This window comes from Bos taurus, chromosome 3, assembly GCF_002263795.3.
Source record: "Bos taurus isolate L1 Dominette 01449 registration number 42190680 breed Hereford chromosome 3, ARS-UCD2.0, whole genome shotgun sequence".
NCBI lineage: Eukaryota > Metazoa > Chordata > Mammalia > Artiodactyla > Bovidae > Bos > Bos taurus.
Genome location: NC_037330.1, coordinates 100,067,898 through 100,330,758, shown reverse-complemented (window position 1 = coordinate 100,330,758; position 262,861 = coordinate 100,067,898). Strand labels below are relative to the sequence as shown.

At 41.2% G+C, this 262,861-nt stretch overlaps 1 protein-coding gene and 1 non-coding gene across 10 annotated transcripts; both read left to right on the top strand.

Moving 5' to 3' along the window:
- The first annotated feature begins 52,408 nt into the window (after window positions 1-52,408).
- Window positions 52,409-259,475, top strand: MAST2 (microtubule associated serine/threonine kinase 2). Of its 9 annotated transcripts, none has more exons than XM_005204881.4 (30): window positions 52,409-52,916; window positions 79,273-79,420; window positions 82,670-82,812; window positions 143,691-143,722; window positions 197,106-197,197; window positions 225,409-225,484; window positions 227,933-227,953; window positions 229,741-229,819; window positions 231,983-232,137; window positions 234,018-234,093; window positions 239,814-240,023; window positions 244,315-244,416; window positions 246,701-246,833; window positions 247,625-247,686; window positions 247,941-248,026; window positions 248,465-248,673; window positions 249,683-249,821; window positions 251,710-251,842; window positions 252,629-252,794; window positions 253,379-253,480; window positions 253,701-253,823; window positions 253,995-254,104; window positions 254,454-254,608; window positions 254,806-255,086; window positions 255,186-255,383; window positions 256,007-256,233; window positions 256,591-256,713; window positions 257,131-257,267; window positions 257,405-257,595; window positions 257,896-259,475. In XM_005204881.4, exons 1-30 carry the CDS (start codon window positions 52,719-52,721, stop codon window positions 259,416-259,418), a joined length of 5,430 nt encoding a protein of 1,809 aa, XP_005204938.2. In that variant the 5' UTR covers window positions 52,409-52,718; the 3' UTR covers window positions 259,419-259,475. The 9 variants fall into 9 exon arrangements, with proteins under 9 accessions (XP_005204938.2, XP_005204937.2, XP_005204939.2 ...); XM_005204880.4 differs by having other exon boundaries at window positions 257,402-257,595; XM_024990152.2 differs by lacking the exon at window positions 52,409-52,916 and adding an exon at window positions 63,585-63,614 and having other exon boundaries at window positions 257,402-257,595.
- On the top strand, window positions 77,896-77,968 carry TRNAE-CUC (transfer RNA glutamic acid (anticodon CUC)). Its single transcript has one exon. It is a non-coding gene; the product is annotated as a tRNA-Glu (tRNA).
- Window positions 259,476-262,861: the final 3,386 nt, after the last annotated feature.

Here is a 262,861-nt window from a genome sequence, read left to right as displayed (position 1 = left end):
CTTTGCAAATTCATACAACATTCCTGTAACATTTTACTGGCTCCCTCTTTAATTAATGAGGTAAATAGCATGTTTTTCCTTTTATTTTATATGTTTGTGAAAATCATCATTTTACCTTTCAGGAAATTATACCTCAGCACCACTAAAATTAATTCCACAGTTTACTATAGTATTGCAATATGTATTGAATCACAAGATGGAATCAAGATTTTCGGGAGAAATACCAATAACTTCAGATATGCAGATGATACCACCCTTATGGCAGAAAGCAAAGAGGAACTAAAGAGCCTCTTGATGAAGGTGAAAGAGGAGAGTGAAAAAGCTGGCTTTAAAATCAACATTCAGAGGAGAACATAGGCAAAACACTCTCCGACATACATCACAGCAGGATCCTCTATGACCCACCTCCCAGAATATTGGAAATCAAAGCAAAAATAAACAAATGGGACCTAATTAAACTTAAAAGCTTCTGCACAACAAAGGAAACTATTAGCAAGGTGAAAAGGCAGCCTTCAGAATGGGAGAAATTAATAGCAAATGAAGCAACTGACAAACAACTAATCTCAAAAATATACAAGCAACTCGTACAGCTCAACTCCAGAAAAATAAATGACCCAATCAAAAAATGGGCCAAAGAACTAAATAGACATTTCTCCAAAGAAGACATACAGACGGCTAACAAACACATGAAAAGATGCTCAACATCACTCATTATCAGAGAAATGCAAATCAAAACCACAATGAGGTACCATTTCACGCCAGTCAGAATGGCTGCGATCCAAAAGTCTACAAGCAATAAATGCTGGAGAGGGTGTGGAGAAAAGGGAACTCTCTTACACTGTTGGTGGGAATGCAAACTAGTACAGCCACTATGGAGAACAGTGTGGAGATTCCTTAAAAAACTGGAAATAGAACTGCCTTATGATCCAGCAATCCCACTGCTGGGCATACACACTGAGGAAACCAGAAGGGAAAGAGACACATGTACCCCAATGTTCATCACAGCACTGTTTATAATAGCCAGGACATGGAAGCAACCTAGATACCCATCAGCAGATGAATGGATAAGAAAGCTGTGGTACATATACACAATGGAGTATTACTCAGCCATTAAAAAGAATACATTTGAATCAGTTCTAATGAGATGGATGAAACTGGAACCTATTATACAGAGTGAAGTAAGCCAGAAAGAAAAACACCAATACAGTATACTAATGCATATATACGGAATTTAGAAAGATGGTAACAATAACCCTGTGTACAAGACAGCAAAAGAGACACTGATGTATAGATCAATCTTATGGACTCTGTGGGAGAGGGAGAGGGTGGGGAGATTTAGGAGAATGGCATTGAAACATGTATAATATCATGTATGAAACGAGTTGCCAGTCCAGGTTCGATGCACGATACTGGATGCTTGGGGCTGGTGCACTGGGACGACCCAGAGGGAGGGTATGGGGAGGGAGGAGGGAGGAGGGTTCAGGATGGGGAACACAGGTATACCTGTGGCGGATTCATTTCGATATTTGGCAAAACTGATACAATATTGTAAAGTTTAAAAATAAAATAAAATTTAAAAAAATAAAATAAAATCAACATTCAGAAAATGAAGATCATGGCATCTGTTCCCATCACTTCATGGCAAACAGATGGGAAAAAAATGAAATAGTGACACACTATTTTCTTGGGCTCAAAAATCACTGCAGATGGTGACTGCACTCATGAAATTAAAAGAAACTTACTCCTTGGTAGAAAAGCTATGACAAACCTAGACAGCACATTAAAAAGCAAAGGCATCACTTTGCTGACAAAGGTCTGTATAGTCAAAGCCATAGTTTTTCCAATAGTCATGTACAGATGTGAGAGTTGGGCCATAAAGAAGGTTGACCCCTGAAGAATTAATGCTTTTGTACTATGGTGCTGGAGAAGACTGTTGAGAGTCCCTTAGACTGCAAGGAGATCAAACCAGGCAATCTTAAAAGAAATCAATCCTGAACATTCATTGTAAGGAATGATACTGAAGCTGAAGCTCCAGTATTTTAGCTACCTGATGCAAAGAGCCAACTCACTGGAAAAGACTCTGATGCTGGGAAAGATTGAAAGCAGGAGAAAAAGGAGGCAACAGAGGATGAGATGGTTAGATGGCCTCACCAACTCAATGGACATGAGTTTGAACAAACTCAGGGAGATGGTGAAGGACAGGGAAGCCTGGTGTGCTGCAATCCATGGGGTCATGAAGATTTGGATATGACTTAGAGACTGAACAACAACAACTATTGTATTGCACCCAGAAATTTGAAACTGGTGCTTTAGAGCATATACCTAGAAACAGAATCGCTGGAACATAGGATATATAGGATATGTGCATCTTCAATTTCAGTAGAAAATATTTCTTTTCCAAACTCTTTTTTCCAGTTTACATTTCCCCCAGCAGTGAATGAGAGTTCCCTGGCTCCACGTCCTTGCCAATGCATAATATCATCAGATGTTTCAATTTTGTATAACCTGATGAGTGCAAAATTATTATTTTTGTTATAATTTACATTACCTTATTATTGAGATTCGGCAGTAAAAAGATGTTTATAAGCTGCCAGGGGACGCTAGTGGTTAAAGAACCACCTCTCAATGCAGGAGACATAAGAGACACAGGTTCTATCCCTGGGTGGGGAAGCTCCCCTGGAGGAGGGCACGGTAATCCTCTTGCCTGGAGAATCATGGACAGAGGAGCCTGGCGGGCTACTGTCCATGGGGTCAAAAAGAGTCAGACATGACTGAAGCGACTTAGCATGCATGTATGGACTGAATTTGTCCCCTCAGAACTCATATGTTGAAGTCCTAACTCCCGATGTGATGGTATTTGGAGAGGCACCTCAGATTAGGTGTTAATTTGGATTAGATGAGGTCATGAGGATGAGGCCCGGTAAAGGGATTAGTGCCCTTATAAGAAGAGATACCAGAGAGTGCTTGCTCTCCTTCATCCCACCCACACATGCACATGATAGAAAGCCATGTGACTATTTAGTGAGAAGGTGGCCAACTAACCCTGATTTGCATAAAGAAACAGTTGTAAGAGTCTCTGGGGGAACCTCCAGAACCAGAGATAGAACCTGCATCTCATGCATGTCCTGCATTGGCAGGCAGATACTTTATCACTAGCACCACCTGGGAAGCCCATGGATTGGGATAAGGGCCCAATTGTTTCCCCATATGTATAACCAATTATCACATTATTTGTTGAATATTTCATATTTCCTCACTAATCTTAAATGCTAGTTCTCTACCATATTACATTTCCCTTGGGGCTGGAATCAATTCTCTATTCAGTTCCATTGGTCTATTCATATATGCCCTACTGCTTTTATTACTATAGTTTGTAAGTCTTGATTTCTGGTAGAAAAAGTTTTCCCATCTTGTTCTTCTTCAGTGGTGTCTTGGCTATTCCTGGTTCTTCCAAATAGATTTTAGAACCAGCCTGTCAAATTTCACCACACACACATACAATGGGGGGAGGAGAGATCCTATCAGTATTTCAGTAAGCCTATAGGACAATTTGGAGAGAATTAACATCTTTATAATATTGTATAATTTTATCCATTAATAAAATTAAATTTTAGAAAAATTTATAGTGTTGTAATTTTATTCAAAAGGATCTTATATGTCTTTTATTTATTCCTGAGTACTTTTTCTTTGTACTACTGTAAATTATATGTTTTTAGAAAATATTTATCTATTTATGTGGCTGTGCAGGATTTTAGTTGGCATAGGGGGCATTCGATCTTTAAAGTTGTAGCATGCAAACTCTTTTTTTAAATTTTTATTTATTTAGTTACTTTTGGCTTGGCTGGGTCTTCATTACTGTGAGTGAGCTTTCTCTGGTTGTGGCAAGTGGGAGCTACTCTTTTAGTTGCAGTGCTCAGGCTTCTCATTGCTGTGACTTCTCTTGTTATGGAACACAGGTTATGGGGCTAACTCAGATTTCTCTCCCATCTACAAATTAGGCTACTTCATTGCCTAACTTACTTACCAAACATACTTACATACTTACAAACATACTTACCAAACATACTTACATACTTACACTATACCAAACATACTTACACTATAAGCCATACTTAGAAATTTATAGCTTTTAACCTATATTTTAAAAGAATAAAGCCTGAAAAGTCAGGAATGAAGCAACTGAAAAACTTAAGAAATTGATAAAAAAGAAAATAGAATAAATTCAATGAAAGCTTAAAAAACATAATAAAATTTTTAAAAATTGGTGCAGTAGGAACAAAGATCTAGTGAAGAGGATGTGAAATTCGCACAGTTTATGTCCAACTCTTTGCGATCCCATGCACTGTAGCCTGCCCAGCTCCTCTGTCCATGGAATTCTCCAAGCAAGAGTACTGGAGTGGGTTGCCATTTCCTTCTCCAGGGGATCTTCCCGACCCAGGGATTAAACCTGGGTCTCCTGCATTGCAGGCAGATTCTTTACCAACTGAGCCACTAAGGTAGGCCCCTAGTGAAGAGGATAAACCAAACCAAAAGTTAGGTCTTTTAAAATGAAAAGATTCATGTATGTGTGGCAAGATTTATCAAGAAAAAAGGAAGATGCCATAAATAAATAGTATTAAAACCAAAAAAGGAGCCATAACTATGTACGTATATACATGAAAGTGAAGTCGCTTAGTTGTGTCCGACTCTTTGGGACCCCATGGACTGTAGCCTACCAGGCATCTCTGTCCATAGAATTTTCCAGGCAAGAGTACTGGAGTGGGTTGTCATTTCCTTCTCCAGGGGATCTTCCCAACCCAGGGATCAAACCTGGGTATCCTGCATTCCAGGCAGTGCCTTTACCTCTGCCTGCAGAGGCTTTATCTCAGATAAAGGCTTTACCTTTATCTAAGCCACCAGAGAAGCTCTCTATATACACAGAGTTATATATATTTATATTTAAATGTAATTTATATTATATAGTAAATGTATATATATATATATATATATACCATCATTACCCCTACCATAGTTTGGCCTGAGGCATAACAACACAGAGGGAACACAACGCTGCCCATCAACATAAAATTAGATTAAAGATCTACTGAGCATGGCCCCGGCCATCAGAACAAGACCCAGTTTCTCCCACAGTCAGTCTTTCCCATCAGGAAGTATCCATAAGCCTCTTATCCATATTCATCAGAAGGCAGACACAATGAAAACCACAATCACAGAAAATTAAACAGCTGATCAAATGGATCACAGTCTTGTCTAACTCAAAGAAACTATGAGCCATGTCGTGTAGGGCCACACAAGATGGACAGGTCATGGTGGAGAGTTCTGACAAAACATGGCCCATGGGAGAAGGGAATGGCAAACCACTTCAGTATTCTTGCCTTGAGAACCCCATGAACAGTATGAAAAGGCAAATAGTATGACAGTGAAAGATGAACTCCCCAGGTTGATAGGTGCCCAATATGCTCCTGGAGAAGAGTGGAGAAATAGCTCCAGAAACAGTGAAGAGACGGAGCCAAAGTGAAAACAATGCCCAGTTGGGGATGTGACTGGTGATGGAAGTAAAGTCCGATGCTGTAAAGAACAATATTGCATAGGAACCTGGAATGTTAGGTCCATGAATCAAGGTAAATTGGAAGTGGTCAAACAGGAGATGCAAGAGTGAACATCAGTATTTTAGGAATCAGTGAGCTAAAATGGACCAGAATGGGCGAATTTAATTCAGATGACCATTATATCTACTACTGTGGGCAAGAATCCCTCAAAAGAAATGAAGTAGCCATCATGGTCAACAAAAGAGTCCAAAATGGAGTACTTGGGTCCAACCTCAAAAACAACAGAATGGTCTCTGTTCGTTTCCAAGGCAAATCATTCAATATCACAGTAACCCAAGTCTGTACCCCAACCACTCATGTTGAAGAAGCTGAAGTTCAACGGTTCTATGAAGACCTACAAGATCTTCTAGAACTAACACCCAAAAAAGATGTTCTTTTCATCATAGAGGACTGAAATGCAAAAGTAGGAAGTCAAGAGACACTTGGAGTAACAGAAAAGTTTGGCCTTGGAGTACCAAATGAAGCAGGGGAAAGGCTAACAAAATTTTGCCAAGAGAACACACTGGTCATAGCAAACACCCTCTTCCAACAACACAAGAGACAGCTCTACACATGGGCATCACCAGATGGTCAATACCAAAAGCAGATTGACTATATTCTTTGCAGCCGAAGATGAAGAAACTCTGTAAAGTCAGCAAAAACAAGACTAGGAGCTGACTGTGGCTCAGATCATGAACTCCTTATTGCAAAATTCAGACTTAAATTGATGAAAGTAGGGAAAACCACTAGACCATTCAGTATGACTTAAATCAAATCCCTTACAATTATACAGTGGAAGTGAGAAATGGATTCAAGGGATTAGATCTGAGAGACAGAGTGCCTGAAGAACTGTGGACAGAGGTTCATGATTTGTACAGGAGGCAGGGATCAAGACCATCCCCAAAAAGAAGAAATGCAAAAAGGCAAAATGGTTGTCTGAGGAGGCCCTACGAATATCTGAGAAAAGGAGAGAAGTGAAAGGCAAAGGAGAAAAGGAAAGACATACCCAACTGAATGCAGAGTTCCAAAGATTTGAAAGGAGAGCCTTCCTCAGTGATCAGTGCAAAGAAATAGAGGAAAACAATAGAATGGGAAAGACTAGAGATCTCTTCAAGAAAATTAGAGATACCAAGGGAACACTTCATGCAAAGATGGGCACAATAAGGAAATATATGGTATGGACCTAACAGAAGCAGAAGATATTAAGAAGAGGTGGCAAGAATACACAGAAGAACTGTACAAAAAAGATCTTCATGATCCAGATAATCTCGATGGTGTGATCACTCACCTGGAGCCAGATCCTGGAATGTGAAGTCAAGTGGGCCTTAGGAAGCATCAGTACGAACAAAGTTAGTGGAGGTGATGGAATTCCAGTTGAGCTATTTCAAATCCTGAAAGATGATGCTCTGAAAGTGCTGCACTCAATATGCCAGCAAATCTGGAAAACTCAGCAGTGGCCACAGGACTGGAAAAGGTCAGTTTTCTTTCCAATCTCAAAGAAGGGCAATGCCAAAGTATGTTCAAACTACTGCACAATTGCACCCATCTCCCATGTTAGCAAAGTAATGCTCAAAATTCTCCAAGCAAGGCTTCAACAGTACATGAACCAAGAACTTCCAGATGTTCAAGCTGGATTTAGAACAGGCAGAGAAACCAGAGATCAAATTGCCAACATCCACTGGATCATGGGAAAAACAAGAGAGTTCCAGAAAAACATCTATTTCTGCTTTATTGACTATGCCAAAGCCTTTGACTGTGGGGATCACAATACACTGTGGAAAATTCTTTAAGAGATAATTTAAGATTTAAATTAAATTTAATTTTTACCTGCCTCCTGAGAAATCTGTATGCAGGTCAAGAAGCAACAGTTAGAACTGGACATGAAACAATGGACGTGGTTCCAAATTGGGGAAGGAGTATGTCAAGGTTGTATATTGTCACCCTGCTTATTTAGCTTATATGCAGAGTACATCATGTGAAATGCCAGGCTGGATGAAGCACAAGCTGGAATTAAGATTTCCAGGAGAAATAACAATAACCTCAGATATGCAGATGACACCACCCTTATGGCAGAAAGCAAAGAGGAACTGAGAAGCCTCTTGATGAAAGTGAAAGAGGAGAGTGAAAAAGTTGGCTTAAAGCTCAACATTCAGAAAACGAAGATCATGGCTTCTGGTTCCATCATTTCATGGCAAATAGATGGAAAAACAATGGAAACAGTGAAAGACTTTATTTGCTTGGGCTCCAAAATCACTGCAGATGGTGACTGCAGCCATGAAATTAAAAGACACTTCCTCCTTGGAAGAAAAGCTATGATAAACCTAGACAGCATATTAAAAAGCACAGACATTACTTTGCCAACAATACTCTATCTAGTCAAAGCTATGGTTTTTCCACTACTCATGCATGGATGTATAGTTGAACCGTAAAGAAGGTTGAGTGCCGAAGAATGGATGCTTTTGAACTGTGGTGTTGGAGAAGACTCTTGAGAGTCCCTTGGACAGCAGGGAGATCAAACCAGTCCATCCTAAAGGAAATCATCCTGAATGTTCATTGGAAGGACTGATTTTGAAGCTGAAGCTCCAATACTTTGGCCACCTGATGCAAAGAACTAACTCATTGGAAAAGACCCTGATGCTGGGAAAGAATAAAGGCAAAAGGAGAAGGGGACAACAGAGGATGACAGGGTTGCATGGCATCACCAACTCGATGAACTTGAGTTTGAGCACTCTCTAGTAGTTGATGATGGACAGGTAAGTCTGGCGTGGTGCAGTCTGTGGCGTCCCAAAGAGTCAGACATGACTGAGCAACTAAACTGAACTGATATAAATGTATAACAAATATATGTAACGGGATGTTACTCAGCCCTGAAAAGAGTGAAATAATGCCATTTGCAGCAACATTAATTGACCTAGAAATTATCATATTAAAGTGAAGTAAGTCAAAGAAAGACAAATATCACATAATATCACTTATTTGTGGAATTAAAAAAAATGATGCAAATGAACCTATTACAAAACAGACCCACAGACAAGAAAATATATTATTTGCAGATTATTATTTACACAGAAGAATCCAAAAATTGTAATAGATAATTTTTTAATTAATAAGGGAATTGAGAAAAGTTTCTGTCTATAACTTCAATACACAGAAGGAAAGAGATAGAACTGACTAGGGAAACATAATTAACTTACTTGGCACTAATGGTTAAAGTCTCAAACTCTGAAACCAAATGCCTGAGTTGAAAAATTTGACTCTGTCTCTTACTAGCTGTGTGACTTTTAGCTTGTTACTTAATTCTCTGTGCTTCAGTTTCATCATTAGTAACATGAATTGAATATCTATCTACCTTATGATGGTGTTATAAGTATCAAATGAGTTAATGCATATAAAGTATTTTTGCCATTTTCAGGAATAAACATCGGCTATTATTTTTCTTACAGATCTTGTCTCTGTTGATTGAAATGAATGACTATGAATTTATAGTGGTATCAATCTACCCGTTGAATAGTTTTCCTTCAATAGTGCTTCACAGCCTGCCTGGGTGCAGAAAATCAACCATTTGAATTTATGTAAAGGTACTATGAAAAGAACACGGGTCAAGGACCTTGAGGATTTTAATGAAATAGCGGTTGAATGAACTAGAGGAGTTGTTCTAAGAAGCCCAAGGAAATCAGTTCAATGGAGCATGTCAACATGCTCCAGGCCCTCAGATAAGTCCTAGGTGTACTGTTTGCTGAGATTTTCCTTTTGGTAACTTTCTATTTTTGCTAGATGAACTGAGGCAGGAAGAGAAAGGAATCAAGATAGTGAACTTTATTTATTCATTTATTCAACTAATACGTAATGAGAGTCCACAATGTGCCTGGCACTTTGGATGTGGCAATAAAGCAGTGAACAAAACAAAGTTGTTGCTTTTGTGGGATTATGTTATAGCTGAGGAGGCAGCAAATAAATAAATGAAGAATGTATGATATGTCAGGGGATAATAAGTGCTATGAAAAATAGGGGAACAGAAGGTGACATACTGAGTTCTCTACTGTTGAAAGTCTTTGAGGCACATTCATGTGTCCATTACAATTATAAAGTCATGCAACATGCCACAATCAAGATAAAAATTATTTCCGTCACTCCATAAACTGAAAAAATTTTCAAAGACTTGTTTTTCCTTATTTTCTAACCACAAATATTTTCATTATCTCTAAAGTCCTTCAGCAAATTGCTTGATGAACTTCTCGGACCAATTATCATAGTCAATTTCAACAGCTTAATATATGGCTTCCATTAATAACTGAATTCATCATGCCAAAGAGGCAGCTTTTTCACTCCCACTGGGCAATGCAAGGATCAGAATCTTTGTAATATATAATCCCTTTTGGTATGGTGAATAGACTTTAATACTTTCACACCAATTAGTCTTTGGCTTCCACAGCAATGGAAGTCATTGAACACAGCTAATGTCAGTTATCAAGAGAAGTGCAGATGTGAGCCATTATCAGCCAACAGTCACAGCAGCTGGGTGATGGTTGTACCAGCTTAATAAAGAAGATCTGTGATGTTATCAGCTCTGGCCAATATCACGTTCAATTGTCACAAGATTCTATCAATCCTATCCTCTTAATATCTCTTGCTATATTCTCATTACCATTGGGTTAGTTCCCATGCTCTATCGTCATTTAAAAAAAATATTATTTATTTTTGGCTGTGCTGGGTCTTTGTTACTGCACATGGGTTTTCTCTAGTTGCAACGAGCAGGGTTTACACATAACAGTGGCTTCTCTTGTTGCAAAGCACAGGCTCTAGGCATGTGGGCTTCATGTAGTTACAGCATGAGGATTCAGTAGTTGTGGCTTGCAGGCTCTAGAGCACAGGGTCAGTAGTTGTGGCACACAGGCTTGGTTGCTCCGAGGCATGAGAATCTTCCCTGACTAAGGATTGAACCTGGATCCTCTGCACTGGCAGGTGGGTTCCTAACCTCTGGACCACCAGGGAAGTCCCATCATTTTTTGCCTGCAAAATTGCATGCCATTATCATCTCTCGGATTATTACAATAACATCCTAACCAGTTTCCCTCTTTTAGACCTTAACTTCAATCTGTTCTCTACAAAGCAAGCAAAATGATACATTTAAGTGTTTTCATGACAAAAACACACAACAAACTAGGAATAGAAGGGAGCTTCTCATGACAAAAAAAAAAAAACAAAACCGTACACACACAACAAACTAGGAGTAGAAGGGAACTCCACCTATTTGATAAAGAGCATTTACAAAAAACCCCATGGTTAACAGCATTAATAGTGAAAGACTACTTTCCTCATAAGATCAGGAAAAAGACAAGGATGTCTGCTCTCATCATTTCTATTCAACATTCTGCTGGATGTTTAACCAGGGAAATTAAGAAAGAAAAATAAAAGGCATCCAAACTGGAAAAGAAGTAAATACTTTCTATTTGCAGATGACATGATCTTACGTAGAAAATCCTATACAATCCCCACACACACTATTAGAACTAATAATTGAATTTGGCAAGATTGCTATATACCAGATCAATGTGTAAAAATCAATTATATTTCCATACACTAGAAATGAACAAAATAAAATAACTCCATTTATAACAGCATCAAAAATAATAAAATACTTAGGAGTAAATTTAACAAAAGAAGTATGAGTGTAACAAACTACAAAACATGATTGAAATAAATTGAAGGACAGCTGAATAAATGGAAAGATGTCTTGTATTTATGATAAAAAACAATCTGTTATAACAGCGATACTCCCCAAACTGATCTTAGATTCAATGAAATCTCTATTAAAAAAAAACAACAAAAAAACAGCTGATTTCTTTGTGGAAATTGACAAGCTGATCCTAAAATTCATATGGAATTCAAGGGACCAGATTAGCCAAACCAATTTTTAAAAAGAAAAACAATGTTGGAGGATTTACATTTTCCAATTTCAAAACCTGCTACAAAGTTATAGTAACAAAGACAGTGTGGAACTGGCATAGGATAGACATATAGATAAATGAATAAAATCGAGCGTTCATAAATAAACCCTTGTGTCTATAATTAATTGATTTTCTTTATTTTCATTTTTAATGACATTTATTGTCTTCTTTTTAATTTCACAAGCAATATCTGTTCACTGCAAACAATTAGAAATACATAAAAGCATAAAGTAAAAAATAACAATCACCTATAATCCCCTCTTTCCAGAGACAACCAGTATCAGCATTTTGATATACTCCTCTCAGTGTCCATGCATTTTAAAAAATTTTTATATATTTTTTTCTGCACTGGGCCTTCATTGCTTTGTGTGGGCTTTCTCTAACTGTGGTGAGTGGGATCTGCTATTTGTTGGGATGTGCTGGCTTCTCACTGTGGTGGCTTTCTCACTGAGGTGACTTCTCTTGTTTCAGAGCACAGGCTCTAGATTCTTGGGCTTTAGGAGTGGCGGCATGTAGGCTGTAGAGGGTGTGCAGGCTTCAGCATTTGTGGCACACAAGGCTCAGTAGTTGTGGTCTTGGGCTTAGTTGTTCTGTGGCATGTGGAATCTTACCGGACCAGGAATCCAACCATGTCCTCTGCATTGGCAGGTGGATTCTTATCCACGGTGCCACCAGGGAAGTCCCATGCATTGTATTTTTAATTGAAATATATTGGAAGGAATGAATGTAAAGCTGAAACTCCAATACTTTGGCCACCTCATATGAAGAGTTGACTCATTGGAAAAGACTCTGATGCTGGGAGGGATTGGGGGCAGGAGGAGAAGGGGATGACAGAGGATGAGATGGCTGGATGGCATCACTGACTCGATGGACGTGAGTTTGAGTGAACTCCGGGAGTTGGTGATGGACAGGGAGGCCTGGCGTGCTGTGATTCATGGAGTCGCAAAGAGTCGGACACGACTGAGCGACTGATCTGATCTGATCTGATGGTCAGTTGATTTTCAACAGAGATGCCAGGACAATTCAAATGGGAGAGAAGAGTCTCTTCAACAAATGATTCTGGGACAACTGGTTACTACATGCAAAAGAATGAAGGTGGACCTCTCCCTCACACCATATACAAAATTCAGCTCAAAATGGAACAGTGATATAAATATGAGAGTCACAACTCTCATATGTTTTTTAAATTTCTTTTTGGCTGTGCAGGGCCTTTGTTGCTCTGACTGGGCTGTCTCTAGTTGCAGTGCAAGGGCTTCTCATTGCAGTGGCTTCTCTTGTTGAGGAGCACAGGCTCTAGGTATTTGGGATTCAGCAGTTGTGGTGCACAGGATTAGTTGCCCTGCTGCATGTGGGATCTTCCCAGACCAGGGACTGAAATATAACATCTTAAAAGAAAAATAGGGAATTCCCTGGTGGTCCAGTGGTCAGGACTCAGTGCTTTCAATGTGGGGGCCCAGGTTGAATCCCTGATCCCTGGCTGGAGAGAAAACTAAGACCTTGTGAGCCACTTGGCCAAAAAAGAAAAAGAAAGGAAACATAGGCACACATTTTCATGACTTTGGGTTAGGTAGTAACATTTTAGATACAACATCAAAAGCACAGGAGATAAAAAATAGATAAATTGGACTTCATACAAATTTAAAACTTCTGTGCTTCAAATGACACTATTAAGAAAGTGAAAATAATTAGGGATGAGATTTTCATATGCCTAATGACCATGTGCATGCAAATAATATATTATGGACAGTTTACATAATCTGATCTATGCAGCATTGTAATGGATCATGTGACCCCTTATAAGATCAAGAAGGAATGCTGTCTTTTAAGGAATTGTCTTGTTGATGTTAGGAGAATTTTTCTCTTTATGGTTGAGCAAGTATTCCTGCCACTGGGGGAGATTTGGTGATGCAGAACACAGATGCACAATGGACAGTGCGGGGAGAGAGGAGGCCAAAGTACAGAGAAGGTTTTTTGGTTTTTAAATTTCTCTTGTCATGCCATTAAAAAAAAAAAAGACTTTTATTTCACAGTACATGTTAGTATTATTATAAAATCATAGATTTTAATATATTTGATTTGGTTCAACTCAGTGAAGTTATTATTCTTGCCAGTACTCAAATTATGCCATTAGTTGGAATCCCTTTCTAATTGACTCCTGAATCGTTTTGACATACCGCCAGTAGTTTTTGATAATTTTCTTGCTTTAGGGCACAGCAAGATATTTCAGTCTCGACATTTCTTGTCCCAGGCCTGGAAACCAGCAACTTATCCAAGGGATAAGTTCATGGGATTTCCCAGGCAAGAATACTGGAATGGGTTGCCATTTCCCCCTCCAGGGGATCTTCCCGACCCAAGGATTAAACCCGGATCTCCTACATCGGCAGGCGGATTCTTTACCGCAGAGTCGCCAGGGAAGCCGTGGTTGAGGACTGCTCAGCTGCTTCAGTCGTTTCTGACTGTTTGTTACCCTATGAACAGTAGCCCGCCAGGCTCTTCTTCCATGGGATTTTCTAGGCAAGAATACTGAAGACTGATTGCCATTTCCTCCTCCACGGGATTTTCCCGACACAGGAATCTAACCCGTGTCTCCTGTATTTCAGGCGGATTCTTCACCGCTGAGCCACGGAGGGATACCCTAATTAAGGACTACTCTCCATCTAATTCATGTTTGGTTTTGACCTTTGTCTAATACTCATGGCTTTATTTTGGTTATGAGAACAGAAGCTGAATGCTGGCTTAACATTTTGTGATCTGGATATTTCCTCTAGGGGTCACTTTCAGGGCTTCCAAGGAGTTGGGTTTAGCCAGAGAATCACACCTCAAACAGGATGTTTTTCCAACTAGGTCTTTTTTCACAAAGTACTTTTCAAAGACAGTTGCTTATTTCAAGGCAGTAGTTCTCAACCTTGTCTGCTCGTTAGAATAACATGTAGAGTTTTTAAAAACAATACTGTACCTAACCCCCAGAGATGCTGATTAAATTGGTTTCGGGTAGGGCACAGGCTTTTTAAGTTCTAAAAAGTCACAGGTGATTCTAATGTGCAGCTAGAGTTGAGAATCGCCATACTAAGAGTAAAAAACCTAAAGAATTTTGGGTTAAAAAACAGTAGCTTTGATAATAGGACAAGAAATATATGCATAGAGGACATTATATTCCAAACCATTTGATTATATACTCCATCAGTAAGATATTTTAAATGCCTTCCAAATATAGGTATATTTATTGTTTTGTAAATTATATATAGCAAACACTATAAAATTAAAAGATGATATAACTATGATAATTTTCCCCCTATTTGTTGGCCATGTTGCTTGGCATGCAGAATCTTAGTTCCTTGTCCAGGAATTGGACCTGTGCCCCCTGCAGTGGACTCTGTATCTTAACCACTGGACCGCCAGGGAAGTCCCTAAAACATGACAATTTTTTTTAAGTTTTCATTTCATTATGAATGGTATTAAAAAAACTCCAAGTTCTTTCTATAGGAAGCTATGAAAGAGAGTAGACTTAATCCTTCTTAAAAATCTTGATTAGTTATCTTGTGCAACAGTAACTTGAAGATCTAGTTCTAAGTGTAATTCATTTATATACTTGATTTTAATGGATACTGTAGTTTAAAAAGATCATTAGGAAAAGGATCTATGAATCCTTTCAGTCTTGACACTAAAGATGTGAATAACTGACTATTCTGCTACTGCTAAGTTACTTCAGTCGTGTCCGACTCTGTGTGACCCCATAGACGGCAGCCTACCAGGCTCCTCCATCCCTGGGATTCTCCAGGCAAGAACATTGGAGTGGGTTACCATTTCCTTCTCCAACGCATGAAAGTGAAAAGTGAAAGTGAAATCGCTCAGTCATGTCCGACTCCTAGTGACCCCATGGACTGCAGCCTTCGAGGCTCCTCCATCCATGGGATTTTCCAGGCAAGAGTACTGGAGTGGGGTGACTATATTAGCTATCTATTGCTATGTAATAATAATGTCATGAACTTAGTGGCTTAAAACAACACACATTTATCATCTCATAGTCTCGAAGAATCAGGATCTGGGGCATGGATTAGTTGGATCCTCTATTTCAGAGTCTCACAAAGTTATTATCAGCTGGCTCACCAGGGCTGCCATCTCATCTGAGGCTCAATTGGATAGGGACCCCCTTCCAAGCTCATGTGGTTGTTGGCTGATTCAGTTTCTTGCAGGCTGCTGACTGAGGGCCTCTGATTCTAGCTGGCTGTCAACAGGAGAACACCCTCAGCTCTTCGCCAGGTGTTCCTTTCCATATGCCAGCTTGTTTCTGTCAAGCCAGCAAAGGAACTGTACTCTCCAAGCAAGACAGTTACAGTCTTATGTAATATAGTCACATAAGATAACCTTTGCTGTATTCTATTGGTTAGTAGCAAGACTCATGCACATCCAAAGGGAAGGGGTCATATAAGATAGTGAATGCCAGGAGGCAAGTAACATGGAGTCCACCACAGAGTCTGTCCACCACATTAAATAAATACCTAAATAGAAAAGTGAAGGAGGGAAAAGGGAAAGCTATTTTTCATGGTAATAGGTGTCAACTGAAGAAAACGCACAATCGAAAACTTGAGAATTAGGTTTTATTTGGTGGATATCTGAGGGCCTCAAGCCTGGGAGGCAGTTTTTGAGATAGATCTGAGGGACTGCTCCCAAGGGATAAGTAAGGAGCCAGGTTATATAGGAGTTTTTGCAACAAAGACTAGGTAGTTAAAACATCAAAGATTACAGCTAATTAAAGAAAACCAGATATCTGAAGTTAATGAATTTAATGCTTTTCTATGTATGGGAAGCCTCAAGAGGCTGAGCTCACTGAAATCATTCCTCTGATATGCACCTTAACTCTCTAGAGAGACTATTCTCTTCTTTCTCATCCTGAGTCCCCTCAGGGTGTACCACTGGCTTGGCTGCAGTGGCTGAGGGCTTGGCAGCAGGCAGCCTATTTATCTCCATTCTGAGTTCTCACAGGGGTTACCTTCGGGGTTGTCTGCAGTGATGGCTACAATATCGTTTGTTTACTGAGAGGGTGGGTGACATTTTTCATTCACACAGGCCAGCTAATCAATGTAGAAGAAATAATAGACAAAAATCATTGTTTTTTAAACATCATAGCAATAAATTATATAAATAAGAATAATCAATGGAATAATCACATAAAAAATGTTGGAGAAAAGGATATTTGCATAGTTTCAAAGTATCTCCTCAGAGACTTCTGCTTCCAACCATAATTTACCTTCTGGCACACACAAAAAAATCTAAAAATCTGAACAAAATATTTGAAACATTTTTCAAATGTTGGAAAACAGACAGAACAAGAGAGTTATCCTTGAGAGAAAGGAAGAAAACAAGATGAGCTGTAAAATGGCCCTGGGATTTCCATGGTGGTTCAGTGGCTAAGACTCTGTGCTTCCGAAGTAGAGAGCCAGGATTTATTTAATTCCTGGTCAGGGAACTAGAAACCAGAGGCTGCAACTAAGAGTTTATATACTGCAACTAAAGATCTTGCGTGCTGCAACTAAAACCCGGCACAGCCAAGTAAATAAATGAGTATTTTAAAAAAATAATGAAATCAAATAAAATTATCCCAGCTTGCTTCATGGAGTACATTTCCTGCCACAGTTCAGCATTCTCCCTGAGTTGCAGAGACAAAGTTGAGAATTTGAGGAAGCCAAGGAGGACAGAATTTTTAGGATAAAGTACCAGAGAGGATAGAGCAGCACAGAAAAGAGAGAGGTGAAAATGGTGAGCAATTTGGAAACCTTCAGAAGGTTCTCCTCACATCTTCATCTGGGTACTGATCAGTACATCTGTGTAAGAAAACTGAGTCACGGAAAAATCCTCATCTCACGTAGGCCAGAAACATTTTATGTCCCAAAGAGCCAGAATATGTCATCAGGTAGAGTACAATAAGAGTATGTCAAGGCTGTATATTGTCACCCTGCTTATTTAACTTATATGCAGAGTACATCATGAGAAATGCCAGGCTGGATATAGCACAAGCTGGAATCAAGATTGCCGGGAGAAATATCAATAACCTCAGATATGCAGATGACACCACCCTTATGGCAGAAAGTGAAGAACAACTAAAGAGCCTCTTGATGAAAGTGAAAGAGGAGAGTGAAAAAGTTGGCTTGAGGCTCAACATTCAGAAAACTAAGATCATGGCATCTGGTCCCATCACTTCATGGCAAATAGATGGGGAGACAGTGGAAACAGTGAGAGACTTTATTTTGGGGGGTCTCCAAAATCACTGCAGATGGTGATTGCAGCGATGAAATTAAAAGACAGCCATGAAATTAAAAAATTGGAAGAAAAGTTATGACCAACCTAGATAGCATATTCAAAAGCAGAGACATTACTTTGCCAACAAAGGTCCGTCTAGTCAAAGCTATGGTTTTTCTAGTAGTCATGTATGGATGTGAGAGTTGAACTACAAAGAAATCTGAGAACCAAAGAATTGATGCTTTTGAACTGTGGTGTTGGAGAAGACTTGAGAGTCCTTTGGACTGCAAGGAAATCCAACCAGTCCATCCTAAAGCAAATTAGTCCTCAGTGTTCATTGAAAGGACTGATGCTGAAGCTGAAACTCCAATATTTCAGCCACCTGATGTGAAGAACTGACTCCTTGGAAAAGACCCTGATGCTTACAAATATTGAAAGCAGAAGGGGACAGCAGAGGATGAGATGGTTTGATGGCATCACCGATTCGATGGACATGAGTTTGAGTAAATGCTGGGAGTTGGCGATGGACAGGGAGGCCTGGTGTACTGCAGTCCATGGGGTCACAAAGAGTGGGACACAACTGAGTGACTGAACTGAACTGAGAGTTCTCAGATAATTGCTTCACTTGTGTGGCAATATTAGCCCTGGAGTAAAAGTTGCTCTGGTCCCAAGTAAGAAAGCTTAAAAGCAAGCCTTGAAAGGAACAAACTATTTCTTCAAAAAAAGCTCAGGAATATTTATAGGAATACAAAAAATATCCAGCAGCCAATAATTGATGAAGTAAGGCATCCAACCAAAAATTACCAGTCATGTAAAGAAACAAAGACTATAACTTATAGCAAATAAAAATCAATCAGTAACCAAAAGATCCAGAAATGACACAAATGATAGAATTAAATAGAAAAGGATGTTAAATTATAACTACACTTTATTTCACATGTTCAAAAAAGTAGAAGGAAGCATGAGCATGTTAAACAGAAACATGGAAGATATTAAAAAGTCCCAATAAACTTCTAGAGGCAAAGAAAGAATGAAATGGAAAAATACATTAAATAAGAGTAACAGCAGATATTGCAAATTAGTTGACCTGAAGATATAGCAATAGAAAGTAGCCAAAATGAAAGAAAGAGAGAAAAAAGACTGGAAAAATAATGGCCACAAGCACAAGCTGGAGCTTACAAGAATTCAGTGAAACTCATATCACTTCTCATTGTCTTTTACCTTGATGACATGTGTACCCTGCAGAAACCTTGAACAACACTATCAACACTTTACTTAATTGGCATTTATAAAATTCTATAGATCAGCAGAATAGGTATTGTTTTCAAGTGCACCGAGAATATTTACAAAGATAGACTATATTCTGGGCTTTAAAACAAATCCTAGTAAATGTAAAATGATTCTTATCATTTAGAATAAGTTCTCTGACCATAAATAAAATTAAATTAGAAATTAATAGAAATAATCTAGAAAATTCTCTACTATTTGTTAACTAACACATTTTAATAACACATGGTTTAAAGAAGAACTCAAAGGGAAATTAGAAAACAATTTAGACTTATGAAAATGAAAATACACATATCAACATATGTGAGATACAGGTAAAGCAGTTAACATGGGTAATTTTATAGCACAAAATGTTTGTATTAGAAAAGGGAAAAACTCTCAATGGCCCAGGCTTTCAGCTTAAGAAAGTATAAAAAGAAAAACAAATTAAACCCAAAGCAAGCAAAAGTAAGGAAATAATTAAAATAAGAGCATAAATCAATGATATAAAAAAGAGAAAAACAATATAGAAAATTGATGAAACTGGAACTATCTAAGGTCAATAAGATTAATATTACTTTAGACAAAGAGATCAGAAAAAAATGAGAAGACATAAATTACCAATATCAGAAATGAGAGAGAAGACATCAATCAGTTCTTATAGATATAATTATAACACTATATGGAGACAATATGAACAATTTTATGTAAAATTTTCTATAACTTAGATGAAATGTATAAGTTCTTTGAAATACATTAACTACCAAAAAGCGAAAGCGAAAGTGAAAGTGTTAGTCGCTAGGTCGTGTCCGACTGTTTGCAACCCCATGGACTGTAGCCCATCAGGCTCCTCTGTCCATGGAGTTCTCCAGGCAAGAATGCTGGAGTGGGTTGCCATTCCCTTCTCCAGGGGATCTTCTGGACCTAGGGATCAAGCCCAGTCCTCCTGTATTCCAGGTGGATTCTTTACCTCTGAGCCATCTGGGAAGACCAAAGGTCACTCAAAAAGAAATGTAATGGGACTTCCCTTGTGGTCCAGTGGTTAAGACTCCATGCTTCCACTGCAGGGGGCATAGATTCAATCCCTGGTCGGGGAGCTAAGATCGCATATGCCCAGGTGGTGCAGTAAAACAAACAAACAAACAAAAATCCATTATTTTATTGAAGCACAATTGCTTTACAATTGTATTGATTTCTGCTATGCAGCAAAGTGATTCAGTTTTACATATAGTATTTTTCATATTCTATTCCATTATGGTTTATTATAGGCTATTAAGATATAGTTCCCTCTGCTATACAGTAGGACCTTGCTGTTTCACAGCCTTTATTCATTTTATTTCTCAAATTATCTCAAAGTTGGTCAGTGAGAATTCCTACAAACTGTCTCTTTGTGTTGGTGGTAAGGAACTGTGGCGAATTTTAGTTCAGTTCAGTTCAGTTGCTCAATTGTGTCCAACTCTTTGTGACCCCATGAACTGCAGCACACCAGGCCTCCCGGTCCATCACCATCGCCCAGAGTCCACCCAAACCCATGTCCATTGAGTCCATGCTATCCAACAGTCTCATCCTCTGTCATCCCCTTCTTCTCCTGCCCTCAATCTTTCCCAGCATCAGGATCTTTTCAAATGAGTCAGCTCTTCCCATCAGGTGGCCAAAGTATTGGAGTTTCAGCTTCAGCATCAGTCCTTCCAATGAACATTGAGGACTGATTTCCTTTAGGATGGACTGGTTGGATCTCCGTGCAGTCCAAGGGACCCTCAAGAGTCTTCTCCAACTCCACAGTTCAAAAGCATCAATTCTTCGGTGCTCAGCTTTCTTTATAGTCCAGTTCTCAATCCATATATGACCACTGGAAAAACCATAGTCTTGACTAGATGGACCTTTGTTGACAAAGTAATGTCTCTGCTTTTTAATATGCTGTCTCAGTTCAGTTCAGTTCAGTCGCTCAGTCGTGTCCGACTCTTTGTGACCCTATGAATAACAGCACACCAGGCCTCCCTGTCCATCACCAACTCCCAGAGTTTACTCAAACTCATGTCCATGGAGTTGGTGATGCCATCCAGCCATCTCATTCTCTGTCATCCCCTTCTCCTCCTGCCCCCAATCCCTCCCAGTATCAGAGTCTTTTCCAATGAGTCAACTCTTCCCATGAGGTAGCCAAAGTATTGGAGTTTCAGCTTTAGCATCATTCCTTCCAAAGAACACCCAGGACTGATCTCCTTTAGGAATGGACTGGTTGGATCTCCTTGTAGTCCAAGGGACCCTCAAGAGTCTTCTCCAACACCACAGTTCAAAAGCATCAATTCTTAGATGCTCAGCTTTCTTCACAGTCCAACTCTCACATCTATACATGACCACTGGAAAAACCATAGCCTTGACTAGTTGGACCTTTGTTGACAAAATAATGTCTCTGCTTTTGAATATGCTGTCTAGGTTGGTCATAACTTTCCTTCCAAGGAGTAAGCGTCTTTTAGTTTCGTGGCTGCAATCACCATCTGCAGTGATTTTGGAGCCCAGAAAAATAAAGTCAGCCACTGTTTCCCCATCTATTTCCCATGAAGTGATAGGACCAGATGCCATGATCTTCGTTTTCTGAATGTTGAGCTTTAGGCCAACTTTTTCACTCTCCACTTTCACTTTCATCAAGAGGCTTTTTAGTTGTTCTTCACTTTCTGCCATAAGGGCGGTGTCATCTGCATATCTGAGGTTATTGATATTTCTCCTGGCAATCTTGATTCCAGCTTGTGCTTCCTCCAGCCCAGTGTTTCTCATGATGTACTCTGCATGTAAGTTAAATAAGTAGGGTGATAATATACAGCCTTGATATACTCCTTTTCCTATTTGGAGCCAGTCTGTGGTTCCATGTCCAGTTCTAACTGTTGCTTCCTGACCTGCATGTAGGTTTCTCAAGAGGCAGGTCAGGTGGTCTAGTATTCCCATCTCTTGAAGAATTTTCCACAGTTTATTGTGATCTACACAGCCAAAGGCTTTGGCATAGTCAATAAAGCAGAGATAGATGTTTTTCTGGAACTCTCTTGCTTTTTCGACGATCCAGCAGATGTTGGCAATTTGATCTCTGGTTCCTCTGCCTTTTCTAAAACCAGCTTGAACATCAGGAAGTTCACGGTTCACATATTGCTGAAGCCTGGCTTGGAGAATTTTAAGCATTACTTTACTAGTGTGTGAGATGAGTGCAATTGTGCGGTACTTTGAGCATTCTTTGGCATTGCCTTTCTTTGGAATTGGAATGAAAACTGACCTTTTCCAGTCCTGTGGCCACTGCTGAGTTTTCCAAATTTGCTGGCATATTGAGTGCAGTACATTCACAGCATCATCTTTTAGGATATGAATAGCTCAACTGGAATTCCATCACCTCCACTAGCTTTGTTCGTAGTAATGCTTCCTAAGGCCCACTTGACTTCACATTCCAGGATATCTGGCTCTAGGTGAGTGATCACACCATCGTGATTATCTGGGTCATGAAGATCTTTTTTGTACAGTTCTTCTGTGTATTCTTGCCACCTCTTCTTAATATCTTCTGCTTCTGTTAGGTCCATACCATTTCTGTCCTTTATTGAGCCCATCTTTGCATGAAATGTTCCCTTGGTATCTCTAATTTTCTTGAAGAGATCTCTAGTTTTTCCCATTCTATTGTTTTCCTCTATTTCTTTGCGTTGATCGCTGAGAAAGGCTTTCTTATCTCTCCTTGCTATTTTTTGGAACTCTGCATTCAAATGGGTATATCTTTTCTTTTTTCCATTGCTGTTCACTTCCCTTCTTTTCACAGCTATTTGTAAGGCCTCCTCAGACAGCCATTTTGCTTTTTTGCGTTTCTTTTTCTTGGGGATGGTCTTGATTCCTGTCTCCTGTACAATGTCACAAACCTCAGTCCATAGTTCATCAGGCACTTTGTCTATCAGATCTAGTCCATTAAATCTATTTCTCACTTCCACTGTAAAGTCATAGGGATTTGATTTAGGTCGTACCTGATTGGTCTAGTGGTTTTCTCCACTTTCTTCAACTTCAGTCTGAATTTGGCAATAAGGAGTTCATGATCTGAGCCACAGTCAGCTCCCGCTCTTGTTTTGGTGACTGTATAGAGCTTCTCCATCTTTGGCTGCAAAGAATATTCAATCTAATTTTGATGTCAACCATCTGGTGATGGTCCATGTGTAGAGTCTTCTCTTGTGTTGTTGGAAAAGGGTGTTTGCTATGACCAATGCGTTCTCTTGGTAGAACTCTATTAGCCTTTGCCCTGCTTCATTCTGTACTCCAAGGCCAAATTTGTACTCCAAGGCTAATTTAATGAAAAGTAATAATTAGTGATCACAATTCAGGCTCTATTGATTACTATCAGGGTTTTTCTTCGTTTGGATTCTCCTGAAAGCAGACCTTGAGACAAGGATTTGAAGTCAGATAGTTTCTTTGGATTATGATCCTCAGAAATACAAATTAAGAAGTGGGGAAATGACCGTGAAGGTTGTGGGTACATGGTAGACAGAACTAAAGCAGCGGTGAGTGGGCCGCTTTATCCCAGTGCCAATTCCCAAACCATGCTTGTCTGGCCAGGAAGGGATCTTGGCCTAGAGGATTCCCAGATTCTGGGTTTAAGGTCTGGTCCCTGGTGGGAGTATTTTTCCATTCTGGAGCAAGGATCTTTCTTTGCTCTCCAATCTGGGCAGACCTCTTGCAGTCCTGGGCTTGACCATGGACCTGGGAAGGGCCTCCTGTGTCTTGCATGAAGGCAGACGCTAGACTCATGCTAAAGAGAAGCCCAGGAATATTGAACATTGAGCTGGAGGAGCTGGGGTGAATGCAAAAGTTGTCTCATTCCATCCCCTTCCTCCATTCAGTGGCCCCTACATGTGAAGGTCTGGAGTGGATTCCAGGGCCCGGCAAGGAACTGGTCTATACTCTCTTCCCTCCTGCTCAACAATCTGTAATCACAGCAGTGCCTCTGCCCCTCAGGTGGCCAAGCCTGTCCCATCACCCTCCTCTCTGGTCTCCTCGCTCTCTGGTCCCAGCTCCAGAAAGACCTCTGGAAGTGAGGAGTACCTAGCTCTCTCTTAGCTTCAGAGGCCCCTTCAGTCTCTGGCTGTTGAGTAACTTGCAGGGATAAGCTGGCCACAGGTGAGTAAGTCAGGGGGCTCCGGTCCAGCCTCAGCCGTGGGAGGCCTGCCTTGCCAACAGTGCTGTGCCTTCAAGGACCCACATGTCATGTGGAGGGAGAGGTTGCCAGTAAGCCACTGCCCTCCCTTCTCCATCAGCCAATTTGTCACCTTGGTTTTTCACTCTGTGTATGTCATGTCCAGCAGCAGTACTTGCAAGGAGGCGTGGTCCCTTGAAGTCCCTCCAGGCCTGGATTTTAATAATTGAAGAGGATGGAGGACCCCAAGCAGAGGCCCTCCAGGACCTGGGGCTCCCTCTCTCACTTTGTCTAGCTTCCAGGCCTGTTTGTTTTCCTGATGAGCTGCCGGACCCTGGGTTCACAGGGAGGGAGCTCTGTATTCATATCACCACCCAGCCCAGTAAGCCAGATATCCATTTGTTGTTTTTTTGACAACTGAGCATTTCTCTTCAGTACAGAATCCAATAGAAACTTCCTATAATTTGAAAAAAAAAAAAAAAAAAGTGGGGAAATGAATCAGGGAAGGGAGAAAAGCCAATAAAAGGGTGTATTCATGAACAAATTACTATTGTGAGCAAATGGGGCTCAATCCTGCTGAGGACCCTCTGAAAAACCACCTAGAATGTGCCCCAGAACTGTCCCACACAGGGACGGAAATGAGGGGCTGTTTACCCGCCAACTCTCTTAGAACTACCCCTAGATTTTTAAATCCCAGCACTTCCATCAGAAGTTTGAGTTGATAAGAGGGCCCTGAAACTATTTACTTCAGGTGAGCTCAGAGAAGGGAGAAGAGGTTGTGGGACAGGGCATTCACAGAATGTACTACAGATTATTGGTTGCGGGTGCTTTCAAAAGACAGCACGGGGAGATACATTTTTTTTTAATAAATGTTAATATTTCCAATTCAAAGTAAACAGTACATTTTTTTCTTCACCTTAGAATTTTGTATTGTATCTCCTTTCTCTTATCCTGAAAACCTTAGTTCTTATTAACATTAATATTTACTTGTTTTATTCTGTAATATACTTTATTAGATTCAAATTACAAATCATTGAATAGCATTTAAGATTTCTTTGCAGTTTATTTTTAAAAATTATTATTACTATTATTTTGGCTGTGCTGGGTCTTCATTCCTGTGTGGGCTTTTCTCTAGCTGTGACAAGCCGGGGTGGGGTGGAGGGTGGCGGGATGGGATGGTGAGGGGTATATGTGTGGCTACTCTTCCTTGCTATGCGGGCTTCTCATTGCAGTGGCTTTTCCTATTGTGGAGCACAGGCTTAGTTGCTCCAAGGCACGTGGGATCTTCCCAGATCAAGGATTGAACCGGTGTCTCCTGCATTGGCAGGCAGATTCTTTACCATTGAGCCATCAGATAAGCCCCTGCATTTTCTTTTTCTTTGGCCAGCCTTGCTACTTGTGGGCGGAGAAGGCAATGGCACCCCACTCCAGTACTCTTGCCTGGAAAATCCCATGGATGGAGGAGCCTGGTAGGCTGCAGTCCATGGGGTCGCTAAGAGTCGGACACGACTGAGTGACTTTACTTTCACTTTTCACCTTCATGCATTGGAGAAGGAAATGGCAACCCACTCTAGTGTTGTTGCTTGGAGAATCCCAGGGACAGGGGAGCCTGGTGGGCTGCTATCTATGGGGTCACACAGAGTCAGACACGACTGAAGAGACTTAGCAGCAGCAGCAGCAGCTACTTGTGGGATCCTAACTCTATCACCAGGGATCAAACCTGGGCTCCCTATAGCTTCCCTACAGAAAACCCAGAGTCCTAACCATTGGACCTCCAGGGAAGTCCCTCTTTGCAGTTTTTTTCATCCTTAGGATATGCTCTCATTTTTCTAAGGTTTCAACTCTCAAAAGCTAAGAAACAACATTTTAACCTGCTATGTCACTTCTTCCCTGAAAAAGTAAGTGAAGCAATAAGTTTACTGAATGGTATGAGAACAAAAAGTACAAAGAAAGGCAGAGGAACAGACTCAATTCATTTATTCTTCTACCATGAGGATTAATCCTTTTAGTAATCCTAGAATCTTCTAGGAGAAAATTGTTGTTTTCGTAGCCAGGAATTAAGGTCATCCAAGCCTCTTTCTTTTTTATTTTTTAATTTTGTTTGGCTGCACTGGCTCTTTGTTATGTCACTCAGTTTCAGTAGTTGTGGCCTACGGGCTCTAGAACTCCAGGGCTCTCTAGTTGTTGGTGAGAGGGCTTACTTGCCCTAGGCATGTGGGATCTTCATTCCTTGACCAGAGCTCAAACTTGCGTCTCTTGCCTTGGAAGGCGGATTCTTAACCCCTGGACCACCAGGGAAGTCTCCAGGTCTCTTTCTGAGGCTGAAGGGTTTGTACTCTCATTCTAGTGGAGGATCCCAGAAGACATTTATGCCTTCCTTCTATTTCTGAGCTGAATCAGGCCCAGATGCATACTGGGCAATATTTCTAACACATCTGGACACCTCCTGAGACATTCTGCTCCCAGGTCCCTCTATCCCAGCTCACACAAGGTTCTTTGGGTGGATTGGCAGGGAGAGCATCATGTGGCTGAGCTAAGGATCCTGAATGAAAACAAGCCTCCCTGGTGGCTCGGAGGGTCAAGCGTCTGCCTGCAATGCGGGAGACCTGGGTTCGATTCCCTGGGTCGGGAAGATCCCCTGGTGGAGAAAATGGCAAACCCACTCCAGTACTCTTGCCTGGAAAATCCCATGGATGGAGGAGCCTAGTAGGCTGCAGTCCATGGGGTCACTAAGAGTCAGACACGACTGAGCGACTTCACTTTCACTTTTCACTTTCATGCATTGGAGAAGGAAATGGCAATCCACTCCAGTGTTCTTGCCTGGAGAATCCCAGGGACAGGGGGAGCCTGGTGGGCTGCCATCTGTGGGGTCGCACAGAGTTGGACACGACTGAAGTGACTTAGCAGCAGCAGTCGGAGAACTAACATCCCACATGCTGTGCAGCCAAAAAATAAAAATAAATAAATACATTAAAAAAAAAAAAGACATAGACTATGTCCTCATGGAGTTGATACTTTAGGAAGGGAAAAAGTCATTGGCACAGATAATGGAGTGTGTGCATGCTTAGTTGTGTCCAACTCTCTATGGCCCCATGGACTGTAGCCCACCAGGCTCCTCTGTCCATGGGATTCTGCAGGCAAGAATACTGGAGTTGGTTGCCATGCCCTTCTTTAGGGCATCTTCCTGACCCAGGGATCAAACCCACATCTCCTGCATTGCAGGCAGATTCTTTACAGCTGAGCCACGGGGGAATAGTAGCCATCTTTGGGGGTATATTTTCAGCTCCCAGTGATTTACCCTTCTCTGAGAACAGCGGGAATCTATTCATGTCGTCACCCTCCTTAGTTCAGTCTCAGAAGAGGGACTTTGATTCGTTGGCCACTGTTCATTGGACCAGGGTAAACACCTGATCAAACTAGGTCAATTATATTGTCTTTCTTACGTAGGAATTCTGGTTTAGGCTGATATCTTGAATAGAAGGAGTGTGAAAATTCAGGAACTGTGTCAAGGCTCTTACCCTCCAGATGAACTGAAGAACAGAGAATACCAGTCTGCAGAGAGAGGAGAATGAGGCTGAGTCGTGGAGAGAAGTAGAGATAAGAGACAGAGAAAACATTCCTGGACCATTACATTGCACATTCTGGTTGCTTTCTGCATTCCTTCTTCTTTATTCTAGGAAACACAGTATTGTTATGACAGCTTATATATTTTCCTTAAGCTAAGTAGGTTTCAATTACTTGCCTTCAAAAGCTTACTGTAGCTTTACAGTTAAGGGGATGGTTGCATAAATATACATTTTTTTTGTATCATAGATTGTCAAACTGCCATTAAAAATGTTTTAGAGGACTAGTTAATGACATGTAAAATGCTCAACAGACAATAACAAGTAAAAGTATCAGGATTTAAAATTTTCTGTATGTAGAAAAAATTTTGCAAACACACAAAACTTTTAGCAATGGCTACCCTGGAGTAAACTTTCATTTTTTACTTTATATACTTTGGTTTCATTTTAATTTACACTTGTAGCCTTGTTTATATAATTAAGGTTATGTTAGAAGCATTTTCCATACTGCTATACAAATATTTTGTAAATGCTATTATTTTAATGGTTGCATAATATTGTGTTTTAAGAGGGTATCATACTTTATTAAATCAATCCTCACTATTTATTGTTTTTAATAATTTTTACTATTTTAAGCAGTGCTGTGAAAAACATCTTCAATGCAGTTTTTTTTTTTTTTCTGTATTTTGTATTATTTGCCTAGGATATTTTTTCAGAGGTGGAGTCATTAGAGTGGAACGTTTCCACGGTTCATGAATAATTTTGGTCATGAAGCTTACTCTGGAGGCTGTGTCTACTTCCTTGCCATCTGAAACACAGATGATAGCCCAGTTCTAACTAACAAATTGCCTTAGCAGCCAGCCTTCTTGTTAGTCTAATGGGTTAAAAAAATACTAGTACATCTCTGTTTTGATTTGCATTTGGTTGGTAGCTAGTAAATCAGAACATTTTTTGTTTGTTAAATTTAATTTCATCCTTTGTGAATTATCTGTTCCCTATGCTCTGTTCTTTCATTCATTGGAAACATTTTGATTTTCATATAGATCTCCATGGAATCTGTGTGAAACTAAGAATCTGTTGTTTAAAACTATGTGTCAAAGTGTGCAGAGAAGAATCAACATCATTCAGGCTGAAGTTACTGTTTATGATAACTCAATTGGAGTCAACCACCAATTCTTCTTTCCTATTCTTTTTTCTTTTTGATTAGAAGCAAGAAACTTTGAAGTCATTCTCAACTTCTCCCTTTCTTTCATCATCCCAGTCTTTAATACAATCAGCCCCCTGATTATTCCTTGAATCTCTCTTATCTCTAACTCTGGTACCACCATCCTGATTCAGTCTTTGTAGTAAACATCTCTTGTTTCATCTGTCAGACATCTCCTTTCTTGTGGGAATTGCCTCTCTTCCAATTCTATCTGCACAGTTCCTGCTGGAGATTGCATGTTCATATTTGAACTTGGTTGCTTGTTTGTGGTTGATTTGTCTAGGGGCAGCCATCCGGCCCAAAGTGGGCCAATGAGTTTCTTATCTTTTTATATTTAGGACCAAGAGATTGAGGTTAATCTCTCTTCAGTGACTGTAGATATTTAATATTGTTGGCCATATTTTCTGTTACATGAATTGGGGAATAGAGAAAGCCAGATCAGAGCAAGAAAAGAATATTAATTCAATACAGAGAAAAGTAATGAGATAAAGAAGGAGGATCTACGATACTACATACTGCAATCTCTTTCAAGAGCAACTTATTGAACTCTAGTTTAGTTTGATCACCTGAGTTACTTTAAGACACTTCCAATACATTCTCTTTATCAACTAGTAATGTATGCAATTGCAAGCAATTAACATGACTTAACTATATACAAATTTAATTTCCTCCCATAAAAAGGTTCATGGAGATAGGCAATCCAGGATAAAAGCAGCTGTTCCAGATTACAAAATATCATAAAAAACCGGGCTTCTCTGTCTTCCTATTCCACTATCCTTAGTGTGAGATGAGATAGAGACTGTACCTCCCAAGCAGAGTCTGCTTTCTTATCATGAAGAGACGGAAAGACAAAGGACAAAGGCTGAAGGAATAAGCATACCTCTGGATGCCAAACTCTAAAGCTTTCTTTTATTCTCTTATTGGCCAGAACTGAGTCATATGGCCACCTCTGAGTACATATTATCCCCACTTGCACTCTAGAAGGGTAAGAACTTTTAGCTACTTCTTTTCAGCTACAATGCTGCCCCATAGAAAACTGGGATTCTCTTAGTATGGAAGACAGAGGAATGAATGTTGGATAGGTAACTAGCAGTGTGTCCCATGTAACTTTTGCTTGTCTGGTTGACTTAGGTTTTGATCACATGCAACCAGATAAGTTTTAACTAATTCAGTGCTTATTGTCTCGCTCCTGGATTTACTGTTTAGAGTCCCCACTAGTCTCCCTGTCACTAATTTCCACTTTGCTTGAAATGATAATGCTAATGTAGCCAGCCTTTCCAAAGCATGTCTCTGATCCTGGCTATTCCATTGCCTATCTAACTTACTGCTCCAGGAACTCTCTAGTCTCAGTGTTCTCCTTTCCTGTTCTTTGATACATGATTCAGTGGCATTAATTCTCATGCTTTATACACACTACTGATGTTAATTGTATCTTTCAGGGTCCTGTCAGAGAAACAGAGCCCATGCCAGCAGCTAAATAGAAGGAATTTAATATAGGTAGCTAGTTACAAAAGGGTCTGAAGTGAAACAGAGGATGGGTAAGCAACTCAGAAATTAGCAACAGCAGAAAACCCCTACCATTCCTAGGGCTGAAAGATCAGAAGAGGAGGTTAACCCATGAGCTAAGACCACTCAGTGGGAGCAGAAACCACAGAGGGAAGGACCCTCTGGAAGCTGAAATAGGAAGGAAGGGACTCTGGTGAGATGTGACCATGGAAAAGACACGGTCAATGTTGGAGTTGCTGCCTGAAGCAAACATCCCTTTCCACTAACCAAAAAAAGAAGACTAGGAAATTTTAGAAAGATAATTTGCATGAGCCAATCCTCTGCAAGACAGAACAAAGTAGAGGAAGGGCAAGAAATGAATTTGAGACTAGCAGTTAATAGTGGCTAAAGTTTACAAAGATGTTTGTAAGTCTGTTAGGATTTTTTTAAAAATCTAACTTTCAAAGGATAAGACTTTAACAAAACAAACAAACAAACAAAAAAACAGAAGTATCATGGCCAAGTAGATTTTCATATCATTCACTCAATTATGCACTGAAAGTCCATGGAATTCTCCAGGCCAGAATACTGAAGTGGGTAGCTGTTCCCTTCTCCAGGGGATCTTCCCAACCCAGGGATCCAACCTGGGACTCCCACATTGCAGGCAGATTCTTTACCAGCTGAGCCACCAGGGAAGCCCAAGAATACTAGAGTGGGTCACCAGGGAAGTCCACTAGAGTGGGTAGCCTATCCTTTCTCCAGCGGATCTTCCCAACTCAGGAAATGAACCTGGGTCTCCTGCATTGCAGGCGGGTTCTTTACCAGCTGAGCTATCAGGAAAGCTAGCCTTTAATTGCTGCAATATAGGCCATATTTTTAATTTGCTTCATCTTTGGAACATAGCTTTATGTTCTTCTGGAGATTCTAGTAGCCTTTCCTTTTTCTTGTTCAATTAAGACACTAGCTTCCCTGTTACTTCAGGGAAGTTTCTTTACAATATCAATGGAATTTTTCATCTTCATGACCATGTAATTATTTTGTTAGGGGAAGCACACTGACTGAAACTGCCCACCCTGGTCAGGCACCATAGTAACCATTTGCATGAGTTGTTTTAGGACAGGAGGTCCTGGTAAAGAACATGGAACTAATAAGCCACCACCAACCGGAAGGGTTCGGGAAAGGTAAAAAGGAGACACCCCGTATTCAACCACCTCCCAGAATCCTTCTCTCTGGCATCCATCTTGGCTGAACAAGGTGTGCACCACCAGGAAGGACTCTGAGTCAGAAGGATTGGCTAAAGACAACCGGAAACTAATCCCATTATCATAAAACCTGAGACTTCGAGCCATGTGGCAGAGCTGTTCTCCTGGGTTCGGTTACCCTACTGCTCTCCACCCGGGTTACCTTTCCCAATAAAATCTCTTGCTTTGTCAGCACATGTGTCTCCTCAGACAATTCATTTCCAAGTGTTAGACAAGAGCCCAGTTTCGGGCCCTGGGAAGGGTCCCTCTTCCTGCAACAATTTGAACAGAATTCATTCCATTTTAACTTTTGACTTCTCGTTCTATTAATATTTTGAACAATTGCATTTTAGGCCTACAGTATAACTAAATCTTGATATTTATTTTCATTGTACTTTTATGTTAGTCATCTGTTTCTTCCTACATCCTCATCTTTTTGGGAGTATCCCCCTTTTTTTTTCTTTTTTTTTTGCTGGAATACACATTTGTACTAAGTTATATATATTTTTTCAAGAAGAGTAAGAAGAGAACTTTAAAAAATTTCTGATTTATTACATATATATAAGTGTAGCTGATAAGTAGTTTTACATTTGAGCTTGTTTTCTGAGGAAAATGAGTAGGTGTTAGCTATCAAGACTTCCCCCACCCAAATACCAAAATAAAGAGTCTAGAGCATGAACTCTCCAAGGCAGGTTCTTCTTTTATTCTCAGGATGTATTCTGAAGTAAAAGGGAAGCTAGTGGGTGCTTATGGAGAGAGAGAATGATGCTAAATAGTGCAGCTGTTCTCAGACAGTGTTTCAATTAATATTTTGATCTTTGCTTCCTTTCTCAGATGCTTTCTGCTCCTGGTTACTCCAGTTTAGAAATTTCCTCTCTTAGAAAGTCTATTTTCACCTCTGTTTTAGCCTTTTCTGTTCATATTCTGGACTGTGGCTTCCTCAACTCCAGTTTAATCTATCAATATGATTCTATATGTAAATGAAAGGGTTTTGTTTTTTAAAATTTATGTATTATTAGGAGACTTCACTGGTGGTCCAGTGGTTAAGAATCTGCCTGCCAATGCAGAAGACACAGGTTTGATCCCTGGTCAGGGAGGATTTCACATGCCAAGGAGCAACTAAACCCATGAGCCACAACTACTGAGCCTGGGCTCCAGAACCAGTGAATCACAACTACAGAACCCTCCTGCTACAACTACTGAAGTCTGTATGCCTAGAGTTTGTGCTCTGAAAGAAGAGAAGCCACTGCAATAAGAAGCCCACACACCACAGTGAAGAATAGCCCCTACTCGCCGCAACTAGAGGGCCCACACATAGTAATGAAGACCCAGCACAGTTAAAATAAGTAAATAAATAAATAAAAATTATTTTAAAATTTAAAAAAATAAAGAAATTATGATTAATTTTGTTAGGCATGATAATGTGATTATCAGATCAGATCAGATCAGTCGTTCAGTCATGTCCGACTCTTTGCCACCCCATGAATCACAGCATGCCAGGCCTCCCTGTCCATCACCAACTCCCGGAGTTCACTCAGACTCACGTCCATCCAGTCAGTGATGCCATCCAGCCATCTCATCCTCTGTTGTCCCCTTCTCCTCCTGCCCCCAATCCCTCCCAGCATCAGAGTCTTTTCCAATGAGTCAGCTCTTCCCATGAGGTGGCCAAAGTACTGGAGTTTCAGCTTTAGCATCATTCCCCCCAAAGAAATCCCAGGGCTGATCTCCTTCAGAAGGGACTGGTTGGATCTCCTTGCAGTCCAAGTGACCCTCAGGAGTCTTCTCCAATACCACAGTTCAAAAGCATCAATTCTTCGGCGCTCAGCCTTCTTCACAGTCCAACTCTCACATCCATACATGACCACAGGAAAAACCATAGCCTTGACTAGACAACCTTTGTTGGCAAAGTAATGTCTCTGCTTTTGAATATGCTATCTAGGTTGGTCATAACTTTCCTTCCAAGGAGTAAGCGTCTTTTAATTTCGTGGCTGCAGTCACCATCTGCAGTGATTTTGGAGCCCAGAAAAATAAAGTCTGACACTGTTTCCCCATCTATTTCCCACTTTACCATCTATTTCCCATGAAGTGATCTGACCAGATGCCATGATCTCCGTTTTCTGAATGTTGAGCTTTAAGCCAACTTTTTCACTCTCCACTTTCACTTTCATCAAGAGGCTTTTTAGTTCCTCTTCACTTTCTGCCAGAAGGGTGGTGTCATCTGCATATCTGAGGTTATTGATATTTCTCCCGGCAATCTTGATTCCAGCTTGTGTTTCTTCCAGTCCAGCGTTTCTTTTGATGTACTCTGCATATAGGTTAAATAAGCAGGGTGACAATATACAGCCTTGAGGTACTCCTTTTCCTATTTGGAACCAGTCTGTTGTTCCATGTCCAGTTCTAACTGTTGCTTCCTGACCTGCATACAGATTTCTCAAGAGGCAGATCAGGTGGTTTGGTATTCCCATCTCTTTCACAATTTTCCACAATTTATTGTGATCCACACAGTCAAAGACTTTGGCATAGTCAATAAAGCAGAAATAGATGTTTTTTCTGGAACTCTCTTGCTTTTTCCATGATCCAGTGGATGTTGGCAATTTGATCTCTGGTTCCTCTGCCTTTTCTAAAACCAGCTTGAACATCAGGAAGTCCACGGTTCACGTATTGCTGAAGCCTGCCTTGGAGAATTTTGAGCATTACTTTACTAGCATGTGAGATGACTGCAATTGTGCGGTAGTTTGAGCATTCTTTGGCATTGCCTTTCTTTGGGATTGGAATGAAAACTGACCTTTTCCAGTCCTGTGGCCACTGCTGAGTTTTCCAGATTTGCTGGCATATTGAGTGCAGCACTTTCACAGCATCATCTTTCAGGATTTGGAATAGCTCAACTGGAATTCTATCACCTCACTAGCTTTGTTTGTAGTGATGCTTTCTAAGGCCCACTTGACTTCACATTCCAGGATGTCTGGCTCCAGGTGAATGATCACACCATCGTGATTATCTGGGTCATGAAGATCTTTTTTGTACAGTTCTTCTGTGTATTCTTGCCATCTCTTCTTAATATCTTCTACTTCTGTTAGGTCCATACCATTTCTGTCCTTTATCGAGCCCATCTTTGCATGAAATGTTCCTTTGGTATCTCTGATTTTCTTGAAGAGATCTCTAGTCTTTCCCATTCTGTTGTTTTCCTCTATTTCTTTGCATTGATCGCTGAAGAAGGCTTTCTTATCTCTTCTTGCTATTCTTTGGAACTCTGCATTCAGACGTTTATATCTTTCCTTTTCTCCTTTGCTTTTCGCTTCTCTTCTTTTCACAGCTATTTGTAAGGCCTCCCCAGACAGCCATTTTGCTTTTTTGCATTTCTTTTCCATGGGGATGGTCTTGATCCCTGTCTCCTGTACAATGTCACAAACCTCATTCCATAGTTCATCAGGCACTCTATCTATCAGATCTAGGCCCTTAAATCTATTTCTCACTTCCACTGTATAATCATAAGGGATTTGATTTAGGTCATACCTGAATGGTCTAGTGGTTTCCCCTACTTTCTTCAATTTCAGTCTGAATTTGGCAATAAGGAGTTCATGGTCTGAGCCACAGTCAGCTCCTGGTCTTGTTTTTGCTGACCAAAACAAGAGCTTCTCCATCTTTGGCTGCAAAGAATATAATCAATCTGATTTTGGTGTTGACTATCTGGTGATGTCCATGTATAGAGTCTTCTCTTGTGTTAAGCTCTGTTTAAGTCCTTACCTGTAGAAATATGTATTGAAATTATATGCTGTCTGGAATTGCCTTTAAATTCTCCAGGAAAAAGAAAAAGGTGTGGAGCAAAAACAAAACAAGAATGGTAAAATGTTGATAATTATACAAACTGGGTAGTGGCAGTATGTGGGATTTCATTATATGATTTTCTCTAAAAATAGAAGAAGTAGGAAGTAAGCAGATATATAATACGCAACTGAGATATTAAATGAGATGAGAATTGATCAATGGTAAATATTGGTAACAATATAGTAACGACACGGTCAATATTGATGATATGGACCAGTGAAGTTTTTGTGGAGTGGTCGTAGGAGGAGGCTTAATTGGAATGTTTTATTTAAGAGGGAATGGACAAGCTGACTATATAAATACATTCTGGAGACAATTTGAACTATTTGGATGTAGCTCAGATATCAGATAATTTTAAGGAATATTGCTTATTTTGTAAGAAGTGTGGCTAAAAGATTTTCCTATTTTTTTAAGTAGTACATTTGAGTATTTAGAGTTGAAATGACATACTATCAGGAATTTGCTCTGAAATACTACAACAACAAAGAGAAAAAAGAGATAAGATGAAGCAAATAAATATGGCAAATGTTCGTATTTATAGAATATTTTGATTGCCCACACAACGATTAGTTATATTACTCTCTAAATTTTTGTGTATGTTTGCAACTTTTATAATTTTATAGTGAAAAGACTTAGGGACTTCCCTGGTGGTCCAGTGGTTAAGACTCTGTGATCTCATGCAGGGGCGAGTGGGTTCCATCCCTAGTAGGGGAACTAAGATCCCATGTGCCTGTATCCAGGCCAAAAAAAAAAAAAAGACTTACAAATAAGACAGAGGGGAGGGACTGGAGAGAGTGTATATAGACAAATATTCTTAGACATTTAGCTACATAGACAGCAAAAATTATTAAGAGTAGCTGGTGGCAGAAGTGAGGAGAAGAGAAACTTTAAGTATCTGTTGGAGTGATCCAGGAAAGAGAGGGAAATTTATAATATAGGAGAGAGTGGGTAGCATTTTGGGAGTAATAGTCTTGAGTAAATGGCAGAAAATGGAATTATTGTACAAGTGGAGGGATTGGCTTTAGAGAAGAACATCGATAATTCATCTATGATAACAGAAAGTAAAAGAAAATATATGAGTGCAGATGCTGGCAGTGAGAAGATGTGATGATGGAATTCTGTGAAACAGAAAGCATGAGGATGGGAGAGAATTGGGGGTTTGGTAAAGTGAAAGTGAAGTCACTCAGTCATGTCTGACTCTTTTCAACCCCATGGACTGTAGCATACCAGGCTCCTCTGTCCGTGGGATTTTCCAGGCAAAGGTACTGGAGTGGGTTGCCATTTCCTTCTCCAGAGGATCGTCCCGATCCAGGGATCGAACCTGGGTCTCCCACATTGCAGGCAGACGCTTTACCGTCTGAGCCATTTGGTAACAAGTTATGAAATCATCCTCTAGGAGAGGGGAGAGTGAATGAATTAGGGGACATACAGTGTGATTGTTGGGAAACAGTAAGGCCCACTTGAAATTTATGGTTATGACTTTACCTCATGGTCACACATTTTTTCCAGCTTTGTTCAGCTGAAACAGTACAAACAAGGCAGAGGCACAGGATGGATTTAATCATGGTTTTGATTTTGCCAAATGAGTGTACCAAAAAGAGAGGAACAGACGAATGAACGTTTCTGTGACAAGTAAATATGAATGACTGTGAAAGTCAAGCTGAATAATAAGGGAGAAAAGTTCATTCCATTATTTCTCCAGAGGAGTGGGGAACGAGTCATCCACATGACCTGCTTGGTGCCTACAAGTCACAGCATGACCTGTCCTGCACTCTGTATGAGGACACTGAGAAGCAGGATGTTAAAATCAGCATCGTGAGCAGGTTGCTAAGCCAGACAGTGGCTCTGCCTCCAACCACTGAACCCAGCTTCCAGGGGTTCAGGTCCACTGGGAGTGGACTCTGACAAAGGCTGTCAGGGCAAGGACCTGTCAGCTCCTTGTTGCCCTAGTCTCTACCTTAGTGAGAGGTGGCATGAGAATCAAGGGTGTGTGAGTAAAATAATGAACTTCTCTGAAGGTGAAAAAAAAAATTAGGTAGAGGAGGAAATGTCATAAAGAGATGGAGAAGGAAGGATCGGAGAAGCAGGAGGTATACCCAGAATGTTAAAGCCAAGAGAAGAAATTAACTTTTTATGAAAGAGACAGTCAGTCAACCATGTCAACAATTACTGACTACTCTAGTAAAATGTTTAGAAAACTAGAGCTAGAGAGACATAAAGTGACATTACTTTTGGGTAGAGAGCTCCGTCTAACTTGAAAAATTGTGAAGTGTGACAGTTGTCGAAACTGTCTAGTACTGGGTTACAAATTGAGGAATAGAAAGTAGAAATTAATAGACCCTCAAGACATAGACTTAAACCCCTATAAAAGTTGAAATCCTTCCTTGGACTACAAATTCACCAGCACGAACGATCATGTTTATCTCAATTGGTTCAACAAAGGGTAGGTCCTGACAGGTGGTAGGCACTCTGAATGCTTGTTGGATGAGTGAATTCAGAAATAAATGAAGGTAACATAGTAAAACGTACAAACATGAGCTCTGGAGTTATTTACCTGGCCAGTGTCTACTCATCCATCAGACTAGCTTAAACACAATTTCTTCAGAGAATGTGACCTAGCACAATGCCTAAAATAAGAGAAATTCAATAAATTTGCACTGCTAACAAATTCCCAGGTGATATTGTGGTTACTGCTACTCTAGAGCAATGCTTCTCAACTCTCAGATTAAAAAAAAAAATTATTGGGTCAGTTCAGTTCAGTTCAGTCATGTCTGACTCTTTGCAACCCCATGGACTGTTGCATGCCAAGCTTCCCTGTATATCACCAACTCCAGGAGCTTGCTCAAACTCATATCCATCAAGTCAGTGATGCTATCCAACCATCTCATCCTCTGTTGTCCCCTTTTCCTCCTGCCTTCAATCTTTCCCAGCATCAGGGTCTTTTCCGATGAGTCAGTATTTCACATCAGGTAGCCAAAGTATTGGAGCTTCAGCTTCAGCATCAGTCCTTCCAATGAATATTCAGTACTGATTTCCTTTTGAAATCAGTTTGGTTTGATCTCCTTTCTGTCCAAGGGACTCTCAAGAATCTTCTCCAACACGACAGTTAAAAAGCATCAGTTGTTTGGCACTCAGCTTTCTTTATGGTCCAACTCTCACATCCATGCATGACTACTGGAAAAACCATAGCTTTGACTCTGTGTGGGCAAAATAATGTCTCTGTTTTTTACTATGCTATCTAGGTTGGTCATAGCTTTTCTTCCAAGGAACAATGGAAGGAGGATTTAATTTCATGGCTGCAGTCACCATCTGCAGTGATTTTGGAGCCCAAGAAAATAAAGTCTCTCAATGTTTCCATTGTTTCCCCGTCTATTTGCCATGAAGTGATGGGACTGGATGCCATGATCTTAGTTTTTTGCATGTTGAGTTTTAATCCAGCTTTTTCACTCTCCTCTTTCACTTTCATCAAGAGGCTTTTCAGCTTCTCTTTGCTTTCTGCCATAAGGGTGGTATCATCTACGTATCTGAGGTTAATGATATTTTTCCTGGCAATCTTGATTCCAGCCTGGCACTTTGTGCTTCATCCAGCCCAGCACTTTGCACGATGTACTCTGCATATAAGTTAAATAAGCAGGGTGACAAATACAGCCTTGACATACTCCTTTACCAATTTGGAACCAGTCCATTGTTCCACGTCCGGTTCTAACTGTTGTTTCTTGACCTGCAAACAGATTTCTCAGGAGGCAGGTCAGGTGGTCTGGTATTCCCATCTCTCTAAGAATGTTCCACAGTTTATTGTGATGCACACAGTCAAAGGCTTTGGCATAATCAATGAAGCAGATGTTTTTTCTGGAAGTCTATTGCTTTTTCTATGATCCAGCGGATGTTGGCAATTTGATCTCTGGTTCCTCTGCCTTTTCTAAATCCAGCTTTAACATCTGGAAGTTCTTGATTCACGTACTGTTGAAGTCTGGCTTGGAGAATTTTGAGCATTACTTTGCTAGTGTGTGAGATGAGTGCAACTGTGCGGTAGTTTGAGCATTCTTTGACATTGCCTTTCTTTGGAATTGGAATGAAAACTGATGTTTTCCAGTCCTGTGGCCCCTGCTGAGTTTTCCAAATTTGCTGGCATATTGAGTGCAGCACTTTCACAGCATCCTCTTTTAGGGTTTGAAATAGCTCAACTGGAATTTCATCATATCCACTGGCTTTGTTCATAGTGATGCTCCCTAAGGCCCACTTGACTTCGAATTCCAGGATGTCTGGCTCTAGGTGAATGATCACACCATTGCAGTTATCTGGGTCATGAAGATCTTTTTTGTACAGTTCTGTGTATTCTTGCCACCTCTTAATATATTCTGCTTCTGTTAGGTCCATACCATTTCTGTCCTTTATTGTGCCCATCTTTGCATGAAATGTTCCCTTGGTATCTCTAATTTTCTTGAACAGACCTCTAGTCTTTCCCATTCTATTGTTTTCCTCTATTTCTTTGCATTGATCACTGAGGAAGGCTTTCTTATTTCTCCTTGCTATTCTATGGAACGCTGCATTCAGATGAATACATCTTTCCTTTTCTCCTTTGCTTTTCACTTCTCTTCTTTTCTTAGCTATTTGGCTGAGAAAAGAAAAGACTTCCTCAGACAACCATTTTGCCTTTTTGCATTTCTTTTCCTTGGGGATGGTCTTGATCACTGCCTCCTGTACAATGTCACGAACCTCTGTCCATAGTTCTTCAGGCTCTCTGTCTATCAGATCTAAACCCTTGAATCTATTTGTCACTTCCACTGTATAATTGAAAGGGATTTGATTTAAGTCATGCCTGAATGGTCTAGTGGTTTTCCCTACTTCTTCAAGTTAAGTCTGACTTTTGCAATAAGGAGTTCATGATCTGAGCCATATCAGCTGCTGCTGCTGCTGCTAAGTCGCTTCAGTCGTGTCCGACTCTCTGCCACCCCATAGACGGCAGCCCACCAGGCTCCCCCATCCCTGGGATTCTCCAGGCAAGAACACTGGAGTGGGTTGCCATTTCCTTCTCCAATACATGAAAGTTAAAAGTGAAAGTGAAGTTGCTCAGTCATATCTGACTCAGTGACACCATGGACTGTAGCCTACCAGGCTCCTCCGCCCATGGGATTTCCCAAGCAAGAGTACTGGAGTGGGGTGCTATTGCCTTCTGTGCATAGTCAGCTCCTGGTCTTGTTTTTGCTGACTGTCTAGAGTGTCTCCATCTTTGGCTGCAAAGAATATAATCAATCTGATTTCGGTACTGAGCATCTGGTGATGTCCTTGTGTAGAGTTGTTTCTTGTGTTGTTGGAAGAGGGTGTTTGCTATGATCAGTGCGTTCTCTTGGCAAAACTGTTAGCCTTTGCCCTGCTTCATTTTGTACTCCAAGGCCAAACTTGTCTGTTATTCCAGGTATCTCTTGACTTCCTACTTTCGTAGTCCAGGCCCCTGTGATGAAAAGGGCATACTTTTTGGTGTTATAGATGGTCTTGTAGGTCTTCATAGAACCGTTCAACTTCAGCTTCTTCAGCATTAGTGGTTGGGGCATAGACTTGGATTACTGTGATATTGTATTGTTTGCCTTGAAAATGAAGAGAGACCATTCTTTCATTTTTGAGATTGCATCCGAGTACTGCATTTGGACTCTTTTGTTGACCATGAGGGCTACTCCATTTCTTTTGAGGGATTCTTTCCCACAATAGTAGATATAATGGTCATCTGAATTAAATTCGCCCATTAAGGTCCATTTTAGTTCACTGATTCCTAAAATGTTGATGTTCACTCTTGCCATCTCCTGTTTGACCACTTTCAATTTACCTTGATTCATGGACCTAACATTCCAGGTTCCTATGCAGTATTTTTCTGTACAGCATTGGGCTTTACTTCCATCACCAGTCATGTCTACAACTGGGTGTTGTTTTTGCTTTGGCTCTGTCTCTTCATTCTTTCTGGAGTTGTTTCTCCACTGATCTCCAGTAGCATATTGGGCACCTGTCGACCTGGGGAGTTCATCTTTCACTGTCATATCTTTTTGCCTTTTCATACTGTTCATGGGGTTCTCAAGGCACGAATGCTGAAGTGGTTTGCCATTCCCTTCTCCCGTGGACCATGTTTCGTCAGAAGTCTTTACTATGACCTGTCCGTCTTGGGTGGCTCTATGTGGCATCGCTCATAGTTTCATTGAGTTAGACAAGGCTGTGGTTGATGTCAACAGTTCGGTTAGTTTTCTGTGATTGGTTTTCTTTCTGTCTACCCTCTGGTGAATAAGGATAAGAAGCTTATGGAAGCTTCCTGATGATAGAGACTGACTATAGGGGGAACTGGGTCTTGTTCTGATGGGCGGAGCTGTGCTCAGTAAATCTTTAATTCAATATTCTGTTCATGGGTGGGGCTGTGTTCCCTCCCTGTTATTTGGCCTGAGGCCAATCTGTTGACCCATGACCCCACCAGAGGCTCCTGGACACTCACAGGAAGTCTGATTTAGTCTCTTGTGGGGATACTGCTCCTTTCTCCTGGCTCCTGGTGTGCATAAGGTTTTGTTTGTGCCCTTCAAGAGTCTATTTCCCAAGTCCTGTGGAAGTTCTGTAATCAAATCCCTGCTGCTGCTAAGTCACTTCAGTCGTGTCCAACTCTGTACGACCCCATAGACAGCAGCCCACCAGGCTCCCCCGTCCCTGGGATTCTCCAGGCAAGAACACTGGAGTGGGTTGCCATTTCCTTCTCCAGTGCATGAAAGTGAAAAGTGAAAGTGAAATTGCAGAGTCGTGTCCGATTCTTTGCAACCCCATGGACTGTGGCCTACCAGGCTCCTCCGTCCATGGGATTTTCCAGGCAAGAGTACTGGAGTGGGGTGCCATTGCCTTCTCCAAAATCAAATCCCACTGGCCTCCAAATTTAAATTCCCTGGGGGCTTCCCTGATAGCTGGGTAAAGAATCTACTTGCAACGCAGGAAACCCCAGTTGTATTCCTGGTTTGGGAAGATCTGCTGGAGAAGGGATAGACTACTCACTCCAGTATTCTTGGGCTTCCCTGCTGGCTCAGCTGGTAAAGAATCCGCCTGCATTGTGGGAGACCTGGGTTTGATCCTTGGGTTGGGAAGATCCCCTGGAGAAGGGAAAGGCCACCCACTCCAGTATTCTGGCCTGGAGAATTCCATGGACTGTATAGTCCGTGGAGTCGCAAAGAGTTGGACACAACTGAGCAACTTTCACTTTCACTTTCACTCATTCCCTTTGCCGGATCCCTAGGTTGGGAAATCTGTTGTGGGTCCTATGTTTTATTGCACAGGTTGATATTTTTTGAAATATAGTAAAAACAGCTTAAAAATGAGATAACACAGACAAACACAATTTATTACTATTAGATTCACAGACATAAAATTACTCAGCCAAACTGCTCTAAATGTTTTTTAAGAGCTTTCAGTTTCTTTACTTACCATTTCTTTACTTACCATTTTATAGAGCAATAACAGTTAATCAACAGGCTCAGGCTCTAAGGACCACACTTGGAATAGTTCTGCTCCCGATGATCTGTAAGTTATTTCTGCTCTGAAGACTCAGGAATGTATGTTTTTTCTTTTTTAAGATAATGACCTTTTTAAAAGAACTTTACTATATGATTTATATTTGTTTTGTTGCATGTACCTTCTGCTAACTTGGAAGTCTGTAGTTAGTTTTTAGTTCTTCCAGTGCTTACCTTTATAATTGTAACATTTTCTTATATTTCTTGAGACTTTATCTATTAACTCTCTGCTTTCAGCAATGACAAAATTACTATTCTTCCACTTTTCATTTCCTTACCTTCTCCTTTAACATGTAATTTTAGTGAGAAACATTATTTTAAAAGTTCTCCTGAAGATTATCTATATACCTTTAAAGAACCTTCAAATAAACTTCTGTCTATCTTATTAACTTTAAACCATCTCTTTTGCTCTCCTAATGGGAAAAGATGAGGAAACTCAATTTCTTTACCTATTTTTCAACATCTATTATATATATATATATATTATAATAATATATATTATTTCATGTTGCCACAGATTGTAATATTTGTGCTCTGTTATTTTTAAGGCCCAGAGTCAGTCTGAAACTGCCATATGTTTGCAATGATGGAGTTTAACATGTTTTAAAACCTGTAGGCTTTCTCACTTTTCATTAACCAACTTTTCATTCATTCTCTGAAACTTAAATATTTGGCTCCATTCTAGACTCTTTTAATCTTTTTCTTCAATCATATACTCTGAGTGTATATATATATATATCACTTCAGTTCAGTCGCTCAGTAGTGTCCGACTCTTTGCAACCCCATGAATCGCAGCACACCAGGCCTCCTTGTCCATCACCAACTCCCGGAGTTCACTGAAACTCATGTCCATCGAGTCGGTGATGCCATCCAGCCATCTCATCCTCTGTTGTCCCCTTCTCCTCCTGCCCTCAATCCCTCCCAGCATCAGGGTCTTTTCCAATGAGTCAACTCTTCGCATGAGGTGGCCAAAGTATTGGAGTTTCGGCTTTAGCATCTCCACAACTTCAATTTCCATCTACTGCTCCCAAACTTTTAAGCAATTTTTAATAACTTTAAGTAATTTTAAAATTGTACAGAAATTAGTATTTCTTCAGTCGGTCCCTTTCTCTCTAGCCCTATACCATAAAACTCTGACAAGTACCTGATAATGAATAAGGGAAGGCAACAAGGCTCAACCTTGTATGGAATTGTATTTAGAGAAGTTCACAGTTCAGCAACCAAAAATAACTTCAAAATGACGCAAGTCCTTTGCAGGCATTGCTTGGGAACTGGGAAGAGGATTTGTAGCAATACTCATTACAGCTCCTCTTCCTTTCCTATGTACTTCCCTTAAACCCACAATACTCCCACCTGCCCACACAGCCTTGTTTTCTTCTGTCTGCTTCCCTACCTATCTTCCTTCTACTTTTTTCCTTTTCCTCCCCTTCTTCCCATGTAGATTGACTCAGCTTCTTGAACTCAGTTCTATTTCTTTTATCCCTTTAATTATTCTTCCTATTTATCATTCTCCTTATCCTGAATTCCGAAGCCCAAAGAAGCAGTCTGGCATCCAAAGAACTCTCTTGGCCAGGGGAAAACTCAGGGGCGGGAGAGAATTTTGTGAGCATTTGGCCTGTTAGTAATTTTCATTCTGAAAATGAAATATGTATATACTGAGAGCATTCCCTGAACTTTAGATCCATAATTCATCTTGTTTATCTCATGTGTGCATGCATGCTTAGTCGCTCAGTTGTGTCCAACTGTTTGCGACCCCATGGACAGGCAGGCTCCTGAGTCCAGGCAAGAACACCGGAATGGTTTGCCTTTTCATTTTCCAGAGAATTTTCCTGACTCAGGGATCCAAGCCACATCTCCCACATCTCCTGCATTGCAGGTGGATTCTTTACCTGTGAGCCACCAGAGAAGCCTGTTTATCTCATAGATACCACAAAATCAACATGTCCCCAAACTGCACTTCTTTGTAAAGTTTATGAATTCATTTGTTCTATATTTCTCTTCAATGAAAGATGAGCAAATATTTGTTGAATGTATGAATTGATGTGTGAATAAATTATGCAACTTTCTTCAGTATTCTCTAGGACAGTGAAAGACACCACTGTCCACCTGGTTATTTAAACCATAATCCTGAATATCATCCCTGATTCATCCCATTTGTTCATTTTCCTCTCTGGCTATTCATCAAACCCTGTAAACTGTACAGAAGCTAAAATTTTTTCACTCTGTCCCTTTCTCTCTAGCTCTACTATTATAAAACTCAGACAAGTGCCTGATCACTTTTACCTGTTCCTTTGGAATAGATTCTTAAGGGGTTTCTGGTCTCCACTTTTATTCCCCTTCAATATACCTGTTGAAGACATGTCACTCATAGTTTCTGACAAGTCTACCATCCATCTTTATGGAAAATTCTCTCTCCCACACCTCTGTCAAGGGGTGCAATTCAGTTCAGTTGCTCAGTCGTGTCTGACTCTTTGTGACCTCATGAATCGCAGCACACCAGGCCTCCCTATCCATCACCAACTCCCGGAGTTCACTCAGACTCACGTCCATCGAGTCAGTGATGCCATCCAGCCATCTCATCCTCTGTTGTCCCCTTCTCCTCCTGCCCACAATCCCTCCCAGCATCAGGGTCTTTTCCAATGAGTGTTTTCGCATGAGGTGGCCAAAGTACTGGAGTTTCAGCTTTAGCATCATTCCTTCCAAAGAAATCCCAGGGCTGATCTCCTTCAGAATGGACTGGTTGGATCTCCTTGCAGTCTAAGGGACTCTCAAGAGTCTTCTCCAACACCACAGTTCAAAAGCATCAATTCTTTGGCGCTCAGCCTTCTTCACAGTCCAACTCTCACATCCATACATGACCACAGGAAAAACCATAGCCTTGACTAGACGAACCTTTGTTGGCAAAGTAATGTCTCTGCTTTTGAATATGCTATCTAGGTTGGTCATAACTTTCCTTCCAAGGAGTAAGCATCTTTTAATTTCATGGCTGCAGTCACCATCTGCAGTGATTTTGGAGCCCCCCAAAATAAAGTCTGACACTGTTTCCACTGTTTTCCCATCTATTCCCCATGAAGTGATGGGACCGGATGCCATGATCTTCATTTTCTGAATGTTGAGCTTTAAGCCAACTTTTTCACTCTCCTCTTTCACTTTCATCAAGAGGCTTTTTAGTTCCTCTTCACTTTCTGCCATAAGGGTGGTGTCATCTGTTTATCTGAGGTTATTGATATTTCTCCCGGCAATCTTGATTCCAGCTTGTGTTTCTTCCAGTCCAGCATTTCTCATGATGTACTCTGCATAGAAGTTAAATAAGCAGGGTGACAATATACAGCCTTGACGAACTCCTTTTCCTATTTGGAACCAGTCTATTGTTCCATGTCCAGTTCTAACTGTTGCTTCCTGATCTGCATACAGATTTCTCAAGAGGCAGGTCAGGTGGTCTGGTATTCCCATCTCTTTCAGAATTTTTCACAGTTTATTGTGATCCACACAGTCAAAGGCTTTGGCATAGTCAACAAAGCAGAATTAGATGTTTTTCTGGAACTCTCTTGTTTTTTCCATGATCCAGCGGATGTTGGCAATTTGATCTCTGGTTCCTCTGCCTTTTCTAAAACCAGCTTTAACATCAGGAATTTCATGGTTTACGTATTGCTGAAGCCTGGCTTGGAGAATTTTGAGCATTACTTTACTAGCATGTGAGATGAGTGCAATTGTGCGGTAGTTTGAACATTCTTTGGTAGTCCTAAGCAATCATGTTCTGTTCCACATGATACCATCTTCCCAATTCCTTTACATTGTTAATTAAACCAGGAAGGTACTCCTAACTGGGGCTTCCAAGTGGTGCTAGTGGTAAAGAACCCACAAGAGACATGGGTTTGATCCCTGGAGATAGGGACGATCCCCTGGAGGAAGGCATGGCAATCCACTCTAGTATTCTTACCTGGAGAATCCCATGGACAGAGGAGACTGGTGGGCTACAGTCCATAGGGTTGCAAGAGTCAGACACAATTGAAGTGACTTAGCACAGCACACCCCTAATTAATGTGTAGGTTATCCAGCAGCTATTAAAGTAACTTGACAGGTAAAGTTTGGCCACTTAGTTTCTCATCCTTAGACAAATGAATTAGAAAACAGGGAACGAATTGGACATTAGAAACAATAAATGAAGTTTTTAAAATTGCATAAAGAGTCCAGTTAGCACATAAGAGGCAATGGCCAAGATAAAATTTTGCCTAAATAGAAAATATTGGTAGATAGAAGTGATGATATAAAGCAGTAATACATAACAGGATAAATAAGGTGGTTGCTTCTGGGAGGAAAAGCAAAAAAACACATGAATTAGAGCAGAGATCAAGAGAGAAACTTAGTCATGGTAATAACAGAGCATGGAGTAAAATGCCCTACATTCCTGTTGCTGAGGGTCCTAGAGATGCTTCCCGTTCCAAATTTCCTAAGAGTCCTGTTTCTTTATTGCTGAGTATATTCTAATGTATTTAATATGGCTTCAGTTTCCATCTGTAGCTGGTGCCCTGCTTGAGGTTACATTTGGATCCATCAGCTCTAGCAAAACAGGTACTAAAAATCATCATATTAAGTGATGACAATGGAGGTTTAGTTACATGTAACTGACACCCCAAATTACAGTAACTTAAGATAGAGGTATATGTCTCTCTCACATAATGCTACAGGGGGCAAGAATGGCAAGTCTGATCCATTAGATTATCTTGGATCTTTCTACATTGTTGCTTTGCCCTCCCTTAGATGGTTTCTTATCTGTGTGGTTCAAGATAGGTTACTACCATGACCACTCTCCAAGCAACAACCTAGAAAAAAGGAGAAAAGAAGACAGGAAAGACATGACTTTTCCCTTTTAGACTGTAATTCAAAGGTTACGCTCATGCTCACAGCTCATTGGTCAGAGCTTAGTCACATGGTTACATTTAGCCACAAAGAAGGCTGGAAATTTTCTTTATTCTAGGTGGCATGTGTCTACTAATATGAAAAGGGAAGAATGGATATTTGGCGACAAGTGTCTGTTTTTGCCATAATTGTAATAAGGAATCTTTGTAGTTAACTCTTAGAAAGATTATGTGGGCCCCTTTGAATCTCCTAGGAAGTCTTTCATAGAAGAGTAGAGAATGTTAGTATCACTGAAAACAGCCTTTTCCAAGAGGGTATGTAATGATACCTTGGCCCCTAGAAGCATAAGAGTATCCTCCCTTAGGAGAATTGGCAAGCAATCATTGCCTAGGGAAAAGGGGCATAATTAGATACTCTCTTTTGAGTGTTTAAGAGGAAGAATTGCAGATCCCTAGGATGTGGGCTCCTTGGGAAACTTGTCCTGGGTCTGCTTGCTTCCCTGGCAATTGATTGTGATGTATATGGAAATAGAAAACATAGCTCTACCACTAAGAGCTTCAGCTGTGGGAACTGTGACCCTGGCATCTTTGGCTGAGCTGGGCACCAAGGGAACGGGCTTGTCCTCTCTCAGAAAACTTTGCTGAACTGGGAGGGCCTTGTTATGTGGTCTGTATTAGTCTGCTTGGGCTGTCATAACAAGGTACCTTATGGAACTCTGTGGTGGTCCAGTGGTTAGGACTCTACATTTGCACTGCCCTGGGCCAGGGTGGATCCCTGGTTGGGGAACTAGGATCCTGTAAGTTGCCAAGGAGCAGCCAAAGAGAAAAAAACAAAACAAAACATTAGACTGGGTGGTATAAACAATAGAAATTTATTTTCTCACAGTTCTGGAGGCTAAAAGTCCAAGATCAAGATTCTGACTGATTCTCTGGTGAAGGCTCTCTTCCTGGCTTGTAGGTACCCACCTCTTTGCTACACAGTCACATGTCCTGTTGTGTATATGTGCACGGGGTGGGGGTGAGCAAGCACCCTCTGGTGTCTCCTCTTACAACTTACAGGATCCTAGTTCCCCAACCAGGGATCCACCCTGGCCCAGGGCAGTGGAAGTGTAGAGTCCTAACCACTGGACCACCACAGAGTTCCATAAGGTACCTTGTTATGACAGCCCAAGCAGACTAATATAGACCACACAACAAGGTCCTCCCAGTTCAGATAATACTCCTGTTGGATCCAGTCCCCAACCTTATGACTTCATTTAACCTTGATTACTTCCTCAGGGGTCTGATCTCCAAACATAGCCACTTTGGGAGGTAGGACTTTAACATACGAATTTTGGGAGGACAAAGACTTTCACATCATAACATGGTCCCAGTATACATTGATGCTACTGTGGAAACTGTACTGATTTTCCTGGAGTAGAATTTCAAAGATAGTTACACTCTTCTTCTCTTTGAATCCATTGCCCCTTGCCATGTAACTTTAGTCCCTTTCCACACTGACTTGCTTTGGCAACAACTTGCTTTGTGATTTATGACCTGCTTCGGCAATGACACAGTTGCCAATGCAACACCAAGGAAGACTTACAAAGTGTTTACACATTGAGGCTTGCTGACTTTTTTCTGTTCTTGGGACCCCTATACTGCTGCCATGTGAAGAAATTCAAGTTAGTCTGCTGGATGATGAGATATGTGACTTAGTTGGCTCTACTGCTATGGCCAACAGCCTGAAAACTGCCAGATGTCTGAGAAAGGCCATTCTAGATTATCTAGCCACCCATCAATCCTCAGCTAACTGCAGATGCACTTGCAAGCCAAGCAGAGATAAGCTAAACTGGTCCAGGCCATAAGAACCATCCAGCTGATCTACAGAATTGTCAGCTAAATAAATGCTTGTTGTTTTAAGTCGCACATTTTGAGATGGTTTATTATACAGCAATAGACAACTACCATCCTTACCTTTAGAATATGTAGGAACTTTGGAGTTCTTAAATAATTAAGGAGGAGATACTAGACTTCCTGATAACTTGACATGAGGGGCCTGAGTGACTAACTAGAAAACAGAAAAGAATGTCATCACATGTATAACCCCAAGATTATTGAACAGTTTGTATTTGTTATACATCTAAATACTGGTAGCTCTCACTTCTGGGCTCTAAACCAATTTAATCAATAGTTCACTGTACATCCTTCCATAGATATCTCATTGGTACTTAACAGCAAATACATCTAAGTGATCAATCATAATCTCCCTCAAACTTCTTTATTGTTCCCTATATCAGTTGTCCAAGCCAGAATCTTGGAAATTATTCTCAAATATTCTTTCTTTGTCTCTACCCAGATGAATCAACAGTTCCTATTGTTTCTGCTTTCTGAGTCTCTCTAAAATTCATTCACTTTCTTTCATCAGGACTATCACTTTCTTAGTACTTGTCATCATCACCTCTCTCCCAGATAATTATAACATTATCTTAACTCGGCTAGCATAGAATTTGCTAGTGGAATGGATGTGAAATGTGTGAGAAAGAAAATATTCAAGTATCATTCTGAGCTTTTGGCCTGAGAAACTGAAAAAAATATTGGCTTGTCATTTATTAAACTGGGGAAGATAGGAGTAAACGTGGACTCAGGCCAGACTGTGCCACATGGCCATCTCTGACACATAAGAGGCTGAGAAACTAAGTATCTGAGTGTATTAGTTTTCTATTACTGGGTAATAAATTACCATAAACTTGGGTATTCTTGCCTGGAGAATCCCATGGACAGAGAAGTCTGGTGGGTTATAGTCCATGGGGTTGCAAAGAGTTGCAAAGAGTCAGACATGACTGAGGAATTAAGCACACATACACACAAGAATTAATAGGGGAAAAAAAAAAGAATTAATAGGAGAAGGTGGCCTAGACAGAGACCAGATTTGATATCCTTGCCAATCATACTAAGTTCAGTGGTAGACTTCATCTTGAAGGTCATGGAAACCTATTTAACTGTTTTAAGCAAGAAAGTAACATGTTTTTTGAAGATTCTTGTAAAGGCTTATTGGAGGACAGGTTTGAAGAGAAAGGGTCTGGATGTAGATGAATTAGTTAGAAAGTTTTCCTAGTCAAGTAGGTGAGAGAAGATAAGACTTGAAGTGAGGTAGTACTAGTATGATGGAAAGAGGAGACAGAGTGGAGAGATGGTAAAGTTACAGAAGAAGCAAGACTTGTTCATTAATTGGATGTGGGGACAGGAGGGGGAGGAAAGAAGTATAGGATGACTTCTAGGTTTCTGGTTGAGGCAACAAGGGGTGGATGGTGGTGAGAAACTGAAACAGGGGATACAAGGAGCAGATTGATGATGGGCTGTAGAAACATTGGTTGTGTGTGTAGGCTCTGATATCTGATAGACCTTGGTCTGAGTCCTGGCTCTGCACTTATTAGCAGTGTCATACTGAGCATTTTATGTAACTTGAACCTCAGTTTCCTCAACTGTAAACTGGAAATAATACAACTTACCTCTTGTTCACATATGTGTGAATTGAATGCACACTGTCTGGTATCCAGTAGTTTTGCTATAATGTTAGTTATTACTACCTTTTAAAAAAGGTTCAGGGAGGAGGCTCAGGATAAAAAGGGTGACCCCTTAAGGAAATGCTTCTGTGAAAGCATTCCCGTCAAGTCAAAAGAGGAAAAATATGGTGCTGTGGCAGGCCAGCTGAAGCCAGAAGGAGGAGGCCAGACAGGGCTGAGCTACAGCCACGTTGCTGAGCAGATGAGTCACTGAAAGTGGCAGGCTGAGCTGCCCAGGCCACAGTTGGACTCGCGGTGGCCAGGCTAGACTGGGCTATAACGTAATTACTTCATTGTCAGTGGGGAATCATGGCGATGTTCTGGAAGCTTGTCTTCTCTTTCCCCTTGAAGGAATCTATTGCTTGTTCCCCTTTTATAGGACTTTCCACATCCAGTCTTACTTTTTGGAAGCTGCAGGAAACCGTGGAAAGAGTCAGAAAAGCCAGAATTTGAGTTCTGTCTAGCTTGCTCAATGACCTGGTACATGTCACTTCTCGTCGGTCTTCTTATCTGTAACAGGAGAATGAACAGACCTGCCTTCAAAGTGTGATGTGACGATCAGATGACAGTTGGTTGGAAGGTGCTTAACAAAAAGGCATGCATTCGTGTTCTGTTCACTAGTTGTCTCCTTTATCTTCTTGCTGCTCCTGGTCCTTCTCCACCTACTTCCTTGAGGACGTTGATCAGTTCTAATTCATTTTAGATCCGCACCACTTAGCTTGGCCCGGCACACAATTTCATGAATGGACGAATGAAAGAATCAATGAACCGTCCGCGGCTACCACAGGCGCGCCGGGCCCCGCCCCCTTCCGCTCTCCGCCCCCTCCCTCCCACACCACGCGGTGGGGCCAAGGGCGGGTCTCTCGCGACCGTTCGCTGGCGCGTGCGCGGGAGACGGCGCGCGGCCGGAGGTGGCGGGCGGGCTCCCGGTGCGCGCGCGCGAGGGGAAGGGAGGGGCGGGGCCCGGCCAGAGGCAGGCGGGCGGGCGGGCGGACGGCTGGCTGGGGAGCCGGCGGCGGCGGCGGCGGGTGACCAGCCGAGCGTGTGCCGGCTGGGACAGGACGAGGCTGCGGCGATGCTGCCTCCTGCGTAAGGAACGCCAAGGAGGCCGCGGCCCTTGAGGCCCCAGAAAGCGCGGAGGAGCTGCGGGCTGGGATCGGTGGCTTCGGGTGCCCGCCGGGCCATGGTGGCCGCGGGAGGTGGTTGGCGCGGTAGCGCGGCGGCCCGGGGCGGTGCGGGGCCGGGACAGTCGCGGCGCTGACGCCCGCAGGGCCCAGCCGCAGATATGAAGCGGAGCCGCTGCCGCGATCGACCGCAGCCGCCGCCGCCGCCGCTGCCGCAGGCAGCCGGCCGGGAGGATGGGGCTCAGCGGGCGGCGGAGCTGCCCCAGCCCCAGCCTCTGCCCCCGCGCCGGAGAGCGCCGCCCGGGAGGCAGCGACTGGAGGAGCGGACCGGGCCAGTAGGGCCCGAAGTCAGGGAGCAGGTAGGGCTGGCCGGGGTCTCGGAGGGAAAGGATGGGGAGGGGGAGCCTGAATGGGACTGACGGGGGAGGGCTGTCTCGGGCGGGAAGATTTGGGCTGGGGGAGTTGAAGGGGTGGGGACTGAATTGAAGTTGGGCAGGAGGAATGGGAGGTCTGGAGAGGCAGAAAAATGGGGAGTGGAGAAATGGAAGTATTAGTCTGGGGTTGAATGGGAAATGAGAGCGTAGGGATGAAAAATGGTCCTATGGGCGTTTGAAGTAAAGGGTTCTGGAGAAGAAGGGACGCCGCAATGTGGGCTGGCAGTGAATGAAGTGCAAAGAATAGGCTTACTAAAGGGGTATGGAGGAATTATCCAGAGGGGCAAAAAGTGTAAGGTAGGGACAGTCAGTGTGATATAGTAAATGTTATCTTATTTTCTCGAGAAAAAGATGTCATTCCCAAGCATTCTCTGGTTTGGCCATCGTTATAGTCTTGTTGGAATATGTTCCTAGCCATTGTTAAAGTTCTCTCCAGTAATGATCCATTTTATGAGAAAGCACTTTTTAAAACATGTGCTTTGGGGCTGCATGTGTGCAATCCAAAGGCAGTACTGTGAGCAGAGAATTCATAGATTTAGTCTCTGCCTTCTAGGAGTTTACCACTGAAAATATCTTAGTGGGAAAACAGGAATGCAAAAAGTTCGTGGAGTTTCTGAATGGACAGGATGTGTTTATGTATTAATTTATTAATCGAGTGTGGGTTATTTAGAAGTAGTGGATAAAGGTCAGTTTTATGAGGGAGGAGAAGTTCTCATTAGTAGCTGTAGGAAGTTCAGTGAGTACGTGCATGGTCCTTGATCTTGTGGGATTTACAGAAAAATGTACTGTAGTAATGGACTCCAGTGACAGCTTCCCTTTTGCACATACTATTCAAGACCCTACTGACTTCATCTTTGGAGATTTGAAGGGTCCTGTTAGGTCTCCTGCCTAACAGGAGACCTTTCTCGTATGTTAAATAAGTATTTTCCATAGACATCATTATTATATAGTTTCAGTGATGCACATGTTAGCACTTGGACTTTCCCCCACTGTTGGTTTTTTATCTTGTATTCTCCACCCAGTGCTGAGTAGACTGTGCTATTGCTATCTTTGCCCTTACTTTAAGGCCGCTGAGCATTGTCCTCTTACTGTAATTTTCTCTCTCAACCTTGTCTTTTATATTCTCTGCAGTTCCTATTCAAAACATTTTAAAATGTACTTAAAACCCAGATCCTTTCCTGACTCAAGTTTACCTGGTCCAATTTACCTTATCCAGTGCTTCACTGAAGAGTTCAAGGTTACTTGATTTCTTCCCCTTTATCTCAGGATTTCTGTGTTCATTCATCCTTTTAAATCTCAAAGAAGGAAGTACTTATCCTCTTCCAGGCTAATTTCTTTATGTTTTTGATTTCATTCCCTCTTATCTTCTGTAGGCCCTTATTGTCTTATACCTCAAATAAAAACAAAACAACAGGATTTCCCTGAGTTTTGTAACCTACTTAAGCTACTTTGTAATCTCATTTTTGCTAACCAGCAACCTTCTTGAAAAATGAGTTTATGTTCAGGAGTCTGAGAACGCTCCAGGAGATGGTGAAGGACAGAGAAGCCTGGCGTGCTGCAGTCCATGGGGTTGCAAAGAGTTAGACACAACTGAGTGACTGAACAACAACAGTTCACTGTCTCAGCTTCTTCACCTTACATACATTCCTCATATATTTGGCTTTTACACATACACTCTCCCCAAACTGATGTCTTCAAGGTCATCAGTAACTTGTGTGTTTATTTATTTACTTTTTAATTGTGATGTGACTACAGAGTGCAAATCAAAGGTTCATTCAGCCCATGAATTTTTACAGAATGAATACACCTATGTGACCGCTCCTCAGATAAAGATGTAGAACATTTCCAGTACCCTAGAATGTGCCTTTGTGTTTTCTCCCAGGTATTACCCATCTCTAGAGGTAACCACTCACCAGCCTCTATCACCATGGATTAGTGTTGCCTCTTCTGAACTTCATATAAAGTAAATCATTCAGCTCAACTCTTTTATGACTGTACTCTTTCATTCAGCTATGTCTGTAAGATTCATCTATGTTGTTTCTTTTAGAAAAAACGTGTTCTTTTTCCCTGCTGTATAGTTTTCCCTTGTGTAAATGTACCATGATAGATGCTAAAACTTCCTTTTTTAAGTTGAAAAATAACATGTGGCTATTTGTTAAAAGTTTTCATTGTGAAAGAATTACACGGAAAGATTTGCAGCAGTCTTGGGGACCTTAAAATGACTAAATCTGATAACCTCCCTCTTCTCTGCCCTCTGTGAACTATTGGTCACTCTTGACCATGTGTTTCTTTTGACATTTTCTTCTCTTTTGTCATAATGTCTTTTCTACTCCTGTTTCTCTAACTGCTTCTTGGGTGTCTTTTTCTGTTTTCCGTTGCTGTCCCCAGTGAGTTCCTTGAGGATGTGTTTCCTCTCTGTCCTTAGCTTTTTTTCTTTTTCTTTTTTTTGGTCATGCTGAGGCTTACAGGATCTTAGTTTCCCGACCAGGGAACCCAGGCCCCTGCGTGTGAAAGCACTGAGTCCTAACCACTGAACCAACAGAGAATTCCCAGCTTTTTTCTTTTATCCTTTGTTTTAAAAAATTTATTTACTTATTCACTTTTGGTTGTGCTGGGTCTTTGTTGCTGCTCAGGCTTTCCTCCAGTTGCTGGGAGTGGGGATTACCCTCTGGTTGCTGAGCATGGACTTCTCATTGCGGTGGTTTGTCTTGTTGCCGAGCACAGGCTCCAGGGCACATCGGCTTCAGTAGTTGCAGCTTATGGGCTCTGGAGCGTGTGGGCTTCATTAGTTGTGACGTGAAGGCTCAGTAGTTGTGGCACACTGGCTTAGTTGCCCCTTGGCACGTGGAATTTTCCCTGACCATGGATCGAATCCATGCCTCTTGCATTAGCAAGTGGATTCTTAACCACGGGACCACCAGGGAAGTCCACAGGTTTTTTTCTTAATTGTATTTTGTTTTTTAACAGGCTTACCCTATTCATGGCAAGTACTTAGGATATTGGGTAGGGTCTATGTGCTGTGCTTAGTCGTTCAGTTGTGTCTGACTCTTTTGTCCATGGGGATTCTCTGGGCAAGAATACTGGAGTGCGTTGCTATGCCCTCCTCCAAGGGATCTTCCCAACCCAAGAATCGAACCCAGTTCTTCACATTGTAGGCATTCTTTACCGACTGAGCAAAAGGGTCTGTAGTTCTCTTTGTTCATGACATTATGTTAGAGAGCCTCCTTGTAAAGTCATCTGAGTCTCTAGGCCTCACCTCTTAGCTTTATATTTCCATTTCTAGCCTTAACATTTCCACCTTAGACCCTCAGCATTTGTGATCTTAACATTAGTGGTTTTCATAATTTGATAGTGTCTTGAAATTCCATGACTTGAAATTATTTGTTGAAAACTTAAAAATTTTCAATTTTGTGTGTTATGAGATGGGATGGATTATTCCATTCATTCAGGGAGTAAAAACCTAGCTGATCACCAAGGTATCTACCTTTCAGAAATGACTTTATTCTTCATTTCTCCTGACGTGGAATAATGCTGTTATGTGTTATACCATGCTGGTATTTAGGAATAATTTCTGAACAGGATGCAGAACTTGGATCTCTGGATTAGTGGCTTACTGTATCATTGAAATATTGATAGATTCCATTATTCTCTTTTGAAATGTGCTTCTCCCTGTGTCTTTCCTTTCTCTGGTCCTCAAACTTGAAATTATATCTGTGGTCTTTGTCTTTTCGCTCTCCCTTGACCCCCTTATCCAGATTCTGCTGATTCTGTCTTCATGATATGTTTCAAATCTTTATGCTCACTGTCATCACCTTAATTTACACCATTTATAAACTTTTGTCTTGGTTGTTGTAATATCTTAACTGCGTTTACTCTGCTTTTAGCCTTTTAACCTCTAATTTATTCTGTATTCTAATAAAGAAGATTGGAACTCCTTGCCTGTCTGAGTTGCAATAAGTATTTTTAAATAATCAATTCATTGCTTTATCTTCAGAAACTTTCATTAGCTTTTTAATACCATAGAATAAAGTTTGAAGACCTTGGCATTCAAGGTCTACTTGAAACATCACTTTTTATTAGAATCAGTTAGAGGCCCCTTCTCTTGGTTCCCAATACTTTGCTTTGTATCCATTGTAGTATACATTATTGAAATAGCTTATCTCTCTTGTTAGCAAGTTCTTTGAGGCCCAGACTCTTTCATTTATTATTGTATACCTAGTGTGGTATTTGAAACATAGTTATTAGTCTGAATACTTATTAGAAACATGGATGTGTGCTGGCACTTGAAATGTATACTGAGCAATATCCTAATTGGTTGTCAGTCTCTCATCAGAGAAAAAACTCCTCAGAGGCTGTCTTAATCATCACTGTACCAGCCTTTAGTGTTTTAACTGGTACATAATGGGCACTTAGTAAATATTTGTTTCCTCCTTAGGCACTTTCATATTTTTATTTTAATTAGTTATCTATCTGAAAAACTTTCTTCTCAGTCTTTGCCCATTGAAATTCTACTCAAGCTTCCAGGCCTAACTCGTGCCACAGAAACTGTTCTGTGAAGTTGCTTTTCTATGATTGGGCTGTCATAAATAGCACTTCTATCCTTCTGTATTCATTTTATATTATTTCATATCTGCTTTTAAGTTGTAAATTATTGAGGGTGGGAACTATATCATCATTTTATATACCATAATACGTAATCAAGGCCTTTGTCACAATAGGCACATAATTATTTACTAACTGAATGAATGAACAGGAAATGATTCAAATATTTTGAATTGAGTAATTGAACTGAATTGAATTGAGTAATAACGGTAGTAAGAGAGAAATAGGTAAGTAAAGAAAATGAGACATTTTTGAAGATGGAGGAAGATGGAGTTCAATTTTACTTTCTAGAATTCTCTCAGCACCATTAAGGAATTTTCAAAATTTTCTTCATGAAAATCATTATTCGGCACTGGAATGTTATTGTATAGTCAAAGTGAAGTGAAAGTTGCTCAGTCACATCCAACTCTTTGTGACCCCGTGGACTGTGTACTGTATAGTCCATGGAATTCTCTAGGCCAGAATACTGGAGTATGTAGCCTTTCCCTTCTCTGGGGGATTTTCCAAACCCAGGGATCAAACCCAGGTCTCCTGCATTGCAGGCAGATTCTTTACCAGCTGAGCCACAAGAGAAGCCCAAGAATACTGGAGTGGGTAGCCTATCCCTTCTCCAGAGGATCTTCCCAAACCAGGGATTGAACTGGGGTCTCCTGCATTGCAGATGAATTCTTTACCAACTGAGCTATCAGGGAAGCCCAAAAGCACAGGGCAGAAAATACGCAGAGGGAAAACTGCATGTATTTTTTAGGAAACTGTAATTGATTTGGTATTGTTGGAATTTGAACTTGGAGGCATAGATGATGAGTTTAGAGCCTAAAAGAGCCTAGATGGGTAGAAGATCTTTACTACTATTTAAAAAGAGTAAAGTAGGGGTCTTACTTGTTTTTTAACCTGGGTTACTCTGGCAGCTGTGTGGAGGATACAGTGTAGGACATGGTGATTAAGGCATGGGCGTTTGAGAATTTTTCTGAGTTTTCCCAGGGGCTTTACAGGTGGCACAGTAGTAAAGACTCTGCCTGCCAATGCTCGAGATGCTGGTTCGATCCCTCGGTTGGGAACATCCCTGAGAAGGAAATGGCAGCTTACTCCAATATTCTTGCCTGGGAAATCCCATTGACAGAGGAGCCTGACAGGCTATATCAGATGTGATTGAGCAGGTACTCACGCTAAGTTTTCAATGGAAGGTGTGTGCTTAGTTGCTCAATCATGTCCAATTGTGACCCCATGGACTATAGCCCGCTAGGCTCCTCTGTTCTTGGAATTCTCTAGGCAAGAATGCTGGAGAGGATGACCATTCCCTTCTCCAGGGGATCTTCCTGACACAGAGATCAAACCTGAGTCTCCTGCATTGCAGGTGGATCCTTTATCATTTGAGCCATTGGGGTGCTAGTGATAAAGAACTCGCTTGTCAATGGAGGAGACATAAGAGACTCGGGTTTGACCCCTGGGTCAGGAAGATCTCCTTGAGGAGGGCATGGCAACCCATTCTAGTATCAGTATTCTTGCTTAGAGAATCCTGTGGACAGAGGAACCTGGGAGGCCACTGTCCATAGGATTGCAAAGAGCTGGACACGAGTGAAGTGACTTAGCACGCACCTGCTCCAGTCTGACCTCTGCAATGACAATGAGTTTTCAATACAGAGTGTTTGTTAACTCTTTCCTCCCATCTTGTCCTGAAGTAATATAAGTAAGGGCCAGCCCTGAAAACCTATTACCTTTGGGAGATTTGATTTCATCAAAGGTCCTGGGAGCAGAGAGCCTGGGATGATTGAAGCAGGTTGGACAGTTTTCCCTGATGAGCGTAGGATACATCTGCTTACAGATTTTTCCCCATCTTTGTTTTACTGGATGCCTCTTAGCCTAAGATCAGCCTAAAAGCTTTTTCCACCCCAGTTACTTATGGTGACCTATGATTAGGACTGTCAGAGGCAGCTTCATACTGCAATCACTATGCCTCCTTCATTGCTAGTCTTAGCTACTATATGGTTCTTTGCTAAATTTGCTGCCTAGCTTTGTACTTTTTGGTAAAACCCCCATGGTACCTTGGTAATTATCTTTTTTATCAGCAGGTATTGGTTGTTTTTCTTCTCTTTTATACGTACTTGGGGTTCCAAAGAGGTTTGAAAACCAGGTTGTTGGGTCAAGGGCTAGCCCTGGGGGTGGAGGAAGAAGTCCTCAGGGGAGAGCAGAGACTGGGCGTCCCTGGGAGTCAGGACTTACACATGATGCACTGTCCGTCCTACATAGCCGGCCGCCTTTTTGTTTCAGTGTTGTACCTCATTGTCAACCCCAAACTCTTTTCTCTGCACTATAGCCATATACACAGTGCTGATGTAAAAGTCAAAGTGCTCAGTTGTGTCCGGCTCTTTGCGACCCCATGGACTATACAGTCCATGCAATTCTCCAGGCCAGAATATTGGAGTGGATAGCCATTTGCTCTCCAGGAGATCTTCCCAACCCAGGGATGGAACCCAGGTCTCCCACATTGCAGGCAGATTCTTTACCAGCTGAGCCACCAGTGAAGACCCTATATAAAGTGGAAATATAGTAAATAATTGATGGGGAAAATTGATATCAACCTGAGCTTCCTGCGTCCATGTTCATTGGGCATATTTCATCTTTACTAATAATAGTTCCACTTCTAAAATCTTAGTTTACAGCTTATCACATTCTGATCTTCACATCATCTTCTGTTTCTGTAGCTTGCATTCATTCATCCCCAAAATTGTTCAAACTCTTTGTAACCTCTGGTCTGTTGATTTTTGCTTTTTCCTAAATCATCTTTTCATTGTTGGTCACCTCATGCCTCTACTTTCCTCCTTGTCCAACTAAATATTTCATGGGCTGTCATAATTATTCCTATGTGTGTTCCTTCAGTACCTTCTGTCTTAGCTGTCATACCTGTCATACTGGAGAAAATCCCAACTGTGATTAAACCAACTCTGTCTATGGTACACTTGTACCAGATAATAAAAGAAATAAGTAAAATATGTAGTGTGCTATAGGGTGATAAATACTATGAAGAAAATAAAACAGGAAAGGGGGATATAGAGTGATGGGAGATTTTATGGCTTTAAATAGCATTATCATGAAAGATATCTCTTTGGAATGAGATGTTTGAGTAAAGACCTGAAGAATATAAGAAACAGACATTTCAATTCTGAGGGGAAGAATATACTTGGTAGCGGTAGAAAGGTCCTTAGGCTGGAAGCATATCTTTAGCTCTAAAATTTTGTTTGAGGAACACCAAGGAGCCCAAGTATGGCTAGAGTAGAGTGAGTAAGAGAAAGGGTAGTAGATGAGATCAAAGGGGAAAGATGGGGAGAGGAGGGCTGAATTATGGAGAGTTTCAGATGGGTAAGTGTCTTACAGGGTAAGGTTTTTGGCTTTTGTGCTGAAGGAGATGAAAAGCCATTGGAGAATTTTGAGCAGAGGAATAACGTGATCTGACATTTATTTTAATCCCATCTGTTTGACTACTTTCAGGAGCATTGACTGAATGGGTATGTGGAAGCAGAGAGACCACTCAAGCGACTCTTGCAGTTACTCAGGCAAACGAGCAAGGGATATGAAATAATTGTCTGTGAATAAGAGAATGCTTTTTTGTAGAACAAAACCACTTGAAAGCGTTGTCTGTATCTTCTTTCATTTCTTCTGCTCTTACTCTTTCTTGAACCCATTCCAGTCAAATCAGGCCTTAGTCTCCTAATGCCACTGCAGCACTTATGTCAGGGTCATCATTGGTCACGTCCAGTAGCCAGTTTTCAGTATTCATCTCACCAACCTGCTGCGTTTGACGTGGTTGATCATTCCATCATTTGGCTCCTGGGACCGTGCTCTCTTGGTTTTCTTCCAGTCTCACCAGTGCCTCAGAGAGCTTAGTATTTAATCTGCTTCTACAATCTGTTCTCTCTCCTGGTGTAATCTCATTAGATTGTATTACTTTGCATTTCATCTGTCTGCTGTTGATTCCCATGTTTTTTCCTCTAGTCTTGACTTTCCTCTGAGCTCTAACTCCTTTTTTCAGTTGTGAGTGTAACATTTCTATTTGGGTAGCGAATAGACCTTTCAAACTTAATGTGTCCAGAGTTGAACCCTGTTTTTATTTCCTTTTCTGCTTCTCCTTCAGTCTTAATGTCTCCTTCATGTCAATAAATGGCACTATCATTCAAGCTATGACAAACCTAGACAGAGTATTAAAAAGCAGAGACAACGCTTTGCTGACAAAGGTACATATACTCAAAGCTATGATTTTTCTAGTAGTCGTGAACAGATGTGAGAGTTGAGCCATAAAGAAGGCTGAGTGCTGAATAATTGATGCTTTTGAACTGTGGTGTTGGAGAAGACTCTTGAGAGACTGACTGTTGGACTGCAAGGAGATCAAACCAGTCCATCCAAAAGGAAATCAGTCCTGAATATTCACTGCAAGGACTGATGCTGAAACTGAAGCTCCATTACTTTGGCCACTTGATGTGAAGAACTGACTCACTGGAAAAGACTATGATGCTGGGAAAGATTGAGGGCAGGAGGAGGAGGAGTGACCAGAGGGTAAGATGGTTGGATGGCATCATCAACTCAATGGACATGAATTTGAGCCAACTCTGGGAGATGGCGATGGACAGGGAAGCGTGGCATGGTGCAGTCTATGGGGTCGCAGAGAGTCGGACACTACTGAGCGGCTAAACCACAAAATCATTCACTTAGAGCAAAATATGGAAGTTGTTTTTGATTCTTTTCTAAACCTCATATTCCACATTCAGCCCATCAGTTCTGGTTGGTGCAGTATTCAAACTGCATGAGACTTTTCCCCACTAGCTCCATCATTAGTCTAATATTAGCCTCTTTCATCTTCCATCTGGGTTACTATAAAAGTCTCCTAACCTGTCTTCCTGATTCTATTCTTCTACCCTCCCCCCCAACTATGATAATGATAATTGGTACACAGCAAGAACAGTATCATCCTGTAAAAGCTAAAGTCAAAATTTGTCACCCTCTCTAGTCAAAAGTGGCTTTCCATCACAGTTAGTCAAAGTTGAAGGTGCTTGCTTTGTCCTTTAAGTGCCTACGTGATCTGCCTCTGCTGCTGCTGCTGCTGCTGCGTCGCTTCAGTCACATCCTAGGCCTTCTCAAACCTCATTTCCTTCTCTTCCTTTTGTTACTGTGCTCTAGTCACAGTGGCTGCCTTGATGGTCTCCAGATATATTAAGCATGCTCTTCCCTGAGGACATTTTAAAAATTATTTGAGGACTTCTATGCTTAGTATTTTTCTCTACCTGAGGTGTTCTTTCTCTGGATATGTTTATATGACTGGCTTCCTCATTTCATTTAGGTCTCTGTTCAGATATCACCTCCTCAAAGAGGCCTTCCTTGACCAGCCTTTTTAAAGTAGCATTCTTAGTCACTCCTGTCCCCTCTTTTTATTATGTCCTTTATTCACCTGTGACTGTCACATATTTGTTATTTATTGTCATTCTCACACATTAGGATATATGCTCCCTGAGGATATGAATTTGAATTGGTTTTTCCTTACTGCTGTATCTCCAGTTTCTAGACATGTATATTGGAGATACTAAAGAAATGCTTCTTGAGTGAATATATAGTGATTAAGTCATTGTCTGACCTTAGATTCCAACTGTGTGACCTGATGCAAGTTACTTAAATTCCTTAAGCCTTAATCACCCCATGTGTATGTAGTGGAGATAATTTCATTACCAATTTCATTGTTAGGATTTAATAAGTTAATCCATGTAAAACACTACAAAGCCTGATACCAACGAGTGCTCATTAATGGTTAATTATTATATTTTTAGAATACATGCATAAAATGTGTGAATATAGGGTTCATATTTTTCAGTGTTCTTATCTGGTTTCAGAAAGAAATTAAAAAAGGTATGTCTTGACCTTTGATTTGTTGGCATTATTGAACTATCCTTTTATTTTGTTCAGCTTGAAAAAGCGGCTTTAATTTGTATATTTTTCCTTTTAGACCACCAGGCTCCTCTGTCTATGGGGATTCTCAAGGTAAGAATACTGGAGTGGGTAGCCTATCCCTTCTTCAGGGGATCTTCCCAACCCAGAATCAACCCAGGGTCTCCTGCAGGCAGATTCTTTACAACCTGAGCTACCAGGGAAGCCCTTAGGGAAACTTCATGAATTTCTTTCTAAGTAACTGGTTTAGAATGTGTTATAGTCTCCCTAGGCTTTAGAATGTATTTAATAGCAAATATGGACCAAGGAAACCACATTTTAAATTCTGTGATATTTTAGTTGTTTACCAATTTTAATGTAATGTTCACCCTTCTTAAGGGTGGACCTTGCAGCAGAGGTACAAATCCTTTAACCTTCGATTTGTTGGGAGATGAAGAAGCCACATAGCTTCTCTGCCTGTATTTCAGCAAAACAGGGGTAATATAGATGTAGGAATACTAATTTTATATAAATTATTTATTATATGTATACTTTTGCTTTCTAACCGTGTTCCACTCAGCATTGTTTTTGAGAATTATATGTCACAGATCAGCACACTTTTTCTGTTCAGGGCAATATAATAAGTATTTTAGGCTTTGTCATACTGTTTGTTTCACAACTACATAGTCAACTAAACTGTTGTAGCATGACAGCATCCCTAAGACAATATGCCAATGAATGAACTTATCTATATTTCAATAGACTTTATATAGAGATATTGAAATTAGAATTTTATCTAATTTCCATATTTGTCATATTGAGAATACTATTTTACAAACTCTTGTTCTATTGATTTGTTTTCCAACTATTTACAAATGTAAAAATTTCTTTTAGCTCCGTGGGTAGACATAAGCAGACTGTGGGCACGACATGGCCTACCAGCTGAAGTTTACTTACCTTGATCTATGTTATCTTAACACATTTAGATTAATGTCATCAATTTTAAACTGCTATATAGCATTATTTTGAAAGAATAATTTGTAATATCTAAACTTTTTTTAAAAACTTGGACTTCCCTGGTGGCTCAGATGGTAAAGAACCCGCCTGCAATGCTGGAGACCTGGGTTTTATCACTGGGTTGGGAAGATCCCCTTAAGGTGGACATGGCAACCTACTCCAGTATGCTTGCCTGGAGAATCCCCATGGACAGAGGAGCCTGGCAGGCTACAGTCCATGGGATCACAAAGAGTCCAATACGACTGAGTGACTAAGCACAGCACAACAAACATTTTGTTATAATAATGGACCATTAGGTGATTCCTACTTTCCAGCGCTACAGTAAATATTCTTGTACTTATCTCCTTGTGCACATGTGCAGGAGTTTCTCTTATAGGATACTGTTGCCAGATTGCTTTTTTCAGTGTTTGTACCTGTATGTGCTTTGCCACTGATGTTTCGCTGTGTCCTTGACAACTCTTGGTGTTATCACTTTTTGTTAATTTTCTAGATTTAGATGGCATCTCAGTGCTTTAAATACATTTTCCTGATTATTAGCAAGGTTGAGAATCTCTTCACAGATTTAGTATTTACTTGGAAGTTTTGCTTTCTGTGACTTCCTTAGTTATGAACTTTGTTTTTCTCATAAACTTCCTTTTTATTTTTCTTATTGATTGTTGTTGAGTTTTTTTTTTAATTGTCATTTAGAAATAGAATATGGCGAAGAAGTATTGTAGGGAAAGAGCAAATTAGCCAAGATAGCAGTGAGGAGAGTCTTTCAACCCACGGCCTCTCGCTCTCGCACCATGTTTTGTAAATACACGGTTATGTAACAGCTGAGGTCACTTATGGCACTGCACGTGCACTTCACAACTTACCCGCCTGGCCACAGTCCACCTTTGTTCTGCAAACATATATAAGCTCCACCTGCAAAGCCCTTGAGGCTGCATTATGTCTGCATCTGCTAGGTCAACCACAGGAGAATACAGTGTGTCTGCCTTAGGGCTGCTGCGCTAGCCCGGAGAGAATAAACATGTCTGCAGTTCCTTGAGTTTTCTTCCAGCTTCCCCACTTGTGCCTTGCCCATCCTGGGTTCAGCAAACAGTGAGATACAGGGAGATAAATATACTTTAGGTTTGAATTCTCTTAATAGCTTAGTAGGTTTGAATTTGAAATGGTGATAGCAATGTCTATTTAACCATGTTGTTCTTATGGTTATAAATTGCCTAGTTTGTATTGGAGCTCACTAAATGTTTGTTTCTGTTTTTCATTGTGTGTGTTCTTTGTGACTACTGTAACTTTATGTGTAGCAAAGTATTCCTTTTGTAGCAGACCACTTGTTTTGTGAATTTTCTTCTTTCCTCCTTTTTTTCTTTTTTTACTATTGTTTATTGTCAAATACAACAAGTACAGAAAAGCAGTTAAAAACAAAAAGATAATTTAGTGAATTATAAAATGAACACCATTAATCAAGCAGAATTTTACCAGCTATTCAGGAAACTTCTTGCTGTGGCCCTCCCAATCATAGTCCCTCTGTCTCTGCAAAAGTAATCAGTATTCTGACCTAGGGATTCTCTGGTAGTTCAGACGGTAAAGAATCTGCCTGTAATGCAGGAGACCTGGGTTTAGTCCCTGGGTTGGGAAGATCCCCTGGAGGAGGGTATGGCAACCCACTCCAGTATTCTTGCCTGAAGAATCCCATGGACAGAGGAGCTTGGTGGGCTCTACAGTCCATAGGGTTACAAAGAGTCAGACACGACTGAGTGACTAGGCATAGCACAGCAGATTCTGACTTAAGCATTTCTTTGTATTTCTCTTTAAGTCTGCATCTAAGACATTACAGTTTAGTCTTGCCCATTTAAAAAAACTAGATGTGTTTGTCTCTTTTAATCTATACGTTTTCCTTTCATCTCTTCTTTAAAGTCTGTATGTTGAAAAACTTTGGAACATTTGACCTGTAGTTTCCCTTAGTCTAGATTCATAGTTACGGTGCATTTCAAAATGTTTCAGCTCCTTTGTATTGCCTGCAAGTTACAGCTGGATAGAGAGGCTTAATCAGTCTCAGGTTCAATTCCTTTGGCAAGATTTTGGGTGGTAGTGTGTTCTTTAAATAGAAGGCACACGATGTCTGCTTTTTGTTCTTTGATTGGGGGTCCCCGTATATAATGAAATTCATCTTTCTCACTGTTTTGAATATTTTTCTCTTTGTTGTTGGCTTTAACAGTTGGTAATGATATGTTTTGACTCAAATTCTGTGTGAGTTTAACCTACTTGAGGTTCATTGAGCTTCTGCACATGTAGGCTTATGTCTCATCAAATTTGGGAAGTTTTTGGCAGTTGTTTCTTCAGGTATTCTTCCCATTTCTCTCTTCTTCTTCTGGGATTCCCTTAATGCATATATTGTTTCTTTTGAAGATGAACCCCTCATCTCTTAGGCTCTCTTCACTTTATTCTCTTTTTTTCTTTTTGTTCCTCAGACTATATAGCTTTAATTGTCTTGTCCTCGAGATTGCTGATTATGTCTTTGCTTTCTCAAATTTGCCATTGAACCCCCTACTGAACTTTTCATTTATTGGCTTTCTTATTTCTAGAATTTCTATTTGATTCCCTTTTATAATTTGTCTTTTTGTTGATAATCTTGTTTTGTTCATACATTGTTTTCCTCATTTTCTTTAATTCTTTGCAAGTGTTTTCCTTTAGTGATAGGAGCTTATTTAAGACGATAGATTTCAAGTATACTGCCAAGTGGAATGCTGGGCTTCCTCAGGGATGTTTTCTGTTAATGTATTTTGACTCTTGAGTGGACCATACTTTCTTATTTCTTTATACATCTTGTGTTTTTTTAAAAATTGTTGTTGTTGAAAAGTAGAGATTTGAATATTGGCAACTCGGGAATACAGTGTTTCCCCTTTCCCCAGGTTTTGCTATTTTTTAAATATTGAAGGCTGTAGTTGTTCATTTGTCTAGTGAATTTTCCCAGCCTTTTTTGTAGAAATTGTATTTCTTGCTGTTTGTGATACTGAAGTCTCCGTTCCTTAGCTTGTATTTTGATTATGGTTTTTTGGATTGCCAGGAGCTAAACAAACAAACATACAGTCAGTATGTTTGTTTTCAGATCAGATCAGATCAGTCGCTCAGTCGTGTCCGACTCTTTGCGACCCCATGAATCGCAGCACACCAGGCCTCCCTGTCCATCACCAACTCCCGGAGTTCACTCAGACTCACGTCCATCGAGTCAGCAATGCCATCTAGCCATCTCATCCTCTGCCGTCCCCTTCTCCTCCTGCCTCCAATCCCTCCCAGCATCAGAGTCTTTTCCAGTGAGTCAACTCTTCGCATGAGGTGGCCAAAGTACTGGAGTTTCAGCTTTAGCATCATTCCTTCCAAAGAAATCCCAGGGCTGATGTCCTTCAGAATGGACTGGTTAGATCTCCTTGCAGTCCAGGGACTCTCAAGGGTCTTCTCCAACACCACAGTTCAAAAGCATCAATTCTTCGGTGCTCAGCCTTCTTCACAGTCCAACTGTCACATCCATACATGACCACTGGAAAAACCATAGCCTTGACTACACGGACCTTTGTTGGCAAAGTAATGTCTCTGCTTTTGAATATGCTATCTAGGTTGGACATAACTTTCCTTCCAAGGAGTAAGCGTCTTTTAATTTCGTGGCTGCAGTCACCATCTGCAGTGATTTTGGAGCCCCGAAAAATAAAGTCTGACACTGTTTCCCCATCTATTTCCCACTTTACCATCTATTTCCCATGAAGTGATCTGACCAGATGCCATGATCTCCGTTTTCTGAATGTTGAGCTTTAAGCCAACTTTTTCACTCTCCACTTTCACTTTCATCAAGAGGCTTTTTAGTTCCTCTTCACTTTCTGCCAGAAGGGTGGTGTCATCTGCATATCTGAGGTTATTGATATTTCTCCCGGCAATCTTGATTCCAGCTTGTGTTTCTTCCAGTCCAGCGTTTCTTTTGATGTACTCTGCATATAGGTTAAATAAGCAGGGTGACAATATACAGCCTTGAGGTACTCCTTTTCCTATTTGGAACCAGTCTGTTGTTCCATGTCCAGTTCTAACTGTTGCTTCCTGACCTGCATACACATTTCTCAAGAGGCAGATCAGGTGGTTTGGTATTCCCATCACTTTCAGAATTTTCCACAGTTTATTGTGATCCACACAGTCAAAGGCTTTGGCATAGTCAATAAAGCAGAATTAGATGTTTTTCTGGAACTCTCTTGCTTTTTCGATGATCCAGCGGATGTTGGCAATTTGATCTCTGGTTCCTCTGCCTTTTCTAAAACCAGCTTGAACATCAGGAAGTTCACGGTTCACATATTGCTGAAGCCTGGCTTGGAGAATTTTGAGCATTACTTTACTAGCGTGTGAGATGACTGCAATTGTGCGGTAGTCTGAGCATTCTTTGGCATTGCCTTTCTTTGGGATTGGAATGAAAACTGACCTTTTCCAGTCCTGTGGCCACTGCTGAGTTTTCCAAATTTGCTGGCATATTGAGTGCAGCACTTTCACAGCATCATCTTTCAGGATTTGAAATAGCTCAACTGGAATTCCATCACCTCCAATAGCTTTGTTCGTAGTGATGCTTTCTAAGGCCCACTTGACTTCACATTCCAGGATGTCTGGCTCTAGGTCAGTGATCACACCATCGTGATTATCTGGGTTGTGAAGATCTTTTTTGTACAGTTCTTCTGTGTATTCTTGCCATCTCTTCTTAATATCTTCTGCTTCTGTTAGGTCCATACCATTTCTGTCCTTTATCGAGCCCATCTTTGCATGAAATGTTCCTTTGGTATCTCTGATTTTCTTGAAGAGATCCCTAGTCTTTCCCATTCTGTTGTTTTCCTCTATTTCTTTGCACTGATCGCTCAGGGAGGCTTTCTTATCTCTTCTTGCTATTCTTTGGAACTCTGCATTCAGATGCTTATATCTTTCCTTTTCTTCTTTGCTTTTCGCTTCTCTTCTTTTCACAGCTATTTGTAAGGCCTCCCCAGACAGCCATTTTGCATTTTTGCTTTTCTTTTCTATGGGAATGGTCTTGATCCCTGTCTCCTGTACAATGTCACGAACCTCATCCCATAGTTCATCAGGCACTCTATTAGATCTAGGCCCTTAAATCTATTTCTCACTTCCACTGTATAATCATAAGGGATTTGATTTAGGTCATACCTGAATGGTCTAGTGGTTTCCCCTACTTTCTTCAATTTCAGTCTGAATTTGGCAATAGGGAGTTCATGGTCTGAGCTACAGTCAGCTCCTGGTCTTGTTTTTGCTGACTGTATAGAGCTTCTCCATCTTTGGTTGCAAAGAATATAATCAATCTGATTTTGGTGTTGACCATCTGGTGATGTCCATGTATAGAGTCTTCTCTTGTGTTGTTGGAAGAGGGTGTTTGTTATGACCAGTGCATTTTCTTGGCAAAACTCTATTAGTCTTTGCCCTGCTTCATTCCGTATTCCAAGGCCAAATTTTCCTGTTACTCCAGGTGTTTCTTGACTTCCTACTTTTGCATTCCAGTCCCCTGTAATGAAAAGGACATCTTTTTGGGGTGTTAGTTCTAAAAGGTCTTGTAGGTCTTCATAGAACCGTTCAACTTCAGCTTCTTCAGCATTACTGGTTGGGGCATAGACTTGGATTACTGTGATATTGAATGGTTTACCTTGGAAACGAACAGAGGTCATTCTGTCGTTTTTGAGATTGCATCCAAGTACTGCATTTTGGACTCTTTTGTTGACCATGATGGCCACTCCATTTCTTCTGAGGGATTCCTGCCCGCAGTAGTAGATATAATGGTCATCTGAGTTAAATTCACCCATTCCAGTCCATTTTAGTTCGCTGATTCCTAGAATGTCGAGATTCACTCTTGCCATCTCTTGTTTGACCACTTCCAATTTGCCTTGATTCATGGACCTGACATTCCAGGTTCCTATGCAGTATTGCTCTTTACAGCATCAGACCTTGCTTCTATCACCAGTCACATCCACAACTGGGTATTGTTTTTGCTTTGGCTCCATCCCTTCATTCTTTCTGGAGTTATTTCTCCACTGATCTCCAGTAGCATATTGGGCACCTACCAACCTAGGGAGTTTCTCTTTCAGTATCCTATCATTTTGCCTTTTCATACTGTTCATGGGGTTCTCAAGGCAAGAATACTGAAGTGGTTTGCCATTCCCTTCTCCAGTGGACTACATTCTGTCAAATCTCTCCACCATGACCCGCCTGCCTTGGGTTGCCCCACGGGCATGGCTTAGTTTCATTGAGTTAGACAAGGCTGTGGTCCTAGTGTGATTAGATTGACTAGTTTTCTGTGAGTATGGTTTCAGTGTGTTTGCCCTCTGATGCCCTCTTGCAACACCTACTACAAACATACAAACAGTCTGGTTTTTGCAGATTGACACTTTGACTCCTTCGGCCCCTAGCCAGACTTGTGCTGAGTCCAGGGATCAGCTTGAGATGAAAGCTTAAAATCTTTTCAGTCTTTCCTGAGCATGCATTTCACCCTGGGCTTTCTAATTTACTTTATATACACAGGTGTTTGTTATTACCCTAATTTCCCGAAGAAACTCTCCCTTTTCCTGCCCAGATCTCAGGTAGTCAATTGTATGTCTCATTGCTAATCCTGTGCCCAGGTGGCTGTGGGTGTTTGGGTCACCTTACGGGGTTTTAAGCAGTGCTTGCTGCTTTTCCCCGTTGAGAAGATTCCAAGTTAGGTGAAATAGAGAGGAGTTCCTTGTGTCAGTCCTCCAGGTACCCCTAGATGAGTTAGAACAGATGTTAATAATTTACAAGTGATATCTACTCTGGTCCTTCTGGTACCAGGGGCCAGGGTCCCACTCTGGGATCCCAACTGATGTCTTCACGATTGCCTCCACATCAATGAATGAGTAGGGTGAGGGCAACTAAAAATGCCACAAAGCTTTCCTGCCATTTTTAGGTTGACTTCTTGATTCAGTTCTCATGGTTGTTGTAAATCTTCTATTTTCCAGAGTCTGACAGAAGTGGTTCTGACAGTTTCTGCCTGTTTTTCAGGCAGAAAAACTTTGGGGTTTCTTTGGGGTAATTTTAGGTTGGGAACTGTCTGCTCCACCATTTTGCCTATGTTGTCTTTGACTTGAATTTAATTTTTATCTCCCTAACGATGAACGATGTTGAGAATGGTTTCATTTGCCATATTTGCTTTTTCTTTGCTGAAATGTCTATTAGGTTTCTTGCTCATTTTTTTTTTATTGGCTTGTTACTGAATGTTTTCTCAGATATGTTTTGCAAATATTTTTCCTCCTGTGTGATTTGTTTTCACTTTTTAAACAGTATCTTTGGAAGAATAGTTTTTAAATTTGATGACGTCTGTAAATTTGTTCTTTTTTAAACTTATGCTTTGCTGTGTTATCTAAGAATGCTATCTAACTCAAAGTATAAAAATTTTACTCTTGTATTTTCTTTTGAAGTTTTATACTTTTAGATTTTATAGTTAGATTTATAATCCATTTACAGTTATTTTTCATACATTGTCTTTGATATGCCTGAGGTATGGGTCAAAATACTTTTCTATATATTTTTTGTATATGCGCATCAAGCAAAGGTTTTAATAGGGATTAAGAGAATGTACTTTGATTAGTGTGGCGCCTGGGTTTGACTCTTGGCAGGGTAGGTCAGGAAGAATCTGTCACAGGATATGGACTTCTCTTCACCTATTAAATTACCATTCATATGGGATAAGACAACTTGTGTTTCAAGCCCAGGTTTTTAGCCTGATAGACACGTTTTTAGTGTGTAGACTTCTGTTTTTTAGCTGTGAATCATTTGATCACTTCTAATCCTGTTCTTGTGTGTGTGTGTGTTAGTAGCTCAGTCGTGTCTGACTCTTTGCAACCCCACAGACTGTTGCCCACCAGACTTTTCTGTCTATGGAATTCTCCAGGCAAGAACTCTGGAGTGGATTGCCATTCCCTTCTCCAGAAGATCTTCCCGACCCAGGGATTGAACCCTGATCTCCTGCATCACAGGCAGATTCTTTACTGTTTGAGCTACAGGGAAGTCAAGGAAGAAGTCCTATCCTTAAAGCATAATATAGTATAAACACAACACTAGCCTTGTGTATAGTTAAAGTTGTATCATCTTTCAGCTAACTTGTACATCTTATACATCTTATACAAGCTAACTTGTATAAAGTTAGCTTGAGATTTGCTTTAGTATTATGGGGGACGGAGATAGTTCTGACCGAGAGAGGGAAGACTCTATGAGGACTCAAGAGAAAGCAATAAGCTCTAGAGTTGGGAGAGCATGTAGAGATTTTGTAGTCAGGCAGTTTTCAACCTTTTATTTTATAGTTGAAATTTACATGTCATATAGTAGGTATGTTATTGTTACAGTGTTGCTACAATAGATAAATACAAATTATGTGTAATTTCTGGCATGCAAGCTGTAATTCTGCCTTTTAAAAAATCTCACATAAGAAACAACATTGTAACATAAGTGAACCGACTGTATTGTAGTATTTACCAGGAACTTGCTTTCATTTAATTAAGAGTATACTGATTGAGTACTTTAAACCAATTTCAAGTAATTTGTGACACAATTCTCAGTTGATCAACATGTGTGTGTGTTGGTGGAATCATACTGAAAGTTTTTGTTTAGTTTGGTGGTTCTCAAACTTTAGTGTGCTTTGGACTTACCTAGAGGGCCTGTTAAAACACAGATTGCTGGTCCCCTCCCTGAGATTTTCCAATTTAGTAAATCTGGGGTGGGGCTCTAGAATTTGCATTTCTAACAAGTTCACTGCTGATGCTGATGTTCCTGGTCTGGGGACCACATTTTCAGGATCACAGCTTAGGCCAACTTTCACCTTACTTTTTCAGTATTCTAGGGGCAGAGTTTGTCCTTTTTAAGATAGCCTATTCACTGTTAGACAGTTCTTCCTATAATTAAACCTACTTCTCCTTTTGTTATTTTTGTCCAGTATTTCTAGTTCTGGCCTGTGAGGTAAGAAGTTTACTCTTCCTGTAACAGAAGAAAGCCCTCATGTAGTTGAAGAAAGTTATTCATGTCTCCTTTATTTAATTTCTTTCATGTTAAGCATTTATAGTTTCCTAATAGTTATTGTTTCTTGATTTCCTACTTTTGCATTCCAGTCCCCTGTAATGGAAAGGACATCTTTTTTGGGTGTTAGTTCTAAAAGGTCTTGTAGGTCTTCATAGAACCGTTCAACTTCAGCTTCTTCAGCGTTACTGGTGGGGGCATAGGCTTGGATTACTGTGATATTGAATGGTTTGCCTTGGAAACAAACAGAGATCATTCTGTCGTTTTTGAGATTGCATCCAAGTACTGCATTTCGGACTCTTTTGTTGACCACGATGGCTACTCCATTTCTTCTAAGGGATTCCTGCCCGCAGTAGTGGATATAATGGTCATCTGAGTTAAATTCACCCATTCCAGTCCATTTTAGTTCACTGATTCCTAGAATGTTGACGTTCACTCTTGCCATCTCCTGTTTGACCACTTCCAATTTGCCTTGATTCATGGACCTGACATTCCAGGTTCCTATGCAATATTGCTCTTTACAGCATCGGACCTTGCTTCTATCACCAGTCACATCCACAACTGGGTATTGTTTTTGCTTTGGCTCCATCCCTTCATTCTTTCTGGAGTTATTTCTCCACTGATCTCCAGTAGCATATTGGGCACCTACCGACCTGGGGAGTTCCTCTTTCAGTATCCTATCATTTTGCCTTTTCATACTGTTCATGGGGTTCTCAAGGCAAGAATACTGAAGTGGTTTGCCATTATGGACCTAACAGAAGCGGAAGATATTAAGAAGAGGTGGCAAGAATACACAGAAGAACTGTACAAAAAAGATCTTCACGACCCAGATAACCACGATGGTGTGATCACTGACCTAGAGCCAAACATCCTGGAATGTGAAGTCAAGTGGGCCTTAGAAAGCATCACTACAAACAAAGCTAGTGGAGGTGATGGAATTCCAGTTGAGCTATTTCAAATCCTGAAAGATGATGCTGTGAAAGTGCTGCACTCAATATGCCAGCAAATTTGGAAAACTCAGCAGTGGCCACAGGACTGGAAAAGGTCAGTTTTCATTCCAATCCCAAAGAAAGGCAATGCCAAAGAATGCTCAGACTACCGCACAATTGCAGTCATCTCACACGCTAGTAAAGTAATGCTCAAAATTCTCCAAGCCAGGCTTCAGCAATATGTGAACCGTGAACTTCCTGATGTTCAAGCTGGTTTTAGAAAAGGCAGAGGAACCAGAGATCAAATTGCCAACATCCGCTGGATCATCGAAAAAGCAAGAGAGTTCCAGAAAAACATCTAATTCTGCTTTATTGACTATGCCAAAGCCTTTGACTGTGTGGATCACAATAAACTGTGGAAAATTCTGAAAGAGATGGGAATACCAGACCACCTGACCTGCCTCTTGAGAAATGTGTATGCAGGTCAGGAAGCAACAGTTAGAACTGGACATGGAACAACAGACTGGTTCCAAATAGGAAAAGGAGTTCGTCAAGGCTGTATATTGTCACCCTGTTTATTTAACTTATACGCAGAGTACATCATGAGAAACGCTGGACTGGAAGAAACACAAGCTGGAATCAAGATTGCTGGGAGAAATATCAATAACCTCAGATATGCAGATGACACCACCCTTCTGGCAGAAAGTGAAGAGGAACTAAAAAGCCTCTTGATGAAAGTGAAAGAGGAAAGTGAAAAAGTTGGCTTAAAACTCAACATTCAGAAAACGAAGATCATGGTATCTGGTCCCATCACTTCATGGGAAATAGATGGGGAAAACAGTGGAAACAGCATCAGACTTTATTTTTTTGGGCTCCAAAATCACTGCAGATGGTGATTGCAGCCACGAAATTAAAAGACACTTACTCCTTGGAAGGAAAGTTATGTCCAACCTAGATAGCATATTCAAAAGCAGAGACATTACTTTGCCAACAAAGGTCCGTGTAGTCAAGGCTATGGTTTTTCCAGTGGTCACGTATGGATGTGAGAGTTGGACTGTGAAGAAAGCTGAGCACCGAAGAATTGATGCTTTTGAACTGTGGTGTTGGAGAAGACTCTTGAGAGTCCCTTGGCCTGCAAGGAGATGTAACCAGTCCATTCTGAAGGAGATCAGTCCTGGATGTTCTTTGGAAGGAATGATGCTAAAGCTGAAACTCCAGTACTTTGGCCACCTCATGCGAAGAGTTGACTCATTGGAAAAGACTCTGATGCTGTGAGGAATTGGGGGCAGGAGGAAAAGGGGACGACAGAGGATGAGATGGCTGGATGGCATCACCAACTCGATGGACGTGAGTTTGAGTGAACTCAGGGAGTTGATGATGGACAGAGGGGCCTGGCGTGCTGCAATTCATGGGGTCTCAAAGAGTCGGACACAACTGAGCGACTGAACTGAACTGAATAGTTATTGTAAGAATACTGTAATATGTAGTTACGTTAATACTGCCATAACAGTGTTTTATTTGTAACCTTGTTTCTCTCCCTGTATTTTCTGGGATACTATCCAGGCCAGAATCCTGGAAGTCATCCTAGGTTCCTTCCCCTCCTTAACTCCTTATTTTGCCAAAGAATCATTTGATTGTAGAAATGCTAGGAACCAGATAGAAATTTGATCCAGTTTAAGCAGAAGGGGGCAGCTTAAGGGTACAGTAATATGCTATTGAACCTGCAAAACATGTGATTTGGCTGGATCTCTCATAAGTGACTAGAAATGGGAACTAGAAAATTGCAAGAAGTAAGTTAGTTTGGAAGTTATATTATAGAAAGTAAGTTCCTCTTCCCATGTCCCTTTTCTTTCTCTCTTAGACTGTGTGTTTTATTTGCTGCATTTCCTTTTCTTGTCTTTTAATAAATTCTTCAGTAAATCCAATAATGTTCTACTGTTTTTAAAAGTCCAGTCTAAATACCATATGTACAATAGATAGCCAGTGGGAATTTGCTATATGACCCAGGGAACTCATACCAGGGCTCTCTAACAGCCTCGAAGGGTGGGAAGGATTGGGAGGTGGGAGGGAGGTTCAAGAAGGAGGGGACATGTATACCTATGGCTGATTCATGTTGTTGTATGGCAGAAACCAACACAATATTGTAAGGCAATTATCCTTCAATTAAAAAGAAATAAGTCCAGTCTAGCTAGCTGAGCAAGAGAAGCAAGGTACAGAATAGTTCATGAAGAGTGATCTCTTTATGTACTCAACTCTGTTCGAAGCCTGGATAGTAATTATCCTGGGGAGATAGTGTAGTGACTGAAAGGGAGCACAGGGGGCTTTCTGGAAAGTGCTTGGTTATGTTTCTTTTTTTTCTTTTTAAATCTTGATGGTGGTTACATGGATATGTTTAACTTGCAAAAGTTCTTTAAGTTATATGCTTAGTTATATGTACTTTTATGAAATGAGTAATATACTAAAGTTAAAAGGATGTCCTGGTTTAAAAGTTAAATTTCATTTCCCATTTAATTAACATTTCCTTCCCTTTGCAAAGTTTTGATAGGAGAGACTTGGAATAAGAAGGTGCATAATCTGCTTTCATTTTTCCTCTCCTCTGACTTCTTTTCTTTGGTACGTTATAGGGAATAGGGAGATTGAACAGGATATGCCTTTCTTTTAACTGATGCTGATCTAGTCCTGTTGGTTGTCAGTCCTTTTGTGCCTAAGACTAACTGTTCATCCATACAGTGAAACAGGCATCCAAGTGCTGGCTCTGTCTTGTTGCTCATTTGTAAGTTATTTGGGGAGTATTTTCCTTTCCATTTTGCCTTCATATAGGATATTCCTTCACCTTGGTATCTTGTAAGGCCTCCTCACTTCCCTCCACCCACAGCTGCTTGCTGGAGTGTTGCCTCTGTGAATGGCCAGCCCTTTTGGATGGGTTACGAGCTTTAGTGCCCAAACCCTGATTTCTTCATGGTTTCTACTTGATGCATAAGTACTGTTTCATCCTTGTCACACCACTTGGTGGTAATATAGGCTGCTGCCTTGACGCTTTCTCTTTTTGCACTGACTTCTTCCAGCTCCCCTTTCTTCCTGCTCATTCCTGATGCAGTTGCCTGGACACATCAATTGCTTCATGGTTGTTGTTGTTTAGTCGCTCAGTCGTGTCCAACTCTTTGCGACCCCGTGGACTACAGCACTCCAGGTCTCCCTGTGTCTCACCATCTCCTGGAGTTCACCCAAGTTCATGGCTATTGAATTGGTGATGCTATCCAACCTTATCCTCTGCTGCCCTCTTCTTTTGCCTTCAGTCTTTCCCAGCATCAGGGTCTTTTTCAATGCTACCAGTAATGGTACAGTGCCTCACTATCCCCCATATTCTTTTATCCATTTACTACCAATTTAAAAAATACTTTCTTCTCGGGACTTTCCTGGTGGTTCAGTGGTTGGGACTTTGCACTCTCACTGCTGAGGGCCCAGGTTCGATCCCTGGTCAGGGAACTAAAATCCTACAAGCAGCGCAGTGTGACAAAAAACAAAACAACAACAAGCAAGAAAACAACTTTTCCCCCTTCCTCTTCAGCTGTTTTTCATCAACCTCACTCTTTTTATGCTGGGGTATTTGTCAATTATATTCTGGATAGCCACTACCAACGAGTATTTGTGCTTTCCTGCATGTGAACCCATCTGTCACAGTATGTGAGACCAGAGGCTTTTAAAAAAATCTTTTCTCCAGGAGGTAGACGTTTCTCTATTTCCTGTGGCTTTTAGTATTGCTGTGGTACTAGGTACTTGTGTCTTGTTTTTAAAATGGCAGGTAATGTACATTTCAATTATTTCTCTTCATGCTTCTCATTTTTTTTTTGTACTGTCCAGGTCCGATTGATGTGCTGCTTATGTCTATTTGTTGTAGCTTCCTTTATTGAAATGTAAAAGATAGGCCTCATTTGCCTTTTTTAAAAATAATATTTTCTCATCTAATGCTACTAATTAGGTGGGTGTTTGCTTTAGAATGTCTGCATCTTGATGATGCTTACTGGTGAGGAGGAAGTGGCATTGGGATGGAGTGGGATGGGCTAGACTAAAGGCAAAGGGAAGGCAGGCACTTCATATTGTCTGTATTGCCTCCTTTATACTATTATACTTTTTCATTGAAAACATATATTTAGCTCCTATTATAGAAACATAAGGTCTTCCCTCATGGCTCAGATGTGAAGAATCCTCCTGCAAAGTGGGAGACCTGGGTTCAATCCCTAGGTCAGGAAGATCCCCTGGAGGAGGGCCTGGCTACCCATTCCAGTATTCTTGCCTGGAGAATTATACACATATGTATTACAGACATACAAAGAAGGCTCTGAGTTTTACTTAAGCATTAATTGAATGTTAGGGATATTTATAACTTTGTGTGACAGGTATTTTATTATTTATGATTTTTAAAAAACTGAAATATGCTTTTCTTTACTGGATATAATGTGACTAAAAGGAGAAAAGTAAATAAGCATAAGTAGACATGTACTCATTATGAATAATATATCCTGTCAAAGTGCCTTATTGTGTCACCTTGAAATCTCATCCCCTACTTTTCCTTTGGGATTTTGTAATCAATGTCTCACATCATTCATGGCATACCGAAACAGTTGTCACTAAGAAATTTGTTTCTGGCTTCAGCTGTTCAATAGGAAGTATAAAATGTTGGCACTTTTTAACTGTAATGAATGTTGTAGAGATGTTTAAATATACAGTTCTTACACTTTCAGAAAAGACGTTAAAGTTTTATGTGTTTTACTTTTTTTTTTCCTTTGCAGGATGTGGTAACTGGACGTAGTCCGCTGCTCTTCAGGAAGCTCAGTAATCCTGACATATTTTCATCCACTGGAAAAGCTAAACTTCAACGACAACTTAGTCAGGATGACTGTAAGTTACGGAGAGGAAGCCTGGCCAGTTCTTTGTCAGGTAAGGATCTAATTTTTTTTTTTTTAAAGAGTTTTGGGACTGTGTTGTCAATGTTTAAGGGTGTATTAACTTGGCATCTTGACAGCTTCTTCTGTGGTAACAGTCTTCTGTAGAACACTTGTGAGTAAGGCTGTCTTCCTTTGCTGTTTCCTCATTGCATCTCTTAATCCTAACCTCATAAACCTGCTAGATATTTCTTGTTTGACCATTATTACTGGTTATTCCCTTTCAATATAATTTTTGCTCTGTGTTTATTTCTTCAGACTTCACAAACTTTGCTACTTCTTCTTTTCTTTTTTTTCTATTTCTGAAATCCATTCCAAAGGCCATAATGTCTCCCTACCTCTTCCATAGAAAAGTCTTAAAAGATTCAAAAGGAAAAATTAATACAAGGAAGTCATGCCTAAATAGAAAGCAATTAAAACATGGCATGGTTTTAAGCAGTCAATAGAGTATGAAAAAAGAATCTATTTGACTTTAGTTGAAGAAGGAAAAGTAATCCTATTACATTCCTTGGCCTATAGTGAAGAGTATCAATTTCTTTTTACTTTTGCTCCTTTTCAGGGCTGTTCCTTTGGTTTTCTCTTCTCACTCCTCTATTGAGATTTTTATTTTGTCTGTCATGTTTTAATCACACAGAGCTGTTTCTTGTTTGTCTCTTTTTCCATAGTGTTCTGCTCTTCTTTCAAGGATGTGTTTTATCTTCTCATTCCCTATGAGTAAATAGATTTTTACTTTTTTAATTAAAATTTTCGTTAAGCTTTCTTTTTTTTGGCTCGCTGCGTCTTCATTGTGGCACACGGGGTCTTCCCTAGTTGCAGAGCACAGGCTGTACAGGACGTAGACTCTCTCTAGTTGTGGCATGGGCTTAGTTACCCTGTGGCACGTGGGGTCCTAGTTCCCTGACCAGGAGTCAAACCCAGGCCCCCTGTAGTGAGAGTGTGAGTCCTAACCACTGGGCTGCCAGGGAATTCCCTCTTTATTCTCATTTAATGGAGTTTCCAGGGGGACAGAAGATACAAATATGTGCTCATTCAACCATTTTTAACTGGTAATATTTCTTAAAAATAGGCTCTTGAAATCATTTTAAGAATAATTATTAGAATTTTTAAGAAGTTTTTTTCCTTGAGTTATTTGTTTACTAAAGGGCTAGTTGCTCTATTTGTTCATATTGTTCCTTTTGTTTTAAACTATTTGTGTTCCTCTAATTCTTGACACTTCTTGGTAAGCTTCAAGCCCTTACTAGTATATGTCCATACGGGTTTCGTCTGCTGTTGTGTAAGTCTCTTTCCCCATTAGGCACTTATTTTGAAGAGAGATAGGATTGTGATAGTAGCCTTTGGATATGTAGATGGGAAGTTAACAAACTAATTTTCCTTTAGGTTATATAGCTACACATCTATAGGCAAATCTCCTGGAGAGCTTGGCAACATTTGCAGAAGGAAGAAAAGAAACTAGGCAGGCTCTACTCCAGGCTTGTGGAGGTTTTGAATAGAGAACCAGTATTATTTTTTGTGGAGGGTTTTATGGAAAGACTTCTCATTAAAGCATGCATTTGAGAGCAGACTTGAGAGAAAGCTAGATTTTTTTTTTTTAAATTTTGTTTCTGATGAAAAATGTAAAATATACCAGTTATAAAAAATTTGAGTGCAGTAACATGCTTCATGTCAAAGTTGAAAATCTTTACTTTCTTCTCTTTTCCCTCCCTCCAAACCATTTATATATACTCCATTATATTTAAATATACATTTAAAATTTTATGTAAGTATATAAACTTTATTTTAAAAATAAAAATTGAGATCATATGCTATATACTTCCTTTCTGCTATTTTCACTCAACTGAGAACATTGAACATTTTCTCCTGGCTGCAATGTTGAGCTGCCTCATTATTTTTAATGGGTTCAGTATGTCATTATGTGGAGATATTATAATTTCTTTAATTTGTAGTGATCATTTATTTTATCCCTCATTTTATTATAGTGAGAGCATTGCTAGGGTTAACTTTCTGGTCTACTTTATTTTTTCCTTTGCATTCCTACAAATGGAATGCTATGTCCAGGCTTACTCAAATTATAATTATAATAGGTTTTGCTAAATTGCCCTCCAAATAAGTTCCGTCACATTTTGTTTGCAGTAAAAGGGTATGTTGCAGCAAAAAAAAAAAAAAAAACAACCCAACCTACTTTTTGCTCATACCTCTTTATAAGAGTGGTTACTTCTCTGACGAATAGAATTTTGTAGGAAGAAGAAGAGTTTTTAAGTAAATTGGTGATCAAGTTAAAGCCAGGTGAATATGCAGGGCAGAATATTGAAATTGAATGAGTGAATGGGTTTGGAAAAAGTAGAAAGAGATGAGGCCAGGGAGATAATATGGATTTATGGAGGATCTTTTTAGAGTTTTAAAAGTGTAACTTAGGACTTCCCCGTCAGTCCAGTGGTTAAAACTCTGTGCTTCCCCTGCAGGGGGTGTGGGTTCAGTCTCTGGTCAGGGACCTAAGATCTCGCATGCCACATGGTGCTGCCAAATAAAAACAACAAACCAAAAAAACAAAACTAAAAAAGCAACAAAAAGTGTGGCTTAATTGTTTAAACAGTAGGGAGTCATGAGAAGGGGATGACATGACCATATTTGTTTTGATTAGATCACTAACACCAATGTGAAGAATGGTGTGAGGGAAGGGATTGAAATAGGACTTGAACCTCAGCTAGAAAGTCATTGCAGTTCTAGGTGCTCAGTCTTTATAAATGACTTTCTTGCAGTCTTTCAGTAGGATTAAGGCATTCAATCAACCTGGACTGAACACATGGAATCTGGCAAGAGCAGCATAGATTCAGTGTTTGTCTTCTGGAAACCTAAGGGCTAAACTTGTCTAGGAGAAGCTTCCAGCTCCACTGTTACCACATTGAGTTGATGAGAAACTAGGTAGGATGGAAGGGACTGGAAAACTAGTGGCCTTCTAGGTTGGGTCTTATGTTGGAACAAGCCTGTTAGGTTGGAAGCTGGGCCCTGGCATGGTGGTGGATATTACAGAGAATTTAAAATCATCCACTCAGTTCAGTATTCCACTTGGATTTCTCACCACTGCCAACATAGGTGGAATTTTTTAGAGGGCTGCAGATCCTAAAATGGATGTGGAGGGGCTTCACTTTGTTTTGGATCAATGTACTTTTAATCCATTTGCTGTCATTGTATTTTTTTCATTTTGTTAATTAATAATTTGTTAATTTTCCAAACGTTGTGTTTGAAGGCAAGCAGCTGCTCCCCTTGTCCGGCAGTGCACACAGCAGCGTGGGACAGGTGACTTGGCAGTCTTCAGGAGAAGCGTCCAACCTGGTGCGGATGAGGAATCAGTCCCTCGGACAGTCTGCGCCTTCTCTTACCGCTGGCTTGGTAAGTGTTAGTACAGATTGCTCCCTTGCTCTGTGAACAGATCCTTGGTTGTCATTTGTCATTACCACAGCTATTATTTTTCCTTTAGGGTTTGGCTAGATTAATTTCTCAAAGCAAACAACGGAAAAGAATGGAATTTAATAGACTATATTCTGAATGCTCTCTCATGCTGTCCCTGGTACTGACTATGTAATGCGAGTCAATAAAAAGATTCAGTATGATTTGAACCTTAATGGATAAATTTCCTGAGAAAGAGCTTTGTTATGGAAATGATTCTAAATCTTGTGAAGTTGTGTTGCTTCCGTATATAGCTCTGTGGTATACATATTTAGTACGTGTGGATAGGGAACATGTTTTACACAGAGTAGGCAGGCACTTCAGTATATATTAAGTGAAAGAACGAGCCTCTTCTTTGTCTAGCTTTGTATAGTAGACAGGACCTAACATGTTAAGCTGTACAGTCTGGGCAGGTTGTTTTCTGCCTATTGTTGCATCTTGTACCCTTTTACCCTCAGTGGCCCTGCCTATTTACTTAGGGGATCCATTGACTTTCTATTGATCTCAACCCTCTTCCCTCTATCTGTAAGACAAGGCAGACTAATAATTTGCAGGATATGATAACAGAAGCTTGTTCCCATTAAGATAAGTTCATCTACTCTTCGGGACCATAAATCTTTTGGGTTGGCATAAAGGGAGTAGAAAGCTTTGTCCATTTGTTCATCCAAGAAAGTGGGGATGGGGGAAGAAGTCTGCTTATAGCAGGTGGGAAGTTAGTTTTTGGATCAAAAGATTTCTTGATATGACCTGAGGTTTGTGATTTTAGGCTACAGGGATAATTGGCATCATTTGTGGAACTTCCCCAACTTTTTATTTTGAAAATATCAAACTTGTATAAAAATGGAAAGAATGGCAATTAAACTTACTTAGATTGACCAATTTGGTTGTAACTTTATATTTTGTCACATTTGTTTTATCTGTGTGTATATGTATATATTTTTTTCCCTGAAGATTTCAAAGCAAGTAACAAACATTATGCTATCGCACCCTCAAGTATATTTCCTAAAATCAAGGGACAGTCTCCTAAATAACCACAATATATAATGGACCCTTGAACAACAGGGATTTGAACTGAGTGGGCCTAATTATATATGGATTTTTTTCCCATTAATACTACCAGATCCGTGGTTGGTTGAATCCTGGAATGCAGAACTGTGGATAGGGAGGACCAGCTATAAATTTATACTTGGATTTTCCACTGCATGGGGATGGGGAGGGATTGGGAGATGTCAGCACCTCTACCCCTTGTGTTGTTCAAGAGTCATCTATATTACCAGATCTGAGAAGTTTAACATAAATTTAATTTAAAAAAATTCAGATTTCTCCGCTTGTTTTCAACATGTCTATTAAAGCCCCACCTCTCTCCTCTTTTAACCTCTGGAACTTAAAAAAATACATGCACCATTGTAGAGATTTTGATCCAGTGGGTCTGGAGTGGTCCCAGGCATCCATATTCGCTTTAAATACACTCTTTTGAGAACTGCTGCCATTAAGGTAAAGCTGAATGTTTCATTTTAAGGTGGTTTGTTGCAGAGGAAACTACTGGACTGAGTTTGCTGAATTCCTAGCCTAACAATTGAAGTAGAATATTCCTGAATTAATTTTTTTTTTAAAAAGCTTATTGAAATATAATTCACATATGATAAAATTACTCATTTAAACTGTACAATTCAGTGATTTTTAGTATATTCATAGATGCAGCCATCACTGCAGTCAGTTTTAGAATATATTCATCATATCAGGAAGAATTCTTAGACCCTTTAGTTATCACCTTATTTTCATCTCTCTCTGCTGCTACTGCTGCTAAGTCGCTTCAGTTGTGTCCGACTTTGTGCGACCCCATAGATGGCAGCCCACCAGGCTCCGCCATCCTTGGGATTCTCCAGGCAAGAACACTGGAGTGGGTTGCCATTTCCTTCTCCAATGCATGAAAGTGAAAAGTGAAAATGAAGTCGCTCAGTCGTCTCGGACTCTTGACCCCATGGACTGCAGCCCACCAGGCTCCTCTGTCCATGGGATTTTCCAGGCAAGAGTGCTGGAGTGGGGTGCCATTGCCTAATATACTTTCTGCCTCCATAGATATACCTATTCTATCCATTTCATATAAATTGAATCCTATATGTGGCCTTTTGTAATTGGCTTCTTCCATTAAAATGATGTTTTTAAGGTTCCTCCATTGTGTAGCATGTATTATGTCACTCCTTTTTACCGCTGAATAATATTCTATTGTATGAATATACCTTATTTTATCTGTTTGTCAGTTGATTGACATTTGGGTTGTTTATTCCTTTAGACTATTATGAATAATGAACATTTGTTTACAGCGTTCATATGGACAGTTTTCATTTTTCTTGGGAGTGGAATTACTTGGTCTTATGATAACTGTTTAAATGCAGCAGTGTTTGATAAACTACAGTGTATGATGATTTTGGTTTCTTCACATCTTCATCAGCATTTGCTATTGTCTGTCTTGATTTTAGTCATCCTAGTGGTTCTGAAGTGATATCTGTGGTTTTGATTTGTGTTTTCCTAATGACAGTAAGCATCCTTTTATGTGATTATCGGCCCTTTGTATATCTTTTGAAGAAATGTGTATTCAGACTCTTTGCTCATTTAAAAAATTGGGTTATTTGTCTTTTTATGGGTGTGTAAAATAATTACTTCTCTAGAACTGAATCTAGTTATGTCTTTCCTCCCAGGGATCTGCCTTTTGTTTCCTCTTGTGCTTTTCTTCCTCAGCAGTTTACTTACTTATGGTAACCTCAGGCTAGTTCCTCCTTTTCCATTCTCATAATCAAGGATTTCCAGTTGCATATTTTATGTTTGATGGCACATTTGATAGTTAGTGTTGAATACTTTCCTTGCTTTGACTTACTGTACACTGAATATACCTTGATGCCACCCCAGCTTCTGTGGCATTTCTAAAAAAGTCTGTCCTATAATGTATCCTTGTTGTTAATAGAATCATGGCCATATACAGCCCACAGATCCATATATAGTCTGCAGACCCATATACAGTCCACAGACCCAGCCTCCAGAGAATTTTTGGGTCTACAAGATTCACATATAACAAAAAACCAATTTAAAAGTAATAAGACAACATTTAATAGAATAAGGAACTAAGGGGACAGGAATTGTCTTAGGTGTAATGATTGGGGAGATAATTTGCAGGAGGTTAGATTTGACCAGAGTCTGGAGAACAATTAGCCAAAAGCCTGAGTGTAGCAACTATTTTCATTTTGAAGCCATCTGGGTGATTGTGTTTGTGAGATTTTTGGACTTCTCTCTCATTTCCTAGTATCTATTGAGAGGATTTCTCTGAATGTCCATTTTCCCTATATATGTAGAAACTATGATTCCAATTAGTGGTTTCTAAAGCATGTATAAAAAGAATCATCCAATCATATTACTATATTGTATGTTCCTAGGGATAGGGAAAAACTTCGATGGCATCTTGTCCAAGATTAGTTATTCATCTTAAAATATATGCATGGTTCGATCCCTTGTTTGTGAAGATTCCTTAGAGAAGAAAATGGCAACTCCCTCCAGTATTCTTGCCTGAAAAATCCCACAGACAGAGGAACCTGATGGGCTACAGTCCATGGGTTGCAGAGTCGGACATGACTGAGTGTGGCACATATTTGTTCAGGAACTGTTGACCAAAACCTCCCACCTAGGCCAGGCACAATAATATCTGCTTGCCTGAATTGTCTCACAACAGGAGGTTCCCATAAAGAACTCGGTGCTGCTCCCCAAAACTAACCTGGAGAATTTGGGAAGGCCAAAAGGAGGAGGGAGGAGATGGTGTGTCCTGCTAACTGTCCAGAAGCCCTCACACTGGAATCCATCTTGGCTGAGAGAGGCACAGGCCACCAGGAAGGACTCTGAGTCAGAGGAAATTTGGGCCAAGCAAGATGAATGGCCAGAGACAACCCGGAAACTAATCCTGTTACTGTAAAACCTGAGACTGCGAGCCATGTGACAGAGCAGTTCTCCTGGGTTCCCTTACCCTGCTGCTCTCCACCTGGGTGTTCATTCCCAATAAAGTTTTTTGCTTTTTGCCTGCATGTGTCTCCTCAGACAGTTCATTTCCAAGTGTTGGACAAGAGCTCCACTCTTGGGCCCTGGAAGGGGTCCACCTTCCTACAATATATATACATATCCTTATATACTATAAATTATATGATATACATATATACATGTATATGTGTCTTAAGACATATATATATATAAGAATATATATATAATCTTTAAGGTTAATTCCTGCTTTGCTTTCTCATGAATACGCCAAGTAGTATCTGCAACTTTGATCTTTGTCTAAGACTCACTCATCTGTTTATTCTGCCTCTGTGTTCCCCTAAACCAGTTCTTCAGCTGTTAACTAGCACCATGACCCCCCTTCCCTGCCCCGATAGCCCAAAACCAGAGACCTGGAAGTCTATTTTGACTCTTCCTTTCCCTTATTCTCCCCCATCCAATCACCCAGTGAATCCTAGCTCCAAACATTTCTAAGAGGTCTACCTTTTTTCACCTTAGACTTTTTTCACCAGTCTAAGCCACATTTGCAATCTCTTTGATCATTGCTGGGACCTCATTACTGTTAATTCATTCTTTTTCCTTTCTAACCACTCTCCACTCTAAAGTCTATTCTTTCAAAAACAAAATCTGATTTTGGCTATTCTTTTTTCTTTTAGTTTTATCTTCTAAATTTTCATTTAGTTAATATTTATCCAGCATCAATGTTTAAAATATTTCCATAGCTTCCTGTAACAATTATCATAAAATACAATAATCGGTAATTATTGAATGGATGAATTTTCATTGGTATTAGCAAATTGTCAATGAGAAATTGAGACCACAGATGGAAAGATGAGGCTTGGATGATTTTTCTCTGAAATCAGTCTATTGGGTTCAAGTAATTTATACTGAGGTTGACCTAACCCATGACTTGTGCCAGACGTTCAGATTTTAATAGAAGGGCTGTACATACCAGGAATCTAATTGATAGCATTTGACTAATTCTTTCTTTATTGGCAGGCAGGACCTTCACAGGACTGATGCATGCATGCCAAGTTGCTCAGTCATGTCTGACTCTTTGTGACCCCATGGACTGTAGCCCTTTAGGCTCCTCTTTCCATGGAATTCTCCAGGCAAGAATACTGGAGTGGGTTGCCATATCTTTCTCCAGGGAATCTTCCCGACCCACAGATCGAACCCGTGTATCTTGCATCTCCTGCATTAGCAAGCGAATTCTTTACCAACTGTGGTTATAGGAATTGTCATTTACAAAGAATGGCTCTTTCCATCATCGTGTCCCTAGTTGGCATGTAACGTTGTACCCGGTACATAGTAGGCAATGTATAATTATTCATTGAAGGAGTAAAAGACTTTTGGAATACCTTTGCTAGTATTATTGCTGGTTGGATTAACACTTGTTTGAAATATAATGTCCACAAAAGAAGGTTGATTTAATGTGTTGGTACCAGCCTGAAATGCTGTCACACAGACCTCTATTCTTATCCTTGTCCTAATTGCCATTTTAATCAATTTCTTGGATAAAGACACTGAAGAAATTACTTATTACATATGCTGATGGCACATTTCCATTGTTGAATGTTAAATTCAGTCAGAGCCTCACAAACAAATGACGGTTCAAGAAGAACCAGCACAATGAGATTTAACAGAGAGAAAAGTAACCTTTGAAAAGCCGAAGCACTGGATTGAAGGACTTACCTGGTGGTACATTGAATAGGAATCTGCCTGCCAATGCAAGGGACACGGATTTGATCTCTGGTCTGAGAAGATTCCATATGCCATGGGCAACTAAAGCCCATGTGCCACAATTGCTGAGCCTGTGCACCGCATTACTGAGCCCATGCTCCAGCTGCAATTGCTGGAGCTTGTGTGCTCTAGAGCCCATGAGCCACAACTAATGAGCCCTGGTCCACAACTACTGAAGCCCACACGTCCTAGAGCCCACAGGCCACAACTGCTGAATCCTTACAGTGGAAGCATGGAATCCTAACCATTGGACAGCCAGGGAGTTTCCTATTATTGTTTTTATTTATTTATTCGGTTGCATTGGGTTTTAGTTGTGGTGCATGAGCTTGGTGGTTGCAGCCCAGCTAAGCATGGGCTAGGTTGCCTCGGCATGTGGGATCTTTGTTCCCAACCCAGGATCAAAACTGGGTCTCCTGACTTGGAAGGTGGATTCTTAACCACTGGATCACCAGGGAAGTCCCTATTATTGTATTCTTAACTTAAGTGTTTCAGCACTTTTTTGAGGTGACATAACTGGGGTGTGCTTTTGAAGTAATTGAGAATCCAAGGGACTTCCCTGGTGGTCCAGTGGTTAAGACTCTGGGCTTCCAGTGCAGGGTTCAGTCCCCTGCCAGGTACGTAAAATCCCATATGCTTCATGGTGTGGCCAAAAAAAGCAGTCCAAGATACTCCTTTCAACCTTTCCCCATGTTTGGTAACTTGTATGATTATTCTTTAATTTTCACACATGGCTTCAAAGAGAAATACCGTAGTTTTCAGATCTGTATGTGGTTGTGTCACCACCACCACCAAAATCATGATACAGATAAAGAAAATCATGGTATGGAAATTTCTGTCACCCTGCAATGTTCCCTTGTGTTCCTTTACAATCAGTTCTTTCCCCTGCCAGCCGTTGGCAAACACTAACCTGCTTTCTGTCACTGTGATTTTTTTTGTCTTTTCCAGAATTTCTTGTAAATGGAATCATACAGCATGTGATCTTTTGCGTTTGACGTCTTTCACTTAACATAATGGTTTTGAGATTCATCCACCCTGTTTTTGAGCATTGGTAGTTCCTTTTTATTGATGAAACAATTCCATTGGTCTGGGTATATCAGACTGTTTATTCACCAGTTGATGATCATTCGGATTGCTTCTCGTTTTTTGCCTGTTGTGGAGAAAACTGCTATGAAAGTTTGTGTACAAGTATTTGTGTGGACTTATGCTTTCATTTCTGTTGGATAAATACCTACGAATGAGATTCCTGGAATATATGTCAAGTGTCTGGTGTATGTTTATCTAGATGAGAAACTGGCATTTTTGCATTCCCACCAGCAGTTGTTCCACATCCTTTTCAGTACTGGGTATTGTCATTTTAATTTTAGCCATTCTAATGGGTGTGTAGGAATATCTCATTGTAATTTTAATTTGCATATCCCTGATGACCAGTGAGGCTGAAAAGCAATTCAGCCTCATTAGTCATCAGGGATATATATATATAGTGAAGTGAAGTCGCTCAGTCGTGTCCGCCTCTTTGTGACCCCATGGACTCCTCTATCCATGGGATTTTCCAGGCAAGAGTGCTGGAGTGGATTGCCATTTCCTTCTCTAGGGGATCTTCCCGACCCGCATTGCAGGCAGACGTTTTACCATCTGAGCCACCAGGGATATATATGTATATACTTTAAAAAAATGAATTAAGTTTTTATTCAAAATTAAAAGCAGAATTTTAAAGAAGCTTTTATAAATTACATAAAAGAAAGTTAAGAGGGACAATCACAAGTCTGCAAAAATAATTACAAAAGTATCTAAGGCAAAAAAAAAGAACCAGTATCTAAGGCAGCATGAATACAGACCATGTCACAGCATGGTGACCTAACTGTGATATAAATAAGACATAACTAACATTTGCACCAAGACCAGAATTTTTTAAAAAAGAAAAACATAACTTGAGAAGCTTAGTTCCGCTTGAGCTTCACTCAGATCCTTAATGGGTTTACACTATGTCATTGTTTTAAACAAACACATCATGTCAAACTATAAATTACATAGATGTGATTCTTTGAATTACTTGTTCAGATCTTCTGTCCTTTAAAAATTTTAGATTGTTTCTCTTCTTATTATTGAATGTTACGAGTTCTTTGTATATTCTGGATACAAATTATATATCAGTTCAGTTCAGTCGCTCAGTTGTGTCTGACTCTTTGCAACACCATGAACCACAGCACGCCAGGCCTCCCTGTCTATCATCAACTCCTGGAGTCCACCCAAACCCATGTTCACTGAGTTGGTGATACCATCCAACCATCTCATCCTCTGTCGTCCCCTTCTCCTCCTGCCCTCAATCTTTCCCAGCATCAGGGTCTTTTCAAATGAGTCAGCTCTTTGCATCAGGTGGCCAAAGTATTGGAGTTTCAGCTTCAGCATCAATCCTTCCAATGAATATTCAGGACTGATTTCCTTTAGGATGGATTGGTTGGGTCTCCTTGCAGCCCAAGGGACTCTCAAGAGTCTTCTCCAACACCACAATTCAAAAGCATCAATTTTTTGGCACTCAGCTTTCTTTATAGTCCAACTCTCAGATCTGTACATGACCACTGGAAAAACCATTGCCTTGACTAGACAGACCTTTGTTGACAAAGTAATGTCTCTGCTTTTGAATATGCTATCTAGGTTGGTCATAACTTCCCTTCCAAGGAGTAAGCGTCTTTTAATTTCATGGCTGCAGTCACCATCTGCAGTGATTTTGGAGCCCCCCAAAATAAAGTCTGCCACTGTTTCCACTGTTTCCCCATCTATTTCCTATGAAGTGATGGGACTGGATGCCATGATCTTAGTTTTCTGAATATTGAGCTTTAAGCCAACTTTTTCACTCTCTTCTTTCACCTTCATCAAGAGGCTCTTTAGTTCTTCTTCACTTTCTTCCATAAATGCTAAGTATTTCTTCCAGTCTGTGGCTTATGTTTTCATTTTCTTATCACTGTTTTGTACAAAAATCTATGTATAAAATTAGGCAAAGATCAACTGTATTTCTGTAACACAATGAAATTGAAATTACTATTTATAATTGCTTACAAATGAAATAATCCACTCCGGTGTTCTTGCCTGGAGAATCCCAGGGACGGCAGGGCCTGATGGGCTGTCGTCTATGGGGTTGCACAGAGTCGGACACGACTGAAGCAACTTAGCAGTAGCAGCAGCACAATTGAAATAAAGAGAAATTTTTAAAAGTTATTTGCAAGACCAGTACATTTTATTTTTTTTTAAGACCAGTACATTTTAAAGTACAAAACATTACTGAGAGAATTTAAAAAAGACTTAAGTGATTGGAAAATATATGTTTATGGATTGGAAGACTCAGTGTCATTAAGATGTAAATTCTCCTATTGATCTATAAATTCAGTGCACTTCCAGTCAAAACCCAAGCAGTATTTTTCAGAAATTTATATTGAAATGGAAAGGGCCTAAAATAACGAAAACGATATTAAAAAAGAAGACCAGAGTTGAAGGAATCATCCCACCTGATTTTATGAGTCTCTATAAAGGAGATCAGTCCTGCGTATTCATCATTGGAAAAACTGATGTTGAAAATGGAACTCCAGTACTTTGGCCATCTGATGCGAAGAGCTGACTCATTTGTAAAGACCCTGATGCTGGGAAAGATTGAGGGCAGGAGGAGAAGGGGACGACAGAGGATGAGATGGCTGGATGGCATCACCGACTCAATGGACATGGGTTTGGGTGCACTCCGGGAGTTGGTGATGGACAGGGAGGCCTGGCGTGTTGCGGTTCATGGGGTCACAAAGAGTCGGACACGACTGAGCGACTGAACTGAACTGAAAGGTACACTAACCGACATTGTGATCTTGGTATAAAGATACACAAATCACTGAAACAGAATAGAAAATGTAGAAATAGACAAATATGCAGGGTGATTTAATGGTAAAAGATAGTCATTCCAACAAATGGTGCTAGAACAGTTTACATGGGGAAAAAAAATGTGCCTTGATCCTTACCCCATGTTATATATAAAAATTAAGTTGAAGTGGGTAATTGACAGTTGTAAGAGCTGAAGTTATAAAGCATATAAAAGAAAAGAGGAGAAAGTCTGTGATTTGGGATGAGGCAAAGGTTTCTCAGGGCACAAAAAGCACAAGCCATAAGAAGGAAAAAGTATGACTTTATCAAGTAGTATAAAATATTGAAGTGTTCAATGTATTAAGAATTATAGGAGTACATGTTTTAAAAAGTGCATTCACTGCCTATTAACTTGAGAATCCCTCCCCTTCCACTCTTGGTTTCTTTCTTTTTTGTAAGAGGAATGTGTTTCTGATGCCACCTAGTGTCTTTTCAAAGGTATGAGAATAAGGTTTCATCAGTTCAGTTCAGTCTCTCAGTCGTGTCTGACTCTTTGCGACCCCATGAACCACAGCACGCCAGGCCTTGGTATTCATCACCAACTCCTGGAGTTTACCCAAACTCATGTCCATCAAGTCGGTGATGCCATCCAACCATCTCATCCTCTGTCATCCCCTTCTCCTGCCCTCAATCTTTCCCAGCATCAGGGTCTTTTCCAGCTCTTCTCATCAGGTGGCCAAAGTATTGGAGTTTCAGCTTCAACATCAGTCCTTCCAATGAATACCCAGGACTGATCTCCTTTAGGATGGACTGGTTGGATCTCCATAAGAGTTTTTAAAATAAAAGTTGGGAAACTTTCATGAGATTTCCACAGAATATTAACAGTCTGATTGCTTGTTCTCAAGAATATTTTTGAGAAGCAAAAGAATAGGCTAATTATCTTACCTGAACAAATTTCGAGCTGAATTTTATAAACATTTTTATATCTTTGTGATAGTTTGTAAAGAATGTAAGATGTACAACTTCAAAAATAGTGGTTTCCATATTTTAAAAAAGCATTTAAAATTTAAAAAATTTTAGATAAATTAGTTGATTGGTTAGGACTATTGGAAGACATCTTATTGAATTTATTAAGAGTTAGAATAAATGACAGTGTTTATGCAAGTATTTCATAAAGAAAAAAGGATTATTAAATCACTAGTTAAAAGTTGTAGCTACAGATTTTGTTCTGTTTTGTTTTTGTTTTAAATTTTTTACAGAAAGTCTTTTAAATTGGACCATTAATGCTGTGTATTGTTGTGTATAAGTGTAACAGTGCTGAGGAAAGATTGAAAGGTGTTGATATTGGCACATTCTGTCATGTAAAGAAAATAGAATTACTGGAGATATTTGAGTTGGAGTAGGCTTCCCTGGTGGCTCAGACAGTAAAGAATCTGCCTACAATGTAGGGGGTGTGGGTTTGATCCCTGGGTCTGGGGAAGATCCCTGGGTTGGGAATATCCCTTGGAGAAGGGAATAGGGAATGGCAACCCACTGCAGTATTCTTACCTGGAGAATTCTATGGAGAGAGGAGCTTGGCAGGGTACAGTTCATGGGGTCTCAACGAGTTGGACATGACTGAGCGACTAATACACACATTTGAGTTGGGGTAGAGAACTAATCTTTACTAGACCTTATACTTGGGTTCTTTTACATATATTATCCTTTATTTTCTCTGGAACATGAATTTTCTTCTTGTAAGGTAGACATAGTTACCTTATTTTATAGGTGAGGAAATTCAGACCTGCAGAGATATATTCATTTGTCCATTCATTCCACAAATATTTATGAGGTACCCACTATGTATCACCACTGTACTGGATGTTGGTAATACAACAGTGAACAATACAAAGTAAAGTACTTCGCTATAGGATAGTGGGTGAATATTAGAATAGGGATTCAAAACTGGGTCTGACTCTCAGGTCTGTTTCAAGACTTGTAGGTAAGTAGAGAGGAAAGTCTTCAGCAAGTTGGAAAATTTGAATTGCATTTTTTTGCTTTGACTTGATACTCTTATTTTCTCAACTATTCAGATACTGAAGATTTTGATCAGGATTACATATAGGTAAAATTTTACTTGATTTTGATTACATAAAAATTTCTCTTTTAAGTTAAAAAGACTTTCTCTTCTTTAGAGTATGCAAATGAAGTTGAAAATGTGTTTAATTTTATCCTACATAAAATGGTTCTGGCTGGAAAAAGAACAGACAAACTATAATAAAGAGATATAGGCAAGATGTGAAATGGCAATATAGACATAGCACCTTTTCCTTGATAATAACCTGGTGCTGTTACCAACCCTAGGCCTGAAAGGGTGAGGGGAGGAAGTGACCCTTGGAACTTGGAGACAGAGGAGGCTGTGTGTAGAAGGTGACCTGACAGCATGACTGGTCATTGTGTGATACAGCCTAACACCACCCTGTGGCGACTAACCCAGGAGAAAAGTCTCCTCTACTCTGTCCCTTACCTTCTGTTCTTTCTCCAATCTTCTGCTGGTGCTACCTATTGGCTGAACCCATTTGAATGAAGAGGGCAAGGGAACCTGTTGACATGGGCCTGCATAATGAGCCTGCATCTGGAGTGACAAATGGATGGTATCTTGTACATCTTGCAATTATTTTAAACGATGAGCCTATTTATAATTTTGACTATGAATTATGTTGTTATATTACAGTTTTATTCAAAGTACTGCTAATTTTCTTTTTGGTAAACCTTTTTTTGAGTGTGTCTTCATCCCAGAAACCTTCTCTTGTAGTTCAGAAATTCTGTCATTATACAGTTCTGGTTCATTAAAATAAATGTAAATGTAGCATTTGCTCTGCCTTAAATTTGTGTGTGTAAAAACTTAAGTTTTTTTTTTTTTAAATAATGCATAGTAGCAAATAGCAGTTATTCTGTAAACTTTTCATAAATTCTGTTTTCAAGTGGGAAATCAGAGTACTCGATATGTCTCTTGGCCTCTTATTTGGAATATATTGTTCCCCTTGCTTAGATTGTTCAGTCAACTTCTGCACATCTTTTAAGATTCAGTTCAATGATTCCCTCTATTCTGAAGACTTTTGTGACTCCCCCATCCTTAACAGAGTTTTTAAACTTTATTTTTAGCACAATTAAACCTTATACAACCTTTCTTTCTCTATATAGGTGATAGGCTCCAAGAATGTGAATGAGAAGATTGAGAGTGGTTAAACTAGTTGACTCCGATAGAAGATGCATTGCTTTGTACAGATTGCTTAACTTTCCTGTAATGCTTTTTCTTTGTAAAATGGGAATAAAAAATATCTAAAATAGTTATTCTCTTTTTGTCTTAAATATTAAATGAATTTTTAGATGTAAAGTTTAGAACAATGCTTGGTACATAGTAAACTCTAGGAGACTTTAGATAATGATATGATTATTGTTTAAATCTTCTCTCACCTGATAGTCTTTAAGTGTGTGTTTCTCTTTACACTTGGATTCCAGAGCATCGCACAATGCATAGCATGTAGTGGGTTCCTGTATACATTTGCACAGTGAATTGGTTTTGAGTATTCTGATATTCTTATTGTCTTAAACACTTAATTTCTAAAATTGTGAATAGTTGTTTTATTGAAAGCGTTATGAAGATTGCTTTCAACATCCTCTCCATGAACATGTCTCTTCATTTTTCTTTCCTCAGGGTTAACATTTGTAAATATTTGCTGGGAATCTTGGTAGAAGATTCCATCTATCACCAGATTTTATGTATTTTTGAAATTTATTTATTTTGGCTCTGCTGGGTCTTCGTTGCTGTGCACAGGCTTTTCTCCAGTTGTGGCAAGCGGGAGCTTCTCTCTAGTGGTGCTCAGGCTTCTCGTGGTGGTGGCTTCTCTTTGTTGCAAAGCTCAGGCTCTAGGGCATGCAGGCTTCAAGGGTTGTGGCACTCAGACTTAGTTGTTCTGCAGCATGTGGGATCCTCCTGAACCAGGGATTTCCTGCCAATGCAGGAAACACAGGTAATAAACTTTTTGATAGCAAGGTTAGTTTCTTACAAAAATTTCCTTCCATTCACTGCCTCTTGCAACAGCCATCTAACATAATATTTGCTGTTTATCTGTAGTAGTTGAGTCAACAAACGTCAGGTGAAATGAGTTTTTCTAAAAATTATCAGGTCTTTTTATGGTATATAACTCACAGCTTCCAAGTGAGTTGTCATTCTGCATTTTTGCAATGTGTCTTTTCTCATCTGTAGAATATCTAGAGTACAAAACTGGTTCAAGCGTGTGTAGACTGGTAGCACTGGTGCAGACTGGTAGCGCTTGAAAGAGAGGAATGTTAAGAAAGAGTAGTGTGCTGTGCAGAAAAGAGTTAATAAGGCCTGAGATTGCTGTCCTTAAAAAGGCATGCAAGATTGGCCCTTGGTTAGCATCTGGAAATGCATGGTAAACTGCTTCTTACACTGATAAAGTTTTCCCAAAATGATGAGAGTGACTGGCTGTGTTTGAACTATCCAAAGAATGTGAATATCTGTGTTCCTGGAGGCCTGGAATTTTGGTATGCAGCAGGCAGAGTGTACCTGCGTAACCAGCTCCATTAAAAACTTGGAGCACTGAGTCTGACGGACTTCACTAGTAGCCAGTGCTTGATGTGCGTTGTCAAAGTCTGTTGCTGGAGGAATTAAATGTGCCTGTGTATCTTCACTGGGAGAGAACTCTTGAAAGCTTGCCTCCGTTTTCCTCCAGACTTTGTCATGTAGCTTTTCTCTTTGCCGATTTTGTTTTGTTTCCTTTTTCTGTAGTAAGTTTTAGTCATGAGTACAAGAATATGCACAGTCCCCTGAGTCCTCCTAGAGAGTTGTTAAACCTAGGGGTGGCCTTAAGTGTCCCTGACAAAGGTAGCCTTTGAAGGGTTTGTGGAAATGGCCAAAGGTAGCTCCCCAGATTTACATTAATGGTTGGGGTCGAAGATTGTTTTAGGTGCAGTTAACTTGAGATCATTGCATAGCACCAAAGATTGAGCCATCCTTACTCTACCACTGCCCCAGAATTGGCATTATTTGCCTTTTACCCTGAGGATGACATTGCTTCTGCCATGTCTTCCTGTTTTTTTATGGCACATAAAACAGATGGAAAGAGCTAGGCTCTATTTTCTTGATCTTTTACCTCTTTGCAGCATATTTTATTGTCATTATTTTATTCAGTTAATATTAGATATATGGCCACTGTGTTGAAGTATTATACTGGGAGCTGTGGGTGATTAAAAAATAAAAATAAGACACAACGCTTAAACTGCCTCTGTTTCTTTCGTTCTTTCCCCACCCCCCGTACTTCTCCCAATCTTAATATAACCCTCTTCTGTTTTTCCTTTGTCTCAGGATTTCCTGATTAATATTTTCTCTTTGTGAATATATTTAACAGTTTTCTTGGGCGGTTAGAAAAAAAAACTGTTTTGGGTGGGATGAATTGAGAGAGTAGCGTTGACATATATACACTACCATGAGTAGAATAGAGAGCTAGGGGGATAGCCTGGCACTCGTTGGTGACCAGGAGGGGTGGGATGGGGGGCTGGTGGGAGGGAGCCTTAAGAGGGAGGGGATAGATACACACACACACACACACACACACACACACACACACTCTTATGGCTGATTCACATTGTATGACAGAAACCAGCACAACATTGTAAAGCTTTATTTAAGTATCACCTCCAATTAAAAAAAAAATTCTCTTGGAATTTCCATCTTATATCCCCATACTTGCAAAATTATTTTGTACCACATAAAATGACAACCAAATTTTGGAGCCCATGCTTGTGTGTGGGTGTGTAGAGTAAACATGATTTATTACTGTGCTTAGTGAGGAAGAATTGTAGGAAAAGTTGTGACTTAAAATATTCCATCAGTGTTTAACATGAAATGCATATATAATAAGCATCTTTATAGCAATGTAAACACTGATAAATTAAGGTAAACTTGTGGTAATCCAATTGATCTGTGATCTATGTGAAACTAATATGCAGATTTCAGCCTAAGCTACTTATTACATAGAAGCATGTCTTCATCTGTTGTAGAACCTGTGAAATAATCTTGCTCTATAGAATGTTGTAAAGTTAGAGATAAATTGACCAAAGTACACATTCTTTGGGCAGAGAGCTATAAAACAGAGATAATATAATTTTGAGGATATTATATACCTTTAAATCAGGGTAATGTATCTATGGACTTTCAGGGTCCCTTCCTAAATCTCATCTGGTTTAGGTTAGAACTGAAGCATGCTATATCTACCTATGGTCTGGATTTTTATTCAGCAAATAATGGTTTTTAGTATCCACATGGTGTCAGGATTTGGGATGAATGGGCTTCCCTGGTGGCTCAGACAGTAAAGAATCTACTTGCAATGCTTGAGACCTGGGTTCAGTCCCTGGGTTGGGAAGATGCCCTGGAGGAATGCATGGGAACCCAGTCCAGTATTCTTGCCTGCAGAATTCCCATGGACAGAAGAGCCTGGCAGGCTACAGTTCTTGGGGCCACAAAGAGTCGGGCATGACTGAGCAACTAAGCATAGCACATTACAGCTGAGAAAGTAATATATATAAGACATTGTCCTTATTCTTAGAGAACTAAATAATACTTTCTGTATAATTGTTATCGTAGAAAACTGTGTGGGGCATAGTTTGGGCACAATAGGTAGTGATCAGTTCTGGATGTGGTTAGGAATTAAAAGCTTAGTAATGATAATGCTTGAGCTGGGTTTTTAAGAATGATTATAAATGATCAAAGGATGATAAGAGTTGGTAAGAGTTGCCTGTGGGCAATAAATAACTTTTTCTAGGGAATAAAGGAAAACTTGATTGAAGAGGCCTGGAAGGGTAAGATTTAAACATGAAAAGCTTTGGGCAGGGGGAAGGCCTTTCTCGAATAGGGAACATGAGATTAAGGTATGGTTGTCTAAAATCCTAGAAATAGCAAGTAGTTCATTTTGGTTGGAGCATAGAGTTTATGTATTCATATTGTATGGCAGTCAGTGTGTTTAGTACTGACTGTGTCTTACTGACTAAGACAGACATGATCCCTATATTCATGAAGTCTAAGGGAAGAAATGGAGTGGTAGATAAGGCTGTGAACAGTAGATGGGTTAAATTAGATTAAAGAGCAAAGGAGGTTGGATGTTAAAGGAGCCACTAGGACCTCATTTTTAGGTAGTGGAGAGCCCTTGAGGATGAAAAGACTGAGAGTTTTGATTAGGGTACTGGGGAGTCATGGGGTGGAGGGAGTCTTTTGTGTAGAGGTGATTGCTGGAGTTGAGAGATTGCAGATAAAAAAGTGGGAGAGTGGTTGATGGGGGAGAAGGAGGGAGATAGTGTATTTTAAGTCTCAGAGGGTGTTTCTTGACTGAATGAGGGTCTGACCATGTTCTTTACTCCCTATGTACATCTCTTGCCTTCCTCATCAATTTCTTTTACCTTTCCCCACTTTCTTGACCATTATTCTGACTCCTCTTAATTGACTTATTTATGAAATATGTTTCAGATTTTTTCTGGACCTAGAGATCTAATAGTTATCCTCGGCTTAGAAGCCTCCAATGATCATTCTTACAATTACAGAGTCTTGATAGATCTTACAGAGTGACTTCATTAATCAAAAATCAAACAAACAAACAAACATCCCCCACTCTCCCCAAACACACTTACAAGATTACCTGAGCCAGGGCAGGTCTGGGTAGTGAAAAAAGAACTCTGGCCATAAAGAGTTGTTTTTAAAGTTCAGGAAATTTGTGCTAGAGATAGAGCTTTAAGAGTCAAAGAATCATCTGTATGAAAATGGTAGTTGAAGCTATGAGTGTGGATCAGTTTACTTGAGAAGAACATCAATGGATTAAAAAAGACAGACCTTTAGGGGAATCACACTTCTGTTAGATGATGACTGGCTTTAGGACAGGGATCGTGTCTTTCTGAATTTAATCTTTTTTGACCTCTCTGTGCCAGTTTGTTGTGCCAGGTGCTGGGTGCACAGAGAAGAATGAAATATAGTCTTTGTGCTTAGCAAGATCCCAGGCTTGCAGGACAAAGAGAGATGTGTAGTGAACAGTGCAGAGCAGAGGATGCTATTCGGGAGCAAGAGAAATTGCTGTTGAGCCTTGCATTTTCAGTAACTGTTCCATTATGTGTCCACTCAGTGTGATTAGGAGGTTAAGGTTTTTGCTCTTTTTTTTTTAGGCAATGTAATTAATTTGTGAATGTTTTATATTGCTGTGTTTAAAGAAGAAAACAACTATCCTTTCAAGAGATTAGTTGCATCTGTTGTCCTTGATTGTAATTTTTGTATAGACTAGTACTATTAAGTGGGATGAAAAGATGCTTGCTACTATGCTTTTAGTGAAAATGCCTGGAGAATTAATTATAAGCAGGAAGATTTATATTGAAACAAATAGAATTTCTCTTAACGAGTGATAAGAATTAACTCCTCTTCCTCCTATTCATTTGGTAATGTTTAGGAAATGCTTATTTAATACTTCTTTCTGACATGTATGAAAGGTATTGAGTATACAGGGGTGAAAAAATAAATATGGTTCATGTCCTTGTGAAATCTAGACCTTCATGGGGGGGCGGGGTTTAACACATTTTTAAAAGAATATGTGTATAATTATAAATCAGCATTGATGCAGTTGTTGTTGCTTAGTCACTCGGTTCTGTCCAACTCTTTTTCAACCCCATGGACTGTAGCCCACCAGTGTCCTCTGTTCATGGGATTTCCAAGCAAGAACACTGGAGTGGGTTGCCATTTCCTTTGCCAGGGGGTCAGCCCAACCCAGGGATTTAACCTGCAATGCTGGAGGATTCTTTACTGCTGAGCCACCAGGGAAGCCCATGGATGCTGTTCTATAGCTGTAAATGTCAATGAAAGAATTAAATTATTATCAGCACTATCAAAGTGTTTAAAATGTATTTTGCTACAAATGAATGAATCTGGGTGTTCTGTTTACCTGGTGTGACTCTATGGAGTTGTGGTCTGTTGTCTTCTGTACTGTGACTCTTGATCTGTATTTCAGAATGCTGGAATTAAGAGCATCTCTGTCCAACAAAACTTTTTACAAGGCATTGTATTGGATCTTCTATAGTTGTTTATGCTCCTGATTATGAATGCAAATGTAAATTGCTATACTGTGTGTATTAAAGGGATGGATAGGCATCTGATCTAGCCTTCTTGTAGATTCATGTGCTGTTATTCTACTTGGTACTTGCCTACTTATATAAACAGTCAGAGATTAGCTAAAGAATAATTATATCTTTCCTTTAGAAGTAATTTATTGGAGGTATTTATTAGTATTTCCACATCAACTAGCATTTTTTTTTATAACAGGGCCAATTTTGAAGGGCTCATTTACCACATGATTAATAACATTTGTTAAATACATCCTATGTGCTAGGGGGTATGCTGAGTATTTGAAATGGATTAGCTTTATTTAATCCTTATACCAGCCCTATGAGACAGGCATGATTACTCAACCAATGTATGAATTGAGGACATGGAGATTTAAAATTGGGTAACTTGTCCAAGTTCATGCAGATGGTTCATGATAGAAATATGGTTTGAATGCTCATGTCTCTTTGTAGAATGAATGCTCTTAATCTCTGATGTTTATTATTTTGTGATCATCATATCTGGGAAACTTCTCTGTTGGTTTCATTTGAACCACTTTTGTTGAGAAATTATAGAAAAGCCTCTCCTTTAATGTTCTATAACAACTCCCTTTTCTCATCTAAAACCAGACAGTAAAAAAGGTTAGAGCAGTATAGATTTAACTGGACCTTCTGTATTTTTATTTGCTAAACCTAGCAACCCTAAACAGGGACGGACCTCAGAACAGTAGACTTCATTTTTAACAGATGTGGTGTTGGTTTCCAAATTTTGCTGCACACTGAAATTATCTGGGAATCTTCAAAACACTGATGCCAGGCTCTTGATCTCAGATACTCAAATTTAACATGTGTGGGTGTGACTTGGAGATCAGGAGTTTTTAAAAGCTCAGGTTGACCGTAATGTGCAGCAGAGTTTGGGGACCACTGAGATGTGGGAAACTCAAGGTTTCAAGGAACTTCCAAAAATCCCTACACAATGTTTTTTTAATCTTTTCTTCTCTTAGCAGATATTAAACATGCTGTAATAAATATCCATATTTATATATCCTTAAATACTGATGCTCCCTCTCTCTAAAATAGATCCTTTAAAATGGGGTTGCTGGATCAAAGGTTATATGCATATTTTATTTTAATAGGTATTATTGTTTTTAATAGTTTACCTTCTACCAGCAATATCTGAATATACCTGTTTTCTTAAATTTCTCTGTTGCTGCTGCTGCTGCTGGTAAATCGCTTCAGTCGTGTCCAACTCTGTGTGACCCCATAGACGGCAGCCCACCAGGCTACCCCATCCCTGGGATTCTCCAGGCAAGAATACTGGAGTGGGTTGCCATTTCCTTCTCTAATGCATGAAAGTGAAAAGTGAAAGTGAAGTCACTCAGTTGTGTGACTCTTAGCAACCCCATGGACTGCAGCCTACCAGGCTCCTCCGTCCATGGGATTTTCCAGGCAAGAGTACTGGAGTGGGGTGCCATGGCCTTCTCCGAATTTCTCTGTTATTAGATATTAAAACTCTTGTAATTTTTGCCACACTGTGTTATTTTTTTAAAATCTTTATTTCCCAGATTACCCATTTATCCATTCTGTCATCCAACTTGATAGTCTTTGTCTTAATTGGAGTATTTGGTCTGTTTTCTTTTATTGGAATTACTGATATATGGCCATTTATCTATTGCCTTACTTTATGCTATTTGTCCATCTTTTCTGTATTTCTTTTTTTCCTGTTTTCTTTTGTATGGATTGGTTAATTCTTTCTCATTTTAGTCTTACCAACCCCAGCTAGTTTAGAAATTTTGCACAATTTCCTTTCTTTAACTTAGTAATTACCATATGTACCTTGCAGCCTGGTTATTTTTTATTGTCTTCCCCCCATGAATTCCCTTTAGGACAAAGAAGTTTTGTTTTTTTTTTAATTTATTCATTTTTAAAATTGAAGGATAATTGCTTTACAGAATATAAAATTATTTACAGGGCAGCAACGTAGAGACACAGACACAGAGAATAGACTTATGGACATGGCGAGGGTGGGAGGAGGCAGGAAGGAGAGGGTTCAAGATAAAGATTGTGTATTATGTATCTGTATCTTCAGTATATTCTGATGTTAAGATTATTTGTATTGGATTTAAGTAACCAACACCAAATAAAACCATGCACCATATAATGTTTACTAGTAGCAACCATAGTAAATTAATTGCTGAGAAGAGGTAAGAGAAGGGAAAGTCACTCAGTCATGTCCAACTCTTTGCAACCCCATGGACTGTACAGTTCGTGGAATTCTCCAGGCCAGAATACTGGAGTGGGTAGCCTTTCCGTTCTCCAGAGTATCTTCCCATCTAGAGATCAAACCTGGGTCTCCCGCATTGCAGGCAGATTCTTTACCAACTAGCCACAAAGGAAGCCCGAGAAGGGGTAAGAGGAGATTCAAAGAATTATGTGTATTCTTTTGAGATTATAACTTCTAGCTGGGGGTATAAAATGAAGATACAGGGAAAGCTAACTAAATAATCCATGATAATAGAGATTCATATTCCCTTATCTGAAACCATTGAAAGTAGATATGTTTTAGAGTTCAGATATTTTTCTTTGTACTTTAGAGATAATGAGGTGCATATACTATATATTACCTAACACAGCAGCAGGATCTGGGGTGCTCAAGTTGTCAAACACATTATACTTCTATTGCAAAACGTGAATCTTTACATTGAGTGGGTGTAAATAAACATTAAAGTTAACTTAGTTCAGTTTTGCTGCTAAATTATTTTTGGTATCAAAGTTGCTTTAAAAACACTTTAGATTTTAAAAGAACTTCTTAGATTTTGGAATTGGAGATAAGGGATTTTGAACCTGGATATTCCAAGTGATGGTATATCGTTTACATACTTTTAAGAGAAGTAGGAAATCTTTGTGGTTCAGGTGATAAAGAAGAAAAGACATCACAGAGGTAATAATTTGAACTTGATCTTGAGGAATAGCTAGCTAGAAAGAGTTTGAGAATATCTATCTGTCTTACAAGAATAGTTAGGAAGAAAACAGTGGGACTGTGGACTGATTAAAATATATCTAGTTTTGAGTCCTGACTCTGTCCCTAATAATTTTGTGACATTAAGTACACAGACCTTTCCTTCCTTCTACTTCTGCTTTTCCTTTCTTCCTTCAACTTCCATCCTGTCTTTTCTTTTTCCTCCCTCTCTCCTTGCTTTCATATTTTCCTCCTTTCTTACTTTTCTGCTTCTTGTTATACATTTATAATATAGATGTTATTTATAAAGTACTTAGCACAGTATTAGCCATTTAGGTACCAGCAAATGGTAGTAATTATTTGGAAAGCATTTCACAAATTTAAAAATAGAATTTTATTTAAATTTTATTTTGTTCTTCAAGACATCTTGCTGAAGAACATACTGTATTATTAGCTCTGGAAATTGTGACATAGTATGAATGTACTACTCAAGATGATTAATGCTAAATTTATTTCTGATTCCACTGTTTTCTCTGTTAAATCACAAATGCCTATACAAAGTGAACTTTTTCCTGTTTCATCTATTATTTGCAGAGAGTCTCAGAACATTTCTTGGCATCAGTTGGGCAGGGTTATGTGATTGTGATAACATTTTGTATTGACTGGAATTTTCTAATTAGTTTGCCTCTGTGTAGGCTGCTTTTTTTCTGTCCTAATGAATATATTTTCAGTCCTTTTTATTGTTTAGTTGCTAAGTCCTTTCAACTCTTTTGTGAACCCATGGACTGTAGCCCTCTAGTCTCCTCTATCCATGGAATTTCCCAGGCAAGAATACTAGTGTGAGTTGCCATTTCCTTCTCTAGCGGATCTTCCCAACCTTGGGATCAAACCTACATCTCCTGCATTGGCAGGTGGATTCTTCATCACTGAACCACCTTTCAGTCCTTCGAGGCAGCAGCATTCAGAAGTTAGCAAATGAATCTAGGAAGGAGTCAAGACATCATGTCAAAATATACAAAGATAGATATTTTCCCCCTTCAAAACCATTATTTCATGAGTAAAAATTCCAAATGATAGAATAAGTTTAAATAGGTTCTAAATATTATATAAAATTCTAGTTATGCATGTTTTTCTACTCTTGCCATGGGCTTGAGTCTTTGAAAGCAGAAAGGAAGAGGACTTCATTTAGTAATGCAAAAGGCTGTATAGTTTATATATGAGCTCACACTACTAGAAAGACCGTCTCTTTATGTTTTCACTCTGATGCTTAAGAAGCTCACAAAGTCTTTCCCTCCCTTCCTCAGTCAGATGTACCTAACTCTGGCTTTGTCAGTCAGCTTTCTAGACTGTGGTTTTACATATGAAAGAGTTAGAAAGTAATAGTCTTCTCAAGTAGAAAGTGGTGGTCAAGGTTTCCCATTTGAAGGTTGTTACTAGTGGGTGAACCCACTCTAGTATTGGCTGGAGAATTCCATGGACAGTGGAGCCTGGCGGGCTACAGTCCATAGGGTCACAAAGAGTAGGACACGACAGAAGTGACTTAACACGCATGCACACACTATTGAGGGTGGAATGTAGGCAACCATTTATAACTCTTGAGATCTGGCGTGCTGTGATTCATGGGGTCGCAAAGAGCTGGACACGACTGAGCAACTGAACTGAACTGAGAAGCAAATTAGTTAGGAGAATGGAATTTTGACATACTAAAATGATAGACTTGTTCCTTCTTTAATATTCTTCATCTTGTAAATGGTGCCACAATCTTGGTAAAAGATGACATCCTTGATTGTTCTGTTTTTCCACCTCATGTTCAGTCCAAGAGCTAGTCTAGTTGATTCTCTGTATGGAATACACTCTGAATCTGTGTATTTCCCTTTTTCCCCAACTCTGCCAAGCTTTATTGCTGGAACCCTACTCCACGCCCCCATTTCTCTAGTCTAAACTGTTCCAGTAACTTATTGGATTTCTCTGCATTCCATTGACCTACTTGCAAATAACTCTTCACAAAGTAGTCAGCACATTAAGATAAATTTTAAATGATTTTTAAAGAAAGTAGTACATTAAAAAAGAAAATGTATATCAGGGACTTCCCTGGTGGTCCAGTGGTTAAGACTCAGCACTTCTGTTGCAAGGGATGCAGATTCAATCTCTTGTCAGGGAACTAAGATCCTGCATGCTGTGTGGTGCAGCCAAAAAATAAAAAATAATGTATATCAGATTATGTCATTCTTTTGCTGAAAATTACCCAATAGCTTCCCTTTATACAAACAATGAACTCTAAATTCCTTATCATGGTCTACCAAGTTGCTATATGATCTGGTCCCTGCCTACTTCTCCAAACTCATACAGCAAGGTTCTTCTTACTATATTCCATCTTAGTGTTCTTTCTATATAATGGATCTGTTCCCACCACAAAGCCTTTGCAATTAAAATTTTTGCTACAGCTGATAAGCACTTTTGCCTGATCTTTTAATGACTGTGTCTTTCTTTCAAATTTTATTTCAAATGTCATTTCTCCCCCATCACACATTGTTTTCTTCATAGCATTTAACAACGTGTATATAACTATGTAGGTATTTATTTACCTGTTTTTATTTGAAAATATAAGCTTCCCTGGTGACTCAGATGGCAAAGATTCTGCCTGCAGCGCAGGAAACCTGGGTTTGATCCCTGGGTTGGGAGAATCCCCTGGAGAAGTAAACCAGGGGATCCTCTGGTTTACTTCTGTCCAGGCACGAATACTGGCAACCTACTGCAGTATTCGTACCTGGACAGAGGAGCCTGGTGGGCTACAGTCCATGGGATGCAGGAAGTCGGACACAACTGAGTGACTAAGACACAGACTCTCATAGCATACTTGAGGATTTCTGATTTTTGCCTTGTTCATTAACATCCTGACTGCTCTGCTTGGTGGAAGGACAAATAAGAAATGATGGGAGATTTTGTTCTTTGTAATGTCTAGTGCAAACTGTCTTTGCATGCGTGCTAAGTTGCTTGAGTCATGTCTGACTCTTTGCAACCCTATGGACTCATGCAACCCATGAAGCTCCTCAGTCCATGGAATTATCCAGGCAAGAATGCTGGAGTGGGTTGCCATGCCCTCCTCCAGGGGATCTTCCAACTCCAGGTGATCTTTGCGACACCAACTTATGGATGACGCTTCTAAAGTAGTGTACCATTTTACATTTCCACCAACAGTGTATGAGAGTTGTAGTTGTTCCACGTCCTTGCCAGTGCTGACTCATGTCAGTGTTTTTAACCATAGCCATTCTAACAAGTTTAATTTGGGGTTTTAAAGTCTTAGAATCATTCTGTCAGATGAATATTTTAATAGGTATTTTAATTGAACTAACTAATCAATGTTTCAAGGTAGTTTATGCTCCTTATAAAAATTACTCATGCAGTAGGGTATCATAAAATGAACAGTGTAAGAATGGATGTCAGAAATGCAAGTGTTAAAGAATAAAGAACTTCTAGCAATATGACAGACTAACCTAAAGGTGAAGAGTCCTTCTGGTCTAAAGGCATAGAAATGCTGGATAAAATATACTTAAAAATAATAAATACCATAGAAAACCACAGCTGAGCACAGTTAAAAAAAAAAGAAAAAGGAAAACCCCCATTTGCCAAGATCAGAAGGAAAATTAAAAGCCAGACTAATAATTCTTTCATAATTCATGGTGTGTTTGGACTTGCACATGAGCCTTAGAGTTTGGGGCTAGTTAAAAACATTTTTTTGTTGTTGTTTTGGTTATTTTTACACAAAGTACATGCTTTAAAAATAATACTTTACTGTAGTATAATTGGCATACAATTGGTTGTACATATTTAAAGTGTACAGTGTAAGTTTTAGCATATGTATACATCTGTGAAACTACTATCCCAACCAAGATGATGAATATATCCATCACTTTCAAAAGTTTCCTTTTGTTCGTATGTGAACCTTCCCTCCTATACTTCTCTCTCCTGTTTCCATACCCAGGCAACCACTCTTTAGCTTTCTGTCACTGAAGATTAATCTGCACTTTCTAGGTTTTTGTGTGAGTAGAATTATCCAGTATGTACTATTTTGTTTAATTTCTTTCACATATTATAATTATTTTGAGCTTGATCCATGTTGTGGCATGTATCAATAGTTCACTCCTTTTTATTGCCAAATGGTATCTCATTGTATAGCTATACGAGCTTTTTTAAATCCTTTGACCTGATGATGAACATTTGGGGTTTATTTCTGTTTCTTGAACAAACTACACTGTGAACATTTATGTAGTATCCTCTGTGTAGACATATGATTTACTTTCTCTTGGATAAATTCATAGGAGTGGAGTGGCTGGATCATATGGTAGTTGTATTTGAAACTTTTAAATAACAGCTAAACTGTTCTAAATTAGTACACCATTTTGCATTCCCACCAACAGTGTGTTAGAGCTCCAGTTGTTCATGTCCTGGTCAGTGCTGACTAATGTCAGCCTTTTTAACTTTAGCCATTCTGACAAGTGTGTAATAGTATCTCATTGTGCTTCTAATTTTCATTTTCTAATGATTAATGATGTTGAGCATCTTTTCATGTACCTATTTGCCATCCAAACAACTTCTCTGGTGAAGTTTGTTGTAGATGTTCTCCATCAGGTTGAGGAAGTTTCCTTCTTTCCCAGCTTAATGATAGTTTTAACATGAATGGATGATGTATTTTGTCAACTGCGTTTTTGCATGTATTGAGATGATAAATTTTTTCTTTTTTTAGTCTGGTAATTGGTGAATTATATTGATTTTTTTTTTCATTGGCTGACTTTGAAAAAAAAATTTTTTGGGGGGTGTGGGAGGTGGCACTGTGCTGCAACCAGGGATTGAACTAGGGCCCACAGCAGTGTAAGTGCTGTCTTAACCACTGGACTGCCAGGGAATTCCCTCATTGGTTGACTTTTAAATGTCAAGCCAACCTTGCATTCCTCGCATTAACCCCACTTGGTCATAATGTATTGTCTTTTTAATATATCATTGGATTTGATTTGCTAAACTTATTACATTTATTTTCCTACGGGAGATGTATGGTTTATAGTTTTCTTTTTTTGTAATGTCTCTTGCCTGGTTTTGGAGTCAGGATAGTGCTGACATTTATAGAATGTGTTTGGAAAATATTCCCTCCTTTTTAGTATTTGGAAAGAATTTTTGAAGAATCTGTTTTAATGCTTGGCAGAATTTAGTATAGTGAAGTCACTTGCACTTGTCATTTTATTTGTAGGAATATTTTTAAAATACAAATTCAATTGCTTTACTAGATATAGGCATATGTGTATTCATACTTTTTATATTTCTTGAGGGGAATTTGGTGTTTTATGTCTTTTAAGGAATTTATCCATTTAATCTAAATTGTGAAATTTATTGGTATCAAATTATAAATCTGTCATCCTGATCTTGGTAATTTTTTCCTTCTTTTTTTCCTAATCAGTCTGAATAATGGTTTATCCATTTTCTTAAGATCTAGCTTTTGGTTTAATTGATTTCTCTTATAATAAGAGAAATTTATGTATGTATGTCTATATTTTCTACTTCATTGATTTCTACTCAGCTTTATTGTTTTGTCTGCTTACACTGGATTTTATTTATTCTTTCTAGTTTCTTGAAGTGGAAGCTGAGGTCATTTCTTTTCTAATATAGGTGATTTAATAGTAGTAAACATTTCTCTTGTTATACTAATGCTTTAGCTACATTCTACACATCTTTGACTTGAGTTTTTAAATTTTCACTCAGTTTAAATTATTTTTCAATTTTCTTTTTAATTTCTCTGAATGATGAGTTAGTCATGGGTGTTCTCAAATATGAAAGGATTTTAAAATATGTCTTTTGTTCTTTTCTAAGTTATTTCCATTGTGGTCAGTTACATATATGACTTGCCTTTTAAAATTTATCGGTTCATGTTTTATTGTGTTGAATATTGTCTACCTTAGTGAATGTTTGATGTGCACTTGAAAAGAATGTATATTCTGCCATTGTTGTGTGAGTCCTATACAAGTGTCATTTAAGTCACGTTGGTTGATAGTGTTTAGGTTTTTTTTTTTTGGTCTTTACTGCTTGCTATATCAGTTGTTAAAAGAGTATTTTGGAATCTCAAGATGGGCAGGAGGTCAATGCTTGTGCTATCTATGTTTTTATTTTTTAAGTCATTGATTTTCTAGCTTTGATTTTGTACTAAATTACTTTGGGCAGTTTTCACAGCAAAAATCATTTTAGGTCATCTAAGCCTTTAAGGTGAGGGAGATACATAATTTAGGAATTAGAATTTAGTGATAAGATTTCCAGTTTCTATAAAAGTTTTGATTTATTTATGTCAGTGTTTAGATTGAGAGACTGAATTTTTTGGCATATCTGTTGGAATGTGAGTATGACTTTTAGTTTTATTCTTTAAAAAAATAGGGAAAACAAAACCTCTAAAAACAGAATATAAAGGAATACAAAAGTGCTTTTCTGTTTTTGAAAGTTGTTGGCAAGTTTTCTGTTTTTGTTTTTAAGTTTCTTGTTTTGATAGTGCAAAATTTACATTGTAATAAGCAAAAGACATAAAAATGATACTGCTTTTCTATTCTGTGATTGCTTATAAGTTTTGCCTGCCTTTTAAAAGATGACATTAATTTTTTCAGTTTCAGCCCATTTTCCTCACCATTTGACCTCTGCTAATTTTCAGCCCCACATGAAATAAATTACCTGATCTGAGGGACTGAGATTGCTTCTGGCAAACACAGTTAATGGGCTGTTTTTCAAAAGGGGGCACAAAACTTCAAACAAAAGGTCCCTCAGATATATGGGGATCTTGGAAACAAAGTAAAGTGCGTTAATAGGATACGGTAAAATGGAAATATAGAAATCAAGCAAGTTTCAGCTGGTTTATTTAACTTTCTATTTTGAAATAGTGACAGTGTCTCCTAAGGTTTGAGTGGGGAATCTTAAGTGTAAACTCATGCATATTGTGAAGTGGGGATATCAGTAAAATCATTGTCTTTTTACCTTGAGGAACATATTTTTCCTCATTAAACAGGCCTATTTTGAAGGAATTTTATGTGGCTGGCTGGGTTTCCACTTAAACAACAAATTAAAAGGAATCCTTTGTGGAGGACCTGTCATGAACCGTAGAGGCTCCAGGTTCTATGCCTTGTACTGCGTGCAGTACTGCATGCCTGGAGAAGTCTCCTCCAAGACTGCCTTTAGGACTTGGGTTTTACAGCCAGTTAAGTTTTTCATTGAGCTTACGTTGGCTTGTTTACCATATAAAGCTCCTTATAGCTTTCCACATAGGGTTAGTCATAAGATATTTTATTCATGTTCGGATAAATGAGAGGTTGATAGTTGTTGGAAAGTGTATGTTGCAACCTATTCTGAGAACTTAAGTATTAAATTTTATTTATTTCTACAGATGTTCTAGTTTTTAGTTAGTTATTACCAGGTAGTCTTTTAGACACCATATTAATATATGGTAGAGAAGTTGATGAAATGTTCTGTATATCCTTTCTAGGACAGGAAACCTCCTCCATCTGTTCTGTTTAGTTAAAGCTGCATGTTCAGGCAAAACGGGGGTCAAGTTACTGCTGTGTGTTTTCTGAGCAGGTTACATCTCCTTCTTGGGTCCTAATTTATTGAAGTATAAAATAAGGGATTTTGGTTCAATCATGACAACCGTTTCTAAGTCAACTTTATTCAACATAAACTGTTAATTTTTCTTAGCAGTCCCTATGTCTAAACCCTTCCGTTCCTGGCTGCTGTATTTGCTAACCTCCCAATTATTCCTCCCCTCTCTTGTTGGATGCTGTCATCAGGTATAAGTCTTCCTATTCCTATCACTATCTTTATTATCTTTATCTTCAGCGACCATGTGGATCCTTCCACATGGAAGGATTCTGGCATCACAGTTACTTGACTCCATCATTATCATCATTTCTAGCCCACTTATGCACCCTCTTCAGGACCATACTCTGTGCCTTGGAATACTTCTGACATATTTTCCCACTAAAGTCATAATGCTGGACAACCTGCTCACCATGACTGGATAGATTTTCAGCTCCCTCATTTAATTATTCTTAGAGTATAACAGTTCTTAGGCTTATCAGCATTTCTATTAGACTCTTCACCCTCTTCAAGACCATACGCTGTGCCTTGGAATACTTCTGACATATTTTCCCACTAAAGTCATAATGCTGGACAACCTGGTCACCATGACTGGATAGATTTTCAGCTCCCTCATTTAATTATTCTTAGAGTATAACAGTTCTTAGGCTTATCAGCATTTCTATTAGACTCTTTGAATTTTTTCCTGTTCTTTAATCTTTTTGCTTAGATTCCATTAACTCTTTTGCCCCATTTTTGTTGATCCATCTGGTAAATTTGTCTAATAGAACTTTTGCCCTTGTGTTACTGTAGTTTTACTGAAGAAAGCCTCACATGGATTAGATTGGTGGCTGGCCCTATAAAATTATGATGAATACTGCCTGTTAATTCTCAACATTGCTTTCCAGTCCTTTTTCTTTTTTGGTGGGGTCCAGTGTCCTGTCGATGGTTGTTCAACAGCTAGTTGCAATTTTGGTGCTCTCACAGGAGAAGATGAGCACACCACCAGTCCTTTTTCTTGAAGTGATCTTCTTCTCCACATTATCTCTTTTGAGTTCTCTTTGCTCCTCTCAAATCTCTATTCTCTTTGCTGACTTCCTCCTTATTTCACAGGGAAATAGCTATACTTGAAAACTTTATTAGCTTCTTTACCACTAAGATTATAGATATTTTGTTACCTTTACCTGCTTTTTCTTGTGTTACAATGGAAGAAATATTCCTCCTCTGATCTCTCTAAATGCTGCGAATCCCATCCATTCCTTTTCATGAATAACTTCTTAAAGAGAATTATCAGTGAAGGATAGAGAAGTGTTAACTGGAAGGCAGAAGAGCTGTCAAGATCTGCCATCTTTATTTCTGCATTTCCTGCTCACTCTGTATCACTTCATGGCAAGTAGATGGGGAAACAATGGAAACAGTGACAGACTTTATTTTCCCAGGCTCCAAAATCATTGCAGATGGTGATTGCAGCCATGAAATTAAAAGACGCTTGCTCCTTGGAACAAAAGCGATGACAAACCTAGACAGCATATTGAAAAGCAGAGACATTACTTTGCCAACAAAGGTCCGTCTAGTCAAAGGTATGGTTTTTCCAGTAGTCATGTATGGATGTGAAAGTTGGACCATAAAGAAAACTGAGCACCAAAGAACTGATGCTTCTGAACTGTGGTGTTGGAGAAGACTCTTGAGAGTCCCTTGGACAGCAAGAAGATCAAACCAATCAATCCTAAAGGAAATCAGTCCTGAATATTCATTGGAAAGACTGATGCTGAAGCTCCAATACTTTGGCCACCTAATGCGAAGAACTGACTCATTGGGAAAGACACTGATGGTGGGAAAGATTAAAGGCAGGAAGATAAGGGGACAACAGAGGATGAGATGGTTGGATGGCATCACTGACTCGATGCATGTGAGTTTGAGCAAGCTTTGGTAGTTGGTGATGGACAAGGAAGCCTGGCGTGCTGCAGCCCATGGGGTTGCAAAGAGTCAGACACGACTGAGTGACTGAAATGGATGAACTGTAACCCATTGCTGGTGGGCTTCTGCTCCTTTCACCCATCTACCTCTGAAACTCTTCTTATAGAGGATACCAGTGACTTCCAAGTCAGAAAATTTAGGGGTGTTCTTTAGATATGGGTCTCTTGGCAGCATTTGTTACTGTTCACCCCCTCTTAACACTCTTTTCCTGGCTTCTCTTGTGGCTCAGCTGGTAAATAATCCACCTGCAATGTGGGAGACCTGGGTTCTATCCCTGGCTTGGGAAGATCCCCTGGAGAAGGGAAAGGCTACCCACTCCAGTATTCTGGCCTGGAGAATGCCATGGACTGTATAGTCCTTGGGGACTGTATAGTCCATGGGGTCACAAAGAGTCAGACGTGACTGAGTGACTTTCACTTAATAACTTTAGCAGTCTTGATTTTCTTTTCATCTCTGTTTATTCCTTTTCAGTCTCCTTCAATTTAATCAGCATTTGTAAATATTATTTTAGTATTAAAAATGAAAGTGTAGGGCTTCCTGGTGGTCCAGTGGTTGAGAATCCGCCTGCCATTGCAGAGGACCTTTAAATTCTTGCCCCGGGAACATCCCACATGCCACGGAGTGGCTAAGCCCATGCGTTACAACTACTGAGCCCATATGCCCTAGAGCCCGTGCTCCACAACAGGAGAAGCCCCCACAATGAGAAACCTGTGCACTGCAATGAGGGAGTAGCCCCCTGCTCTCCACAAAGCCCACGCACAGCAACAAAGACCCAGCACAGCCAAAAATAAATAAATGAATCTTTTTTAAAAAGTGAGAGTTGATTAGTTTAGAGAGAAGAAAGCAAAATTGGCATGAATTTTGCCAAAACACGAGGCTTTCAAGAAGCCAGGTTGTGGCAGGAAATTTTAGGTAGAGTGCGTTCTATTTTGTCTTTAGAAATACTGAAAAAGGTTAAGAAGCATCAGTATATGTTGCTTAAATTACTCAGCAATCCAATAAAATATATGATTGTATTCCTGTTTAACCTCAAAGAATATGAGCTGGAGAAGAAGGATGGACGTACTCGGGAAGCAGTGCATCGTTCTTTCTCATTGGAAGGCTAAGGTTGCTTCAGGGTAGTGTGGAGATGAAATCTGTTGTTCCTGTGTTACAGAGAACATAGGAAGGGGTTTGTTACTGCATTTTTTGATTAGTGAGGACTGGTTGAAGATTTTTAAGCTGGGTACACTTTGGATACAGAGACTGTCTTGGCCAAGGGCTGGTAATCCTATAACATTTGTTTCAGTGACCAGACGGCAATTGGCCCTGGAAGCCTTTTTTGTGGATTTCCCAGTGACATGAATTGAGTGCTCTTTGACACTCCTTTAGCGCTTTGTCATAATTCTCGGATGGTATCATGATTACTTGTTTGTATCTGGCTTCCCTATTGGATTTGAGCTCTTCTGAAGTGGAATTATTAGTTTATGGGTAATGTTAATCTTGGTAATTTTTCCCCACCGCCCATCTCAATGCTTGACATAGTATATGATTCCTGAATTAGTAAATGAATGAAGAGTTTGAATTTTTAATCTCTGGCCTGAACAGTTTATCAGAATATATCATTTCTACTTCTACAGGATTAGAGACTCGTTCCTACTTCCTCTCTGCTATTGAATATGTTTTAGTTAATAAAATCTCTTTTGATTGAAAGGTTCTGTAGCTTTAAGAGCCTGTGACTTTGCAGACACTCTTCCACTGGATAACACACCCTATGCAAATCAGCTGTCTGTTCAGGTCTTGTGTTTGTTTTCCCCATAGACATAATCCATCCATTAGTTGTTTAAAGCAGCAGATGGAAGGAGTCCATGGAGATGTGGATTTATTAGCTCTCACAATGAAAGACCACACTGGTTGTGCTCCAGATTAGAAGGATTTTGCTGAATGAAAGAGAAGTGGATCCTGTTTTCTGTGCTATTTTCAGCAGTGTGGCTAGCTCTTGTGACTGGAGTCAGTTGTAAGAAAGACCAGAAAAAGATTTTGTAAATAGACCTTCCTTCAAGCCCCAGACTGTTTGGTGCAGCTACCATAATTATAGGAGGGGCAGCTTTTTCTCCTTGTTGGGTACAGACTGAATCTGTCCTAGAGTTGTTGCTATATTTACTCCTTAGAGTAAAGGTATGTATAAAGCATCCTGAGTCAGGGTGTATACATACTTTTATTTATCAAATTAGGAAATTTGGATTAATACCTTCTGAAATCCTTTGGAGAGGGAATAATTTGTGCATGTCCTACGAAGAACTGTGACTGTGAGTTGGTAGATCATGTATTTAACTCTCTTCCTAAGAATGTACTGCTTCCTTTGCTAACAGTTCTTTTGTGACTTATTAGAAAAATCACTCACTTGCCTTGATTTTCTTTCCCCTGTGTTTACTAGGATTCTGGCAACTACTGTAAAATTGGAAAGTTTAAACGTTGCTTATGGAGTGTTTAAGTGATAAAATCATATTATGAGAGCTAACCTTTCACTCCTGAACTCTCTTTATTTTATATATATATAATATATATATTTACAACCTATATATGTTAAAAAGAGACTTGAATCACCTTTAAACTTGGTGCAAGTCTTGCTTTGAAAATAACAACCAGTGACCCAAGAAACAATTCTGAGATTATTAAAGTCCGGGTAAAACTAGATTTTTCTCATGCTGTGCCCTTTTAGAGGTCTGTTGGAATGGGGAGCTTTTCCTGTGACAGTACTGTCAGCAATGAATAGATGAATGAATTTGTCCATGCTCAGAACTCACCACACGTGTACAAGCCCCCTCCAGGACATAAAAGAGCATGGAGACTGACCTTAGCAATGATCTAAGCTCCAGAGGAAAGAGGCTTTCGTGACTGTCCAAGAAGTGAAGACCAGCGTATCTAGAGATAAAGAAACAAAAGAGCCTGTGACAGTATCGAAAGAATCTGACATTTGCTTTGTCTGTACAAAGGATGAAAAGAATTTTGCCGACTTAGTCAAAACAATAACTGGTTTTATATCAGCCTGAGCTCAAAATAGAGCCTCAGAATAATATGTTTTTCTTTGTATTTCTGAAGAATTATCTTTTTAAAAATGTACGTGGCGTGGTTTTGTTTTGGGAAAGGAAAACGTGACACGGATTTTATAAGCTTAGTAGCTGTAGGTGGAGACTCTCTTGTTTTGTGTGCCAAACCTTTTTAATAAGCAGTGAAGTCAGGATATTAAAGATTGGAATTTTTTTCAGGGAGCTTTGTCCTTTTCTTGGTACTTCAGATGTTTGCAACCAAAAGGGGTATGTATGGAAGAGAAAAACAAATAGGAAAAATTTCCCCCTTTTGTGGTGGTGATTCAGATGAGATTTGTCTGGACTGCTGTGAAGAAAGACGTGGCTGTGATGTGAGGCAGTGATTGTGTACTCACGCTGGACTGAGAGAAACCTGGTTTAGTGGAGCCGTGGGCACAGCATGGGGAAAGCCTGATTGTGTGCCTCTTTCCCCAGCAGTAAGCAAGTAGGCTCTAGTGGCTGACTGTCTGGAGAGTGGCTTTTGTTGGTCTTCTATCTATTATGGATGATTCCAGTATTCTACAAAGGAGAGGGTTACAGGTGAGTAACAGAAAGCCTTTTTTACTAATCTCCTTCCTCTTACTGTCTATTGAAAATATACTGAACGGATGGCTTAAATTTTATTTAATTCATTTGAGGCAGGAGAGAATGCTACTAAGTTCCTCTATATTCCATTATGTGTAACTTTAATTAAAGGAATCATCTAAGACCTTTCTACTTTAATAGAAAAATTTTGCTGCTTGGGTTTACTTACCCAAGTGGAGCAATTGAGTCAGACCCACGCACACCTAGTTTTAGACACCAGACGTTTCTGACAGATTGTCTATAGTAAACGTATTCTGTTACTGACCACTGTGCCTGCCTCCCAGCCCGTCTTTCCCTTAATTAATTCAATTATATGTGTTAATATATGTTTAACCCTACACATAGCTTTAAGAACTTTTCTAAATTATCACTTTGCATACATAATGTAACCATATGTGATAACCATGTATCTGAAGCCAATTTTGGAAGCCTTCTCCTCCCTAAGTCGTGGATCATTTTGGTACATGAAGAAGTAAGTAAAATATAACAATGAGGGGGAAATATATTGGTAGACAACCTTCAGCTGAGTTTTAATGAGTACCTTTAGCACTAAAAGAGTACATATTACAACTATTTCAGTTTTGATGATTAATTTTTTTATGCTTTGTAAAGTAGATCATCTTGGCTTAGTCTTGATGAAAAAAATGTGCTGCTTGGGCTTACTTACATTATGTTGAGTGGAGCAATTAAATCAGACCAACACACATCTAATTTTGGACACCAGACATTGCTGACAGATTGTTTACAGTTCATTTAGTTCATCATTGAATGTTTTAAAGGATTGACATAGTAAAGGTTTCAGGATAAAACCTCAGTCAACCTATGAAGTTCTTGTCATGAAATGTAGCTATTTCTCTTGTTTTGATTTTGTTTTTTTTTGACATTTGTAAAGCACTTTTTTTGACAAAGTACCTAGGGTCTTTTTACTTATTCTTAATTACCATTATTTTGGTTTCTTTAAAGTGCTCAGAAGGAAAATGTGTAAGATTGGTAAAATTTGAACAAGTGATGATATTTGTAGGTCATCTTATTTGTGCTTCTGGTTAACGGCATTGCAGGCACTCGGAGCCTCCTGGGAGCACCCACTGCACCTTCGGCAGCTGTTTAGTACCACCGGGCTTTCAAAGTCAAAGCCTTATTTAATTTCTCCTTTTTAGTACAATTGGTTCCATAAGATTTGGCATTTGATTTCTTGGGTGTATTTTGAGAAGTAGTTATAAAGTACTCAGAATACCTCTGATAAATAGTGATTTGTGTTCAAGTAGCTGTTAATAAAAAAAATGGCTGGCTTGTAAGCACATTTAAGTGCATTACCTATTTATATCTTTATTTCTCTTTAGTTTCCAGGATTCAGAAAGGGAATTCTGTTTTTTGAATGGGAATATTTTCAATTATTGTGCTTGTTTTGTGTTAAATCAGTTATTTCCTTCCTAGTGACTGAGTCAGTCTCTAATATCTGCTACCCTGTTTACTGATGCCCTTCCTCTCAGTTCTTTGTTTCTATCTAGCAGGAGTTCCAAATTGCCAGATCACAGAGCACTGTAAAGTGTTTTCTTACAGCCTCTTTTTTTTTTTAGTTGCAAGTTTACTCTTTAGAAGGGGCTTCCCTGGTTGCTCAGCTGGTTAAGAATCCATCTGTAATGCAGGAGACCCCGGCTCGATTCCTGGGTTGGGAAGATCCACTGGAGAAGGGATAGGGTACTCACTCCAGTTTTCTTGGGCTTCCCTGGTGGCTCAGCTGGTAAAGAATCTGCCTGCAATGTGGGAGACCTGGGCTTGATCCCTGGGTTGGGAAGATCCCTTGGAAAGGGGAATAGCTATCCATTATCCACTCAAGTATTCTGGCCTGGAGCATTCCATGGACTGTATAGTCCATGGGGTTGCAAAGAGTTGGACACGACTTAGGAACTTTCACTTTACTCTCTAGAAGACTGCATTGGAACATTCTGAAATAGAAGTAATGCTTGAAAAGCAGCAGTTTAGATTATTTGTTTTAAACAGGTAAATTGTTAATATAAAACTTTAAAAGCTGATTTTAGATTTGTTTACATAAACACATAAAAGCTAAAGTGTACCCAGTGGTCCGGGCTTCACTGATAGCTCAGCTGGTAAAGAATTTGCCTGCAATGAAGGAGACCCAGGTTCGATTCCTGGATCAGGAAGAACCCCTGGAGAAGGGATAGGCTACCACTCCAGTATTCTTGGGCTTCCCTGCCGGCTCAGCTGGTAAAGAATCCACCTGGAATATGTGAGACCTGGATTGGATCCCTGGGTTGGAAAGATTCCCTGGAGAAGGGAAAAGCTACCCACTCCAGTATTCTGGCCTGGAGAATTCCTGGACTGTACAGTCCACGGACTCGCAAAGAGTTGGACACGAGCAAGCGACTTTCACTTCACCCAGTGATCCAGATAATCTACCGGGTAACCTCAGAGGAGAAGATGAAAATCCAAATGAATATCTGGGCCTTACTAACAGCTTTTTGGTGAACAAGTTAGACTTCTTAAAACTTTTCCAGAAAATCAGTGAAGATGCAGTCTACTTTGATCATCCAACTTTCTTTGCCAGGTTTCCTGAGAGATATCTTTGCAACCCCATGGACTGTAGCCCACCAAGCTCCTCTGTCCTTGGAATTTTCCAGGCAAGAATACTGAAGTGGGTTGCCGTTTCCTACTCCAGGTGATCTTCCCAACTCATGGGTCAAACCTGTGTCTCTGTGTCTCCTGTATTGGCAGGGGACTCCTCACCCCTGTACCGCCTGGGAAGCGCTGAGAGGTACCAGCATAGTAAACAGGGCATTCATGGTGCGCCTGTTTTGCTTCCTACATTGTTGGACTATACATTACCTCAGTCAGTCATCATGATGTTGAGGACAAATACATATTATCTGCATTTTCAGGTATAGATAATTTTAAAGAAGAAACAGAAAGTTGATTCAAATTATAGTTCTGCCCCATGCTAACCATATAACTAACCATGGTCACATTTTGAAAAACTCTCAATGCCTCTCTTTAAAATTAAAAAATATTGAATTAGCAATATGGGGAGAGGGGAGGAGGGGATGAGATATATGGAAAGAGTAACATGGAAACTTACATTACCATATGTAAAATAGATAGCCAATGGGAATTTTCTGTATGACTCAGGAAACTCAAACAGGGGCTCTGTATCAACCTAGACGGGTGGGATGGGGAAGGAGATGGGAGGGAGTTTCAAAAAGGAGGGGATATATGTATACCTATGGCTGATTCATGTTGAAGTTTGACAGAAAACAGCAAAATTCTGTGAAGCAATTATCCTTCAATAAAAAATAAATTAAAAAATAGTGAAGTATAGTTGATTTGTAGTATTGATATTAGTTTCAAGTGTACAGAATTCAGTATTTTTATAAATTATACTCCATTAGAAGTTACTGTAGAATGATGGCTGTAATTCTGTGTGGTATACAATATATCCTTGTTACATATCTAATTTATACATGGTAAGCTTGTATCTGTTAATCTCATAGCCCTAATTTGTCCTTCCCCACTTCCCTCTCCCCTTGGGTGACCACAGGTTTGTTTTCTACATCTGTGGCTCTGTTTCGGTTTTGTGTATACTTTCATTTGTATTATTTTTTAGATTCCACATATAACTGATACCATACAGTATTTGTCTTTCTCTGTCTGACTTTGCTTAGTACATTTGAGAGTAAAAGGCAAGGGCTGCAGCAGGAAGACCAGTTAGGAGACTGTTGTGGTCCAAAAGGCAAGAATGATTAATAGAATGGAAGAGAATGATAGCATTGCAGGCGTTCTGATTGGCCTTTCTTTTTCAGATATATGAAGCTCAGTACCTTCTCAGGGACAAACAGCTTGTAAAAGTGACTGGGCTACAGATATAGGTCAGAATAAGCAGAACTGAAAGTAACAGAAAACTTGACCCTAAGTGGTTGAAGTATTAAAGAAATATATTGACTCACAAGTATGGAAATCCATAGGTTGGATGGGTTTCACAGTTGGGTGATCTTGAGTCTTGCTCAGCTAGTGGCTTCTTTTTCAACTGGCTTCATACTTATTAATAATAGAAAAAAGATCTATAGTGGTTTCAGCCCGCACATTCACACACTACAGCACCCCTGGGTCCTTTTAGACCTCTGGGAGATTATGTGAGCATTTTTCTTTTAAACTGGAGGAGCCTCCATCCTGTGTACGGACTGACATCATTTTACTTGAAGAGCAGTTGAGGTTTGGGTCTTCCATATGGTAAAAATTGGCTCTCATCTTACTGCTGCTTTTGGAGCAGCTGCAGTGTGAGAGATTTGAGATTGCAATTCCTTGTGGATGGAAGAAGGTGCTTTTCTATTTGTGCTATTTTCCAGTCAACTTTATGGAGGTTATTTTAACTTTGAAGGGTCACCTGACTAGCCACCATATACAAACTTTTATTGTCAGCTCTCTTAGTGTCATCATTTCTGTAACGTGGTAAGTATTTGCCTGTAAGGCAAACAAAGTAATTGCCCATCATTGTATAGAGTCCAGATTTTGAATTGAGAATATGCTGCGCCTTCAGGCAAAAACTGTGTAATGTTTCTTTCTTGATTTTCTACCTTTGATGTTCCAAAGTGCAAGTGCCATCATTCAGGGGTACTTGACTGTTTGGAAAACATATGATAGCATAATACATACTGGGAAGCATTATTGTTCACAGAGCTTTCTTGGGATTTTTAATTTTGAAAATTATGACTATCCTAATAAATTATGATCATCATACAAGATGCAATTCAGTTTAGATTTTAGTCTTAAAAACAAAAATCTTTAAGAACCAACTAGATTTCAAACATTCTTTTTGAAAGTTATTTCATTTTTAAAATGATAGCGACATGAATAATCATGTAACCTAATAATTTCCTCCTGGTGTTCTAAATTTTGTTATTCTTTATGTGGGAAGTTTGATAAAATAAGAAAAATTGCAGTTGTACTCATCAATCCTTAGTACCATTAAATATTTTCATCATGTCAGTAAATTGGATGCCTTTAAAAATTGAGTGATTTATCTATATGCTTTCTTTTTTTGCTCTGTGCTTTATAGTATACTCCTATGTTACAGTCAAAACAGACTTTTTTTGGATTATTTTTTCCATATTCATTTATGTTCTCCAACAGTTTCTCATTCTTAAGTGTTGTTCTCTCCTTTCTGTACTAATGTCATCGTGGATAATTTCAACATCTTTGCAGAAAATTGAGTCAGCTTCAGAACTTTAGAATTCTCTTCTACTTCTTAGACTTCACTCTTTTAACAACATACTTTCACTAACAGTGCATATTTTTATACATGGAGTTATTATGAATAGAATATCTTATAATATTCTAAAATTACAGCACCTTATCATCTCTGTGTTAAATTCTTGTATTCTCCTGTGTGAATCAGGATCACAGTTTGAAGGACTGCAGACCACTTCCTGTAGATGTGTTTTATTTGACTAATTTTGTAGATTTTAAGAAAAATTGACCATCAAACATTTTTCATTTTATATTTTGTTGTTTCATACATTTACTGTATTTTATCATTTTAAGGCTCTCATCTTTTTACTTTTTAACAGCTCTGAAATGGCAGTATGTTACTTTTGATGGTTTGCTATAGTTTAATTGACAGTGGTTATTTTGTTTTGCTTAATTTTTTTTTTGACTGATACCTAAAATAATGGCATCTGTTGCAGTTAGTAGTTTTTGAGATTTGATGAAATATGTGACCTTACTGGCCCCTGAAAGTATTTGAGTTTGCAATATTTGTATCTCAAAGACCACTGTTGTTCTTAGGTTCCTCTGTTTCTTTTTCTAATGTCTTGAAGATCTCTGTTTCTTTGATTCTTTGGTTTTCTTTTAATAAGCTGTTACTAGTTGGATGTGTTTCCTTTCTGTATTATTTGAGATCTGTTTCACTAGTTTTTCTAAAACCAACTATCCCTTTGTTTTAACCTTTCCAGTGTCATTTTGCTTTTGGTGTATCTGTTTCTAATGGCTTGCAGTAGCTTCTTTTTTCCCCCCCCCCGTCTATACTGATAAACTTGTCCATTTACATTTGTCATACATGGTTTCTGCCATACTGTTTCTTGCATTCCATGTCCTGCATGTCCATGCTTTACTGCTCTGATTCTTCTTTGCCATTTAAAAATACTGATTAGTTTTTTGGCTTGGGTTCTTGTTTGATTTTTCTGACTCTACTGGTGAGTTACAACAAATTCAGATTTTAACCCCCCTCCTGAAAAAGAGACTCCTTCTTTCTCATCAACCCTTCCAAAAATACACGCTATTTTTTGTTTAGCATTTTAGTTCTTTTTTAAAAATTCTACAAGTTAGTTATTTCTATTTATTGTTGTTATTTTATATAGTCAGTACCTTTTGAAATTTATGTACCTTTGCTAGTTTTCTTGTTCAGTATTTCTTTTTGGGTCTTAGGCTTCTTATTGGGGCTTCCCTGGTAGCTCAGACAGTAAAGAATTTGCCTGCAATGTGGAGACCTGGGGTCTATCCCTGGGTCAGAAAGTTACCCTGGAGAAGGGAATGGCTACCCACTCCAGTATTCCTGCCTGTAGAATTCCATGGACAGAGGAGACTGGTGGGCTACAGTCCATGGGGTCACAAAGAGTCAGACACCCACTGAGTGACTGACACTCTAGCCATTATCTCTTCAGATATTGTAACACTTGCATTTACTTGTTGCCTTCTGAGATTTGAATTGGACATATGTTGAACACAAGTGCTGGATGCAGAAAAGGATATACTCTATATTCCATGTAAAGAAGATGTCTGAAAAGCAAAACTGACCTATAAAGTTGAGAATTAAGATAGTGGTTTTCCTGGGGAGTGTAGGTAGTGACTGGAAGAGGGGACATGAAGATGCTTCTAGACTGATGGGTTATAATTCGTTTTTTAAAAACCTGGCTGTTGGTTACACTAGTGTGTTCAGTTTTCAAAAATTTGAGTTGTATGCTTACATGCATTTTTTCTATATTTAATAGTGTAATTTAAAAAATAATAAAATATTTCTTGTCTTCTTTCATCCAGTTGGTCACTGAAATATAGGATGGTATTGTTATCAGCAGTGGATTCTGAGGGGCCCCTTGAGTGTTTTTCTCCACTCCTGCTGTCGCTCCAAACAGTGTTATTTATGTGAGCCACACTATATGAATTTACTTACAAGTTCTGTGAAGAGATATCTAGTCTTTTAATTGTGGAGAATACCCTCTCCCCGCACTCCACCCCCCTGTGCTTTTATATGTTAGCTGAGAAGTTGTCTCCAAAACCCAGCCCTCTACCCACCTCCAATGGAGTGGAAAGTTGAGTTATGTTTCTTGAAAGTGAAAGTTTCTCATTCATATCTGACTCTTTGCCACCCCATGGACTGTACTGCTGCTGCTAAGTCGCTTCAGTTGTGTCCGACTCTGTGCGACCTCATAGACGGCAGCCCACCAGGCTCCGCTGTCCCTGGGATTCTCTAGGCCAGAATACTGGAGTGGGTAGCCGTTCCCTTCTCCAGGGGATCTTCCCAACCCAGGGATCCAACCCAGGTCTCCCACATTGCAGGTGGATTCTTTACCAGCTGAGCCAGCAGGGAACTATTAGTTTCCTTTTCTGGGAAGGGTGCTGCTACTTAGTAGAAGAGGAATGAACGAATATAAGTGAGAATTCAAATAGAAAATGTGAAGGGGATTCTGACTGGGAGCTGCCTTAGGCAGAGATAGCTTTGATCATAGTCATCTCCATGCTGGTGGCTATTGATAGAAAGGACAAACGCCAGCCTTGTGACTCTTGGCTTGCATATTTACTTGTGGGGGTAGTGGTTATTGCCTTTAGACACTTGGCTTTTGTCTTTTCTTGGAAATACTTTATGGGTTTTGTCATTGTGAATAATGAGTAATGCATATAGACACTGATTCCTCAAGTAAGCAGCACCATCTTGTTTTGTGTGTAATACCTTTAGAAGTTTGCTTTGTGGAAAAGTGAAAGGGAGTGATTAGTTATTTCTTTAGAATTTAGTATTACAGCTTTCTTTGCCACTTAAGAATATAGTTCAAGAAAAGAGAGATACATCATTTTTGGCAGGCAGTGTCAAAGTATGATAACTTGAGGGATCTAAAATGATAATAAAAATTACAGAGACTCTAAACAATATATCCTTGAGTTTTGGGAGCAGAGTTAGTATTTGGAGAATAGCAATTCATCCATTAGCTTTTAAACCCTGTTGGAGGTGGGCCAGATTAGAAAAATGCAACTTATTATTAATGATAATTCAGACCATCAAACTCTAAATTTTTTTTTATATATCTTATGTATTTTTTGCCCCCCACACATACATATCCTTCTCCATTACCAATACCATTCACGAGAATGGTACTTTTTGGTTTGTTTTTTAACCAAGGCTGAACCTACATCAATTTCATCTTAATCACCCAAAGGCCTTAGTTTACTTTAGGATTCACTGTTGGTGTTATATATTCTGTGGGTTGGGACAAATGTATAATGACATATATATGTCATTATAATACACAGAATATTTTCACTGCCCCAAAAATCCTCTGTGATCTACCTGTTCATCTCCCCCTCCCCCAGTCTCTGGCAATCATTGATCTTTTTACTGTGTCCATAGTTCTGCCTTTTCTAGAACATCATATAGTTGTAATCATACAGTATGTGGCCTTTTCAGATTGATTTCTTTCACTTAGTAACATGCATTCAACTTTCCTTCATGCCCTTTCATGGCTCAATAGCTCATTTCTTTTTAGTGCTGAATAATATTCCATTGTCTGGCTATACTGCAGTTTATTTATCTGTTTACCTACTGAAGCACATTTTGATTGTTTCTAGGTTTTAGCCATTATTAATAAAGCTGCTCTAAACATCTATGTGGAGGTTTTTATGTGGATATAAGTTTTCAGCTCCTTCAGGTAAATATGAAGGAGTGCAATTGCTGGGTTAAATAAGAGTATTTTAGCTTTTTAAAAAAATCACTTATTTTTTAATTGAAGGATAATTACTTTGCAATATTATATTGTCTTCTGCTATACATCAACAGGGATCAGCCATAGGTATACATATGTCCCCTCCCTCTTGAACCTCCCACCCCATCCCACTCCTGTAGGTTGTCACAGAGCCCTGGTTTGAGTTCCCTGAGTCATACAGCAAATTCCCATTGGCTATCTATTTTACCTATGGTAGTGTATATGTTTCCATGTCACTGTCTCCATTTGTTCCACCCTCTCCTTCCTCCCTCCACCCTGTGACCATATGCCTGTTCTCTATATCTGTGTATCCATTGCTGCCCTGTAATGGGTTCATCAGCACCAGCTTTCTAGATTCCATATATATGTGTTAATATCTGATACTTGTTTTTCTCTTTCTGACCTACTTCACTCTGTATAATAGGCTCTAGGTTCATCTACCTCATCAGAATGGACTCAAATTCATTCCTTTTTATGGCTGAGTAATATTCCATTGTTTATATGTACCACAGCTTCTGTATCCATTCATCTGTTGATGGGCATCTAGGTTGCTTCTGTGTCCTAGCTGTTGTAAATAGTACTGCAGTTAACACTGGGGAACATGTGTCTTTTTCAGTTTTGGTTTCCTCAGGGTATATACCTAGTAGTGGGATTGCTGGGCATATGGTAGTTTAATTCCTAGTTTTTAAGCAACCTCTGTACTATCTTCTGTAGTGGCTGTATCAATTTATATTCCTATCAACCTTGCAAGAGGATTCCCTTTTCTCCACACCCTTTCCAGCATTTATTGTTTGTAGATTTTTTGATGATGGCCATTCTGATAGGTTTGAGGTGATACTTCAGTGTAGTTTTTGACTTGCATTTCTCTAATAATGAGCGATGTTTAGCATCTTTTCATGTATTTATTATCCATTTGTATGTCTTCTTTGGAGAAATGTCTGTTTAGGTCTTTTGCCCACTTTTTAATTAGGTTGTGTGTTTCTCTGGTATTGAGTTTGAATGAGCAGTTTTTATATTTTGGAAATTAATCCTTTGTCAGTTGTTTCATTGCTATTATCTCCTCTCATTCTGAGGGTTGTCTTTTCACCTTGTTTATAGTTTCCTTTGCTGTACAAAAGCTTTTAAGTTTAATTAGGTCCCACTTGTTTATTTTTGTTTTTATTTTCATTTCTCTAGGAGGTGGGTCATAGAGGATCTTGCTATGGTTTATGTCATACAGTGTTCTGCCTGTGTTTTCCTCTAAGAGTTTTATGGTTTCTGATCCTACATTTAGGTCTTTAATCTACTTTGTGTTTATCTTTGTATATAGTATCAGTTCAGTTCAGTCACTCAGTTGTGTCCGACTTTTTGTGACCCCATGAGTTGCAGCACACCAGGCCTCCCTGTCCATCACCAACTCCCAGAGTTCACTCAAACTCATGTCCATCGAGTCAGTGATACCATCTAGCCATCATCCTCTGTCGTCCCCTCTCCTCCTGCCCCCAATCCCTCCCAGCATCAGAGTCTTTTCCAATGAGTCAACTCTTCTCATGAGGTGGCCAAAGTACTGGAGTTTCAGCTTTAGCATCATTCCTTCCAAAGAACACCCAGGACTGATCCTCTTTAGAGTGGACTGGTTGGATCTTGTTGCAGTCCAAGGGACTCTCAAGAGTCTTCTCCAACACCACAGTTCAAAAGCATCAATTCTTCAGCACTCAGCTTTCTTCACAGTCCAACTCTCACATCCATTCGTGACTACTGGAAAAACCATAGCCTTGACTAGACGGACCTTTGTTGGCAAAGTAATGTCTCTGCTTTTGAATATGCTATCTAGGTTGGTCATAACTTTCCTTCCAAGGAGTAAGCGTCTTTTAATTTCATGTATAGTGTTAGGACGGAGAAGGCAATGGCACCCCACTCCAGTACTCTTGCCTGGAAAATCCCATGGATGGAGGAGCCTGGTAAGCTGCAGTCCATGGGGTCGCGAAGAGTAGGACATGACTGAGTGACTTCACTTTCGCTTTTCACTTTATGCATTGGAGAAGGAAATGGCAACCCACTCCAGTGTTCTTGCCTGGAGAATCCCAGGGACCGGGGAGCCTGGTGGGCTGCCGTCTCTGGGGTCGCACAGAGTTGAACATGACTGAAGCGACTTAGCAGCAGCAGCAGCAGTGTTAGAAAGTGTTCTAATTTCATTCTTCTACACATAGCTGTCCAGTTCTCCCAGCACCATGTATTGAAGAGACCGTCTTTCCCCATTGTATATTCTTGCCTCCTTTGTCAAAGATAAGGTGCCCATAGGTGCATACGCTTGTCTCTGGGCTTTCTGTCTTGTTCCATTGGTCTGTATTTCTGTTTTTGTGCCGGTACCATACTGTTTTGATGACTGCAGCCTTGTTGTATTGTGAAGTCAGGAAGGTTGATTCCTCCAGCTCCATTGTTCTTTCTCAAGATTGCTTGGAATATTCAGTGTCTTTTGTGTTTCCATATGAATTGAAAAAGTTTTGCTTATAGTTCTGTGAAAAATGCCATTGGTAATTTGATAGGGATTGCATTGAATCTGTAGATTGCATTTGGTAGTATAGTCATTTTCACAATATTGATTCTTCCAACCCAGGAACATGGAATATCTCTCCATTTGTTTATGTCATCTTTGATTTCTTTCATCAGTGTCTTAGTTGTTGCATGTGGAATCTTTGATTTTTGTTGTGACATGCAGGATCTTTAGTTGCAGCATGAGCGCTCTTAGTTGCAGGATGTGGGATATAGTTCCCTGACCAAGGGTCGAATCTGGGTCCCCTGCATTGGGAGCATGGAGTCTTAGCCACTGGACCACCAGGGTATGACTATGTTTAGTTTTATAAGGAACTGCCAAACTGTCTTCCAAAGTGGCTGTACCAGTTTGCATTCCCACCAGCAATGAATGAGATTTCCTGTTGCTCCATATCCTCACCAGCATTTGGTGTTGTCAGTGTTCCAGATTTTAGCCATTCATATAGGTGTGTAGTGATGTTGTTGTTCAGTTGCTAAGTCATGTCCTATTCTTTGTGACCCCATGAACTGCAGCATGCCAGGCTTCTCTGTCCTTCACTATCTCCCAGATTTTGCTCAAATTCATGTCCATTGAATTGGTGACGCTATCTAACCATTTCATCCTCTGTTGCTGCCTTCTTCTTTTGCCTTCAATCCTCCCCAGCATCAGGATCTTTTCCAGTGAGTTGGCTCTTTGAGTCAGGTGGCCAAAGTATTGGCGCTTCAGCATCTGCTCTTCCAATGGATATTCAGGGTTGATATCCTTTAGGATTGACTGGTTTGATGTCCTTGTAGTCCACAGGACTCTCACAAGTCTTCTCCAGCACCACAATTCGAAAACATAAATTCTTTGACACTCAGCCTTCTTTATGGTCCATCTCTCACATCCGTACATGACTAACAGAAAAGCCTTGTGCCGGGGTCCAGCCCTGGTGGATCCAGGGAATTCGAAGCGGGGACGGCGTCGGCAAGGATCAAGAAACAATTGCTTAATTAAATGTTAATTAAGGATATAAAGAGTGGTTAAATAAGGATAGCTCAGTGAGGAAATTCAGTGGAGAAAAGAGGCTGAATAATTCAGCCAGAAGGTGAGAGAAAGAACGACATGGGGAGACCAAGTTTTGGTGAACAAGGCCCGCACTTTATTTTCCAAAGTAGTTTTTATACCTTAAGTTATGCATAGAGGATAATGGGGGAAGGTGTAGAGTCATGCAGTAAGCCAGGCTTTCTTCCTGCAAACTTATCATATGCAAAAGTTTAGGTGATTTGCATCATCTTCTGGCCCGGAGGCCTGTTAACATTTTAAGACTCTTTCTTCAGAAAACTTATTTTTCTCTAAAGGTGATTAGTCAGGCGCCACCCTCCAAAAGCATTAGATAAAGTTGCATTCCTATAGGGCAAGGGTGTGGTGGGCTATAACAAGAAAAAGAATTAACTCAAGGGTCCAAGGTTACAAACATTAAAGCTACTACTTACACCAATTATGTCAATCAATACACTGCCAGGGACACAGCAGGTAAGGGATATGGAGACTTAGCAGCAAACATTGGCCCAACAAGTGACAAACCCTTCACCAATACAATTTATAATCAATCTTTTAACTGCTCAAAGGAATCTGTATTTAGGCAGTTTAGAACATCTCATGCCTCTCACAGTTGGGAGGCTCTGAGCAATCACATGTGGCCGGAAAAACCTATTCAGGCAGGCTAGAGGATTTCCATAGGAGTTTGTAGGTTGAAACACTATCACACCCAGGAACTTTATTAACTGGAGCCGTAAGTTAACTCCTTTTTTCAGAGAGAGGTAGTGGGGGACAGCCCCCCGTAAAGTCGGAGGTGTAGGTGAGAGCACAAAGCAGAAAGTAGGCAGACTCTGGTTTTGGGGGTAGATGCTCGAGAATTTTCAGGGGGACTCCTGAGGCTCGATCCCGCCTTTGCGTATGCCGAGCCTCCTTCCTCTGACCTTTGCCATGGGCGGAGCTCCTGCTCCTGGCATCCATGTTATTGTTCATTCGCCAAGTTGTGTCTGACTCTATGTGACCCCGTGGACTGCAGCATGCCAGGCTTCTCTGCCCCTTACCATCTCCCAGAATTTGCTGAAGTTCATGTCCGTTGCATTGATTTTGCCATCCAACCATCTCATCCTCTGTTGCTATCTTCTGCTTTTAATCCTTCCTAGCATCAGGGTCTTTTCCAGTGAGTTGGCTCTTTGTATCAAGTGGCCAGAATATTGGAGTTTCAGCTTCAGCATCAGTCTTTCCATTGAGTATTCAGAGTTGATTTCCTTTAAGATTGACTGGTTTGTTCTCCTTGCTGTCCAAGGGACTCTCAAGAGTCTTCTTCAGTACCACAGTTCAAAACCATCAATTCTTCAGCCCTCTGCCTTCTCTATGGTCCAGCTCCCACAGCTGTACATGACTACTGGAAAAACCATAGCTTTGACTATATGGACCATAGCTTTGACTATATGGACCTTTGTTGACAAAGTGGTATCTTTGCTTTTTAACACACTAGGTTTGTGTAGGTTTTTCATAGCTTTTCTTCCAAGGAGCAAGTGTCTTTTAGGCTGTGTCTTTATGCAGTCACCATCTGCAGTGATTTTAGAGCCCAAGCAGGGGAAATCTGTCACTGTTTCCATTGTTTCCCCGTCTGTTTGCCAGGAAGTGATAGGACTGGCTGCCATGATCTTAGTTTTTTCAATGTTGATTTTAAGCCAGCCTTTTTACTTTCCTCTTTCACCCTTGTCAAGAGGCATTTTAGTTCCTCTTCATTTTTTGCCATTAAGGTGGTGGTGTCTGCATACGGGAGGTTAATATTTCTCCCAGCAGTCTTGATTCCAGCTTGTGATTCATCCAGCCTGGCATTTTATACAATGTATTCTGCATAGAAGTTAAACAAATAGGGTGACAGTATACACCCTTGTCATACTCCTTTCCCAATTTTGAACCAGTCACTTGTTCCATGTGAGGTTCTAATTGTTGCTTCTTGATGCACACAGGTTTCTCAGGAGAGAGGTAAGGTAGTTTGGTTTTCCCATCCTGTTTTTTTTTTTTTTTTTTTTTTAAGAATTTTCCAATTTGTTGTGATCCACAAGGCAATGGCACCCCACTCCAGTACTCTTGCCTGGAAAATCCCATGGATGGAGGAGCCTGGTATGCTGCAGTCCATGGCGTCGCTAAGAGTCAGACACGACTGAGCGACTTCACTTTCACTTTTCACTTTCATGCATTGGAGAAGGAAATGGCAACCCACTCCAGTGTTCTTGCCTGGAGAATCCCAGGGACGGGGGAGCCTGGTGGGCTGCTGTCTCTGGGGTCGCACAGAGTCGGACACGACTGAAGTGACTTAGCAGCAGCAGCACACAGTCAAAGGCTTTTGCATTGTCAGTGAAGCAAAAGTAGATGCTTTTCTGGAATTCCCTTGCTTTCTCTATGATCCAATGTATGTTGGCAATTTGTTCTTCTACATTTTCTAAACCTTGTACTTCTGGAAGTTCTTGGTTCACATACTGCTAAAGCCTAGCTTGATGGATTTTGAGCATAAACTTTACTAGCATGCAAAATAAGCACAATTGTTCAGTAGTTTGACAGTTCACTATCTCAATATTATTTTGATTTGCATTTTCCTGATGACATATGATATGGAGCATCTTTTTATATGAAAAAACCTTAAGCTTTTAAATGTATTTTCCTATTTAGCCTTGGAATAACTTTTACGAGATAGGTAAAATAGATGTTTTTATCTCGGGTGTGCAGATAAGAAAATTTAGATTTAGAAAGGTTTAATGACTGACCAGGATTTATGAGCAGAGTAAGTAGTAGAATTGTGTTAAAATATTTTTTTGACTCAGCCTTGAGTTCTTCATACCATGCAGAAATAATCTTGTTAGGATCATCAAACTGTTTTTACTATTCTTCACATTCATATGAGAACAACACATATCATCTGTGTCAAAATTTATAGAATAAAATACTTTAGTATACCTTGTTTTATTTGACCTTTATAAGCATGAAATCTAGCCCTTGTTGTTTTTTAGTTGCTAAGTTGTGTCCAGCTCTTTTGTAACCCCTTGGACTGTAAGCCCTCCAAGCTCCTCTATCCTTGGGATTTCCAGGCAAAAATACTGGAGTGGGTTACCATTTCCTTCTCCATAGGATCTTTGCAACCCAGGGAACAAATCCACATCTCCTGCATTGGCAAGGCGGATTCTTTACCATTGAGCCACTAGGGAAGCTCATCTAGTCCTTAGAGGTAGGTAAAATTCCAGGCACAAGTTATATGTTATTGAAAATATGAACCTAATTTTCATAAATTCAAATTTTGTGCTCTTTTCCATGTTTCTTAATATTATTGCGTAATGTAAATATTCTGCCATTGGAACCTGTTCTCAGGATGAGGACATCTGAATTTAATAAAAAAAGAGGAGTGAAAAATTTAGAGTTTGATAGGCATACCATATCTCCATATACACTCATTTCCCCCTTGGTTCTTGACCTCAGGATACACCCACACTCAAGTGTGAATAAGTGGAGCTAAAACACCATTATGCCCAGAGCAGTAGTAATGGTACATTTGCTATACAGGAAGGGAAAATTTTTGTGCATCCCAGCAGAATGCTTGCTGCCAGAGGAAAAACCTTGTTTTTGGGAATAATGGTCCTTTTAAGGCCACTTAATAAATGGTATAAAAGTGGATTTCCTTGGTAGGTAATGGCTTCCACTCTTTCCCGTCCTGAAAACTTAAAGAAAAAAACAATAAAAATCAGTCAGCGGAATAGCTACCATCCTGAAGACAGTCAGTAAATAAGTGATAGCAGAGCATATCCTTTTTCCAGTAAAGCCTCTTTTGCTGACATAATTGCATTTGACAGTTTCCATCAATATAACTCCAATGAGCAAGACCCTATGTGAGCCTTATAATGATGATAGTAATAATAAAACAGTAAGTAGCATTCACTTACATTACTGATTATTGATTATTCATCAAATGTTCATTTGGTACCTACTAAACCAGGTTTGTGCTGGGTACTAGTAATATAATTGTGAGCAAAACTGATCTCTCCTTCTCCAGCTAACAATCAGTCTAATAGAAAACAGACAAGCAACTAATTGCAGTAAAGAGTTGGAATTAAATAGAGGTAGGCTGAGGAACAGAGAATGCAATGGCAACCCACTCCAGTACTCTTGCCTGGAAAATCCCATGGATGGAGGAGCCTGGTGGGCTACAGTCCATGGGGTCACTAAGAGTCGGACACGACTGAGCGACTTTACTTTCACTTTTCACTTTCATGCATTGGAGAAGGAAATGGCAACCCACTCCAGTGTTCTTGCCTGGAGAATCCCGGAGACGGGGGAGCCTGGTGGGCTGCCATCTATGGGGTCGCACAGAGTTGGACACGACTGAAGAGACTTAGCAGCAGCAGCAGGCTGAGGAAACTGTGTGTAGGAAAATCTTCTCAGAAGAAATGAGGTTTAAGCTAAGGTCCAAGAATGTATAAAAAGACCAAAGGAACAATCAGAGAGAACTATAGCTGTGAAGCCTTAAAGGTGTGTGTGAGAGCGAGTATGGCATGTTTAACAGATAAAAACTCCAACAAGCCTGAGAATTGTGCAAATAATGATAGAAAGGAAGATAATAGCAGCTAAGTAGTGCCCTCTGTGCACTTTAGACTAAAGGACTTTAGACTTTATCCATTGAAGAGTTTTAAGAAGAGAAATCACCTAGTTATTTCTGCATTTTAAAAAGATCTTTCTGACTGCAGTATTTGTTTTGTTAAATTCATACACTATCACTTAGAAAATAGATACTTATTATATGATATTTGCATTAATAGGGCATTAGGAATCAAGGGGAACAGAACTAAAGTGAAGTCATTTGGGAGGGTGTTACAGGATGATGCTGGCTTGGACTAGTGGACATAACTGTGGAAGTAAAGTGAAACTGACAGACTAAAGATAAATATTTTGGAGGTAGAATTGGCAAGGCTCAGTGAATAATTGGATGTGTAGGGTCAGAGAAAGTGAAGAAGCAGGAATACCTCTGGGTTTTATGGTACCATTACTGAAATGAAAAACAGAAAAAGGGCAAGACTGAATAGAAAGGTAAGTTGAGCTATAGTTGTAAAACTATATACAACTGTATAGTTGGAGAGAGGTCTGGGATGAAGATACAAATCTGTAAAATATGTGTAGAGAGGAGTGTTTCCAGGGAGAGCTTTAAGGACCATCAACATCTAAGCATCTTAAATATTGAAGAAAGAGGCTGCAAATGATAAGAGGCAAAACAGGGGAATGTAGTTTAATGGATATAAAAATCATTCAAGACAGAAGAATGAATGATACTGTTAGATGCTACTGAGCAGTCAAGTCTGGAAAAGAAGTGAAGAGTGAAAAAGAAAAAGGGAGCTTTCTTGGTGACTCATGTGGTAAAGAATCTGCCTGCAATGGAGGTAGACCCGAATTCAACCCCTGGGTCCAGAACATCCCCTGGAGAAGGGAATGGCTACCCACCCCAGTATTCTAGCCTGGAGAATTCCATGGAAAGAGGAGCAAAATGATGAAGGAAGAGGCTGCAAATGATAAGAGGTAAAACAGGGGAATGTAGTTTCATGGATAGAAAAGTCATTTAAGACAGAAGAATGAAAGATACCGTCAGATGCTGCTGAATAGTCAAGCACAGAAAAGAAAAGGTACATTAAAAATGTGGTGAAGGTTTTACGTGAAGACACTGGTAACCTGGCAAGAATGGCTTAAATGGGGTGGTAAGGAGGGTGAGGGAAAAATAGGGTGTTAGGGTCTTGGGATATCTGCATTGTGTTGAAGAAAATAGGAGGCGATATGTTGGAGACAGTGAATGTAGATAATTCATTCAAGAAATGTGACTGTGAAGGAGGAAAAAACATTTATAAGGCTAAGTTGTTAAAGAGAGGTATACAGTGATTAAGGGAAATTTTTTTCTTATATCATGGTGGGATAAACTTGAATGTGTTCAGAATGCGATAATCAAAAGGTCATGAAGGATACAGAGTCCAGAGATAACTACTAGTAGGTTCGAGGAGGCTGAATGGAATAGGTTTCACCAGAGGTTGTAATGTATTGTCAGTTATTACTTCGTGCTTTCTAAGAGTAAATGATGAGTCAGAGAATTTATGGTTATTTGCCTAAATGAGTGCTTTCTTGCCTTAGCCAAATTTCCTGATTAGGCAGCTTTCCTCCTCAGCCTGCTGTGAATATTCCCTGGGAAAGGGAGGTTAAGGAAATCATTGTTCCTTGGACTGCTTTTATCTGATTGGAGACCTTACCTTGTTTCACTTTGCCTTAGGCCTGTCTTTATGGACAGCTCGGCACCTGAAGTACTGATCTGGAGCCCTGGGCATCCATCCTGCAAATGTAGGCTTTTGTATAGGTGCAAGGATTGGTGAGGATTGGAGAAGGGATGGATTTCCATGGATTCATTTCCTTGTCTAAAAGTGATTCAGAGAGGGGCACATAGGCATTTCATAGAATTTTTGTTTATTGTTTGTCATTCTATCATAGCTCAGTCATGTCCGAATCTTGGTGACCCCATGGACTGAATCCCACCAGGCTCCTCTGTCCATGGGATTTCCCAGGCAAGAATATTGGAGTGGGTTGCCATTTCCTTCTCCAAGGGATCCTCCTGACCCAGGGTTCGAACCTGCATCTCTGGTGTCTTCTACATTGGCGGGCAGATTCTTTACCACTGAGCCACCAGGGAAACTTGTTTATTGTTATTGCCCCCAAATATATTAATAAATCAACCCCGTGTCACCTATTTAAACTATTCAAAAAGCCAGAGCTGTCATGTAGATTCAAAGAATGATATTCCCAATTTTACATATATTGTTTCAGAAAATAGAAAGAGGACACTCTCCTAGCACATTTTATGAGGATAGAATAACCATGATGCCCAAACCAACAAGACAACTTGAGAAGAAAAAGTACATAGCCCAGTTTTATTTATTAATGTAGAGGCAAAAAGTCCTAAATAAAAGCCTCCAGACCCTGGATGGTTTTATTAGTGAAATAATACCAGTCTTAGACAAACTTGTTCAGAAAATAGAGGAGAGGCAGGAACACTTTGCACTTGGTTTTAGGAGCCTGGCATAATTGTGATACCAAAATCTGACAAAGGCATTATCGTAAAAGAAAACTGGAGGCCATTATCCCTTATGAACATAGGTGTAAAAACCAGTAGTAAAATATTAGCAAAGATAATCTTATGGCATATTTGACAAAGTTCAGTTTAACCTAGATATGTAAGGTTAGTATTACCCCAAATACTAACCAAATTAGTATTTGGGGTAATACTAATTTGGGGATAATCAAATATTACCCCCACATCAATTCAAAACGGATCATGAACTTAAGCATAAAGGCTAAAACCATAAAGTATTTGGAAATAAAATGTAGGAAAATATTTTTTGTGTCCTTGGCACGGACAAAATTTTCTTAGACAAGATACTAAGAGCACTAACTTTTAAAAAAGAAAACTGGCAAGTTGACCTTCATCAAAATTAAACTTTTGCTCATAAAGGTACCACTTAAAGGAATTTCCTGACGGTCTATTGGTTAGGACACTACGTCTCCACTGCAGAGGGCATGAGTTCAATCCCTGGTCAGGAAATTAAGATCCTGCCAACTGCATGCTCCCCACCCACCAAGGGGAAAAAAAAAACAAACACCAATTGATAACTCCAGTAGGCCAGCCACAGGCTGGGAGAAAATATTTATCAAAGTATCTAACAAAGGACTTATATCTAGAACATATGAGGACCTCTTCTACTCAGTAGTAAAAAGATAAACAGTTCACTTATAAAGGGGGCAAAATATTTTATACAAGAATATGTACTGATGACTAATAAGCACGTGACATGGTTGACATTCATCCGGAAAATGTCAGTTGAACCCACAGTGAGATACCAATACACACTCACAAGAATGGTTAAAATTTAAAATACTGATATCATGTAAGTGGCATGAATGTAGAGCAATTATGTTATTAGTGAGGGTAATCTATATTAGCTAGAATGTGAAGCAATAGAAACTCCATACATTGTTAATACAAGTATAACATAGTATTAATACAATCACTTTAGAAAAAGATCTAGTAGTTTCTTATAAACTAAACATACACCAATCCTATAACCCAGCAATCACACTTTTATTTACTCAAGATAAATGAGATACATGCCTGTTGTGAAAGACTTGTACAGGAGTGTTAGTAGCTAAAACCTGAATAGCATCCAAATGTCCATTAGTAGGAGAAAGGATAAATAAAATATGTTCTATTAGTATGATTGGATTTGCTACTGTTACATGCAGGAACATGGATGTATTTCTGAACACTATGCTGAATGAAATAAGCCTTATATAAAAGGGTTCATACTTGTATAATTCCATTCATATGAAGCTCTGGAAAAAAAATCTATGGTGAAAATATAGGAATTGTATTTGCTTGGGGTGAGGGAATAGTGGTTTATTGGGGATTTACTAAGAAAATATATGATAAAACTTTCTGGAGTGATGGAAATGTTCTGTACTTTGGTAGGGATTTAGGTTACCTGAGTGTGTACAGTTATCATACTTATTGATTGATACACCTAAGATTTGTGCAGTTTAGTGTTTGTAAGTTTACCTTATGGAAAAAAACCCAACATCGTGAAACAGTTGTAAACAAATACTGGATTATAGTTCATGATATACATGCTGAAGTATGTGCTAATGTCTATAGTCTACTTTAAGATGCATTAAAAAAAAAGGAAAAGAAAAAAACACAGGTGGGTAGATGGCTAAATATGTGACAAAGAAAATAATCACAAAGTTTTAACAGTTGTACAGTTTGGATTGTGGGTGTGTATGTGGATGTTCACTATACAAATTTTGAGAATTTTTATCTCCCTCCATATGTAAAAATAAGTTCCAAGTATATTCACAGACTTAGTGTGAAAAGTAAACCTATAATCTTTTAGAAGAAAATATAAGTAAATGTATTCATGGCTCTGTGTGTCAGGGATATATTTCTTATATGTAAAAACATAACATAAAGGAGAATGATAAAATAGATGGTATAAAAATGAAATTCTTTGACTCTATTAAAAAATAAAAAGATTAAGAGGACATTTTCAATAAATATAATAAAGAGATCAAACCAGTCATTCCTAAAGGAAAGCAACCTTGAATATTAATTGGTAGGACTAATGCTGAAACTCCAATACTTTGGCTACCTGATGTGAAGAGCCAGCTCATTGGAAAAGAGCCTGATGTTGGGAAAGATTGAAGGCAAAAGGAGAAGAGGATGAGATAGTTAGATAGCATCACTGAATCAGTGGACATGAATTTGAGTAAACTCCAGGAGATAGTGAAGGACAGAGAAGCCTGGAGTGCTGCAGTCGCAGAGAGTCAGACACGTCTTAGCTACTGAACAACAGTCCACAAATAATTAGTATCCAGAATATGTCAGGTGAATGCCTATAACCTGATAAGAAAAAAAATCTAATAGAAAAATCAGCCAAGGATATAGACTTGGCCCTGTGTCTTGGTGGGTCCCCCAACCATAGATACAGATGGCTGACTATAATGTGTGGTGTCATTTTATCTAAGGGACTTGAACATCTGTAGGTTTTGGTTATCTGCTGGGAGTTCTGGAACCAATTCTCCACTGATACCAAGTGAACACTGTAAGTGGGTAATTCACAGTTGAGGAAACCCTAATGACCTAACCATATAAAACATTTTTTAGCTTCACTAGTAATTATGGGAAATGCAAGTTAAAACCATATATGATATGATCACAGCCATTAGATTAAACAAAATTAAACAGTCTAACAAATACCAGGTATTGGAGAGTATGTGAAATCGTTTGTTCGACAAATACTTTTTGAGCATCTCTTGTACTACTTGCCAGTCACTGTCCTAAGTCATTGAGATGCATTAGTAAATAAAACAGACAAGATCCCTGTGCTCATGGAGCTTAGATTCTAGTGGGTAAAGACAGAAAATGAACAATAAACATAATAAACAAGTACGTTAGAAGTGATAGGTGTATTGAAGATGTGTAGGTTATAAAAGTAGAGTGGAGTAGGAGGGTGAGGGGGGTGGGAAACAAGTTGTAATATATAGAGCTGTCAGGGTAGTAGGCTTCATTAAGAACTCAGGTGAAAATTGAGCCAAGAGATTTGAAGGTCATAGGGGTTAGCCAGGGAAGAGGAGCATTTTAGGCAGAGTGTACAGGTAAGCACAAGGCTTTAGGCAGAAGAATACTTGATGTGTCTGACAAACAATAGAGTCCAGTGTGGCTGGATCAAGGTGTGCAAGTGGACTGGAGAGAGAAGGTCAGAGAGATACTGGGGAGGGGAGGTGGGTTATCTAGCTAGGTCTTGACTTTTATTCATGAATGAAATGGGGAGCCATTCCAGGGTTTTGAGCAGGAGTGTTGTGATCTTACTGACCTTTAAAAGGATCATTGTTATGTTGAGACTAGACTGTGGAGGGGTAAGGTAAGGATAGAAGCAGGAATGGGATACCAATTGGGAGACAGTTGTGAGGCTGGGGAGAGGACCATCAGTCCTTAGATCACAATAGCAAAACCCAAGAGATTCTGTAACCCATTTAACAGTAAAACATGACCTCATTTGAGCTCTTCTGGTGACAAACCTGAATTGAGATTCTAGAGTTTTATCATATTTATTGTGGTCCTCATACATTTAACTGGAGAAATGTTGATTTGTGTGATGTGTTTTGTTGGTGACCTAGTCTTTGTTGAGGGTGTTTTATATTATACGTGTGTGTATATATATGAGTGTGTATATGCTATCACCTGTTCCCAATTCTGATTTCTGAAACATGATTAAATCCAAGGTTTTTCTTTAAGACAGTGTAAGCATTTGTCTTTGGAGACAGAGAAAAATCATTGTATTCTGACTGTATTTTAAATTTAAAGCACTTAAGAATTGCTGTTGGATGGGATGTGGTGTATGTTAAAAACAGAGGAGTCCAGATGCTCAGGGTTTTGGTCTGAACAGCAGAAGAAAAGAATTACCATCATCTGAGATATGAACAGGCTGTAGTTGGAGCCCGTTTTGGTGGAGAGGACATGTTCAGTTTTGGACATGTTGGAGTTGAGATGTTGAGAAGGCAATTGATTATTATAAGTGTCGGGAGTTTGGGAGATAGGTTTGGAAAGGAGAACTCTTAGAAAGTGTTGGTTCAGTTCAGTTCAGTTCAGTCACTCAGTCGTGTCTGACTCTTTGCAACCCTGTGGACTGCAGCACGCCACGCTTCCCTGTCCATCAACTCCCGGAGCCTACTCAAACTCATGTCCGTCACGTTGGTGATGCCATCCAACCATCTCATCCTCTGTCATCCCCTTCTCCTCCTGCCTTCTATATTCCCCAGCATCAGGGTCTTTTCCAGTGAGTTGGTTCTTCGCATCAGGTGTCCAAAAGTATTGGAGTTTCAGCTTCAGCATCAGTCCTTCCAACGAATATTCAGGACTGATTTCCTTTAGGATGGACTGGTTGGATCTCCTTGCAGTCCAAGGGACTCTCAAGAGTTTTCTGCAACACCACAGCTCAAAAGCATCATTTCTTCGGTGCTCAGTTTTCTTTATAGTCCAACTCTCAAATCCATACATGACCACTGGAAAAACCATAGGTTTGACTAGATGGACCTTTGTTGGTAAAGTAATGTCTCTGCTTTTTAATATGCTGTCTAGGTTGGTCAGAGCTTTTCTTCCAAGGAGCAAGCATCTTTTAATTTCATGGCTGCAGTCACCATCTGCCGTGATTTTAGAGCCCCCCAAAATAAGTCTGTCACTGTTTCCATTGTTTCCCCATCCATTTGCCATGAAGTGATGGGACCAGATGCCATGATCTTAGTTTTCTGAATGTTGAGTTTTAAGCCAACTTTTTCACTTTCCTCTTTCACTTTCATCAAGAGGCTCTTTAGTTCTTTGCTTTCTGTCATGAGGGTGGTGTCATCTCCATATCTGAGGTTATTGATATTTCTTCAGACAGTCTTGATTCCAGCTTGTGCTTAATCCAGCCCAGCGTTCCTCATGATGTACTCTGCATGTAAGTTAAATAAGCAGGGTGACAATGTACAGCCTTGACATACTCCTTTCCCAATTTGGAACCAGTCTGTTGTTCCATGTCCAGTTTTAACTGTTGTTTCTTGATCTGCATACAGATATCACAGGAGGCAGGTAAGGTGGTCTGGTATTCCCATCTCTTTAAGAATTTTCCACAGATTGTTGTGATCCACACAGTCCAAGGCTTTGTCATAGTCAATAAAGCAAAAGATGTTTTTCTGGAACTCTGTTGCTTTTTTGATGATCTGGCGGATGTTGGCCATTTGATCTCTGGTTCCTCTGCCTTTTCTAAATCCAGCTTGAACATTTGGATTGGAGGGGAAGGTAAATTGGTATCATCATTTTGGGAACAATTTCTGACTCAGTTCATGCCACAGCTAAGTGTATACTACCAAGAAACTTTTTATACATGTGGATGACAAAACAAGTATAGTATGTTTATAGGAGCGTTTTCTTTTTGGAGAAGAAAAACATGGAAAGAAAATTAAGTTTCCATTTACTGGAGAATCAATAAATAAATATTATAAAAATTTATAGATTGGACCACTGTACTATAGCTATATGAACTAAAGTGAAATATATTCACATGGGTGAGTCTCCTAATTATAGTGTAGATTGATGTGCGGTGATGAATATATGCAGTGTTGTAAGTATATAATTTAAAAATATATAAAACAATGCTAGTAATTAAGGATATAGATAATAAAGACATATATGGAAAAGATAAACAAAAAATTAAGATAGTTGTTAAGTGGGACTAGTGGGAGGTGGGACTTGATAAATTTGGAAAGCATGTCACAGCGGCCCAACTTCTATTGTAGGGGTTATTTCTCATGCCAGCGGTGTGTATCATCAATCTCTATTGTAGTATTTTCTATAATTTATTTGTTTAAAATATTTTATAATTAAAAAAACCTTCCATTTCATTCCTCTCATACCCAGTACTAACACAAATCCTTCACAATCTATCAGCAGTTGATGGCTGGCCCAGTGAGTACCTGAAACCTACACTGGCCTGTTGGTTCCATCTAGTGGTGAAAGTGCTGCAGGTGTTCTGTGAAACATCTTCAGCAAGGAAGAATGAGGAGATGATAGTTAGCCAGACTGCTTAAATTTTATTATTTCACTAAAATTTAAGAGACAAAGGAAAATGTTATTTTTTAGAGCTAGTGAGTTTTTGCCATTATTAAAATGATGCTATAAATCTTCTAGGACATAGAGCACAGACTTTTAGGACTGAGATGGGTTCTTCTTTCTCTCTAAGTTGTGTTTGTGTTTTGTTTTTCAGAAGGAGCTGAGCCTTCCAAGAAGAGGCAGCTTGTAAGTAGATGATTATGATTGCGATTATGATCTCCTGGTTAGGAATCCCTCCTAGGGACTGTTTTCAGTATCACTCAGAGAACTCTTATTCATGAGTATATTTTTCTGTGGACTCTTTTCTGGGCCAGTGAAACCAGTGGACCAGCCAACTTCTCTCACTAGGTCAGCTCTTCCACTCTCCCTCATCACTCCCTACCTCAAATCCTCTCCTTTATGTCAATTTTTGTCTAACATTTGAGGGGAAGCCGCCAATTAAATACCCATCACAGTCTTATGCTTGTGTTCTGGAGTTTACTGAGTTTAGTAATCATGCTTTTTGCGAATGTTAAAATTGAAGCTCTTAACATCTGCATCTGTCCCATAAATGGTACTAGGGAGAGGTCAACAAGTTGAGGCAAACAAAGGCTAAGTTTGGGATCACGGTTGGAATAAGGCTGTTGTTTACCTGTTTGTTCCATTCTGGCTTCAGGGCCCAGGGAAATTCATTAATGATCCTTGTCCCAGGATTTTAATTTCTAATATTTTCTTGGCCTGCTTTTTCCCTCAAGAATTCTTTTGGAGGTAGTACTGCAAATTTGGCTAATCAGGATCGTTTAGAATGCTTATTATGCAGATTAAAAACAAACATTTAAATGATAAAAAGCAGTTAGAATGCCGATTCTGAACTTATTTAAATTAAAATCTCCATGTTGAGGCCCAAGAGCCTATATTTTTTCGCCCCTGCACCCACACCCACCGTGATTTTGCTGAGAAACCAAATTTGAGAAACAGTAAGGAAATAGGGCTATGTTAAAACAATGGCTTTGAAATTTTTCCTTACAGAAATACATGAGGCATAATTATGGAGGAGGACACAACAGTATTCATATATATTTATTAAGTATACTTTATACATCGTATGCATTTAAAAATGTGTGAAACACATGGTTTTTCTGTTACTGTCTTTCTGGGATTTTGCTTTGTAAAAATGCTCTAATGATTAAATTATCCTCTGAGATTCTTACAAAGTCCTTTTGGCTACTTTATGAAAGCTCACTGTTATTTGATATAAAGAGACTTATGAGTCAGAAAACTCCTAGGGGTCAGTCTTGGCTATGTCACTTAATTAACTTTGTACTGTAGAGGAATCGCTTCATCTCAGTTGCTTTATCTATAGAATGAACATTTTGATACCTGTTTTTCTTCTTTTTTAATAGTTATTAGAAAGACAATATGTGTGATAGTGCTTCATTTTTTAGTTTTAGTTTAAGTGTATGTTACTTTAAATTTGGATATATTTTATTATTTAAGAGTCACCTTTCTGTCTGTATTTCTAGCAGTGAATCTCAGTTCTAGGTTCTCAGGTGTGCTGAGTCTTCTAAAAACTGGGCAGGAGTGCTGCCAGGACTCTTAACGGACCCACTTAATGATGCACTGAGTGGGTATATATAATTGAAAGAGAGTGACTTTTCAGCATCACATTCAGCAAATACTTGTACTTGGTGACTTTCCTATTATTTCCGGCATTTTTTTATTCTTTAGGTTCCTTTTTTTGGAAGTTCTCTGAGCTTTGCCTTTGCTTCAGGTTAGGTGAAATCAGTCACTTCTTTCAGGAATGTATACCTCTAATGAATAGTTTGCAGAGAAGGAAGCATATCCTGTGAAAGTGATTTTTGTTTGAAACTGGAGGAAATTTTAGACCAATTTAGCTTTAGAGACATTTCTTGGTTATTTTAGTGGTATCTAAAGTTAGGCTTATACTGCTGCTGCTGCTAAGTCACGTCAGTTGTGTCCAACTCTGTGCGACCACATAGACTGTGGCCCACCAGGCTCCCGTCCCTGGGATTCTCCAGGCAAGCATCCTGGAGTGGGTTGCCATTTCCTTCTCCTAATTACCTTTAAGTATTGCCATGCCGATTGTCTTGTAGGATCTTAGTTCCCTGACCAGAGATTGAACTCGGGCTCTGACAGAGAAAGTACTGAGTCCTAACCATTAGATCGCCATGGAAATTATCCAGAAATACTTTTTAATACACTAACTCACATTTAAACAGTGGTTCATTCAATAAATTCATACTAATACCTGCTGTTTGTTGGGCACTGCTCTTAAGTTCTGAGGTTATAAGCTTCAATTAGATACATTTTTCTATTTTGGGAACTTAGAGTTAAGTTAACCAGAACAATAATTTAATTAAAAAAAATCATTAGTATTAGAGGAGTATAAAGAATTTTACTCTGGAAGGAATCTTAGAAACATGGATGCTAATCTATACTTTGCCACTAACAAGTTATATATGGTTTTAACAGGAACTATCATTTCTAGGCTTGAAATTCTTCACTTGTAAATGAAATGACTGCTTTATCTGAACTCTGTGCTTAGTCATCTTCCCAGATAATGGTAGCTCCATGGTACCTCTTCTGCAGAGAGCTGGGCATGTCTTTGTATAGTGTGTGCAGTAGATGGCAGAAGATGACTTAGCATCTTCAATAGAGAAATCAGGAAAGTAAGGGTACCTTACTTTTTATATGTGGTATTGGTAAGGGTCTGATTTCAGTCCTTTGTTGTCCCAGCACCGTTATTGAGTAGTTGTCTTAGGTTTTAACAAGGTCACTGGTTTCTCAGACTGTAGGGAGAACAGGAGTGAAAGCTGGAAAGTAAGTGAGGATACCATTACAAAATTCAGTCAAGATGATGACTACTTAGCCAGGGTGGTAGCAGCTTAGATGGTGAGAAGTGAATGGATTCTGGATGTATAAAAGGAGAACTGTCAATATTTGCTGATAGTTAATTTTGGTATATGAGAAAAAGAGAGAGATTGAGGTTGATGGTGAGGTTTTAAGGCTGAGTAGGTAGATGCATATGGTTGCCATTTACTTTACAAAATCGAGAATATTGTGAGTGGAGCAGGGATTTTTTGTTGTTATTGTTGCTCTTGGGATGGGCAGGATGGCGATTTTTGGAGGAATCGCAGCTTTGGTGCTTGCTTGACATTCAAGAAAGAGTGTTGATAAAGAGATTGCATATGTGAATCCTGGGGATCAAGGATGAGATATGATCTGGAATTATACAGTTAGGGATTGAAAGCATATATTAATAGATGATGATTTAAGTTATGGGATTGAATGAGATAAACTACTGAAATGCTACTTAAGTGTAGTCAACTGACAGGTGATGATCAATGAACTGCTTTAGTACAGAAGTTTAAACAATTTGACATTGTTGTGACCTTCAAGCATTTGATCATTTTTCTGTTGTTTTATATTTGTTGTGTTGTGCGATGATTTATAAATGGATGGAAATTTCACTTGGTCCTTCATCACAGCTAGTTTGAGAAGCACTGACCTGTTGAGTTAGTGAATCTAGTCATAAAAGAGATCTAAGGACTGAGCCCTGGGCCTCTTCAGCATTTACTTATTAGGAGACAAGAATATGTCAGTCAAGAAGCCTGAGAAAGGACATCCAAGTTGCAATAAGGTTGCAATAAAACCAAGAGAGAGTGGTGTTTCCAAAGCCAGAAGAAAGTGTCAAGGCTATGTAAAATGACAACTAAGAATTGATTTTTGAGTTTAGTAATAGGGAAGACCCAATTGGTGACCTTGGCAAATGACATTGATCAGAGGTGGGTCCAAAGCTTGATTTGAATGGATTCAAGACCGAATAGGAGACAATATTACCTCTGTACTATTTGTATTTAAAAAAATGTCTAATTTCAATCTAATGTGTGAGGAAGCAATCAGAAAAGCTCAAATTGAGGTGATAATCTGTAAAACTGCTGGCCTGAACTCTTCAAAAATGTTGAAGTTGTAAAAGACCACAAACACTAAGAATATGTTCTAGATTGTTGGAGAAAAGAGGCCTGGTGAATAAATGTAGTTCTTGATTGGTTTTTGGTTGGATCCTGGATTTTTTAAAATAGTTGAAGGATATTATTGGAACAATTAAGGAAATTTGAATGTGGACTTTTCTTTTGATGAAAAGGTGCCAATGTTAAACTTTGTTAGTGTGACAATCTTGTGGTTGTTCCTTGTTCTTACAGCAAGGACATTAATTGTGGAAGTATTTGAGAGAGGAATTATTATGATGTTTATAGCTAATTTTCAAATGATTCAGTTAATTAACACAAAGTGTGTGTGTGTATGTGTTAGAGCAAGAGAGGGAGTGAATAAGAGGAAAAGAGAATAGAGGAAAAAAAGCAATGAAGCAATATGTTAACAGTTGTTAAAGGTAAGTGAAGCACATACAGAGTTTCATTTAATTATTCTTATTTCTTTTCTGATATTTTGGGGAGGAGGTTCAGTTCAGTTCAGTCGCTCAGTTGTGTCCGATTCTGCCACTCCATGAATCGCAGCATGCCAGGCTTCCCTGTCCATCACCAACTCCCGGAGTTCACTGAGACTCACGTCCATCGAGTCAGTGATGCCATCCAGCCATCTCATCCTCTGTTGTCCCCTTCTCCTCCTGCCCCCAATCCCTCCCAGCATCAGAGTCTTTTCCAATGAGTCAACTCTTCGCATAAGGTGGCCAAAATACTGGAGTTTCAGCTTTAGCATCATTCCTTCATACTATTATTTCAAAGTGATTTGTTGAAAAGAGGATTTTAGAAAGTAGGCGATACCTGGAAAGGTAATGGCATTGAGCATTTTTCTCTCTTTTCAAAGTATAAATAGGAGATATATCTTGTTTGTATGTCAGTGAAATTATCCAGTAACCAAGGAGATGTTGCTGCAGGAGTGGAGAGAACAACTGCTGGAATATTCTTAATTAAGCAAAAATGGAGGCCATCTAAGTACATGTGGAAGTACTGGCCTTAGACAGGGATGTTGACAATTTGTCCCCAGCAGCCTCAAATACCTCATTTTATTTGTAAAAGATTATACATATAAAATGTATGGCATAGAACCTTCAATTTAGCACTCAACTATTTGTTATTGTTAAAGTGTTTACTGCAATGCCTGTTTAATTAGTAGACTTTGAAAAAGTGGTTGTTGTTTGTTACTGTTTTTATTATTAGCAGGCTATAATTACCTGTTAAAAACTGTAAATTCTTTAGAAAAACAAATTAGTAAGATCCTAAACCAAGTTAAACGAGCAGTAGGGTGCTTTAGAAAAGTGACAGGCTATTCATGGTTGGTTTTGGTCACATTGGGAAGAGAGCAGCTAAATCCCAAGATGGGGAATGAGAACATCCAGGCTTGCAATGATACAGACTTTGTTGGGACAAGGTGGTTATGAAAGTTCTTTTGGCCTGGCTTATATCATTTATCTTAGCTGTAGCTTCCTGAAGTAAAATTGTTTTCATTTTAGAAAACTACTTCATATTTAAACCCATTGGTGTATTATTAATATTTTTAATTGCATTAAAAAAATGTAGTCTAGAATATCAGACCTAGAAGAGCTGATAACTTTGTTGATAGTGTACATATCTGTGGGGAAATGATTGAAAGAAAACGAAGTTCTAAAGTGATTTCTATTTGTTTACCCAAGCCATAGGAATATTGTGTTTTGCTTTTTTCTCAGTTGAAACAGCTCTGAATGACTTCCCTTGCCTGGGTCTGTGGCAGAACCCCCTCTTAGCAGTGCCTATCAAATAGAATTTTTTTTGTTTGTGAATCAGCACCAATATCTAGGCCCTATTCTTAGGAGCTCAGTGTCAGTGGTGTTCTAGTCTTTAGTTACCCAGAAAGTTAAGCTTTTCTAATACATAATACAACTTAAGGTAATTGTCCTTTTATTTCTTGAAACGTTTTTATTTCTTTGAGGCTGTGAGCAGTCAGTAGAGATAAAGAACAAACTGTAGGAGCAAAAGGTAGCTACAGCACCTGTCATAGTGTGTGTGTGGCTCTTGGTAGCCTTTATTAAACTTGAGTCCTTGAGGATAGTTACCTTTGCAGTGTTGACTTGCTCATTTGATCAGTGGACTAGGACATCAGATATTGGATGAAAGTGGGAGAGTCAATTCTTAGGTAGGTTGATAAGAAGTCTTCGGTCTCTGAGGAGGAGAAAGGAGTCTGGGGCTCTTGAGGAAGAGATAGGGTTCTGAAGTTCTCAAGAAGGAGAAAAGGACAACGTTTTTTCTTTAAGCCCAGAGCTGATGATTGCACAACAAAACAACTCATCTTGCTCAAGGACATGTTTTCTCTTAAACTCTGTTCAGTTCAGTTCAATTCAGTCACTCAGTTGTGTCCGACTCTTTGGGACCCCATGGACTGCCGCACACCAGGCTTCCCTGTCCATCACCAACTCCCAGAGCTTGCTCAAACTCATGTCCACCAAGTTGGTGATGCTGTCCAACCATCTCATCCTCTGTCATCCCCTTCTCCTCCTCCCTTCTATCTTTCCCAGCATCAGGGTCTTTTCCAGTCAGTTCTTCTCATCAGGTGGCCAAAGTATTGGAATTTCAGCTTAAGCATGTCATTCCAATGAATATTCAGGACTGATTTCTTTTAGGATGGACTGGTTGGATCTCCTTGCAATCCAAGGGACTCTCAAGAGTCTTCTCCAACACCACAGTTCAAAAGGATCAGTTCTTTGGCTCTCAGCTTTCTTTATAGTCCACCTCTCACATCCATACGTGACTACTGGAAAAACCATAGCTTTGACTAGACAGACCTTTGTTGGCAAAGTAATGTCTATAGGTTTGTCATAGCTTTTCTTCCAAGGACCAAGCTAGAGTGCAATTGTGTGGTGGTTTGAACATTCTTTGGCATTGCCTTTCTTTGGGACTGGAATGAAAACTGACCTTTTCCAGTCCTGTGGCCACTGCTGTGTTTTCCAAAATTGCTGGCATATTGAGTGCAGCACTTTCACAGCATCATCTTTTAGGATTTGAAATAACTCAACTGGAGTCCCATTACCTCCACTAGCTTTGTTCATAGTGATGCTTCCTAAGGCCCACTTGACTTCGCATTCCAGGATATCTAGCTCTAGGAGAGTGATCACACCATCGTGGTTATCTGGATCGTGAAGATCTTTTTGGATAGTTTTCTGTGTATTCTTGCAACTTCTTAATATCTTCTGCTTCTGTTAGGTCCATACCATTTCTGTCCTTTATCGTGCCCATCTTCGTATGAAATGTTTCCTTCGTATCTCTAATTTTCTTGAAGGGATTTCTAGTCTTTCCCATTCTGTTGTTTTCCTCTATTTCTTTGTATTGACAGTGAGGATTTTTTTTAAATCCTTGTTATTCTTTGGAACTTTTGAAAGTGACAAGTAGATTCAAGGGATTAGATCTGACAGACCGAGTGCCTGAAGAACTATGAAAAGAGGTTTGAGACATTGTATAGGAAGCAGTGATCAAGAAAAGTGACCATCAAGTAATGACCATCCCCAAGAAAAAGAAATGCAAAAAGACAAAATGGTTGTCCAAGGAGGCCTTACAAATAGCTGAGAAAAGAAGAGAAGTGAAAGGCAAAGGAGAAAAGGAAGAACCTTGCTATTCTTTGGAACTCTGCGTTCAGATGGGTAAATCTTTCCTTTTTTTCTATTGTTAGTTCTAATCCTGCTATCTTAAAATGTATATTGTGGGAGCGGGTCTGGTAAGACCTTTACAACCTTGAGACATTCTTTTGATTTACTGTAATAACCAATTGAAAAAGTATATAGCTCTCTTGCTAAGACTAGCGAGGGGGGCACACTCTGTCCTCCTTCTGATGATTATGTCAGAAGCTTTCTCTGTCCCTTTTTATGCTTTAATAAAACTCCGATTATGTCAGAAGCTTTCTCTGTCCCTTTTTATGCTTTAATAAAACTCCGCTACACAAAAGCTCTTGAGTGATCAAGCCTGGTCCCTGGTCCTGAAGCTAAATCTTCTTCAGAGATTCCGAATCCGACATCATTCACCATAAGCTGTCAAAAGTAAATGCCATGTGTCTGCAATGGTAGTCAGTGAGCAGGGAAGACTTCCTGGGGCTCAAGGATTGGATGTATCAAACTTTAGCCCTGTGAAAGTGACATGTGAAACAGTATCATGTACTTTCCCACTCTGATGCAACTTGATGGTATTTGTCTAGATGAATGCTTCAGGAGAATGTGCTAAAAAGAGGTACCACCTGCTACACATTGTAAATCCTTTGTGTGTGTCAATAGTGCCTGATATAAGGCTTTAGTTTCTCTGTGGACTTTGCAAGTCAGGAAATTTTGATACCTGTAAGAACTTTGAAGGCCAGAGTGATAGCTTTGTGTTACATTTAATAGTCTATTTTTTAAAATTGGGCTTATACAGAAAATGGTCTTACATAGGTTCTCTACCTCCCAGTGGGAAGGCAGGGATTGACAGAGATTGGAAGGAATGGAGCAATAGTTACTACTAATTTCCCAGCAGGAACTATTTTGTTGTTAAAAAATGAACATGGTTTGTCAATGAGCCATAAGTGTGTAGACACAAGACCTGAAAATGGAAAATTTGTGAGAACCTGTATGTTACTGTTATGTTGAAAGTAGTTGTCATTCTGATCATTTGCACATTTATATCTCTTGACCTTGCAACTACTTTAATGTATTTGAATATCTCAAAGTCAGCTCAGTATTAGCATTTATAAAACTGAGGTCATTGTCTTTCTCAGAAACCTACTCCTCTCTTATTTTCTAGCTTACTAAATGGTACCACTTCCTCAAGATCGAAAACTTGGTTATCCTTGTTACCTTTCTCTGCCTCATTCCAGCTCCTTGATATTGTACTATACCTCTAAATAGTGCCAATTCCCTCTCCTTTCTACAAGCACTTGTATGCCTATATAGTCCAAGCTGTTGTAATCTGTTGGCTCTGCTACTCCTATAACTTCTAACTAGTCTTTGTCTAGCATTGCTTACCCTCCAGTACACGCACCCATCATAAAAAAGCCAGAAGAAGCTTTTTAAAGTACAGATTTGATTATTTGATGTTTATTTAAATTCATTTAGTGTGTATTTGTATTACTCTTAGGAGTAATAGTCTTAGGATCACATCTGAAACTCTTGACGTGGCCCATGAAACTGTCTGTGCAATCTGGTTCCTATTTTATCTCTGTATTTTGCACAGCGTGTTCTCTGTACCTGGAATGATCTTTTCTTTATCTATACCTCCTGCTTAGTCTCAGCTTACATCTCACTTCCTTATGAAAGGCTTTTCTGATCTCATCCATACCTTGCTGTCCCTAGGCTAAGTTGGGTTTTCCATGATGTACTTTGATTAAACCCTCTACTTTTCCTTCATAGTTCTCATAAAAATTTGTAGATGAAGGATTATTTGTCTTTCATCTCTCAATGGATTGTCTATTAGTCTGGTTGGGTTGCCATAACAAAATACCATAGGCTGAGGGCTTAAACAACAGAAATTTATTTTCTCATAGTTTGGAAGATAGATGTCCAGGATCACAGTGCCGGCCTGGTTGGTTTCTAAAGAGAACTGTCTTCCTGGCTTGCTGATAAAAAGCCATTTTCTTACTGTTCTCACTGTATCCTCACATGGCCTTTCCTCTATGTGTGTATGTGTATAAGGGTGGGGAGTGTAGAGAAAGGGAAAGATCAAGGATCTAGTTCTTCCTCTTCTTATAAGATCTCCAGGCCTATTAGATTAGGCCCCTCCCCGCCCCCGCCACTCTTATGAACTCATTTAACTGTGATTACCTCCTGAAGATCCTGTCTCCAAATACAGTCAGTCATTGGGGAATTAGAGCTTCAAAATAGGAATTTTGGGTGGGGGACACAATTCAGATCATAGCAGATGGTAAGCTCCATGAAGTCAAGATCACGTTTATGTGACCTAGGACAAGAATATAAATGGAGATAGAAATGTAAAAGAGTTTTAAGTAAAGCTGCTGCTAAGCTGCTAAGTCACTTTAGTCGTGTCCGACTCTGTGCGACCCCATAGACGGCAGCCCACCAGGCTCCTCCATCCATGGGATTTTCCAGGCAAGAGTACTGGAGTGGGGTGCTATTGCCTTCTCCGTTAAGTAAAGCTAATAAACTGTAAAATAAAATATGTTCTATCCTTCTATCTTGAGAAATATAGTTTCATAATAACAAATTACAAAAAAGTGTGAAACTATTGTTTTTTTAAGGTGTTAAATATTTTATTACTATTTAACATTATTATTATTAATAATGAATACCAGGCACATGTTGTGGCCGCTTTAGAAGAGAAGTGAAAAAAGGACAAATTTGTATGTAGAAAAGAAATATTGAAATAAATTTATAAGTGGTTACAAACCTGGATACTTCTGTGGGGAGAAAGGAAGTCAGTAGAACGTATACTATATAGAGCTTATTTGCATTTCTATAGAAAGGAACTATTTTGTATTGCTGTCAGTTATCTGTAATTTAGAGAGTTGTAAAATAGCACAAAGGCAATAAAAGGCTAGAATCAAATAATTTAATCTCTAAACAATGCATAGTTTTCAATCTGAAGATTATTACTATTTTTTTCTTTACTTACACCAAGTTTTCTGTCTTTCTCTCACTCTTGATTAAATCAGTCTCAAATACTATTCCTGATCATAAAACAAAGTTGGTTTCATTAAATATGGCCTAGTTTTTTATACAGGGATAGCAATAATGTTAATTTCCTGTTTGGCCTTCTTAAATTTGCTTTGCTGGGAATTTTATAAAGAGTCTCAGATTGAACATTTAAAAGCCGCTGCTATTTGTATTTAGAGGCTAGAGAGCCAAGCTTAAGAAATTCTTTATCAGATTTCATCTGTAATACCTATGAATTTGGGTGGATTCTTCTTTTTATCAAGGTCCTTAAAAACGTCTTAAGGGTCTTGGGTCTGCCAGGAAGTGACCTGCTGGACCCTGTAAAACCAGGCCCATTTTCCTGATAGCATTTTTTATGTATTGAGTCCAAAAATTCAACCATAGTTCTTTAAAAGTGGCCTGTTTTACCTGATTAAATAAGTATCATTCTCAAATATGACATTTCAGATAAACTCTTAGTTGCATAACCATTTTTTACAATTATGTTTTAAGGGAATTCAGTAAGTAAATTTAGTAAGACTTTCTCAAATCTCATTGGAGTCAGTGAGAATCAGATACAATTCAGAAATGTTTCCTTTTACAAAAGCAAATTATTAAGAATTTAGATAGATTAAGGAGAAAGAGTAGGCTTCCTTATATACCCAGAAAATAGGCCTTAAGACAATATTCCAAACAAACTGCAGTCATCCCTCATTAGTTCATTCAGCCTTAGTGTAATTAATTTTCATTTCACTCAATCTTAGATTAGTAGTCTGCTTCTTGACTAAAAAGAGTTACGGAAATTCTGACTCAGTCCACTGCGATGGTCTGAAAGTTTTCCACAAGTGACACCATCAGAAACCTGTTCCCAAAGAGTCTGTTCTTTGAAGTGTCAATAGTTTGAAATACCTACTACAGTACAGTCCTTTTCCAAGGAACTCTGAAACAATTCTTTGTTGAAAACACAGACTTTGGCTTGTAGTTGATTGTAAAGTCTTGAACTCTAGCATCAGTTAAAAAAAAAATCTCTTGGTCAATGACAGCTGTGGTCAGTTTATTATTGACAGTTTTTAAATGTGAATGGTGTGATGAGAGTTTATAACAAGAACAATCCAGCTAACAAGGGAATTAAGTTGTTTCTGTAGCATACAAAGTAAGAATCATAAAATTAACTGAAAAAAAATTTTAGCAAAATGTCTCGGGGTAGTTTTTTCAAAGAAGACAGTGGATATTACATCTGATTTATAAAATATGAATGAACATAGCTTTTACAGAGGAAAAATTATTGATATATAATATGTAATAATCTTTTGACAGAGAACATGCCAGGACTAAGCTATAGATATCAAGTAAAAAGATTTAGACTGCAATAAATGGTAGACATTTATCAGTATACATTTATAAAATTCCATTGGCCTAGAAGAAGCTAGATTTAGATTTTAAAAGTAAGGCTTTTACCAAGTAAGCATTTTAAGTGATAACTGAAATTAAGACTGAAAAAACTAAACCATTATTTCCTAAAATCTAGCAAAACACTGTGAGGACTCATAAACAGGAATACATTATGGGATAAATGCATGCTCAGTCACTCAGTTGTGTCTGACTGTTTGTGACCCCATGGACTGTAGCCCACCAGGCTTCTCTCTCTGTCCATGGGGTTTTCCAGGCAAGAATACTGGGTGGGAGTGGGTTGCCATTTCCGACTCCAGGTTATGGGATAAAAGGGCATTGACAAATCTCTAGAAACTCCCCATAATTATACAGTTTCTGGAATATTTATATTCATAGCATTTTAGCTCTATAAATTTAAACTAGGGAAGGGTGAGCATCTTTTCTGATTTGTTAGCTTTTTCCATGAAACTCATCAATGCCAAACTAAATAAAAGGTAACACAGTTTTGAATAACCTCAGCTTTTCCATGAGGAACCTTATTTTGTTTGTTTTCTTAAATAAGGACATAATAAGTCAACATAAAGTGAAGGAAATTATTTTATTAAGATATAGAATATTTGCTATCTGGGCACATTACACAGGAAAAAAGAACAAACTTTAATAAGGTAGGTGAAAGCAATAAACAGTAAGCCAAGGAAACTGGCCCATCAAAACTGGGCAAACTTCGCTAAAATTTTAACCAATTCATAGCTTTTCGGATTCATGATATGGTATTTATAAGGCACAGCAAACAAAAATCACTTTCCCAATTTTGTTCTGCTTCATATTCTGGAACATATTCACACTTTCAGTTCAGTTCAGTCGCTCAGTCATGTCTGACTCTTTGCGACCCCGTGAATCGCAGCACGCCAGGCCTCCCTGTCCATCACCAACTCCTGGAGTTCACTCAGACTCATGTCCATCGAGTCAGTGATGCCATCCAGCCATCTCATCCTCTGTTGTCCCCTTCTCCTCCTGCCCCCAATCCCTCCCAGCATCAGAGTCTTTTCCAATGAGTCAAGTCTTCGCATGAGATGGCCAAAGTACTGGAGTTTCAGCTTTAGCATCATTCCTTCCAAAGAAATCCCAGGGCTGATCTCCTTCAGAATGGACTGGTTGGATCTCCTTGCAGTCCAAGGGACGCTCAAGAGTCTTTTCCAACACCACAGTTCAAAAGCGTCAATTCTTCAGCGCTCAGCCTTCTTCACAGTCCAACTCTCACATCCACACATGACCACAGGAAAAACCATAGCCTTGACTAGATGGACCTTTGTTGACAAAGTAATGTCTCTGCTTTTGAATATGCTATCTAGGTTGGTCATAACTTTCCTTCCAAGGAGTAAGCGTCTTTTAATTTCATGGCTGCAGTCACCATCTGCAGTGATTTTGGAACCCCCCAAAATAGAGTCTGACACTGTTTCCACTGTTTCCCCGTCTATTTCCTATGAAGTGATGGGACCAGATGCCATGATCTTCGTTTTCTGAATGTTGAGCTTTAAGCCAACTTTTTCACTCTCCTCTTTCACTTTCATCAAGAGGCTTTTTAGTTCCTCCTCACTTTCTGCCATAAGGGTGGTGTAATCTGCGTATCTGAGGTTATTGATATTTCTCCCGGCAATCTTGATTCCAGCTTGTGCTTCTTCCAGCCCAGCGTTTCTCATTATGTACTCTGCATGTAAGTTAAATAAGCAGGGTGACAATATACAGCCTTGACGTACTCCTTTTCCTATTTGGAACCAGTCTGTTGTTCCATGTCCAGTTCTAACTGTTGCTTCTTGACCTGCATACAGATTTCTCAAGAGGCAGGTCAGGTGGTCTGGTATTCCCATCTCTTTCCGAATTTTTCCACAGTTTATTGTGATCCACACAGTCAAGGGCTGTGTCAGCAGAGAATGTCGACATTCACTCTTGCCATCTCCCGTTTGACCACTTCCAATTTGCCTTGATTCATGGACCTGACATTCCAGGTTCCTATGCAATATTGCTCTTTACAGCATTGGACCTTGCTTCTATCACCAGTCACATCCACAACTGGGTATTGTTTTTGCTTTGGCTCCATCCCTTCATTCTTTCTAGAGTTATTTCTCCACTGATCTCCAGTAGCATATTGGGCACCTACTGACCTGGGGAGTTCCTCTTTCAGTATCTATCATTTTGCTTTTTCATACTGTTCATGGGGTTCTCAAGGCAAGAATACTGAAGTGGTTTGCCATTCCCTTCTCCAGTGGACCACATTCTGTCAGACCTCTCCACCATGACCCGCCCGTCTTGGGTGGCCCCACAGGGCATGGCTTAGTTTCATGGAGTTAGACAAGGCTGTGATCCTAGTGTGATAAGATTGATTAGTTTCCTGTGAGTATGGTTTCACACCTACTGTCTTACTTGGGTTTCTCTTATCTTGGATGTGGGGTATCTCTTCAGGGCTGCTCCAGTAAAGCACAGCTGCTGTGCCTTACCTTGGACGAGGGGTATCTCCTGACCTCTGCCCCTCCTGACCTTGAACGTGGAGTAGCTCCTCTAGGCCCTCCTGTGCCGGGACAGCCACCGCTCCTTGGATGTGGGGTTGCTCCTCTCGGCCACCGCCCCTGCCCTTGGACGTGGGGTAGCTCCTCTCGGCCGCTCCTGCACTGTCGCAGCCTGGCACTCTCGGCCGCAGCCCCTGACCTTGGATGCGGAGTATCTCTTCTCCACTGCTCCTGCGTTGTTGCAGCCTGGCACCCTTGGCCACCACCCCTGACCTCAGACGCGGGGTAGGTCCTCTCAGCCGCGCTTGTGCGCCATCGCAGCCGCCCGCGCGGACAGTTTTTAGGGGGTTGTCAAATCAGGTTTAATTTTATAGTAATACTAAAATGATACTAACATGTAATGTGTTTATCATTGCTGTCTTCAGATGAATCAATAAATAACATTATTAAAATGTCTGAGAAGTAATTAGATTTAGATGAAGTCCTGAGGGTGCCATTATAAGGAATTAGTGTCCTTGTAAGAAGAGGGAGAGAGACAGAGAATACTTGTGGCTCTCTGCTTCCACTGCCAGCCCCCTCCTTCTTCCCCTTCTCTTGCTCTCTCCCATGACACAGTGAGAAGGTGACTGCTGGTTATAACTCAGGAAGTGAGCCCTACAAGGAAACAGATCTGCTAGCATCTTTTTTGTTTTGTTTGTTTATTTTGGCTGCTCTGGGTCTTACCTGCTGCATAAAGGCTTTCGCTAGTTGCAGCAAGCGGGGGCTCTGTGGGCTGGCTTCTCATTGCAGTGGCTTTTTGTTGCAGAGCACAGACTTTAGAGTGATTGGGCTTCCATAGTTGCAGCCCACGGGCTTAGTTGCTCTGTGGAATGTAGAATCTTCCTGAATCAGGGATCAAACTCATGTCCCCTGCATTAGATTCTTCAAATCTGCTAGTATCTTAATTTTGGACTTCCAAGCCTCCAGACTGTGAGAAGTAAATGTCTGTTGTTTAAGCTAAACACACACACACATACAAAACCTTGCAGTTTCCATTTGTAGTACATTTATTATTGATAGTTATAACTCATACAAATAAGCTCTTTGGGTGTCCCCAAAAAGTTTTGCTTGATGAATTTTGAGAAATATATATGAAACTGTACAACTCAAATTGGGACTTGGTTGCATGGCCAGGACTCAAATCCAGCCAGAACCTAGACTGGGACTTGAACCCACTGTCTTTTAATTGAGATCACATATTCACATACCAAATATCAAAACTTCATGAAGTTCAGGTTATTTATGTCTCATTGCGAAAAGAATTCAGTGAGAGACACAATGATAGGTAAGAAGTAGATTTACTTAGAGAGTATATGCATGTCATAGACAGAATGCAGTCCATCTCTAAAGGTAAGAGCTGGTCCTAGGTCATGGGGTTGTCTTAGAAAATGAGAGTGGCCATGGGAGAAACACATTCCACACAGAGTGTGGGCCATCTCAGAAGGCAAGAGGCCCTGAAACATGGCAGAGTTAGTTTTTATGGGCTGGGTAATTTCATAGGCTAATGAGTAGGAGGATTATTTCCATAATTTTGAAGAAGTGGAAGAGATTTACAGAAATTGGGCCCTGCCCACTATTTGGCCTTTTTATTGTTGGCCTTGAAACTGCTGTGGTGCTGACAGGTGTGTCATTTAGCATATGTTAATGTATTATGATGAGCGTATAATGAAGCTCAAGGTCTACTGGAAGTTGAACTTCTGCCATCTTTGACCTAATCAGTTGTAACCATTTTGTCCTGTCTTCAAGGGCTATGTTGTTCTTTTACAATAAGACTGCGAAAAAAGAATGTAAAGTGTGTTTTTATTTTATGTTGATTATGTATTGGATTGATATTGTGAATGTCTGTTCAGTTCAGTTGCTCAGTCATGTCCTGCTCTTTGGGACCCCATGGACTACAGCGTGCCAGGCTTCTCTGTTCGTCACCAACTCCTGGAGCTTGCTCAAACTCAAGTCCATCAAGTCGCTGATGCCATCAACCATCTCATCCTCTGTCGTCCCCTTCTCCCACCTTCAATCTTTCTCAGCCTCAGGGTCTTTTCCAGTGAGTCAGTTCTTCTCATCAGGTGGCCAAAGTATTGGAGCTTCAGCTTCAGCATCAGTCCTTCCAATGAATATTCAGGATTGATTTCCCTCAGGATTGACTGATTTAATCTCCTTGCATTCCAAGGACTCTCAAGAGTCTTCTTCAACACCGCAGTTCAGAAGCATCACTTTTTTGGCACTCAGCTTTCTTTATGGTCCAACTGTCACATCCATACATGACTACTAGAAATACCATAGTTTTGATTGACTGCATGGACCTTTGTCGGCAAAGTAATGTTTCTGCTTTTTAATAAGCTGTCTAAGTTTGTCATAGCTTTTCTTCCAAGGAGCAGACTTTTTTTTATTGTGAATAATAAAAGATGCTTGCTATAGTATATTGTGAATATACTAAGTTAAATATATTAAAAATTGTGTTATTTTGACAATACCAGCTTCATAAACTTTCTTGAGTCATTTTGTTTTCAGAGTAAAAAGCATTTTTTTATTTGGCTGCACCAGATCTTAGTTTGTAGCATGCAAGACCTTTAATCTTTTTTTGTTGCATGCAGTATCTTTAGTTGTGGCATGAAAACTCTTCGTTGCAGCATGTAGGGTCTAGTTCTCTGACCAGGGATCAAACCCAGGCCCTCTTATTGGGAGCTCAGAGTTTTAGCCACTGGACTACCAGGGAATTCCTTAGATTTTTTTTTTTTTTTCTTAAATTAGAGGGTATTTGTTCTGCTACAGTAGTAAAAATTGGAATTGGTTAAAAAAAAAATTCTTAAAGCAGTACATGGATTTAGAAATGAACCATGAGCTCTACATGTCAAACTTTGTAATGGAGTCTTATGATAAATTATTCTTGTCACAGAAGATATTACACAATATTTTATTATCACCTTATAAATTGCTATTACTTATGTTGCAGTTTCACCATCCCTTAAAACAATAGCTAGGCAGCCATAGAACATGTTTTAAGATCTCCTTTAATGTTTTCAGTGCTGGGATATAAAGAAAACCAAAAATAGCAGTATGTTCAGACTAACTTTGATCTGTGGTGGTCCTAATAAAGTAGTCTATGGAAATTTGTTGGTGAATCTGCTTCATAGTCATGTGTGGTGAACAAATTCTAAGGTGGCCCCCATAGTCTCCTCCCCCTATTAATATTTTTGTGTAATCCTATTCCCTTTGAGTATGGCAGTACCTGAAACTTGCTTCTAACCAATGAAAGAGTAAAAGTGATAAGATGTCATTTATGTGACTATATTATGGTATATAAGACTTTGTCTAAGTTAGTACACTCACCATAGAAACTGTCTTTCTGGCTTCTTGAAGTAGGCAGCCATGTTGGGAAAACCCATGTGGCACAGAATAATGGTAGCTTCTAGGAGTTGAGGTTGGCTTTCAGTTGATATCCGATAAGCAGCTCAGGCCTCAGTCCAGTAGGAAGGAAATAAATTTGGCTAACTACCTGATTGAACTTAGAAGTGGATTCTTCCTTAGCCAAGCCACTGTATAAGAATGCGGGGTGACACAGCTTATCTAGGTCCTCTGCTTAGGCCTTGTGAGACCCTAAGCACCTGGATAAGCTGTGCTTGAATTCTAGACTCATCGAAATTAAAATAGTAAATATGTGTTGTCTTAAGTGGCTATGTTTGTGATAATTTCTTATGCAATAGAAAAAGAATGCATCATGCCAACTTACTTTTTCCACTTTCTTGCTTTAATTTCCTTGTATTTTATTGCAATGTTACTTTCATCGAATCTGCTATGTGAAAATTCTTTTGACTAAGATATGTATTTAAAATTTTTAAAAAATATTTATTTGGCTACATTTTGGCTGCATTTGGGTCTTAGATTGCAGCACACCGGATTTTCCTTGCATCATGTGAAATCTTTCCTTGTGGCACGGGAGCTCAGTAGTTGCAAAGTCTCAACTTAGTTGCTCCACAACATGAGGAATCTTAGTTCCCCAACCAAGGACCAAACCCATGTCCTCAGCATTGCAAGGCAGATTCAATTCCAAGGCAAACCATTCAATATCATGGTAATCCAAATCTATGCCCTGACTAGTAATGCTGAAGAAGCTGAAGCTGAACGGTTCTATAAAGATCTACAAAACCTTCTAGAACTAACACCCCAAAAAGATGTCCTTTTCATTATAGGGGACTGGAATGCAAAAGTAGGAAGTCAAGAAACACCTGGAGTAACAGGGAAATTTGGCCTTGGAGTACAGAATGAAGCAGGGCAAAGGCTAGTAGAGTTTTGCCAAGAGAACACACTGGTCATAGCAAATACACTCTTCCAGCAACACAAGAGAAGAGTCTATACTAACTCTTACTTGTTATAGTAAGACTTTAAATTTTAAGACCAATCTAAGGGGTTGGTAGTAATATCTCATTGTGATTTTAACTTGCATTTCTTAGATGAAAAATGATGTTAATAATAACAAAAAGCAACCAACAATTGTAAGTAATTACTAGATTCTACTCTAAACACTCTGTGATGAGTAGTCCTCATCACAGCTGTATGATATGCATGCTGCTGCTACTGCTGCTAAGTCACTTCAGTCATGTCTGACTCTGTGTGACCCCATAGACGGAAGCCCACCAGGCTCCCCTGTCCCTGGGATTCTCCAGGCAAGAACACTGGAGTGGGTTGCCATTTCCTTCTCCAATGCATGAAAGTGAAAAGTGAAAGGGAAGTCGCTCAGTTGTGTCCGACTCCTAGCGACCCCATGGACTGCAGCCTACCAGGCTCCTCCATCCATGGGATTTTCCAGGCAAGAGTACTGGAGTGGGGTGCCATTGCCTTCTCCAGATATGCATGCTATTATTCCATTATTATTGTTATTGTTATTATTATTAAGTAGCCTGGGGTTGGGTATTAGAGAATGGAGAATATTGAGTAGGAACTTAGAACCTCACCTTAACTGCATGGCCTCAGCTTGGGGTGGGGATAGACAGAGGCTAGTTTGCTAGGTGTGGGAGTGTGGGCTTCTGTGACTGACCCTGATATCATCACGAGACTTTCCCAAAGTGGGACTCAGTACTTGTTGAGAGGTGGTAGATTTCTGAGAGAGTGTTTCCATTTTTGTTATAGAGAACAGGGGCTTCTGGAAAGGAACTGTGAGAGACAAATGATTGGGCTAGTATGTGGAGAGGGAAAGTGAGTGTCTGTAGCTGCCGGGTGGGGTAAGTTTGGTTGGGTAATTAGAGCAGTGGCGTCCAAATTTTTTAGACTATGACCCTCAGTAATAGATTTTACACTGTAACCCATGACACGTGTTTGCACTTATAAATAATACATATTTCAATAACAGGTGTTGCAAACACAAATTTCACTAAATAATTCTTCCCCTCACTTTGTGTGAAGCACTCTGATATTTTCTTTTCTGAAAATTCTTTTTCCCTTTTAAGAAAATATTGGTCCTGACTTTCTAAATTGATCTCATGACTCACTAAAGAGTTGTGACCTGCAGTTGAAAAAGCGCTGGTTGGAGTATGAATTAATCTTTTGGATGTTATCCTAGAAGAACAGTTTGACATACTTTGTCATCCATATGAATGAGAGGATCTCATCGAAGTTGGCAGGTGCTCTGAAGCAGGGAACCAAGATTTTGCTTAATTTTCACTCCCTTAGCTGTCAGTGTTTAGCTTAATAATTTATTTGCTTTTGTCAGATGGTTTCTTATGTGTTTGCACTTATCTTCCCCTTTAGATTGAGAGCTTGTCCTCTTGGGAGGGCAAGACCTATGATAATAGCTAATAATTCTATAACACTTCCTCTATGCTAAGCACTTTTCTGTTTTACATATAATAATCTTCCCTACAACCCACCTATTAAGCATCTTACCTATTTTCATTCTATAGGTGGGGAAATGTTCAGTGACTTACCCTTCTTTACAGTTCTTCTGCAGCTTACCTCATATAATATCTGCCATATAAATTATTTCATTAATAATTTATGGATGAAATTAAACTAAGTAGTTTCTAGGCTTACTTCTCTTAATTTGACTTATGGCTATTCTTACCAGACGGTTATTTAAGTGACTGGAGAGTAATACCAATTGAATTTAAAATGATGCTGGATTTTGTCTGAAGAAGTACAGAGTTTACTAAAATTGGTTTCTGAGCCCTGACATTACAACTCTGTCGTCCTCCATGAGGTCTGGGCTTGAGAATGAATAACGTTGCAGAAATGCCCACATATTCTTAGCTCATTATTTACTGATTTGGGATCCTTAATGTGCTTTGTTCCAGTCCGCTACCCACTGCAGCAGCTGTTCCAGCCTGACCCACGCCTCCTGAGTTAATAGTATTTCTGTCACAGTGTGAGTTTTCAACTTGGTATGTGCAGTCTCTGCCAGAGTCCTCACTGTTGCCCGGCTTCAGGGCTGGAGGTTGTGACTGATGTGTGGGGGAGGGGATTTGATGCTTGTCACTGAGGAGGAACGAGGTGCTCCCTGGGACTCTGATTTGTTCCGGGCTGAGTGTGAATGATGTCAGGCAGACAGAGGACAGCTGATTCATTCGGGCTCTGGGACTCCTCACTCTGCCTCACTGCTGCCTTTCGTGCTCTTAGGTTTTTTTAAGGGGGGGTGTTGCTGATAATCATAATTTTGAAGAAAAGTACTTTAATTTTTCTCTTAAATTTGGGAAGCCTTTGTAAGTTTCCTTTGGCTTATGCCTGCATACCTCTTGTGTGAGAGAACTTCCTGCCAAGATTCCAAGTGGGAAAGGGCAAAAGCTTGAGTAGCCAGGAAAATGATGAAACGGAGGAGAGAGAGACTGGGAGCACCATGCCTGCGGATCCAGTAAGGAGGCTGGGGTCTCTGAGTGGAAACTGGCAGGTGTCAGGAAAAGAACTAATGCCAACTAACACACCTTCATTTGCTTGGATAAAGACTCTGGTTTGGAGATGCCTGTCAGGAAGAGGGCTGGGCTGGCTTCATGAATTCAAGGTCAAAACAGTGGTCCCTGGCAGAGGTATACGGGGTTTCTAATTCTGAAAACTGAGTTAGATGATCTCTAAGATTCTTAGGTACTTGGGAAGCTGGGCTAACAATGAAGATTTTTTTTCCTGCCTTACAAGCAAAAGGATATTTAAAGTAACTGTCAAAGCCCCAGTGGATGTGAGAAACAAATGGAAAGGAAAATATCTCCTCTTTTGACTAGAGAGGGTGTTGTATTTCTACCCTTGGCCTGTCAGCTCAGGACCTCAGATCTGCCCTTGCAGATCCAAGCCTGAGTCTTTTAGGGTGGGAATTTTATTTCTATGTTGACCAATATAGGAATAATACTTAGGTAAGGATTTTGAAACTGGGGAATGGAAGAAGACTTCCACTTCAGGGTAGCTTTCCCAAGAGATGCTCAGGCTTATTTAACGAAGAAGTATTGAGTGAATTGATCAGCAAATTAGGGAACCAGGGAAAGGAGTGCCCTAGAGTTCATTCCCTTTCAATGATCTGTCTCGAACAGCCTTTGCTGTAAGAGGGCAGAGGGAATGCACTTCAGATTTCCTTCCCCTGAAGGGTAGTGGTTACGTGAAGACAGCACAGCCTACTCAAGTAGGCAGACTTTGTCAGTGGGCTTCCTTTGGGTCATTGCCCTTCAGTGCTAGCGGATGCTCATTGATTGAACTGATGATTCTACCAGACCTTGGGAAATCAGACTTGTTTGGAGTATAAAATCGGAAGTATTGGCACACTTTAAAAAAAAAAAAGGTTTATTTCCATATTAAACCTACAAAGTAAATGACCACAATAGAGAAACTTCATCAATTAAGAAAACATAGGGATTAAAAATCATGCTCTCCAAACATTAGTGTAGTGGTAATTTTAATCATTGTATCTGTTTTAGTGACTTTGAATTTGGATTAGGAAAATGCTCCTTGAGGATCTAGGAAGTAGTTTATCAATCTCTTCCCTTTTTCAAACATTCCTTTTTAGACTGCAGCCCCAGAGTATAACCAGTTTGCAGAGTGGTAATTAAGAGCAAAGAGAATGAAATTTGGTTTTCATAGATTTTGCATAATTTCGAATTATATATTCATCAGATGGCTAAGCCTCATCTTATGTGATAAGATTTAAGACTCCAAAATTTTCTATAAGCAATGTTATTCAGGTTAACAAGAAAAGTGTGTGTTCTGATTAACTCTAGCATATATGTACTGTTGACCCTGTTGTGTGTTCTGATTAGCTCTAGCTTATATGTACTGTCGACCCTTAAAACCACAGGTCCACTTACACCACAGATTTTTTCAATAAATATGTGCTACAGTACTACACAATGTACAGTTACTTGAACCTGCAGATGCAGAACCTCAGATATGGAGTGCTGACTATGAAGTTGGAGTGACAGCTGTGAAGTTATAGACAGATTTTCAACTGCAAAGGGAGTTGGCACCTGCATTGTTCAAGTGTCAACTGTACTAGGGAACTAATTTTTAAAATTTAGATGTCATTTAGAGTTCTTTAGAAAAGTGGAAATTCTTTTTTAAAGTGAAAAATTAATATTTTTGCTTATAATTTAAAAATATATTGAAAAATTTTACCATCCTATTATATCTTCATATTTTGTACTCATCTGAGAAATATGCTGAAGCCAGCTAGAGGGATAATATATAGGAAGGTGGAGATTTCTTTTGAATATATGTAATTAAATACAAGTAGAATTTCATCATGGAGAAGGAAATGGCAACCCACTCCAGTGTTCTTGCCTGAAGAATCCCAGGGACAGGGGAGCCTGGTGGGCTGCCATCTATGGGGTCGCACAGAGTCAGACACGACTGAAGCGACTCAGCAGCAGCAGCAGCAGCAGAATGTCATCAAATCCAAACAGGTAGCAGTAACAATACAGGAAACTAACGTCATTTTAAAACAGGTGCTTATGTGATCCTTAAGTTTTTTTCCTATCTTGTAAATAAGATATTGTAGTTAAATATTGTATTTGTATAGAAAGCTATACCACTACTACACAAATGCTGTGCGTCTGTCAATTATTTTTCATCATCTGTGACATGTCTATTATATATGATTAAAAAATAGAAATTCATATTTACCATCTGTCTGTGTTTAGTCTAATGATCTCACTTAGTCTTCTTTAGGATTTAACACATTAAGATGGTTAAATTGTTTTTTGGGGGAAAAAAATAACCTGCAAAATGAAAATTTAAATAGAAGCAAAATTTATTATATATAGTGAAATAACATTATTTGGTGTACTCAGACAAAAGTTAGTTAAACAACTTGGTATTATTTTAGATGTAATCTAACAACTTAAACTATTAAGAATGCTTTACTTTTATTGACATATATGTTTCTCTAGGATATTTTAGTCATTGAACACAACATATTGTCTGTTGCTTGTTAATTGATGAATTGTAGTAAATTTACCACATTTTCACGGAAGCCAGCCTAAATACTTTGAATATCCAAAGCTTAACTTTTTGGTTTTAATTCTGTGGATTAAGTTTTAGTCTCCATGGTCATTCTGTGCCAACATTGGTACTGGGTATGATATTAATATCTGAGAATGATTTTTGACCACTTACTTTTCTTGAGCCTCTTGCCTAAACTAACCCACTTTGAATGTTTCTTTTTGGCTGAGAAATTACCACTGACTCTGTTTTTCTCTGCTGTGGTACGTTGTCAGAATCTCTGCTCTTTGCCGAGGATCTGAAGTAAACCGGCACGTACTTTCTCCCACGTCGGCTCCAGCCTGGTCCCTCTCTAAAGTCCCCTTTAGTGCCGAATGTACTCTGGCTACTTCTCCTCTTGCCTTTTTCCTGAACACACACGCCCATAGCAGTCCTGGCAGTCCCTGTTCCAGCCGCTCACTGCAGTGGAGGTAAGGAGACCTACTGTGATGAACGTGGGCCTCAGCGATTGCTTCTGGCCTGATAAGTAAAACCTAGGCCTTTCTCCTTAATAATGGGGAGAAACTGCACAAAAGTGATGGCTTGTGTGAAAGGAATTTCACAGATCTCTGTTACATGCAAAATTAGGGGAAAAGTAGTGTAGCATATCAGTAGTTAGATAATTGTGTGTCCATCTTAACCAATGGACAGCCCTGTGATCACCCCATAGGAGAAACATAACATGATAGAATGCTTGAGCTCTCTGAGGGTTAAATAGTCCAAACCCACATTTTACACAGAAGGAAAATGAGTCCATACTATATGCTGGGCACTGTTTTTCTCATGAAGGACTGTGATCACAAAAGAGTAAAGTCCCTGCTCTCAGTGAGCGTAGATTCTAGTGGAGGGAGGCAAACAAATTAGTGAGTAAAAAGAGATGGACATAAATGATACTGAGAAAATACAGTAGGATAAGGGGGATGGGGAATGTGGGATCCAGGGGTTGACATTTCATGTAAGATGGCCAGGGAGGTCCTCAGCAATAAGTTGACATTTGAGGAAAGACCTGAAGTAAGTCTCAGAGCCAGAACAGTGATATCTGAAGGAAGAGCATTTCAGACAGAGGCAGCAGAAAGTGCCTAAGACCTGATCTAAGAGCTTGCTCTGTGTGTTCTTTGTATAGCAGAGTCCAGTGAAGCTCGTGTGGAATGAGTTAGGTGGTGAGTGGGAAGAAATGAGGTCTGAGATGTAGTGGGGAGCCAGATAAAGTAGACCTTTTAAACCGTGATAAGGATGCTTGTTCTTTCACTGAGTGAGTTGAGAAGCTATTGAATAGATTAAAGCAGAAGAATGCGATGATCCAACTCAGATGAAAAGAATCACTATCACTGTAGTTAGAAGGCTACTGGTATATTCTAGGTGAGAGACAGTGGTTTGAACCCATGATGGTGCAGGTGGTAAGAAGTGTAGATTAGATGCAGAATCTGAGAAAATGGTGAGTTAAGGATAACTGAAGATTTGGCACTGAACAGCTAGAAAAGTTTAGTTATCATGAACTGAGACTGGGGGACTGCAAGAGATGGCTAATTAGACATTCAGTCAGAGATATGTGAGATCTGGGCTAAAGAGATGTAATTAGAAATTGTCATCTTATAAATGAATCGTTAGGTTTATGAGATTATCCAGTGAGTAGAGAAGGAGGAAATGTTAATGGATTGAGCCCTGGACTGGGGCAATCTGACTTTAAGAGATTCGGGAGACAAGGAAGTAGCAGAGCAGAGGAGAAACTAAAAAGGGACAGTTCTTCAGGAAGGACAAGAAACCAATTGAAAAAGTTTTTCAAATAAGAGGAAGGTATGATTGATCAATAGGTATTTGGTAAGCTTTCTGTTAGAAAAAAAAATTAATGTGCAAAAGACAAATTTAAATAGAAGCAAAACTTATTATACAGACTTAAGTGACATTATTTGATATATGAACTCAAACTCCAAAGACAATTGAGGGAAAGTTTAGACTGACATAGGGCAGCATTAGAAGCTGATTCCTCCCTGAAATCACCTTATTCTGGAGGTACTAGAGCTTGGTGCATGAGACTGAGAAAAATTGTAGGTTGGGTAGCACCCACAAGCTACGGTGTTCCCCGTCTTGGCACATGGCTTAAAGTACTAGGCCCCCTCACCCCCTGTTTTTTCAGCTGTGCCATGTGGCTTACAGAATCTTGGTTCCCCAACCTTACTAGCCTGTGATAGCTGTGTTCTTAGGACACAATCTAAGGCAATATCTTATAGCTTTAGGATTGACAACTTGTTAAATACCCCCCCCCCACACCCCACCAGACTTGTCCACATGTCTGGTCACTGTATTAGTGTTTTATTCCATTCTTTTTTTATATCTCTCATATGCATCATACCAGTTCACTGATACAGCAAGATAATTTTACCTTTGCTGGCTATGTTTGTATTTCTTTAAATGTTCTTGAATTTTATTCTGAGATGCAGTTAAATTATCAGAAAGAAATAGTTTGATCCCTTTGAGGGTTACTTTTAGGCTTTGTAGATGGTCCCAGAGCAGCATGTGGGTCTAATTTTTTCTTTATATGGAGGCAGTGCTTTCTAAGTATTGTACTTGATGACCATGCGTTGTGATTTTTTCTGCACTGGCTGGTGGGAGCATTGTCCATTCCTAGCCCTATGTGAGCTCTGGGAAGCTAGTAACCAGTTGTTGTTCAGTTCAGTCACTCAGCCGTATCCGACTCTTTGTGACCCCATGGACTGCAGCATGCCAGGCCTCCCCCTCCCTGTCCATCACCAATTCCTGGAGTTTGCTCAAACTCTTGCCCATTGATTCGTTGATGCCATCCAACCATCTCATCCTCTATCGCCTGCTTCTCTTCCTGCCTACAATGTTTCCCAGCATCAGGGTCTTTTCCAATGAGTCAGCTCTTCGTATCGGGTGGCCAAAGTATTAGAGCTTCAGCTTTAGCATCAGTCCTTCCAATGAATATTCAATATGATTTCTTTTAGGACTGACTGAAGCCCAAGGGACTCTCAAGAATCTTCTCTAGCACCACAGTTTGAAAGCATCAATTCTTTGGCACTTAGCCTTCTTTGTGGTCCAACTCTCACATCCATAGATGACTACTGGAAACACCATAGCTTCGACTATACAAACCTTTGTCAGCAAAGTGATGTCTCTGCTCTTTAATATGCTGTCTAGGTTTATCAGAGCTTTTTATTTTATGGCTGCAGTCACCATCTACAGTGATTTTTGGAGCCCAAGAAAATAAAATTCTACTTTTTCCCTAGCTATTTGCCATGAAGTGATGGGACTGGATGCTGTGATCTTAACTTTTTGAATGTTGAGTTTTAAGCCAGCTTTTTCACTCTCCTCTTTCACTTTCATCAAGAGGCTTTTCAGCTTCTCTTTGCTTTCTGCCATTAGAGAGGTATCATCTGCATATCTGAGGTTGATATTTCTCCCGACAATCTTGATTCCAGCTTATGATTCATTGAGCCTGGCATTTTGCATGATGTATTCTGCATGTAAGTTAAATAAGCAGGGTGACAATATACAACCTTGATGTACTCTTCTCCCAATTTTGAACCAGTCCATTGTTCCATATCTAGTTCTGACTGTTGCTTCTTGACCTGTACACAGGTTTCTCAGGAGGCAGGTAAGGTGATCTGCTATTCCCACCTCTTTAAGAGTTCTCCACAGGGTCTTGTTATCCACACAATTGAAGGTTTTTGCATAGTCAGCAAAGCAGAAGTAGATGTTTTTCTGGAATTCCCTTGCTTTTTCTATGATCCAACAGATGTTGGCAATTTAATCTCTGGTTCCTCTGCCTTTTCTAAATCCAGCTTGTACATCTGGAAGTTCTCAGTTCATGTAGGCAGTGGGAAGTTCTCAGTTCACGTAGGCAGTGGGAAGTTCTCAGTTCACGTAGGCAGTGGGAAGTTCTCAGTTCACGTAGGCAATGGAAACTGGCATTCAGCCCCAAAGGATCTTGCTCTAGTATCTGTAGTCTTAACTCTGCTATAATGTTTCTAATGAAATGTGCTATTGTGTGTTTAGTTAGTAAGTAAACAAATTTTTAGGACTTAATAGTGCCTCAGCTGAGTACCATTCTAACTATTTAAAAATCTGTAAATCATTCAATCCACACACCAGGTTTGTGCAGTAGGGATTATTGTTATGCTTGTTTTGCAGATGAGAAAACAGAAGTGCAGAGAGATTAAATAAATTACTTGAGATAAAACAGATGGTAAATGGCAAAAGTGGGATTAAAACCCAAGCCATCTGGCTCCAGAGATCATGTTTTCAACAACTATACTGTTCTGCTTCCCCATCTAAGATACTTCTTTCATGTAGTATGTTTTGATCCTAAGTAATTTTGTGGACCCGGGTCTTCTCTTTTCCCAAGGTAACCTAGTCATGACATTCTTATACAAATCCGCTCATACTCAGGGAGTTGGTATTTCTAATCCATTTTCACTTCCATGCCATTATCTTTATTTCCTTTTAAAAACCTCTGTCCTTCTTTTAGGCATGTGTCATTCCATTTTATTCTTTTACACACGTTCATTGTTGTTATCCACTAATTTAGTTTTGTTCTCTGAGTTCACATTCTGAGTCTAGGACAGAATGAGTTTTTAATTAACACAATGGTGAACCTAAATTCTACAAAATTGTTACCATTTTTGCACATTAGTACATGTGCCTAATGAACATGCTGTTATTTAGCAACTGAGCAAATATAAGCTGAGAGAGAAAAATGATTCTAGTAAAGTATGAATAAGTGAAGAAAATTCTAGAGCTACTGGCAGTGAATTTAACCTCTATTTAAAAATAGATGACCCAGGAGAGATCTAGGATCTACATACTGCCGCCATGCAGTGGCCATATTAGGATGTCTTTTATTTCCACAGAGTATACTATTTTTAGGGCTTCCCTGGTGGCTCAGACTGTAAAGCGTCTGCCTGCAATGCAGGAGACCTGGGTTCGATCCCTGGGTTGGGAAGATCCCCTGGAGAAGGAAATGGCAACCCGCTGCAGTACTCTTGCCTGGAAAATTCCATGGACTGAGGAGCCTGGTAGGCTACAGTCCATGGGGTTGCAAAGAGTCGGACACGACTGAGCAACTTCACTTTCACTTTCACTTTTCATACTATTTTTATGGGCTGAATTGTGTCCCCCTAAAATTCATTTGTTGAAGCTTTAAACCTCCAGTTCCTAGAAGGTGACTGTACTGGGGGATAGGATTTTCATGGAGATAATTAAGGTTAAATAAGATCTTTGGGATGGGCTGTAATATGACTGGTGTACTTATAAGAAGGAGGCTTCCTTGGTGGCTTAGTGGTAAAGAATGCACCTGCCAAGCAGGAGACATGTGTTTGATCCCTGGGTCAGAAAGATCCCCTGGAGAAGGAAATGGCAACCCACTCCAGTATTCTTGCCTGGGAAATTCCAGGGACAGAGGAGCCTGGAGGGCTACGGTCCATGAGGTCTCAAAAGAGTCGGACACGACTTAGCGACTGAACAACAACAGTAACTCAGAAGAAGGGGTTTAGACAGGGGCACAGATACAGAGGGAGAAGACAGACATTTACAAGCCAAGGAGTGAGGCCTCAGATGAAACAACCCTGCTGACACCTTCTAGCCCCCAGAACTGGAGGGAAATAAATGTCTCTTGCCACCGGGTGTGTGGTACTTTGATATGGCAGCCCTGGCAAACTGACACCGCTATTGAGGCTTTTGGTTGCATTGCCCAAAGGGGCTAGAAATAGTAGTTAGAACTGGCACTGCTCAGAATCTTAACCCTTTTTATTGAGTTCTGCATCTTAGTGATATATTTAAGACTTCACAGATTGTTGTCCATAGTAATTTGAAGGACAATAAAGACACAGTTTAAAAATAATGACCTTTTGAATTCTTATGGTACATTTCCATTTGTTCCTTGATGACAAGGGATGGGTCTGTTACAGACAGGTCTTGATGCTACCTTTCAAGTGTCCTAGATGGGTATGGTCAACCTTAAGAGGCATAATAAATGCGATTGTGATTTGGGTTGAATTAACCTCAAACCTTTAGTCAACTTGTACCTCTTCTAAGAATGTGATTCTAGCCTACTGATTGGCACTGAGACATGGGTATTGTATTGTTGATAAAATCATATTTGAAGGAGTACTAGATACGGTCCTTGGTGTAATTGATGTCCCTAAAGACAGCAGGAACCTGTGTCTTGGGCTGTTCATTGGGATTTTAGACCTCCTGGGGATAGAAGCTTGGTGTTGGCAACTCCCTGGAACATAGAATGGCTTAGGTTTTGATTCAGTTTTGAGTTGCCATTGTTTTCGTCAGCCCTAAAGTGCAGCAAGAAGTCCTCATTAGAATGAACTTTGTATAGGAAGAGTTCTAGCTGTAGCCTACTTCCCACTGCATAGAAATTCTTTTCGTACAATCTCTAGTGGAAAAGTTATTCTTTGGTTGAACATCTTCAGCAACAAGAAGTTCACCGTTGAAGTTTGCAGCTAGTACTAATTCAGCCCTCTGGCCCTTCCTGTGTCACACGTGTAAGAAGCTTTCTGTGGACTTTAGTGGCAAAGGACAGGTGTTGCTTTGGGTGTCCTCCAAATCTGGGCAGCCTTTGAAACCCTTTTTTGGTAGTGTCAAGATTGTTTCCTGCCAAAGAGAAAGCACTATTTTCATTTACCAACACCTGCTTGTCTTATCTGTCTTTCTTTAAACAACTGCTTTTCAAAGTAACTCTAAAAGAGGAACGTCTCCAGAACTTGTTCTTATTCTGGCCCTGTTGTAGGCAAATCACTTCCCTTTCTGTCTCAGTTTTCTACATTATTAAACTGGGGATAGTAATAGACTTCAGGTATCACTGTCAGGATTAGATAAGTCAATACCTGTAAGATTGTTCAGAATAACAATTATTGTTGCTGTAACACTTTTTTTGCTGTCTTTGTTAGAAAATTCACATGTTGCTAATCCTCACTTTTTTTGTTTTGCTTCTATTATTTTTCCTTTTGCTTCCTTTTAGTTTTCTCATATTCTGATTTTCCCTTGAGTAACTCTAGGTATCACTTCTCATTATGTTCTGCCCTTGGAAGTTTTGTTACTGGCTAAGATGAGGCAGTAGCAGCTGTGTTCTCTCTTGCCTTCTCACGCAGGCTCACTAATTATTGTAGCTAAAACTGGCCCTCTGGGGCACACCAGGACACGGAGTAAAATGACTAAAAATTTACTCATGAGTAAATGAGTAAACCGAACTACATTCTCTTTTGGGCCATTTCTTGGCAGTGGGAAAAGCCCATTGAGACGAGCTTAAGGTGTTTCATTCCTGTCCACCACCCCCACTCCTGTGTAAGGGAAAGAACAACTTGAGAGTATATTCAAATGTGATTCTCCTGTTAGGGAAGGGGTAGTCCTTTTTAACGGAGAAGGCAATGGCATCCCCACTCCAGTACTCTTGCCTGGAAAATCTCATGGACGGAGGAGCCTGGTAGGCTGCAGTCCATGGGGTCGCAAAGAGTCGGACACGACTGAGCGACTTCACTTTCATGCATTGGAGAAGGAAATGGCAACCCACTCCAGTGTTCTTGCCTGGAGAATCCCAGGGACGGCGGAGCCTGGTGGGCTGCCGTCTATGGGGTCACACAGAGTCGGACACGACTGAAGTGATTTAGCAGCAGCAGTCCTTTTTAAAAAATTTTTATGGAAAGATAAAGTAATGAAGAATACTAGCTGTGATTTAACCTCAGGGAACTGTATGGCAGAGAATTATAGATCCTGGCTTCAGTGACTCTGAATAAATATATAGTTCTATCAGGCAACATGCCAAAGGCTTGCTCTTGAATTAAGAGCAGGAAGCTGAAGGTTTCTAGGGTATTTCTGTTTCTAGAAGTAGGAAAATTTTGTTTACTGGAAAACTTACTCTCTTTTTAAAATATCGTATTGTGGGAAATCTCTATAATATTCCAAAGTAGAGAGAGTAGTCTTATATCCCACTGTAAGTTGTGTTAACAACTCATGATCAGTATTATCTCATCTACATCCCTCCTATTCCCTCTCCCCCCACTCAGTTGTTTTAAAGCAAATCTCATGTCATTTCATCTGTAAATATATCAGTTTGTATTTCTAAAGGTAAGAACTCTTACCTTGCAATATCATCAAATATCTAGTCAGTGTTCAAATGTTTTATGACAGTTGTTTTGTTTTTTTTTTAAATCAGTATCGAACTATGCCAACACAGTTTGTTGATTACTGTATCTCTTAGGGCACAGTTAGTAAAGAATCCATCTGCAATGCAGAAGACCCCAGTTTGATTCCTGGTTCCAGAAGATCCGTTGGAAATGGGATAGGCTACCCACTCCAGTTTTCTTGGGCTTCCCTTGTAGCTCAGCTGGTAAAGAATCCGCCTGCAATGCAGGAGACCTGGGTTTGATTCCTGGGTTGGGAAGATCCCCTGGAGAAGGGAAAGGCTATCCACTCCAGTATTCTGGCCTGGAGAATTTCATGGACTGTATAGTCCATGGGATTGCAAAGAGTCAGACATGACTGAGCGACTTTCACTTTCATCTCTTAGGTAGGGTGACCATATAATTTATTATCTAAACTAGGAAGCTTTTAGTAATGAAAGAGGACTCTATTAACAGTTACACTGGGATATCAGGCATGAACCAGTGTTATAATGGACAAGTTGGGGTGTCTGGTCACTCTACCTTTAACTATCTTTGGTTTTCCCATCCTCTTTTTCCTTTCCTTTTCTTCCTTGTATTTAATTTGTTGAAGCGACTGAGTTGTTTGTCCTTGTAGACTTTCCCACATTCTGGATTTTCCTGATTGCATCCCTGAGAAGTTATTTGACATGATCCTGTGACCTCTGTATTTCCTGTAAACTGTAGGTTAGATCTGATTCTAATTTGATTTGGGACCCTGGAGAAGAATACTTAACAGAAGTTGGTGCCGTGTACAGCTGTTAGGACTCAGGTCATGTCAGGTTTCTCCCTTTCTTTGATAGTAGTGGTCTTTGATAATTATTACTTACATCCGTTATTTTATTATGAGTTTGCAAAAAAGGTGATATCCCCATTGCTTTTCCATTTATTAGTTACAGTGTTTACACGAAAGGAATTCCCCACTTTGTTACCTATTTGTTACCCTAAGGTACAGGCTTCCCAGGTGGTGCTAGCGGTAAAGAATCCACATGCCAATGCAGGAGATGTAAGAGACCCTGGAGGAGGGCATGGCAACCCACTCCAGTTTCTTGCCTGGGAATCCCATGGACAAAGGAGCCTGGTGGTCTACAGTCAGTCCTTAGGGTCGAAAAGAGTCAGATACGACTGAAGTGACTTAGCACACATACTGCACCCTAAGGTACAGTTAGGTACTCTTACTTTTTTTCTTTTTTTAAAGAAATTTTATTGAGTATGGTTGGTTTACAATGTTGTGTTAGTTTCTGCTCTACAGCAAAGTGAATCAGTTATACATATACATATACATATACATATACATATACATATACATATACCCCGCAGAAGGCAATGGCAACCCACTCCAGTACTCTCGCCTGGAAAATCCCATGGATGGAGGAGCCTGGTGGGCTGAAGTCCATGGGGTCGCTAAGAGTCGGACACGACTGAGCGACTTCACTTTCACTTTTCATTTTCATGCATTGGATAAGGAAATGGCAACCCACTCCAGTGTTCTTGCCTGGAGAATCCCAGGGACGGGGGAGCCTGGTGGGCTACTGTCTATGGGGTCACACAGGGTTGGACATGACTGAAGCGACTTAGCAGTAGCATACATATACCCACTCTTGTTAAGATTCTTTTCACATAAAGGTCATTACAGATTATTGTGTAGAGTTACCTGTGCTATGGACTTCCTAGGTGGCGCCAGTGGTAAAGAACCCACCTGCCAATGCAGGAGACTAAGAGACCTGGGTTCAATCCCTGGGTCAGGAAGATCCCCTGGAGAAGGGCATAGCAACCCACTCCCATATTCTTGCCTGGAGAATCCCGTGGATAGAGGAGCCTGGTGGGCTATACTTGTGCTATATGGTAGGTTCTTATTTGTTATCTATTTTATATATTGTTGTTGTTCTTCAGTTGCTAAGTTGTGTCCGACTCTTTGCAACCCCATGGACTGTAGCACGCCAGGCTTCTCTGTCCATCACTATCTCCCTGAGTTTCCTCAAACTCATGTCCTTTGAGGCAGTGATGCCATCCAACCATCTCATCCTTCTCCTCAGTTTTTGTTGCCCCCTTCTCCTCAATTTTTCCCAGCATCAGGGTCTTTTCCAATGAGTCAGCTCTCCACATCAGGTGGCCAAAGTATTGGAGCTTCAGCATCAGTCCTTCCTATGAATATTCAGGGTTGATTTCCTTTAGGATTGACTGGTTTGATCTTGCAGTCCAAGGGACTTCCAAGAGTCTTCTCCAGCCCCACAGTTCCAAAGCGTCAATTCCTCAGCGCTCAGCCTTCTTTATGGTCCAACTCTCACATCCATACATAACTACTGGAAAAAAACATAACTTTGACATTTTATGTATAGTAGTATATATATGTCAGTGCCGGTCTCCCAATTTATCCCTCTCTCTTCTTTACCCCCTAGTAAGCATAAGATTGTTTTCTATATATGTGATCCTATTAGGTGCCCCTACTTTTTTTTTTTCCTTTGCCACACTGTGCAGTATGCAGGATCGTGGTTTGCTGACCAGAAATCAAGCCTGTTCTCCCTGCAGTGGAAGTGCAGAGTCTTGACCACTAGACTATCAGGGAAGTCTCTAGGTACCTTTACTCTTGAGTCGACTTGGACTCTTTCCCGGACCTTCAACCTGACGCCCGAGTGTCACACACTTCCTTGATCAGTGTTTTATAACTATTGCTCTGTAGTGAAGATTGTTTAGCCATAAAAGTGAACTGGAGATTTTGTCTCTGTGAAAGCCCTCAGGGCTTGTCGTTTTAGTAACTGTTGACTGAACGTTCAGCTGAGCAAAACCTTGGCTTGCTCTTTTGGCTCCTAGTAGTCATCCTTGGACAGGCGCCTTGTCGTAGAGACTCTGAGGTGGTACAAACTGATGTAGGTGCTCTGAGAGGTAATGACTGATCCAGGTAGCAGGAACTCAGTAGCCCCACAGCTGCAGAAGATAAATATTATTTGTTAAGCTCCTTTAGGAGGGCCTCTTGTAGCAGCTTCACTTTCATGCCCCTGGATGCTACAGGAGGAGGGGCCCCTGCTTATCCTGATTGCCCCAGGGACTAGGGTCCCTTTTCTGGTCTTGATAGATAGGATGCTCAGTCACTTCAGTTGTGTCCGACTCCCCACAATCCCATGGACTTCAGCCTGCCAGGCTCCTCCGTCCATGGGATTCTCCAGGCAAGAACACTGGAATGGGTTGCCATTTCCTTCTCCAGATAGATAGGATAGGCTGGGGATTAGAGAGTCTTTCTACTGAGGAACTAGTATACTAGGGGAAGAGTTAGAGAACACAAATAATTTTCACGATGATTCTAGGCACAGAAGAATTGATTTTCATGGTATGTCTTCAGAATAAATTCCTAGAATTGGGCATGCTGAGTTGAAGAATAAATGCATACGTAGTTTTATAATTTTTAGACTTCATTCTTTTTAATGGCTGAATTAAAAAGAATGTGTTGTGTGTTTATTTTCTCTTTATCCATTCATCCATTCAGTATCTTATAATTTTATTTATAAAACATGTACATTTTTTCCTATTCAACTATTTTTTACTTTTGCAAGTTTTGATTCATTAATTTTTTATGCTATTTATGTATATTTCTGATGGTCTAAAACATTCTATATTTGCAAGTCTTTTTTTTAGATTTCTATTAATTGATTTTTAACCTCTGGAAATTCATCTTCCCATTTTTTATTTTATTGGTTGGCTTTCTTAGCATTAGATTTTTTCAAGTGTTTTGGTTATTATTGTGACTGGTCATTTATTTTCTTTGTAGTTATTGCTCACATATGCAAGTCTGACCGTTTCATGTATTTCCATCTTATCCTCAGCTTCTTGAGTCTTTTTTTTTTTAACTTTCATTGGCCAGAGCTTCTGGTATTAGGTTCAGAAGTAGCAAGGAGGATAGGCACCCTTTTGTTTAGTTTTTGTTTTTTCCTTTGACCTTAAAAGAAATGTATCTTAAGTTTCTCTTTTGAGTATAATAATTTTCTTCTAAGTTTAGAGTAGAGATCCTTTATAAAATTAAGAAAATTTCTTAAATTTTTCTTTAAAACTTTCTTTGAGCTTTTCTTTAAATCCTGTTAAACTTTATCAAATACCTTTTCTCTCTTTTCTCTCCAAAATGTTTCTGCATTTCAAATATACAATGTTAAAAATCATATTTGCTAGTATTACTGATCAGAATCAGTAATACTGATCTGAAAAGTCATCAGAAAAGTCTAAATATTGGAAAGCTGTCAAACTCCTGACATAAGTTCAAAATTATGATTTTTACTTAAAAGGTTGGATTTTATCATTGGCAATAAATACTGTCAGTTGTTTCTTAAAATAATAGGCTTATTTTGTTCATGTCAAGAAACTCTTTGCAAAAACTTAAGTCTGAATTACTGTGAAATGGTGTTCATGAAAAAAGTGGCTCACAACTGAACCAACAGCACAAGTATCTTCTTTAAGGCACTCATTGTACTTTGATAATTCAGCAGTAAGTAGTGTTTTATGCATACTTCTTACTGTATCACACAGAGTATTTAAGAAATAGTCAAGATTTAATAAAATTAGTAATTTTTATTGTTTTGACAAGTACATTCTGAGTCAGTCTAGTTTAAGATTTTTTTTTTAAACTGCAAGTGAGTGGTGGTGAAAAATACTGAGAACATTTTAGTTTCATTTATGCTGAGGTGCCAGAAGTTTTACCCACTATTGGTGTTGCGGTATTACTCAGAATTAAAACATATATGCTTATAAAGGAAATGAATCTACAATTTTCATAGGGTATTGTTATTCATCTTTGAATTAAAGTTATACTGATGTCATAAAACAACTTAGGCAGCTTTCCAACTTATTCAGTTTTCTAGTACAAGTTTATAATAAGCCAAGGATTACTTGTTGCTTCTAAGTTTGTTAATTATCTCCTGTAGAGAGCTACTTGGCTTGTGGTGGGAGTCATGTGGTGATGCACAATACATTCTGTAATGGAAGGTTATATAAAATTCAGTGCCAGTTTATGGAAACCAGTCTTTAATTCTGCCCTGGAGAACTCAATAAGGGCTTAAGAGAGAAGGAAATTTCTTGAGTGGGAAGAGAATAATTAACATATACTTGTCAGGTAGACATTTGAAACAAGGGTAGGAGGAGAAGCAATAGATGTGCATGGGAGTGGAGACATAATGGCATGGGCCTGTTTAGTATTGCGGTGTAGACCATCTAGAGGGTGGATTTGTGGGGAGGTGATGATGAGTAGAACAGATCGGCAGGGGGTTGGCCATATCATGAAGGGCAGTGAATGGCATGCTAATAACTAATTTAGGTATTTATTTATTTAACTGTGACAGTTGTCAGAGAATTTTGAGCAGAGGGGTGAGATGATCACTTGCTAGTTTCCTTTAAACTATGATGGCCTAGGATAGAACCATGGTTGTACCAATTAAAATGCAGTGTAATTATTGTGATTACATTACTGATTGCTGCAAATTTCTTTTCCTACCCCAACTATCCCTTTCTTCTTCACTTAACATATGTGAAAACCACTGTCATTTTAAATTTAATTTTTATTTTGTTGAAGTAATCTATGGACCTAATTTCAAAAGCCATTGACTTCTTTAAGGCTTATAAGAGAAAACTAAATATTCTGTTATCCCACTCTTACCATCCTTGATTTTTGCTTCTCAAAAATAAGCACTTTAAATTATTTCATCTAAAAACAAAAAAAGAAAAAACCAAACAAAAAATAATTTCATCTATAATCAATTCAATTATGACTTCATAACTGTTACCCTAGTTGAGTCATTGTATGCAGTGATTATGTTTATTTTACAATTTTTGTTTTCTTGAGGGTAATAATTACCTCACTTTTGCCTTGCTTTATATTTTCTGCAGAAGTCATTTGCTCATCCCTGCATTTTCCATCAGAAGGTAAAATGCAGGAGGTTACACTCGATGATCTAATCCTCCCTCTCACCCTCCCCGCTGCGTCATCACTCCTAGAACCCTCTCATCTTCCGCTCCAGTCTAGGCTGACTGTTTTCGAGTCTTCTTGCGTAGCTGGCATCATGGTATTACCAGTACCTCTTTCCACTGTGAAGTCTAATACATTCCTGTGATTTTCTGCCTTCCTCTTAGTCATATCATTCATTTTAGTAGAGCATAGACACCCAGATTCTTTTTTTTTTTTAAAAGATACCTCTTATAAATGGTATCATATTATAATTATCTTTGTCTGGGATGAAATCCATGTCCCCTGTATCGCCAGGAGGATTCTTGTCCACTGTATCACCAACAAAGTCCCAGATTCTTTTTTTAAAAGGCACCTATGTTCAGTAAATGTTGCCTGAGCTCTTTTCCTTCACATATCTAATTTTCTTCAGCTGCAAGCCTCTGAAGGCCAGTGTTTGATTACATTCATTCCAGCACTCGGCCCAGAACCTTGCGATTAATTATCACTAAAAACGACTGGGATATTGAGGTTTGATTACTGAAAGTTGGGGCTCGGCTCTACGAGTGGCCACTGTATCCATGACTGCCTCATAGAAACAGAATTGTGTTCTGATCTTCTCTATTACGGAAACTTGGGCGCAGGCCAGACAGCTGGGCCATTTATTGAGGGAGGAGGCAGGAAAGAAGGGTTGTTACTAATTCAGGGTTTAACCTGGATATTGAACAAACATATGGAGTGACTGCAAGATATTTTGTGATTCCCTTTAACCACTAACTCTCAAAGAAACTGATCTGAAAATGTAACCTGGTAGTGGGCTTCTTATTTGGTACTTTTAAAGAAATTTGGAAGCATGGGAACTAGTAAAGGCAAACCAAATATACCACAGCTTCCCAGATACTATGTAATCAGGGATAGCGCAAGACAACTTCATTTACCAAGGCCCATATTTGTAGTAGAAGTGTACTCCATTCAAAGAAAAAATATCTCTAGTCTCATTGGCCACTTTCCTTTGATCACCAAGACATGCAGTGCTCTAAGAATGCATTACAGGACCGTTCTCTCCCATTCATTAGTCATCCAAACAATAATATCTCTGTGTTTCAGGTTCCTTATCTGTATAAATAGGGTTATAGTAGTACCTACTTCATCAGAGAAGGCAATGGCACCCCACTCCAGTACTCTTGCCTGGAAAATCCCATGGGCGGAGGAGCCTGGTAGGCTGCAGTCCATGGGGTCGCTAGGAGTTAGACATGACTAAGCGACTTCACTTTCCCTTTTCCCTTTCATGCATTGGAGAAGGAAATGGCAACCTACTCCAGTGTTCTTGCTTGGAGAATCCCAGGGACGGGGGAGCCTGGTGGGCTGCCGTCTATGGGGTCGCATAGAGTTGGACATGACTGAAGTGACTTAGCAGCAGCAGCAGTACCTACTTCATAGGATGTGAGATACTACATACAGTGCTTTCAACAGTGCCCAGTTAGCACTTAGTAAATACTAGTTATTATGATTATTATTTTAAATGCATAGCTAAATTCAGTAGAATGTGAGGAAAAGCCCAAGAGACCTCAATCTAAGAATGAAAACAACACCTAACAGTGGAAACCAGTGTTGGAACTTCCAAGAAACAGGGCCAGGGAGGAAGCTGTGCTGTGTTATATTAGTCCTGAGATCTTTAGGGGAAAGAGGGTGAGGCCTTGGGCTTGTTTAGGATAGGGAGACTCTAAGTTAGGGTAGAATTAAGACCTCATGTATAATTAGGATTCTTCAAGGGCTTTACCCTTAGTGTAGGAATGGACTGGGAAAAATTTTGTCCACTGACATGGAGAGATGAAATGAAGTTCTTTAATCTCATCTGGGTTTTAAATAGGTTCTTAATAAGAAAGAAGAAAAAGTCTCTTTGAGAATTTTAAACTATAAACCTTTATTCAACTGAATTTGGGACCTAGAGTTTATACCATATGTTTAGTCTTAAGAGCTGATTCCAGGCTGTAAAGAGTTCTGACAGGTCTGTCCAAAACAAATTCAAAGAGATTTTAAAGACATACCTTCAAATCAGGTAGCACAATATTCCCGTGAAGCCACACTAATGGTGAGTTTATAGTACAAAATGATAGACTGTACAAGGAAGCAGGCCACTGTAAGTGAAATCAATAGAAAAAAGGAACAGTAAGATTAGGTCCCTATGAACTTAAAAGTGGCATTATGAATAAAAACCATAGAATAAGTAAATTTAAAGCGAATAACAATGTAAATGGAGATAAAAATGAGAGAACAAAAAATATTTAATTTTAAAAGATCAGGCAAATTTCCAAAAAATGCTAATTAGAATTTAAGGAATTAAATACAGTGCAACATTGAATTTGAAAACTCAGTAGTCAGGTCATATAGTAGAGCTGTAGACAAAGCTAGAAAAATTTTATCTAAAATGCAGCACAGAGATGGAAAAGGTATAAAATATGAATGAGAACTAAGAAATATGGAGGATACAATAACAAGGTCCAATATAGAAAATAGAGAAATGGGGAAAAGGCAGTATTTAGAGATAATGACTGAGACCAGAATTGATTAGAAACCAAAACAACATCATGGAGCACAAAAGGTATAAATAAATCTCCATCTAGATACACTGCAGTAAAATTTCAGAACCAAAAACAGAGGTCTTAAAAGAACTAGAGAACCCTTAAGAATTCACAAAAGCTAAAGGTGCTCCTATGAATGAGTTCAGCAAGGACATTTACCTAAGGAAATTGAAAACATAATGTACACACAAACACACAGCTATTCATAACAACATCATTTAAAATAGCTATAAAGTAGAAACCACCCAAGTGTCCATCAGTTTATGAATGGATGAATTAAATGTTTGTATATTCTTCACACAACAGAGTATTATTCAGTCATGAAAAGAAATGAAGTACGGACAAATACTTCATTGTGGATGAAACGTGCTAAGTAGAAGAAGCCAGAGTCAAGGCCACATGACATATGATTCCGTTCATGTGAGATATCTAGAACAGGTGGAATCCATAGAGACAGAAGTTCTTTGGTGGTTGCCTGGGAAGAGGGGTAGGAAAGATGGGAATGGCGAGTGACTGCTTTATGGTACAGGGGTTCTTTTGGAATAATGAGAATGTGCTGGAATTAGCAGTGGTGGCTGCACACTGGTGAGTGTATTAAAAACTACTGAATTGTACATTTTCAAAGGTTGAATTCTGTGATATGTGTAAATAAGTAAGTGAAAGTCGCTCAGTCATGTCCGACTTTGTGCGACCCTATGGACTATATAGTCCATGGAATTTTCCAGGCAAGAATACTGGAGTTGGTAGCCGTTCCCTTCTCCAGGGGATCTTCCCAACCCAGGGATTAAAACAGATCTCCTGCATTGCAGGTGGATTCTTTATCAGCTGAGCCACCAGGGAAGCTGTGAGATGTGAATTATATCTAAAAAAAATTTTGATTTAAAAGAAAGCAGAGAGAAAAGAAAAATTAACTACAAAGGAACAACAGTCCTGAGAGCAAGCTTCTCAGCAGCAATAACAGGAGCCATAAGACAATGGACCATCTTTAAGGTATTGAGAAAAAAGGTACTCTCGACAAGAGGTTGTAGAATTCCATACTTGTGGAAGTCATTGAGAAAACTAAAGCCATCTTCAGACAGTGACATTGAGAAGGTTTATCAATATTAGATTTTCAGTGAAATAATTGTGAAGAAAAGAAGAAAGAAGAAAGTTGTGAAATCCAGGAGGGAATGCTGACCAAAGAAACTGGAAATATGAGTAAATCAATGCAAGCAGTTACTGTATGAAACAGTAATTACTAATTTGGTATTGTAAAAGCAAGATAGACCGGAAGCACTGGACCAAATAACATGTATATTAGAAGGGGCAAGGAGAACTGGAGTTAAGCTATCCTTAGACCTAAGACTTAGACTCCTGTTGAGACAAGAATGCCTATTAAAAGTTTAGTAACAATAACTGTGTATAAAAAATGTATTATTTCCAAACCAGTAGAGTAGGAGTTAAAAAATACTTTATTAATCCAAGGAGAGCTGCCATCCCCCAAAAAGGCAAAATAAGGGGGATTCTTGGGGCAGGTCACAGTGTTGCACAGGGAAATGTGGAAGGTGACATTGGAGGAGGTAAGGGGTATTTGCCATGGTGTAAGTGGAGGAAGGGCTTTCCAAGTGGAGGGAACAGTTGGTGCAGTGGTCCAAGTAGCTTGGTGTCTCCATGTGAAGTTAGCAGCCTTTGCGAGGTTTTGGGCAAATGGATGAAATCGTCTGATGTATGTTTTAAAAGGATCACAGTGTCTGCTTGTGTTGAGAACAGACTGGCAATAGGAGACAGGAGTAAATTAGAGAGACTAGTTAGGAAGCTGTTGAAATAATCCAGGCAGAAGACAAATAGTGGATTTATCTCCAAGCAGCAACCTTTGTTGACTGAGAGAACATGCATTTTCTCCTGCTCTATCTTCTTGGGACTTCCCTGGTAGCTCAGCTGGTAAAGAATCTGCCTGCAGTGCAGGAGATCTGGGTTCGATCCCTGGGTTGGGAAGATCCCCTGGAGAAGGGAACAGCTACCCACTCTAGTATTCTGGCCTGGAGAATTTCATGGACTGTATAGTCCATGGGGTCGCAAAGAGTCAGGCACGACTGAGCAACTTGTACTTTACTAGCTTCTCAGTCTTTACAGGGACATCATCCTAGTTGTTACTCTGAAATAGCACCTGAAAGTACATGACCTTAAATGGTTCCAGATTCTTGTCTATCTTATTGATCACAGTTAATGAAGCAGAAGTGGTCTTTTCCACACTCTTAATTCAGAAAGGAAATAGCCATGTAGTAGTCAATTCATTACCAAGTACTTAGATCCCTAGCAGCAGCTGGACTTCTGAAACTGAGAGGCTGGAGATTAGAGGCACTGAGGGGTCCGCAACCATGTATCCTACTGTATATTCCTTCAAACTGGGAAACAGACTTCCTAAATATTTGATTTGAGTACCTGCTAGTTGCTGAGGGAAGGGATTTTTGAAGGCTGGGAGGTCTCCAAATATGGTCACAGTTCAGCAGTTTCACAGAGCTTGCACAGGGTGCCTTAGTACTTGCTCCCACTATCCATGGTGGGGTGACCATGGTGAAGCAAGTAGTAAGATAAAGTACCAGACCTTGCTGTGAGTGACCAAGTGACTGGCATGGTAGTGGGCAGCAGTCTGGCTTAACTCAGTCCTTGCAATGGGCAGCAGAGCATCAGCTCAGGGGCTTCCAGGTTGCCTTCCATCAGCTGAGAGTTGGTGTGGCTGACTCTGTAAACATCCGGTACCTTAATCTTCTGGAATGGAAAAATGAAGACCCGCCCTTTATCATCTAGGATCCTGGGGAAGTGGCCAGTGCTTGTTGAAATGGAAAAATTAGGCAGTTCTTGCTTTGGATCTCAGCTGAGTCATGACATCCGTACCAGGGTGTCTGACCTTTTTTTTTTTTTCTTCCCCTGGCAGCTGTTGCAGATTTGCCAAGTGAGATTATATGTACCTTCATAAAAAGGCGTGTGGCCTAGAAATGTGATCTTTAGTGTTTTGAATCTAATTCAAATTTTAATAAGACCATGACAAATGAAATGAGAATCAGTTGTCTGTCCCTGCCATTTCTAGAGATCTTTGTTTTCATACAAGAGAAGTTTGGACATAGTTTGGATATACCTTACATATATCAGGTGTATAAGTGTCCTCTTCTATTATAATTCTTGTAACAAATTATACTCATCCATTCATCCACTTAACAGATTTATTGAGAGTCCGCCATGTGCCAGGCAGAGTTCTCAGCACTGCAAAATATAGCAATAAACAAAGCCTGTGCAGACTGATCTCACAGAGCTTAAGGATTCTAAGACAGCAAACAGAATGAATGAGAAATGCATAGTATGTTACATAATGGCAAGTGCTATTGAGGAAAATATATCAGGAAAGGAGGAGAAGAGTATTTGGGAGGGTGGATGTTACCATTTTAAATAGAATGGTCAAAGGAAAATCCATTCAGAAGACTGAACTTGAGCAAGACCTGAAAGAGGAGGGAGCAAGTCATGAGGGAAACGGGCAAAGGAAGCCTCCTTTGGGAAAGCCCTGAGGCAGTGGTACACTTGGCATGTTCTAAGAGAAGTGAGGAGGCCCACGTGGCTGAAGTAGAGTGAGCATGAGGGACAGAGGTAATGGAGATCCAGGCCATGTACAGCTTGTCGGCCATTGTAAGAACATTGGCTTTTACTCTCCCTGAGACAGAGTTTTAAGCAGAAAAGTGACTTTGATGTTATTTACATTAAAAAGTATATAGCTTTATTGAAGTGTGGTTGAAATATAACAGGCTGTACATATTTAAAATGTACAATTTGGGACTTCCCAGGTGGACCACTGGTTGAGAATCCACCTTGTAGTGTAGGGGACATGGATTTGACTCCTGGTCTGGGAACTAAGATCCCACATGCCATGGAGCAGCTAAGCCCATGCACCACAGCTACTGAGCTTGCATGCTCTGGAACCTGTGTGCCACAATTAGAGAGCCTGTGCACCTCAGTGAAAGATCCCACATAATGCAAATAAGATTCTGCTTGCCCCAACTAAGACCCGATGTAGCCAAATAAATAATAAATACAAATGAATGGTGCAGTTTGATGGATCTTGATATATGTATGCGTCTCTGAAACCATTTGTACAATAATCATTCAAGACAATAAACGTATCTGCAGCTCCTGAATGTCCTTATGCCTCATTATAATACGTCCCCTGCCTCTGGTCAGGAAGCCTGTTATCTGTTGTCTGTCCGTATAGGTTAATGTTTTCTTGAATTTTATATAAATGGAATTGTTCAGTATGTACTCTTTTATGTCTGGCTTCTTGATTTCAGCATAATTATTTTGAGATTCATTTATTGTGTGTATCAATAGCTCATACATTTTTATTGCTGAGTAGTAGTCCATTTTTTGGATATATTATGATTTGTTTATCTGTTAGTGAACATTTGAGGTGATTTCCAGGTTTTTGGCTGTCACAGGTAATAAACAGCATATGGTCAGGTCCTGCTCTTTTATCCAATCTATCAGTCTTTGTTTTAGCTGAATATATATTTAGAACATTTGCATTTTATGAGATTATTAATGTAATTGATGAAAGTGAAAGAGGAGAGTGAAAAAATTGCCTAATGCTCAGCATTCAGAAAACTAAGATCATGGCATCTGGTCCCATCACTTCATGGCAAATAGATGGGGAAACAGTGGCTGACTTTATTTTTCTGGGCTCCAAAATCACTGCAGATGCTGATTGCAGCCATGAAATTAAAAGATGCTTACTCCTTGAAAGGAAAGTTATGACCAACTTAGCATATTAAAAAGCAGAGACACTACTTTGTCCACAAAGGTCCGTCTAGTCAAGGCTATGGTTTTTCCAGTGGTCATGTATGGATGTGAGAGTTGGACTGTGAAGAAAGCTGAATGCTGAAGAATTGATGGTTTTGAACTGTTGGTGTTGGAGAAGACTCTTGAGCGTCCCTTGGACTGCAAGGGGATCCAACCAGTCCATCCTAAAGGAGATCAGTCCTGGGTGTTCATTGGAAGGACTGATGTTGAAGCTGAAACTCCAATACTTTGGCCACCTGATGTGAAGAGCTGACTCATTTGAAAAGACTTCTGATGCTGGGAAAGATTGAGGGCAGGAGGAGAAGGGGACAACAGAGGATGAGATGGTTGGATGGCATCACTGACTCAATGGACATAGGTTTGGGTGGACTCCGGGAGTTGATGACGGACAGGGAGGCCTGATGTGCTGCGGTTCATGGGGTCGCAAAGAGTCGGACACGACTGAGCGACTGAACTGAATGTAACTGGATTTAAATCTGTCCTCTTGCTTATCATTTTCTGTTTAGCCCAGCTATACTTGTTCTTTTTCTGCCTTCCTTTAAGTAAGTAAGTAAGTGTTAGTCTCTCAGTCATGCCTGACTCTTTGTGACCCCATGGACTGCAGCCCACCAGGCTCTTCTGTCCATGAGATTTTCCAGACAAGAATACTGGAGTGGGTTGCCATTTCCTTCTCCAGAGGATCTTCCCAACCCAGGGATCGAACCCGGGTCTCCTGCACTGCAGGCAGATTCTTTACCTACTGAGCTACTGTGAGTCCATTTTATTTCCTTTATTGGCTTATTAACTATCCGTTCAGTTCAGTTCAGTTGCTCAGTCATGTCTGACTCTTTCCAACCCTATGGACTGCAGCTTGCCAGGCTTCCCTGTCTATCACCAACTCCTGGAGCTTTCTCAAACTCATGTTCATCAAGTTGGTGATGCCATCCTCTGTTGTCCCCTCCTCCTCCTGCCTTCAATCTTTCCCTGCATCAGGGTCTTTTCCAATGAGTCGGTTTTTCTCATCAGGTGGCCAAAGTTTTGGAGCTTCAGCATCAGTCCTTCCAACAAATATTCAGGGTTGATTTCCTTTAGGATGGACTGGTTGGACCACACCAGTGGACCAACACCACACTTTAAAAGCTTTAATTCTTCAGTGCTCAGCTTTATGATCCAACTCTCACATCCATAGTTGGCTCCTGAAAAAAACCATAGCTTTGACTATATGACCTTTGTTGGCAAAGTAGTGTCTCTGCTTTTTAATATGCTGTCGGTTTGTTTTTCTTCCAAGGAGCAAGCGTCTTTTAATTTCATAGCTGCAGTCACCATCTGCAGTGATTTTGGAGCCCAAGAAATTTTAGGAGCCTGACTTCTATACTTTATTTTTCTTTTGCACTACTTGCGTTAGTGTTTAAAATGTAAAATTTTAACTTCTAGTTTATCTTGCTGCTGCTGCTGCTGCTAAGTCACTTCAGTCGTATCCGATTCTGTTCAACCTCATAGATGGCAGCCCACCATCTCTGGGATTCTCCAGGCAAGAACACTGGAGTGGGTTGCCATTTCCTTCTCCAATGCATGAAAGTGAAAAGTAAAAGTGAAGTCGCTCAGTCGTGTCCAACTCTTTGCAACCCCATGGACTGCAGCCTACCAGGCTCCTCTGTCCATGGGATTTTCCAGACAAGAGTACTGGAGTAGGGTGCCATTGCCTTCTCTGCTAGTTTATCTTAAGGTAGTATTATACCACTTCATACTTAATGTAAGAGCTTCATAGTAGTATACTTCCATTCTCCCCTCCCAGCCTTGCTGATATGGCTATTCTGTATGCATTTTATATCTACATATGTTGCAACCTAGACAGCATATTAAAAAGCAGAGACATCACTTTGCTGACAAAGGTCCAAATACTCAAAGCTATGGTTTTTCCAGTAGTCATGTATGGATGTGAGAGTTGGACCATAAAGAAGACTGAGCACTAAAGAACTGATGCTTTCAAATTTTGGTGCTGGAGAAGACTCTTGAGAGTCCCTTGGACTGCAAGGAGATCCAACCAGTCAATCCTAAAGAAAATCAACCCTGAATATTCATTGGAAGGACTGATGCTGAAGCTAAAGCTCTAATACTTTGGCCACCTGATGTGAAGAGCCAACTCATCGGAAAAGACCCTGATGCCAGGAAAGATTGAAGGCAGGAGGAGAAAGGGGCGACAGAGAATGAGACGGTTGTATGGCATCACTAACTCGATGGACATAAGTTTGAGCAACTCCAGGAGATAGTGAAGGACAGGGAAGCCTGGCGTGCTGTAGTCCATGGGGTCACAAAGAGTCTGACACAACTGAGCAACTGAACAACAGCAATGAACAACAGTGTTGTAAACCCCACAGTAAATTATTGTGTTTCCATTAAAATTCAAGAAGAGTTTTGGGTTTTTTTGTTTGTGTTTTGGCTGTGCCCAGAGGCTTTTGGGAATCTTAGTTTCTCAATCAGGGATTGAACCTGTGCCTCTTGCAGTGGAAGCGCAGAATCCTAACCACTGGACTGCCAGGGAAGTCTCAAGAAGAGATTTTAAAAATAAAAAAAGAAAAATGGTTTATGTTTATCATTTTTGGTGCTTTTCTTTGTGTAGATACAGATTTCCATCTAGTATAATGTTCCTTCTGCCTGAAGGACTTTCTTTAACACTTATTATAGTGCAGATCTGTTGATAAGGGGATATTTCAGCTTTTGTGTGTCTGAAAAGTCTTTATTTGGACTACCTTTTTTGAAAGATATTTTCACTTGGTATTGAATTCTAGATTCAGTGCTTTAAGACATTTCTTCACTGTCTTCTGGCTTGCATCTTTTTCCAAGCAGAATTTTGTTGTCATTGTTATCTTTATTCTTTTGTGTTATGTAATTTTTATATCTGGCAGCTCTTAAGATTTTATCATCAATTTTAAGTAATTTGATTGTGATATGCTTTGGATACTTTTCTTCATGTTTCTTGTGCTTGGGGTTCATTGAGCCAGTTAGATCTGTGAGTTTATAATTTTCAAATTTGGAGAATTTTCAGCAGTTATTTCTGCAGATATTTTTTCTGTTTCTCCCTTTCAGGGACTAATGACACAGTGCTTGGCAGCAGTTATTGCACAGCTCCCTGGTGCTCTTTCCATTTAAAAGTTCCCTTTTCTCTGGCACTGAAACATGTATATTACCATATGTAAAATAGATGACCAGTGCAAGTTCAATGCATGAAGCAGGGCGCTCAGAGCCCGTGCTCTGGGACAACCCAGAAGGATGGGGTGGGGAGGAAAGTGGAGGGGGAGTTCAGAATGAGGGGGACACATGTACACCCTTGACTGATTCATGTCGATGTATGGCAAAACCCACCACAATATTGTAAAGTAATTAGCCTCCAATGAAAATAAATAAATTTTAAAAATGAAAAAAGTTCTCTTTTTTTTTGTTTCATTTTGCATAGTTTTTTTTTCTCACTGTATCTAGGATGGCACATCTTTCTTCTGCAGTGCTTTATCTTCTGTTAATGCCATCCTGTTTAATTTTCATCTTAGACTATTAATCTCTGAAAGTCCTATTTGGATTTTTAAAAGTATCATCCATAATCTCTCCTTAATATGCTACACTTTCCTGTGCCTCACTGAAAATATAGGGGCTTCCCCGTTGATCCAGTGGTTAAGAATCCGCCTCCAATGCAAGGGATGAGGGTTCAATTCCTGGTCAGGAAACTAAGATCCCATTTGCTGCGTGGCAGTTAAACCCGCACATCACAACTAGAGAGAATTCTGCATGTCCCAACGAAGATCCACACAGCTAAAAATAAATAAATTTTTATAAAGGAAAAAAAAAGGATGTTTAGAAAATATGGAATATAGTTATAATGATTTTATTATTTCTCTTCTACTAATTCTGTGTGTGCCATCTCTGGATCTGTTATTTCTACTCTCCCCCACTCCCCTACACCACATCATGGGTCATATTTCCTCCTTTTTTCCATGCCTAGTAATTTTTATTGTGTACCAATTACTGATTTTGACTTTGTTTGACAGAGTGTGTTTTTTTTGTTTTTTTTTTTGTTTTTTGCTTCTTTCAATATTATTTTTGAGCCTTATTCTGGGACACAGTTAAATTACTTGGAAATAATTTGGTCTTTTAAGGATTGCTTTTAAGCTTTGTTAGGTAGGACCAGGTCAGCATTTGGGACTAATTTTTCGTTGCTAGTGTCTTGTGAATAACCAGGTTTTCCCCCTCTGTCTGGTGGAAACACAAACTGTTCCCAACCCTGTTTGAGTACCAGGGAGTGATTCCACCTGCTCTTTTTCTTAAGAAGTTTCCTCCACCCCCAGGTTCTGTGCAGGCCATCTTCTCCCTGTGCTGTTGTGGGCATGTCTTTCCAGGTAGTAAGCCCAGGCAATTGTAGGACTCACCTTGTTTGTTTCCCTTCTCTTTAAGTGATCACTGTCCTACATTGCTTGTTGTCTAATGTCTGAAAACTGTTTCATTTTTTCATCCTGCTTGGAAGAATAAAAGAGAATTCACGCAAAACCACATTCGAGCTCATGGTTCTATGGAATGGGTAGAATTGAGTAAGTTAAAGAGGGAGGGCATACCTGTTGAAGAAGGTGCTGTGAGCCCTAGTACAGGAGACCTTGGGTGTCTTTCTGCTCAAGATCCCCTCGGTCCAAATAAGCTTTCTAAGGGTTAATGTGATTTCATATGTACATTCCATAAAGTATGACAAACCTAGACAGAGTATTAAAAACCAGAGATGACATTTTGCCAGCAAAGGTCTGTCTAGTCAAAGCTATGGTTGAACTGAACTGAACTGATAGTTAATAAGCCAGTAAAGGAAATAAAATGGACTCACAGTAGCTTTGACCAGAAGGGGCACTTGGGGACTTTCTGGGGTAATAGAATCACTGTCTTTTGTTTTGGATGTGTTATATAAATGGGTACAGTTGTCAGGGCTCATTGAACAGAACACCTAATTGAATATAAATTGAATCCCAATTTGTTTTTTAGAAGAGGAAGTTATAACTGTTGAATGATGTTGAGAGGTTACATAAGACAAGGATTGAGAATTGACTGTTGTTAGTGATGACCTTCGGAGAAGGCAATGGCACCCCACTCCAGTACTCTTGCCTGGAAAATCCCATGCACGGAGGAGCCTGGTATGCTGCAGTCCATGGGGTCGGTAAGAGTTGGGCACGACTGAGCGACTTCACTTTTACTTTTCACTTTCATGCATTGGAGAAATGGCAACCCACTCTAGTATTCTTGCCTGGAGAATCCCAGGGACAGAGGAGCCTAGCGAGCTGCCATCTATGGGGTTGCACAGAGTCGGACACGACTGAAGCGACTTAGCAGCAGTGATGACCTTGATAATAGGCAACAAAGATGTTGATTATCTAGTCTAGAGTGGGTTAAATAGAGAATAGAAGGGCCTTCCTTTGTGGCTCAGTGGTAAAGGAGTCACTTCCCAATATGGGAGATGAGTTCGATCCCTAATCAGGGAGGATCCCACATGCCTCAGAGCAACTAAGACCATGCTCTGCAACAAGAGAGGCCACGGCAATGAGAAGCCCACGTACCACAGCTGGAGAGTGCCCCTCCTCCACAACTGGAGAAAAACCTGTGCAGCAACAAAGACCCAGCACAGCCAAAAATAATTTAAAAAAAAAAAGAGAGATAATAGGAAATGAGATAGGATAACAAGTACAGAATCCCTACATGGACTTTTTCCTAAACAGGGGAGCAAAGTTGGGAGAGGTCTATGAAAGTTTTTATTCTAATTTTCTTGATATGTAAGAAATTACAGCATGTTTTTATGATGATGAGAATGACCCAGTAGGATGTAGAAGTTTGTGTTATAGGAGAAGGAAGACAGTGGAGGTACAGACTTCTTGAATAGCGAGTCAGGGAGTTGACTTTCATAGCAACATGGTCTTCTGCTGTTGTTGATGGGAAAGTCAGTATAGTATATGTATACAGATTCAGGCTGATAGATTTAAAAAAAAATTATTTATTTTTGACTGAATCAGAGCTTAGCTGAGACATTCAGGATCTTTTGTTGTGACACACGGGCTCTAGCTGTGGCATGTGGACTCCAGAGCACACAGGCTCAGTAGTTATGGCACATGGGCTTAGTTGCCCCACAGTGTGTGGGGATCTTAGTTGCCTGACCAGGGATCAAACTTGCGTCCCCTGCACTGGAAGGCGGATTCTTAACTACTGGACCACCAGGAAATTCTCCAGGCTAGTAAGATTTGGGGGAGCAGAAATATGTAGTACTTCTTTTTGTTTTGATTCTTTTTACCCCTAGTTGAATAAAAAGCCAAGTCAGCAGATGAGGATAGGATTTGGGGAACTGAAGAAGTACTGGAGGTTTGGGGAGAAGATGTGAATTAGTCTTGAGTTGTGAGTTGTCTTGGAGAGAGAGTGCGTTACCTAAGTAGATGTAGTATGGATCCACTTGATATTTATCATCATAAACATAAAGAAACCCCAGCCAGCATGATTTTGGATTTTTCTTCATTCACCATCGGCCGCCCAAGTGCAGTTGCAAAATAGATGGAAAGTTGGGTTTAAAAGGATTGGAATTTTCACCAGGACTGTGGTGTCCTAGGGGATAACAAGGTTTCAGTTAGAGCCAGAATTGAAACTGAATGTTGAGAAAATAAGCTAAGGTTATAGTTTGCTGATGACAGACTGAGTTCAGGGAGGCATGGTGTAAGCTTTCTTTCTTTCTTTTTTTAAGATTAAGGAGTAGAGGGAGACTGTGTCAAATTAGAGATGGAAGGCTTGGGCCTTTGGTGGTAATTGGGGGTAATAAGGGCATGTGAGATGTGATCGGATGATTCCTGATGGTTTCTTAGGGACAGGTTTGTGTCATTTCTAATCATAATCTCTTGAGATTGATCACAATCCTTCCAGCGATTCCTTATCACATTTCCAATAGTTCTTTACAGCAGTCTGGCAGCCCCACAGAGTCTGGCTGCAGTCTATACCCATAGCTTCTATACCCTACTTTTTTCCTTGTCATTTTCCCCTCCTGCCACCTACTTGAGTTCTTTGCTGTTTCTTAAACATTCTGTCTCTTTCTTCATATCACTGTTTACTGCCATTTGAGGACAGAGATTTTCTTTTGTTCTCTACGGCTTCCCTTGCACCTGGAATGGTGCCTGATGTGCAGTTAATGTTCAGTAAATATTTGTGTGAAAGAAAATCAAAGTGAAGTCCCTCAGTCGTGTCCAACTCTTTGCGACCCCATGGACTGTAGCCTGCCAGGCTCCTCCATCCATAGGATTTTCCAGGCCAGAGTACTGGAGTGGGGTGCCATTTCCTTCTCCAGGGGATCTTCCCGACCCAGGGATTGAACCCACGCCTCCCACATTGTGGGCAGACGCTTTACCATCTGAGCCACCAGGGAAGCTCTAAATATTTGTTTCGATGAATATAAATGACCAGGCTTCTTTAATGCCTTTAAAAGATGGGCTAGCTTTCAAATAAATTTACTTACACTTTACAGTAACAGGTTGAGTATGAAATGACTTTTCAACATGATTTGACTTTCTCCAAGCACAAGAAAAATCCTCAGGCATTAAAATGTAAAGGAAAGCCAACTTTGTAGAAGGAACCCAGCCCTGCTCTGAAATTTATGTTGAAATGAGACTATTAATTGATTAAGCAATTTTTCAAAGATAAATTTCATAGATTTAATCATTTCATTTTTATGGCAAGAACATTAATTTTTATGAGAGATGAGAATATTTATGGCTTGTGTTTTTTGTTTTCTGAATCAAACTTGCAGTGGTCACTCTTCATTACATACCATTTAGTGCATGGTTATTACATTTAGGGAACTCCTTGGATATTTATTTGCTTAGGAAGCAAAAGCTGCACATTGGAAAGGTGCCGTGACAATACAAGAAAGAGTCAAGACAGTGACAAAAGTTATTGCAAGATGGAACACAATGAATTATGAAGACTCACTGTGCAAACAGTAATTGGTAACCCAGTTCCAAGTATTACACTGCTCGGCTCATGAAATGATGTGACTTTGTCTCTCGATAGCCACTCAAGCTCTATGGGCCCATGATGCAACCCTGTTATAACTGACACTTGTGTTTTCATTGCAGCTGTCGGACAAGTAACCGCAAGAGTTTGATTGTGACCTCTAGTACGTCACCTACACTGCCACGGCCACACTCACCACTCCATGGCCACACAGGTGAGTGCTTAAAGATTAAGAAAAGTGGAATCAAAGAGTGGTCACAGATGCCCGATTTCTTTCCTCTTCTCTCTGTGTGAGGTTCATCATGTTACGATATATTTTTTCTTCACTTGGCTGACTGAAGCAGACAGAACTCACGGGCATGCTTTCTGTGGGAGAGTATGTTCAGTCTGTTTTTGACTCTTAGTTATTTCTTGCCTTGACCTGTCAATATTCCTTTTGGTCTTATGCATGTCTTGGGTCCACCACCCCTGTTCTGGTGTGTTGAGAGTGTGTTATGACTCCGGTCATCTGGGACCATGTGATGAGGCCTCCATTAACATTTTGTCCTACCTTGCCCAAGATTTAGGGCTCACACAGATGGTTTTCTGCCTCATAGGACTCCTAATAACTTGCCCTCTGTTAGAACAGAAGTCAACAGTAGTGAGAGAACTGTTTGTTTCATGTTGACATTTACTTCAGTTCCAGTATGTGGAATCATTGATCTCAGGCATTCATCTGGAATATGGACTCTTCTAGGCAGTATAAGGATTGATGTACTTGCATCTGACTAAAGAATATATAAAAATTATGAGGCAGAAGACCTCATTGGAGTTAGCCATGTGTTTTAGTCTAGACATGTATTCTTAAATCCCAGGGGAGTCAGACCAGGGGACTCAGCTTTGTGGAAGGAGTTGTTGCTCTGCTACACTGTTCACTGCTATGCTGTTTACAGTAGAAGTTCCAGACCTAGGGATAATGGAAATAGAGCAGGCTTGGATCCATAGGAAGCCATTGCTGCCTGGATTTGATAATCTACAAGCCTTGTCTTTGGGCAATAAAAAGGTACCAAAGTAGTGAAACAGTATAGCATTAAACCAAATAAGACAGGTCTGTTCCATTTGAGTTTGTCTACTTGCTTATAGTTTAGTGTGTCTTTGGAGAGTGACTCTGAGGATGAATGAGGAATAGTTGTTTGAGCACCCTAAGAATCGAGTGATTCTGAAGCTGATCTGTGTCCTTGAGATAAGGGTCTCACTTTATCAGACTCACTCAGACCCAGCTATTCAGTGTGCTCATGACCCTCTTCCAAGAATCAGTAGAATTCTCAAATACTGTACTAACTCTAATATGAGAAGACACCAGCAAGAGCATGGGGAGACCCAGGGAACTAGACCTACTTGGCTTTTAAAGCCAGATTTCTCATTGTGCATAGGGACTTTTCCCTCAGAATGAACTGGGCTAGGTGTTAGCTCAGATAGTGCATTCTAACCATGAACTTTGTAAAAACTCAGCATATATCTGACTTGGACTTTTCATCATGTAGAAATTAATTTAGCACTTGCAAACCTTGAACATAGTATCACAACTGTAATGTGAACGCCAGGCAGTAATCACTACTTGCAGCTTCTCTCTGATATGATTATCTCTTTATTTAGATTGCTGACAGAATTTAGGACTAGATTTTTCCCTACTCAGAGACTTTGATCGAGAACATCACCTGGCCTTTTCAGCCTGTCTGGGTCTGCGGGCTCTAGCTTTATGTTAATACATATAACATGCTTGCTGCTGCTGCTAAGTCGCTTCAGTCGTGTCCGACTCTGTGCGACTCCATAGACGGCAGCCGACCAGGCTCCCCAGTACTCCATAAATGTTAGCTATCATCATCATCGCTCTTAAATACTGCAGAAAATCTAAGTAGGCCTCAGATCCGGGAGGAAGAACTGATGTAAAAGCCCAGTTCATGACTGTGGACTCTGCATTTAACCAAATGTAGAGAAAGATCAAACTTCATATCGGATTAATTCTAAAATCTTATACATCCTGATATTTGGATCCACAGAATATTCTAAGACTCTTTATTTTCACTTTAAAGTCTGGAATATGTTGAATAGTATGGGGTCTGTTGATTTGAAAGTAGGTTCATTTCATACAGTTTAGTTCAATATTAAATATTTACTAGGTGACAGAGGATGAGATGGTTGGATGGCATCACTGACATGAGTTTGACCAAACTCAGGGACATAGTGAAGCTGGCTTGCTACAGTTCATGGGGTCACAAACAGTTGGACATGACTTAGAAACTGAACAACAACAGCATATATAACTAGATTATAACTATAGTAAGGTCAATTAAGTAGGCACTTAGCCATTCTGGGAGTGGAACCTTTCTAGTTCATTGTGATTTTTTTTTCTTTTAAGTAATAAACCTGTTTTAGAGCAGTTTTAGATTCATGGTAAAACTGAGTGGATTGTACAGAGTTCCCATATACCCTATCCCCACACACGTAACCACCTTCAGCACCATCAATATCCAGCACCAGATTAGTACATTGGTTACAACTGTTGAACCTGCATTGTCACATTATTATTACCCAAAACCCGTAGTTTACATTAGGGTTCACTCTTCGTGTGCATTATATGAGTTTATTTATTTATTTATTTATTTTTATATGAGTTTTGACAAATGTATAGTGACATGTATCTATCATTGTAGTATCATGCAGAGTAGTTTTACTGCCCTAAAATCCTCTGTGTCCCATCTGTTCATCACTCTGTACCCCAGCTCCTGATATCCACTAATCTTTTCACTGTCTCCATAGTTTTGCCTTTTCCAAAATGTCATGTAATTGGAATCATACGGTATGTAGCCTCTTCAGATTGGTTCATTTCTCTTCAGTTCAGTTCAGGTCAGTCGCTCAGTCATGTCCGACTCTTTGCGACCCCATCAATCGCAGCACGCCAGGTCTCCCTGTCCATCACCATCTCCCGGAGTTCACTCAGACTCACGTCCATTGAGTCAGTGATGCCATCCAGCCATCTCATCCTCTGTTGTCCCCTTCTCCTCCTGCCCCCAATCCCTCCCAGCATCAGAGTCTTTTCCAGTGAGTCAGCTCTTAGCATGAGGTGGCCAAAGTACTGGAGTTTCAGCTTTAGCATCATTCCTTCCAAAGAAATCCCAGGGCTGATCTCTTTCAGAATGGACTGGTTGGATCTCCTTGCAGTCCAAGGGACTCTCAAGAGTCTTCTCCAACACCACAGTTCAAAAACATCAATTCTTCGGTGCTCAGCCTTCTTCACAGTCCAACTGTCACATCCATACATGACCACAGGAAAAACCATAGCCTTGACTAGATGGACCTTTATTGGCAAAGTAATGTCTCTGCTTTTGAATATGCTATCTAGGTTGGTCATAACTTTCCTTCCAAGGAGTAAGCGTCTTTTAATTTCATGGCCACAGTCACCATCTGCAGTGATTTTGGAGCCCCCAAAAAATAAAGTCTGACACTGTTTCCACTGTTTCCCCATCTATTTCCCATGAATAATATGCATTTAGCTTTCTTCCATATCTTATCATGGTTTGACAGCTCATTTCTTTTTAGTGCTGAATAATAATATTCCATTGTCTGGATATACCACTCTCACTCACAGGTTTTCATGTGTACATAAATTTTCAGTTCATTTGGTTAAATACCAAGGAGGGTGATTGCTAGATTGTATGGTTAGGGATAGTTTTATAAAGTGGCTGAACCATTTTGACATTCCCACCAGCAACAAATGAGAATTTTAGTTGCTCTACAGAAACTTTCCAACTTTCGGTATTGTCAGTGTTTTTTAATTTGGCCATTCTAATCCATTTATAATAGTACCTTGTTGTTTCAATTTGCGTATCCCTAGTGATACATGGTCGGAGAAGGCGATGGCACCCACTCCAGTACTCTTGCCTGGAAAATCCCATGGATGGAGGAGCCTAGTAGGCTGTAGTTCATGGAGTCGCGAAGAGTCGGACACAACTGAGCGACTTCACTTTCACTTTTCCCTTTCATGCATTGGAGAAGGAAATGGCAACCCACTCCGGTGTTCTTGCCTGGAGAATCCCAGGGACGGTGGGGGAGCCTCGTGGGCTGCCATCTCTGGGGTTGCACAGAGTCAGACACGACTGAAGCGACTTAGCAGCAGCAGCAGTGATACATGGTATTGAGGATTTTTTCATATGCTTACTTGCCGTCTATGTATCTTCATTGATGATGTGTCTGTTCACATCTTTTGCCTGCTTTTCAATCAGGTTGTTTATTTTCTTATTGTTGAGTTTTAAGTGTTTTTTTTGTATGTTTTGGATAACAGTCCTTTATCCAAAGGACTGTTGCAAGTATTAATATTTGTAGCTTGCTTTCTCCTCTTGGAGAGTAGAAGTTTTTCATTTTACCCTAGACCAGCTTATCAATTATTTCTTTCATGGATTGTACATCTGGTATTGCATCTAAAATGTCATTGTCCTGTCTCAGGTCATCAAGGTGTTGTCCTACATTATATTCTAGGAGTGTGGTTTTGTGTCTTATGATTAGGTCTGTGATCCATTTTGAATTAATTTTTATCAAGATTTGCATCTATTCTTTTTTTTCAGGTGGCTGTCCAGTCATTATAGCACTGTTTGTTAGGAAGAATGTCTTTTTTCTATTGTATTACTTTTGCTCCTTTGTCAAGCATTAGTTAATTACATTTTCCTGGGCCTGTTTCTGGCTCTATTCTATTCAATTAATCTATTTGTTCTTCCTCTAACATCACACAGTTTTGACCACTGTAGCTTTAGAGTAGGTCTTGAGTTTGGTAATATCAGTCTTCCAACTCTGTTCTTCTTCAGTATTGAGTTGGATATTCTGGATCTTTTGCCTCTGCATATAACTTTAGAATCAGTTTCTCCATCCATAAAATAATTTGCTGAGACTTTGATTGTGTTTGTATTGAATCTACAGATCAAGTTGGGAAGAACTGACATCTTGACAGTGTTGAGTCTTCCTATCCGTGAATGTGGAAACTCTCTACATTTAAGTAGTTCTTCTTTGATATCTTTCATCTGAGTTTTTAAATTTTCCTCATGTAGATCTTGTACATTTATAACTTGTTAGATTTATACCTAATTATTTCATTTTGGGGGTGCTAATGTGATTGGTAATATTTTTAATTTCAAATTCCACTTGTTCATTGATGGTATAAAGTGTTGACTTTTGTACATTAACCTTGTATCCTGCAACTTTGATACAATCATTTACTTGTTTCAGAAGGATTTTTGTTGATTTTTTCCCCCAGATTTTCTTCACAGGCCGTTATGTCATCTGCGAACAAAGACAGTTTATATACTTTCTTCCTTCCCAATCTGTATACTTTTTAATTCCTTTTTTTAGCTTACTATATTAGCTGGAACTTCCAGTATGATGTTGAAAAGCAGTGGTGAGAAGGTATAGGCACGCCATTTTTCTGATTTTGGCAGAAAAGCCTGAAGTTTCTTATCATTAAGTATCAGTGTTAGCTGTACTTTTTTGTAGATGTTCTTTATCAAATTGAGGAACTTCCCTTCAATTCCTAATTTATTGAAAGATTTTTTTATAGATGGATTTTAGACTTTGTCAAATGCTTTTTCTGATCTGTTGATACAATCATTTGATTTTGTTCCTTTAGCTATTGGTATAATGGTTTACATTAATTGCTTTTCAAATATTGAACTAGCCTTGCATACCTAGGATTAAAACCCTCTTAGTTATGGTGTATAATTCTTTTTATGCATTGTTGGATTGGATTTGTTAATATTTTGCAGAGGATTTTATTTCCATGTTCATGAGAGATACTGGTCTTTAGTGTTCTTTTCTTATAATGTCTTTGCCTGGTTTTGGTGTTTGGGTAACGATGGCCTCATAGAATAAGTTAGAAAGTATTCCCTCCACTTGTGTCTTCTTGAAAAGATTGTGGAGAATTGGTATAATTTCTTTTTGAATGTTTGATGGAATTCACAAGTGAACCTATCTGGGACCCGCTGCTTTTGGTTTTAGAAGATTACTAATTATTGATTAAATTTTTAATAGATATAAGCCTATCCAGATTGTCTGTTTTTTCTTGTGTGAGATTTGGCAGGTTTTGTCTTTAAGTCATTGGTGTATTTAAATCTGGGTATCAAATTTGTGGGCATAGAGTTGTGCATAATATTCCTTTCTTATCCTCTTAATGGCCATGGAATCTGTAGTAATACAGCATCTGTTCTGATGTTAGTGACTTGTGTCTTCTCTATTTTTTCCCTTAGTTAGCCTGGTTAGAGGCATGTCCATTTTGTGGATCTTATCAAAGAACCAGTTTTTGGTTTTGTTGATTTTCTCTATTGATTTCCTGTTTCCAATTTCATTGATTTCTGCTCCAGTATTTTTTCTTTTCATCTGCTTATGTTAAATTTAATTTGCTCTTTTTCTGGCTTCTTAAGGTGGAGGCTGAGGTGATTAATCTTAAATCTTCCTTGATTAATTAATTAATCAAGATTCAATTTTTTTTTTTTTTTGGCTACAGCACGCAGCATGGGCATGTAGGATTTTAGTTCTCTAACCAGAGATTGAATGCATGCTCCCTGCATTGGAAACATGGAATCTTGATCACTGGACTGCCAGAGAAGTCCCAAAATTCAATTTTTAAAGGTTATACTCCATTTACAGTTACTATGAAATATTGTCTATATTACCCCGTGTTGTACAATACATCCTTGTAGCATATCTTTTTTTTTTTAATTCAGCCACATCATGCATCATAAGGGGTTTTAATTCCCCTACCAGGGATCAAACCCATGTTCCCTGCAGTGGAGGCCCAGAGTCTTAACCACGGATTGCCAGGGAAATCCCTCTTGTAGCCTGTCTTATTTCCAGTAGTATGTACCTCACGCTCCCTTGCCCCATTGCCCAAACTTGATAAGTTGTATTTTCATTTTTATGTACTTAAAAATACTTTAAATTTTCTGTTGAGATTTCTTCTTTGACCTATGTGTTATTTTGAACTGTGTTGTTTAATCTTCAAATATTTGGGGGTTTTCCCAATTGTCTTTCTGTTTATTGATTATTTAGTTTAATTCTGCTGTGATCTGAAAGCAGATGGGTGAATTCTCTTCAATTAAATTTATTGTTATTGTTGTTCAGTCGAAAAGTCATGTCTGACTTTTCGCACCCCATGGACTGCAGCACACTAGGCCTCCCTGTCCCTTACCATCTCCTGAAATTTCCCCAAGTTCATGTCCATTGAGTCAGTGATGCTGTCTAACCATCTCATACTCTGCTGTCATCTTTTCCTTTTGCCTTCAATCTTTTCCAGCATCAGGGTGTTTTCCAATGAGCCTGCTCTTTGCATCAGGTGGCCAAAGTATTGTAGCTTCAGCTTTAACATCAGTCCTTCCAATGAATATTCAGGGTTGATTTCATTTAGGATTGACTGGTTTGAGCTCCTTGTTGTCAAGGAACTCTGAAGAGTCTTCTCCAGCACCATAGTTCAAAAGCATCAATTCTCAGTGCGCAGTCTTCTTTATGGTCCAGTTCTCACATCCGTACATGACTACTGGAAAAACCATAGCTTTGACTAGACAGACCTTTGTTGGCAAAAAGTGTTGTCTCTGCTTTTTAATACACTGTCTAGGTTTGTCATAGCTTTCCTTCCAAGAAACAAGCGTCTTCTAATTTCATGGCTACAATCACCATCCTCAGTGATGCTGGATCCCAAGAAGAGAAAATCTGTCACTGCTTCCACTTTTTCCCCCTTCTCTTTGCCATGAATGATGGGACTGGATGCCATGATCTTAGTTTTTTAATGTTGAGTTTTAAGCCAGCTTTATCATTCTCCTCTTTCACCCTCATCAAGAAGCTCTTATAGTTCCTCTTTGCCTTCTGCCATTTCAGGGTATCATTTGCATATCTGAGGTTGCTGATATTTCTCTTGGCAATCTTGATTCCAGCTTGTAAGTCATCCAGCCTGGCATTTTGCATGATGTACTCTGCATGTAAGTTAAATAAACAGGGTAACAAAATACAGCCTTGTCGTACTCCTTTCCCAATTTTGAATCAGTCACTTGTTTCATGAAAGGTTCTAACTGTTGCTTCTTGACTCACATACAGGTTTCTCAGGAGACTGGTAAGATGGTCTGCTATTCCCATCTCTTTAAGAATTGTCTACAGTTTGTGGTGATCCACACAGTCAAAGGCTTTAGCATAGTCAATGAAGCAGAAGTAGATGTTTTTCTGGAATTCCCTTGCTTTCCCTATGATCCAACAAATGTTGGCAATTTGATCTCTGGTTCCTCTGCCTTTTCTAAACCCAGCTTGTACATCTGGAAGTTCTCGATTCAAATACTGTTGAAGCCTAATTTGAAGGATTTTGAGTATTACCTTGCTAGCCCGTGAAATGAGTGCAATTGTCTTGTAGTTTGAACATTCTTTAGCACTGCTTTTCCTTGGGATTGGGTTTTCCCAAACTGTCTGAAATGTACTTACTTCCACATTGTTTTGATTAGTGTTAGTAGATCTCTTACTCTATCCATTTGCTTTTAATTTACATGTGCCTTTATATTTTAAAAGGTTTCCTTGTAAAACTACACTTAGTTGGGTCTTGTTTTTATTTTTTTTTAATCTGTGTGCCAGTCTCAATCTTTTTAATTTAGACTATAAACCTATATGCAGGTCAGGAAACAACAGTTAGAACTAACTGGACATGGAACAACAGACTGGTTCCAAATAGGAAAAGGAGTACGTCAAGGCTGTATATTGGTGTATATTGTCACCCTGCTTATTTAACTTATATGCAGAGTACATCATGAGAAACGCTGAGCTGGAAGAAGCACAAGCTGGAATCAAGATTGCCGGGAGAAATATCAATAACCTCAGATATGCAGATGACACCACCCTTCTGGCAGAAAGTGAAGAGGAACTAAAAAGCCTCTTGATGAAAGTGAAAGAGGAGAGTGAAAAAGTTGGCTTAAAGCTCAACATTCAGAAAATGAAGATCATGGCATCTGGTCCCATCACTTCATGGGAAATAGATGGGGAAACAGCAGAAATAGTGTCAGACTTTATTTTTGGGGCTCCAAAATCACTGCAGATGGTGACTGCAGCCATGAAATTAAAAGACGCTTACTCCTTGGAAGGAAAGTTATGACCAACCTAGATAGCATATTGAAAAGCAGAGACATTATTTTGCCAACAAAGGTCCATCTAGTCAAGGCTATGGTTTTTCCAGTGGTCATGTATGGATGTGAGAGTTGGACTGTGAAGAAGGCTGAGCACCGAAGAATTGATGCTTTTGAACTGTGGTGTTGGAGAAGATTCTTGAGAGTCCCTTGGACTGCAAGGAGATCCAACCAGTCCATCCTAAAGATCAGTCCTCGGTGTTCCCCAGAAAGGACTGATGCTAAAGCTGAAACTCCAATACTTTGGCCACCTCATGCGAAGAGTTGACTCATTGGAAAAGACCCTGATGCTGGGAGGGATTGGGGGCAGGAGGAGAAGGGGACGACAGAGGATGAGATGGCTGGATGGCATCACCAACTCGATGGACATGAGTTTGAGTGAACTCCGAGAATTGGTGATAGACAGGGAGGCCTGGCGTGCTGTGATTTGTGGGGTCGCAAAGAGTCGGACACGACTGAGCGACTGAACTGAACTGATAAACATTGAAGGTGATTATTGATATAGTTGGGCTTCCCAGGTGGTGCTAGTGGTGAAGAACCTTCCTGCCAATGCAGAAGATGTAAGAGATGTCGGTTTGATCCCTGGGTCGGGAAAATCCCCTGGAGGAGGGCATGGCAACCCACTCCAGTATTCCTGCCTGGAGAATCCCATGGACAGAGTAGCCTGGTGGTCCATATGGTCGCAAAGAGTCAGACACAACTGAGCGGTTTAGCACACTCGTGTTGATATAGTTGTTATAATTGTTCAGTCGCTCAGTCGTGTCCAGTTCTTTGTGACCCCATGAACTGTAGCAATGCCAGGTTTCCCTGTGCTTCATCTCCTGGAGCTTGCTCAAACTCATGTCCATTGAGTTGGTGATACCATCCAACCATCTCATCTTCTGTCACCCGCTTCCCTTCCCGCCTTCATCTTTCCCAGCATCAGGGTCTTTTCTAATGAGTCGGCTCTTTGCAGTGGAGCTTCAGCTTCAGCATCAGTCCTTCCATTGAATATTCAGGATTCGATTTCCTTTAGGATTGATTGGTTTGATCTCCTTGCAGTCCAAGGACTCTCAAAAGTCTCCAACACCACAGTTCAAAAGCAGCAGTTCTTTGGTGCTCAGCCTTCTTTATGGTCCAACTCTTTGATACAGTTAGATTTGTGTGTGTTAAGTCGCTCAGTTGTGTCCTACTCTCTGCGAACCCATGGACTGTCCGTGGACTTCTCCATGCAAGAATACAAGAGTGGGTTGCCATTTCCTTTTCCAGTTAGACTTGTATCTACCATTTTTGCTACTGTTTTCCATTTGTTGTCTGTGATCTTTGTTCCTATTTTTGTCTTCTACTCTTTTCTGGTTTTAATGGAGCACTTTATATGATTTATGTTTCTCTCCTTTGTTAGCATATCAGCTTTTTCTTTTTTCTGTGTCTGTGTAAGTTTTAGATTTTTCAGTGTACATTCACAACTGATCCAAATCCACTTTCAAAAAACATCATACTGATTCACAGGTAGTATAAATTCCTTATAATAACAAAATAATCCAAATTCCTCCCCTCATCCTTTGTTTCATTGCAGTCATTCATTTCACATATCCATAAGCATAAAAACATGGATAGAATGTTTTATGGATACATAGTTAAATGCGTTTTTGCTATTATTATTTTGAACAGACTTATCTGTTAAATAAAAAATATGATATCAAGTTTTTAATTTTACCTTTACTTATTTCACCTCTAATGCTGTTCTTTTATGTAGGTCCAAGTTTCTGACCTATATCATTTTACTTCTCTTAGAACTTTTTTTTTTTTTTACCACACTGCACAGCTAGCAAGATATTAGTTCCTTGACCAGGGATTGAACCTGGGCCAGGGCAATGAAAGCTCAAAGGCCCAACCACTGGGCTACCAGGGAATTCTCTTAGAACTTTCAACATTCCTCGTAAGGCAGGTCTGTTGGCAACAAATTCCCTCAGTGTTTGACTGTCTAAGAACATCTTAGTTTCTCTTTCAACTTATGAAGAATAATATTGTAGAGTGGGAGTTTTTGTAGGTTTTTGTAGAGTGTAGGCTGGTGGGGTTTTTTCCCTCTCAGCTCCCTTGTTTATGGGATGTCTGAGAAGGAGAATATAATTCTTTTCTTCTCTGTAGATAAGATCTTTTTACCATCTGGTTTCTTTCAAGATTTTTTTCATTGTCTTTGATTTTTTTTCTAAGTTTGAATATAGTATGCTAGGTGTAGTGTTTTTTTGGCATGTAATCCTGCTTTGTGTTCTCTGAGTTTCCTGGATCTGTGGTTTGGTGTCTGACATCGATTTGGGTAAATTCTCAGTCATTATTGTTTCAAATATTTCTTCCGTTTCTTCCTGTGTCATTTCCATTACACAAGTCTTACACCTGTTGCAGTTGTTCCACAGTTCTTGGATATTCTGTTCTATTAATTTCAGCCTTTTTTTCCCTCTCTTTTTAGTTTTGGAAATTTCTAGTATCATTCCTCAAGGTCAGAGACTATTTTCTCAACTGTGTCCGTTCCACTAATGAGCCTTTCAAAGACATTCTTATTAATTTTCTTATTGATGGACCTTATAGCAGTCTGGGCCTAATTAGGAGACAGAAACCACACAGTGATTTAAACAGATGAAGTTTAATAGAATTATAAACTGTGACAATAAAAGAAGACCAGAACTGGTCCATAGCCACTGAGCAGTCAGCATGGCAGCTCTCCAGAACACTGGCACAGCAGCCAGTATCCAGGCCTGCACAGAGGGTAGGTGGCATGGAGTATATTATATCCCTCAGGAACAACATGGAAGACAAACCCTAGAGTATAAGGAGTGAACCAGGCAAGCAGAGGGCATCAGGGCACTAGTGTGGGCATGCCTGAAGCATACAGTGTCGTTTCAGGGAGGACTGTGGAAAGGTGATCACTAGGTCAGGTTCAGGATGCAAGGCTGACAGCATGTGACTATGTTAGCGCGCCCCTGCCTGTCCGCACTGCCACAGGACTGACGGAAGGTGTAGTTGCTGGGACTGCACCCTGAGCCGCTTCCTTGTACAGTGTTCCTCCAGCGCCCTCTACTGGGAAAGTTTAATGTGTTTGCCATAAATGAAATGCCTAAACAAGCAGAAGATATTAAGAAGAGATGGCAAGAATGCACAGAAGAACTATACAAAAAAGATCTTCATGACCCGAATAATCACAATGGTGTGATCACTCATCTAGAGCCAGATATCCTGGAGTGCAAAGTAGAGTGGGCCTTAGGAAACATCACTACGAACAAAGCTAGTGGAGGTGATGGAATTCCAGTTGAGCTATTTCAAATCCTAAAAGATGATGCTGTGAAAATGCTGCACTCAATATGCCAGCAAATTTGGAAAATGCAGCAGTGGCCACAGGACTGGAAAAGGTCCGTTTTCATTCCAATCCCAAAGAAAGGCAATGCCAAAGGATGTTCAAAATACCACACAATTGCACTCATCTCACCCGCTAGCAAAATAATGCTCAAAATTCTCCAAGCCAGGCTTCAACAGTACGTGAACCGAGAACTTCCTGATGTTCAGGCTGGATTTAGAAAAGGCAGAGAAATGAAAGATCAAGTTGCCAACATCCATTGGCTCACAGAACAAACAAGAGAGTTCCAGAAAAACATCTACTTCTGCTTCATTGACTACACCAAAGCCTTTGACTGTGTGGATCACAACAAACTGTGGAAAATTCTTAAAGAGATAATTTAATATTTAAATTAAATTTAATTTTTACCTGCCTCCTGAGAAATCTGTATGTAGGTCAAGAAGCAACAGTTAGAACCGGACATGGAACAATGGACCTGGTTCCAAATTGGGAAAGGAGTACATCAAGGCTGTATTTTGTCATCCTGCTTATTTAAATTAAATGCAGAGTACATCATGCGAAATGCTGGGCTGGATGAAGCACAAGCTAGAATCAAGATTGTCGGGAGAAATATCAATAACCTCAGATACTCAGATGACACCACTCTTATGGCAGAAAGTGAAAAGGAACTGAGGAGCCTCTTGATGAAAGTGAAAGAGGAGAGTGAAAAAGCTGCTTAAAACTCAACTTTCAAAAAACTAAGACCATGGCCTCCAGTCCCATCACTTTATGCAAAGAGATGGGGAAACAGTGGAAACACTGAAAGACTTTATTTCCTTGGGCTCCAAAATCACTGCAGATGGTGACTGCAGCCATGAAATTAAGACACTTGCTCCTTGGAAGGCAAGTTATGACAAACCTAGATAGAGTATTAAAAAGCAGAGACATTACTTTACCAGCAAAGGTCCGTCTAGTCAAGGCTATGGTTTTTCCAGTGGTCATGTATGGATGTGAGAGTTGGACCATAAAGAAAAGTGAGTGCCGAAGAATTGATGCTTTCGAACTGTGGTGTTGGAGCAGACTCTTGAGAGTCCCTTGGACTGCAAGGAGATCCAACCAGTGCATCCTAAAGGAGATCAGTCCTGAATATTCATTGGAAGGACTGATGCTGAAGCTGAAGCTCCAATCCTTTGGCTACCTGATGCGAAGAGCTGACTCATATGAAAAGACCCTGATGCTGGGAAAGACTGAAGGCAGGAGAAGAAGGGGATGACAGAGGATGAGATGGTTGGACGGTATTACCGACTCAATGGACATGAGTTTGAGTAAGCTCCGGTAGTTGGTGATGGACAGGGAGGCCTGGCGTGCTGCAGTCCATGGGGTCGCAAAGAGTCGGACACAACTGAGCAGCTGAACTGAACTGATAGGAATTCTCTTCTCTGTGACAGAGAAGGTATTAAAGGATGAATTTTAGAAATATCTGATTGATAACTAGCACAAATATTTAGATTGTTTTGAGTTCTTCACTATTTTAGTCAGTTTTGCAACAAACATCCTTCTTCATATTCTTTTTGTATCTATGCATCAGTCCATCTGTTCAGTCACTCAGTCATGTCTGACTCTTTGCAACCCCATGGACTGCAGCGTGCCAGTATGTATATGCATAAAGACTGTCTGAGAAAAAAAAGACTGTCTTAAAATGTGTAGGCATGAACTTGGTGAATCGAATTTTCAGAGTAAGATGAACAGGTCAGTGGGTGTATTTATATGATGTTTGTTCCATGTCATCTGATTCTAAACTGGTATAGTGGGATTAAAAGTGTGTCTTCCTTAAGCCTTCAGCCCCTGTCATGCAGGGTCAAGAGCAATCTCCAGTAACCCACTGCTCTTTACTCCCTAACACTTGCAGTCTTCCCATCTCTTATCTGTCTTGAATCCACTATGGGCTAATTTCATTATGCCTGACTGACAGGAACCCCCAGGTATTTGAGCCTTCTATCTCCTACACTCCTAGTTCTGTAAATCTCTGAGCATTTCCTGTTCTGACCTTTTTTCTCATCCCTCTCTGACTCTGAGGACTTCCAGTGTACCGTTTGGACTCAGTCCATCAGTCTAGTTCTAATGAACTCCTGGGGAAGAGGCAAGGGTTAGAATACTGGCTGTCTGCTGCCCTCTTACCCGTCCCCTGACCTCTGATCAGTGGGCCTGGAAGGGAGAGTAGATGTTCTTGTCTGTTCAGTATTGTCCCTCTCTTCTTCCTAGTGCCCCAAAACTTTGAATCTCATACCATTAAATACTATCACTTATCATTAAATACCATCATTGCAGCTGTAAATATCTTAGTTCTTGACTCACTTTTACTCTTCAGTTCTAACTCCTCTGTTATTCTTGATAGTTTGAATACACATATGTTGAGGTTCTTTTTAGTTCTTAGGACTTTCAGTTCTTTGAACCTATCTTCCAATGAGTTTCTCCTCCAAACTTCCTTGGTCACATATGCCCTGTACTATATATTTAGACTTTGTTTCCATAATTTTAGTTTCCTCCTTCCTTCTCTCCAAGTACTAACCCAGTCTTTCTCCTATGCCATCAGAAGTATCCCCCCAAAATCAGTCATTTGATTCCAGGACCTCAGGTCCTTGGAACCCTTAAATATGTTACGTTTGAGATGCCTTTTAGGCACTGGCATGGGCATGTCAATATATTAATCTTGACTTCAAGAGAGAAGTAGGGCTGGAGAGTGCCTGGCAGAGAATATGAGGAGCCGGCAGGGTACTACCCCATGTTTAAGGCCCAGTGGTACAAAGGGGAGGGTGAAAGCAAGCAGTCATTACTTGCGAAAGCTGCCAGGAAAGCTGTGTCCACGGGGACAGTCAAGTTTCACCTAATTTGTTAAGGGCTATACTAAATATATGTCCAGGATGTATGGAAATACAAAAGTAAAGATATGCTGGCATTTTTAAAAGACCAGTTAGAGGCCCTGGCCATTGTCAAGATGTAAGCAAGGGAGTAGTACTAGAAGGGAAAAGTTATGTGGTCAGATCAGCAGGAATTACAACTAATTGTCTCCAGATTTCCTGTTCAGATGATTAATGAGTGATGATACCCTTAAATGAAATTGAAGAGAATAATAGATTTAGGGGAAGGAGAAAGAAGATCCCAGAAAGAAATCCATATATATGTGGCCACTTGATATATGACAGCGGCAACGTTGGGACAATTGGACATTCATATGGGGAAACTGAAAGACTTAGCTCTTACTTCACAAAAATCAGTTCCAGGTGAATGGTAAAAGTTTTTTTCAGCTTCTGTAAATATAATTAATAAATAAAATGGTAAGATATTTAAAGTGCACATATGAAAATTTGATATACATAAATTGTATATTTAAATGTGAAAACCAAAACACTAAACTTTTAGAAGATATACAGTAGAACATATTTATTTTTTAAAAAGGACAGAAAGAGAATTGGTAATACATACAGGGAGTTTTTTGTAAAGGACATAAAAAGATAGTATGATTAGAAAATGGCCAAGGGACTTAAACAGATAGTTCACAAAAGCAATCTAAATGGCCAATAAATATGTGAAAAGATACTTTAATCTCATTGGTTATTATGGAAATGCAAAATAAAATCACAATGAAATACCATTCTATTACTGTCAAACATGGCTTAAATTAAAATGACAGAACTAGGTGTAGATAAGTATATGAAACAATGGGAGCTCTTAAGCATTACTGGTGGAACCATACATTGGTAATCTATTTTGCAAAACCAGTTTGGCATTTTCTTAGGTGAAGTTTAAAAACAAACTAGAGCGCAAAAGGTCACATATTGTATGATTCCATTTCTATGAAATGTCCAGAATGGGTGATTCCATAGAAACACAAAGTAGATTAGTGATTGCCAGAGTCTTGGGAGTGAGGGGAATGAGGAAAGTTGCAGTTTCTTTTTTGAGTCATAAAAATGTTCTGAAAGTAGATAGTGGTGATGTTTGCACAACTTTGTGAATGTACTAAAACTGCTACACTGTGCACTTGAAAAGGAATTTTATTACATGTGAATTGTATCCTTTTTTTTTTTTTTTTTTTGGCCACACCACGCAACTTGTGGGATCTTAATTCCTCAACCAGGGATCAAACCTGGGCTGGCAGTGGAAGAACAGAGTCCTAATCACTGGACCACCAGGGAATTCCCTATATCTCAACTTTTTTAATCGAGAAAAACTAAACTCAGGTATTAAGGATGCCTATTTAGTTGGTAAAGCTGTAAAGAAATGATTCCCATAAAAGTCAGGGTGTTTACCTTTAATGGAAAAAGGGAGGTGCTTTGACTGGAAAGGTTGACTAGAAGAAGGCATTCTGGAAGATGGCATCATTAACCTGGATGGTATCTATATAGGTGCTTGCTATATAATTATATTACTTTATTACTAGTTAAACTGTGTAAATGAAGCAACTGGTTCAAGGTCAGCTGATTGCACTGTCAACTGAAAAAAATGCACAATGTGAGAGTTGTGAGTTAAGTTTTATTTGGGGCAAAATGAGGACTGCAGCCCAGGAAATAACATCTCAGATAGCTTGGATATACTGCTCCAAAGAGATGGGGGAGAAAGGTCAGTATATATGTGATTTTGGTGAAGCAGGGAAAACATGCAACCAAGCACATATTTTTGCAGAAGTTTTCTGCTAGTCTTGTTAAAGTTACTGCTGGTCGCGAGGAACAGTCATCACCATGAAGGATTTTAGTGCTTTTCTAGATATGAGGAGAAACTGGAGCATGAACTGGACTCATAAAATTTTCTCTTGAAAATACCTAACTATATGAAGACCTGTTCTGCCAGTTTTTCCCAGAACGCAGATTGCCTCGTTTCTGATCTCCACCCTGAATTCCTCTCGGGGGGTGTTGATGATCAGCAGCTGCAGTGGCTCATACTTTGGTCCTTGTAGAGATAGATGGCAAGTGCCAATTTGTAGGTAACAGCTCCCAGTTCTATTTATCTTTCATTATAACTTGTTTCTCTGGGATGGATGATTGCTTGTCTTCTAACTATTTCTTCCAACTGCTTGGTGAAGTTGAAAAAACCTGCTTCTTGGGCTGCTGGGTTTTCTATCAGATTTTTTGTCCTTGTTGAGCAATTTCTGGCTGTTTTCAAGGATAAGTTACTCTCAATGATGTAATTTTTTCCCCCTAGAGCCAGAATTGTGGATGTAAGTCAATAAGAAGAATCAATTTAATTATTTTCTTCAAAATGTTCGCATCTTGATCTTCCCTCAAAAGAAGACCAATTCAAATTATATTGATTTTATTCTGTCATAGTCTTCATACTAGTGATTTTTGGTCTCTTGGTAAAATGAATATTGGAAAGTAGAGAAAAAGGCACAAACATTTTAGACCTTAGCTTCTATATAATAAATAATTTCTATGGTCTTTATCCCAGGTTCCTGGCACAGAGCTTCTAAAAACCTTGGAATTTTCTGAGAAAGTCTTATGCCAGTGAAGTAACTCAGGTGGCCCACTAGATAGCTCCAGGATGGAGTCTTGTCTCCAGGAAGACCAACCACATAAATAGAGAGTTGGAACTTTGGTTCAGCCCAACCTCATGAGGAGGGGAAGGAGCTGGAGATTGAGTTCATTGTTTAGCCAGTGATTTAATCAATTGTTCTTACGTAGTGAAACTCCAATGAAAACTGTAGACACCAAATCTCATAGTAGCGTTTCCTGGTTGGTGAACACATTTATTGTGCCAGGAAGCAGGACACACCCAGATTCCACGAGGAGGGTGCACAGGAGCTCTTCGTTCCTTTCCTGACTTCACCTGTGTGCATCCTCTCTAATAAAACTGTAATAATGAATATGACACTTTCTGAGTTCTGTGAGTTGTTCTAGTGAATTATTGTAGCTGGAAGGAAGGCAGGCATGAAAACCTCCAGATTTGTAGGCAGTAGGTCAGAAGTACAGGTACCTCCCTCCTCCCAAGATAAATGGCTGGTATAGAAAGTGAGGCAGTCTTATTAAGGACTTTGCCCTTAACCTGTTGGGTCTGTACTAACTCTTTGAGGTTGGTGTCAGAATTGAAGTACATGCAGTTGGTGTCAGAATAGTATCTTTTTTGAAAAATATGTTGGAGCCTGGCCATTTGGGAGGAATACTTGTTATAATCAGTTTATTATTTCATCAGCTTCCAGGTGGTAGGAATCCATTGTTATTTACCCATGAAACAGGGATGCTTTTTGCCAGAGATTATAGTCTTAACACGTAGAGGCCTGATTTTGGATATATCCTGGCAACTACTCCCATAACTTGCAAGCCATTTCCGTTCTGTGATCTTGGCAATGTTTGGTATATAAGACATTAAATTGTGAACCAACTCTAAAATGTTCTAATGAACAGATGTGTAAACCTTGGTGGTGGTGGTGATGGTGGTGGTGGTGGTGGTGGTTTAGTTGCCAAGTCGTGTCTGACTCCTGCGACCCCATGGACTATAGCCCACTAGGCTCGTCTGTCCATGGAATTTTCCAGGCGAGAGTACTGGAGTGGATTGCCATTTCCTTCTCCAGGGGATCTTCCCGACCCAGGAATTGAACATGGGTCTCCTGCATTGCTTCCCTGGTAGCTCAGACAGTAAAGCATCTGCCTACAATGCAGGAGACCCAGGTTCGATCCCTGGGTCGGGAAGATCCCCTGGAGAAGGAAATGGCACCCCACTCCAGTACTCTTGCCTGGAAAATCTCATGGACTGAGGAGCCTGGTAGGCTACAGTCCATGGGGTCGCAAAGAGTCGGACACGGCTGAGCGACTTCACTTCACTTCTGCATTGCAGGCAGATTCTTTACCGACTGACCTATGAAAGAATGATAAATTAATAAGTACTTACCTCACTGACACTGAAACAAAGATGTATACCATATGGTGCCCTTAATTCTGGTAAATGCCATCAAGTGTTCAAATATAGGCAACCAGAGGAGAAAGAGGACATACATAGTTCAGGTTAAATAGGTTTTCTTAGTTTTTTAATTGATTTATTCAGTTATCTTTGTGATTTCCTTTATTCTGGGTTTCATTTGCTCTTCTTTTTCTAATTTCTTAAGATAAAAACTGAGGTCATTGAACTGAATTTTCTTTTTCTAAAAATATTTATTTATTTGGCTGCGTCCAATCTTAATTCCATCCTGCAGGATCTTTCCTTGCAGCTAATGGACTCTCTAATTGTGTCATGGGCTCAGTAGTTGTGGCACATAGGCTTGGTTGCTCCATGCGTGTGGGATCTTAGTTCTCCGACCAGGGATCGAACCCGCATCCCCTGCATTGCAAGGCAGATTTTTAACCTCTGGACCACCAGGGAAGGCCCTCATTCTTTTCTAGTACAGGTATTTATTTAGTGATATGTTTTTCTTGCTATCAAACTGCTTTAACTGATATATTTTCATTTTTATTTAGTTTAAATACTTTTCTAGTTTCCTTTTGCATTTCTGCTTTGATTTACAAGTTATTCTGAAGTGTGTTGTTTAGTTTCCAAATATTTGGAAATTCTCCAGAGGTCTTTCTATTATTGATTTCTAATTAAATTTCATTATGCTCACAGACCATACTTTGTATGTCTTGAATTCTTTAAAATTTATTGGATCTTCTTGTTTTATGGGCCAGAATATGATCTTAGTAAATGTTCCATGTTTACTTGAAGAGTGTGTTTGGTAATGTTCTTTAAGTGTCAGTTAGGTCAAGTTGGTTGATGTGTGCTCAGGTGCTCAGTCGTACCTGAGTCTTTGCAGCCCCATGGACTGTAGCCCACCAGGCTTCTCTGGTCATGAAATTTTCCAGGCAAGAATACTGGAGTGGGGTGCCATTTCCTCTTCCAGGGGATCTTCCCGACCAAGGGATAGAACCCATGTCTCTTGCATCTCCTGCATTGGCAGGCAGATTCTTTACTACTACCCCTTGCTGATCTATAAATTTCCACTCAAATGATGAAAACTTGGCTCCAACCACCCATTATTCATATATATTTAGTTTTTCAATTCCACTGTACACAGTAGGACTGTCAGAATTGTTTTCCCCATACTCCCATGGGAAGCATCTTTATAGACTAGAGTATATATATCTAGTTCCTTTTGCCTTCAGACTCCATTCATTTTCCATCTTTTTATGACTTGATAACTGATTTCTTTTTAGTGCTGAATAATTTCATTGTCTATGTGTACCGCAGTTGTATTCACCCACTTACTAAAGGATACATTGGCTGCTCCAAGTTTTGGCACTTATCAGTAAAGCTGCTCTCAGCTTCTGTGTGCAAGTTTTTATGTGGACAGGAAGTTTTCTACTCAACTGAGTAATTACTTAGGAATACAGTTGCTGGATTATACAATAAGACTGTGTTTAGCATTATAAGAAATTGCCAAACTATCTTCTAAGGTGGCTATACCATTTTGCATTCCTACTAACAATGAATAAGTTCCTGTTATTCCACATCCTTATTAGTATTAGATATTGTCAGTTTTTTAGCCATTCTCATAGATGTGTATGGGTATCCCTTTATGGTTTTAATTTATGATTCCCTATGACAAATGATGTTGAGCAACTTTTCCTGTGCTCGCTTGCCATCTGTGTATCTTCGTTGGTAAGATGTCTATTCAGACCTTTTTCGCCTTATAAAATTGGTTTGTTTCTTATTGTTGAGCTTAAAAGTTCTTTGTTTATTTTGGATACAAGTCTTTTGTATCCAAAATACAACATGTTTTGCAAATATTTTCTTCCAGTCTATGGTTTATCTTTTTTATTCTCTTAGCAGTGTGTTTTGCAGAGCAGCTTTTTATTTTAATGCAGTCCAATTTATTAATTTTATTCATTGATCATGCTTTTGGTTTCATATCTTAAGAATTCATCACCAAAGGCAGGGTCACTTCCTTTTCCCCTATGTATCTTGTAGAAGTTTGATAGTTTTGTGCTTTATATTTAGGCAGATGTTACATTAGGATCATTTATGTGATCCATGTTGGATTAGTTTTTGTGAAAGGTTGTGTCTAGATGATTCTTCTGTGGGTTTTGTTTTGTTTTTTTGCATACAGACATCTGATTGTTCTAGCACCATTCATGGAAAAAAACTATCTTTTCTCTGTTGAATTGACTAAGCTCCTTTGTCATAGATCAGTTGAATATAGTTGCATTTCTTTATCTCTGGGTGCTCTGTTCTGTTCCATTATCTATGTGTCTGTTCTTTCACCAATACCACACTAACATTTAAAAAAAAAAAAACAACACAGATTTCTTTTATTGGATTTTCTGGTCTTTTTTACAGAAAAAAGTTACATGTATTCCATTATATATTGCAATTATTTTTTAAGTAAATAAATTAAGACTTTTAGTTGGAGTTTCAATATCAAACTCTCAAAAATTAATGGAATGAATATACAGAGAAGTAGAAGGATATAGTAGACCTGAAAAGCACTATTAACCAATTCAACATAATTAAGACTTACACAATTTTCACACAACAGTAGGATACAAATTCTATTCAAGTTCCCATAGACTATGAACTAGGAGACGCTGGAATGTATCCAGAGGCATAAAACAAGGTGCAGACATTTCATAGTCTAAAGGTATTGAAATCATAGAATCTGTTCTCTCATCACTATGGGATAATGTTAGAAGTCAATATCAAAAGATAGTTGAAAACTACCAACGTATTTTCAAGTGCAACGTGACATTTCCCAAGAGAAATCTTTGACTTAGCCATTGAAAGCCTCAATGAAGTTAGAAGACTGAAAAAAACAGAGGATGATTGCAGAGAAGAAAGCATTTCATGAGAGATTAATTCAAAGTGAGAAATTAATATCAAACATACTCTAAAAAAATCCCATGTATTTGGAAATAAATATCCACTTTTAAATAATGAATGTATCTAAGAAGTCATAACAAGGAAAATAGAAAATATTTGTAATAGAATAATAATCAAAAGAGAATTTACTAGAATTTGTTGCATACAGCTGGAACTGCTCAGTGCAATTAAATATAATGTGGGCTCTTTTTTTTTTTTTAGTGACTTTTTTTTTTTAATTTTAAAATTTTTAAAAAAATTTATTTATTTTAATTGGAGGCTAATTACTTTACAGTATTGTATTGGTTTTGCCATATATCAACATGAATCTGCCACGGGTGTACACATGCTCCCCATCCTGAACCCTGCTTCCACCTCCCTCCCCGTACCATCCCTCTGGGTCATCCCAGTGCACCAGCCCCAAGCATCCTGTATCATGCATTGAACCTGGACTGGAGATTTGTTTCATATATGATATTATACATGTTTCAATGACATTCTCCCAAATCATCCCACCCTCTCCCTCTCCCACAGAGTCCAAAAGACTGTTCTATACATCTGTGTCTCTTTTGCTGTCTCGCATACTGAGTTATCATTACCATCTTTCTAAATTCCATATATATGTGTTAGTATACTGTATTGGTGTTTTTCTTTCTGGCTTACTTCATTCTGTATAATAGGCTCCAGTTTCATCCCCCTCATTAGAACTGATTCAAATGTATTCTTTTTAATGGCTGAGTAATACTCCATTGTGTATATGTAGCACAGCTTTCTTATCCATTCATCTGCTGATGGACATCTAGGTTGCTTCCATGTCCTGGCTATTATAAACAGTGCTGTGATGAACATTGGGGTGCACGTGTCTCTTTCAATTCTGGTTTCCTTGGTGTATATGCCCAGTAGTGGGATTGCTGGGTCATAAGGCAGTTCTATTTCCAGTTTTTTAAGGAATCTCCACACTGTTCTCCATAGTGGCTGTACTAGTTTGCATTCCCACCAACAGTGTAAGAGGGTTCCCTTTTCTCCATACCCTCTCCAACATTTATTGCTTGTAATCTCTATCTTTTAATTGGTGCCTTGTAGCTGAGTTAGTAAAGAATCTGCCTGCAATGCAGGAGACCTAGGTTTGATTCCTGGGTCGGGAAGATCCCCTGGAGAAGGAAATGGTAACCCACTCCAGTATTCTTGCTTGGAGAATCCCATGGACAGAGGAGCCTGGCAGGCTATAGTCCATGGGGTCGTAAGAGTTGGACATGACTTAGTGACTAAACCACCACCACCAACACCAACACCATACTATTTCATTTACTATTGTTGTTGATAATGTTTTGGTTTAAATCTGTCATCTTCCTATTTATTTTCTTATTGTACCATCTGTTTTTTTCTTTATTTGTTCTTTCATTTGGGACTGAGTGTTTTTTAATTTTATTTTACATCCTCTATTGGCTTATGAGCTATAACTCTTTGTTATTTAGTAGTTGGATTAGCATGTATAATATATATTTTTATCACAATATTAAACCACTTCACATGTGGCATAAAAATAATACTATTCCATTTCTACCCTCCCAGCCTTTATACTGTCTTCAACCTTTTTATTTTCATATATGATGTAAATTTCACATTACCTTGTTATTTTTGTTTAAACATTATTTTTTAAAGACATTTAAATAATAAGAAAAAAATCTTAGATATTTTCCCATGTAGTTAACATTTCCAGTGTTCTTCACTCTTTCGTGTAGATCCATATTCCATCTGGTATTATTCTCCTTGTGCCTAAAGGACATTTTGAAACTATTTCTTGTAGTGCAGTCTTCTGTTGAGGATTTTGTTTGGCTTTTTTAATCTGAAAATATCTTTATTTCATCTTTTTTTTTAAGAATATTTTCACTGGTGCAGTGACTTTTGACACTAACTGCCCAGAATTGGGCAGAACTTAGGTTATGGCCACAGTCCTCCACAAAACTGTTGTTACTTTAGACATCACTTGCATGATTGGCAGTTCCCAGGCCACTCATAATTCTCACCAACTGGATACAAGTTCAGGGCTCCCACTGCCTCCTCAGATTTAATAATTTGCTAGAATGACTTGCAGAAATCATAAAAGAACTATATTTACAAATACAGTTTTATTATAGCAAAAAAGATATATTAAGAACCAGCTAAAAATAGAGACACTTAAGGTGAAGTCTGGGAGGGTCCCCTGTGTGAAGTTTCTGGTGCCTCTCTCCATGAAGTCCAGATGCTTCACTCTCCTGGCATACTCATGTGTAGCAATATGCAGAGTATTACTAACCAGGAACACTCATCAGAGCTTTGGTGTCCATAGTGCTTACTAGAGTTTCATTATGTAAGTAAGCATGATTGACTAATTCATCAGCTATGTGATTGAACTCAGTCTCTTGCACCCCTGGAGGCCAGAGTAATATCAAATGGCTTAAGCTTCAGCTCTCTGTTCTCTTGGTTCCTCATCTTATTTGCATAAACTGTCTGGCCCCACCATAAATAAAGAAGACACTCCTATCACCTGGGAAATTGCAAAGATTTAGAGGCACATTCCTAGGAACTGGGGACAAATGCCACCAGGTTCTTTATTACACAGTAGCTGGGTATAGAATTCCAGGTTGGTAGGATTTGTGTTTTTTCCCATAATTTAAAGATGTTATTTCATTATCCTTTTGCATTATTTTTGGTCAGAAATCTACTATAATCCTTATCTTTATTCCTGTCTAAACATGTCTTTCCTACCCCCCTCAATCTGCCTCCCAACTACTTTTAAGAATTTTCTTTTTATCATGAGTTTTGAGCAATATGATTGTAATGTGCTTTGGTATATATTTCTTCCTCTTTCTCTTAGAGATTCTTAGATAAAATGGGTTTATAGTTTTTTCCATCAAATTTAGAAAACCATCAGCCATTATTTCTTTTTTTTTTTAATTTTATTTTATTTTTAAACTTTACATAATTGTATTAGTTTTGCCAAATATCAAAATGAATCCACCACAGGTATACATGTGTTCCCCATCCTGAACCCTCCTCCCTCCTCCCTCCCCATACCATCCCTCTGGGTCATCCCAGTGCTCTAGCCCCATGCATCCAGTATCGTGCATCGAACCTGGACTGGCATGTCGTTTCATACATGATATTTTACATGCTTCAATGCCATTCTCCCAAATCTTCCACCCTCTCCCTCTCCCACAGAGTCCATAAGACTGTTCTATACATCAGTGTCTCTTTTGCTGTCTCATACACAGGGTTATTGTTACCATCTTTCTAAATTCCATATATATGCGTTAGTATACTGTAATGGTGTTTTTCCTTCTGGCTTACTTCACTCTGTATAATAGGCTCCAGTTTCATCCACCTCATTAGAACTGATTCAAATGTATTCTTTTTAATGGCTGAGTAATACTCCATTGTGTATATGTACCACAGCTTTCTTATCCATTCATCTGGTGATGGACATCTAGGTTGCTTCCATGTCCTGGCTATTATAAACAGTGCTGCAATGAACAACCATTATTTCTTCAAATATGTTTTCTGCATCCTCCACTCTCTTATCCTTTAAGGATTATTATTCTGCTTGAAGTTGTCACACACCTCAGTGATGTGCTGGTTTTTATTATTGTTGTTATTTACAACTTTTTTTCCTCTTAGTGTTAGGCATTTCTGACATGTGTGTGTTCTGTGAATCCCTAGCTTTGCTGTGAGCTCCTGGAAGATTCTTCGTGTTCTTTTCAATAACCATCACCACACCCGGTCCTTGGAAGACTGGCCATTGTTTGTAGGATACTCATGTTCAGGGCCTTGAGGCTTTAGATTGGTGGTTTGGGGAACCAACAAAGGGCATCTAGCTTTACATGTCAGGGATCAAACTGAGGGCACTTGTTAATCTCTGAGATGACACTATTTAAAAAGAATTTTATATATATAGTTTTTTAGACCTTGATAATTCTGAGGAGGCCTGATTCTTTTTAAGTCCTACCTAAGGAAACAGCTATTCTAAATCACTTTTCTCACACCCTGGTGACATGTGCTAGCCAGGAGGTAGGATAAACCATAAGAGGTAGCCCTCAACACCCAGGAAACCCAGAGTTGGTACTGAGTTGCGAGCAGATCTACTGCATAAGGTTGTGCACCTCACTGGGGCTCCCTGGCAAGGGGATGAGTAGAAGCTGAAAATGCCTTTTCTTCATTAGTTCTCCTAAAGAGAGTGCCTTTATATAATTGATATAGAGGTACTGCACAGGGTAGGGAGCCGTTGTTTGAGAGACTGATTTGTCTAAGATCAGTACTGTGCTTAGTCATTCAGTTGTGTCTGACTTTTTGCGACCCCATGAACTATAGCCTGCCAGGCTCCTCTGTCCTTGGGGATTCTCCAGGCAAGAATACTGGAATGGGTTGCCATGCCCTCCTCCAGGGGATCTTCCCAATATTGCAGGTCTTCCACATTGCAGGTGGGTTCTTTACTGTCTCAGCCACCCAGAAGATCAGTACAGAAAGACATTGAGTGCTATCCATGCCTGTTGAATGGAGATAATAAACTCATGGGCAGCTTCATGGCACTTTGGAACATCATACCCTTTACAAAAAATAAATTGTCCAAGAAGAAACCAGGGCCTGCTGAATTATTAGGTCCCTGGGTAGCTGCTGTTTCTCATAGCTAGTGTGGGTTCATAGAGGTGAGCACAGAAGTGGGGTGGTGGGGAGGGACTGGCTGAGTGATCAGCACATCATGGAGTGTGGTGCTTATTTCAACATGGTTTTTTGGGTAGAGACATGTTGACAGCTTCTCCTAAATAGCAGCCCCCAGCTGGCAATTGGACCACAGAAGTATGGCAGGCTTAGATTTGGCAATCATGGTCCTTAGCACTAAGGTAAGTACAGTTGTTGTTGTTTTTTTTCAATTTATTTTAATTGGAGGCTAATTACTTTACAATATTGTGGTGGTTTTTGCCATACATTCACATGAATCAGCCATGGGTGTACATATGTTCCCCATCCCTCCCCATCCCATCCCTCAGGGTCATCCCAGTGCACCAGCCCTGAGCGCCCTGTCTCATGCATCAGACCTGGACTGGTGATCTGTTTCACATATGATAATATACATGTTTCAATGCTATTCTCTTCAATCATCCCACCCTTGCCTTCTCCCACAGAGTCCAAAAGTCTGTTCTTTGCATCTGTGTCTATTTCGCTGTCTCGCATATAAGGTCATTGTTACCGTCTTTCTAAATTCCATATATATGCATTAATATACTGTATTGGTGTTTTTTCTTTCTGACTTACTTCTCTCTGTATAATAGGCTCCAGTTTCATCCACCTCATTAGAACTGATTTAAATGCATCCTTTTTAATGGCTGAGTAGTATTCCATTGTGTATATATACCACAGTTTTCTTATCCATTTGTCTGCTGATGGACATCTAGGTTGCTTCCATGTCCTGGCTATTGTAAACAGAAGCACACAGTTTTGTTCAAAACTTCTGAGCTATAAGTTTACAAGTTGTAGGGGACATGTGAAAACTAACAAAGAGATGGACATAATTCCTACCCTGTGAAAGGGTTGGGCATGCTTTGCAGACTTGGGGACCTTGTGTATGGACTGTTTAAGGAGCACCACTCTCCTAAGTCCCCACCTGAGAACTTCATTTTCCCCTAGGCACACATATTTCTGGGTTAGCTCCTTGGATGCAGTGTGCAGAATATATGTGCAAGAGCCTTTCAGACCAGCAGTCCCATTGCCCTTTGAGAAGTGTTTGAGTGTTTGGCTGTGTGCTCTGCCCCGAATGAGTTCAAGCCTTTGCAAAGTTGGGTTAACTTGACTAGGCAGATTGGAACCTGAGATGTTCCAAGGAGGACAGGAAATTGTCAAGTTGCTGCTAGATCTAGAACAGATGTCTGAGAAGCATAGATGGGTTTTAGGCAACTTGGGAACAAGGGAAAACCCTCTGGGCTGCCAAACTTTTGCAAAGAGAGAATCATTAAACTAATGGTGGGCCTGGAAAAATAATCATATGTGCTCATTGCTGGTGCTAGGGGATGATTTCTTTTCTAAAGGTTGTCATCTCAGCCTTCCCCAGAAGCAAATCTCACAGAGGATTTCTTTTACTTTCCCTGTTTACAGGTAACAGTCCTTTGGATAGTCCCCGGAATTTCTCTCCAAATGCACCTGCTCACTTTTCCTTTGTTCCTGCCCGTAGGTAAGTTTGTAGACTCTTCTGTGACTAGTGACTAACATGTGTGGTATTTGCATGAATGCCAGTTAAATGTCAGCTTCCTCCTTTGAGACATTGCCCTTCTAAGTGTGTTACCTTCGGTCTGCCAGCCATCAAAATTCTTTTCCTGCTTTCCTCGCCCAGGTCATAATTATCTTGTTCAACCTTTGTTTTCCAAACACCATAGGTGTTTGCATTTGAGTGTTCGAATGGGCAAGCAGATACTAGAAGTGAATTTATTTTACAATCTTAAACAGAAATCCCTGGTTTCCTGAGGGTATGTTCTGAAACATTATACTCTCAATTGAGAGCTGTGCTAATGAGAAGATGGGCTCTCCTCCCAGGAGGACCCAAAGTTACACTTCTCCTCCTCTAACTCAGCTAGTTCAGGGAGCTGGAAGGGGCCATTTATGCCTCTCTCCTTGAGGATAAAGAGACTACCAGGTCTTCACTTATACTCCCATGAATTTGGTGTGATTTGGTGTGATTAACAGCCATGCTTGTATTCCTCACATTTCACTCATTTCCGGAAGTGACATGAACTTGTCTCCAGCACGTGGGAGCAGGCTTGACAGTTCAGCCCACTGCCAGGCTATCTGCCAGTACTTCTCTGGCCTCTGGAGAAGTACTGAGCTGACTGACATGAGTCCATCCATGTGTCAAGTCTTCTTATACAAATTATTTACTTTTCAGAACATCTCTACAATTCTTGCTTGGCAGAGTTCGTGTTCTTTGGTTTTATTTTTAAAGCTATTCTTGATTAGAGCCAGTCTTTGTCATTAAGACCTCCAGAAAAGGAATGTTTTCAGTATAGGAATATGCTGGATGGATGCATCTGCCTTTCCAGCCCGGCCGAAAGTCTCATATGTCCCAGACTTGCTGCCTCGACTGTGTGTGAACTCTCACCTCAGAGCTGGGACAGCAGGACCTAGGACTGTCCTCTATACTGAGTCATTTCCCGTTCATTCAGTAAATATTTACTGAGCACCCAGTAAGCCCAGGCACAGGCTGGGTACTTAGTGGGAACCAGACAGACAGAGCCCTTATTTTCTAGAAACTTAGTGGAGTTAGTAGAGTCTGTGCACTTGTTCCCTTTGAAGGAATGCTGTTCCCTCAGGTCTTTGCTTAGTTAACATCAGCTCTCCAGAGAGGCCTTCCCTCACCATACAGTATAAAGAAGTCCCTCATCATTCTCCAGCAGAGCATCCAGTTTGATGTTCAAACTAGTACTTTTCAGTGCCTGATACAGTCACCCCTGGGTATCCAGAGGGAACTGGTCCCAGGACCCCCGTGGATACCAAAATCCACAGATGTTTAAGGCTCATAGTATTTGCATATAACCTTTGTACATCCTCTTCTGTACTTTAAATCATCTCTGGATTACTTTTAATACCCAATACAATGTAAATGCTATGTAAATAGTTTTAAATACAGTGTGAATAGTTGCTGGCACCCAGAAAATTCAGGTTTGGCTCTGTGGAACTTACTGGATTATTTTTTCCCTGAATATTTTTGATTCACTGTTGGTTGAATCTGCAGATGCAGAACTATGGATAAGGGGGGCTGCCTGTATTTTCTTATTTGCTTTCCATTTCCTCTTAACCAGAATCAAAGCACCTTTAATAAAGATGCCTTAACATGTTGCAAATATGTCTGCTGGTATATAATAAGCACTCAGTCGGTGCTTACTGATTGAATGAGTGGTGGGGAAGATTGATGAACAAGCAAATGAACAAGTATGTAGTTTTAACCTGTGATAAGCACCGTAAAGGGAAAGAATATGGTGCTGCCTAAAAGAGTAGGAAGGGAATGAGGCTGGAGAGTCTATACTGGGTGGTCATAAGGCCTCTAAGAAGAACTGACCTTTAAGCCAGCCTGAAGGATAAGAAGGAGCCTGCCATGTTGAAAGTGAGAACACAGGTGTGTAGACCAATCCAGGCAGAGGGAATAGCTTGTTCCACTGGTGCCCTGTGCCTGCATGGGCTTTCGGAATAGATCAGCTGGGAACTCTGAGGCTTGGTATTACCACTGAGATCCACACAGGTCTGTGCTAGGTGGCCTAAAGTTTGAGTCAAAGACAGAAACCTAGGCTGTCCCCTTACCAGACAGAGGTGGGAAAGCGGTTAGGTATTGATAGGGGAGGGGAAGAAGACGTCAATCCTGCCAAACAGAGTCCTCAGAAATTGTGTTTCCTGTCACTGAAGTCCAGCTTGGGTTTTATAGCATTGCATTAGTTTGGAATTTCACACAAAAGGCAGATGTAATGAAACTCTAGGGGTATACCTGTTAGTCATACAATTCCACTTCTAACTTTTGCACATTCCTAAACAAAAGGTTTGCCTCTGCCAAGCTAGACCAAATGCCAGGGGTCAGACAGATCAGTCCCTCTGGTTCCCTTTGGTTCTCACTTTAATGTATGTCTTTCCACCACAGCCATGGCCACAGAGCAGACAGGTAATAGCGGACTTGACGGGGAGGGGCTGGGAAACTGCTGTGCATGGCCAGACAGTGTGGTTTGTGGTCTTGTGCTTGGTGAGAACTGGGTGTGATGAGTCTTCTCTGACTGTGGGTTTGGACATTTGGCCTTTCATTTCTAGCAAAGAGGCCCTAAGGGAGCGCCCTCTGCCTGCTGGAACCAAGGCTCCATGCTCATACGCTTAGAGGCAGGATTTGATAAATAGTTCCAAGCTTCTGAGCAAAGAGACAAGTCACCCTCATTCCCACAACTTTCCTTGGTCACCCAGTGGATGACCCAGCAGAGGACACAGAGGCCTCCTTATAGTGGCATTTCTGACTCTGGTGGTCCCTGCTCCTCAGTTTATAGGAAAATTGCTGCCATGCAATTGGTTTTCATTTCCTTGTGAAGGAGGAAAAGTCATCTGTGGAGAAGTGTATCTGACAAGGGTTTGGGAAATGCCTCCCTGAGCTAGACTAGTTCGATTTTCACTGAGCTCTGTTTTCTGGGAATTGACTTGCTTTCTTGTGTAGAGCTCTCAGGGCCAAGCAGAGAGGTCAGAGAGAACATCATGTTTGAGCAGGCTCCTGGACATTTTGTGTCTCAGAGACTAGGTTCCAGCAGGACTGGCTGCCTGGGTGGCATGAATTTTGAGTTGTGTGCATGTGGCATGGAACCCCCGGCTGTCCCCTAACAGAACCTAGTAGAAAAAGCTGCTCCGTGTTGCTGGGGGTGGCGGGGAGTGCTTCCAAAAGAAAAGCCCTGGCAAGATTGATTCCTTTTTTGCTTCTTCCTCTCATGCCTCACCCCACCCACTGTTAACTGTGAAGCCTGGAACAAAACAATCCACCCTGATCTCTGGGTCTTAATGTTTTTTCTGAAGATTGAGAGTATTGAACTTAACTTCTAAAGGTCCTCCATTGCTAATGTTCAAAGAAGTTTTCCTCTAACTTCAACCAGAGCAGGCTATACCCCAAGCCCCACAAGAAAGAACGTTTGTTACAATACATCCTGTAATCCAGGAAAGAATCACTTGTCCATGTTATAAAAGCTTCAAGCCAAATATTTGCTTGATCTTTCTTCTCTACAGCAAAGCAGGTAACTGTGGTTCTCTGTAATGAGAGCTTCAGGCATATCCTCTAAAGAGCAGCTGGAAGCCTGCCCCAGAGTCTCATATACAGCCAAGACTATACCACCTCACTCCTCATTCATCAGGTTGCTGTCACTCTTTGGCAAACATTCTCAAAGATTGGATTTATCAGTCCTGATGGGTCCTGGGTAGCCTTTGACTATTTGCCATCTATTGATTCATACTCAGACCCAAGTGGTAGTTTCATTTCTTCCTGGTTATCAACCCAGCGGCCTGGGGCACCCCAAAGAGCCCTTCATGTGGAGCCTTTAGGAAAGGAACTAGCATTTCAGTGGCAGTTCTGTCCTTGTGATGTACCCTTTAGCTGGGATCCTCTGTCATCGCTAGAAGTGAGTAAGTTGAGAGTGTAAAGATGTTTATTCCAAAACCATAGTATTGCATAACAGATGTTCTTATTTAAAGTTATGGACTCCTTTATAGTCAGAGATGTCTGTCTTTCAGTGGGAAATACAGAACAATAGGCCCCATGTACGAGAGAGATATGAAAGCATGTGCTGGACAGAGCAGTACAGTCTTGAGACAAGAAAGAGCCCACCAGTGAATTAGCTGCCCCCAAAAAACTGATCAAAAGACAGGCAGGTGCTGGGCTCAGGGTGGGGTCTGGTAGAAACTGCCTAACGTTCGTTTCTTACATAGGACTGATGGACGGCGCTGGTCTTTGGCCTCATTGCCTTCTTCAGGCTATGGAACCAACACCCCTAGTTCTACCGTGTCAGTAAGTGGCCAAATCTGTGGCTGTACTTCCTTCGCCCTACAGTGTTGTGAAATGGTTCTCAACTTTTTCTCCAGAGCCCAGCTCAGAGAGGTTGTTTGGGGTGAGGCTGAGTGGGGCAGAGGTCTGGTGGCCCTTAACAGCCATAGTCAGATCCATTACATGCCTTTGGAAAGAATTAACCAGCTTGTCTCTGAGCATCAGTTATTCCTAGTGGAGTCCGAGGGGGACTTGAGAATGGACTTTTTCTTTGCCCATGAGGCTGGGCACAGGGACTCCTAAGCACAGTTCCCTTGCTCCCCTATTTTATTTCCAGAACTGCAGTCAAGAGCAGGTAACCCCTCCCATGTCCCAAAGGACATGTATCCTCCAACTTTTTCACTTTTCCTTTCAAAAACTTCTAAAACTTCTTAGAGAAGATTTTAGCCTAAAACACAACAGATGTCCTATTGCCGCTGTGCACAAGTGATGCTAAAATGAGACTTCCTCACTGAGCAACTTTTAATTGAAGGCAGGATGACGCATTGGCAAACACTTTCTGTAAAGGGCCATATTTCAGGCTTTGCAAGCCACAGACTGGATGACCCATTTCCCTTGTATTCCACCATTCTTTAGGTCTTCTCAGATCAATTTGTCTATATTCATAAATCCAAAGCAGGAAAAGGAGTTACTCTTTTTTTTTTTTTTTTTTGCTGCACCTCACAGCCTGTGGGATCTTAGTTCCCTGACCAGGGATCCAACCCATGCCTTCTGCAGTGGAAGTGCAGAGTCTTAACCATTGGACCTGCAGGAGAGTCCTAAATATTACTCTTAAGTTAATCCAAGGATTTCACTGGTCCTTCTGCAGCTGTTAGTTTCAGATCTTTCCCTAGTAAATATCCCTTCCCATAATCCTTTACTCAACCATGATTTTTTTAGATCCAAGGTAAGTGTCATGTATTTATTATGTATATATATTCCTGTTCAAAAAATTTTAATTGACCCAACCCATTGCTTCAGCTTATTTTATTGAAATACCTTAAAATACCAACTTTGCTTCATGTTAGTTGCAGTTGAGTGAGGATAATTTTTTACAGTTTCTGTCCAAACCATTTATAAAAAACGTGACCAAGACAGAGCCCTGTGAAAACCTCCCACCAGCTGTTTACAACTTCATTTATTATAGCATTCCATGAGAGAAGTGTGTACTGTTAGTCAAAAGAATTCTGGTTTCTCACTTGGTATTAAGGCTTACATGTGGCCTCAGAGTTCTCTCAGTGTGGTGCTGCAGCTTTGAGTGTAAATGGATTTAGACATTTAACTTCAGATTCTTCATCAGTTGGTGAGCAGAACTGAGCCAAGAGTGTTAGATTGGCTGCTGTTGTAGCTGGTCTGATCGGGTAAGGGGGGATTCACGACCAGGGCTGCCACAGCAATGGCTGCACTGTGGGCTGCCTCTGATAGCACAGCTCACTCCCTCTCATTGTCTCCTGTGACTCCAGTGGGCTTAGCTTTAATCTCAGTCATCAGACCATGTTTAGAACTCTTACCTATTTTCAGGTCAAGTCTAATATTTGAGTTGCAGACCTGAAAATAATTTTCTTCCCTGCTGAATTTTCTTGCCTATTGGTATCCCTAGAGCCTGGGTGAAGTGGTCACAGCCTCAGCAAAGCCAGTTGCCCTCTGGTTAACAACCTGAAGGAAGCATTGCCGAGCACCCCTAGGGCTCTCCAAGGTGTTGTAGGAAGGAGAACTTACAGGATGTCGTTTGTAGGTCGAGCATTCCTAGGACATTGCCAAAGAAGCCAGGAAGCATGGCTTATTAATTACTTGCCATTCCAACTAGCCAAAAGCCTCATGAAAGTAAGGGGTCCTTGCAGAAGAATCTGCTTTTTGCCACCTAAAGAGGGCCCCTAGGAAGTCGGGGAACTCTCACACCCATGAATGTCTGGGTCTGACCCCCTGCAAAACTCAGGAAAGAGGAGAGTATCTCGGCTTCCTCAGGACTGAGAGCCCTGAGGGGTAGAGATGGACAGGATCGTGCCCTGTGGAGAGGAAGCCTGCCGCTGTGGGCTGACTTCAGGTTTACACTGACTGGGGGCCCCTCACCATTCTCAGCCCACCTCCGCTCCTGGCCTGCCTCACACTTCTCTCTAATGCTTTTTTTTTTTTTAATGTCCCCTCTAGTCGTCGTGCTCCTCTCAGGAGAAGCTGCACCAGTTGCCTTTCCAGCCCACGGCCGATGAGCTGCACTTCTTGACGAAGCATTTCAGCACAGACAGTGTGCCTGATGAGGAGGGGCGGCAGTCCCCCGCCCTGCGGCCCCGCTCCCGCAGCCTCAGGTGAGGGGCCCTCTCCCACCTGGAGCTCAGCTTGTCCTCAGAGCCTAGGAGTTGGCACATTTGCTCCATAAAGGGCAAGACAGTAAATAGTTCACAGTTTGTAGGCCATACCACCTCTGGCAGCTACTTACTCTGCTGTTGTGTGGACTCATCCACAGACATTATGTGAACTTTATTTATAAAAGCAGGCAGCTGGCCAGATTTGGTCTGCGGGCCATAATTTGCCAACCCCTGGCCTAGCACATGGGCACAGCTCAAATGAGTCAAGCCCAGGGAGGCTCAAGCCCTTTGGCTTCGGGTACGGTTCAGCTCACCCCACCACCCGCTGCCACCGAGAGGTGCCTAACGATGCTCTCAGGGGGTCCCTCTTCTTCCCTTTAAAAGTAGTTGGCAGTAAAAATGTACTGTGGACTCTTTTCAGTTATGGGAGAATAATGGTATCATCCCTCCTGATGGTTACCTGGCTAAGAACCCAGTGGCCCAGAATATATAACTCGGCCAACTGAAAACGTTGCTTCTGAGGACACTTGTGGCTGACTCAGGGAGAAGCCCATCGCAAAAGAAGAACTAAATGGCCATCTCAATCAGTCTCATCTCCCTGAATCACTAGGGCTCATCAAACCAAGCAGTCCTTAACCCCTGATTTCTCTGTGTATTCCATGGATTCAGTCAGCTCTTCTCTTTGGCATTAGGTGGTAAATCTGTGCCAAAATTCCAAGTTCAAGAAGAAGGTGGAAACTGCAATGAGCAGGGCTTTCAGAGATGGAGCTCAGCTTTCCAGGGCCCCTGAGAAATACTAAAGTGGCCAACATGTTGAGGGTGGGGGCCAAGGAGTAATGCATCCCAGGAAGAGTCCCCTCGGGTAATGCTGGCACTGCAAGTGTCAGGGAGGGAGCTGAGCCAGACCACAAAGACTGGTTCAAGTTTAGGTTGATGACAGTAATGACTGGGACTGCAGTGCACAGGGTCAGACATTCAGACGAGGGAGCATGGAGCCCAGTCCACAGGGGAACGCCCGAGTCTTGGTGCTCTTCACAGTCCACACAGAAACAGGGGCACCTGTTAGAACATCTGAGAGTGAGAGGACAGCAGTACCTCTGGGAATCCCTGAGGATTACTCTTAAAATGCTTGGTAATGTGCATTAGTGCAGCAGACGGACCAGGGCCACTGCAGGGAGGAAAGGCAGGAAAGAGCAGCTCTGGACTCAACTGGGATCACAGGTCGGGGGCATCAAACTGGGCAGGACCCAAGTAGCCATTCAGTTGTGTGGCTCAGACTTTGAAATCCTTTACGAGGATATAACCACATGTGGGCCAAAGTGGAAGATTTAGATGGCCCAGGTCCTCAACAGCCTGGCGGGACTGGCCTCATTCATCCCCGAGGTAGAGCTAGGTCAGCCCCACTGGCTGCAGCTTGTTTGGAAAAGATACAGGTATAGACTGTCTTCCTCTAGTTGTTTTGATGGTTGGTGGTTTGATTGAATTTGATTCCTGGAACATGCTGGGGGTGTGCCCAACCCCACTGGCCAAAGCAAGGAGGACGCAGACAGTCCTGTTATGGGGGTGGGGATCCTAGAAGAACCTCTTGTGGCTTCAAGAGTGGTCTCCTGCTGTCTAGGCCTTTTCAGGCCCTGGCAGAGGTCTTTGTGAAGGCCAGGCCTCTTACAGGAAGGTAGTCTAGCTCCAAGTGACACCATTTTGAGCTGAAGAAAGTGTACTGGCAGCTCCAGGAATAAGGAGGCTCTGGAACTCAGCACTTCTGAAGGTGGGAGTGTATGGCTGCTGCAGACAGTGGGCAGGCACGGGCTCTGGGGATGGGCATCTTTATCCTCACTGGTTCCCTGGCACTAATGTAACACACTTGTTTCTTTCTTAATTAGTCCTGGACGGTCACCAGTTTCCTTTGACAGTGAAATAATAATGATGAATCATGTATACAAGGAAAGATTCCCCAAGGTAAGGATCCAGATTAAAGGAAACGGTAATATCCCTGAGGATGTCGCTTCCAGCCAGCCCCACTGCAAAGACCAGAGGTGGGAGGTAGCACCCTGTCTCTGGAGGCAGCCAGAATAGGAGGGCACAACATGGGGCCTGCCAGACTGCCAGAGAAGAGGAGGGACAGAGGGCCTGGAAGTCTGGGAACTGTGCTTGCAAGCCTCTGTTTCCCCACTCCCCACAGAAAAGGGGTGTCTAAAGGAAAATGTCAAAGCCGTATCCTACCATATGTTAATGGGGAAGGAAAGAGCAGAGATCTTGGTTCTAACCTGCCCATGAGGATCCATGAGTTGGGATCCCCAAGAAGGAGATTTGCCCTCTGAGAGCACCTTCATTTAAGGCAGATTTCTAAATTTCCCCTGCCAGGAAATTGGCCAGAGGGAGCAGTAGGGTGGGAGACAGAGCTCAGAGTTGCTATTCACAATTGGACTTGTGTTTTCAAGTGGGGAAATGCCAAGGAGGGAGGCGGGTTACTGTCCTGAGATAGTTGGGAAGTGGTCTTCAGAGCTGCAGTTTGATGGTGAACCTCCTCGTATGTGGAAAGAGAACCTTGTTTTGCATTTGCCTTTCCTTTTGAAGACCACATGCCTAAACCCTGTGATGTGGCTGTCTAATGATAGGCCTTGCCCCTGCAGAACAAACCAGCTCTGGAGGGAGGGAACCAGGGCCAGGTGGACCCCTCTTCATGACAGCAGCAAGCATGAGGTCTTCAGGCCTCTTTGTTCATCCTCCATCCAGACCCCCGGCTCTGCCTGTTCTTCTGTATCAGGGTTGGCAATGTGTGGTTTCCTGCTCCTCGAGCATGTCCTTTCTCTAGCCTTGGGGAGTCTCCGGGCACACGGGGCAGGCTGAGGGAAAGCTGTGCCGTCCTCTTGCTTTCCTTCTTCACGGGGAAGCGGAGCTTGAGGAAGAGTAGGTTCTGGGAGCAGCCCGACGGGGCTCAAGTCTGCTTCTACTGTGTGTTAGTCTCATGACCCTGGGCAGATGATTGACTTCTCTGAACTTCATTTGCCTCATCCGTAATTTGGGATAAGAAGAGAATCTCATAGGGAGCTTGTGAAGATGAATGAACATTAAACTTTTCTAACTGTGCCCAGGACACAGCAAGCACTCACAAGTGTTAGCTGTTATTTCTCTGCTGAGTGGGCACTGGAGAACGAGAGCAAAACAGAGAGGCAGAGTGACAGTGTGGAAATCATTCTGTTGTGCTTGGTTCTTTATTTAAAAAAATTAGGGGTATGCATAGTGTTTGGGCCTAGAGGAGCTATCCCACGTGGAAGGTCAGGAAGGGTGGTGGTGAGGAGATACCCCTCGTCCAAGGTAAGGAGCAATGGCTGCGCTTTGCTGGAGCAGCCATGAAGAGATACCCCAAGCCCAAGGTAAGAGAAACCCAAGTAAGACAGTAGGTGTTGCAAGAGGGCATCCGAGGGCAAACACACTGAAACCATACTCACAGAAAACTAGTCAATCTAATCACACTAAGACCACAGCCTTGTCTAACTCAATGAAACTAAGCCATGCCCATGGGGCAACCCAAGACAGGCGGGTCATGGTGGAGAGGTCTGACAGAATGTGGTCCACTGGAGAAGGGAATGGCAAACCACTTCAGTATTCTTGCCTTGAGAACCCCATGAGCAGTATGAAAAGGCAAAATGATAGAATACTGAAAGAGAAACTCCCCAGGTCAATAGGTGCCCAATATGCTACTGGAGATCAGTGGAGAAATAACTCCAGAAAGAATGAAGGGATGGAGCCAAAGCAAAAACAATACCCGGCTGTGGATGTGACTGGTGATAGAAGCAAGGTCCGATGCTGTAAAGAGCAATATTGTATAGGAACCTGGAATGTCAGGTCCGTGAATCAAGGCAAATTGGAAGTGGTCAAACAAGAGATGGCAAGAGTGAATCTCGACATTCTAGGAATCAGCGAACTAAAATAGACTGGAATGGGTGAATTTAACTCAGATGACCATTATATCTACTACTGTGGGCAGGAATCCCTCAGAAGAAATGGAGTGGCCATCATGGTCAACAAAAGAGTCTGAAATGCAGTATTTGGATGCAATCTCAAAAACGACAGAATGATCTCTGTTCGTTTCCAAGGCAAACCATTCAATATCACAGTAATCCAAGTCTATGCCCCAACCAGTAATGCTGAAGAAGCTGAAGTTGAACGGTTCTATGAAGACCTACAAGACCTTTTAGAACTAACACCCAAAAAAGATGTCCTTTTCATTATAGGGGACTGGAATGCAAAAGTAGGAAGTCAAGAAACACCTGGAGTAACAGGCAAATTTGGCCTTGGAATACAGAATGAAGCAGGGCAAAGACTGATAGAGTTTTGCCAAGAAAATGCACTGGTCATAACAAACACCCTCTTCCAAAACACAAGAGAAGACTCTGTACATGGGCATCACCAGATGGTCAACACTGAAATCAGATTGATTATATTCTTTGCAGCCAAAGATGGAGAAGCTCTATACAGTCAGCAAAAACAAGACCAGGAGCTGACTGTGGCTCAGACCATGAACTCCTTATTGCCAAATTCAGACTGAAATTGAAGAAAGTGGGGAAAACCACTAGACCATTCAGGTATGACCTAAATCAAATCCCTTATGATTATACAGTGGAAGTGAGAAATAGATTTAAGGGCCCAGATCTGAGAGATAGAGTGCCTGATGAACTATGGAATGAGGTTCATGACATTGTACAGGAGGCAGGGATCAAGACCATCCCCATAGAAAAGAAATGCAAAAAAGCAAAATGGCTGTCTGGGGAGGCCTTACAAATAGCTGTGAAAGGAAGAGAAGTGAAAAGCAAAGGAGAAAAGGAAAGATATAAACATCTGAATGCAGAGTTCCAAAGAATAGCAAGAAGAGATAAGAAAGCCTTCTTCAGCGATCAATGCAAAGAAATAGAGGAAAACAACAGAATGGAAAAGACTAGGGATCTCTTCAAAAAAATCAGAGATACCAAAGGAACATTTCATGCAAAGATGAGCTCGATAAAGGACGGAAATGGTATGGACCTAACAGAAGCAGAAGATATTAAGAAGAGGTGGCAAGAATACACAGAAGAACTGTACAAAAAAGATCTTCATGACCCAGATAATCACGATGGTGTGATCACTGACCTAGAGCCAGACATCCTGGAATGTGAAGTCAAGTGGGCCTCAGAAAGCATCACTACAAACAAAGCTAGTGGAGGTGATGGAATTCCAGTTGAGCTATTTCAAATCCTGAAAGATGATGCTGTGAAAGTGCTGCACTCAATATGCCAGCAAATCTGGAAAACTCAGCAGTGGCCACAGGACTGGAAAAGGTCAGTTTTCATTCCCATCCCAAAGAAAGGCAATGCCAAAGAATGCTCAAACTACCGCACAATTGCACTTATCTCACACGCTAGTAAAGTAATGCTCAAAATTCTCCAAGCCAGGCTTCAGCAATATGTGAACCGTGAACTTCCTGATGTTCAAGCTGGTTTTAGAAAAGGCAGAGGAACCAGAGATCAAATTGCCAACATCCACTGGATCATCGAAAAAGCAAGAGAGTTCCAGAAAAACATCTATTTCTGCTTTATTGACTATGCCAAAGCCTTTGACTGTGTGGATCACAATAAACTGTGGAAAATTCTGAAAGAGATGGGAATACCAAACCACCTGATCTGCCTCTTGAGAAATTTTTAGTATGCAGGTCAGGAAGCAACAGTTAGAACTGGACATGGAACAACAGACTGGTTCCAAATTGGGAAAGGAGTACATCAAGGCTGTATATTGCCACCCTGTTTATTTAACTTATATGCAGAGTACATCATGAGAAATGTTGGGCTGGATGAAGCACAAGCTGGAATCAAGACTGCCAGGAGAAATATCAATAACCTCAGATATGCAGATGACACCACCCTTATGGCAGAAAGTGAAGAGGAACTAAAAAGCCTCTTGATGAAAGTGAAAGTGGAGAGTGAAAAAGTTGGCTTAAAGCTCAACATTCAGAAAATGAAGATCATGGCATCCGGTCCCACCACTTCATGGGAAATAGATGGGGAAACAGTGGAAACAGTGTCAGACGTTATTTTTCTGGGCTCCAAAATCACTACAGATGGTGACTGCAGCCATGAAATTAAAAGACGCTTACTCCTTGGAAGGAAAGTTATGACCAACCTAGATAGCATATTCAAAAGTAGAGACATTACTTTGCCAACAAAGTTTCGTCTAGTCAAGGCTATGGTTTTTCCTGTGGTCATGTATGGATGTGACAGTTGGACTGTGATGAAAGCTGAGCGCCGAAGAATTGATGCTTTTTGAGAAGACTCTTGAGAGTCCCTTGGACTGCAAGGAGATCCAACCAGTCCATTCTGAAGGAGATCAGCCCTGGGATTTCTTTGGAAGAAATGATACTAAAGCTGAAACTCCAGTACTTTGGCCACCTCATGTGAAGAGTTGACTCATTGGAAAAGACCCTGGTGCTGGGAGGGATTGGGGGCAGGAGGAGAAGGGGACGACAGAGGATGAGATGGCTGGATGGCATCACTGACTCGATGGATGTGAGTCTCAGTGAACTCCGGGAGTTGGTGATGGACAGGGAGGCCTGGCGTGCTGCGATTCATGGGGTCGCAAAGAGTCGGACATGACTGAGCGACTTGATCTGATAGTGTTTGGAAATGCATCCCATGTTTCCTCCTCCTTATGTATTAGGTGTTGTGTTATTCTAGCACTCCATGTTTGTATGTCCCCAAGTCATTCATGCAGGATGAAGTGATGATAGAGAAAATATGTTGATTCCTCCTCTCCCCTCCCACCACCATATATATATGTGTGTCTATATATGCATAAACCAAAAATGTGTGTATACATACACGCACATACACAAATATCCACCTAAACACACTGAAAATCAGAAATTGCCACCTGGTGGGCAAAGAAAAGAAAGCCAAGGCCCAGATAGGCAGGAACTTGTTAGCTCACGTGTGTTCTTTTGACATTAATGTGCAGTTAGATCCCCAAGAGGCTTCTGAGCGAAACCCCAAGCTGCTCTGCTGGGGATCCGGGTCCATGAGCCGGTAGGTTCACAACTTGAGTAAATACTCTCTGAACATCTGCTTAGCTCACTTGGGTCTTAAGGTGAAGTAAGAGCATCCTGAGATAATCAGACTCCCTCTGGCTTGAAGAAGTTCCCAGTTTGGAGACAGATTTAGAAACCAGCAGTGTCCACACACCAAGTTTGTATAGTTGAGGGGTCCAGTGGAAGCACGGAGGAAAAGAAGCCCTAGTTTGCCTGGAGGAATCAAAGACTTCCCAGAGGAGAATGATGCTTGAACTGAGATTAGGAGTCGTAGGAGTTTGCCAGGCAGGCTTGGCAGGTGAAAAAGCCACACACAGGCAACAGCATAAATGGACGGAGGCATGAGACAGCATAATGAGGAGGGAAACAACAGAACCCCAGTGTCCTTAGAGCAAGAGAGCATGCCCTTTAAGGAGTGAAGAGGTGGACGAGGCCAGATGGGAGAGGCCTTGACTTGACTTGAAGGCGGCCTTTCACGTGTCCAGTCTTCAGGTTCCCCAAGTGCAGCATCCGGAGAGCAGGATCACAGAGCCTGTCCTCAGGCTATGACCAGGCCCTTCCGGCTTAGCTCCAGGTGACCTGGCGCAGGAGGAGAAAGTCACTTGTCCTTTTTGATTTGCAGGCCACTGCACAAATGGAAGAGCGTCTGGCCGAGTTCATCTCCTCCAATACTCCAGACAACGTGTTGCCCTTGGCTGATGGAACCTTGAGCTTTATTCATCATCAGGTGATAGAGATGGCCCGAGACTGCCTGGACAAATCCCGGAGTGGCCTCATTACCTCACACTACTTCTACGAACTTCAAGAGAATTTAGAGAAGCTTCTGCAAGATGTGAGTGCCCTTGTGCGGAACTCTGGTGAACGCTGCACGTGGCAGTGGTTATTAGTGCTGAGCCAAGATTACAGTGGTCATGGTGCTCCCAGCCTGCGTGCCACCTCTTGCTGATGTGCGGGGCCCACCTTACATGTCCTGCTGCTGCTGCTGGACTTTGGTTCCTCCTCAGTCCCCTGCATTTCTGAGAGAAGCCTGTTTAGTATCAGAACCCAGTGCTATGAGTCTTCTCCTTTTCTAATTCTAGTCACCCTGCCCAAGGTTCCAACACTGGTAGTGTTCATAAATATTTGCCTAGGAGACTTGTAACCCAAAGCCAGAAAGAGGCCCCAGTGGCTGCCGTGGGCTCTCGTTTGGTAGACACACTGGTGTAAGCAGAGCCTTGAAACCGCTTCTTCTCAGCCAAGATAAAGCAGTCCTGAAGACTGCTCTGTGGGTTTATCTGTTTGCTGATGCTCCCTGTACATAGTGAGAAGTTCTCTAGTGGGGACAGATGGTTTAGAGACCTGGTGCTCCTGAGCGTGAGAAGTCTCTGGGTCGCTACTTCATGCTCCGCGGTTGGCTTCCTCTCCACCTCTCCACTTGGGTGATGGGTGCTTCTCCGCAGACCACAGCTGTTCACATCACACCATTAGCACAATTTAGGGGAGAGGAGATGTGCTGTCTGCCTGGGGCTGGGCTCTTCATGTCACTGGAATGTTTCCCAGTCCAGACCCAGTTACCTCCAGACCTGTGCCTTCTCACCAACTGAGCTGAGAGCCAAGGCTGATAATCAAATGGACTCCAGTGTGTTAGTCCAGAAGTTAGGAGCTGGAAGTTTTTTGTTTTTTTTAATTTAGGAAAAAGTTGAACCTAGAGAAAGGATCATGATCATTGCTGTCAGATACTGGAAGTCTTCTCATATGTAATAGATGCATAGCTTTTCTGTCCCCTAAAAGGTAGACAAGCCCAGTGGACAAGAGTTACTTTGAGAAAGGTTTTAATTTTAATAGATGAAGAAGTTCTTCCTTCTATAAAATTGTCTTTCTGATTTTAAAAGCAATACTTGCATTCAGACATTGCAGAAATACGAGTTTAAAAAAGCTAAAGTCCCATGAAACATCACTGGCAGCTCTTTGTTTCTGTTCAAGAATAATTTTCTCCCATCCAAGTACTAACCAGGCCCGACCCTGCTTAGCTTCTGAGATCAGACGAGATCGGGCGCGTTCAGGGTGGTATGGCCGTAGACCAAGAATAATTTTCTAACAGTTCTGTAACAATAGATAGGAATCTGGGACTGAGATATCAGGTAAATCAACCAGACTTCCAAGGTTGCTTGTACATCTAAGATTAATCTTCTGAAATGCTAAAGTCAGAGCCCTGCCCAGAAACTACAGGCATTTTCCTCATTGCCCCTGGAAGTAGGAAGAATACTAGACACGGAGCCAGTGCAGTCATACGTTCTGTCGTTTGCTAGGCCCTAGGAATGCAGAAAAGAAGTTCAGTGTGGGTCTGGCTCAAGGAATTTGCCTTTGACTGGGGTGTACAGACCCATCAATAAGAATTGCAGTAAAAATGACAGCTGTTAGTTATTGAAGTGTCCTGTGTGCCAGCCATCACACCGAGTGCTCTATGAATTACCTCACTTTTGTTTATTGTAGTAAGTGTGATTGATGAGCACTAGCTAGAGATGAATTCTGAGCACAGAGGAGGATATGCTGACTCTGTGTGGAGAGTTCAGGAAAAGTTGGATCTTCGTGAGGAGGTAGGAGTTCACTGGACTTAGGAAGGAGTACAAACAACCTCTCAGAGGTGTGGAGGAACTTGGTACATTCTGGACATTACAGGTAAAGTAGTTTGACATGACTAGAATGAAAGATGCCTGCGGGGAAACCTTGGTAGATGAATATGCTAGTCACTGCGCTAATTTAACTTCACAACAGCACTGTATGGAAGGTGCTATTATTATTCTCTAAATAAACAGATGAGAAAACCAAAATTTAAAGGGGCCAAGTGAGCCCAAGGTAACTTGTTTCTTGCGTAACAGAGTTGGAACCCAAACCGAGGTTATTCATTCCAGAGCCTAAGATCTTACACTTTCAAACACTTAGCAAGCATTGACATCTGCTATACAAGAGGCACCTATGCTAGGCTTAGTATGTGAGGGAAAAAGAAAGACACAGGCTGTGTATTCACAAGGCCCAGCAGCATAGCTGTAGAGACAGTTAATTATAAGACAACATGCTAGTACCATGTGCTATGAGCAAACAGCTTGGGGAGCGTAGAAAAGGGAGCCGTTACTTCTTGTTCTTCGTGTGTGTGTGTGTGTGTGTGATGGAGCAGGGGTCTTAGATGAGCCTTCACACAGTTGATATTTGGGCTGCACCTTAAAAGAACGAATGCAATTTCATCAAGTGCCCAGCCTCTCTTCTCATTTAATAACCAGGTTTTTTTTGTTTTTGTTTTTAAATGGTCTTCATTTGCTATATTTCTTTCCTTGCAACCTATTCACTATTCATCATCCTGCCTTCCACTTTCCCTTCCCATATTCCACTAAAACTGTTTCAGGCAAAAGTCCCCAAAGAACTAACTGACCAGTTGCCAAATCCTGTGACCTCTTTCAGCCCTCATCTTCGTTTGCCTCTCTGCGGGAGTTTGCACAGTGAAAAAACCTCTCCTTGATCTCCCCTCCCCCTGGTTGTCGTGAAAGTGTTCTCTCCTGTCTTGCTGCCCCTTCACAAGTTCTCTTAAATTCTGGTGTTCCTAGGGACACCCTCCTGAGCATCCATACTCCCGTTCTCCTTCTTCACTCTGATCAGTCCTGACAGCTCCCATGTCTTCAGTTGTCATCCATTCACTAAGGGTCCCTGCCCACCTGCGTTCTCCTGAGTTTCAGATCCTTCACTTTCCTTCTCACATTGGCTGGTATTCTTCATTGCAAGTAGTAGAGCCACCTCAGAACAGTTTATTATATAAAGACTGAAAGGGCAGGTCTTAGAGAATTGAAGACAGCAATGCAACCAGGCTTTCGGAATGGACCAGAGCTAGAAATGAGAACCTGTGGAAAGCCCAGGAAGTGTTCATCTTCCTCCAGTCCACTCTGTTCTCTCTTTGGTAGGCATGCTCATCCTTTTCCCCAGAAGCGGATTATACAGTTCTGTCACCCTGATATTAACCGTTGTCGTTCCATCCACCTTTCAGCACCTATATCCCCTCTGGTCAGCTGTTGGAAGTGGGAGGGAAAGTGCAGCCACACAACACAGATTCTAGAAGTCAGAACAGTTTCCAGAAAAAAAGAAGCAATCCTGGGCTGAGCAAATACCTCAGGAAGTAGCTAGTGTAGTACCTCAGACTCTCCAGGTCCAAAACAGAACTCTTTTCCACCTACCTGCTTTGTCTTTAAAGCTAAAGGGAATATGTTCTCTACCTATCCTTGGGGCTTCCCTTGTAGCTCAGTTGGTAAAGAATCTGCCTACAATGCAGGAGACCTGAGTTTGATCCCTGGGTCAGGAAGATCCTCTGGAGAAGGAAATGGCAATCCACTCTGGTATTCCTGCCTGGAGAATCCCATGGACAGAGGAGCCTGGTAGGCTACAGTCCATGGGATTGCAAGAGTCACGACTTAGCAATTTAACTACTACTAACTACTACTACCTATCCTTACCTAAACTGCATATCTCTTTATATTATCTGTTTCATTTAGGGGTTCACTGAAATTTCCCTAAAATTGGAGCTGCAGTTACCATCTATTCCTGCCTCATGCACCCCTCAGGGCTGCTCTCAGATGGCCCAGTCTGTCCATTTCCCTACATTCTTACTTCCTTGATTTATGCCTTTTTCATCTTCACTATTGCCATAGCCTGCTGGTGGGTTTTCCTCCTTTTAGACTTGCCCTCTTTCATGCACCATCCCCACTACAGCCAGAGCCGTCTCTCTGAAGTCCCTGCTGCTCGCATCACTCTCCTGCTTTGAGGTCTTTCTATTCCTTACGGTCTGTCTGTGGTGGAAAGCATCAGTGAAGGCTCCATTGAGAGCTGCCTCTTGAGCTGGGGTCTGGTAGGTAAGTGAAGCCTGCTGGATGGAGAAGCAGGTAAAGCGGTGTGTCCGTGTGACATTCCTGTGTCATGCAGTGTTCACCAGCTCACGTGGCTCCTGCTCATGGCCCACTGACCTCCTCTAAGGTCTCTGCTTTGCAGAACTCTCTGTACTACAAAGCGCTTCTCCCCAGAGTCGGCTCTGTTCAGGCCGGTCCTGCTTCGCTCCGCCACGCTGGGCCGGCAGATCGCTCAAGCTACCTTTGTCTTCTCTACAGGCTCATGAGCGCTCAGAGAGTTCAGAAGTGGCTTTTGTGATGCAGCTGGTGAAAAAGCTGATGATTGTCATTGCCCGCCCAGCTCGTCTCCTGGAATGCCTGGTGAGTGGGCTCTGGGAAGGTTGGGGGTTGGTGGTGGCTGGAGGGGTGGGAACAGGGACTGCAGAGGAAGTATTCTGCTAACAGCAGAACTGTGGGGGCACCCGCTGCCATTTCTGCTGCTGAAGTCCTTATTTAAATATGATGTGCAAGCACTGGGGGACCAAATGAGTCCCTGAGGAAACATGGACACCTCTGAGGAGAGTGGTGGGGAGAGGTTTCATCTGCCCACCCCACACTGAGCAGGCCCAGGTTAGTGGGGGCCCCAGGGCTGAGAAGCACAGGCCAGTTTTGTTTGCACAAGTTGAGTCCACCCTTCATTTGATCATTCAGTGACACTTTACTGAATGCCTCCTTCATTCTAGACACTGGAGATACAGGTATAAATAAAGCAGAGTCCTGATCCCATAATGCCTCCTCTGCAGCAGGGTTAGAATTCATCTTGAATGCCTTAGGTATGAAGCCTGAAGATGTGCAAGTAATAGTTATGATATTGGCGAAGTGTTGTGAAGGGGGAAAATCCAAGGTGCAGTGGGAACATGAGGAAGGACGTGCTTCTCAGGATGGACAGGAATGAATGTTGAGTGAAGGCCCCCTGGGGAATGTGAAGCTTTGTCAGTGACTTGAAGGATAACTGTGAGTTTACCAGGAGAGAGCTGTCAGAAAGGACATTTGATGGAGTGTGGGTGTGTCTGAAGAGCTGGTGAGGGAAAAACTTGGGAGGTGGATCCTTCATGTCCTTCATGACAGGACCATGAAGGGTGCGGGTTCTTGGTTCAGGAGTTTGTGTTTATCCATAAGGCCACTGGGAGCCATCAGGAAGTTTAGGTAAGAATGTGATGTGGTCAGATTTACTTTTTATAACTAACTTTGTAAAGGTATGATTTACATACAATAAAATATATCCTATTTGGTTATACAGTTCAGTGAGTTTTAGCAAATCTACACCTGTCTAGTCACTGCCACAGTTGAGATGGAAGATATTTCTCTCACCTCAGAAAATTCCCTTGTGCCCCTTTGCAGTCAGCCCCTTTCCCCTCCCCACCTCACCTCCCACTCCAGACAGCCACCTATCTGCTCTTTGACTATGGTTAAGTTTGCCTTTTATACAGTTTCATATAAATTAAATCATGCAGTGTGTTCTGACTTCTTTAACTCAGCATAATTTTGTAGCAATTCATACATATTATTGCATGCAGCAGTGATTGGTTCCTTTTTATTTCTGAGTAATACTCCATGAGATTTACTCCTGAGAAAGATACCTATGGGCACAACATGGATAATGAACTGGGGGAGAAGGCAGAGCCAGGGACAGTGGGGCAGAGGCTCTTAACACAGTTCATGTGAGAGAGGCGCGCCATGAACTAGGACGGTGGTAGAGACCAGATAAGGAGATTTGGGTGGAGGGGAGTTTATGAAGTAGGCATTCTGACTAGACAGGGACGGAGGAAGAAGCAGGTAATAGAATTTCCCAGTCTGGCTTAGATTTTACCCAAATAGGTGGTGGTGGTGTTTTCTAAACCCCTGAGACCAGAGGTAAAGAAAAGCAGTGGAGGCTGGGGTTGTGACCAGAGGGCCGCTCCTGCAACAACGTGAAGTCTGTGGTTAAACAGGGGCTGGCAGTTCAGTCTGGTCTTGTGCAGTGGTTTTGTCTTTCTCCCTACCTCTGTGGCCATGGTCAAATCCATGCATCTCTGTGAGACTTGACTTCCTTCCCAAGATCATAGAGGTATCATCAGGGCTTAGTGCCGAGTGTGACACTTAGTAGGCACTCAGTCAGTGAGGCCCTCATTATTCTGTGCTCTGGGCAGACAAAGACTTCTGTGCTGTGTCCATATGGCTCTCTAGACCCCAGGACACAGGGGTTGCTCAGTAGATGCCTGACAGCATGGGTGTGTACCACCAGGGCTGTGAAGTGTGACTGAAGGTGGCCAGGACTGCCCCCCTGCACTAGGTATGGGGAGACACCGACAGTGCTGTGTCTGGCTGGCACAAGGCTTTGGACCAGGCAGATAGGCAGAGCTCTCTTGAAACTGAAAGCTCTGAGTCGTCTTGCTGTGGAAGCCAGCAGATGTGGAGGGTGTTCAGTCTGGAGGCGACCTTTAAGATAGCTGTGTCCCCATTGGTCCCTGACTCATGATGCTTCTGGGGGTTCTGGGGTAGGGGTGTCCATCACAAAGAGGAGGTCTTCCTATTCCTCCTGCTCTGGGTAAATGCCTTCAAACCATAAAGGCCAGCAGCCTTCGCCTGTAGGTCTCACCACTGACTACCTCTCTCCCCGGTACAGGAGTTTGACCCTGAAGAGTTCTACCACCTGTTAGAAGCAGCTGAGGGCCACGCCAAAGAGGGACAAGGGATTAAATGTGACATTCCCCGCTACATCGTTAGCCAACTGGGCCTCACACGGGATCCCCTAGAGGGTGAGCATGCAGCCTCGTGGCTGCAAAGTGGCCCCACAGCCTACACGCTCTAACAGCAGGGAAACCACTGGGAGAAGAGGGTTAGCTGGACAGGGACACAACACAGCCTCAGAGGCCCGAGGGCTGCAGGAAAACCCTGTGTTCTGTGTCATAAAAGAGCCACTCCTTCGAGATAGTCCACATCTGCCTTCTGACACCCAAGCGGGGCTGTCTTGGGCACACCTGGGTTGGATTTAGATCCTAAAGGTCAAAAGAGGTCAACACAAGGACCACAATCACATTTTCAGAAACGGTCACCTCGTCTGCATGCTTGCCTCTCCTGCAGCCACCTTACAGGTCCCCTTGTGTCTTTGGGGTGGTCCCGACTCCGGGCTTCATGCTGAGCCCCTCGTGAAGGTGGGCGTCTGAGTCCCTTGTCTCTAGTCGCCCCGCCCCTGCCTTTCCTGCTTCCCGGCCTCATCCAGCAGAGCAGAGTCTTGGCAGCAGGACGGGGGCCGGCTACCAGCTTCAGGCCTGTTTTCAGCTATTGTCCCGAGTTTGAGGGAAGCTTTATAGAATTTTCCAGGCCTTTTGAATGGCACTGGACTTAGATACGAGTGGCAATGTTATTTGGCAAACAAGTCCAAAAGCTGTGACTCCACTAAAGCCAGAGCCACAAGACCGCCTCCCAGACCCATGCAGGAAGCATTTATGGCTCCCCTGCATGCGTCTGTCCTCTGGCGTGAGCGGGCGGCCGAGAGGCCTGAGGTTGCCGCGCACACTTTTGTCTTGTATCCTTGCTTTGTTTCTAGAAATGGCCCAGTTGAGCAGCTATGACAGTCCTGATACTCCGGAGACAGATGATTCAGTCGAGGTAAAGACTCTGAGCTCTTGCCTCAACCCTGGGCCCTGGGCCCTGTGAAGCGCGGGCTGTGGGTTCTCTCAGAGACTGTCTGCAGGAGGGCCAGTGGAGAGGGTGGTTGCTGCACGGTCTGAGGGCTTTTCAGCTCCGGGAGGAGTGCGGAGGCTCCGGCAGGGCTGAGCGGGGCAGACACTGGGGCACAGCCTCCTCAGGTATGCACACTCTGACGAGCATGCCTGCCCCTTGCCTTTTCCCTTGTCTTCCAGGGCCGTGGGGCATCTCTGACATCGAAAAAGACACCCTCTGAGGAGGACTTCGAAACCATTAAGCTCATCAGCAATGGCGCCTATGGGTAAAGTCAGGGGTCGGGTATGGCCGGGACTAGAGCTCAGTTGGCCCGTGGGCTCTTCTTTCTGGAAGTGAGTGGTACCTGGTCCTCTGGGCAGCAGGACTGTCCCTCAGGATGGCCCTTCTCCCTCCCTGAAGCCTCCTGGAGAGACGATAGTGCAGTTCCCTCTGACAGCTGAGCGTGGTGCCTTTCCTGGGCAGGAGCCCCTCTTCCCTTGGGGGCACTCCTCCTCTTATGAGCTCTGAGGAGGGGTTGAGCTGTGTCCTCAGGAACTTGACGAGCTCCCAGGGCAGGCCCTCGTGTCCTTCTCACTGTCGAGCACCACCTGCCCCGCTGTTCCATACACCAATAAGGTGTGAGAGGAGTCAGTTTGACCCCCAGGCTGGCAGTGGCGGAGGGCATGGCCAAGGGCCATGCGGAACAGACGGGCTTTGCTTCCAGGGCCGTGTTCCTGGTGCGGCACAAGTCCACCCGGCAGCGCTTTGCCATGAAGAAGATCAACAAGCAGAACCTGATCCTGCGGAACCAGATCCAGCAGGCCTTCGTGGAGCGGGACATCCTGACTTTTGCTGAGAACCCCTTTGTGGTCAGCATGTTCTGCTCCTTTGAAACCAAGCGCCACCTGTGCATGGTGATGGAGTATGTGGAAGGTACGGGGGACAGGTGGCCTGCCCTAGGGGCCAAGGCACAGTCAGAGACAGCCCTGATCAGGGCCCAGCAGCTTTGTGTGGCTGTGGTGTTTCAGGGCCCAGCTTCCCCACCTGTCCTTGGCCCTGGTTTCTGCTTTAGGATCGTAGAGACCATTTGGCCACGGCAGGCACCAGGTGCCGTGCCTCTCCCAGGAAGAGGCTTCTGGAGCTGGAGCTGCCATGAGGCTGCCCATGTCAGGCACAGAAAGAGGCATTCTGGGACGGGATGTATATGTCCCTCAACTGTAAAACCTATGCCCAAAGCCTGCACGGCCCATAGCCTGCTGGCACCACACAGGGCTGAGAAGGCAGCAGAGCCACCCACGCCCAGGGTCAGTCACTGGGAGGATTGCATCTGGGCCCTTGGGAGAAAGGCAGGCTGCCACCCTGACAGATGGCTTTAGAGGGCACCCCTTAAAGAGCATACAGCATGCTCAGGGTGGCGCAGAAGAGCATGGTGGAGCACAGCTTCTCCGGTGGCCTTCCCTCTCCTTTCGTCAGGGCTGTGCACAGCTTCCAAATATGCCTAAGTCTTGAAGTTGGGAACAACACTCCCCTTTTAATTCCTTGGGTATGTGCTGGGAGTTTACAATGTTGCTTTACTCAAAACTAAAGGACAGCCAATGGGAAGGAAATAACACATGCTGAAATATCAGCCAGACGTGTTTACAATAAACAGGATTCCCACCCAAAAATAACTTAGTCCTGTCCCAACAAGTCAACTTACAGGCATAGAGGCCTGGGTTCCTTCCTTCTTTGGCCTGAACAGCAGCCTTGACCGCCCCCGGCCGACTCCTCTTGCTCCTGCTCCAGTCTACAGTCTGTCTCCCACCCACCCCAGCAGCAGGGGTGCTAGAATCACCGTCTCTAGCGCCAGGGAGTTTGGTGAGGCCATCTCCTCTGGGGCCTCTGAGACCATCTGGAGCAGGGCACTGGCTCCCTGCTTCATGGTGGCCTGGGCTTGTTGCAGGAGGAGACTGTGCCACGCTGCTGAAGAACATCGGGGCCCTGCCTGTGGACATGGTGCGCCTGTACTTTGCAGAAACTGTGCTAGCCCTGGAGTACTTACACAATTACGGCATCGTGCACCGTGACCTCAAGCCTGACAAGTATGCCCACTCTTCGAGTCCCTTGTTTAGGGTCTCCCACTTGGGTCTCAAGATAAATGAAGGCAGACACAGCATGTTTGAATCTATCCCAAATGGCTAGTCATGTGGGTGTGCACCCAGGCTTGGTACTCTAACCCCTGACTCTCCCCAGATGCAAAGAACATTGACAGCAAGGTCCAGCAGGGGCATTGTAAAGCTTTGGTGACATCAAAGAATCACTGAGGAGCTCTACCCAAGAACCCAAGCAGAAGCAAAAGAATCCACACACCTAGTAGATGGCAGAGCAAGTGGCCTGGCATTCACTGACATGTGCTCTCTGCCAAGCACTGTATTCTCGTCTCTGGTCTATAGAGCTTAAGTCCAGTGTGGGCGACTCTCATGCTGAGGAGCAGGATATACAAAGACACACACAGGTGTGAGGAACTACAAATAGTGCAGTATGGCTGAAGCTGAGATTGTTAGTTTCAGTCGTGACTGAGGGGCAGGGATTGGACCATCAGGGGACCTTTTATTTAGTTTGGGTTGAGTTTTAAAGGGTCCTAGAGAATCTCTGACCCAGGGCTTCCTTGGTGGCTCAGACAGCAAAGAATCCACCTGTATTGCGGGAGACCTGGGTTCAATCCCTGGGTTGGGAAGAGCCCCTGAAGGAGGACATGGCAACTCACTCCGATATTCTTGCCTGGAAAATCCCCATGGACAGAGGAGCCTGGCGGGCTATAGTCCATGGGGTTGCAAAGAGTCAGACACAACTGAGCGACTAAGCGCAGAATACACACAGAGAGTCTCTGAAGGGTCTGTTAACCACGGGGAGATGCACTCAGACTTTGATTTAGGTTTAGGAAGATCACTGCCCATGGAAAGAGGTGGTGAGACCACAGCAGTAGACCAGGCCCCTGGAGCAGAGTCGGGCGGGAGAAGAGAGGGATGGGGAAGTGGCAAGGAAATGGTAAGGCTGGGGTGAGAGAGCAGGCTGGGACATCTTCCACATTTCTGTCTTGAGGCTGGGGTGATAAGTCTCTGTCATGGAAAGCAGCTTTGACGTTAGACAGACTGCATTCATACAGCTCGTTAACCCTGTGAGCTCAGGTCAGTGAATTAAACCTCTTTGAGCTTCGTGTTCCTCCTCTTGGGGATAATACCTGCTTTGGTTGTGTTATTCCTCTGTAAAACCTTTCATGAGCCAGAATATTCTTATAAACAATCGTTAAAGCACTTATCACAGAGCTCAGTAGGTAAGAGAAACACTGCTTTTCACTGAGAAGAGGACCCATTCGGAGGCATGAGCTTGTTTGGACAGGTTGAGTTCAGGGTGCCCACAGGGCTTCTGGCAGTGAGTAGGTGTGGAGCTCATAAAAGGAGTCGGGGCCGGAGATTCTAGGGAGTACAGGGCTAGCAGGGCCGAAGCCTTTGGCACTAAGTGAAATGGCTCAGGCAGTGTGTGTGAAGGGGAAAGACAGTTCCCTGTGAGATCTTAGAGCCCCCAAGTCCAGCTATGGATTTGGGATGAGGTCATTGTGCCCCTTTCCCCTTCTCCCTGATTTGGGGTGTTGTGAGCCCCCCAGGTCAGAAGAGGGGGCTGGAGATGGCTGGAGCCTTAGGACAGGGCTGACCGCTTGCGGAGGAAAGCTTGTTCCTCAGCCGGCCGATATTTGCCCTCAGTGTAGAGCACAGTCGAGGACAGTAAACAAAGGTGACTTGGGGGGCGGGGGGCTGGGCAAAAGGCGGGTTAGTTGCTCATGCCGAGTGCAGTTTTCACACTGCCAGAGCTGCTTGTTCTCTCACAGCTGCCTGTTCCCCTGTCTGAGTGGGGAAAGGGGGAGTATGCTAAAGTCAGCACTTTTGGAAGACCAGGAGATAACTCCAGATATTTGTTTCTCTGGTTTCCCAGCCTGCTGATTACATCCATGGGTCACATCAAGCTCACTGATTTTGGCCTTTCCAAAATTGGCCTTATGAGTCTGACCACAAACTTGTACGAGGGCCACATTGAAAAGGATGCACGGGAGTTCCTGGACAAGCAGGTAAGAAGGACGGTTGAGAGCTTGGGGGTTGAATTCCAGGCCTCAGAGTAAGAATGGGGAGCCGCATGCTTCCCCTGCAGCTCAGTGTTAAGACTGAGAGCGCCTGTCTTTTCCTCCTTGTGGTTCCAGGGAGGTATTAAGAGAGGGAGCACCTTTGGAAATAGGGTGGCCCATGAGAATCAAATGGGTAGAAAATCCAAAATCATCTTCCTCCTGGGGCTTGGGAGAAGATCGGTCTCAGGACCGTTGACACTCTCAGAGCTGACACTAGGTCGGTCCTGAGCCTCCTGGCCTCAGTGAAGGGCAGAGCTCTCCCAGCGCCTGTGTCCTGAGAACACAGCTCCAAGTTTCCACTGGGCTGCATCCAAAGAGTAGCCTCTGAGCGATTCCTGATTTGACATTTCGGGTTGTGACTGTCCACAAGTCGCTGTAGTAGTCACGTGGCCATAGGATCTGTTCTTTGGGAGGCTGGAGGGCAGAGGTCAATTGTGGGCACCTCATGCCAAGAGGGATAGAACTAGTTAATAGTTAATTAGGATATAATAGTTAATTATTATAATTAACTAATTAATTAGGATAGTTAATTAGGAAATACGTAAACTCGCCCCACCGATAGCGCCAGCTCTGGTACCCTGGGGCTCCTGTCACTCCTGCTCATTAACCAGAGTGTGATGAGTCTTCATTCAGAGACTTTCTGCTCAAGAAGCGGAAGCACCCCCACCCATCCAGCCACCATGCCAGGTGACTATCTCAGGATGCTGAGCCCCCCAACTCCTCTGTGCCCAGGTATGCGGGACCCCGGAGTACATTGCACCTGAGGTGATCCTGCGGCAGGGCTACGGGAAGCCAGTGGACTGGTGGGCTATGGGCATCATCCTGTACGAGTTCCTGGTGGGCTGCGTCCCTTTCTTTGGAGACACTCCGGAGGAGCTCTTTGGGCAAGTGATCAGTGGTAGGTACCATCACCCCAGCCCACTGCGGGGACAGAATCCAGATCCACAGATATGATTTTCACAAGCATCTGTGAGGCTTACAAGTTCTTGCTCTGAATTCTTCTGTGTGTGTTTGGTGTGCTTGCTTCAGATGTGCACGTGCACACCGTGTGTGTCACCTAGCACTTGTTCTGATCGTGTTTGTGATCCTGCATACGTGCATGGGTGTACCTGTGCCGTGAGTGTGAGTTCTGTGTGTGTGTGTGTGTGTGTGTGTGTGAGTGAGTGTATCTGTGTCAGGAGTATAAAGGCGGGGTGAGCTGGAGATTAGAACAGAGGATGCCACTGCTTTCCAGTGGCTACTCTGGATCAAAGAACCAGCTGTGGTCGAGGATGTGGGAGATTCCCCCAGAGAGAGGGGAGCTTGTGCAGCTTGAAGGAAGTGGGTCCCAGGAAAGGCTTTCAGGGCTCTGGGCTGGGCCCTTTATACCTCCCCATGGTATATCCTATCCTAGGACCCTCTTCTCCAGCTCTCCACTCTGCCCACGACTTCTAAGACCTTCTCTAACCCACTCCTTCCCTTGTCACCCCGATGACTCTTCAGATGAGATTGTGTGGCCTGAGGGGGACGATGCACTGCCGCCGGACGCCCAAGATCTCACCTCAAAACTGCTCCACCAGAACCCATTGGAGAGACTGGGCACAGGTGGGCCAGGCCCCAGTAAGGGAGGAGTGGGGCTGTCCATGTAACTGGGAGGTTCAGGCTTCAGGTGTGGGCAGTGCCCCTGGTTCCTGACTGCCGTGCTCCCTGTGGGCGGAAGAGGAAGATGTTGGAGCTGAGGCCTCCAAGCCCAGCCTCTCGGGAACTAGGTTCTCACTGGATGTGCGACCTGGACTCCACCCGCCCAAACCATCCCTGTCCACAGGCAGTGCCTATGAGGTGAAGCAGCACCCATTCTTCACTGGTCTGGACTGGACGGGACTTCTTCGCCAGAAGGCTGAATTTATTCCTCAGCTGGAGTCAGAGGATGATACCAGCTACTTTGACAGTAAGGCCACTGGTGGGACAGGGAGGAGTGGGAATCCTACCTGTGCCCAGAGACACTTGTGTGCCCTGAGCTTGGTATTGGGAGTCACTTCCCCAGGCCCTCCCGAGGTCTGATAGGGTTGAAGGAGGCCAGCACCAGGGCCTCTGAAAGGCACTGCTGTGTGTGTCCCAGCCCGCTCAGAGCGATACCACCACGTGGACTCGGAGGATGAGGAGGAAGTGAGTGAGGATGGCTGCCTTGAGATTCGCCAGTTCTCGTCCTGTTCTCCAAGGTTCAGCAAGGTGCGACCGGTGCAGCCCCAGCTGGAGAACTGGGAGGAGCAGACCTGTTGAGGGATGTGCTGGGGCCACCTAAGGGGGCAGGGGCTGGAGCTGTCTCCAGGGAAAGAGGGGAGAGGGCCGCACCTGCACAGAGTGGATACTTCCAGGTCTACTCAGAGCCCTGAGGTAGGAGATGCCAGGGTGGCGCCAGGTCAGACCAGTGGAATGCCTGTTTCTTTGAATGTTCTCAGCTGTGTGCAGGGGAGGAAAGGGGAGAATTAGCTGCAGTTCCTGGGCTTCAGGCGCCGGGGATCCTTTGTGGCCTGTGGTGTGGTGGTTGGGCATCCTGGCAGATGCCCCGTGCCCACAGGTGTACAGCAGCATGGAGCGGCTCTCGCTGCTCGAGGAGCGCCGGACGCCACCCCCCACCAAGCGCAGCCTGAGTGAGGAAAAGGAGGACCGCACGGATGGCCTGGCGGGGCTGAGGGGCCGAGAGCGAAGCTGGGTGATCGGCTCCCCTGAGATGTGAGTGCTCAGAGCCAGGGGTGGGCGGCACGGCCATCCGTGGGGCCGTCACTGATGATGGGGAAGGACGTGATGCCGTGAGGGGCCTTCACGGGTGCGGCTCCCGGAGGGAGGTTCTGTGAGCCAAGCCCCCGAGGAGGCCTGGGCTGGAGGAGGGAGGCTGCTGGGCCCTCCACCCTCGGCCTCATGTCTCCCAGATTACGGAAGCGGCTGTCGGTGTCCGAGTCGTCCCACACGGAAAGCGATTCCAGCCCTCCACTCACCGTGCGGCGCCACTGCTCGGGCCTCCTGGACGTGCCTCGCTTCCCTGAGAGCACTGAGGAGGCTGTTGGCGCTCCCAGGAGGCAGCAGCAGGAGGGTGCATGGCTTCTGACCCCGTCTGGAGAGGGGGCGTCTGGGCCTGCCCTGGAACGGCCGGCCGAGCGGCGGCTGAAGCTGAATGAGGAACCTGCTGGCCAGAGCAGCGCCCCCAGCCCAGGTGCGGCCCCGCCAGTGGGGGGCCTGGCTGGGGTGCTGTGGGGGGCCCGGAGTGGAGGCTCAGCTGAACAGTGGGCCCCATTGCCCGCTTGGTCCACAGCCATGGAGACCCGAGGAGGCCGCGGAACCCCACAGCTGGCAGAAGGAGCCACAGCCAGGGCCATCAGCGACCTGGCGGTGCGCAGGGCCCGCCACCGGCTGCTCTCTGGGGACTCCATAGAAAAGCGCACCGCTCGCCCCATCAACAAAGTGATCAAGTCCGCCTCAGCCACAGCCCTGTCCCTTCTCATTCCTGCTGGTGAGGCCCCCGGGGAGTGAAGATCAAGATTCATAGCAAGGGCCTTGGCCTCTCTGTGGGCCTGTGGCCCAGGGGTCTGCCCCCAGCAGGGGTGTCTGTGTGTTGTGTTGAGGAGCAGGTGTCTGAAAAACTGCATGTCACTGCTGTCCGTTTGTTAAGGGAGTGAGTATCAGTCTCAGGTTGTGCGTGTGCCCCAGAAGGCAGATAGCACTGTGTGGCAAGGGCAGGGTCCAAGGCAGAGAGCTTACGTTCAGATCCTGGCTCCGTCTCTAAAGGGCCCTTGATCTTGAGTAAGTTGCTTAACTCCTTTGAGCTTCAAATTCCTCATCAAAAAATGTGAATATCCATAATGGTAGCTCATAGGATAATCGTGACATTCAAGAATGAAGCACTTGTATGATCCCTAGTACATATAAGTAAGTGCTCAGTAAATGCTTGCTGCCATTTTCCATCACCTCCTGGGTCTGTGAGGGTCTGGGCACATGAGGGGGCCTTGCTGCTCAGAGGCTGTGGGGAAAACAGGGCTGGAGGCAGGCTCTGTGACTAGAGCTGTGTGGGAGCAACAGCCCAGATGGGCCGGGCTCAAGCATGGACCTGCTAAGTCCCAGCTTCTCCTTCTCCAGAGCACCACTCCTGCTCTCCACTGGCCAGCCCCATGTCCCCACATTCCCAGTCATCCAACCCATCATCCAGGGACTCTTCTCCAAGCAGGGACTTCCTGCCAGCCCTCAGCAGCTCACGGCCCCCCATTGTCATCCACCGAGCCGGCAAGAAGTATGGCTTCACCCTACGAGCCATCCGTGTCTACATGGGTGACTCAGATGTCTACACCGTGCACCACATGGTGTGGGTATGTCGGGCCATCCAGACCTGTTGTCCCCCAACTGTATCACTCCTCTTCCTTCCTCTTACTAGGGCCTGTCTGTCCCTGTTTCTGTCCCTGCCCACACCACCCTCCAGGGTCAAAGGGTGGGGCGGAGAGGGGTCACAGCTCGATGAGCAGAAGTAGGCCCACCCTTCATGCTAGGCTCCAGACTGAGGACTGTTGTCTCCCCGGCACAGCACGTGGAGGACGGAGGTCGTCCCTGCCCACACCACCCTCCAGGGTCAAAGGGTGGGGCGGAGAGGGGTCACAGCTCGATGAGCAGAAGTAGGCCCACCCTTCATGCTAGGCTCCAGACTGAGGACTGTTGTCTCCCCGGCACAGCACGTGGAGGACGGAGGTCCAGCCAGTGAGGCAGGGCTGCGTCAGGGGGACCTCATCACGCACGTCAACGGGGAGCCTGTGCACGGGCTGGTGCACACGGAGGTGGTGGAGCTGATCCTGAAGGTCAGTGCTGGGTGTGCCGCCTGCAACCCCTGCACGACCCCAGCCTTGAGTCTGACTAGCTGTGGGGGAGTGGGGCACACGCACAGCTGGCACTTGAGATAGGCGCCCATACACACGGGAGCGGCTGGAGCAGAGGGTTTTCACTGGAAGGTGACACCCTCCTTGGCCAAGGCGGGGATCCTGCCGAGCTGTGGAATGGAGGACAGGCCTGTGAGCCTCTTCTCTCCTTTCCCAACCCTGAGCCACTCGGGTTCCAGTGGAGCTGTTTCCTGCTCTGTGAAGAGGGGAGGCGGTCCCTGTTTCAGACCTGGTGCTGCAGAGGCAGAAGCTCAGGCTGTGGACAGCCGTGCCAGGAGCGAGGGACCAGGGCAGGAACATGGCTGCGGCCTTAGCCTGGGTGCACGCTCTGTTCCCCAGAGTGGAAACAAGGTGTCTATTTCAACAACTCCCCTGGAGAACACCTCCATTAAGGTGGGGCCCGCTCGGAAGGGCAGCTACAAGGCCAAGATGGCCCGAAGGAGCAAGCGGAGCCGGGGCAAGGATGGACAAGAAAGGTGAGCCAGACTCAGCCACGGGGGTCCGCTCTGAGCCACGCCAGGGCTGGTGTGTGCCGGGGACCCCAGCCCTGGGCCCAGTGTGTGCTGTGCCCCGGTCAGAGCTCAGACCACCTCTGACCTCGTCTCTTCAGCAGAAAAAGGAGCTCCCTGTTCCGGAAGATCACCAAGCAGGCATCCCTGCTCCACACCAGCCGCAGCCTTTCTTCCCTTAACCGCTCCCTGTCGTCCGGCGAGAGTGGGCCAGGCTCGCCCACACACAGCCACAGCCTTTCTCCCCGCTCTCCCACGCAGGGCTACCGGGTGACCCCTGAAGCCGTGCACTCAGGTATGGAGGGTTCCCCGCAAGTCACAGAGCAGCCCCTTGGAGGTGGCAGAGTCCTGGGCCCTCTGTGCATCTCACCCGTCCCTCTCCAAGGCTCTTGCTCAGCCCACCCCTAGCAGATCCAGCAGTCCTGGGGAGAAGGTGACAGGTGAGGGACGACCTCATGTCTGTAGCCCGAGCTCTGGTTTCCTGGTGGGTCACCTTGATGATCTGGGACATTCCAGGGTGAAGCCCCGTTTTTCCCCTCAGTCACTTCTAAGAGCTAACTTCTCTACCTCTGTGTGTCTGTCTGTCTGTGCAAAGTGGGGGGGAATTCATCACAGAGCAGCTCCCCCAGCTCCAGCGTGCCCAGTTCTCCTGCCGGCTCTGGGCACACACGGCCGAGCTCCCTCCACGGTCTGGCGCCCAAGCTCCAACGCCAGTACCGCTCTCCACGGCGCAAGTCAGCAGGCAGCATCCCGCTGTCACCACTGGCCCACACCCCTTCACCACCACCAGCGGCTTCGCCTCAGCGTTCCCCATCACCTCTGTCTGGCCACGGGGCCCAGGCCTTCCCTACCAAGCTCCACTTGTCGCCTCCCCTAGGCCGGCAACTCTCACGGCCCAAGAGCGCGGAGCCACCCCGCTCACCACTACTTAAGAGGGTGCAGTCAGCTGAAAAACTGGCAGCTGCACTGGCTGCTTCTGAGAAGAAGCTCGCCACTTCTCGAAAACAGAGCCTTGACCTGCCCCACCCCGAGCTAAAGAAGGAATTGCCGCCCAGGGAAGTCAGCTCTCTGGAGGTAGTTGGGACCAGGAGTGTGCTGTCTGGAAAGGGGGCGCTGCCAGGGAAAGGGGTGTTGCAGGCTGCTCCCTCACGGGCCTTAGGGACCCTCCGCCAGGACAGGGCTGAACGGCGAGAGTCGCTGCAGAAGCAGGAAGCCATCCGGGAGGTTGACTCTTCAGAAGATGATACTGATGAGGGGCCTGAGAACAGCCAAGGTGTTCAGGAGCCAAGCTTGGTACCCCACCGAGAAGGGGGCCAGGATCCACCCCTCAGAGGAGCAGGAGAGGGTGAGGAAGAGGATGCCTTCTTGCCCAGGGATCCCAGGGGACAGGGCCCAGTGGTCACAGGTCTACTGACAGGGGTCACACTGGGATCTCCCAGAATGGAAGGCCCTGGTGTCCCCCAGAAGAAGCTTGGAATCCTACAGGCTTTTGAAGAGGGTTCCAGCTCCTCGTCCTCAGCCCCCAACCTGGGGAAGGCTGGCCCCACAGACCCCATCCCCGCTGAAGGCTGCTGGAAGGCCCAGCACCTCCACACCCAGGCACTGACAGCACTTTGTCCGAGCTCATCAGGACGCATCCCTGCCAGTTGCTCCACTGCCTCCACCCCTGGAGAGCTGGGCCCATGGTCCTGGAAATTCCTCTTCAAGGGCCCTGACAGGGCATACCCAACCGGAAAGGCAGCAATGGAAGATGGGCCAGCCAGCTCCCAAGATTTGGAAACTACAACTCCAGGCCACCCTGCAAACCTGTCCCCCAGACAGGAGGGGAAGTCATGGCCACCCAGTGCCCCTGGGCTGGCCCATCCACCTTGTGAGGTTCCCAGCCAGAGCTGGCTATGGGAGTCTGAGTGTGCACAGAGAGAGAAAGAGGAGCCAGCGCTGGGCATCACCAAAGTGCCTGATGCCTCAGGTGACAGGAGGCAGGACGTTCCATGCAAGAGCTGCCCCTTCACCCCAGAGCCTGGGCCCAGCCTGCTCCAGAAGGGCCAAGACCCAGGGGGCCCTCAGGAGCATCAGGACTTGGCATTGTTACCTGATGAGCTTTTAAAGCAAACATAGAACTTGTTTGCCATTTCTTGCACTCGGTCCTGTGTAATAACACGCTCTTGGAAACTATCTTTATGTCTTTTGCTTGCTTCTTTCTTTCAGTCAATACAAATGTAACATAAGGTCCTCTGGTGCTGAGAATATGATGGTGATTGAGACAGTTCCCACTGTCCTGGGAGCCTAAGCCAGCGAGGCGTCCTAGACACTGTGGGGTCTGAGCTCAAACCTGAAGGATAGATGATAGGTAGTAACTTGCTAGAAGAGTGAGGATTTAGTGTGAGAAAGAATGTCCAGAGAAAGCACACAGCATTAGCCATACACCTGGTACATTCAAAGAACTAAAAATAATTCAAACTGGTATTGAGTCTAGTGAGTTAGGCTAGGGCCATATCTCAGAGTCTTCTAGGAATTTAGACTTTCTCTAGGTGATGGGGAACCAGTAGCTGTAAATATTCCTGCTTTCTAGAGAAGGGAACTCAGGTTTTTCAGACATTAACATGGGTAAGATCATACAGCTCGGGCAGAGCTAATATTAGAATCTAGGTCCTCTTGACTCTAGAAGCCATATTTATCTCATTTGGAGTGCCTCTTAGCTAGTAAATGAAGAAAAAGAGGTAGAGGGAGGTGAAGAGTTGAACTTGGCTATCTTTGGGGTACTTGTGGGTCATCCAGAAGGTCGGGTGCATGTGTCTGGAGTTCAGCAGGAAAACCTAGACTGAAGATAGAAATCTGAGCACCATCAGTGTATCAGTGGTAATGTACTAGCATTTAAGGCAAAGACTGAGAGGAAGCAGCCAGAAGAGCCATAAAATCCAAAAGTAAAGAGTTTTTAAATGGAAGGAGAAGTTATTTGGTGAAATGCTGACAGAACTGCCTTTGGATTAAGTCACAAACCCTTGATGTTTGCCGCCCGTGAGCCCTTCCTGGGCTACCATCAGGTAGGCCTCAGCACTGGAGATGGACCCTGCTGATGTGAGCAGCCGCCATGGGCAGAATGCACTTGGTGAGTGGCTGGTGTGGAAGGGAGGACGAGGATGGAGTCGGGAGATGGCATCACAGGAGCAGGGTAGGGCCGTGGGGGAGTGCCCCCATAGTGACAAAGGACTTGCCAGACTGCTGTCTTCCCCTAACTGTTCCACAATCCAATACCTAAGTCAGAAGAAGCCTAGAGGCAGGAAAATGTCTCTGGGTACTGGCTGGGCTCATCACCCGTTCTGCAGGTCTTTGTCTCCCAGCATGGGGAAGGCTGTGGTCACCAGAGGGCGCACTCTGCCCGTGGTGGCAGATATCTGGTCCCTCAGCCTTCCGGGCCCCTCACACTCCCTCCTTCCCTCAGTCATGCGTTGATGGCAGATCCTTGGCCAGCCAGTCTAGGACACTGGGAACACAGTAAACTATTTGCCTGTGGCAGCCCCGCTGTGTAGGTCAGGATCTGGTTAGACGCATCATACCATGGGTGGAGGAGGAGCAGCACATCTTGCAGCATTTCATGGGAGAGAACTGCGCCCAACCCAGGAGGCTGGAAATGGGGGAAGGAAGGGGTTTGGGAGGAGTGGGCACAGAGGTGCTAAGCATCCTGTAATGCTTAGGCAACTGCCCCAAGTACCAGCAGTGCTTCCCTTGAGAAACACTGCCAGATTAGCCCGACAGAAATGAGGAGCTTCTTGAAGGTAATTGCAGGGAAGTGGTATAATCATATTTAGGTTTTAGGACTCGCTGGCTGCAATGTAGAGAGGTTCAGGGCTGGGGGTAAGCAAACCAGGGAGAAAATCATGTAGTAACCCCTTCCAGTGTTCTGGACCAGGATGCCAACAGTGAGGAAGGTCCCCAGAGGGAACGGGTGTGTAGGGAGCCAGGCGCATAGACCTGGCAGCCATCAGCCAGGAGATGATAATTAAATCCACAAGAGTAGAAAGGGACTGTACAGAAGACCTGTGCAGGAGGAAGAAGTCCAAGCCCTTGGGGTTAGCTGAGGAGGGAGCCAAATGAACAGAGACCCAGAACTCGGGAGAAGCCAGGCTATTTTAAGAATTTTGTGCTTTAGAGCAATTGAAAGTTATTTAATGGTTTTACACAAGTTCAGATTTGGATATCTGGGGCATGGGGGTGGGGGCAGTTTGCTTGGTGTTTTAGTTCCCTGGCCAGAGACCGAATCTGGGCCCCGGCGGTGGGAGTCTACATCTTAGTCCCTGGTCTGCCAGGGAGCTCCCCAGATTTGTATTTTGAAAAGATGAATCTGGTTGCTATGATGAGAATGAATTTGAGGAAGCAATAATGAAAGAAGGGAAGCCTTCCAGTATTAAGGCTAGAGATGGTGAAACAGTGAAGTTGGAGAGAAGCAATGCCTTTGATATTTGGAAAGTAAAACTGATGCGGGTTGGTGGTGGGTTTTATGTAGACAAAAAGCACAAGGTATCAGAGATGACTACATTCCTGATCTACATAACCAGATGAAAGTATGTACTTCCATTCACTGAAATATGAAATAATGAAAGAGAATCAGGTCTCAGTGGTGACCCTGCATTCAGTATTCTGAGTATGAGGTACCTCGCGACATAGTCAAGGCAGGAGAAACGAAGACGGATATAATTGGTCGAGAGATGGTAGGTGACTTCATGGATATGGATAAAACTGCCAAGAAAAAAGCATAAGTGAGAAGGTGGCCAGAGGAGTACAGTGAACTTCTTGGTGGTCCAGTGATTCAGACTCCATGCTTCCAATGCAGGGGGTACAGGTTCAATCCTTGGTTGGGGAACTAAGATGTCTTATACTGCGTGGTGCAAAAATTTTATTTTAAAAAGGAGCAGTCAGAGATGCAGGAGGAAAACCAGATAAGTGATCATGGAGTCAGCGGCAGTTTTTCATGGAGAATGGTCGTCACAAATGCTGGTTACCAAAGACATCAAGGAGAGCAGTTTCAGATAGCAGTGGGACCTGGACTGAAAAGCTTGAGGAGGTGAGGAAATAAAGACAAAAACCTAAATGTTTTTAAAAAGGTTTCCCCTGAAGAGATAAAGGATTGAGTAGTGATTGAGCAAGTAGAGAGATACCCAACCAGCTGAGAGGAAACAATAAACTCATGGAAGATTCCTGAGAAGATGGGAGAAAAAGAGGAGTCCAAATACAGCTGGAGAGACTGGCTTTTAGGAGGAGGAGGGCTAAACAGGTGAGAGGGAGAGGAGTTATGTGGCTGTAGACCACTTACAGGTGTGGTGGGAAGGTAAGGGCATCATAGCCAAGCATATGTTTCCTCTGTGAATAAACTCCTGTGGGACATCCAAGGGGCCAGTGGCACTATCCACCCAGCAGGTGGAGTTCAGGAGAGAGGACTGGGCTGGAGACAGTCGGAGTATCCCATGCTGAGAGTGGGAAGAACTCTTGGAATTAGGGGAAATGGTCCATGGTTTCTAGCACTGGCCTTGAGGGTGCTCTGTAGCTAAGTATAGCGGGGAGGA

Coding starts and splice junctions, on each gene's coding strand:
- MAST2 (XM_005204880.4), top strand. CDS start 52,719: ATGAAGCGGAGCCGCTGCCGCGATCGACCGCAGCCGCCGCCGCCGCCG. Junction 234,094..239,813: donor ACAAGGAAAGATTCCCCAAG/GTAAGGATCCAG, acceptor TTTGATTTGCAG/GCCACTGCACAAATGGAAGA. Junction 240,024..244,314: donor TAGAGAAGCTTCTGCAAGAT/GTGAGTGCCCTT, acceptor TCTTCTCTACAG/GCTCATGAGCGCTCAGAGAG.